At 40.1% G+C, this 288,358-nt stretch overlaps 15 protein-coding genes across 37 annotated transcripts in view; 5 read left to right on the forward strand and 10 right to left on the reverse strand.

The window, feature by feature from the left end:
• Positions 1-12,968: 12,968 nt before the first annotated feature.
• Positions 12,969-31,653, forward strand: loxhd1b (lipoxygenase homology PLAT domains 1b). 2 transcript variants are annotated; one of them, XM_079688877.1, is made up of 37 exons: positions 12,969-13,092; positions 14,027-14,150; positions 14,556-14,665; positions 15,253-15,393; positions 15,941-16,076; positions 16,251-16,411; positions 16,505-16,591; positions 16,794-16,929; positions 17,038-17,192; positions 18,054-18,214; positions 18,309-18,385; positions 18,463-18,659; positions 19,054-19,246; positions 19,406-19,566; positions 19,688-20,009; positions 20,343-20,494; positions 21,399-21,550; positions 21,735-21,877; positions 22,054-22,158; positions 22,358-22,486; positions 22,565-22,729; positions 23,294-23,475; positions 23,562-23,678; positions 23,844-24,006; positions 24,316-24,470; positions 24,800-25,009; positions 25,115-25,241; positions 26,097-26,305; positions 26,526-26,711; positions 26,810-26,937; positions 27,051-27,168; positions 27,399-27,576; positions 27,745-27,930; positions 28,462-28,632; positions 28,773-28,905; positions 29,156-29,311; positions 29,393-31,653. In XM_079688877.1, the coding sequence occupies exons 2-37, from the start codon at positions 14,042-14,044 to the stop codon at positions 29,871-29,873; spliced, it is 5,892 nt and encodes a 1,963-aa protein (XP_079545003.1). In that variant the 5' UTR covers positions 12,969-13,092; positions 14,027-14,041; the 3' UTR covers positions 29,874-31,653. The 2 variants fall into 2 exon arrangements, with proteins under 2 accessions (XP_079545003.1, XP_079545004.1); XM_079688878.1 differs by having other exon boundaries at positions 21,417-21,550.
• Positions 30,409-44,659, reverse strand: ark2cb (arkadia (RNF111) C-terminal like ring finger ubiquitin ligase 2Cb). Of its 3 annotated transcripts, none has more exons than XM_079688880.1 (9): positions 44,299-44,659; positions 40,805-40,822; positions 40,356-40,677; positions 38,622-38,750; positions 36,332-36,461; positions 36,050-36,154; positions 35,578-35,661; positions 34,910-35,016; positions 30,409-34,126 (listed from the first exon to the last, which is right to left on the reverse strand). In XM_079688880.1, exons 1-9 carry the CDS (start codon positions 44,357-44,359, stop codon positions 34,009-34,011), a joined length of 1,074 nt encoding a protein of 357 aa, XP_079545006.1. In that variant the 5' UTR covers positions 44,360-44,659; the 3' UTR covers positions 30,409-34,008. The 3 variants fall into 3 exon arrangements, with proteins under 3 accessions (XP_079545006.1, XP_079545005.1, XP_079545007.1); XM_079688879.1 differs by having other exon boundaries at positions 35,578-35,673; positions 44,299-44,657; XM_079688881.1 differs by lacking the exon at positions 40,805-40,822 and having other exon boundaries at positions 35,578-35,673; positions 44,299-44,656.
• A 1,138-nt stretch (positions 44,660-45,797) lies between these two features.
• Positions 45,798-50,264, forward strand: LOC307044116 (ATP synthase subunit alpha, mitochondrial). Its single transcript, XM_079689166.1, has 11 exons — positions 45,798-45,954; positions 46,424-46,499; positions 47,068-47,237; positions 47,553-47,726; positions 47,832-47,998; positions 48,129-48,429; positions 48,619-48,843; positions 48,940-49,047; positions 49,184-49,328; positions 49,447-49,597; positions 49,680-50,264. Exons 1-11 carry the CDS (start codon positions 45,895-45,897, stop codon positions 49,756-49,758), a joined length of 1,656 nt encoding a protein of 551 aa, XP_079545292.1. The 5' UTR covers positions 45,798-45,894; the 3' UTR covers positions 49,759-50,264.
• A 2,369-nt stretch (positions 50,265-52,633) lies between these two features.
• Positions 52,634-56,875, reverse strand: LOC307045175 (phospholipid phosphatase 1-like). The gene is made up of 6 exons (XM_079690706.1): positions 56,439-56,875; positions 54,897-55,048; positions 54,528-54,808; positions 54,239-54,296; positions 53,867-54,043; positions 52,634-53,506 (listed from the first exon to the last, which is right to left on the reverse strand). Exons 1-6 carry the CDS (start codon positions 56,494-56,496, stop codon positions 53,384-53,386), a joined length of 849 nt encoding a protein of 282 aa, XP_079546832.1. The 5' UTR covers positions 56,497-56,875; the 3' UTR covers positions 52,634-53,383.
• Positions 56,876-60,794: 3,919 nt separating this feature from the next.
• On the reverse strand, positions 60,795-67,463 carry LOC307044547 (chondroitin sulfate N-acetylgalactosaminyltransferase 1-like; the record flags this gene model as incomplete). The annotated part of the gene is made up of 10 exons (XM_079689858.1): positions 67,369-67,463; positions 66,270-66,863; positions 66,089-66,189; positions 65,800-65,978; positions 64,998-65,214; positions 64,653-64,754; positions 63,847-64,028; positions 61,752-61,846; positions 61,584-61,665; positions 60,795-61,072 (listed from the first exon to the last, which is right to left on the reverse strand). The coding sequence occupies exons 2-10, from the start codon at positions 66,630-66,632 to the stop codon at positions 60,795-60,797; spliced, it is 1,599 nt and encodes a 532-aa protein (XP_079545984.1). The 5' UTR covers positions 66,633-66,863; positions 67,369-67,463.
• A 2,997-nt stretch (positions 67,464-70,460) lies between these two features.
• Positions 70,461-94,460, reverse strand: rnf122 (ring finger protein 122). The gene is made up of 6 exons (XM_079686798.1): positions 93,767-94,460; positions 86,343-86,499; positions 75,681-75,726; positions 75,554-75,595; positions 75,318-75,400; positions 70,461-73,983 (listed from the first exon to the last, which is right to left on the reverse strand). Exons 1-6 carry the CDS (start codon positions 93,789-93,791, stop codon positions 73,869-73,871), a joined length of 468 nt encoding a protein of 155 aa, XP_079542924.1. The 5' UTR covers positions 93,792-94,460; the 3' UTR covers positions 70,461-73,868.
• A 227-nt stretch (positions 94,461-94,687) lies between these two features.
• On the reverse strand, positions 94,688-99,350 carry LOC307042733 (gamma-glutamyl hydrolase). Its single transcript, XM_079686797.1, has 9 exons — positions 98,655-99,350; positions 98,448-98,562; positions 97,947-97,997; positions 97,708-97,792; positions 97,388-97,526; positions 97,102-97,208; positions 96,318-96,411; positions 96,091-96,228; positions 94,688-95,490 (listed from the first exon to the last, which is right to left on the reverse strand). Exons 1-9 carry the CDS (start codon positions 98,770-98,772, stop codon positions 95,372-95,374), a joined length of 966 nt encoding a protein of 321 aa, XP_079542923.1. The 5' UTR covers positions 98,773-99,350; the 3' UTR covers positions 94,688-95,371.
• Positions 99,351-100,288: 938 nt separating this feature from the next.
• On the reverse strand, positions 100,289-103,873 carry nmrk1 (nicotinamide riboside kinase 1). The gene is made up of 8 exons (XM_079690438.1): positions 103,604-103,873; positions 102,892-102,982; positions 102,757-102,805; positions 102,257-102,431; positions 101,830-101,901; positions 101,581-101,687; positions 101,349-101,432; positions 100,289-100,857 (listed from the first exon to the last, which is right to left on the reverse strand). The coding sequence occupies exons 1-8, from the start codon at positions 103,630-103,632 to the stop codon at positions 100,847-100,849; spliced, it is 618 nt and encodes a 205-aa protein (XP_079546564.1). The 5' UTR covers positions 103,633-103,873; the 3' UTR covers positions 100,289-100,846.
• A 469-nt stretch (positions 103,874-104,342) lies between these two features.
• ostf1 (osteoclast stimulating factor 1) lies at positions 104,343-114,296 on the forward strand. Of its 2 annotated transcripts, none has more exons than XM_079687400.1 (10): positions 104,343-104,502; positions 108,660-108,706; positions 109,513-109,563; positions 109,841-109,904; positions 109,991-110,044; positions 110,275-110,382; positions 110,673-110,722; positions 110,833-110,911; positions 111,270-111,368; positions 113,251-114,296. In XM_079687400.1, the coding sequence occupies exons 1-10, from the start codon at positions 104,469-104,471 to the stop codon at positions 113,307-113,309; spliced, it is 645 nt and encodes a 214-aa protein (XP_079543526.1). In that variant the 5' UTR covers positions 104,343-104,468; the 3' UTR covers positions 113,310-114,296. The 2 variants fall into 2 exon arrangements, with proteins under 2 accessions (XP_079543526.1, XP_079543527.1); XM_079687401.1 differs by having other exon boundaries at positions 104,392-104,502; positions 109,816-109,904.
• A 2,820-nt stretch (positions 114,297-117,116) lies between these two features.
• On the reverse strand, positions 117,117-129,097 carry mapkapk5 (MAPK activated protein kinase 5). The gene is made up of 14 exons (XM_079687759.1): positions 128,190-129,097; positions 125,899-125,972; positions 123,016-123,091; positions 121,652-121,749; positions 121,450-121,558; positions 121,009-121,098; positions 120,590-120,685; positions 120,376-120,456; positions 120,053-120,240; positions 119,790-119,910; positions 119,527-119,657; positions 119,220-119,335; positions 118,789-118,893; positions 117,117-118,256 (listed from the first exon to the last, which is right to left on the reverse strand). The coding sequence occupies exons 1-14, from the start codon at positions 128,223-128,225 to the stop codon at positions 118,162-118,164; spliced, it is 1,416 nt and encodes a 471-aa protein (XP_079543885.1). The 5' UTR covers positions 128,226-129,097; the 3' UTR covers positions 117,117-118,161.
• A 4,776-nt stretch (positions 129,098-133,873) lies between these two features.
• Positions 133,874-162,753, forward strand: atxn2 (ataxin 2). Of its 12 annotated transcripts, none has more exons than XM_079689467.1 (26): positions 133,875-134,638; positions 136,134-136,164; positions 136,412-136,471; positions 136,896-136,967; positions 139,258-139,408; positions 140,203-140,217; positions 141,929-142,053; positions 142,241-142,332; positions 142,604-142,792; positions 143,629-143,801; positions 144,122-144,370; positions 145,530-145,703; positions 145,932-146,111; positions 146,275-146,382; positions 146,471-146,541; positions 146,646-146,983; positions 147,377-147,440; positions 147,539-147,685; positions 148,316-148,333; positions 151,213-151,285; positions 153,236-153,429; positions 154,513-154,693; positions 155,479-155,670; positions 156,342-156,553; positions 157,409-157,586; positions 161,959-162,753. In XM_079689467.1, the coding sequence occupies exons 1-26, from the start codon at positions 134,529-134,531 to the stop codon at positions 161,985-161,987; spliced, it is 3,426 nt and encodes a 1,141-aa protein (XP_079545593.1). In that variant the 5' UTR covers positions 133,875-134,528; the 3' UTR covers positions 161,988-162,753. The 12 variants fall into 12 exon arrangements, with proteins under 12 accessions (XP_079545598.1, XP_079545593.1, XP_079545597.1 ...); XM_079689471.1 differs by having other exon boundaries at positions 151,213-151,279; XM_079689474.1 differs by having other exon boundaries at positions 133,877-134,638; positions 154,513-154,639.
• Positions 162,754-163,845: 1,092 nt separating this feature from the next.
• sh2b3 (SH2B adaptor protein 3) lies at positions 163,846-215,254 on the reverse strand. Of its 2 annotated transcripts, none has more exons than XM_079690839.1 (8): positions 214,948-215,254; positions 198,740-199,930; positions 173,975-174,076; positions 172,758-172,846; positions 169,811-169,902; positions 169,031-169,245; positions 168,090-168,267; positions 163,846-167,453 (listed from the first exon to the last, which is right to left on the reverse strand). In XM_079690839.1, the coding sequence occupies exons 2-8, from the start codon at positions 199,901-199,903 to the stop codon at positions 167,131-167,133; spliced, it is 2,163 nt and encodes a 720-aa protein (XP_079546965.1). In that variant the 5' UTR covers positions 199,904-199,930; positions 214,948-215,254; the 3' UTR covers positions 163,846-167,130. The 2 variants fall into 2 exon arrangements, with proteins under 2 accessions (XP_079546965.1, XP_079546966.1); XM_079690840.1 differs by having other exon boundaries at positions 198,740-199,933.
• A 3,664-nt stretch (positions 215,255-218,918) lies between these two features.
• LOC307042737 (sesquipedalian-1-like) lies at positions 218,919-279,773 on the reverse strand. 5 transcript variants are annotated; one of them, XR_013809224.1, is made up of 5 exons: positions 238,449-239,261; positions 233,798-234,845; positions 223,613-227,019; positions 223,023-223,111; positions 221,859-221,907 (listed from the first exon to the last, which is right to left on the reverse strand). XR_013809224.1 is itself a non-coding variant. In XM_079686804.1 (4 exons), exon 4 carries the CDS (start codon positions 221,864-221,866, stop codon positions 220,973-220,975), a length of 894 nt encoding a protein of 297 aa, XP_079542930.1. In that variant the 5' UTR covers positions 221,867-221,907; positions 223,023-223,111; positions 223,613-227,019; positions 279,591-279,773; the 3' UTR covers positions 218,919-220,972. The 5 variants fall into 5 exon arrangements, 3 of the variants coding, with proteins under 3 accessions (XP_079542930.1, XP_079542931.1, XP_079542929.1); XM_079686804.1 differs by lacking the exons at positions 233,798-234,845; positions 238,449-239,261 and adding an exon at positions 279,591-279,773 and having other exon boundaries at positions 218,919-221,907; XM_079686805.1 differs by lacking the exon at positions 238,449-239,261 and having other exon boundaries at positions 218,919-221,907; positions 223,023-223,105; positions 233,798-233,993.
• hsd17b4 (hydroxysteroid (17-beta) dehydrogenase 4) lies at positions 239,975-265,828 on the forward strand. The gene is made up of 25 exons (XM_079686802.1): positions 239,975-240,138; positions 241,381-241,434; positions 242,229-242,336; positions 242,987-243,046; positions 243,137-243,158; positions 243,333-243,379; positions 243,673-243,757; positions 245,945-246,132; positions 247,525-247,616; positions 247,848-247,872; positions 248,214-248,342; positions 250,546-250,649; positions 256,789-256,901; positions 257,049-257,172; positions 257,326-257,377; positions 257,967-258,038; positions 260,765-260,868; positions 260,951-261,016; positions 261,397-261,466; positions 261,915-262,021; positions 262,719-262,805; positions 262,886-262,972; positions 263,117-263,255; positions 263,598-263,725; positions 264,703-265,828. The coding sequence occupies exons 1-25, from the start codon at positions 240,087-240,089 to the stop codon at positions 264,790-264,792; spliced, it is 2,205 nt and encodes a 734-aa protein (XP_079542928.1). The 5' UTR covers positions 239,975-240,086; the 3' UTR covers positions 264,793-265,828.
• The window catches only part of dmxl1 (Dmx like 1), a 53,520-nt gene continuing 31,120 nt past the window's right edge, over positions 265,959-288,358 (reverse strand). For 2 of the 3 annotated variants that reach the window (XM_079686800.1, XM_079686799.1), the window contains exons 34-51: positions 287,326-287,447; positions 285,750-286,007; positions 285,087-285,289; positions 284,574-284,722; positions 284,261-284,346; positions 283,948-284,149; positions 282,135-282,252; positions 281,673-281,735; positions 279,786-279,872; positions 275,604-275,722; positions 274,502-274,646; positions 273,074-273,134; positions 272,547-272,674; positions 271,979-272,056; positions 271,748-271,839; positions 271,543-271,595; positions 270,966-271,183; positions 265,959-269,043 (exon numbers count right to left, since the gene is read on the reverse strand). In XM_079686800.1, coding sequence (XP_079542926.1) covers positions 268,816-269,043; positions 270,966-271,183; positions 271,543-271,595; positions 271,748-271,839; positions 271,979-272,056; positions 272,547-272,674; positions 273,074-273,134; positions 274,502-274,646; positions 275,604-275,722; positions 279,786-279,872; positions 281,673-281,735; positions 282,135-282,252; positions 283,948-284,149; positions 284,261-284,346; positions 284,574-284,722; positions 285,087-285,289; positions 285,750-286,007; positions 287,326-287,447 — 2,410 coding nt within the window. In that variant the 3' untranslated portion in view covers positions 265,959-268,815. The remainder of the gene's footprint in view (positions 269,044-270,965; positions 271,184-271,542; positions 271,596-271,747; positions 271,840-271,978; positions 272,057-272,546; positions 272,675-273,073; positions 273,135-274,501; positions 274,647-275,603; positions 275,723-279,785; positions 279,873-281,672; positions 281,736-282,134; positions 282,253-283,947; positions 284,150-284,260; positions 284,347-284,573; positions 284,723-285,086; positions 285,290-285,749; positions 286,008-287,325; positions 287,448-288,358) is intronic. The other variant, XM_079686801.1, reaches the window with a different exon arrangement.

Below are 288,358 nucleotides of genomic sequence, written 5' to 3' on the forward strand. Positions count from 1 at the left end.
GGCCCGGGAGCCGAAAGGATATACAAAAAGAAAAAACACTCTTTGCAAGGTGACAAAAAATAAAGAGCTTCAATAAGGCTCAACAAAAAACGCTCACAACGTGAGGAACAAAACTTACAAAAAGTTTTCAGGAGCATGAATCAAGGTAAGTGCCAAGAGAAACAAATACTGACGAGCAGAGTTCTTACATGAGGACAGGACAAAGACGAACTGGCCTGATTGCGGGGGCTGATTGCGGGGGCTGACCGACGTGGCAGCGTCCACTGAGGACGAAGGCCCCAGTAGCAGCCATGACGGGCATCATCAGGGTGCAGGGCCGCTCGGACACGGCGTGTCCCGGTGTGCCCCCCGTCGATGAGAGCCTGGCGGCCCATGTGCTGCCGCAGACAGCTGGTTGGGTGGAGGGGAAGAAACCACTGCCCCCGCTGCCGCGGGACCGAGACACCCTGGAGTATTTAGACAAAATGTTCAGGCTCGGTGCACAGATGGCGGCTGCGGCCAATATTCTCGGCGTGTTGGGCGTCTCTTTGATTACTCCTCAAACAGATGCCCCCGCCCTCCCGCCCTGGATTATCCGGGGCCGGCTACGTCTATGGAAGTCTCAGTGGGTGAATGCTTGCATGATAAGGTAGTACCCGTAGAGTCCAGTAGAGGGCTCTGCCTATGCTTATATAACAAGGGTTACCATACGTAACCCCTCGTTTCTGGAAATGTATGGGTGCTAGTGAATTAATTTCAGTTTTCAACACAAACACTGCGCTAACAGATGGCTAGTCCGCCCTTGAAAATGTCTATGCAAACGTTATTATTAATAATAATAAAAAAAAAAAATTATAAAAAAAATTAATCAATTTAGTTTTTAATTTATTTATTTTAATTTTCCATTTTTATTTTGTAATCATCTCGCGACCCCCATTTTGGGAACCCCTGCTCTAATTGTTGGTGGCTTGGATCAACATGGATGTGAGTGCTTTTCCAGGGCTTTACCGGGAATTGAGAACAAGTGCACTTACTTGCACACACATCAGTTTTCACCTCTAAGTGTACTTTCAGCAGGCTAAAAGTAACAAAGACGTCATGACGTGATCGAGTGCAGATGTTGTGTAAGGGCATATTGTGGATCTGTCTTGATTGATTTCCCCACCCTTACAGGATTTGTGTCCAAAATAGACTATACCTTTTTTGTCACATGACCAATTTATTACAATTCATCGTACGCTGGCACCACATAATGTTGTTACACAAGTTGAAACAGGCTTTGCAAGCTCAACAGATTGACACATGCCCTGGGCTTGGGCATATCATCAAAAAAAGTACTGATTATGTCCCAGTTTAAAAATCCCCTTTAAATTCCCATATCTATCTCAAATTATACATAATCTAAAAACAGTAGGTTCACATTGAAGTTGAAAGGTGGTGATAATACAAAAAAAATATAATGAAACTCTGCTCTGCGTCAAAGGTAGTGACATCTTTCAAATTGGGGTTGAGGATTGATGCTGAAAAGTTTACAGCTAAACCATGAACTTTAGATTAACACAATGAGACACCCCGATGTTTTAGGACTGTTTTAGAAATAATTTGCACTGCAGCATTCCAAGGAAAGTACCTTTGCCACAGTGGCAATTATGGGAACCCCAATTTGAAAAGAAGAATAAACACAATCTCTAAATGTAACAACATCGTAACTTCAACAGTTACAATGTTAAAGAACAATTTGAGGCTTTAATCACACCCTAATTATTAAACAGGCCTTATAGTATTTTCACTTACATCAGACTTACATCTTCTGTGTCTTCCTACCTCCAGAGGCCCTGCACACTCACAAAGGCGTGTACAATCTACTGAATGCAAAACAAATGTTTGCTGTTTAAAAAAACTAAAGTATAAATTGGGGTGTATAAAACGTAGTCAAATGTCCCAATACATTTAAAATGTAGGGGCGAGACTCAAAACAAAAAAGTTTTGTGTGCAAAGTAGCACGTTAGAATCGGGATCTCATCATGCTCACTTCTCACTGTACCAAATGTTGTCCACTGGTGGGATTTGTTTCTGTGTTGTATAACAACAACTGAGACAACTAACTATAAAAAGTGGGAAAAAACACCTTGACAAAAAATAAATAATAATCAGTGTTTTGGTTTCAGTATGATCTGATAACATCCTTTGACCAGGATTGGCCGAGCAGCATGACAGAGACCCTGTTCCTCACGTATCCTTCTGTGACAGTCTATCTCCTCTTCATTTCCTCCTGCGTGAACCACAAGACCCTACAGTGTGTTTGTTGAGAGAGTCTTCAATGTCACAGCTCTGTTATCACAAAGTTCCTTCTGGACGGGATAGAAAATAAACATGTGTCGTTTTGGGAAACCAATTAAGCTTATAATCTGAAGGCTGTGAAAGGATCTGGAGTCAGTCTCACAGAGAAGACATCTCAGACTCCCGTTTGAGTTTACATTGCTACTTGATGTTTATATCTCTAAAACTAATCAGGGTCACTCAGTTCATTTCTCAGAGTGGATAATGAACCGGGGTGTTGTGGATGTTCATTTACTATTTTATGTGTATTTAAGAAAGATTTAGCTTTTCCTTCATTTTTTAAAGACACAACATGCAACATGGTATATCTGAGACGCTTTATGTTTGACTTTCGAATCTTAATGCTTTTTTGTATTTAAAAAAGTTCCAGTGAGTTAGCTCTTATGATACCCAAATGTTATTTATAATTTAGCTCCCTCTCCCCATAATTTGTTGGGTTGTTGTCAGTTGTTTATTACTCTATATGCCTGTTTTTTAATGAAATATATAGACACTTTGAAGTACATTTTATTTATAAAGAGGTACCACAATAATAGAGTTTACTATGATTTTGTATATTATATCAATTGAATTCCGTTGAATCGATACTAATGCAATTGGCTTAAATCATAGAAAACAAATAAAAAGGTTGAAAAACATGACACATTTCAACACAGGCAAGTACATTGTGCAAAGAATCAGGAATGCTGTAAACATTTAGGAAGAGGATCAATAGTTTGATTGGTATCAGTGGTCTTTAGTTTGTTCCAATGTACAATCTAAAAGGATCATGGTTTGTCCAAAGACACAAGCTCTGGGATTCAAACCCTTTGAATCGATGTTCAAAGAAACTACGGATAAAGGCAGCGTCTGAAGTGCAGTATCTGGCCCCTATGGACGTGTACACCCATGACAGCCTATCTGGTCCTCTGTAGTCTAAATGCTTCCTTCACTCTCCATGATTCTGAAAGAAGTTGATTTACTCCAGTCGTCTTGTTTAGGTTGTCAGGTCAAACATCTTGAAAGCTTAAATGGATTTCCTTTTTCCTGCATGCATCACTGATATGCATCTTACAAACATGTCACTATTTTAAACTGGCAGAAAGGTTACAGACTAGGGCAGTCATTGTTCAAAATAAGAAATTGTTGTTTTAATGTAATAAAAATAGCGGCTGTGGTTGCTAAAACATGACGGTAAAAAGTAGGAGTGATTTTAATGTTATGGTTGGAGTTTGATCACATATTTTACCATAACAATTATTATTGTTTTGCAATAGCATTACTAATAAAATAATAGTATATAAACCTAAGCTGATCTTTATTTGGCTGAGTACTTTTTGTCATTGTCATCCATTTTAATCTACACCTTGGAGTTCAAATACGGTTGCAAAAACAGTTAAACATGTTAATTACATAACTCAACAACAACAACAACAACAACAACAACAACAACAACAACAACAACAACTAAAAGGGGGGTTTAAGTTAATACATATAACACTAGCAGAGGCATTTGACACATGCAATGTATCAAAACTGAGGTGAAACACACCCTTCACCACATTCTGCACGAATACTTTGACATTTTAAAATCAAATCGTGACTAGAAGTTACCAAATAAATCCAGTAAATGTAAGCACTGCAAAGAGGGAGGGACAGGGAGGTAAAGGGAGAATAAGGATGAGAGGAAGTGGGATGGAAACAGAAGGGGGAAGAAGAGGACAAGGAAGAGGAAGATAAATCCAATTCAAATTATTGTGGCTGAGCACATGCAAAATGTCTATTGTACAGCCAAGAGAAACATTGCTAAACGTGGAGACAAAAACGTTTGGCCAGACAGATATAGATTCAAGCCTTATTAATAATCATTTTGTAATAACAATGTATGTATTTTCTACCATTCTGTTGGTTATGTTAAAAGTTGACATATCACAAAGAGTTTGTATATAATATGAAGTATCTATTTGTTGTTGTTTTAGCCCTGTCTGTCACATTGTGCTACTAAAATGTAATTGCACATTAGAAATTAAGAAGCCTCTTGCTATTCAATATAAAATACACTTTTAATGGATGTAAAAAATAGAACCTTTAATACATACAGCACAGTTTAAACGTAGTTTTGTTTTTGTTTTGTATTTTGTATGTTATTATTACTGCTCTTCCTCTGTTGAATCAATGTAGTGGTGCAAACAATAATAGAGTTTAAATAAAAATGCTAATGAAGGTGTCTCCCTCTGCTGGCTGCAGGGAAGTTTACACAAACAATTCCACAGACCTAAAGAAAAACCTTTTATTACTCACAGAAAATAATAACTTTTTGTCCAAGGCAAGGCAAATGTATTTACATAGCAGCTTTCAACAAAAGGCAATTCAAAGTATCTTACAAAAACGGAAAAACAACCAGTTTAGCCCTGAGCCTATTTTTCAGGTCTCAGGCTCAAAAATGACATTCCCAGAACAAATGACCATATCTTCCCTTCTAAAAGGGTTAAATTAATAATGTTTTTGCTTTCTGTAGAAAAGTCAGAATCAATATAGATGTTTTTTATTTGAAAGAAAATTCAGATTGAACATAGTAAAAAACTGTAAATGATAGTGTCCGTCCAAAAAATATTTTTTACTTATAGTGAAAACTACCCTTGGATGATGGTAAGGTAGACTAAAAGCTTTAGGAATCCAAAGTTCAACATATAATAAGTACCCTGTATCAAGATTGATGCAAAACAAGTGACATTTGACCTTTTTAAAACTCCACCTCTGAGGTGATTTGGGTGGAAATGGGGGTTTTACCGTTTCTCTGGAACCCATTCGTCGATTTTGGTGATTGACATCTCTTTCTGACCGTTAGAGCCAATAGAATCGAAGGGGAATCTCCCCACTCACACACATGGCAGAACAAAAAGGTGGGGGCTTCGCGGACGCAGTTTTGCATGAGAGTGAAGCTATAGAGCTATAGCTCTAGCTCTGACATCTGGAAACCGAAAATCAATCAATCAATGTTTATTTATATAGCCCAATATTAAAAATGTTACATTTGTCTCAGTGGACTTCACAGTTTGTACAGAATATCAGTATGACAATACGATAATAGGGAGACCAGGGACAGTTGCAACACTTTTTGGGCTTTTCCCCAATAAGTAAAAAAAACATTTACAATAGGATAGCCATTTTGCTATATTATACACATTATCAATATGTCACCTACTGAAACAATGTAGCCTATTTAAGATGCTTTTATGAAATGAGTACAGGTTGGAAAATGTATATATATTTTTTAAACTCAACTGTTTTTAACTGTCCTTGTGTACAGGGACAGTTACGGTTGTAACATGTTAATAACGGTTACCTTTTTTCACACTAGGCTACATGACAACAAAAAAAGCTGTCAAATTCTAAGGCAACAAGATTTGAATGGGGTTTCACACATCCTCCAACAAACAATGAACAATGAACAGGATAACAGATAACACACACAGCATCATCCTCTGTGAAGGATTAAACTGTTCTCTGAGAGGTGCTTCTACCTGAATTATTTAGACCTACCTCTGAGCTGAGACCATAATATAAATCAGCTGCCCAGAGAGCTGGGCCCAGAGTAAAATGCTTTGGTGAGCATAATCTAGAGGGGATCAGGCAACACTAGTGTGATTTTGGTGAGTCTATGACTATCCTGGACAAAGATATAGGGGGGGTTCCAAATCCGGCAGCTACAACACTTGGGGCCTCATTTATAAAGGGATATACGCTCAAAAAATGGCGTACGGCAGTTTCTACGCAATGTTTGCGATTTATAAAATACTAACTTGACGGGAAAACGTGCGGTCCTCCAAGCAAACTCTAACCCATGCGTATGCACTAAGCACAAAAACGGGAGAGACGAGAAACTGCGACACCGTTGGCAGAAGGAAGAATAGAGAGAAATATGTGGAAATAATACCATAAATAAAATGTTACCATTTATCATATACAGTGTTGGGACTAACGCACGCAACTACTTTTTGCGGTAACCAATAGCGTTACTAGTCACCTATTCCCATTAAGTAACGCCGTTATAGTTACTGTGGTTTAAATGGGTGCGTTACTGCGTTACATTATGTGATGGAACTGAACCGAATCTCCCTGCGGATGTAACTTGCAGGCGAATACAGCGATGTCCTCTCACAGCACCATGGAAAAGTGAAAGTAACCAGAGAGGAGTGATGATTGGTTAACGCGGGATAACATTTCAGGGTAATCCAATCAGAGACAGAGTTGGGCGGGTCTTCCCTTATGGGGAAAATACACAGACACACAAACGCTTGCTAGCACACACACACACACACACACACACACACACACACACACACACACACACACACACACACACACACACACACACACACACACACACACACACACACACACACACACACACACACACACACACACACACACACACACACACACACACACACACACACAAACAAACACACACACGCACGCACACACACACACACACACACACACACACACACACACACACACACACAGCAATGCCCACCACCAGCACACACACGCATACAATGGCAGATGCAAGTATCAGCGAGAGCAGCAGCGCATTTACAACTTCGAGATATAACCACTATTTTCAATTTGTGGGGATAAAGGACGCAAAAGATATTACGGTCAAATGTAAACTGTGTGCAGGACAGAAAGCATTGTCCACATCGAATAACAGCAATGCCAATCTCCTGAAGCACCTAACTAATGTACATGGGGCTATAAAACTAGTCGCCAAAGACCCCACCGTCTCAACCACCGGCAGTGCCTGTCAAAATGTCTAAACGTATCTTTTGTGTTTTATTGTTCAACTACATTTCATAATGATAATTGCTACAATGATGGGGAGTTGACTTTTCTCTTACTGTGCCAGAACAACAAAAACACTTGTATTTTTATTGTTATTATTTTTAAAGTAAAGTAACTTGTTATTAATTACTTTTATAATTTAGTAACTAATAAAGTAACTATACTTTTTTGAGAGCAGTAACTATAACTATTACTAGTTACTTTTTAAAAGTAACTTGCCCAACACTGATCATATATGAATAATTCATTTTCAAACATTGATTAAAGCCAATCTTAAAATTATTGTTGAGATGCACAGGCTGCAGTGGAGACGCTGCGCACAGCTGATCGACAGCTGGGACACAAACCGCCAAATACAAAAACATAATTCAGATCCCCTCCACTCCGGAGGGATTCCCCGATCATTTCTTACAGTTTCTCATCAAGTGGTTGTCTCCTGTCCCCGGTACAAACACACTGCTTGAGGAAGGCTATATATTTGTTGTCATTAACCTTTTTCGGACCACTTATTTATTTATTTTGGTGGCGATCCGAACTCCATGCTGCTACTCTGGTTCAAACTGCATCCACCAAACAATATGATTTATCTCGACCTCACCAAAATAACCAAAATCTGACACGGTGTGAGATGTTTTTTTTAGCTGTTCTGTCGTCATTTCCTGCGATCTTCTCCATGCAGTCAGTCCAGCGCCGTATAGGTAGCCTAGTCTATACGGCGCTGAGTCAATCGAAATGAATGAATGAAAGGGCATTTCTTTGACTATTTATAGGCAAACATGGGCGTTACGTGAAGCCCACAAAAGCTGCACCGCATTTCGAGTCGGTTGTGATTTATAAAGGGAAACAGGGGTAGGAGGTGCCATACGCACTTTCCTCGCCGGTACGCAATGTTTGGTGAATCGGAAAGTGGCGGAACATTTATGGACCTATTTTTCGGATTTCTAAAACGTAAGCAACCTTCCCACGTCAATCCTACGCACGGCGTTATACATGAGGCCCCAGATGATTGATCGTGCTCTTTCAATGCCACGGCTTCCACGGATGAAATATTTTTAATGTATTTATTGTCAAAGCATTTAATTTATTCATTGCTATTGGGATGTTTAGAGCATTCCATGGAATATAACAAAAAGTGTTTCTGAAGTGAATTACCTACCTTTAATTCATGGTTTTTACTAACCGGTATCAGTATGTTGTTACTTTGGCATCATTTTTTAAACGTGTGATTAAATCACGGTAAAATATGTTCATTTTGTTGTAGTTGTATAATCTACCATAGTATTTACATGGAGATAAGCCCCGAATATTCACATTGCTCTAATCGCACGAGTTTCACCCATAGACTGGTTTCACCGCGGGTCAGCTGTGTTTAATCCTATCATTCAAACAGGACGCGCTGGAGAGGGGGCGGGGCTTATATCCATGCAAATACTATGGTAGACACCAACTACAACAAAATGAACATATTTTACCGTGATTTAATTGTAATACACGTTACAAAATGATGCCGAAGTAACAACATACTGATACCGGTCAGTAAAAACCATGAATTAATGCTTTGACAAGTGTGCAGACAAGACGGCAGGCGAAAAACCTTTTAAAATGCGTGTTTTCTGAATGGAGATCGGATCGATCAAGTTAAACTAACCTGTAGCTGCTCCGTCCAAACTGACAACAACGTAATACAGACAGAAATAAAGCAGCGACTGTATTCTCCCATGGTTTGTACATGTTTAACTTTTGTCCAGTTTCTGGACAGATATGAGGAGCTGTGAGCTCTGTGTGCTAACAGATAACGGCTGATGTTGTGGAACATGTTGATGTGGTGATGGGTTGACAGCCTGTCGAGGATAACATCATATGTAGCCTATATCCGTTGTTAAAATATTCCCTTAAGATTTCCATCTCTTCTTCAATTCTTCCCAACTCAGTTTAACATTTGTGCAGAAACAGCTGAATAGTATAGGAAATAAGTGGCGCTGTCGGGTGCTGACCAATCTCGAAGCGTCATTTCTTGACTGTCAGCAAAAACAACCAATCACAGCAGTGCTTCTCTGGCTGGCTCTGTCCAATGACAAACAAGAAGTTTTCTCCCTAAAGGAATACCCTTTTCGTAAAAGTTGAAATGTTGAAGTGTTTTGTGAAATGCTGTGGTGTTTTGTGAAATGCTGTGGTGTTTTCTGAAATGCTGTAGCGTTTTGTGAAATGCTGAAGCGTTTTCTGAAATGCTGTAGCGTTTTGTGAAATGCTGAAGCGTTTTCTGAAATGCTGTAGTGTTTTGTGAAATGTTGAAGTGTTTTCTGAAATGCTGAAGTGTTTTGTGAAATGCTGTAGCGTTTTGTGAAATGCTGAAGCGTTTTCTGAAATGCTGTAGCGTTTTCTGAAATGCTGTGGCCTAGTGTTTTGTGAAATGCTGTAGCGTTTTGTGAAATGCTGTAGCGTTTTCTGAAATGCTGTAGCCTAGTGTTTTGTGAAATGCTGTAGCGTTTTGTGAAATGCTGTAGTGTTTTGTTAAATGTTGTTCTGACTTGCACTTCAGGGCCACCGTATTAATCGTCTAAAGAAGAAATACTGCTTCAGAATGTTGTGGCGGCTCTATACTCCAAGGGGTTGTTTATTACTCTGGTCAGGTGACAACAGGATGATTATCATTTTTAATGAGGTCAGAGCATCTGCTGCTGTTGTAGGTCAGGGTTACCAGCAGAGAGGGGCTTCCCCAGCCGCCTGCCAAACAACAGTCAGTGAGCTCTGACTCGCCAGCGGGTCACTCCTGCAGGCCCGGGTCAGTTTAATCAAGTTTCACCGGAACACACAGGAATCGGTTACAGTTACAAGGTAGTAAATAAATTAAAGATACCTACAAAAAACAAAAAAACAAGACAGAGTGGAGAAGAGGTAACCAAAGATGTGGATGACGAAGGCTCAGAGGATCAGGAACCAAAGCCCAAGAAGAAAAGTAAGCAGGTGAGTGAGTATGCTTGGAGATTGAAGAAGAAGAAGCTTAAAGACAGCGATGAAGAAAGATCTAGTTCTGACACGTCAGAGGCAGATGTGAGGAGCACCAAGAAAAAAGGGAGGGATAATCAAAAGGTCAAGAAGAAGAAGAAGAAGAAAGCTAATGAGGAGAGCGGGATGAGTTGAGCAATGACTCACAGGATACTGACAATGGAGACAATAACAATGAATCCAAAGGGAAAAAGAAAGCAGAAAAACTCCCCAATTTGATTGAGACCACTAAGAAAGGATCAAGACGGTCCTCGGACAAAGATAAAATGCCAAAGGATAAAAAATCCAGCAAGGACAAAGGGGAAGAACATACAGCTGGGGATGAAGAAGGTAAAAAGAAAAAAAAAGAAAAAAAGAAGAAAGGTTCAGATAAGGGAGATAGCGATGATGACACCAAGAAGACCAAGGGAAAAAAGAAGAAGATTGAAAATTATGTTGAAATCTATGAAAACGAGCTTCGCAACTACGAGCCAGAAAAAGTGGAGAGTTACGAGGATGAGTATCACAAAAAGAAAAGTGAGTGCAATGTTTTTATCTCAACCTGTGAAATTTTAAAGGTGAGCCTAGAAATTAAAACAGCATGTCAATATTAGATCAATGTATGTAAGCTTGTTGAGGAACGACACCTGAGACCCGGAAGGGAGGTGAAACATCGATTGCAATTATGGGATTATGAGGGGCCCCAGCAGTAATGGGCCCATGTTTTGGTTTGATGTTCATGGTAACATTACACTGTGTAAAGTACCATTCATGTTTTGTTAGTATGTTATCTTCAACCTACAGCTATATGAAACCTGCCACTCACTTACCTTTACAAAGGTTGGTTTCGCATCTTAATGAGGGGCTTCACTTACCTCTAAGGTATCTTTGTAGCTCTCACTGTCTGTAAAGCCATTCTGAGTGTCTATCTGATCTCTACACAGAAACACATACCTCCTTAAACTTTAACTTAACCTACATTTACCTTAATCAATAAACAATTATTTGAAACTTGCAAAATATCACTTTGGTTATTAATCTTTCTCCTGCTGTAATCAAACTGTAAAATTATTTCTGAAACACTTTCAATTGTATGTTGTGACTTAACCCTGTAGTATATGAGGTGGTGACCATCACTGGCGATGAGAGAGGAGCAGGCACTGACGCCAACGTGTTTGTCACTCTATTCGGAGACTATGGCATCACTCCCAAAGTCCACCTGGCCAGCAAGTACGTCAAATATGATCCCATTTGGATAAAAGGTCTTCTACAATTGTAAAGTCTTTGGTGAAATAAAGAATCATTATTTCACCTTTATTAATCACGCTGCTCAGAGGCCTCAGTTACAGCCTCAGCCAGTTTGACACCATATTTGATTAAGTTGATTGGTTCGTGTGCTTGAACTCAAACTGTTTTGTTTTTTCTCTTACAGCACAGAGAAGAGGTATGTATTACCTTACGCCGGTGGTGATGTTGATTGTCGATCAAATCTCATACAGTGATTTTGTGAAGAATTTACATCACATTATTTGCTGCCTGGCTTTGTCCAATGTGTGCACAGCTTTAATGGTTCAATATAAATAAGTGCATGCAGAAGGTTTTGTTAACAGCAGAAATGTTACAGTGAGGGAAGCAAGCAGGACCCAAACGCAGATAACACTGAAAAATCCTTTATTTCAAGGCTAAACGTCAAAAACCAGAACACTCCCCTGTGAACACAGTCACAGACAAACGACGAACCAAAAATGACAGACAGCAAAAACAGAACTTAAATACACACAAGACTAATCAACGAAACAAGAGACAGGTGAGGAGGGAGGAGAAAACACAGGGGCAACAGGTGAACACAATCAAGTAAACAGGTAGGAGGGAACAGGTAGGAGGGAACACACACAGACAGGAAACCAAAGACAGATCTAAACAAGACAAAACACAACGCAGACAGAAAACCAAAGACAGATCTAAACAAGACAAAACACAACACAGACAGATCGTGACAAGAAATTCTGGGTCGCTCTCAAGTTTGACCACTTTGTGTTTTCAGGAGTCGCACAGCATTCGAAAGAGGAAAAACTGATGTGTTCAGAATCAGAACTCACAATGTTGGATCTTTGAAAAAGATAAGGTACCTTAGTCTTAACACATTTCATCCCGGATCCATTCTGTAGAATATTTTTTAGTTTGACAATGGTCAGGTTTGAACACTGTTGCTTCAGGATTGAACATGACAACACGGGCCTGAGCGCCAACTGGTTCCTGGACCGGGTGGTGGTGACGGACGTGATCCGGCCTCACCTGAGGTTCTACTTTGCCTGTAACAACTGGTTCAGTAAGGTGGAGGGAGACTGCCTCTTTGTCAGAGATCTGCTGGGTAGCATGGACCCCATGGACATTCCCAAATGTATGTATACACAGCATACAAATAATAATAAACTAAAGAATAATAATAAAATGTTATTGAGATACTTTTTATACTGATTCTAACTGTGGTTGCTTGTGATTGATTCATTTTAAGGTGTTTGTATACAGGTAGGTTCATTTTCTGAAAAACCTTGATCAAAGTTTTTGGCCTTAATTTTCCAGATAATAAATATATAGTGAGTGTTTTCACTGCGGATGTGAAAGGCAGTGGAACAGATGCAGATGTTTTCATCAACATATTTGGGGAGTTTGGAGATACAGGTAAATTACAGCACATAACACTTGTTTTCTCATGTTTTCCTACATAAGGAAGTTAATAAGAGCTTTTGTGCAGTTTGGGTTCTAATCAGGATTTATCTGATAGAAATTAAAGATTGTTTTGTTGTCTAAGGTGAAAGACGACTTGACAATGACAAAAATAACTTTGAAAAGGCTACAGAGGACAAGTTCACCATCGAGGCACCAAACTTGGGCAAAGTGAGGAAGATCACCATTGGCCATAATAACAAAGGCTCTTCAGCAGGATGGTTTGTGGACAAGGTAAGAAACTGAAGTTGTTGTTTACCAGAGTGTGTCTTGAGGAAAAATATGCCATTATTGCTCAAAACTGATACCCCTTCATACATTTTTTAAGGCGGATAACAAAAGAACAAAACATGTTACTTTAATGTGTTACATCACGTGTTACAATGAACAAAACTGTGTTTAAAAGTTTAACTGTAACTATTTCTGCTCAGTAATGCCTCTGAAGAGGTACTTAAGACATGTGATCCTCCTATTCCTCTCAGTTTTCCTATCTAGTCTAGTGTCCATGCTCACCCAACACAGTTTGCACGACTGAGAGATGAGTTCATTCGAGCAGACGCACATACACACACAGGACACACATGGCGTCATCCTACCCTGTCTGTAAAGGGAAACCATGACCCATTAAGGGATCGTCTTTCAGCAAACAGACAGACGAGTCGATGGATTTGTTGGCAACTGCACCACAGACTGACACCAAAGATCATTAGTAATAAATTATAACCTTTTGGCATTGTACATGTTTACATGGATTTGAGAGTAAATATTACTTGAGCTTATTGCTGCTTAAACATGTTTAAACCTATATGCTACTTGTTTAAAAGTATTTAAGTCTGTGAAACAAAGCCTAGAGGACTCAATGTAATACATTTAAATAAAACTTTAAATATACAACTGTACATTTCATTTCAGATATAACCATAACCATGACTATAAAATCTAAAAAAAAACACAGCAGACAACGTAACAATCAAATGATGTTTAGCATAAATACTGTATATTAGATACATACATGTGTTTCCAGGATCTAAAATATATTTAAAAAAATATATTAATATAAAAAAACAACACAACAATGTCTTCAGAAAACGTGTTTCCTTTTCTGTCTGTCATCACCATCCGGGCCATGTTGGCTCTGATTATGTTCTTATTTCTCCTTTTCAAACAGGCGGTAGTGGATGATATGGGAAACAAAATAGTTTATGAATTCCCAATGAATCGTTGGTTTGCCATCGATGAGGATGATGGGAAGATACAGAGAGACATTTTGGTGGGGGGCAGTCAGCCCACAGGTGAGACATGTTGTTTATGAGCCAGGAAAAACCTTCCCTATACTCTAATCCTCATGTCAGTGAAAGAAATGTGGCAAGAAAGAAAATGAATATGTCTGTTTCCTTCAAATGATTTGCCTAATTTTGAAATAATGACCCTTCATAAAGATATTGCAGAAAGGATTGTATGACAACAACATTTCTACTGCCAGGGAACAGATCATTTACTGTTCCTCTCATTCAGTCCAGCAAGAGAAATGTGTTTTCAGTCAGACTAGTCAGAGGCAGTGATCATTCATTCTCAGGTTTAATGTTTGGATGCGGTTGATCTGCTTCTTGCTCAGCACCGTAGGGAGTACAGGTGCAGTGAACCATACTGACCTGCTGGCAGATCCTGATAGCATCTTGTGTAACTGTACCCACCAGGTATTGTGTACAACGTCCAGGTCGTGACAGGAAACATCCGAGGTGCCGGGACCAACTCCAAAATCCACATTGTGATGCACGGCTCAAAAGGCAAAAAGAACAGTGGCAAGGTGAGGAGAAGATAACAAAAACAAAGCAAAGACAACTTTTACTCTTTCTAAAAAGCAATGGTTTTCATTTGTATTGCTTGAATTTCCAATATACTCTCTGGAAAATGCTACATTTTCTAACCAATCCAGTGTTTAATCTACACAATCATCTATATTAAAGAAAGATTGTGTTTGTTGTCTCCTGGCTTCTCACACCACACTGGAGCCATGCAATGAATACTGTTGATGAACACATGTAACCAAAGTAAATACGAGACTGGTAGAATAACGTAACGATATACAGTGCTGTAGGTGTAAAGTTGTTCTCTATACATCTTTAAACAATTTTTCTATACTATTTATAGTAACTGGTTTAGATGTGATGATAAAGGTTCAGACGGCTGGAAATAGACGGGAAAGGGTTTGAATATTAGTCTTTAAAAGCTGTACGAAACAAGTTAAAGACATTTCTGGTGCTTAATGATCATCCCTGTTTTATGCCACAATGAGAACATTGAGTATGTGATTATATATTTTCTGGGTACATCTGTCGTAGAGCGGTTGAACAAGTGTTTTCTTTTATTCTTCTCACATATGTTTGTATTCAGGTGTTTTTGGAAGGAGGAAAGTTTGAGCGGTGCCTGACAGACATCTTTAATGTTGAGATCGCTGCGCTGCTCAGTCCCCTCAGCAGAGTCACCATCGGACATGACAACGACGGAGTCAGTGCTGGGTGGTACTGTGAGAAGGTAACACGCACACACGCACACACGCACGCACGCACACACGCACACGCACACGCACACGCACACGCACACGCACACGCAGACACATGCATACTAGGGCTGCAACAATCAATTCATCTGCCCATTATCTTCTAGAATAAGTGTTTGGTCTTTATAAAGGAAGACAAACTGAATATTACCCATCCAAGATGTCGTCTTTAAATGTCAGTCCAAAACCAATAGATGTAAACTTTGATTTAAAACTCAATTGAAAACAGAGAAAAATAAGACATTTGTATAATATGATGAAAACAGCATTATCAGCCAATATTGCACAAGCAAATAACATTTTTATTTTATTTTTAACATTTTCAAGGTAGGAATCGAACCTGGGACATAACAATAATATAGCATGTAACAACTCAGTAACCAAGGCAGTCCATGAAAATTCCCCCAACAATAAAAACAAGTAATAAGAATACAGTTGTTATCGATCGACTAATCGCTGATAACAACAGACTACAATCTGGGAATAAACTGAGATATTTCGGCTGAATCAATGTTTTTGCAGGTGGTGGTGTTCTGTCCGTTCACCGGGATAGAGCAGACCTTCCCATGCTGCAAATGGCTGGATGAGAAGGAGGGAGATGGTCTGATAGAAAGAGAGCTCCATGAGATGGTCTCACTCAGGCAGAAGAGACAGAAGAGTAAGTTACAAACATTTACAATTCTCAAGCAAAAAAGTCCTTTTCAGGGGCTTCACAGACATTTTGAGGAGTTGGACATTCAACCCCCTCATCACAAACTAACTCTGTAAACTCAAAAGTACTGCTACAAGAGTAAACACCCTTGTTAAACTGACCTGATTTGGTTCTGCTCAGAGCATCCCTGGTCCTTGTGGATCTGGACGTCAGACCTTCCCAGTGCAGGAACCGATGCAGACATCTCCTTCCAGGTGTACGGAGACAAGGGCAAGAGCGATGAGACCAGACTGGGCAACAAAACAGACAATTTTGAGCAGGGACAGGTGGACAAGTTTATGGTAGGTATCTCATGTTTTAACACCACACATCATTAGTACTGTTCGTCAGATAACGAGGCTTAGGAAACTTCTTATCTTGATGTGCCCTTACAGGTTGAGCTGCCTGATTTGGGAAAACTGATTAAACTACGTATCTGGCACGAGAAGAGAAATCCTTTCGCTGGATGGCATCTCAGTAAGGTGTGGGAAAATAATTTATAATAATTTGGCAAACTTACGTCTATGATATGTTAAACTAGTGTGTAATTCACTCACATGCATTTGGCCAGTATTTTATTGACAACTAAGATTGTTTGTGATTCTATATGAATTAGATCTAGACCAAAAGTTGTCATCTTTATTATGCCTGACAAATTAAAAACACTGCTTGTTTTCAAATTAGGTAACTATGATGAAGACATTAACAAAGGAGAAATATAATTTTCCTTGTGAGCGCTGGCTGGACGTAAATGAAGACGATAACGAGGTTGTGAGGGAGCTTTCTGCCACAGGAGACTTTAATGCTGATCCCCTGCCCGGTTGGTATATCCACCTGTATTCATCATAACCAATAGAAATCTACTTTGCCAAATAAAGAGAGGAATGTAGCGTAATACCTGATTCATTTCTATTGTTTTGTTCTCCAGTAATAAAATACAGGGTGACAGTTTGCACAGGGAGTATCGGCGGCAGTGGCACAGATGCGTCTGTGTTTCTAAATCTAATAGGAGACCTGGGAGACAGTGGAAATCGGGACATGGTCAACTGCAAAAACAACGTCAACAAGTTTGAGAAAGGAAACGTGGGTACCCTCCATACATCATTGTTAGACATAAAGCTTATATCAGGAAGGAACACTCAATGATGTGCCCTCTCCTGTGTCAAATACTTACTTACTTCCCCTCCGCTACCGCCCTCATTAACAAGGTCCGACCCCCCCACTGACACTTTACCTCAGTCACATCATAGACTCTATGCATTACATTAATGCACACAATGTACAACATTATTTTGTATTACAGCTGCTTTTTATTCCATTTTATTCCTCTATTTCATTCCATTGCAATGTAAATACTGTTATATTTTACTTATATTTGTTATTATTTTTAATATTTTCTATTTCTCTACCTGTGTTTTTCGTTTTTGTTTTTATGAACCACGACACCAAGTCAAATTCCTCTTATGTGTTAACCTACTTGGTAATAAACCTGTTTCTGATTCTGATTCTGATATAGTTTTGCTTCTTTCTCTTTCAAAACACAAATGACAAACCTCCATACAATCAACAAGCCTTAAACATTTCCTTTTTTGACAAAAATCACTCATTTGTGTGCTCTTAATTAATTAAATGAGCCACACATGTAGCATGCTGCTTTCTGTTTCTGGTTTGACAAATTTAGGGGATACGTTTCAATAATCAGGGACCAACCCCAGATGGAGCCCTGCATATGATTAATACAAAATGTTTATGGGTCAACTGGACTATGCAGTTAGGACAATTCTAATGTGATTCGTCAAACTATCTGTAGCATATGCAAACATTTAATTTCAATGTTGTATGTGCTGATTTAAAAACATTGGCCATATCTGTCAGGTAAATTGCTTGTTATCACAAATCCCCCCAATCATGTGATGCTGCCTAACCGTTTTTGTGTTTTTCCAGTATGATGAGTTTATAGTGGAGTCAGTATCCATTGGGCAGGTCCGCAGGGTGAGGATTGGACATGACGGTAAAGGTGGAGGTTGTGGCTGGTTCCTGGATAAAGTCATTGTAAGAGAAGATGGACAGGCTGAGGCTCAAGCTGTGGAGTTCCCCTGCAACAGGTGATAAGTCTCTGTGTGGATACAACGTGCTGAATAGTTGTTACAACCACAGGATTGTGTTTTTGTAATCGCCGAGAGTTTTGATCATTGGTAGGTGGCTGGACCGTAATGAGGATGACGGACAGATAGTCAGAGAGCTCGTGCCATTTTCTGATGGACAGCGTCTTTACAGTAAGTTAAAAGAGTCTTGACGTTTTTCTAACATTTAAGTTGACTCCCCAGTGTTAATTGTTGTGTCTGTGTGTCAGACGTTGACTATCACATTGCTGTGAAGACGGGCAGTATCCCTGGGAGCAGCTCGGACTCCAATGTGTTTGTGAAGCTCTACGGAGAGAAAGGTGACACCAGTAAGATCCTGCTGGTGGTCTCTGACAACAACCTTGGGAACTACTTTGAGACAGGTCGCGTTGACATCTTCGTCGTGGAAACTTATGACATTGGACAGGTGATACCATGAAGACAAACATTAAGAAGCTTTAAATGATTAATCGAAGGCATGTAGTCAAAGATGTTAGGGTTCAGTCCTTCCATCCATGTGCTGTCAAGGTGCTTGCGATGGAACACATGATAAACATCAGGGTATTTACATTTAAGCAGTTTGCATTATTTATTGTCTGGATTGTGTACTCGCATTTATATATGAAACACATAGCAGTATACTACTTGTATTAGACTGGGTGCATTAGGATGTGTTTGTGAAAGTAAAAGTAAGACATAAGAAATTGTAAAAAGATGTATAAATGCTTTTGTCCTGTTTTAAAGTATTGTTTAAGCATGCATATGTCTGACTTTTCAGTTAATTTTAATCAATATTTTTCATCCCTTTAATTCTATTGCAGATAAATCGTCTGTTGATTGGCCACACCAATGAAGGCATGCGGGCAGGCTGGTTCCTGGACAGCGTTCAGCTCATGGTTCCAGTCCACGGGAAGCAGTACATGTTCCCCAGTGACCGCTGGCTGGACACGTCCGAGGCCGACGGCAAGACAGAGGTGGAGATCTACCCGAGCGAGACCCTGGACATGGAACAGCGTAGGCAACATTCACACACTCTCAAACCATTAGAAGAGACTATACAGAAACACAGACAAACAAGTCAGGTTCAAAACCTAGTTCTAAAACTCTATTTCTTTCAGATTTGTTATATTGTCATACATGTTTTACCAATTTTCTCTCATAATTACTTCCCAGTGATTAACTATGAGGTAACGGTAGTAACTGGAGATGTGACCTTTGCTGGCACCAACGCCGGAGTGTTCATCCAGATCTTTGGGGACAAGGGGAAGACAGAGGTCCTCACGCTCGCAAGCAGATCCAACAACTACGAGCGAAACACCACAGAAATATTCAAGGTATCAAAGCTTTGATTTTGTGCTCAGTGGCCCCAAAATGAGTCTACGTTGTTAAATCTGAATGCCAAAGAGAAGGGTAATGCTCAAGCGTTACATTTTTATTTGAAACAACTGTTCCCAGCTAGAGGCCAAAGATGTAGGGAAGGTCTTTAAGATCCGCATCGGTCACGACGGCTCGGGGATCGGATCTGGCTGGTTCCTGGAGACAGTGGACGTCAAACATCTCATCATGGCCTTGGTGCCAAAAGAGAAGAAAAAGGAGGACAAGAAAAAGAAGAAGAAAAAGAAGAAAGATGAGGAAGATGATGACGAGGCCGGAGGAGAGGAGATGCAGGAGGTGGTATTGACTTACCACTTCCCCTGTTCTCGCTGGCTGGCCGGGGGGGAGGAGGACGGGGAGCTGTTGGTGGAGCTGCTCCCCGAGGAGGCAGAGGATCTGGAAGGTAGGAAGAAAACACAACAACTCTATGTATTGAATAGATGCACAAGAACTACCTAAGTTTCTAATATTTGAAATATATATATATATATATATATATATATATACATAAAACACCAACATGTTTTTATTACCACCCACAAATCTGTGAGGCTACAATTTAAGCATGGATACATTCTGGCCAGATTAATAACTCATATGCAAAATTCACTGGTGCATTTTCCACACATGTTTTTGTCTTGTACTCTGTGTTGACCTTTTAGAAATGCATGGTTGGTTTGACACAGTTGCTTTAAGTGAAAGTTGTTAGTAATTCATCCCCTGTATTGTCTGACAGTCAACACCTATGAAGTGTGCGTCTTCACTGGTGACACGCTGGGAGCCGGGACTGACGCCAACGTCTTCATCAATATTTATGGAGAAAACGGAGACACCGGAGAGCGTTATCTGAAGAACTCAGACAACATCAACAAATTTGAGCGGGGGCAGGTGGGTTAAACAAAGACAAGGCAGTCAGCTGAATCATAAAGGAAAGAATCAAATATGTTATTGTTTTATGTTAAACAGGCTGGAGAAAAGTTTACATCGTGCTTCACAAAACAAGCTTTTAAATATCAGAAGAGTTATTCTTTCATTAACTTGGATTCATAGATGAGGAGTATAAAAAAAAGTCTAGCCGGTGCGCTATTTCCAGTTTGATATGTTGGTTTGAGCCTGAATCACAAACACAAAATATTGTATTAGGGTTGTAAAATCATACCCCATTACCTGTAAGTGTAGTGAAGTCCTCTGTGTCATCAAACCTGTCCTACTTTTAATCATAACCTAATCCTAACCTGTGAATTATTCATGTCTGCATCACACCTGGCTGTGTAGGAACAATCAGATTGTGTCCTAAGATCAAACACGACAATTGTCATTCAGTGGAGAGAATGTTTGTTAACAGAAAACTGGAAAATATACTATATTCATTTCAGGAGTCTGTCAGCAAGAAAATGTTAATGATACATCCGTTTTTTCTCTTATAAGCTCACACATTTAATTTAAAATTATATTTATTATACAGGAAAATATGAATAGAAATATTAAGTGGTTTACAGCTGGTTCCTGTTATGCCATCCAATACAACTCTAATGCCCCAAAGTTTACTTTTGCCTACATTTTTTGACTCTGTGTCACTGTTGTTAATCCATTGATATGTTTAGCACTGAGGTCAACGTTTGTGATGGACTGCATCCTATTCTGAGGGGTTTCTAATTGTCTGCCCCCTCATGTGAACATTATAAACGTTGTAATGATAGATGTTAAAGCAGTTGTATAAGCCTGTTGCATAAGACTGCATTACAGTGCACGTGTTCTCATTTAAGTGGCCGTAAACCAGTATTGTCTGTAGCAACATTGTGTTTGGCAGGAGGATGTTTTCATCATCACAGCTGTTGAACTGGGTCCTCTGAAGAAGCTGCGGATCCGTCATGACAATTCTAATTCTCATTCATCTTGGTACCTGGACCGTGTTGAGATAGTGGACACAAAGGATGATACGACGTAGGTGAAAACCAACATATATTTTACATGAGTTTTGCCAAACTATTGAGTTATCAAGAGGAACGATCTAACTGAAAGACTTTAAAGAGCAATAGCTTTGTGTTATTATACAACTCAATGTGTCTAAATAACATGTCGTCTTTGAGTTAGCGTGCCCGATTAGATGTATTTCTTGGATATACAGGTACTATTTCCCTTGTACCCGCTGGCTGGCAGTGGACGAGGACGATGGACAGATAGCGAGAGAGCTGGTTCCTGTGGACGAGGCCTTCATGAAGAAGGACGAAGACGAGGATTCAGGCGCCACTCTGGGCCTCGAGCAGAAATGTAACTTTCATATTTGACTCATGTCTTAGTAGTGGGACAAGATAAAAAGGGGACCTTCTCGAGTGTTTATCTGAGTGCTGGGGAAACATGCAGGTGGAGACAAGAGAAGAGCGACGGACTTTGAGTGATTGGATGAAAAGGTTTAAAGAACTGACTGATTTATTTTGATCTTACAGCCATGTCAACTACATACACTCTCAAAATAAAAACCGGAGAAAAGAAGTATGCTGGAACTGATGCTAACGTTTTTGCCATCCTTTTTGGTGAAAATGACGACACAGGTATGATAACTTTATTAAAAGGTGGATGCATGCACAATACAGAGATAAATCAATAATAGCATACAAGAAAATAGCAACAAAGATTATGTAATGCAAGACACAAGAATAAAAAAAAGGAAGAAATAAACCCATTCTAAAACAAAGCAATAAGATAGCTGAGGTACCCATCTGAATATAAAAATGTTCGTGTCACTCACAGGGATCATCAACCTTAAGGCTTGTAAGAACTACAAGAATAAGTTTGAACAGGGGATGATCAATGAGTTCACTGTGGAGGCGGTGGATTTGGGCGACCTGGAAACATTTCGAATTGGGCATGACAACTCAGGTGTGGAAAGAAAAGTCTCCTCAAAAATAAGCAGAACACTTTCTTAATGGTATAACGTGACCTTTTTCTCACCCACAGGAGGTTCATCTGGTTGGTTCTTGGACTGGGTCGAGATTGACGCCCCCTCACAGGGTCAGAGATTACGCTTCCCATGTGGCCGGTGGTTGGATAAAGGAGAGGATGACGGGCTGTTTGTGAGGGATCTTTATCCCGCTGATTTACAGACTGAACTCTACATGCCATGTGAGTGAACACAGCTGTGAAAGAAGTGTTTGAATCCATTGGGGAGAGTGACAATGCGCTGATGGAGAATTTTTCCTGTAACAGTGCTTTTTGCAATTTTTACCCAGAAAAAAGGTTAGCAGTGAAATATGTTTAAAGCACTCAGTAGAAGAGTGGCTTTAAGAGCATAGACTCTTTGATGTAGCCGGTTAAAAGTGAGATGATGTCACAGTAGCGGCCTGCATTTTAAACTTCACCATGGCAACAGTAATTAGCTTCTAGACTTGCACGTAAAAGAGTCCAAATACAAAGCTGCAGTCGTGGATACTGTTAGGTGTATTTACATTTTTATTTTCCAAAATAACACAATCAATATAAAGAAAACTGTACATTATATTATTATTGTAGCAGATTGAGAAATACAAACCTTTCAATTAACGCAATTAGTTGAAAGATTACATTAACCTGTAGTTGCTTTGGCATACCATAACAAAATACTAATGTATCTATCATAATTATTATATTACTCTTCTTTCTTATCTGTGTCAACCAAACAAAGCTGTCACCTTCTCCTCTCCTTCTCAGTTGTGCCTTATGAGATAAAGATATACACCAGCGATGTGTTTGGTGCAGGAACAGACGCTGATGTGTTCACCGTCTTGTACGGTCAAAAGGGAGTGTGCACACAGCAGAAACACCTGTGTGTCAACAAGAGAGAGAGACGTCTGTACTTTGAGAGAGGAGCTGAGGACATGTTTATTGTGGAGGTGAGATGAGAGTGTGTGGATTTGGATTATACAGCCTTAGAGACAACGGCTTCGGCTCTGTAAACATTGTGTTTCCATTTTCTCAGCTGGAGGATGTCGGAGACGTTTTAGAGAAGATCAGGATAGGACACGACAACAAAGGCACAAACCCAGGATGGCACCTCGACAGAGTGGAGATCAGACGACAGCTCAGGAAGGGAAAGGTAGTTAAAAATCTACTCTGCTATTTAGAGTTTTTTTCTTCATTCAACTATTTACAGATTAATAATGCAACACCATTTGGCTCATATCTCTCAGAGATGCAGGGCCAGGCCCAGTTTATTGATTTTAGTTTTTTAATGAACCCTGATATTCATTTTTAATGTCAGGGTTCAGAAACAACCATTTTCCCATGCGAGTGCTGGCTGGCCAAGTCTGAAGATGACGGGGAGACGGTGAGGGAGCTGGTCCCCTCGGACATCATCACAGAGAAACTCCTCAGGGATGGGAAGCTGAAGACGACTGAAGTGGAGGTGGAGGACGCTTTGGAAAGTAGGTTAACTCTGATTTCAGAGACTACATGTAACTAATTATATTTACTAGAAACAGCCATCCTGTACTCAGTCTCATGTAACATTTGAGTAACTCGTGTAGAGAGCCATATCACATCACCTGCATTGCAGCTCCACAGAGCTTAATGTAGCTTTATAACCTTTCAGCTCATACTGTAGTTTATCTTAATTGATGTACTGCCTGAACACACAGACTTCAATTGGAAGCTACTCAACAGAAACATATAAGATGTGAGCTAACATTATGTATCTCTACTTAATTCCTGTTTCTGTTCTTCTTCCATTACAGCTCACATGTACAACGTGTCTGTGCGAACAGGGGATATGTACGGAGCAGGAACCGATGGCAACGTTTATCTCACCATCTACGGAGACCTGGGAGACACAGGAGAGCGCAAACTGGCCAAATCTGAGAACAACAAAAACAAGTTCGAGAGAGCAGAGGTTTGTGAGGAAATGTGTGACATGTTATGTCATGAGTATTATGGCCATAAAAGGTTAAAGGAAATTTTCTGACATTATGACGTTTTTTTTGTGTGCAAATCTATGAGTTTGGTTTAAAGAAAATTCCTATTCTTTATTCTTAAATGTTTATTTTTTATTCTCTCAGAAATGTACAACCAATCTCATAAAATATGCAGAATGAATTGTTATCTTTTATTCCCTTCCACAGCTCAGTATTTTTTTCTTTAACCTTCAGTGGCCCTTATACACTATCATACATGTCACTGCTGGTATACAAAGGCATCAAAATGGGTCTCTTTGCCTCTTAGGTGGACAAGTTCAGCATTGAGGCTGTGGACTTGGGCCAGGTGTTTAAGATTCATATTCGTCACGACAACTCCATGATAGGGGCCGATTGGAACTTGGACCAGGTGGAGGTGCTGGATTTGGAAACAGATGAGGTGTACATGTTCCTGTGTGAGCGCTGGCTGTCCAAGAAGAAAGAGGACAGAAGTATTGCAAGGACTTTCTTTGTGAAGGTTTGTGCAACTTTGGTAATTAATTTTGTATTTGCTTCTGCTGCTGTAAAATGAGTAATGAGAAGGAAAATCAAAGATTATTTGTCTGTTATGTGTTTGGTCCAGGGGTATGAAGGGGAAAGAAACATTGATCCAAATTCCAAGAAGATGCTTCAGGCCAAACTGGGTCTGGACAGAAACGCCAATAAGAAGAAAAAGAAGAAAAAGGTGGCAGTGGCTGAAGAAGGTCCAAGTAAGGCTACAGAACTTTCTCTGTGTTTCAAGATGAGGTTTGGCAATGCAAATTCAAAACCTTGCTCAGAGAATTATCTTGAAAAAATACAGGCAAAACCAGCTGGGTAGAATCCTCGATAAATAGAATAAAACCAAAACGTTCAAAATAAAAGCCAACATTTTTAGAGATAATTGGACACGTTAAGTTCAAGGCTTCGTTTATAATTCATAAGTTACAAAAAAAAGGTTAAACATTTGGGGAAATATGCTTTTCTTCCTTTGGTTAAATAAAAAGACCTTGACCACGGTCATGTCTGTACCCTTTATATAACGCAAGGCATAAGTTTATCTCAGCATTAAGACTGGAAACAAAGGGAAACGACTAGCCTGACTCAGAGGAAAACAAAAACAGGTACTTATGCTCACTATAATGATTTCTAACTAACACATTACGTCATGTCTGTTTAATTCAAAGAAAGGTAAAAACAACTATTTGTGTTTTTTTCTTCAATCAATGCCATGTACATGTATTGTGGTATTTCTTGGCCGCAGGTTAAAAAATGATCTGCGTCTTGACAGATGAAAGAAAGAGGTTATAGACTGTTAGTAACATGTAATAAGATATAATACCAATTAGTGAGTTATAGAGGTGCTAGCTTTGGCTTTATCACCCATCGCCAGTCTAAATGTGTCCCCTTGTTGTTTAAGTGTTCATGCCAAGCTAAGCTAATTATTTGCTGGCTGTAACATTATTATTTTTGTACAGACATTGAAGAAATATCACTGCTTTCATCTTAATAATAAGGGCATTTACTAAATTGTCAATTAAATGTCAATGTAATCTTTTTAATAATCCACTTTTTGCCTTCCCAAGTCATCCCCTATCACTTCACTCTGTCCACTGGGATGGAGCGGGAGGCCGGCACCTTCGCCAGGGTCTATGTCATCATCACCGGCCCCAACGACATGGAGACAGACCGGCTGTGGCTGGACCTGCCGGAGGGGAAGAACTGCTTCACAGCCGGCACCATGGAGCACTTTGTGTCTTATGGGACTGACGTAGGAGAGATCAAGCGAGTGGAAGTGAGAATCTAAGACTGCCTCTGTTTCTAAATCTGTGTCTCCTCTCTGCTGCCTCCTCAGATGAGTCAATGTTAAACATTTAAATAAAACTATTCTAGCTCAGCAATAATTCATTCTAGCTGTGCCTTCGGGTACCTAGATCAAACAAAATCAAATGATATATAAATTCCCAGTTCTATCTTCCCCCTCCCTCCTCTCGCTCCCTCCTTCTCCCCCTCAGCTCGGCCATAACGGTGTCACACCAGAGAGCTGCTGGTTGGTCGATGATCTGTCGGTTGCCGTGCCAACCAAAGGTATTAAGTACATCTTTCCGTGTAAGTGCTGGCTGGCGAAGGACAGAGGAGACGGTCTGACTGCCAGGCTGTTCAACGTGCTGGACTCCAGCACCATCAACATTAACCGCAAAGTGAGTCACTGCACTAAGAAAAGAAACCCTGGAAACATTTCATCACACACACAATCAGTCTTTTCCTTATCTGTACTATCTATTACTGTCTATTGTAGGTTATTTATTCGGCAACGGTTGTCACAGGTGACACTCAGTATGCAGGGACAGACACCAACATTTTCCTGACGGTGTATGGAGCCAATGGGAGCACAGAGGAAATGCTGCTGCCCAAAAATGGGGACAGGTCTACATTTGTTATCAGAGGAATAGTTCTGTTTTGGGAAATACACTTCCACACATTTTAAGAGAACCATGCCTAGATGTTTTAAAACTCACATAAATATCATTAACTTCTAGGTTTGAAAGGGACCAAGAGGACACATTCAGTTTGGAGGTAGATGATATTGCTCCCCTGAAGAAGATCAGAGTTCGGATTGATTGCTCTGGAAGTCGGCCTGACTGGTTTCTCGACAGGGTAACATACAAACTACACTATCACCTATCAGAATACAGTATGTAATTGAGAATGTTTACTACTATGTACTACTAAAGGAAACAGGGGCTTGTTGTTTCATTATAAAATACATTTTAAATTGTACTAAAATCTGAAATCAGACTACTTATGTCTGTCTGTTTTTATCAGTGATATTCACCAAGAAAACATGAACAATGAATGTGTTGTTCTTGTAACTGAAATGCTTTTAGATCCTGATGCGGAACCTGAACACAGAGGACACGTATTTGTTTACATACGAGAATTGGCTGTCAAAGACAAAAGGGCCGAAGAGGATTAAGGTGTGTGAGCTGGGAGCTGTGGTGGATGAGGAGGAGATGGTGGAGAAAACTACCTACATCATTCAAGTCCAGACCAGTGATGTCGGAGGTAGGTCTCATGAGATGCCTGTTTTATTTCTAAAACAAAGGATGAAGAAGAACTATTTTTTTGGCTTTTGGGCATTTAAAATGTTCAATAGCATTTTGTAGAATCCATTCAACGATATAAGGCTAATATAAAGATAGTGTTTTAATCAGTGATACTGTGATATTTTAGGTGCCGGCACCGATGCCAATGTGTATTTGATGGTGTTCGGGGAGTACGGGGACACCGGGACGCTGCCTTTGAAGGAGAGCACAAACAGGAACAAGTTTGAGCGGAAAATTAAAGATGTGTTCAGGTTCCCCGAAATGCTCAGTCTGGGTGAACTGTCAAAGATCCGTGTGTGGCACGACAACAAAGGTGAGCGCAAATGAACTAGAGGTAATCTTTGTTCTCTTAAATAGCTGAATTAACATTATTTTGATTATTTGGCCAAAAGATTTTCCGGTGTTGTCTATTATAATGTCCGTTTTTATAGATTATATGTTTTACATGAACTGCCGTTATCTACTTTTTCTACATACTGTCTTCTAACATTAAAAGGAATATTTAGATGTTTTCTGAATGTGTGTTTCTTTTTTTGCCAAGAGTTAGATGAGAAATGCAATACTACTTTCAGACACGAGAGTGGTATTAATCTTGTAATCTAACTCTCTGCAAGAAAGCAAACAACCCATTTCAGAAAAATGTCAAAAGTATTCCTTCAGGAGTTCCTTAATCAACTTGATATATTATATGTAACATCACAATTATCAGAAGGGCGCTCAACTGTTTTTTTTAGCATTAGATAGTAACAGAATGAAACAAAAAAATAAACATAATTGCTGTTAAAAAGCATCAACGTTTTGAAAAGATAATACTAAAGGACATTGTTGTCCTTGCTGTGAACAGGCCCCTGTCCCGGCTGGCACCTGGAGTACGTTGACGTGAAAGATGAGGCCATGGACCAGACCTTCAGGTTTCCCTGCGACCGCTGGCTGGCTAAAAATGAAGATGACGGGCAGATAATGAGGGAGCTGGCCTGTGCCAATAACGACGCTATAGACCTCAGTGACAAAACCAGTTAGTAAAAATGGAAGTCTGTGGGCATAATCACAAGCTCTCTAATTGTGGGAGATGAATGACTTGCTGCTAATTGCAGCCATTTGCCAGATGTAAAATGATCATAATGTGACAATATCTGTCTCTCTTCATTGCCACAGAATATGAAATTGCCACAACAACTGCTACCACAGACGACGCCTCCACCACGGAAAACGCCTGGATCGTGTTGGAAGGAAGGAAGGCTCGTTCTAAGGAGTTTGTTCTAGAGAATAAGAAAAAGAAGTTCTTACGGTATGTTTTCAAAGGGAGTATAGGTGCCTTGGCTCACAGTAAAACCATATTATGTGGCCTTATATAATCTGCTCTCTTTCACATGTTGTTTTTCTATCCTCTTTTATCTTAAATCTCAGCTCTCAGGAGAGCTAATCCCATGAGACGCACTTCATAAAAAAACTCTGTCACACCACTGAATTTAACTATTCAATGTACAGAATCTCACTCTCCATAAACTCTGCTTGTGTTTTCGTTTGCCCCTTCACAGCGGTGCCACTGATGCCTTTGAGTTCTCATCCAAACACTTGGGGGAGATTGCTGGCATCTGCATCGGCCACATAACAAAAGATGGAAAGAAGGTGAAGAGTGAAGTCTTCTGGCGTGTTTTAGAGGTGGTGGTGACCGAGAAGGAGCTGGGAAACAAGTGAGTTGAAACTCATACATCCTTCATTATGTTATATAAAGTGTCCCGTAGATGTACCTTCAAACCCTTCTTTCTTTTTAGGTATTTCTTCCACTGTGATGCACAAATCCCGCTGGCAGCCAAAAAAGACAAATTCCTGACATTTGAGTGCTTTAAAACCATCGAGAGCTTTGCGAGCAAAGTACGAAACCTGGTCCCTGTGAAGTACGAATTCATTGTCATCACCGGGGACGAGAAAGGAGCGGGCACGGACTCCAACGTTTTCATCAGCATTTATGGCGTCAACGGTGACTCGGGCAAACGGCATTTGCAGAAAAAGTTTCGCAACCTTTTTGAGCGAGGGCAGACGGACCGCTTTGTCCTGGAAATGCTGGACCTCGGGGAGCTGCTGAGGGTGAAAGTGGAACATGACAACAGCGGCACCAACAGTGGTTGGTATTTAGAGTGTGTGGAGGTGACCAACACAGCCAACTCAGTAACCACCATCTTCCAGTGTGGAAAGTGGCTGGACTCGCGTAAGGCCGACGGGCAGATTCAGAGAGTGCTCTACCCCAAATACTAGAAACTTCAGAAAAGCCATTTGCCACCATTTTATCTTGTACAATTTGAAAAAATAAAAGAAACACGCCTTAATATTGCCCAAAGCTGATTATCCAACGCAAATCATTTTGTCTTGATTTGTAAACTCTTTGTTCAGCTTGATTGGTTATGTCTAGGTGACGCGTTTACACATCATGTTAGAAGAAAGGCCCTTGATGGCAAATGTATGGAAAGCATTTATAACTGTTTTGCCATAATTTACAATGTAGCCATTTTTTACTTTGGCATTATGTACAACTTGTTCAGGCTGAAATTGATGAGCCTTTTAAAGATTAGTAATACAAAGTAAAAGTGTATGGCTTTGTTTGGAAACATTGGTAAGCACAATCACATTCATGTTCACAAATTAAAATGATGCACAAATAAAGAATGTTTATGGCTACACAATAATTATGTGTTGGCCAACAATTGTAATTGTAATTCAAACTGTTTAGGGTTGAGTATGAAGTAATTGATTATAAAAGCATGCCAAATAATGCCACAAAGTAGATAATTGCTTAGCATTTTAGGCAGTTTATTTGAAAAACACATACAAAAAGATCATATACAAGACAATAAATAAAAAAGAGACAGAACAGTTTGGGTTAAGCTATGCAACTTTTTGCATCATCATTAGTAATAAATACAGTACAAAATCCACTCATAGTGAATCTAAAGATTTTCCACAATATTCACTGATCATGTTATTCTTCATTATGATTTAGCTATTGCTTTCATATTATTGATACATACTTCTACTTTTCTATAAAATACTCAAGATCATAAAACATTGCGCGGTTACAGCAAAACAGCAGTGTGTTGTACAAAGATGGCCACTTCCCTTTTTCACTGGCAGGTTAATAATCAACATTTTTTCAGCAGCAAAGAAACATCTGAAATATTCAAGAAGGTACAGCATCATATTAAACACATCTACAGAGCTACTCCCACATACACATAGGAAAACCTGAGAAGGACATGCATTAAAAAGCTTGTGCTTTAAGTTCTACTGTTCATTCCGGTTCATCAGCTTGAGTTAATACTATGGCTACTGTCCAGTTTGCTCTGGAGTAATGGGGTACACTGTGGAGGACACGGGGTAAGGCCAGTGAGAGCATGAAATGAAATAATAAGAATAATAGTAAGACCAGCCAGCTTCATTCCAATCCAATACAGGTTATAATAGTTTGCAGGATTAGTAGAGTATTAATAAGAAATGCACACTGAAAACGTAGTTAGCTTATTATACCCAGTGTGAAACACACTATCAATTTTGTATAACCACAGTACACCAGAAATGCGTGTAATAAGACCAATGGCTCAAGTTAGCATGTTAGATACTTTCAAAAATCCCACACAAAGCAATTGCCAGCAATACATAAGGGACAGTTAATACAGCTCATTATGTGGGTCTTAAAATAATAATAATAATAATAATAATAATAATAATAATAAGCACTACATTGAGATCCAGATATGATAGAATATCATAAACATGGTAAAAAATAAAATTAAATAAAAAAACGGATTATGGGAAACAAAGCAGTATCATATAACAAAAGCGAGCCATACTAAGACCAAAAGGGTTGTACCCCGTCTTCTGCTTCCTAGCAAAGCAGAGAGGATGTTTAATAATGAAAAGAGTTAAAGTAAATTCAAGAGGTGACATGAATGGAATGTAATCCAGATCAACAGCACCATGCTGGCTTAAAAATGTGTCAGGAAACACCCCCACAAGTCAATTTTTCAACAGGTTTCTTTTTTTTCTCCTTTGAAAAAGAAAACACAGACGGCATGCAAAAGCATCCCCACCGACCAATGCATAATGAGGTATTCTTTTTTTATATTTTGTGTTATTTTAAATAAATATATTGATTAAATTGCAAAGTTATGAGATAGAGACATTAAATATTTCACCACAATAGCTAGCTAGCTACAGTTAGTAATAAATAATGATTGTTAAATACTTAAGGCATCTTTAATCACAGCATTCTATGTGAACTAGCAAAACCTCCATTTTCATCCATCTGTAGTTTTTTGGATGGAGGTTTCATACAAAAAGAAAAAGAAAACGCAACACAAACAGTCAAGTAACCCTCCAATAATACACAAGGAAGCATGAAATACTTGGAACTGAATCGGAACACAAAGTCTAGGACAAGAAGAACCCACACCACCAAACCAAAAACTCAGGCAACTCCATATTATAGTGCATTTACAAAACACAAGCTACATTATAACAACAATAAATATGTTTTTGCAGCATTGCAGCTTTTTCTTCACTATGGTTAAAATGGACACGGACTCGGCATATTAGTACCATGTCCAAATTGGCATGTGAGCAAAAGAAATACGAGAAGAAAAATAAAATGGCAGAAAAAGACAATTCAAAAATTAAATTAATGTTAAGAACAATTGTTTGGTATTTTTCAAATGGATGGCTTTTTCTCCCTTTCACCCTCCTTCAAGTGAACTACGCCAACATGGTTCATGCATGATAAAGAGAAAACGGCTTCTATCACTGAGCGTATCACAGTTGTTCTAGCAATACCATACACTACTACCATGGGGGGGGAGGGAGTGGGGACAATCATACACATTCTAGCACATATCACAGGCAAACTAGTTTGTATTTTCCCTGTAACACCAGACACAGTCTTTTTATCAGAACAGTGGGAGCAACTTAGTTTGAAATGAAAAGGAGCCGATACACCACAGAGGCCATTCACTGTATATAGAAATCACATGTGCTTGTTTGATAGGCAATAAGGTTCTGGTAATAGGTCATACAAATGTCAGATTGTATTCACTCTGATGGCAAGACCTCAGGCACCAAATCCTCGAACCCATGCCGGCCTCTCACGTCATGTGATCATGCTATGAGCGAGGCCACAGAGAGGAGTTGCAGTTAGACACGGATCCACCACCAGCTCTTTGTATCCTGACCTGGAACATCAGGAGAGAATCGCTACGTCGGTGTGAGATCTATGTCTAAGGGCAACGTTGGTCTACTCGGGATGAGTGGGGGGAGAGGGGAGGTGGGGAGGGGAATTTGGTGCATTCTTGTCCTCCTCTATGAATGAGTGGGATCGTCATAGTATACGGTTCACATGCACAGACACACAGTCCCTGTTTCTACTGCTCCACAATATTAACGACACAGCCCAAGCCTGTCATACAGCATGCACATCTGAGGCCCCTGCTCTATAATAGAGGCCCCACTACGACACTACACAGATCACTGGAAGCCATGCCTGCAGTTAGCGGGTTCAGCATCAACTCTGATGTCATCTACTAACTGGAAATCCAAAACCATGTTAGACCAGAAAGAGGGATTTTTGGCCTTTTTACACAACTATTTCTTTCCTCATTGTCTATGATTAATCCACACGCAGATATTCTCTCCTATTTGAGCCATGTTCACCCTCTTTGTAGGTTTATTTTTCACAAACATTTTTTCTGAAAAGGCTTTTGCTTGCTACACAACACTGTTACTCTGTAAATACTTATTCAGTACTATACTCCATTACACCACAAGCGTTCAGCTACAAGAGTTCACACCAAACAACCTCATGCTAATCATTTGATAATGTTCTGTACAGATGTGCTGAGGGCTTGGGCAGAGTGCAGCTTAAAGGATTTTTTTCACAGGCAGAGGGTGGGGGGGGGGGGGGGGGGTGGGGGGGATAGGCAGGGGGGTTAGATGTAGTGGCAGAGAAATGGCCTTAATACACCCCACAGTGAGCTGGGGAGGTTGGTAGTCAGAGGTCCTCTCCATGGCTGTATGGAGAACTGCACACAGGGTGCACAATCTGACAGGATCTGTGTGAAGCCTCAGCACATCTGTCCATACGTGTCCACTCCTACCTTTTACATCCAGCAAGTCCATTCAAATCAAGCTTCAGTCCAGCCCCCCCATCTATGCATCGACCCCCATCCCTCGCTGTGTTGTAGGTGAGTGTGCTTTGTTGATCCCTCTGTCACAGCCTTGCCTCTGAAGGCAGGCCTGTGGGTGATGCAGAGGGGAAGAGAGGGGTGTTTGGCAGAGCTTCCCTCGGGGGGAGGCAATGGAGAATTAACGAGACCAGATCCAAAGATGCAGGAGACGACAGGAGCTATCAACTGTCGGGGGTCAGTTGGGTCTCAATGTCCACTCTGCAGATGGGGCACTTCCTGCTGGTGGCCAACCACTGGTCCACACACCCCTGGTGGAAGAGGTGCATGCAGGGTAATCTCCTACAGACACAAAGAAAACAAGGTTAGGATAATAACAATAAATGTGGGATTCACTTCAAGAAAATGTTCAGTATTGTTAAATAGTTGACACTTGCAAACAGGTAACAACTAAAACTTCAACTTCACTCATGAGCAAAAAGAAATCCCTGCATTCAGATAATTCCCTGCATTTAGACAATATAATAGATTGTATAAGGGTTTATTTAATTTCAGAAGTAAAGTGCTAATGTTGGCAGAATTTTAAGATGAGGTGCTGGAAGAAATCCTTTGATAGGACGTTCAAACCTGATGCTTTGAACTTATGTGGCAGAACAAATGTACAACTACAATATTTAGAATAAAACGCACCAGGCAAGAGAAATCAAGGAATATTTATTCTATAGCACATTACAATACTAATACTAATCACTAGCGGTGTCAGAAAATATCAGTACACTTAAATATCGCATTCAAAAACATGCATACATTTTTTATAGATTTATATATTTATAACATGTTTTTACTGTTATAGGTTCAATTTGATTCCTGCTCCGATTGCACAAAAAGTAGAACAATGATGTTAGATATAACATCGACTGTGATCATTAAAAAAATGCAGATCCAGCAGTTCAGATTGTACTCTCTAATGTTATGCATTTGATGGTGTGTTCTTTATAGTATGAATGTTTCCTTTACATTTTTACTAAATATTTAAAATAAATTGTACCCACAGCCTACTTTCCCATCTGCATAACCAGCATTTCCCCCCCTTTGAAAAAGCAAAAGATGAGCGTGTAGTTGTACCTGACATCCTCTCCGTCCTCCAGCATGGACAGACAGATGGTGCACTTCTCATCTGTGTCCAGCTCCTCATCTTCCAGACACATCTTCAGGTCATTCTGGGGTATTCTCTGCAGAGAGAGAGACAGGAAGGACTTTAATTATTAACGTGTGTCGTGCAGCTGTGTGTTGGGAGCCGTTATGTTTATGCCACGGGTGTCTCTGAGTCAGCCCAGACAAATAAGGTGAAAAGAGTCACCTAATGATGCTTCCCAGTAGAAAATAGACCTCAGATAGAAAAGACTCAATTACTTCTTCTCACTCACAGCGTACAAAATGATCTGACACTCTTTCCAGAGTATCTGGGTCATATTCAGTGTAGACAGGTTTTTCAAATGCAATCCACGCACATATCTGCAGACAGCCGGATGACTCATCCCTTGCCGTGAATTTTGCACACTGCAGACCTGTCTCACTAATCTGCTGAGGGATATGAGTTTGACCTTTGAACTTCTGTGAGTTGCAACCCTCTTTCCACTCTCGTCTTTAATCTTTGATCCTTTCCACTGCTCTTTTCCATCCTGTCTTTCACATCTAGCTTAACTTAGTTCTTGCCCAGTGCCTTCCTCTGCACCAGACCAAATGAAAATATCCATCACTCAGCTAGCAGATAAAAATATGAAAATTGTTACCTTTTTATACTTATGGGGGAAGGTGAATCTCTCTATGGTGGTTTGGACCGCTCCTCTGTTCACACTGCCCAGCCTGTCCTCCAGCTGCAGAAGCTCCTAGCAAGGAAACAACATTAATGGATCTTTGAATTATTTATTTGAATATCTTAACTCTGACCGGCAGATTAACGGTTGTATAATAACATATTCAAAAGACATACAAGTGTGGAATGCTAATATTAAATAAGTTATTCAAGCTACAGGAAAAGAGCCTCTCAGGAAACGATTGCATCTTATCTTATAAATTAAAACGAATGTAATGACATTAAAAGGCAGTTGGACCGTTGAGGCATCTGGAAGCCGAGGTCATTGGAAATAAGAAAACCAGTTCCGCACTGGAGCCTGTCCAGAGCATTGGTCACAGGGAGAACAATGATAAATGAGCGTGGACTGGTGTGTCTGCGGAGGAGAGTGAGGGGGCAGCGATACGAACCTCATAGCTCTCTCTAACAGCAGAGGCGTGGCGGGAGGGGTTGAGACTCTGCAGAGCAAGCAGGTGCAGCTGGGGATACGGGTAGTTTCTGATCTCATGGACAACCTGGAAGAAGTCGGATAAAACAAGTTAACGTTTGCTCTGCGGCAGAAATAAGGAAAAAAATGGAACACTGCAACCCCGGGAGCTGGGTATCGAGATGATTCTGCGAAAAGTGGAGAGAGTCACCGGGAGTTCATCCAGACTAATATGATTGATTGTACTGAGGCAGAGGGGGCTCACCACTTGTGTTGAGGCATTGTTTCTGGGGAAGTGGTGCATCCTAGGAGAGGTCAAGTAGTGCTGATAGTGCTGCGGCAGCGGATGGATGTGATACTGGTGGGGGGGCAGCCCAGCATCTACACTTAGATCCCTGGACACAAATAGAAAAACAAGTCAGCCGATGGCCCAAACTTTATTTCAGTGTTTCTGGCCAACTGTGTTTTGATAACAGCTTATTTCTACACAGTATTATTTAGGACAGTGATTCCCAAACAAGAGTACTTGTATCGTAGGATTTTTCTCTGCATAAAATATTGTGACGTGAGCTCAACTCATTGGAAAAGTAAGCCGAATTTTTTTATTTGAATGATAAAGAAAAAATATATCATGCATTGTCTCACTGTAACACATTGAGAGTACATGAACATAAGTTGGCCAATACAAGGAAGTCTCAGCAGGTAGATAAAAGTGGTGGATTGTTGAACTAGATTGCTTAAAGTAATGGGAAACAGCATATACACTGAACACAAATATAAATGCAACACTTTTGTTTTTGCCTCCATTTTTCATGAGATGAACTCAAAGATCTAAAACATTTTCTATATGCACAAAATAACCATTTCTCTCAAATATTGTTCACAAATCTAAACAAATCTGTGATAGTGAGCACTTCTCCTTTGCCGAGATAATCCATCCCACCTCACAGGTGTGGCATATCAAGATGCTGATTAGACAGCATGATTAATGCACAGGTGTGCCTTAGGCTGGCCACAATAAAAGGCCACTCTGAAACGTGCAGTTTTGCTTTATTGGGGGGTCTGGGGGGGTCTGAAAACCCTAACCCTAACCCTAACATGCCACCCAGCATGTTTGGGATGCTCTGGATCGGCGTATACGACAGCGTGTTCCAGTCCCTGCCAATATCCAGCAACTTCGCACAGCCATTGAAGAGGAGTTGACCAACATTCGACAACCTGATCAACTCTATGCGAAGGGCAAATGGTGGTCACACCAGATACTGACTGGTTTTCGGACCCCCCCAGACCCCCCCAATAAAGCAATAATGCACATTTCAGAGTGGCCTTTTATTGTGGCCAGCTTAAGGCACACCTGTGCAATAATCATGCTGTCTAATCAGCATCTTGATATGCCACACCTGTGAGGTGGGATGGATTATCTCGGCAAAGGAGAAGTGCTCACTATCACAGATTTTTGCAGATTTGTGAACAATATTTGAGAGAAATGGTTATTTTGTGTATATAGAAAATGTTTTAGATCTTTGAGTTCATCTCATGAAAAATGGGAGCAAAAACAAAAGTGTTGCATTTATATGTGTTCAGTGTACCTATTATATTAATATTAACTGTTGAATTAGTTAGCTATATTTGGTTTAATACCTTATCTTAATATAATATATTGCTACCTATTACAATTTCTTCAGAGAAATTACAGAGATTAAGTTACAAAAAACTCTTTTAGAAATTATCAAAAGTACATTTGATTTTTCCACAGGGATGTCCCAGATCCATTGGATGTAGGTTCATCCTTGACTTCCCCAAATCTTAATATTATGCACCCATTCCCGTTTTATTTTAGTTGACATAACAAATAAAGCTCTTTTCCTCCCTTTTGATTTTCTCCAGTATTACATCACCTAACTTTAGCACCACTGTGGTTAGCTCTACTTCTCTTTTGCGCCTTATGAAACGATGCATTAATGTTGCATATGATGCAGACAGGCGTAGGTGTATTGCACATTTAACTGTCTAATAGGAGTTGGTTTGCCTTAGGCTCTTTCTCCGCTTGGTCTTAAACCCCTTTGATCTGGTCTTGACCCAGATTTGATGGTCGTCTGGTGCAGTCAAACTAAGAAAAAGCTGACCAAAAAGGACGTCTTGTCTAACTTTGAGCATCATTGGTGCAAAAGTCAGTAATTTATAATTCAGTCAAATATTTGCTGGTGTGAAATCTACTTACATCATCGCAAAAGCTTTAATTTCCGACAAAAAAAGGATTTGGTAATCATTTATTGTGCATGGAGTTTATTGCAAATGACCAGATGGAGTTGATTCGTTTTGGGCTCTTTTTGAACACCAAATTGAATCAATACGCTTGATACATTTGAATATTTTAAGTGTTCATTACTGTGCATTGTCCCTGCCAAATAAACGATTAAATAAATAAAAATGTGTTGCGTGACAATAAGAATTGTAATACAAGTATGAAATCTAAATGTAATAATTTGTACTCTGAAGGAATGATTATTTTAATCTCATCCACTAAAGACAAAATAAACTATATCAGAGCTTACCAGTCTGTGCCCTCAGCCAGGTAGCGGGGCTGCTGCACCACAGGCTGGGGGGGGACATGGAGAGGCGGAGCAAACTCAAAGCCGGGCCGCAGTCTGTGGGGCTGGTGAGGAACTCGCTCTGGGGTGCGTCTACCGAGACAAACAACCAAGCATTTCAGAAAATCCTCGTGAAAAGAACGTGAGGCTAGGAATTGAACTAATGATTAATTTCATTATTTATTCATTTGTATTTTCAAGATTAACCAATTTCCTGGTCTTTAAAATGTCCAAAACATTGAAATATGTCCATCCTAGTTTCCAAGGAGATGCCAGTTAATAGCCAAATTATATTCAATGTATGAGGATATAGGACAGCAAAAGCAGAATAACCATATTTTAAGAGGCTGCATTTCTGCCGATTGGTTGAACGTCAAAATAGAAAGGGGATTATTTTTTCTTCACCCATCAATTAGCCTACTTACTGTTGCTCTGCATGAGGCAAACAGGAACATTATTTTTGTATTTATTTAAAGGTCCCCTATTATACTGTTTTTCATCAATATATTATAGGTCTCAGTTATATACAAAACATGTCTCTGAAGTGTTTGGCTTGAAATACCAAACAGATCACCCATTGCAGCATCCCATAAGCCCCTCTGTTTCAGCCCTGTTTCAAAAGTGCTGATTCTCTGTCTTTTAGTTTAGATGAAAATAAGGAGCCACTCCCCTCTGAGAGATATTTGGTTAAAAATAACACAATAGGCGCTTTCACACCGGAGTACTTTTCCCAGGAATAGTTCTGATAGTTCTTGGGATTTTGCGTTCACACCAAAAAGATCTGGAACTAGAACTTAGATCGCGCCAACCTTTTCAACTCCAGATAGTTCCTGCTAGAGCGCAGGGACTTTCCTGGGGAGAAAAAGGTTTGTGTGTGTGTCGGACACACTACCAATTTCTGATTGGCTGGGCGAATTGCAAACCACACCCCGTAAAACTCAGAAAAGTTTTTTGATGCCGCCATTTTATTTGCTCGCATTAGCATTATTAGCATTAGCCCGGCGCACCAACTGAGAGAGACTAACTTATGGCAACACAACAGAAAACATGGGAGCAGTGGAGTGATGAGGAGGTGTCGGCGCTTCAGGCGATTTACTCGGAAGACGCTAACCAGCAGCTTCTACTGAAGCCAGTCCCCAACTCCGGGGGACTCCGGGACTTCGGATGGCAGTATACGCCGTGAAGTTGTTTGCGGCCTGCCAGTAAACCCGAAGAAGAAGAAGAAGAAGAAGAAGAAGAGACGTCAGCGGCTTCATTTGCGTAATCCTCCCTCAGGGACTTATTCCGGTGTGAACGCGATATACTAGGACAGCTCCAGGAACTAAAGAGTTCGGCGGAACTAAGTACCGGGAACTAAGTACCGCAAAGTACTTGGTGTGAAAGCGGCAAATGGTGCTCTAGGAGGAGATTCAGGTGATAAGGTGGGGGTTACCTCGGTTGGTTGTTGGCTAATGGTTACACAAGCCAAAAAATCGTTATGACATCATAAAGTGGCCAAAATCTGATCAGCTCATTTTCAGACAGGTTTTTATATAAATGGATCAGGACAAAAAGAGGGAGACTCTTTTTTCCTGAAACTTTCCGAATCTCTTTACACAGAGGGGACACATGTTTATGTATAAAATACATGAAAAGGTGGATTTTGCATAATAGGTGACCATTAAGTCATGCTATTTCCCTGGTAACCTGTGTGGATACCTGGAAGGTGGCAGGATGTGTCGGTGCTGGGCCTCGAGGATCTGCTGCTGGAGGAGGTATTGCTGGTGTAATGCCTGAGGTAGGAAGGGAGGGGCAGGGATGTCCTGGAACTGGGGGCCGGGCAGGGGGTTGAGGGGCGGGTGGAGCGGAGGGCCAAGCTGGTGGCCAGGAGGGGCCAGGTGGGGGTTAATGCCTGACTGTGGCTGCCCTGGGTGGGGCATGGGGAAGTCCATGGGCAGCGGAGCCTGAGGACCTAACTGGAAGTGCCGGCAAGAGGTAGCATGGCTGTGCTGCTGCTGCTGTTGCCGGTTGAAATGCGATCCTGTGGAGGATAAGGAGAAGTTGTCAGGCACCTGGGTGGAGAGATTAGGTGGAATTAATTGTGGATGAAATGTTGTGTCACTGTGTGTGTGTGTGATATAGCATGTTAATGATGCCCTACATCTTACCTAGGGTGAAAAATACTTCTGTGGGGGTGGGGAAATGATGGTTACCACAAGTACCATGAACATGACAACCATTTTTGGGTCCTGCACACAATACGCAAGCTTTCCTTTCTTTTATTGCATTTCCGACCTCTGGATCGACTCCTGGTCTTCTGATTCACAGACAAGCGAACTGGATCAGATCAGATGAAATCTACCAGTGTTTGGTCTTCAACGCAGCTCGGTTCTTGTCAATTCTGCAGCCGACAGTGGGTCAGTGCACCCTGAGTAAAACCTTTAGTACCTGGCTGTCATTATGAGAAATATTAAACTCCTGGGTGCTAGGTAACTATCTTTATAATCGTAAAGAACAATTCTCTCAATCTTTAAAATGATACCACACCATAAAATCACATTTTATACATCTGCGCCTAGCTGAAACCTACTTGTTATTTGTGTCTTACACATCCAGTGTAGCTGTATTTGCTTTTCTCCCATACGAACATTCAGGAGTAGAGGAAATAGCTTGAATACTTTTTTAACTCTCTCCAACCACAGCTATTTGGCAGCTGCAGTGAAGAGACTGCTGTGGAGACTGAACAGTCAGAAAACTAGACTAACTTGTGCTGTGGTGCAATCTGGTTTTAATAACGTGCTTATGTTTCAAAAATACTTTTTTGATTATGGAAATGCTGAGATATTAATAACAAATGTTGCTTTTTAGAACTTTTGCAGAAATCCTGGTTAAAGAAAGCCATAATAGGTTTGCAGAGGAGCAGGTTTCAATGCACTCTGTTATATACATCTGGCAAAAACCGAAGCAGTGAATTTGAAAGAGTTTAGACATTACAATTGCGCACTAATATTCCAGTACCGTTTTTCACAATTTAATCAGCTTCAACAGTGTAAAAAGAGGCAGAGTATTCTGATGTAAACAGTAAAAATATGTTTTAAATCATGAGGATATAGGCAAAGTCTACATTGCATTTACTAGTAGGAGTACACTTGAAAAACGCAGTATGATTTTAAAACACACCCAGCGAAGACAAGCAGTATGACCTTCCAGCTATATTTTCAGGTTGTCAGTGTTGCTGGGCAGACAAGAGATGACCTTGTTGTCGTGGGTCAAAGGCCCAAGTCTACACTCTAAGTAGCACACTGCGTTTTTAAGTGTCTCAGTGAAAAACGATCACCATGAATGACAGCAGATAGACTCATTCAGGCCCTGTGATGGAGGAAGCGTGGAAATTGTCTATCTTTGTCACAGTGGGAGAGGAGGTGGGTGGGGGTGGAGGGGGGCAGGTAGGGACAAGGGAGAGGGAGGACAATAAATGGAAATCAGCAAGAAGCACACTGAAGGTTAGGAAAAACACTATATTCTTTATTGAAAATATTAGTTATGTGGAATTTGTGTTTTTTTTCTTGTTTGTTTGTAATAATAGTATAAATCCATGCAACAAAAATAAACAACATAGACTGAAGGCAAGGCCCACCATGCTCCATATAGGGTTAAAAAGAACAAAAGCAGCATCCAATGAGCAGACGTGTTGGCTACAGCACATGATTTCAGTACAGCAGGGTACATCTTTACTACAGAAAGATTACATTGGATTTTCACTAGTCAATGTAGAAAAAACAAAAACAAAAAACTATGAATCATAAATGTGACCATGCATTGAAAGTACTAATACAAGAACAAAAGGTAAAGAGAGACCACAACCAAACAATAAAGACGTTATTACTAATAGAGGATCTCTTTAGCAGTGCAGGAAAATAGGCATCCCTGTGAAATGGATAGCATTTTGGCCTTATGTTAGTGGGGAAAATTGGGAAGTGATGAACCACCAGTCAGCATGTTTTGCTTATGTAAATGTTTAGTTTCATTTGTCTATAAGGGGCAAACAGCCCTGACAGTTCAGTGTGATTCAAAGCTTGAAATTTGCAAAGGGAACAAAAAGGATTACACAAAAATGGAGACAGTTATGGCAGGTTGTTGTGTGCAGGTGCAGTGTACCTTCAATCGTTTCAAGTGATCACGTAACAGCATTGGCTTGAATGCAGGTTTTTAACAATAATTGCATGCATATGGTTCCAATTTGCATGTGTTTTCTTATAATTAAAGGTCAGTTTTATCATGTACATTGCACCTTGTGTGAAGAGAAGGAAGATGAGCCAAATTCTGGTGTCCAACAATGCAGTGCCGTATTTGAGATCATGCAAAAATGTATCCACTTTACAGGAATTTACAGCATGTTGTCTATCAAGACTGGATGGGAGGTACACAATGACATTCAACTGATATCTAAAAAAGGAGCTAAAATGTTTACTCAGTGCTACAGCAATTTGACAGAAAAAGACAAAAAAGGTGCTCTGTGCTAGTTGTTAGCTATTGTTTTAGTCTGCTTAACAAAGAAAGTCTATGGCTGAAAACATCTTGGGAGGGGGTGCTTTTTAATACCAATGTCGTCTTCTGATGGAAAGAGGAAATGAAGAAGGGATTCACAATACAGCTAAATGCAGAGAACAGGCAGAGGCCACGCCACACCACACAGCAGCAGATGATCATTAGCTACACAATGGGGGGGACGACAAAGATCTGATAAATGCAGAATGTAGAGCCAGCCTCCATACTATGAAACAGGGAAATAAGAACAGAAATAAAAGCACAATGAAATCATTGATGCCACTGTTGTGAAATTAATGTTACACTGTAGCTTTACCATTGTTTAACTGCGACCGCATACTCGGGTCTTTCTGCAAGCTTCAAACAAAACAGCTGCTGAATTGCCAAATAATGAAAAAGGCGTTTGATATTTTGATGATAAGGAAGTCCACGGTGACCGGACAATAGCCTATTTATCGATTTGTACATTAACCAATTAACACGAATAATAATGACTAAAATCCAGGTAGAAAAACGACGAGCGCTAGCAGAAGCAGATGATCTTCAAATGACATCATCCAGGCACAGATAAGCTGACTGGCTAGAAAGGCTACGTCTATTTTGCGGTATTTTTACACGGCAAATACACGATAGCGCCTAGGGAAAACAGCTATACATCACTATGTTACTGAAATAAAAATCACAAGTCTAAAAATGTATCTCAGATTGACATTTTCTGACACGATTGTCTATTCGGGAATGAGTTTTGACATGGGCTATTTACGACAGCACGCCCCGTGTCTGTGAAATCCTTTGTGAAAAATGTTTCCGTTCCAGGACATAGCCTGTGCCAACGAGCCAGTTAGCTTATCTTTAGCGGCGGTATTTATCTTAAAATACGCGGAATTACGCTCGGCAAACAACTTTATTCGGTGGTTTATTTCAATGCAAGTAAATTACAATAAAGTAGTATTACGTTGCGGGCACGTTTTGCGAATAATGTTACCGTTAATTTTAAGCTGGCTAACACGAGCTAACCCAAGGGCTAAACTCGAGCTAGCTAGCAAACAGCTGCAGTGAATATTAAGATAAACAGGGCACATGTTTGGGATCGATATGAATATTAATACCGTACCTCTGTTTCTTACTGAGCCGAATACAGGAAGAACCAGATATCCGACATGCACTAAGACCATCCTGGGATCCTTATCTTATGATTCCGCTGGGTGTTTTGGAGAGAAAGAATAGTAGTAGCCCATGCGGATCTACATTCAGGCGGCTGGTTGTTGCTGGCTGGCTACTAGCACCACAGGCAAACCCGACGAAAGACTGTCTGCCTCGGTTGGTTGTCGTTCAGAAAAGCAGACATGTCATGTTATGTCCGGAGCAAAAGAGGGCGATGTTGCGGCTCCTCGCACAAAAGCTGCAGCTACCTCTCGGTTAACCTTGGTCATCAGACTTGATCTGAAGTATAGGCTGATAAAAATAAAATACTTGATGGTAGTGTACATTTTTAGGAGGTATGTTGCAGCAGGTTGAACATGCCTTCTGTTATTATGCATAACTTCATTCCTCTTTACCTTCTGCTGGGAAAGTACTTACCAATATTTACCAAGGTTATTAGTTTATACAGTATGTGGTTATTAGGCATGATCTGAAGTATGCACACATTAAATATACGTTATAGTAAGGCATCATAATCTGCACTCACATTTAATTAATTCCACATTAGGAAGCTTAAATCACAAAATTAGGCATTTTGGTCTGAAGAATGTCCTTGATAATAACTAATCAATGAAACATATTTGTATTTTACCCGTTCAAATGCATCACAAATAATATAAGGGGAGCTCAAAAATATAAATCAGGACTTAATTTAAACCAGGATTTTTCGAATGCTTTCATTTTATTATGTCCATGTCCAAATGTCCATCTACAATGTCCATGTTCAGTCACTAGATAATTCCCTGTTGGATTTATTATGGTTATTTATATTGCCTACATGTATTACTTGTTGTATTTTTCTCTTCTTTTTTTTTGAGGACAAACAATTTTATCTTGTAAATTGAATTATATTATTGCTCAAATGCAAAATGCTTATATGCTAATTTACAAAGTTTTTTAAATAAAATAACTCAACATTAACATTACAGCTGTTGAATGTTCATTTGACATATAGACTTAAGTGGAGGCTTTAGTATTTGAATATTTATGATGGTAGTAGTGACAAATGGTAGTACGATAGGGATGAAGTTAAGCTTATTACAGGCCCACCTATACCCTTATTACATCGCATATTCTAATCATTTCAGGTAATCCTTTTACTAGGTTACAAAATGAAAGCTTTAAAGGTTAGTTACTATTTATATTTCTATATTTTTACTTGTGTTTTTAAATGCAGTACTTTTCCTTTACAGAGTATTTTTACACAGTGGTGTTGCTACTGTACTTAAGTAAATTATCTGAGTTATTTTCCACTTCTGGTACTTGCCTTGACAAACAAAGATAAGGTTATGAAACAAAGTCGGACAGGTTTGTCATTAATAAAGTTTTGGGGATAAACATAGCAGCAGTACCTGCTCCCTGACGGCAGGGGCAGGGTTGAGCTATTACGCAGGAAATGTAACGTCAGTGTCACATAAATAGAAGAAGAGTTCATTCAGCCATTACATTCACTCAGCCAGGTCGCAGCCGCTAGTGGTGGAGGACAGGTCATTAGCAACAGGACAAAATGTTATCCGTGAGAGTTGCAGCAGCTTTGGCCAGGACCTTGCCCAGAAGGTCTGGATTTGTAAGTATTTGAACTATACAACCCACATCTGATGTTGCAGCAGTTTTGTTTTATATTAGTGTGAAGACTGCGGGCGTGAAGGGTAATGTTAATGTTAAGGCCGCTAGCTAACTTGTCATCGACTTAACAATGTTGCTTTACATGCTAATAAGCGCTCCTGAGCAGTAATCCGCGTTAACAACCTCGAAAATTGTGTATTTCATATGTTTGTTGGAGTTGCCCTTGTGAAACGACAGTCCCCGTCCTGCAGCAAGCGGTGCTAAAGTTAGCACTTAAGCTAATGCTAGCTGCCAGCTAACGGCTCATTCAGCCACGCTTTGAAGGTCAGGAAGCCTGACAGCGCATGTACTCCGCTGCACAGATCTGCACTAGCCAAGCTTTTAAAGTGCCCATTGTAACTGTCGCTGCTGCATCTTTGAACTTGTATTTGAAATTAACGCTTTATCCAAACCGTGTGTCGTTACATTAGGTGTCCAAGGCTCTCCCCGTCGCCTGCGTTGGGGTCAACCACCTCCACACACACAGACCATGGCTGCAGAAGACAGGTGAGCTAAAAACAACATGACAGAAACGTTAGCTTCCACACTGTAGGTCAGCTCCTAAAGGTACTTTATGAAGGTCAATGGTGATACTGTGTTTGCAGAGCTTGACTTTTAATTGCTGTCATATTAACAGGACAAACATATGCTTTTTTTTAAAGTCTTGAGGATAACGTAGGCCATAGTAGGCTTATACACAATACATACAAAACACATGCACCGAGGAATAAAATAATAACAGACTGCATTAACATTTCTTTGGAAATGATAAATGGCACATTTCATGTTTATTTCAAGTTATTGGACATCAAGTTCACTATTATTCATTCATTTATTGTGTACAGTTTATAGTTTGCTGGAAAATGAGGTAATTTGGGTAATGTTTTTAAATAACCTTTGAATGGAAGAGACACTGACTAAAATCACAGCTGTCACATCTTTGACATTCAATCAAGGTTTTTTTATTTTTTATTGAATATATCTGGCATAATCCAAGACTATGTTGCATAATTGTTACAATAATTACATCACATATTTTTATGGTGGCCAAGCAATAAACATGTTTTGTTCACAGGCACAGCCGAGGTGTCCTCAATCCTGGAGGAGAAAATCTTGGGAGCTGACACCTCTGCTGACCTGGAGGAGACCGGCCGCGTGCTGTCCATCGGTGACGGTATTGCCAGAGTTTACGGACTGAGGAATGTCCAGGCAGAAGAGATGGTGGAGTTCTCCTCTGGGCTGAAGGTTTGTTTTAAAGGAGAATATATAATTCTTTATTTATTTTCCAGGAAAAATGCACTTTTCAAAATCACATGAAGTGTTAACTTATTGTATTTATAGAAGTTTATTTCCACACAGTGGTTATCTTGAATTGACAAAACAGAAAGAACATTGTGTACTTTTTCCTTACATTAATGTTTCAATGCCATCAAACCCAATCCTAAATGATCAGTTTTGCTTTGTTTATACATTTTTTTCATATATTTATGTAACTCTAAGCAACCACTGTAAAACAATTATTCTGGTAGAATGTAAAATATATATTTTATTTTCTTGCAGGGCATGTCTCTGAACTTGGAGCCCGACAACGTTGGTGTTGTGGTGTTCGGTAACGACAAGCTGATCAAGGAGGGTGACATTGTGAAGAGGACTGGTGCCATCGTGGATGTCCCTGTTGGGGCGGAGCTGCTCGGCCGTGTGGTGGACGCTCTGGGAAACGCTATTGATGGAAAGGTCACTTGACTTGTCTTTTCTTAGAGTAGAAGTTGTATAATATGACTGAAGTTATAATGCATATAAAAAGTAACAATGTTTTTACAAAATATTATTATTTTTCAGGGTCCCCTGGGCTCCAGTATCCGTAGGCGTGTGGGTCTGAAGGCCCCTGGTATCATCCCCCGTATCTCTGTGAGGGAGCCCATGCAGACTGGAATCAAGGCTGTGGACAGCCTGGTGCCCATCGGCAGAGGCCAGCGTGAGCTGATCATTGGTGACAGGCAGACTGGGTAAATACATCAAAAGACTATTATCTTTGTAACTTGACCCACAACTTTTCCCTGGATTAATGGGCGCTTATGACTTGGGTTCAATGTAACATCAGTGAGTATGCTCTTTAAATCCATCTCTGTTCCTCAGCAAAACTGCCATTGCTGTCGACACAATCATCAACCAGAGGCGTTTCAACGAAGGAACTGACGAGAAGAAGAAGCTATACTGCATCTACGTTGCCATCGGACAGAAGAGGTCCACTGTGGCTCAGCTGGTGAAGAGGCTGACTGATGCCGATGCCATGAAGTACACCATCGTGGTCTCTGCCACCGCCTCTGATGCTGCTCCTCTGCAGTACCTGGCCCCATACTCTGGCTGCTCCATGGGAGAGTTCTTCAGAGACAGCGGCAAGCACGCCCTGATCATCTATGATGATCTGTCCAAGCAGGTGAGGACAGAGGAAGAAAATATGTCTGATTTTGTAAAACTGTCATAACTGGAAAATGACAGCCTTTTTTTTTTTTTTTTTTTCTCTAAGCTTCCATTAGCATTTGGAAAAATGATCCATCGATATTAATAAAGAAATCGAGGCAGTATTCATGCAGTCGTGTTAAACGTCTTCTCCCCCTCCTCTCAGGCTGTTGCCTACCGGCAAATGTCACTGCTGCTGCGTCGCCCCCCCGGTCGTGAGGCCTACCCTGGTGATGTGTTCTACCTGCACTCCCGTCTGCTTGAAAGAGCAGCCAAGATGAACGACAACTTCGGTGGTGGCTCCCTCACTGCCCTGCCCGTCATCGAGACCCAGGCCGGCGATGTGTCTGCCTACATCCCCACCAACGTCATCTCCATCACAGACGGACAGGTATGTCTAAAACTGTCATTCATGTTTTGGTTGGGTATTTCCACATTCTTCGTAATAACGCTGTTAAATTGTAATATCCTTATCTGTTATATGTAGATCTTCTTGGAGACTGAGCTGTTCTACAAGGGTATCCGCCCAGCTATCAACGTGGGTCTGTCTGTGTCCAGAGTAGGCTCTGCTGCCCAGACCAAAGCCATGAAGCAGGTAACATCTGGATTTAAGTTTTTTTTAATTCAGACATTGCGTTATCATGAACCTACATTTCCTGTTTACAGTTTTATAAAAACAATTCCTGCATTTCGTCTCCTGCGATATTTATAATGGTATTTCTTCTCTGTAGGTGGCCGGTACCATGAAGCTGGAGCTGGCTCAGTATCGTGAGGTGGCTGCTTTCGCCCAGTTCGGCTCTGACCTGGACGCTACCACACAGCAGCTGCTGAACAGGGGTGTCAGGCTCACTGAACTGCTCAAGCAGGGACAGTACTGTGAGTGTCTATGTCTTTTTAGAATTCCTGCTTTCCAAGAAGTATAAAAGAAATGCTGCGCTGGTATGTCTTTTTTTTTTTAAATGCAATAATAAACTGTCTCCTCCACTTTCTCCAGGTCCCATGGCCATTGAGGAGCAGGTCACAGTCATCTACGCTGGTGTCAGAGGATACCTGGACAAAATGGAGCCCAGCAAGATCACAAGGTTCGAGAAGGCTTTCCTCCAGCACGTCCTCAGTCAGCACCAGGATCTGCTCAGCGCAATCAAGTAAGACATTTCACAGCCACAAAATGTTTCAAGTAACATTTTGAAAGTTTGGATTTTTGACGTGATCTGTTGTCTGTTTCAGGGTTGACGGCCAGATCTCAGAAGGATCAGATGCTAAACTGAAGAAGGTTGTCCTCAACTTCCTGTCCAGTTTTGAGTAAAGGATAGCACTTCTCTTTATCTGTGTCCCCACTTCGCTTATATATGTGAACACACTGAAGGCCAAAACCTCCATGTACAGATTTCTCCAAATAAAATTTTACAATCCTCCCGAGGTGTAAAATTCTTCTGATTGTGCACTTAACTGCAGTAAGTCTAGTATGTAGGTCGGATTCCTGAGAGCAGATTCCACAAGGGGCAGAAGAGTAAGTCTAATCAATAACACGTCAAAGGTGTTATCTGATTTATTTCGGAGTATTTCAGTGTACCAAAACAAAGGTAATATGCATATTTATCTACATGCCATCATCTTGAACTCGTCTTTACTGTAATAAGTTGTTCACAAGAGCATAATATTTAACTGGGAAAATTAGTGTTTAAACTTGACAAGTGTTTGTTTTGCTCCTCACTGTTTTCAGAGGAAGAAAGGACTGTAATCCCCGTTTCTAAACTGGGTGAAATGTTTGTTACTATGGTAATAAATTCAGTGACGCTGTCACACATCAAATCTGTCCTGTGTGAAATCTTGTGAGACTGTCCTCCCGACAACAAATTTTTAAAGTGACTACAGTGAGAATAGATTTGTCTGGTCCTTCAAATATGTGACCTTCATATCTTCACCAGTAGATGGCTGTAAATTCCTAAAAGCAGACTGAGCTACACAGAAGAGACAATAGTATCTGCCTCTTACCAAAGATTATTATAACATGAGTGACAGAAGGATGACTGCATTTGGCTCCAGTTGAAAGTTTTCAGTTGATTATTTTGAAAAGGATGTTAATTTTACCAACATTGATCACATATCACAGCAGGAGGATGTAGCAGTGCCATTTAGTCCCTTCTCGATCCCTTTAGCTCTCTATCTCTCCTGTTATGAAGACATTAAATAATATAATAAAAATGAATCCTTAATCATTAATGCTCCTTTTGCTTCAAAGGCTGTAGAAATAATCTTAGTTGACTTGAGTAAATTTGTCACCTTATTTAAAACGTTAATCCACCACTGTACCAATTTTTTCAGATAAAATAAGAATCCTTTAAGTTTTGTTAAATCTTCTCATCAAAACAAACTGGTTGCCATGGTCATTTCTCATGAGGGATGATGTGCGGTGCTCTTGTCTCTCAGGCAGCCTTTGTGTTGAACAATATTAGACATGCTCTTTGTCTTCTTTTGTGAACAATTGATACTGTTCCTAGGATCCTGTAGTGTGAGCTGATTTGAGTATTCATTATCTCAAGAGAATATGGCTGGTTAAGTAAGTGTTTTTAGGAGGAAAATCAATTGATAATGTTTCAGTGCCATGCCTTTTAAAGACTATTACTTACTATATAAGTGTAGTGAGCATTATGAGTGGCTTGTTTCTCCAGTGGCATCACTGCCTGGCAAGATAAAGTGAGACATGTGACATGTGAGTGAATAGGGCTGCATTCAATAAAGACTATTGTCGAGGTCAGCGTGACAACAGGAGAGAGCTCTTTGGACGCAGAGACAACATGTACGGTCACATTTTAGATGTGGGGGAGGTGGTAGTTATCTACAGCAACATGGTCAGTTTCAGTAGACAAGCAGATTTAAAGTCGGGGATATACTACCCATGAAAAATACTTAATGATATGCAGGAGTCTTCAAATTCACTTCTAGGAATATATTGCATTTAAATGGCTTTTTTTGCCATCTCCCCAGGAAATGTCCCCAGCATTGTGCCCTTATTTTAACATCACTTCTCAGTTATTTGTATGTGTTGCACATACATATAATCTAGATAGTAGCCTAATACAGTAGTGCTGTCTATCCTTTAAATCTAATTTTCTCGATAGGGTAGGGTCAGGAGTTTAGTCAATAAAAGGAGACAAATCTTTAAGGGAAAATCCTACATGCACATATTCCTAAAAAATGACGTGCCTGTCATTATTCCTGAATAGTCCGTTTAGAATAACTGACGCTTTATCAGGAACTGAACTAAGAAGACAACATGAGACAACATTGAAACAAAGCCTATTTTGTCTGATATTATATCTACTAATACCCTTGTAGTATACTCTGTTGCTAATGCACTATGGTAGCTGTTTTGTCATTGTTGATTTATATGACTGATATGAAATGAACCCAGTTTTAATGCTGATTCAGTGTTTAGACTTCATCAGGGATCATATTTTAATTGAGAGCTACTAGTCTTTCAACTTGTGAATCCGGTTTTTGTTAGCATATTTCACATTGTGATATTTGTATACATCACAGTTATCATATTAGTTGTTCAGTACTGTTTGACATTGATTCCAGTAAATACTTAAATCCTTTTTCTGTCAACCCGTTTTGAAAATGTGCTTATCTCAAGGCAAGGCTGTGCATCTACACACACTGAGCAGAAGAATCTTAACTGCCCTGCTGAAACATAATCAGCCTATAGACTTAAGTTGAGATTCATGAGTGTGTGTTTATTGCTGTCACTATGTGCTTAACCAAACCTAGTTCTCTCAGTCACTGTAATAGGATTTAAACTCTAAAGCGGATCCTCAACTCAGACAGTAGTGGGTGAGGATGTAGTGCTTAACCACCTATACATGATACCACTTGGAACAGAAACATGTTATTTTTCATGGCAACAGAAGAGGCTTATTTGCATGCATGTGTTTTCTGTTGTCTGTCTACAAACTCCTCACCCAAAGCAGTGTTTTGTTCCTTCCACTTCTTCATTTGGTTAATGAACCACATATTTGCAGTCTGCAGTTACTAGAAAAACAACAGTCAGCTATTCTGCAGTAGCAAGTAAGGCCATCCTTAAAGTCAGTTGTACATTGTCCAAGGCTTAATTCACTTGTATTATATAGCATTTGCTTTTTCTACAGACACAACAGTAATCTTCTTTGTAACAAATAAGCAAAACAAAGCTCTCTTTATTTTTTCAAACATTTTCCACAGTTCTGCTTTTAACAAAACAGTTTGAAGTGTCTATGTGGACAAAACATAAAACCATCTTCATACAAACTTTTAAAAAACCAATGCATTGTATTTTTTTTTAACATGAAATAACATTAGGGAAGGGACATGACAGCAGGTAGCAGCAATCTGACTAAGGCCAAAATCAACATAAAATATATATTATTTCTGAGTCCAGTTCCTGGAGTTGACAATCCAGGTTTTCTTGTTCAAAAGGTGCCAGACCCCTACAAGCCTGCTTGCAGAGCGCACACAGACACTCATTATATTCTGGGCAAAAAGAATTTCATTCATTCATGATGGCTACATCAGATGCTAGAAACCACATTTCATACAAGCTCACACTGTAAAAAGTCACCTTCTCTAAAATAAACCCAACATGCTGTATTTTGTTTTGTCATTCAACTGTTTTACGTTTGATTTACCCCAAAACTCGGCAGAAAGTTTGCTACTTTTAGTAAAGTGCAAGAGCTGTCCGCTCTCGTGCACTTTGCAAAGTTTAAAGACCACACTGAAAGAAGCAGCTAGAGCCTGCAGTGTGGGCTCCACAGATAAACTGTGTTTGTGAAATGCACAGAAACCAGCAGTGAACATCAAACGCTTGCAGTTTACTGATCCAATGTCGAACCTCAGTGATCATTTCAAGGAATAAAGGCCACATAGAGTATTGTCTTTTGAGGCCTCAGTCACTAAGTGCTGCCATAGTGGTTTCCATTAGCAGGGTATTCCTGTAAACTGGTGTGTGTGGCTTCTTCCTCCTGGCACACCACCGGGCCCACAGGCTGTTCAAAGAAATTAGACACGCAGACCACCTGCAGAAAACATGCAGCATGATTCAAACTCATTATTTTGTTATAGCTTCGGTCGTAATTGCAAAGAGAAAATATATGACATCATTAAAGTAGATCAGCCATCTTCTTGTATCCTATAACTTCAATAAACAGTTGGAAAATGCTGACATAGTATTTACAGTTTAGGACACATTTATTCACTGTGTTTTAAGATGATTTATAAAACCTAAAAGGGAAAACAAAAGTAAAAAAACTGCAAGTTCAAACCATTAACCTCTTTTTGAATTCAAACATGGCCAACACGCTTTTTCTAAACGGTGCTTTCCCAATTATCCAACACAGTGTTTTCACTTGCATATGTAATGATTAGATGAGACTTACTGTGAGAGTAGCCACTACCCCTCCCTGCAGGAGGCCAGCAAACACATCACTCCAGTGATGTTTGTAGTCCGACACCCGGGACAGACCCACATACACAGCAGTGGAAATCAGGAAGAATTGGATGGTGGGACGCAGAAGCCTCGACCATTCTGACCTCAGTCTGGCTTGAACATACAGCTACAGAACAGACACAATATAAGAATAGCAACAAAAAAAAGTGTGGGGTCAAATATGGCCAAACCCATATTTACAAAGGTGTTGGCAGCTAACGCATTTGCTGAAGAGAATTATGTGAAAAAAAGTTATTTAGCATTTAAATGTAAGTCACATTTAGACAAAAAAAGTGTTTTGAAGTAGAATAGATGTACTTACTACAAGGAACAGCATGCAGTACATAGAGAAGGATGAATGACCTGAGAAGAAGGACAGTCTACAAAAGGAAAACAGAAGAGAAACTAAATGAAATTACGAAACATTGCAATAATCAAGTGACTTTTCATTAATTCATAATAATGATCAAAATCAGCACTGTTATAATATAAATGAAGAAGAAGATTAAGGGGGACCTCTTTTAAGTGTACATATCAAAACAAGTTTATTAGTTTCAAGAAGCACAACTAGGACTGGGAAAACAATACTTGTATAGTCTTCATTACATTACCTGGCTTCATCTACCAGAACTGTTTCTCCAGTGCAGGTGAAGTTCTCAATGTATCCCCCAGGTTTGCAGTTAATGTTATTCCAGTTTGGTTTGCACACAGCCAGGAAGTATGGCCGAAGGCGGCCGATGGAGTACTTTGCGATGTCTGTCAGAGACTGGCTCGCAGCAGCTCCAAACACGTAGCTCCCAACAGCTTTATACACACACGCCACATACTTAGTCCCCAAAGACTGGTTCTTGATGCGGGACATGTAAACAGAAAGGCACTCGCCACAGACGATCTGCGGAAGAAGAAAAAACAATGACTCACCATAACAATTGACATGTCAAGATCCGAGATCTTAAGGAAGAAGACGTTTGTTGACTCACCACGATAAGAGTGAAGGGGATCATGACTCCTCCCAGCAGCTGGTAGGAGATGGTATCCTCTTTAAGAGGGTATCTGATGGACTCATCGTTACAGAAGAAACCCCTTTTAAAAGGGTTGTGTTGAGGGGTCAGGATAAAAAATGGAAGGCCAACTGTGAAAAAGAAGGAGGCAGATAGTGAGTACAAATTCTACCTCATTGTCAACTTTTAACATCTCATAGCATCCAAATATACAAGCAGAGAGAACTCCACAGCCACAGCTACTATAGCCACAGCTACTATTACGAAATGCTAACAATTTAAGATTTAATCACAGGAAACGTGATGTGATGCCATGACACAGGAGTTCCCCTTTGTGCTTATGATTCTTGTGGCTTTCATTTAGCTGCAAGAAAGGAAAATCACCCTGTTGGAGTTGCACAAAAACTAAATTACACCGCTTGAGGCCTCCAATTACAACAGAGAAATCTTGCAAAAATCATATGCTAGGAATTATGTCGTTAGTTATTGGTGAAAAACCAGCCGAACAAAATGAACATGCTTTGATTTGCTCTGATTTACTCCACTACCTTTATTTTATTATTGAATTACTGTGTAAATAGGCTTAGTATGAATGTAAACATAAATTGTGGTTAAATGTTAGGTTAAACCACAAAAAACAATATGTAGGCTAGTAGTGGAAAAACATTTGACGTACTACAAAAGTAAAATGTTGCATAATAGTGATGCATTATTGGTAATAAACCCATATTATTATATAGGCCTACATTATAAGCAACAATTTAACGGGGGCATAATGGATGTATCTGTTTTGCTTTAGAAACTAACTGGGAGTAATATTTAAGTAATTTTGAATGCACAACTTTTACTTTTCTATTTTGTGGTGTTTCTACCTTTACTTTTCTATTTTGTTGTGTTTCTACTTTTTCTCCTTTTAAATGCATATTTCCCTTACAAATCAGAGTTTATAAAACTTAAACAAAAGGACTTTAACTAGGAATTAACTAGACATAAATGAAGACTTTGGACAGAACGACATTCCATTGGAAATAAAAGTTTACACCTTGCGGTTTGATTGTTGCTGCCAGCTCCAAAACTAAATGTGATGATTAGTGCACAGTCAGCAGGACAGAGGACACTGACTAAGCAAAGTGCCCGTGTGTGCGTGTATGTCTGTGTAAACGTCTATCTTTATCAAATAGGCTACATATGGCATATCAACAGACAAAAGGTTTATTCAACTTATTTGTTTGCAGATTGGTCAGTGACATTTAGCAGCCCTGCAGCTTGTCTCTGTGCTATGATTGCATTACAAACACAGAGCTAAAAATATAGCCTGGCTTTAAGAAAACACACACACAGTGTGGGACTTTGTTGCCTTTTTTCCATCTTCCTGACTTCCAGTCTCACAGTGTGTCTACTACATGACGTGTATGTAAATCAATTGACTTGCTTAAACACACTCCTTGTAAAGCATTTATTGATGATTACACGGATTAAAGGACCGGTTTAGCAGACGGGATACAGGTTAGATGTACATACCGAGGATCAGACAGGCAATGTCCATCCCGATGAGAGGGATCCCTGCTCCTTCAAACATGTTGCGTCTCCCGGTAGGCCTACTCTTCGCTTCTGTAAAAAATGTCCGCTCCCGACTCTGCCGGATGCTTTTAGACGACACTAGAGGCAGCCTTTCTGCCACACATTTCTCGCTGCTCCAGTACAAAATTATAAAAGTGTCATTGTGCTACCACGAAACTCCTGTTTGACTGTCCGAGGAGCTACAAATACGGGGAATTCAAAACATGTAACAAAAAACACAGATCTAAAATCTAGATCTAATCTAAAACCACCACACAGCATGAATAGCTGCTCACCCTCCGAAATGCTCACACATGATGATAACACACTGGGGATTCTTCAGCTCATTACACCGTCCTGCCCACAGACACACTGCCGGAAGGGCAGCAGGAGGAGCGCATCTACAGCTGAGATTAATGCTGCCTTCACGTACAGTCGGAAATCTCTGAGCTGGTTTGTTGTGACGTTGCGTGGGCGGGGAGAGTTTGGTGATAAATGTGCATTCTCTCACAATAATTATGTATAAACGTTTACTGATATCGCTCAAAAGCCACTGATTTCTATAGCACGCACATATAAATACAAACCCACACAACTAAATTAAATGTGTAATTATAATAATGAATAAGGATGTGGGGCTCAGCCAGGGGCGAAGATATTGCCCCATTTCATAGGGACACTGATCCCCCATTTAAATATATACATTACAAAATATTTATTTCTATTTTTTTTGTTATCATTTTTTTAAATATATATATTTATTCACATGATCGTTGTAATTAAATAATCTCAGATCATTCCGATGTGCCCACCCAGGGGTTCATGTTACTTATGATTGTAAAACACATAGTAAAACAAATACTAAGTAAATATCGTGAAAAAAAATCCTCTCAGTTTCTTCGCCCCCATTTAAAAAATCTCACCTGCTCCCCTGGGCTCAGGCATGCTTTTGGCGAATCAGTATTTTTAATTATTGGACTGTAATGTATTTCAATGTAACCTGTGTTTCAATTCTATAAATGTTTCACTAAAAGTTGACATTTATCGAAATCATACTGAATTCTCTTGGTTTGCATTTTTTAATAATAACAATAAACACTTCGATGTAGCCAGAGCTGGAAGTAAATCGAAATCGGCAGTAAATGGGAGTCGGGCCGAACAAGAGCGTGGGCACGCCCTATTCGGAGTGGTGTGCGCCGCACCGTCGGGTCTTTTCTGCCGACCTGACGCCTTTTCTTGCCGATGAATCGGCGTCGGGAACACCACCGGAAGTCGGACAAAGGGATAACACCGATTGGCTGTTCAGCTAGCGAATCAGTGCATGAGAAGCGTTAACGGAAGTGAGGGAGGTAAACAAATGATTTAAAATGGAAGACCGAACACACACGGACGGCTATTTCACCTCATCGGTTTATAGAGCTCCTGTTCGTTCATGTTTTCAATGGACGAGAGCGAAAATGGAAAGAAAAACGCTATTTGTTATTTGTTTATATCACGGAGTCTGTTCTTCTTCTCTGTCTTCCGGTTGTTGCCTCTTTTGAATGATGAATACACACTACCGCCGCCTGCTGGTAAGGAGAGTTATTGCCACTCACGCATACGCAGTTCATACATGCTCGGCTCGGATTTGCGGTGTGTTCCAGTGCGCGAAGTCGGCAAATACGCAGGAGAGTCCGGCGACGCAACAGTCGGTGTCGGCGTCGGCGACTTCTCAGGTGACTGGCCGGTGTATCTGGGCCTTTAAATCTCTACATGTAACGTTGAGGGAAATTGTAGAAAATACTCCCAATATACTTTAAAATAAAGAAAAAGTAGCCTGCTCATTTTGTAAATAGACTATCACCAATTGGCAATCATTAGGTAAAGTTGACCAACAATTGCTTAAAAATTGGAGTGAAGTGCAGTACTTAATTTAATGTCTGGTCTCTTGTGAATAAAGTTATCGCAATTGGCAGATTTAGTGTGACATTTCAGCTGTGTACCTGAATGCAGCACAGGACATGGAAGTGGTAATAGGAGTTTCGGGCCTATCGCGTGCCAGCATTGACTTTACGCAGCCGTCGGCCGATACAGAGTTGCTCCTCCTCTCTGCACGAGGTAATGAGGTGACTCTTGTTTCACTATTAATAGAAGACAGTTAACTTTCTCCTCATAATGCACCAACAATAATTAGCTGTGAGAATACTGTGAACGAATTCCCAGCGTGTCTCTTATACAGTTTAGGTGGTATCTTGACTTTATAGTCCCACATTCAGCCTTCAACCAAAACAACGTTAACAGTTCAACACATTGGTTCTGCTTTGAGTCAAATGTCTATTTTGATACAAGTAGTACATTTTGGAAGTGTGTTTTAGACACAACAAAAAAACATGAGTTCTCCAGTTATTTGAAACTAAGTTAAAGGGATTCACCACCATAACCCGAAATAGTTGACAGCAAATGTAGAAGCAGAAACAATGTCTAATTTAGAGAAACATACAATAAAGCAAAAGTACTCAAGCTTCCATTTCAATTTCAATTACTGATGTGTTTGTATTTATTGATTGCCATAACAAAACCTACAACTATGCACTGAACAGAGGTATACATAAAATGATAAAGTTTGATAAAAAAAATAGCTTCATGTTTCTATGAGAAAAAGTACTGCTTCAGAGTTCATAGACCTATAACAAACCTTTATGTAGGTTGAATCCTACGGTGGCCCTGAAGTGCAAGACACCAGAGCATTTCACAAAACACTACAGCATTTCAGAAAACACTACAGCATTTCACAAAACACTACAGCATTTCACAAAAAACTACAACATTTCAGAAAACGCCACAGCATTTCAGAAAACGCCACAGCATTTCAGAAAATGCCACAGCATTTCACAAAACACTACAGCATTTCAGAAAACGCTGCAGCATTTCACATCGCTCGAGTTTCACTGCGGCTGTCAGCTGTGCTTACTCCTGTCATTCAAACAAGACGCGCTGGAGAGGGGGCGGGGCATATCTACATGTAAATTCTATGGGAGATACCAACTACAACCAAATGAATATATTTGACCTTGTAATACACGTTTCAAAATTATGCCGAAGTAACTACATACTGATACCGGTTAGTAAAAACCATGAATTAATGCTTTGACAAGTGTGCAGGCAAGACGGCAGACGAAAACACTTTTAAAATGCGTGTTTTCTGAATGGAAATCGGACCGATCAGGCTAAACTAACGTGTAGCTGCTCCGTCCACACTCACAACAATGTCATACAGACAAACATAAAGCAGCGACTGTATTTGTCATGACCTAGACAGTCTGTGGTTTGTACATGTTTAACTTTTGTCCAGTTTTGTCCAATGCTGTGGTGTTTTGTGAAATGCTGTGGTGTTTTGTGAAAGCTGTTGTGTTTTGTGAAATGCTGCAGCGTTTTCTGAAATGCTGTAGTGTTTCTTGAAATGCTGTGGTATCTTGCACTTCAGGGCCACCATAGAATCCAGCTCATTCAGTACAATTCAAGATATTGATGAAGTAACACCCCTGTAATGTTACCAGTTGATATAAACTGTGCAGGTTTTTTTTTTTTTCAGAGTGGCATGACAGACAGAATTTGGGAATATCTGCTGTAAGAAAAGCACCCAAAAGACACACAAACTATTCCGCTTTACTTTTCTTGTGTCAATGATAATGTTTTCCTATGTATACCATAATCGTGAGAAGCACAAATAATGAAACAGTAGAGAACAGAGGGTTCAGATAAAAACAGGCTTCACATGCATTGCAACAATTAAAAGGCAACAGGCGTCATACTTACCCGGGAAAAAAATCAAGAAAACCCAAATAATGACGTCTGATGAGAAGCGTCAGCAGGAAGGAATGCAGGCGGTGCATGGTTCAGAGGAGTGTTAGAGCCACAATAATATCTACTGGTGTATAAAGTTTCAAAGCAGAGTAACAACTAATGTCATAACACTTCCAGATATTTAAAAACAAAGAAGGATCAAAGAAGTGAAGATAAGAAAAATCTACCAAGCAGGAGGAGTGGAATCGCGAATATGAGAAAGAACATTTCAGATGAAAATGCAGCGTCCACTCCCATGGAACAAGTCCTCAGAAAAACCTGTTATTGCATTGAACTCCACCCAAATCAGTACGCAAATAGATCACATATTCTTTATTCTAACAAAATGTATCAGCCGTGTGTGTGTCCATGTGGAGAACAATAATCACAGTAAAAATATTTCGTTTGAAGTTGAATACTTATTGTTATCATGAAACAAGAACACACTAAACAGAGATAACAAAAATAACCAAAAGCCCTTTCGCTTTGTCCTGATCATGTTCCTTGGTTTTTCTGCTTGCCCAAATGAGCTTCGATCTCTGGTTTGAATAAAAGCTCCCCGAGCTGGCCGTGCGAGGCCTCGTTTATGGCTTTGGTCTGCATACACATCTTGTATTTGTCTGGAGGGAGCTCGTCTGCACAGTCCTTCTCGTGCCACAGGTGGAAAAGGCCCCGGGATGGAGAGCGAATCACCATTAGCTTACTGTGGAGGTACTTCCTGTACAGGTGCACGTCCTCCAACCCCCAGCCTTTGATGCTGCGGTCAAAACCCCCTGCAAGAAGAAGAGAACTTTAAACATGTGCAGTGAGACAGTGAGGATCAGGAAATCAGGAATGGCATGCATGTTCAATGGCTGGGTTAAAATACAAATAAAAAACAGTATTCAAGGAGGATGTTGTTTCCATAATTGAATTTGAACATATATTTAGTTGAACTGAACATAAAAAGGACATAAAGTAGAGGGAGATTATTCAAATGTGTAACTTAAAAGACATCAGGGATTTAGAGAGCTTTTTCTCAGGTAGGGAAAGAGTCTTGGAGTTAAAAAAAAAACAATACATAAACAATGTACAACTACCTTTGCAGCATTAGGCCACAACTTAATAAACAATTTCATCTTATGACAGAAAATGGTGGAATTCTGTAGACAAATACAAAGAATGCTGTGCTTTCATGTATATAAAGTCACATAAAATGTGATAGCTTATTGTATTAGGTCTTACAAAACATGACTTTAAGGATAATTGTGAACAGGTTTTTCTTTACGGCAGAAGATGTATTACCTATGTTGAGGAAGTCAGACCTGTACTGGCATGTCATACCAAACCCAAAGTCTCTCCAGAATCCAGTGTCTTTTTTTATCACCTGAAACAAAAAGACCAAATCAGAGGCAGACTTGACAATCTATTCATACACAATGAAGTACATGTATCTGATTTATTTTAACCTACCAGTTGTTTTTGAACTGGGGGTAAAAGACTCTGATTACTGTAGATAATAGACGGGTTGTACTGGCTGAAGAGCACTGGGTAGTACACTCTCTTACCTGGAGAAGGAAGCAATACAAAATAGTTAAAAGAAGCACTTTACAAGTACTGTCAAGTCAATGAAGCCATAAAAACACAAAACAAAATATCAGATGAAAAACAAAACAGAACGGAACTAAACACATTTTCAGTTTTAAACACCAAGCAGGCAGGACATGATGAATTTGTTTATTACTGGCAGCAACAGCAGAAGTTTACCTGGAGTGAACATTTCAGAACTGAGTAGTTATTATGAGTGATAACAACAAGGCCTCTACAAAGAAATCTGAAAAGACTACCGTCTCCAGAAATCTCACCATAGCACTGCTGTGTATATTTTAAGTATAGATTTTGTCTTGAAACTTCATGTCAGCTTACACCTTTTCCATTATTTTACACCCTATTCCTGACCCCATGATATGTGGTATGTCATAAAGCTAAGGATTAGATGGCAAGCTGCTTGTTACATAGTGGAAAAAGCACAACCCCCTGCTGGGATAGAGTGCAGGCAGCATATGAGGCAGCAGGTGTGACATTGAATCTCTGTGAGCTGATAATCAAGCAGCAGGAGGTGTCAGAGAGTCTGTGGGAAAATGTAATTTCATTCTTTCATATTTTGTTGGCAGAGACAGAACAATTTATTTACATTCGGACTCAGCTAAAACAAACCATGGGAAATATGTGCTTATTTGTCCTTATTGTTTATAAAGCTGCAGGAATAGTTTTTGTTTTTTTCACCTTAGGCTAAGAGCCATTATTCAAGTCAGCGAATGAGGAATGCACTTTTTTGTGCCAAATTGAAATGGAGTGGAAACCACTTTATTTACAGTAAATGGGTCAAACCGGCACTGTGCAGTTCAGCTTTTTGGAGCCCATCCAATAATACATGACCTCATATAACTTCTAGCATAATGTAGCTTTGCCCAACTTCAACCCAAGCACAGCATGAACTATTAAAAACACCCAGGGCCCATTTGTCTAATGCAATGTAACAGGCGGCATTTCATAATTTATAGTTGACAATGTATTAATTTACAATTGATTTACTATTAGGAAATGTTACCATCTCCTTTAATATGTTTTATATTCCTTTATATTGTTATATTACTGCCACTTAAAAAAACAAACATGGTTTACTTATTTGTATTTTTTATTTATTAAATATTTAGGTCTACTCTTCCCTTTTGCCTTTTATCTGCACTGTATCTTTTTCTGATTTTCAGGATATTGTCATTCAATTAATCTGGGACAAAACTAGACTCCGGCACCTCACCCTGGCTCTGTGTTTTTTTTGGCTTTTTAAAATCTAGCCATTAGATGTTTGTGCATGTCCCTTCAGATGTCCCATCATTGGCACTGCAACTGCCCACACTGCAAAGTAACCCAAATAGGAAGACAGGCTTTCAAAAGATAGTCGGACAGAACCAGCGTGTTTTAGAGATGGGAAAATATTTCTTCTGCCCCGACTTTTCGGCTCCAGTTAATAGAAGGCTAAACAACTACCAACGTCTTTCTCTCACAATTCTCTCACAATGTTGTTGAAAACCTAGAGTAACATCTCAAAAGTGCTCGAAAGGCCCTCCATTTTGCAAATGTAACAGTATAGTACTTAATAAAACAACACTATATTACAGCTTTGGGATCACAATCACAATTATTTTTTAAATTAATAATTATTCGTCCAAGTCACTGTAACATCTTCTGACCTGGTAGGGGGGGCTAAGGAGATCAAGGAATGTATTTTCAAATTAATTAAAAACATTTTAGTGTTTTTTTCCCCCAGAACAATGCCTACCCTGGAATATAACTAATACTATATAAGGTTATTATGGATTCTTTGCCCAATAATGCCAAAAAAAACGTAAAAATTAAAGCTGCCTACCCCAGCTTTAATGTTGTCATTATAAGCTTATTTTTGCATAAACAGATTACAGTATGAATCAAGGCTGGATAAAGTCTATGCAAGTTGTGCTGGATTTGAATGTTGAAAAGCTCAGGGATAAATCCTCCTTTCTCTCACCAGGTTCTGCGTTGAGACGACAAGAAGTTAAGAAGTCAGCGGTGAAGTGGATGTCAACATCACAGAAGAAGAGCAGAGCGTTCTGGCCGCGCCTCCACGCCCGGGCGCCCACCTCCAACCCTCGACCACGAGAAAACTCCTCATTCAGCTGGATCAGAGTGAAGCTCCTGAACCGAGTTTCTCTGAGGGAGAGAAGAAGACAGGAGGGATGTCATGGAAACATCTGGGATACTGAGACAGGTACTCTAATGCATTTCAAATGTTAATGCATTAATCAAAATGTTAGTTGGCTCAAAGAAGATGAATGGTATTTTGCTCCTCACTTTTTTCCAACTTCGATTAGTTTTCAATACAAATTTGTGACCAACTGAGAAGAGTCTTCCAGTAAAGATATAGATCTGATCATTCTGCTTTTGTATGTTTGTTTGGTATGTCCACAAACTTGCACAGCATTAAATATTTCTGTAACTTTAATGTACTTCTGAACTGTCACAACATTTAAATGGAATTACAATTGATGAAGGGTGCATAATGACTTGTTTAGGAATTGAAACACACATTTTATGATTTATTCCTAACTTGGCAATTGAACCATGACTCCGCAGCCTATAATGGAGAATATTTCCCAGCTCTGGATCTTACACACTAGTTGTAACAACCCCCAAAATGTCTCTTTGTTAAGATGCCAATTGCATAATGCACATCAGAGATGGTCGATTGAAAAAAAGGAAATGTTTGTGGGTGAATATTGTTTGCTTCAACACAAAACCAATGTGAAAGGTTGATGATTTAACTGTAAACATTACCTGGTGGTCTGATCCAGGACTGCCTTCACCTGATCTATCTGATCTCGACCAAAGTAGACCACAGTCAGATGAACCCTGCTGTCCTTCTGGATGCACACTTCTCTGAACAAAAACACAACACAAAACATACAATTAATTATGTGTTAGGCCCACTTCTATAACACTTCTAAAACACTTAAAGCTATAAAAGCAATAAACTTCACATTTGATCTGAAGTGGAGAGGAGTCTTTTCACTTTAGGCCCTGCCAAATGCACTCTTTTTAAGCGTGAGATCAATAATGTCCTGATGTAAGCACAGTTAGTGTGAGTGGATGCCATGCAGCTTCTTAATTTACTTTTTTTACCTGAAGTTGTTGATGAATTGCCTGAAAGCCTCTGGCCTCTTGGACAGAGGTACAATGATGTTGATGAACGTGCTGCGCGTGTTCACGCTCTCGCTCTTCACCTTCAGTACGGGACCAAACGGCCTGAAGAGGACGACCTGTGTGAAGTCCCGTGGGCCGTCGCCTTTAAACATCAGCTCATAAACAGTTCCTCTGTCCCGCTCAGTACGGGTCAACCCTGTGACAGACAGGCAGCACTCTTATTTATTGGTCCAATGATTTTACCGTAGTTTATACTGTAGAAATTAGCAGTATTACAGAAACTGAACTCAGTGTTCTCCCATTATTGGCTCAATCTCAACACACTAAACTACTCCCTCATTGCTATCTTCCTTTTTCCCTTTATCGTATGTTTATATATTAGTACCAATAGACTAAGGTCTTCATAGAAAACTTTCAAACTAATGTTAGGGAATTTATGGAAAACAAAACAATACCAATATTTTAAAGATATTATTAAAGGAGCAAAGGTTTTTATATCAATTACTCACATCCTTTGACCCTTTATTTGTGAAGAAAACTGCATTAAAACCCTACCATTTAAAAATGCCTGTGCACGCCTTGATAAATTAGGCCCAACTTTACTTGAATTGGTTAAAAACCTTGGAGGCATGCAAGTTTGCCAGACAAATTCAAGCAAACTCTAGGTTATTCATTGACATACAAATCATCATTTTGGGGTTAAGGTATTCCTTAAAATCTTACATCTCTAAGCTATTGATGGAAACTTTTTGTGTGAAGAGTCATGAATGATCTTTCTCACCCTCAATGAAGTCTGCAGGGGAGTATGTGCGCTTCCGCCTTGTGTTGTCTGTGCGTTGCCGCGGCCCATTCAGGACGTGCAGAGCTGTCTCCAGCGTGCTTATCAGCTCGTCCCTGTGATCTTTCCTCACAGGCCTCTCTTCTGGGTGTCTTGTCAACCCCGTCTCCAGCTGGTACACCCTGAGTGACACAACAACACAAATTAAGGTGAGGTAAGATCTGACAGTAGACTCTTGGAGGCCTTGGCAGCTCTACTTTAGTCCTCACCGAGGAACGAGTGCTCCACTCACCTCCTCAGAGTGAAAGTGTCGAAAGGAATCACTGCATACTCGCTGGGCAGCTTCACACCTGAGTTCACCTCGGCCTGGCTCAGCTGGGAGCGGAAGAACTCCTGAAGGACATGACGTAAGATTTACTGCTCCATATAACATCCATGTATCTCATCAGACAACATTAGTCCATTATTCCTACCTTCATGTCGGTCTGTGTCGGAGTTTTGTGCAAACTCTCCAGACCCTGAGGCAGAATCCCTCTTGTTTTAGCCTTTTCCAGGGTCTCCTGAAGCTGCTGCGTCCTTTCCTGCAGAGCTTCCTTCAGCTGGGCTATCTGCTTGCTCAGGCTGTTCATGTAATGTCTGTGAGACTCCTCTCTTTCCTGCAACAAAGCCATGTATCCCTCCTTACTGGTGGCCCCCGCAGACCAAGAAAGAGATTGCTGGCTGCTGTGTGACGCGGGTTTACAGGCGAGGAGGTAGAACAGGAACAGACAGCAGCAGAGGCCCAGCACAATGAGGCCGACCCGGGCCACCAGGGCCAAAAGCCACCGTTTAAACATGGTGGGTAGTCTTTGAACAAGCCTTAACCACTGGAGGCTTATAAAATCATGACGGTTCCTTTGTCATGTGGAGATGCTCCCACACCAAAAAGAGCAACCCATAATTCCTAAACCATAGATTAGTAAATATGGCTTTCAAAGAAGTTGTCCTGCTGTTTTCTTCTGTCGTCCATTTCTTTCACTTCATTAGGCAGCATCTTCACGAGACCATCACCGCAGCACTGAAACTCCCTAAATGATAAACAGAAAGTGCATTTTGAGGCTGAGGTTTCCAACCTTTTACCTTAAAAATATTATTTTCAGGATTGTTAACGCTTGGATGCAGACTATCCAGTATTTCAAAAGGAAACACAAGTCTATCAGATATTTTAGTGCAGCCTTACAGGGCTGCTCGATGCTTTGGGCTAAATGCTAACGTCAACATGCTTTTTTTATGTTTACCATGTTCACTTAGTCATTTTCGCTAGTTAACAGGCTAACATTTGCTCACTAGCAAATGACAAAAAGCGGCAGAGGACTGTCATTCATTATAAACATAGTTTTCCTCAACTAAAGAAATGACAGGATGATGAGGTTTCAAAAGCTTTTATGAGTCATCCTCTGGGCACCATGAATTTAAGCAAGATGTATCTTTTGGGGATCCTAGATCATCAACAGATAGTAGTATCAACATAGAAACAAAGAAATCCATCTACATCTAACAAATTAAAATGAAAATCGAAGAAAGTGAACTAACCTGGTCAGTCTCCTCCTGATGTGCCTCAATGTTTTGACAGCTTATCTAATTTCATGTCAGTTTGACGCGGCCTCATCTCGCGGCTGCTGGACTGCTGCTCAGGTAAATGCTGGCTGCTATAAAATGCACAGAAAGAGAAATAACCTGACCTTACATTCACTCAGCAGTGCCACGACGCTTAAGGTGGGAAGTGACAGAAACAAGCATTTCTCTGTGTTTTTCTCTCCACCCTGTGTATGTGTGTGTATGTGTGTGTGTGTGTGTGTGTGTGTGTGTGTGTGTGTGTGTGTGTGTGTGTGTGTGTGTGTGTGTGTGTGTGTGTGTGTGTGTGTGTGTGTGTGTGTGTGTGTGTGTGTGTGTGTGTGTGTGTGTGTGTGTGTGTGTGTTGCCATCATAAGTTTATTCACAGCACAGATGGCTCTTTATTGCTCAGGTAGAGGCTGATTTCATGAAAGACTTGCTTATGTTTCCAGGTCCACCCAAGCAGTGTGTGTGTGTGTGTGTGTGTGTGTGTGTGTGTGTGTGTGTGTGTGTGTGTGTGTGTGTGTGTGTGTGTGTGTGTGTGTGTATGTGTGTGTGTGTGTGTGTGTGTGTGTGTGTGTGTGTGTATATGTGCAAGTGTGCGGGTATTTCTGCAAAAGTGTGTGTTTATGACATGATCCATGTGTTCATACCATGCTGACCCTTTCTACCATTAAGTATTGTAATCTTAATAAGAGGTTTAGATTGTCTTTTGGATCCTGCACACTAATTCAATCCTTTTTTAGCATCAAAAGATGTTCAGCTTAAATATCTTGGTTAACCTCCCATTTTTTGTGACTCATATAGACTAGTTTTATCTATTTAACATGACTGCAGTGCTTCCACAATGCCGTCATCTCACAAGCAGGATATCACAGCAGGTCATCAGATGTATGATGAAACTAATACACACACACATCTTCACCAACACACTCTTAACACACTGCAATGCTGTAATTAAGGACAGACAGATTTAAAAGAAACATTTTTGATATATTCACCAACTGCTGTGAGTCTCAAAGGATAGTTTCGACCAGATGTCCATCATCCTGAGCTGCTCATCTTCTTCTTTCGCTGTGTTTCTTGCTTCTTTTGGAGGCGTTTGTTTCGTCAGAACAGAGTTATCTCATCCATTTAATTGTTGAACTAATCTCTACCTTCTCAAAATAGAGAGTTAAAGTGTCCAAACTCAGTCTCCACCTTTTCCATCCACCTCCCTCTCCTCTCCACTCTCTTTTTCCATCCCTCTCAGTCTATCAGACCCAGTGTTCACTTCCTTCCATTTGAAATCTCACACCATCTGCCTCCATCCTGAATCCCCTTTCAGCTCCTCCGAGGCTCCTCCTTGCCTTTAAGTCTAATTAGAAGGCGACAGGAGTAAGGAGGAATGCCCCTTTAGACTTTCGATGCTCTGCCACCTGCAATCTGCTGCGGGGAAATAGCTAGTTACTGGTTGGACCCACCAATAGTGCTGGGTCTTTCACATTTAATGAGGCAGCCTACAGATGCTCATTGTTTTCATATGGATGTCGACTCTGCACTTCTGACACCTTTAAATCTTTCAGTTGGCTATACTGTATTTCCCCCTGTTGAACATTTAAAACGATGGATTTCAGTGTCCAATATTAATTCATTTTCTTTAACACGACACTTCGTAATGAAAGTCTCTTCATAATATTAAAATAAAATGTATTATGTTGTAGTTATTCAGCCTGTATCAAACACATTTGATATGAAGATATGCACTGACAGAAAAAGGCCATTCTCTTACTTAAAGTTCTCCTATTATACTATTTGTAGGCATATATTATAGGTCTCAGATATATAAAAAACATGTCTATGAAGTGTTTTGCTCAAAATACCAAACAGATCACCCATTCTAGCCATGCCTCATACCCTCTATTTCAGCCCTGTTAGAGAAGTGCTGATTCTGGGTCCGTAGCTTTTTAAAAAAAGAAGAAGAAAAAGAACGAGAGATGAGAGCTCATGCAGGAGAATTCTACCCAGATACTCAGCTAAATGCTGCCGTGATTAAACGCCAAATTATGTTCCAAACCACATCAAGGATTATTTCTGAAACAGTATGGAGCTCAAATGCTTTTTCTCTCACAGGTTTACCACAAGGTGAGTTCCTTTTTTATATCCTGATTTTTTACACATACTTTCCAGTACAGCGTCAGCTCTGAGTGTTAGCGATGCTTGCTCATGAAAACACAGACCATATTACTTCCAAAACGATGCACATTGTTTCTGATACAGCAACGTTTCTGATATTGCCGTTGGCGTAAAGCCAGCCCACATTTCAGATATTACGTCATATCGGACACAAATCTGGATCAGCTCCGTTGAACCCACGTTTTTAGAGATTTGGGTACAGAGGAAAAGAGAGAGGGTTGTATTTGCTGACACTTTGTGAGTTCCCTTACACACCGGGGACACATATTTATGTATAGAAGACATCAAAAAGTGCATTTTGCATGGCAGGAGACCTTTAATATTTACTAAACAATGTATGTAGTTCCAATACCCTTTAGCACTGACTTTCCACAAAAGGAAAACAAATCACCTTCAGCGGTATCTAGACTTACAGTGAGTTAAAATCAATAAATCCCCAAAGAAAATATTCAAAATCTCTGATAGCGGTGCTGATAAAACAACAGCATGGTAAGATATTGTGGCATTATAAGTAGAAATATGTAATTTGGGTCATCTGATACATTTTTTATTTACTCTCGATGGATACACACACAACATTTTTTTTTAGTAAAAGCAATTGATAGAAATAATAACCAATTATGAAATCAACAAATCTTTACTGCTGTAAAGAAGTGTTCCTTGCTTTTCTCTCGCGAAATAATTGATTTTACCAATCCAGAACTTTTCAGAACCATAATAAATCATTAAAAATGAATTTGTGTTTGGATAATTTACTATGGCATTCTTCTGCTCACGGGTCAAAAGCCAAAAGGTGGTGAACCAATGAGCTAGATTGAATAATCCAACACATTTTCCTACAGTTTTTCACCTCATGATGGCGCCAGATACAAGACTACCAAGAAATAAAGAAGAGAAGCTGAGCAAAACAGACAACTGTATTTATTAATGTTTCAAGATATTTACATCTGTTTGGATTACAAAATGTGGAATGTGGCCAGAATCAGAGTGAACAAATCTCTTGGACATTTTCTTTTCTTTTCTTGGCACGCGGACTCATGTGAAGTCGACAGCCTCACGTGTATGTGTGTGTACGTGTGTGTACGTGTGTGTGTGTGTGTGTGTGTGTGTGTGTGTGTGTGTGTGTGTGTGTGTGTGTGTGTGTGTGTGTGTGTGTGTGTGTGTGGCTTAATGTACAGTGCAGGTGCCTGTGGACAATGTGCTTTGTGAGTTTTGTGCTCAATTTTAGGCAGTGTTTCGCTTTCTGAATCGTGTAAATCACGAAAAATAGGATGGAGGAATGTAAAAACAGAATCACCAGCAATAATGCCACAGAAATGTATAAAAGTGAGATCTAGTTTCTTCCCAGATGAATTCACAGAACATCACCGAGGCTTTGCTGCTTCTCTTCTCTTCACATGAAGCAGCTTCTCGGATACTTCACAGACTTTTATAAAAGATTCACCACACCTTAAAACAAGGGACCGGCTATGCTGCCTCCAACCCTTAGTCTTAACATTTTAGAAGAACAAAGGCGGTATGTTTTTTTGTGAATTTAAAGTGCAATATCTAAAAAAAGAATCAACAAAAAAACACAATGTTCAAGTGAAAGGTAAAAAATGTCAGTTCCTTTCATCTATGTTAACACAATTTAAACATGTTTGAACATTAAAATAACATCCCAGTGGGGAAAACAACACATAGAACATTATATCACTGTAGAGGCGGGCACCAACATGGATTTTACACATCAATCATAAGTATTAAATCAGTTTGGCAATTGGTTTTACATGGAAATACTGATTAATTTGCTACATGTGGATTACAGTTTGAGATGTTAATATGATTAATTTAGGTCCCACTGATGACGCTTGAATTCAAATTTTCATCTTTTTTTTTACCAATGTGACTTCATAATCTTTGGCCCAAAACCTTAAAAGTTCCCTTGAAGCAGTTTTAGTAAACCCTGTCTATGTCTTCGCCTCAATGTTGTGCTAGATGGCTCCAGGGGCCTCATTTATAAACGGTGCGTTCGCACAAAAGATGGCGTACACCAGTTTCATCGCACTGTTTGCGATTTATACAAAAATAACTTGACGGGAAAATGTGCGGTCCTCCACGCAAACTCTGACCCATGCGTGCACTACGCACTAAGCACAAAAACGGGAGAGACGAGAAACTGCGACACCGTTGGCAGAAGGAAGAATGGAGATAAATATGTGGAAATAATACCATAAATAGAATGTTACCTCTCATTTATCATATATGAAGAATTCATTTTCACAAATTGATTAAAGCCAATCTTAAAATGATTTAACAAACGCCTGTTTGAGACTCCTCAGTGCACACAAAAACATAACTTGGAGAAATAAATAAATACGGACATTTTATTTATCACCCCTCGATTATGTTCCCTTGTTAAGAAATGTATTCTCATAAATGATGCGGTAAACAGAAAGATATAATTACTTTAAACTGACGCCATTTTGCATTTCTATAGGTTGTATAGATACGAGCATGCATATACTATCATGTTTTATGCCGTTCGCCGCCTACTTGATAAGTTGCTCGTAAAACACAGGAGGTATGGAAACTAAGAACACGATATGTGGTAAATTGTACAGCTAATATAACACAACACATTAGTTGTATTTCCTTTAACTGGTGGATTATGGATATATAGTTGCTGATCGAAAGCTGGAACACAAACCACCACATACAAAAAAATCATTCGGATCCAGTCGTCATGACTCCACTCCGGAGGGATTCCCCGATCATTTCTTACAGTTTCTCATCAAGGGGGTGTCTCCTGTCCCCGGTACAAACACACTGCCTGAGGAAGGTTAGGCTATGTGTATTTTTTTTGTCATTAACCTTTTTCTGACCTTTTTCACTTATTTATTTATGTTGGTGACGATCCGACGTCCATGCTGCTACTCTGGTTCAAACTGCATCCACCAAACAATATGATTGATCTCGACCTCTCCAAAATAACCAAAATCTGACACGGGGTGTTTCTCAATGTCGAGTTCGCTTGCTTGGTAGCACATGTCTTCCGAGTCACTTGCTTCAGAAGCGAGCTAAGAATACTTCCTGGCATTCGGAAAACAAAGAGTGGAACAGGCGAGCAAGTGTGCAGGTGTGCGTCATTTCCGAGACCCCGCCTTACATTTTCCGCCACAGATTTGGGGAAATTGGTCCGTGCGCAAACCATTGTGGGGATTTTAAGACCGCAGCCTCGAAATTTCTCACTACGAAGTATGCTGTGCTCGGTAGAATTCCAAGTATGCTGGACATTGGAACAGTCCTTCGGCGGGACTCGATTACATAGTATGCTTGAAATAGTGGCTCTGGAGCAGCTTTACTCGACATTGAGAAACACTCACGGTGTGAGATGTCTTTTTTAGCTGTTCTGTCGTCAGTTCCCGCGATCTTCTTCATGCAGTCAGTTAAAAGGAATGAATGAATGGGCGTTTCTTTGACTATTTATAGGCAAATATGGGCGTTACGTGAAGCCTGCAAAAGCTGCGCCGCATTTCGAGTTGATTGTGATTTATAAAGTGAAACCGGCGTAGGATGTGCCGTACGCAGTCTTTTATGAACCGGAAAGTGTCGGTGCGTATTTATTAGCTTTGTCCTACGTAAGCAACCTTCTCACGCCAATCCTACGCAAGGCTTTATAAATGAGGCCCCAGATATTTTTGGTAAACCCTTGTTGTACCTATTGAAACATTTTGTTTAAATACCGAATTGTAAGCAGTGTAACTCCTCTCAACATGTTAAGGGACGATGAAATATATTTTTCTCTGTAGCTTTGTTTAAAAACGTCTTTACTAAAATAATTAAGTGAGAGATTTAATAACATCCTCTGATAATTATTTCATGTTAGTAACCACCATGACATTCAACACTCAGACATGCCGTGGGATCAGTGCCTCTGACCCTGCGCTGCCATCCTTCAACACTCACTTGTCGCTGTGTCATTAACCTGACTCGATGTAACCAGAGAAGATGTGAGGGATGTGTGGGGGGGAGGATGTTGAAAGAAGAGTGGTGGAGTGATGTGTGGGTGGCTGGAGATAATCTCTCAGACACCACAAGGTGTCGTGTTGCCATCTTGGATATGGTCGCTAGGCAACAGCATCCTTCTGTCTTTCTCTGGATGGTAACTAGGTTACCCCAATTTACTGTTATCATGTCAGTGTTTCTTCGCTGATTTTTTAACAGCAGCACAGGGTCCATGTTCCTGCTAGTTGCTAAATGATATCAGCTGCTCGGGCCCGGGCGCGGCAGGCGGGCCACCCCGGGCTGCAGGGGTCCTTCAGTTACACCAGTTCATCCAGAAGGGTCCCTATGCTGTGGTGCTGCTCAGGGGGGCCCGCTATTGGTTTGTTGCACATGGGGCAGACGCAGCGCACCTCCAGCCATTTTACCAGACACCTGTTCAGGAGAGAAATTAAAAGGATGGAGCAACATGAGACCATGATTCCTCTCACTATTATAAATATGTTTCACTGATCAAAGCCAAGCCATACTTGATTAATCATGGGGAAGAAATATTTGGATCTTGGGCTGCAAATAACAATTAATTGGATTATTGATGATGATATTCTAATATTTAAAGATAATCGGTTTAATATCAAATAAAACAGGACAGCTCCGCATTTGAGGGTCTGAAAAGCATTTCCTGCCATTTAAGCATGAAAATTACGTTAAAGTTATTGAAATTGTCAAAATATCCTAATTTATTTATTTTAAACGGACAATGTTTTGTATGTAAATTGATGTTCAAAGTAACTATAAGTGTAAAAATAAGGATAACATGGCAAAGATGTTCCTCAAAACGGGACTTGTACATTTCACCACTGCCCATGCATGAACATGAGAGAGCCCTGTAATATAAAGAAACTTTGATTGAAGTTAGTCCACATTTTCCTTTTATTCCTTTATGACTTATGATTCTTTTTTTTTCAATCTATAATAATAGATCCCACCCATTGACTTTTCTGCCCACGGTTCTCCAGCCAATCTTTAAGTAGAATAATAATAACGTCTCTCAGACTTACTATAGCACAATGTACCACGTCCAAGATGTTAAGGAAACTGAGCTTTAACAAACACCTGCTTTTTTTATCTTTACTGCCATCACCTGGTACTTGTCCGATATCCTGTCTTCATACAGACTGACGCTTAGTGAGGATTCTTCACATCAATAAAGTCTTTATTTTAAGTCTTTCTTTATTATACATTTCCATTAAATCTGTCCTTATTGAACTGCAGTTTGAGAGACATGGTTTAAACTGTTCTCTAAGACATCTCAAAGAATATATTCAGCTTCTACTGTTATGCACTGTGTCAAATTAAAATAACAAAATAACATTATTTGTGCCTCTCTTCTATTAAGTCCCTCCTGATTAATATTGACATAAAAAAATCTTCAAATTTTCCAGATGACTGTGAGGAAATCACAATTTTAGAAGCCTAACTAACGTCAGGAATGCCTCCCCTACAAGATCATAAAGTAGCACTATCTATTCCGGTTGTCTACCCATTGCACGCTGGGATACGCGTTTGCTCTCACTCTTTCTCCCTGAATGTTGAACAAGAGCTCCTGTAGCTGCAGCCAGCAATAAATCCACTGAAACTCTCTGTATAATTCCTGTAATCACTGAACTTTAGATGAAACATGAACGTTTTAATGTGAACAAGCCAGTGTGGGTGCAAAGCGGTATCAAGCATCAGAGAAAGACTCCACTGTTCTCTCATGTACTCACTTCCTGTGGAAAGCATGTTGGCATGGCAACACTCCCAGCTCGTCCTTCACTTTGAAGTCCTCGAGACACACGGCACATGTCTGCTGCAGGAGGTACAGACAGGACGCAGTGAGGACCCTCATTTGATGAAATGATCATGCATTATCTTTATTTACGTTTGTGTCACCTTATACATCTCTTAAGGTGTGTTTATGTGCAATAATCAGTGCAAATGTGCATTATAATAACATCCTTACCCCATGAAGATTCAACTTCTTTGGATCACCTTTTAAAACCACCTGCAGGATTGACACAAAATAAATATGTTTAAAAGAGGGTTTTGTTTCTGTAAAGTGTGCTTAAATATTGCAGTCAAGCCTTTACCTCTCGGTATCCAAACCGCTCACTCTGGGCTTGGTGTCGTAGTTTGCTGTGGATTAAAATTGAAAAAGGGTTTTAATAAACATATTAAATAATGAGAAATTATTGGAAACAATCATTTTAACATGCAATCAACTATACTTTTGCATGACGTTCTAGTTTAAAGGGATGTAAGACTCCTTCACTGAAGTAACAATAGAAACAGATGCAGGCAAGAATATTTAAAGGTATGAGAACCCCCCCCCAACACACACACACACACACACACACACACACACACACACACACACACACACACACACACACACACACACACACACACACACACACACACACACACACACACACACACACACACACACACACACACACACACACACACACACACACACACACACACACACACACACACACACACACACACACACACACACACAGTTTCTTAGGTGCTGCTGGATATTCATTCACAACGTTTCAATTTGTCTGACCTTCATCAGGTCTCATTGTTTTCCAGATTACATCTCCTTACGATGGACCTTTTACACAGTGAGGAATGCAGAATACTATTTCCATATAAAATGTAAAGTCCTATTTATAAAGTAAACCAACATTTTATTGTTGCTGCTGGTTGCGGAACAGCTCATTCGTATCATATGTTTGTATGAATTAAAGTATACTTCTATGTTAGCAAAATTATAGTTTGCAAAGCAACTAGTAACTTTAGAGATTAATATAAAGGACAATTTGAAAGTGGTACATACAGTAAGTTACCCATTTGAAACTTGTTTGTTAAAAGACAAAGATGTCTATATTTATTCTATGATGAGTTTCACAGCAGGTCCTTGGATCCCGGCTGAGATTTGGAGAAGTTTGTGCAGTAACATGATGTTGCTGTGTGTAACAGAAGCTGTGTAATTGCAGGGGTAAGCTTTGATAATTAACTATTTTCAAACAACTACACATCCAGAGACAAAGACAAGTTCCCCTGGAAGCACACAAACACACAGTTCCCACAATGTAGCAACTACACGCCAATGCTCACACACACACACACACACACACACACACACACACACACACACACACACACACACACACACACACACACACACACACACACACACACACACACACACACACACACACACACACACACACACACACACACACACACACACACACACACACACACACACACACACACACACACACACACACACACACACACACACACACACAAACATAGTTAATGAGTACGGTGCGTCTTTGAATCCCTGCACCACCCTAATAAATAACAATAGAGAGGAGATCTTTATCATTTGGCGAGCCGCAGGTTATTTTTGGCCTATTGTTTTTACACAACTAAACATAGACTCACATGTCTGTCATTGTCTGGGATTTAAAATTAATGCAGTGAGAGCATCTTAGATGAGATATGAATAATTATTTATGCCATCTGTTACCCCTCAAATGAAATAAAAATACAAAATTGTTATGCTTTAAGTAGGGAAGTGACAGTTATTGGTTGTGTTTGTCACTTGGTTGATTGTTTACGCTGATTGCTACTAACAATCTTCCCTGCAGAACAATGTGAGGATACACGTAACACGATCTACATGTGTACAGATTTCCCATGGCTAAAGAATAATGTGAAGTGGGTGAAAGGGGGGAATGACGGAGATTTCAGTGTATCAGTTTTGTGCCCGGTATACAAGAATAGAAAATGTTCATACAGCTACTGCAGACCAGTTATTATTGAACACAATTAATTCAACAGGTGTGGGGGGATAAAAGGATATGTGCCAAAAAAACAACTACTGCTTTTCCTTTCATTAATATTTTTAACAGACTTTATTAAAGCCTATCAAACGCTATATCATTTCCTTTGATATTAACCAAGCTGATGTACTGCTAATGTTAAAGGGGACCTATTATGCAAAATGCACTTTTTTATGTCTTTTATACATAAATATGTGTCCCTGGTGTGTTAGGAGACTCTCTATTTTCCTCCTTACCCACATCTAAAGAAAAAGAAGAAACGGGGGTGCAAACGAGCTGATCCAGGATTTGGGTCCTTTGAGGTCATTGGTAAAATGTGGCACACGTGACAGGTCCCAACCTATCGTCTCCGTATACAGTCGTCTAGCTGAATCCACTCTCGCAGCTGTGTGTCTGTGTATTCAGCAGGATGTCTGCAGGAGGCACTTAGAGTAAAGTTGTTATATATAATACATATAATGGCACTGTTCTAGCGGTAAACACTTGTGCTGTATCAGAAACAATGCACGGCGTGGTTTTGGCAGTAATATGGTCTGTGTTTATAGCAGCAAGCATGCTAACACTCAGAGCTAACGCTGTACTGGAGAGAATATGTGTAACGTAATGTCCTTGCGGTAAACCCTGCGAGAGAGAAAGGTTTGAGCTCCATACTGTTTCAGAAATAATGCTTGAAGTGGTTGGGAACATAATATGGCATTTAATCATCGCAGTGTTTAGCTGAGCTTCCCCCGGTAGAAAACTCTCTTAGCAGGGGAAAGCTGCGTGACGCTATAAAGGGGCGTGGCTAGCAGCAGCCGTTCTATTTAAAGCAGAATCAGCCTTTTTGGAACAGGGCTTTCATAGAGGGGTATGAGCAGTATGAGGCATGTTTGGTATTTTAAGCAAAAAACTTCACAGACATGTTTTGTATAGGTATGGCCCTACAATATATTTTTCAAATATGGCATAATAGGTCCCCTTTAACTATAATGTGACTGCTTATAATACATCAACACGCATTTCATTTGTTTCCTGCTTTGACATTACAGTATCCATTTTATGATCTTTTTCAGAAATCCGCAGAGCATCAGCTCGAGTTCTGATTGTTCAGAGACAGATACAAAGTTTTTATAGGCTAAATGTTTCTTATTAGAAAAGTTTTTCACAGATTTAACCAAATGAATCTCACTGTTGACTCTAGCTGTGTTCATGATGACCTCCAGTCTGCCCTATCTGCTGCTGACGCATTTTCGAATGAAACTGTCACTTTATTCTCCTTCTCATATCAGAAAATGGAGGGGAGAGGGGAGGAGGGTATACAACTAAAGGACCAAAGAATGGAATTGAGGGGTTACGGCATGCACTGGTTACCACTACAGGTTACCAAAGTACTCTGCATTTGTAGTTATAAGTAATGTTTTTGTCTGAGTACAGTAAGCAGTCGTGTTCCCTGTTTTTGGCTAATGAACAAGTGACGATAAATGAAATGACTCAGTGCATTTCTTTGGTAATGTGGTGGCTAAATATCTCCTCCTCTGTGCTCCGTCATTTTATTACAAGGGTCGAGAAGTATAAATTTAGTTTAAAAAAAATGCGAAAGCACACAAATATTAGTCCTATTTTAAGATTTCACTTAAAGGTCCCATGTAATGCTTTTCCGGTTATTACCCGTCCCCTTGTGTGTTATGAAGGTTTTTATGCATGTAAACGGTCTGCAGAGTCAAAACCCTCAAAGTACACCCTTTAGCGAGTAAAACTCTAACACAGAAAATACCTCCCCAAAACGCCTCGTTGGAGATACGTCACTGTCCATTGAATCTTCGGGGTACCGCATGATGTCATGCGTTACCCGGAACCAAATGGACCAATCCGTGGAGCCGTTACGTTACGTCGGCGGAACCGTTACGTTAAGCCCCCGCTGATTGGTCCAAATTGACCAATCCACGGACTTCCTCACACACACACTCAGTGCAGGCAGCTCTGCTGATCTCTCCTCCCTGGCTGCAGGCTGATAACAGACAGTTGGGATCGCGGCGAAATTCTCTCTGCAGACCCATTCTCACAGCGTTTATCAACCTTTTTCTTACTCAATATCAAGCCACACTTATTGTTTTTACTTTGGCTGTGACTTTGTGTGTGCTCAGGGTGAGCTTGGCTGTGTTTCGCTGTCGCTAAACAAGGAAATAACACCTCCAAGGAGCTCAGCGCGATTCACAACGTCCCGACTAATCAGAGCACACTGTGCTCACAGGGAGGGTGGGGGCTGGAGCTATTGGAGCTTCAACGAGCCGTTAAAGGCAGAGAGTGAAATTCAGTGAATACACGTAGTTTACAGAGATGCTGTATGAGAAACCAAAGTGATTTTAGAAAATTGCACAATATAAATCTTTTCTAGTAGACCTCAACAATGGAATTATGATCAGTGGAAATGGCCATGACATGGGACCTTTAAGGCTTGCAACTCATGGTTCTCTCTGACTAGTGTGCTGTTAGAGCACATTAGGGTATAATTTAAGATGGGATATTTTGGGTGAGTGCTTTTGGCACTCTTGTGGTTTTACCGTCTTGTACACTGCAGGTATAGTGCTGTGTACACCCCCGGTTTGTGCCACTATAATAGAAACTGTTTGAAAATGAAGGCTGAAATGATTTTGTGTGTGTACTCCACCATTTTGCAAGGCTTTTTTGAAAACGATATAATTGCTTTGTATGATTAGAGGAGGAAATCTAACATAGATGAATAGAGACAGATTTTAAGTTACGTGAACCAAACATCACAAAGTCCCTGACACTGATTTACAGAGAGCCTGTCTGAGTGGATAATGGGAAGCCTGCCCCCAACAAAGAATGGCATTCATCACTCAGTATTCATGTGATGAATCACCCCGTCTATAAATGAATTCACAATCACACTCCTACCGAAGACTACCTTCAGCCCGTTTAAGGAGCCGAAAGAAAGTGACTCATTGGTCGTGATTCAGAGGTAAGTGCTTCAAGAAAACAGGAAGGATCCCGGCTGTCTGACAGAGTTGACGGTCTATTTAGAGCCAAACCTACACCAAATAAAGCGTTCACATTATTATGATTATAATAAACAGAAAAAACGCTTATTTTCTCGGGCAGATAACTACAATAGGAAATCTCAGAAAATCTAAAATGCTTTTTGATTGATTTGAATTGATACCATTATTTATATAATACTAGATTCCCAGATTTGTCTAAGAGTTGAAAAAATGGATTTTTTTTGCACTGAAAATTCCAACCTTTAGGATCTATTATTGGGTCAACTGTACTGTGTGTTTTATTGAAAAAAGGCCAATTTATTAGTTGGTATGGATGTTCATCAACACATGGGGTTTCCCCTTGTTTTCATTGTTTTGAATTGAAATTGAAAAGGTGCTTTCTTCCTATTCTCATCCACGTTGAATACAACAATTCTTGGATAAAAAAACGGAACAAGGTTACGTTTCTTACGAATCAAAGTTAATTGCTAGCATCACAGAACAGTTGACACATTAATCTCACCACAGAGTCCATTAGGTGTTTTTTTTTGTTATTCAACATAAATTGTTATAAATAAGTTACATTTCTGAACCCCAACAGATTCATGATTGAGTCTGAATGGGGATTTAGGTGTGACTGTTTCACCAAATCCTTAATTTATAATATTTATTGACACAAAAGTAATAAACGGCAATTAATACTTTTTTGGCCAGAAGTTATGAACAGAACATTTACATATTATCACAATTAGGGTTATATGGTGAACTTGTTAGTTGTTTACAAATCCAGAAGTTAAGAAGGAACATGTGTCATCCAACCAAATGATGATATTCACTATTCTTTTTTGTTGTCTAACAACTCCTGAGGGAAATACTTGGCTGCTAAATGCTCCATTATGTTTACAGAGAGTCGCTAACTGTTTCTGTCTGCCGTTTGGTACTTTTCACTAAAAACAGCTGTCTGCTGCAGCCGATGAATAAAACTTTGAGATTGGTGAGAATTAACGGTCCAGTAGCTGGCCAAGCAGCTAAACAATGCGCTGAAACATATAAATCTCTGTGCAGAAATATATTTACTTCAACTAAAAATACTTCAGTTTGGCCTATAAAACATCCAACATATGTAGAATGATATGATTGAGAAGTTAACATCTATTAAATAGGGAGCAGGATGAGATTATTTTGTCAACTGGTGTCTTAGTCAAGAATAAACCATGTTTTGGAGTATGTTGAATTTTCCTTTGTGCTGCTGTTCATTAATGTAATTATATATAGAAAAAAGGAATTAACTACACAGGAGTTAAATGCACATGATTGAGGAAAAGCGGCACATACCTACTGGATACCAACTACCAGCCTTTAGTGGTTGTATTTATATTATCCAGCCAAAACCCAAGGTTTTCTGTAAATTGTTTGACATTTCGATAACAGAGGTGATTCTGACAGTGACAGCTAAAATAGCTCATTATGAGACCCCCAGCCATCCAAAGAGAGCCTTTAAAAAAAAAAGAAAAACGAATCATACTGCAGGTGTTGAGATTTCCTTATGAGATTTTATACATTGTAGACGTTCATGTTGATTTTTTATTTGGGTACTCCCACTGTGTGCTATTCAGGTTGTGTTTATTCTGAATCTCTGCCGTTTTCTTTGCTACTGTCCTCACACATTGTAGCGGGCTACTTCCTGTTGCCTCATCTCCCGTGCTTCAGACACAAACGTCCCCTCAGCTCATCAGGGAGTTCACACACAGTCAACAGTTGAGAGGTCACCCTGCTCCTCTTCTTTTCACGGACACACACATAACACATACACATGTATACACTTCTCCGTACTGACGTTGGTCGGTCCACTACTTTGGTGCAGTTTGATATAGATCACTAAATATCTATTTTATTGATTTGTGTAATGCTTCTATAGATTAGATGTTATAGTGAGCAATGTAGCAGTTACTTGGATTGAATAACGTTTTTCGGTTCTTGATAAGTTATGATGCTCTCTTCTCTTCTCTTGTTTTTTATTTTTCTCATCTTCTCTAAAAACAGAGACCTGTTTACGTGACGTGTCATGACTGCTGAGATGTTGTTGACACTCTCTTTTGTGTTTATTATAACTTAATATAACAGGTGGGCACCCGCCTGGCTCTTTCAGTTGTGTTGTTTGTTTACATTTTAGAGTGACGTTGACGTCACTTCTTCTTCTTTGGCACGTTAGAGCCCACTACTATTGCAATACTGCCCCGAGTGGCTGTTATTGTTAAATAATGTTTATGTTCGTTCGGATGAATTTCTTTGAGCTATGACTTCTTTATCCTCTTCGTAATGCAGACTGAGCTCTGTGTAATTATTTATTATGTTTATGTTTAAGTTTATTCATGGTAATGCTCTGGGATTTGGTGTCCAGGGCTGCTGGGCCTTCTTAAAGGTTGTTTTGTGTTTTTCTGTATTTTTCTTTTTGTGTTTGAATGTTTTGTATGTCTGTTTTACATTAATGGTTGAATCTAGCAATCTTTACAATCATGAATCGCATGTATGCGTAACAAGTGACAGGAACATTATTTGCTATTATTTCCAGACTGGATGAATTAAAAGGTAAAAAAATCATTCATTTGAATATCAGGAGTCTATTGCCCAAAATTGATTTACTTTGGATATGGGTTGTTCTACATAAACCTAAAATCATCACACTCTCTGAAACTTGGCTTAGTAGTAACATTTCCGATAGTGAACTACAAATCACAAATTATTTGCCTTACAGATCTGATAGATGCAGCAGGGGTGGAGGTGTGGCTATTTATGTCTCCTCTGACCTTGTGACTGAGCTAATTGCTACTTCTATAGAGCCTCTACATTTTGAATGCATTTTTCTTAAAATTATATTTCATGAAAATAAATGCTTAACTATTGGTAGCATCTATAGGCCGCCTTCTTCACTTGCAGAGTCTTTTAAACATATAATTGACACGATCAACTCCATTTCCTGTGGAAATGAAATAATCTTGCTTGGTAATTTCAAAAAAAATTGGTTGGATAAATCATCTGATAGAGAGAAAAAGCTTTTCAGTAGTCTAAATGTTAAACAACTAATTACTGAGCCAACTCGTATCACTCTCAGAACCCAATCTCTGCTCGACTGGATACTGGTGTCACACACTGACAGAATCTTAAAAGCTGGTGTCATGTCGGATTGCTTCAGCGATCATTCAATTGTTTATTGCGTATGGAAAATCAAATTAATTAAACTACCTCCAAAACTAGTCAAAATCAGACAATATAAAAAATGTAATGTTGATGTATTTATTAATGATGTTGTTGCCCTTAATTGGGACAGATTTCAACTAATACCTTTTGTACAAGATGCTTGGGATTTTCTGCATAAAGAGCTGACAAACATGCACCTGTGAGAACGGTTAAGGTCAAAGGTCAACATCTCCCTTGGATCAGTTCTGAACTCATCAGTCTCTTTGGGGAAAGGGATAAAGCATGGTCAATATATCGTCATTCAAGAACTATAGCCGTTTGGGAAGTATACAGGCATCTTCGAAATCTGAGTAAAACCAAAACCGAGATGCTAAATCGAACTACTATAAATAATCTCTCACATCGGACTTTAAGAATCCCAAGCAATTTTGGACTAAAATTAAATCTATTTTAAATAAATCAGGTAAACATTCTATTAATAAAATAAGAACTGCTGATGCAATAATTCATGACTCATTATCCATTGCCCAAATATTTAATCAGCATTTCGCTAATGTATGTTCCACACTACTATCTGACTCCTATTTGACGACTGGTATTTCTAATAGTGACTCATACTGCAACAGTTCTTTTTCTTTTAAGAAGATTCTACCACACGAAGTTCATAATGCTATCACAGAATTAAAAGTGGATGGCAGTGCAGGACTCGATGGTATAGAAAACAGGTTCATAAAATTGGCGTCCCATATTCTCATGTACCCACTTGCTGATTTGTTCAACCTGTCTTTGTCCACCTGTGAGTTGCCGACTATTTGGAAATGTGCACGCATCATTCCACTGCATAAAGGTGGTGATTTACTTGATACAAATAATTATATACCAATCTCTATAATCTGTTCTATTTCCAAAGTTTTGGAGAAAATAATTTATAATCAACTGTCACATTATCTCAATACTTATAATATTTTATCTCCGGTTCAATCTGGTTTCAGGCCTAATCACTCCACAACAAGTGCCCTACTTAAATTTACGAATGACTTGTAGTCTGCTGCAGATGATGGTGAACTCAAAGGTGCCATTTTTATTGACTTGACAAAAGCCTTTGATTTCGTTGATCGATATCTGCTCTTGGATAAACTTCACAGCATTGGCCTTTCTAATAATACAGTGTTATGGTTTAACTCTTACTTTCACAGAAGAAAGCAATGTGTGGTTGTTAATGGAAAACAGTCTGACCTGTTGATCCAACAAAAGGGTGTACCCCAAGGATCAACTCTGGGCCCACTTCTGTTCTCTATTTACATAAATGATTTATCTTCTTGTCTCATTAATTGTTGTACTCACCTTTATGCTGATGACACTGTCATATATACATCCAAATCAGATTTTTCATAAATTCAGATCTCTCTTCAATCGGATTTTAATATCTTACAGGACTGGCTATCACACAATAAACTAATGCTTAACAAAACAAAATCTTATACCATGGTCTTTGGTACCAGGCAGAAGCTCAAATCCAAACCTAATGTAGTAATAACATGTAAGGATGGCACTTCTCTGCATAAAGTTGATAGTTTTAAATATCTTGGTGTATGGCTAGACTCTGAACTTTCATTTAAACTACATATAAAGCATGTAATACAAAAAGTCAATTACGGAATCAGTGTTTTACACCGCTCTCGCAATTGTTTTACGCTCAGTGTCCGAAAGAGAATTGCTTCTCAACTTATTCTTCCGATTATGGACTATTGTGATGTTGTCTACCAAAATGCACATAAATCAGATCTTGCTCCACTCAACATAGCCTACAATAGACTATGCAGATTTGTTCTTGGTTGTCCTTTTCATACACATCACTGCACAATGTATAACCAACTTAAATGGCCTTCTTTAAATGTAAGAAGACACACGCATTGGCTTCAGCTGATATTTAAATGCATTTATCTTAACTATCCCCCTTATTTAAAGTAGTATTTTGTACCCTACTCACCAAATCATCAAGTTAGACATTCTGTTCAGATTTATTTCTCTTTCCCCTCTGCAAAAAAATTGATTGTCAGAAGAGTGTTCATGTTCAAAGCCCCAACTGACTGGAATACTTTACCTGCTGCTATTAGATCTCTTGCATCATTGGGTATGTTTAAACATGCGTTATCATCTCACTTTCAACTGGTCTTTACTTGTTATTAACTGATATTGATGAAACTGATTTGCTCGACTTTCTCAAATTGTAATGATTGTGTGCATTGCTTGAATTTCACTTAACAGACTGTATGTGGTTTGTCTTGTGTGTCATGTTTTGCATTTTGTCTTTTTGTTTATGTATGCCTGTAAGTTGTTGCTATTGTCGGGACCCCCTTGAAAACGAGATGGTGCATCTCAAGGGGTTTATCCCAATGAATAAAAATGTCAATATATGCTAAACATTTAGTAACATGCATTTAAATTATGTAGCATATTAGCCTTGAATCATTGACAGATGTTTTACTCAAGTCCAGCGGTATCATGTACTCTAATTACACAGGATACCCTGTTATTGTCCTCACTGTACGTTACTTTAGCCAGGTAATACATTTAGGTTTTTCTTGAATTTGTTTTGGTGTAAAGAGAAACTGAGATAAGTGCCCATGTTACAAAACACACCCTTTCCTTTGTTTTAACGCCTTTCTTTTTTTTGATCACTGTTTCTGTTTCTATTGCCCCTCACCTGATAAAGTAACAGCAGAAGACGAGGCTCAGGATGAAGACAAAGATGCCTGTCCCGAAGATGACCATGTAGATGTTGAGAGGCAGGTCCTGGAAGGTGATGGGCGGCATGGTGCACGACTTGTTGGAATAAACCAGTCCCAGACCACAGAAGCACCCTGAAGAAAAGACAGAGGAAAGATTTAAAAATACATTTACAAGAAGTATGCAACTAAAAAATAGCAAAACAATGAAAGCCTGACTCTGCTTCACACAGGAATGTCTACAAACACAAATTAAAGGTTCATATATAGAGAACTCTACTATCCATGGGCAGCTCAGAGTCAGACCTGCCACTTTTCAAATACACACATATGCTTGGAAAGAAAGGCTGAGGGAAAGGTAAAGTCCTTTTCATTACTGGACCTAAACATGTAAAACTAAATGGCACGCCAAAGCAACATTGTTACGTCCACAATTTGTTGTGCGCTGTGAAGGCATCAAAATAAACATAAGAGAACATTAGCCACAGACAAAAAGTATGATATTGAGTCAATCACTGAGTGCAATTTCATTAAAGTCATAGCACTATTCAATTATTTCACAGAAATATATCTGTATCCCTGTACAGTGAGCTGATTCGTACACTAATGGCTGTTTTCATGGCTTGAACTTTGCAGAGAGCTCCAATCCAAACAGATGGTATTCCCATCAAAGGTGCCCCCCTTTGTTTCATCCTTCTGGCTGTGACGCTACTGTGTGTGTTTCTTTTACCATGAAATAGACTATCACTGTAACACCGCTGTCTGCAGTCAAGGTCAGAAGAGGGGTGGGGGAGGGGGAGGATTGAAGATCAAATGTGGCCATGGCATGACCATTAGATATGATGGACTTTATTTACCAAATAGAGAACCGTGCATTCCCCGATTACTAGGGAGAAAAATAACGCAGAAAAACACTTGTAGATGATATGGACAGACACGAGGAGACACACAGAGCACACTTGTGTTTTGTGCGTTTGCATGAGTAATGAGAAGTCAGATCTGCATGTGAGAGGGGGCTTTGTGAGATCGGGGTAACACAAACCCAGTGAGTGATAGTGCATCAGAGCTAACACAGGACTCACCGCCATCTGCTGATATGAACCTCTTCACATTAGAACAGGAGGAGGAGGCTGTGAGTCCTCCAGTTTTAATCACAGCAGCTGATTGACTGAAATCAGCTTGTATATTGTTTAATCATAACAGAGAAATCCATACTTTTCAATGCCACCAGCATCAGCTTATATTAAATCTAAAATAAACTTTACTTCAAGAAATTGCACATTTAAGAGCTTTGCCAGAAACCAGCTTCTTCTGTATATGTAACGTTTGCATGTTCTTACTGTTTATCTGCTTCAGTTTCCACCCACAGTCCAAAGAGTTAGGTGGACTGGAAAGTCTGTTTATGTTGTTTGTCTATGTTTACTGTACCTAAAAGCCCTGACACATCAATGTCGAGCCATCCAGAGCGACTGTGGCTCAGTTTTTGCCACACCACAAAATCGTTTCTTAAAAAAACACAATTTTTATTATCATTATACTGCCTTTGACCTACAATTGCAACGTATTTTCTTAGATGATTTATGTTTGCACCACCAGACACCAAAGCAAATTCTTTGCATGTATAAACGTACCTGGCAAGAACCTCGATTCTGATTTATCACTTGCCCGATTACATTTGTGGCACAGACCAGTGACAAATCGCCATGATTGACTGTTCAACTTAGCCGAATCAGTGCGCAATTATTTTTGAAAATGACATGGCTATGAAGAAGATAGGTGGTTGACGAGTGTTGTTAAATTGGTCCAAAAACGCTGCTTTTTATTTAATGTATCTATTATAACAACAGCTTGTATATCTACAGTCCTACATTTCCCCTTGATGTGGTAATCTTTTGATATCCGTTTTGTGTGCCAAGGCCTTAAGATGCACTCTCGACTCGGGGATGGATATATGTCAAATGGGTGCATGAATGGATAGATAAATAGACGACTGAGAGGATGAATAGAATGACACACAATTAAATAGGCGATAACATTTCTCCAAAAGTATATACTGTGGGGCAAAAAAGTATTTAGAAGCCACCAATTGTGCAAGTTCTCCAACTTAAAAAGATGAGAGAGGCCTGTAATTTTCATCCTAGGTATACCTCAACTATGAGAGACAAAATGAGAAGAAAAAAAATCCAGAAAATCACATTGTCTGATTTTTAAAGAATTTATTTGCAAATTATGGTGGAAAATAAGTATTTGGTCAATAACAAACAAACAAGATTTCTGGCTCTCACAGACCTGTAACTTCTTCTTTAAGAGCCTCCTCTGTCCTCCACTTGTTAACTGTATTAATGGCACCTGTTTGAACTCGTTATCAGTATAAAAGACACCTGTCCACAACCTCAAACAGTCACACTCCAAACTCCACTATGGTCAAGACCAAAGAGCTGTCAAAGGACACAAGAAACAAAATTGTAGACCTGCACCAGGCTGGGAAGACTGAATCTGCAATCGGTAAGCAGCTTGGTGTGAAGAAATCAACTGTGGGAGTAATTATTAGAAAATGGAAGACATACAAGACCACTGATAATCTCCCTCGATCTGGGGCTCCACGCAAGATCTCACCCCGTGGGGTCAAAATGATCACAAGAACGGTGAGCAAAAATCCCAGAACCACACGGGGGGACCTAGTCAATGACCTGCAGAGAGCTGGGACCAAAGTAACAAAGGCTACCATCAGTAACACACTACGCCGCCAGGGACTCAAATCCTGCAGTGCCAGACGTGTCCCCCTGCTTAAGCCAGTACATGTCCAGGCCCGTCTGAAGTTTGCTAGAGAGCATTTAGATGATCCAGAAGAGGATTGGGAGAATGTCATATGGTCAGATGAAACCAAAATAGAACTTTTTGGTAAAAACTCAACTTGACGTGTTTGGAGGAGAAAGAATGCTGAGTTGCATCCAAAGAACACCATACCTACTGTGAAACATGGGGGTGGAAACATCATGCTTTGGGGCTGTTTTTCTGCAAAGGGACCAGGACGACTGATCCGTGTAAAGGAAAGAATGAATGGGGCCATGTATCGTGAGATTTTGAGTGACAACCTCCTTCCATCAGCAAGGGCATTGAAGATGAAACGTGGCTGGGCCTAGCCAGACTCCAGATCTCAACCCCATAGAAAATCTGTGGAGGGAGTTGAAAGTCCGTGTTGCCCAGCGACAGCCCCAAAACATCACTGCTCTAGAGGAGATCTGCATGGAGGAATGGGCCAAAATACCAGCAACAGTGTGTGAAAACCTTGTGAAGACCTACGGAAAACGTTTGACCTCTGTCATTGCCAACAAAGGGTATATAACAAAGTATTGAGATGAACTTTTGTTATTGACCAAATACTTATTTTCCATCATAATACATTTTTTTTTAAATCAGACAATGTGATTTTCTGGATTTTTTTTCTCATTTTGTCTCTCATAGTTGAGCTATACCTAGGATGAAAATGACAGGCCTCTCTCATCTTTTTAAGTGGGAGAACTTGCACAATTGGTGGCTGACTAAATACTTTTTTCCCCCACTGTATATACAGACAGACATATAGGACGATTGATGGATTAATAGAGAGATGGATCAACCGATGGATGGCTAAATGGAGTCCTTTACCTTTATCATATCCTGAGATTAGTATTGTTTTCTTGTTGCACAGTTTTTTGCTGTATTTCTAGTACCTTCTGCAGCCAAAGTGAAACGTTGACATTTCTATTTGACATTTCTCCCGTCTCACAGTGGAAATTGCAGTATGAGAGGATCAATAATTCCCGCCTGGTAGTTCCACTCTCTCTGAATGAGCCGTGATGCTTCATCTATCCAGGCTCGTCTGTGGCTGCACATTCAAGTTCCACGCTAAATGACTTCACTCAGAGAGAGGCAATCACTACCAGGGTCTCAAATGTTTGCGAATTGAACACAAACTGAAGGACATGTGCAGGGCCGTACTACCATTATCAGACAAATTAAGAGGTCATGAGTCAAACCCTTATAATAATTACATTGCAAAGCCTTTTCCTTAATGGAAATGGATGTAATTGTAGTGGATAATAGCCTACATAAGCCCTATTACTCCACTTCATTTGAGAGCTATATTTATTTATCAGCTATAGTCATTAGTTACCTTGCAGATTCCTGTTTTACATAAAAAACAACATAATATGTTGTTTTGTTAAATACACATTTTTTTTGTTTTTTACAAATATTGTGTTCTATAAGCTTATCATATTATGATAAGCTTATAGAACACAATATTTGTTAAAGATGAAAGCAGCCATTCACAATCTTTTTGTTTCCAACCCCTTACAATAAATGAGAGTCAAGTTGGGCCCTTTGCCACGCTTTAGAAGTATATAACAGAACCAACCATGGTCTCAGATGGTTTCATTTAAAAACCAAAGTGCCATAACTAAATGCCAAAGTGTTTCACAAAAATCCATCAAAAGAAAAGCCCACAAAATGAATACAACATTGTGCAGGACTTTGTTTTCTTTTCCTCCTCCAGCTTCACCTTGAACAGCTACACAGCCCTGCAAGTCAATACAATGGAATGGTAATCAAACGACTAAAATCCTCCTCTTCACTCTGGACTTTTTCCCTTTCCCATATACAGTACATTGGTAGTAGGTGAAGTTGTGCCAGAACGTCCCTTCTCCTCTACAAAAACACGTTTAGCTATTGATTCATAATAAGTCCTGCACGTGACTCATTATCATTGCGTCGGCTCCTCCATATTCATATACCACAGAAGGCTAAAACTCAGCGTCCACAATGGTAGCGTTACATACAAGTGACATACAAACAAACCAGCAGATAGATGTAGGACAAATATTCTCCATCATCCTCACACTGTGTCAAACAATCTGCATCACAAAGGTCCCAGCAGACAAAGAGACATACAGCCAGGGGGTGGGGGGCTATGGTATATGTTCCTGTATTCATGTCACTGCACAGCTGATGGCACAAATCACCTGTGATGCTGCTGCAGACTCGCAAATCAGATCTGGGTCATTAGTATTCAAGTCTATGTGTGTGTGTGTGTGTGTGTGTGTGTGTGTGTGTGTGTGTGTGTGTGTGTGTGTGTGTGTGTGTGTGTGTGTGTGTGTTTGTCATGTCACGACTGCCGGTACGGACGGGTACACACGTCTTCCTCCTCCACCTTTTCTATGCATGAAGAGCAGATATATGTGGTATTTTGCTTTGGGTGGAGCCCTGCATGACCACTGACCTATATATTGGCACACTCAGGAGCCGTACCGGTGCCACGGCACTGAGAGAAGCAGACGCAGGGAAAAAAATGATGAAAGCTATCTATAGCGAAACATTTAGAGAGAATCGGAGTCGGTCGTATTGAGTTTCAGCTGTCAGACAGATTTTGGCGTTGTTGGTTTAAAAAGCCAGGGAAGTCCCTCCGTGATTTGCTAGGGCTGTAAAATGCCTCGACTATGGCAGCTTCCCTGACAGATCCTATGAGATGCCTGGTAAGGTGTTGTCCTATATAAGCTGCGTTCACACACAAAGCTGCTTCTGCCGCTGCTGCTGCTGCTGCTGCTGCTGCTGCTGCTGCTGCTGCTGCTGCTGCTAGCATTAAAGACAGAGCTTGACATCAAATATTCAATAGTTAATCGGGGAAACACTCAAGCTCGCCTGCATGACTGCCTGCTGCTGAAGAAGAAGAGGAAGAAAGTAGGTTGGGCCCAGAATTCCCCATCACATGCATCAAAGTGCTACATGTGTCACGCATAAAGACTGTAGGCATGATCACAGAGACACTGACAAACAGAGCTGAGCTGCGGCTGCCTGACACTGCTTCATTTGCCAAGAGAATGTCACTCTTTGATTGTGTGTGTGTGTGTGTGTGTGTGTGTGTGTGTGTGTGTGTGTGTGTGTGTGTGTGTGTGTGTGTGTGTGTGTGTGTGTGTGTGTGTGTGTGTGTGTGTGTGTGTGTGTGTGTGTGTGTGTGTGTGTGTGTACTATTTCCTCTATGAATAGAAGGGGAGTTGATCAGCACAAAGGGAGTAATTGTTCTTGTCTGAACACCACCAACAGTCCAGTGAGGACACTGCTGTGGCAGCTGCCCCTCAAAAAGGTGACACGAGAAATAGGAAAGATAATCCATCATTTTTCACCAGGTCTCACCCCGACAAATAAAGCACTGACACACCATTTCACAGCCATGGAGAGACTCCTTTGTTTATGCATGACAGATATACCTCCAGATGCAAACAGCAGTTTTCAAAGAAGACAGGGAAAGTTGCTAGACTTGGGGGAGAGGAGTGTAAGTGAGAGACTGCACATAGTGTGAACCACATTATCCACAGAGGCAACATGTTACATAGAGAGCACAATGACTGGCCTTGTGTGGCGCTCAACTGGAAGAAATCAAGATGGAAATAAAGGATTCTATTTATTAAGCAGACTCTTTCTACCTGTCAATACAAAAATGGATATAACATTCAGATATATTATAAGAATATAAACTGGATATTGTAGGTAACCTAAATAAATAATTATGTTGGTAACACTTTACAGGTCCTTCTATTTAGCAGTCACACACAGTATACAATACACGCCATACAAGGTTTATAACATATTATAATGATAGTATTTTCCATCATAAATGAATCTGCAAAATATGTTGTCTATTTATCGCCAAAAAAGGTGATGAACTCAAACAGTAAGACCAAAAATCTAAAGATAATTTATTCGCAAATGTGTGACAAAGAAAATATTAGACTCATCACATTTGTGGAGCTATTCTTGCTTGAAAAATGCTTGAGTTGATCATCTATTATTATAATAGTAGCTGAATTATTTTCTGTCAATTGAGAAATTGATTCATGGGCAAATTCTTGCATCACTAATAATGTAGTTTTAGGAACATATATAACATTTTTACGTTTGTATTACTTGACAGTATTTGTCAGTGATTATAACTTGATATAAAGACGTTTTATATGATTACAACTATGTTTTACTATAATTCAAAATACCATGGGCCCTCACCTATGGGTGCCACAGGAAGGGATAAAGTTAATGATGAATATATCAATAAACCCTTTATACAACTTCTTGAATCCCAGACTTTAAACAACAACATGAGTGTGTTATAAACCATGTATGACATGTTTATATACTGCTTCAACATGATGCATAGGGGATGTTAACACTATAGGGCACTTTAAACTCACCGTTATGCACACATTGTCTTTTCTCACAATAGAAATGTCTAAATTGAAAAGAAGACTGGAGTGACTCAGAGACTACAGTCTTGCTCTATTATATAACTGCCACGAGAGATTCCCTCTAAATAACAGGCTGTATTGCACATTTTCTGTGAGAGGCCTAACAATGTAAAATGACTGCTCACCGTTACACCACTGAAACGGGTGCATCAATGCACCAGAGGGAGTCCGATCCTGTTTACCAACAAGCCGCAGCCGCCGTGCAGATGGATGGAGGCTGTAAAGTGAACCGAGCCGTGCCAGGGACTGTCTGCCAGCTGTGAGAGGCGACGAGACAATGGCACCTGTGAAAAAGACGAATAAAAAGGTGGATAAAAAGCGTTTTTGGTCGGAAGTTGAAGCGCGGTTATGTCACATTGTTTGCTCCATCCCTGCAGATTGAGATAAGGAGAAATGGTGATGTGGATGTTCCCCTCCTTCTTCTCCTTCTCGTCGTTCCTCTTTTGACTCTGTTATTGTTAATAGACGGCATAACACTGACCCAGCAGCAGCATCTGTGTGAGAAACTAGAGCACTGGCTGGATTTGCCTATTTCCGCCCCTGCAGACAGTACTGACGTGAGGGGCGACCAATCAGCAGGCGGTCTTTGTGCGTGTGCGTGTGTGTGTGTGTGTGCGTGTGCGTGTGTGTGTGTGTTGTAACGGCCAACATGGACTGGTTGCTTGTGTTTTGTGCCAACACATCCACCATTTCCTCATGCATGTGTGTTTTGCTCGCTAATTTGAGGTCATGAATCAAAGGCTCCTGATTTATACAGGGCCGGATTACCCCTCTTTCTGGGTGATGGTGCAAACCTTACTTAAAGGACACCCTTTTGTGTAGCCTATATGTCAAATAAAAGCTGTGACAATGTGACGCTTGATAAAGTCAATCCAAATACAAATAAATCATCATTGACATGATGGGTTAACATTGTATGTTTTCCTTTGTCTTCAACATTTTTATTTTTATTTTCTTTGACTTGTGTGGCTAAGTACTTTTGTGGGGTTTTTGATTGTTGGTTGGACAAAGCATTATCTTTGTCACTATATTTCAGACAAAATAAGTTAAAACAATAATTATTTATTAAACAATAATGCCAAAAATCATTGGTTGACTGATTCAAAAAAAACATGAGTTACACAAAAAAAGAAAATCAAACCGATACATTTCAAGCTTTTTATGTAACTTACCTGGTAATCCAGCCTTGACATGACACCAAAATAAAGTCTCAGAATGATTCAATTGGACTTTGTTTTACATCAAACTCAAATTTGACATGGAAGAGAAGTTCATCTAAAGTAAAAATAGAACACAATGGACATTTAATCATTTGACATGACAACATCATGTGGCCCATTTAAAAGCTGCAGAACAGCTTCTGTATGCAGACTTTGTGATGAGAAAGTTAAATATTTTACTAAAGCAAAAGTATACTAGAATCAGCATCAATTAAAGCACCAAAAACAAAATTATTATTATATGATTATTATATTTTGCATTAAAAATGTAAACCTTTAAAGTTACTACAGCTGTCAGACAAATGTAGGAAAGTAAAAAGTACAATAATTGCCTCTGAATTCCACAGACCCTGCATTTTCCATCAAGCTACATTCAGAAGTGACAAAAATATAAATATATTTTGAAATCAAGCAATTAAAAAACAATCATTGATTAAAACTACCACAGACTGAATATACATTTATTTGTTGTAAATTCACAGAGGGACAGGAGACAGATACTAGAGGATTTCAGAAGAAGTAGATCTGTTCGTATACTGTGAAATTTCCAGCGTATACAGGCGTGTCGTTGTAAATCAGAGACGAGGCCTCTTCCTCAGGATTGTCGAACTGATGTAAACTTCTCCTTCCTAAACAAAGCAGAAGTGAGATGCATGTGAATAGATTGCAATAATAGATTAATAATCTCAATGGGGAAATTGTATAAAGGCAGATAAACAAGTGTTCAATGTAATATTTGCATTAGCATCTTTAACTTTTTGGTATATACTACAAAAACAGATTATACATTTTGTACCGTTATTCTGTTCAAGAATTCTGTTAACTCGGCTATTTTAACATGTTTTATCGGTGTTTATGTTATTACATTTTACCATTAAATTCCTTTCTGATTACATTTTCCTTTAACTATTTAAAGGGAGAGGGCTTTTTATTTTTGTGTCTTCCCCACCAAAGAGCAATTTTCTAACACTTTCCAAACACAAGGGCTGACTAGGACAAATCCATGATAATGTTGCTTTTGCCAATTTACTTTAACACGTTTACAGTTCAATAAAATATAAGCTATCTTTTCAACACAAAGGTTGGCTGATTAGATTGTCATTTTTGTGGCTTATATTGCAACATCTATGGAGATCGGAAAATGTAATCGAACATGTTTTATTGTAATGGTCTATAACCCACAATCATAGTTCATTCCTGATGAAATGTACAAATATTATTATTATTACCTTCATTGACGAAAAACTGTGCGAGCAGGGAAGATAACTGGACAGCGTGAGCAGAGTGAGGAAAGTTACGCTTTCTTTCCCACTGAAAACGATTCACCTCTGGGTGCCACTGGACTCCATAGAAGGGATATTTTCTCCCTGGTATGAAGGAAAAAAGACAAGTTACAACTCTGTTACAGTGCAATGAGGATACGTTCGTGAGATATTTGTTAAAATATGAATGTAACCTTCTATGGTTGAAACAAAGTGGACTTGGTTTTCAGCAACATTTGTAGACAGAAGGGAGAAAAAACTGCGCAGCGGCTCGTTCTCCTGAAAGTTCTGAAAGAACAATTGTCTTATCAGTTTTGATTTTATGTATTATTTTTCATCAGAATTGTAATGCTCCGTATTTTATACAATACTCTATGTTTTAAAGTAACGAAAATATGTGCTTTATTGCAATGCTCTGACACTCTCTATTTGAACAATGAAGTGTTTCTAGCTATCTTAAGGGCCAACAGATATGCCTGGGTACCTGAACATAATTACTCATATTTCTGTACACTTTGTTCAGCCTTATTGTACTGGATGATTTGGCCTATGGTTTGCTGTGTAGTGATTCAATTAAAGAGACATTTATTTAGAAATATGCACCATATAAGCTTAATATCAGAGGAAATCTAAAGCACATCATTAATTCAATTACAACACACCATTTGCTACATTGTGCACCTGAGTTTGGGTCTTTGGGATTTATTCCAGCCTTTAATAAACCACACAGTTTATGAAGAAAAAACTCGTATAGCAATCTTTAGTAAATCTGCAGATTGTTAATATAATGTCTTTACTGCAAGTCACATTAAGTTCCTGTTGAGTCAAAAGTGTCAGACCTGGGTAACAGAACCCTTTTTGGACCCTCATTTTATGAAGTTGAAATGATTGGAGGATAGTTTCTATGTTTTTTTAAGCACAATAACAAAAAACCCAGGGGAAGTGAAACATTATAACATGTCACCAGATCTGTTGTACCTTTACTGATAGTCCATAGTGGTGAAAATTGCCAGTGAGAGGTTCTTCGGTCAAAGCCTGCATGAGCTTTTGGGGGAAACCCTCAAACATCTTACTAGAGTTGGCCTCTGCAGGGAGAAATATACTTTAGAAAAGCAGGGTTTCATCAAACAAGAACATTATTATTAGACAAAAACATTTAACTTGTATTTTTAACTTGCTTCCACTGACACCAAGTGGTACGATTGAGTACATGCAGAAAATGTTCTCCAGAAAATAGATCCAAAGAAATGCAGAAAGCTCTAACCTGAGGTCAGGTTGAGGGGCAGCGCTACGTTCTCAGCCGTGGTTTTTTCCAGCAGACATTTACCAGCCACCAGCACAGTCAGGAGCTGCAAGCCCATGCACGTGCCCCAGATGGGGAAGAAGTCCCCATTATCATTGGCCTGCAATAAACACAGTGAGAGTTTACTTTTTTGTTCAATAAACTGAATCTTGATCAGGCTGTGGCAGAAAAGCACATTTCCTGCATCCCCATTTTCATGTAAAGGTGAAATAATGATAAACTCTATTGGCATAGCTCCTTTCATTGAATGCAGCACAAATGAAAAATAATGCCGTACAAACCTTGAGAGCGAGTCTGTAAAAAATCTTGGCCACCCTGGCATAGTCAGATTTCTCCAAATCCACTGCCCCCCCGATGAAAACCAAGCTAAACAGACATCACAGAGTTAGTCAGTGACAGAAATGCTCTGTCACCCAGTTAGTTTGTTTAAGATGTAAATGTTATTGCATTTTCCTTTTATATATATATATATATATATATATATATATATATATATATATATATAAAAAATGGAGCTCACCCATTTATCTTCCTGAAAATCGATTCATAATCAGCGGTGGTAAGAGTCAATCTGCGGAAGTAAAAAATACTCCCATTATTTGTGTGTTTTGACACCACGAATGTCAAAAGTGGAAGTTCACTTATCTTTTTCCTCAAAAGCAGCAAATCAACAGTGACATAAAAGTATACAACAGCAAGTTAACAAATAATGTAAATGACTGTTCCAAACATAAGATACGTTTTTTTCTTTTTTTAAATACACCATCCTTAAATAACTCAACTTGAGTCTTTTAGTATAGTCCAAAAACACCATGTTCTTATTTTTATTCAGATTGGATTGATGTATTTTTTCTTTTAGGTATAGTGAATTTTAATAGGTCAAATTTCTTGGATTATGTCCATGATTACCAGTTTTTACTTCCTGCTTTCAATAGATAGTATATCAAATCTTCCAGTCATATAGATTGGTATGATGGTGTATATTTATGACTAACACCAGTTTAAAAAGGACTAAACCTACCTAATAGGCATCACTCTGCTGCCTCCAGACTCTATGTATTTCACATATGAGGAAGGTATGTAGGTCTTCCCGAAGGGTTTCATGGCTTCATCTGAAATCATCTGAGTCAAAATACCTGTGGGACAAAAACACTAACTGTGACAATTTCCAATTCATCTTGAATATTTGTATTGCTTTTCTTTATTTCTAGTGGCACATTTCACTCACCGATCACAGGTCTGTCGTTTGAAGCCTCTTGGTTGAGTTTAGTTGGCCGAGCTATGCTGTAGCAGAAGCAGCATGCAAAAAGCAGCCACGCAAAAGTTGAAAATCCTGTGCTGGACATGCTTTCTCCTGAGTTTGAATAGCCAAAACTTAATTCAAGATATGAGGCTGTATGAGTGTGTCGATGTGTAAAATAATGCAGCTTATATGTGTGGAGTTAGAAGAGGATATAGTCAGTATAAGGAAGTAAGGAATGCCCAGATTTACATGTGACAACTCCTACACTGCACATGCCGGTCAGGCAAGTTCCCTGCTGATGGACACATTATTATTCTGCTGACAGCATGGACTTTTGGTAAACTTTTTATCAATCTTTTGTCGTGGGAAACCAAACCAGCTGTATTAGTCAGAGGAGGGTTTTGCAATGAAGTTCTTAGACATTTCATGTCAGTGTTTTAGAAAGCATTCCTCGGTTCAAACAGCAAACTAGAAAAATAGGGCTGTCAAACAGGTTTCATTCTGAAAATGAGAGCAGGCTTTCTATTTATAGGATTTTAAATGCAGGAGCTAACCAAGAGGAGTGCCCAGTCTCTGAGTCCAAGTTTTGAACATACGGTTCCGGCATTTTTTTTTTTAAACCTGCTTTACTTTTGGATAGCATGCTGTGTGGGATACAAACGGACCTCTCTGATGCAATAATAAAAAAAGATACTGCAACAGAACATATTTCAACACAGATTGGGTAACAGGAGACACATTTCTTATATCAAGTTAGCATCATAAACCACCAATGCAGACTGTGAGATGTGGTTCAAATCTAATATAGAACAAAAGAGTTTGAAACATGAGAGCTTTTTGGATAAATGGAAGTGCACAGCTGTCTTATTCTAAAATTATTTTGGGAGCAAAATGTGTGTTTTAGATGTGTATGTTCTGTCTAACTATAGGTCAAATAGGGTAAGGGTAAGCGGAATACCTTCAATCGGCAGAAATGTGCGTTAAAGTTCACTCATGAGCCTTTTTGTGTGGGTGCTAGTATAAAGAAATGTTAAAATCAGTCCAAACCATGGAATGGAGGCTAGATGACGCACTCTGCAAAGTGTGATACTGCCTGATACAGTAGAGACCTGGGAGCCCCAAATCACTGAGGTCAGTTGACTTTGGCAATTGGATTTTACACCAGTACAGTGTAAGATAGACAGACTCTTCATTATGAGCTTATGTTTTGACAATGTTTTGTGAAGAACATAAGGCTTGGTTTATATTAAACATTTTTGAAGTTATATTATATCCACAGGTGCTTATTCCTAAATAACGTTTTTGTGATTGAAAGTACTACAAACTACCTGATTTACAGAAAAACTGGTGCCAAGAAATGTTATTCCAGTATAGTACTGGTGGTTACAGTATAAGGTCCCTGCATATAATGCCAAAGTGAGTCTTTTGTATAATTAAATGAAAACTTTGATGTGAAAGGAAGATGGAAGATGCACAGAGGGAGATTGTTGGCGTGAGGCTGGTCAACAGTAACTTTGGGGAATTCCAGAAATGTGCATAACTTCTCATTTTTGTGTTATCTTTTACTCCAGTTTCCTCTCATACGTACAAAAAGATGCTCCAAGATTGGACACTCTCACTTCACAATGTAATTGGTTTAATGATTATAAAAGAAGAATGACAGATGCAACATGCTTGTTAGGATGTAATTTTTTGTTGTGCTGCTTCTTTCCTTGTATTTGCTTAGAACAGTTGAAAAGAGAATAATACAAGTTGGTCGCCAGTCTGTCTCAAGTTTATCAGACTGAACCAACAGAGGGAGACAACCTCGCACTAATGTTACAAATTCACAGTTGTAACCTTTGACAAATGATATAAAACAAATATTGAGGCTCACTAAACCACAGTATTCAATTATCATAGTTTAAAATATGAGTGAAAAATCTTTAATACTATTTTTAGCAATGATGCACACTATTTGGTTATCTGGAGTCACATAAAAAGTTGAGGTTATACGTGTGTATGGTTAATATTCTAGTTCACATTTTAGCTACATTAACTATTGTAGGTTTAACATAGCCATTAATACTTGATTTGGTCCTTAAAGTCACAAAAGCCAAAACATTTGAACTTTCCTGACATTCATAGGAGCAGCAATTTCCATCTTCAAAAGGTAAACAAATAAAACTCCAAACATTTCAGTCGTCCTCTGCAAACAAAACACATAACAATAACTTCAATATTTTTGTTAAATACTGTATTTTGAATTGAAGGTTTAAAAGATCTTTGGCACACTTTAAGCCTGTCTCTCCACAATCCCACCGATATGCATTCTTTTTAATTTCAAACATTCCCAAATAACAATGAAAACACATACTTAGTATAAAATAGTAGTCAACTTGAATCTGTTGTAGGTGTATTGTTTAGGCTCTAGGGCAACTGTATATCATTTGAGTACTACATATGCATAGGCATATTCTTAAGTATATAGTAAGCCCACACAACAAAAGCCAAACAGAAAATGTCCTAATGCAGTAGGAATGTGCAGTATGAATACTCTTTGGCACACAATGCATTGTACAAGGCAGAATAACGCTCTACTCACAGCTGCAACAAACTTAAATCATAATTGATTGCTTGTAAGACAGCCCCATACAAATCTTGGAAAACATAAGAAGAAGTAAATCCTAAGGAACTCACCCCTGAGCCTTTCTATTTCCTGACAGACATCTTTACACACCGCAGCCAGCAACTCTTCCTTTGGCTTCAGTCCATCCAGAAATACTAAAAAAAGAAAAACGGATAAATGTTTTAATCCTTTAAATGTCCTATGTTTGAGGTCTCAAAACACACTAAGTACCCTAATGCTCCAGATGAATTCAAGTTTTGATCTGATTAGAAACAAACTTTATTCATGACATCTTTGACTCACATATTCCAGACACCATGCTCTCCATCTGCAGACGGTTCTTCAGGTACATTGGCCACACGTATCCATCAAAGTATCCTGGAGGATCAGGAGGTGTGTACACCCTTGAACTGTCAATCAAAGACAACAAGAGAGGTCAAAACAGGAAGACACGACGTTTCTCAAATATTAAACAATTAAATGAAAGTGAAACTATATCCATGAAAACAGGTAAACCAAGAAATAATGTGTATTGATTATAACATCACACACCTTCGTCTCCTTTTGCAGATATCGTAAGGAACTTCCATGAAGTATTTTTTGTAAATTAGCTCATTCAGAGGCCTGAAAACACAAACAAAAACATGTCAGAGTTAACCTATTACGATTTAGAAAAATACCATATCTCTAATATAAAAAGGGATATGTTGTCAGATCAGTTATCAAATGTAGTACTTATTATAGCTATACCATTTTTGTTGATTTTCAGAGATACCTCTTTCAAAGCAATGCTAGATTGGATTTTGATAGATTCAGCTGATTAGCAATTTGAATTTATAAATGTAAAGCCCAATGTCACACTGCATTTGATCTCAATATCAAGTTGCTTCGTTCTTTTTAGGAAAAAAATACAAAAAAAGATGGTGTAAATGATAACAGTCATAAACACAGTATTTTCAGGAAAGCCTTCTTTATGTACCTGTGGTTAAAAATTAGGAAGCCCTCCACGATGAGCACATAAACCTCCTCTTCCTCCTCTTCCCCTGCTGATACTGTGGTGTGTTCAGGGCCTCGCTGCCGCAGGAAAGCCACGGGGTCTTTTTGCCAAGACTCCACCTCTCTCATCATGGTGTCCATGTGAATAGCATCAAGCACTGTGATAGAATACAAGATAACAAAAGGATTTACTTTGCTGACTGCCGAGTACTCTTAATGACTACTCTATATAATTAAGACATCAAATACACATTTAAGTAATGTATTGGTAACATTTCAATCATTCTCTGATTAGATTATTGAGCTTGACTTTGTTTTAATTAATTTAATGTGATATTCTAATAATTTTTAACATTTGGTTATTATTTCATGAAACTTACCAACCATTCGCACATTTAACAACATCCCCAGGTAGATAAAACTCCCAAACAAATCACCAAAGACCTCAGGGTCTTAACAAACAGTTAAATAAAGTCTCCTTACTGTCATATTGCTTAAACCCATTGATGTCCACTGGTACCACAGAATCATCCTGAAAATAAAAAACGTCTACTGTGATCTCTCGAACTCTCACTTTTGCAAGTGCAAAACTTAATGATATGATTTAAAGAATTATACCTTAAAATATTCATCCTGTGCAATGAGACAGCTGTTGGGTACCTGCTTGTATAGACTCTTAGAAAGAGTAGACTTACCTCCATTAGTCACCCTGAAAGAAAAACAGTACAAATTGAAATGGTTTATTTCTTAATTTAACTTAGTTGCATTAAAAACACAAAAAATCTAACCTTGAAATAATAATAATGCAAAAGAAACTAAAGAATTGATGCACACTTTTTGCATGACATCTGTTGAAATGCATGCAACTAATTAACATATCTGTGTGTCACAATGTACTTAATTGTGCTGAATTAAAATGCAAGAAAAGCTATATTATAGACTTTATAAAAGAGTATTCCCTTAAAGAAAAACATTTTCTATTCTTACAATGAATCATTGTCAGATATAACAGATAGATGGACATTTTGATTTCTCTTTTTTACTATCAGAATGGTTACACGTGTTGCTTTTTCTCTGAAAAATAACCACCTCTTATCAGTCTTATCTGCCACAAGGTTGTCACATGTTATTGATCTGATGAGTCCCTGCTGCCCCCCACTGGATGTATGTTAACAGGTAATTTAATCATAGGAGGCTAATGCAAGAACTGTGGTCCAGTCTCCCTCTATTTCCCACTCATCACAATAAACCAACAAACATTTCATGATCGATTAATAACAATCTCAAACGGAGAGGGTTAATACACCAACACATTTAACGGCTTACTTACCCACCAACTCCCAAAACGAGTGTCTTCATTTCAGCCTGCTGGGGGTGCTCGCTGCAAAGTTTTTAATATAAAAGATACTAGAAAAAGCTAATTAATGTACAGTTCATGTGCAAACTTAACTTGTGGCCAGGCATGTAGTGGCTACATCAACTCTGTACCCTCAGGCTTTTCCGCCTTAGAACGCTCATGATTGGCTGATGACGCTATTACGTCACCAAAGACCCACCCATTGAGAAAAAAAAGACAAACATTGAGAATACAGAAAGAATCAATAATCAGTGTTACAACATTACAACAGATGTCTATTAATTAAAGAAAATATACACAAAAAAACTAATTGAATATGCGTTTAAAATTGTTATTACTTCAAGAACATAACAAATACATTTAATAAATGCATCTTACCTAAAAACAAAGGAGATGAAAACACACTTTAAATATCGTTAAACATTATACATAATAACATCTTAATTGATTGAAATGAGGTTAAGTAATATACAAATCAAATTAGAAATATTCTATACAAAAAGGGAGGTTATGTAAACTACTTATAATGATAGTTATATTAAGAATACATTCATTATGCACATTTTTTTTGATTAAATGATAAGTAACAGCTATGTTTGAATAAAATACAATGTTTAGGGTTTTCAACTGAAATATTATCAAAATATCTCAAATGTAAAACACAAATTAGGTTAGAATAAATGAAATAGCTTTGCGCATGCGCATCCGAACTTTTCCGGCTAGCCTGTAGTGCTGCTGCACTTCCTCATTGGCAGCAAAGTGTTACCACTCCTGCGTCGTTTGAGCCTGAAATAAACACACTGCAGCTTTAGTTTTATTTAATCTTCGAGCCCTGCAAATGTCGAAGCCTCCTCCAAAGCCGGCCAAGCCAGGTAAGGCTCAGACTAAGAACATTTGTTGTTTAAATTAAGGTAAAAACTTGAGCTCTGTCTCTTGCGAGCACTACACACCTTGTTGGCGAAGTGAGCTTAATGGGCGGACGGTGAAGTGAGATCGGCTGATTTCTGTCATTTCTTTCTTTCAAACATGCTTCACAAAGTGGAAGAATAGCTCATAAACTATGATTAATTAGAATATCAATTATTTGCGACTGTGCCAGGAATGCAGTTAAGTTAAGGTGCCTTCAGTGTTGGTGGACGGGGATCGAGCTCTCAGCAGAGCAGGCCTGCCTTTGGTGACTTCCCTATTTCCATCACTCATGCAGGGACAGTGGCATCATTCATTAAGGTCGGAGGTTAGGAAGTGAGGATGAGTCTACTTGCTCAAAGAGATCATTCTTACTCCCTGCAACAGCTGTTTCTGACTCTATCCAAGAGATAAGGAGAAGTGTCTATTACTCACCCAAAAAAGTTATGTGAAGTCATAATGGCACCCGGCATGTCGTTTTTGTAAATACTTTTAGAAATGTGATTAAATAACATTAACTATGTGAAACCCCGTAGATTATGTGCAGCAAGTGTTTTCACTAGTAATACACATATGCAGTATAAAATACATTTTGTTGTCATTGTATTGGGTGCTGTCTTGTCCAAATCCAAACATATGAGATTTAACTTCTACTCCATAGGAAAACTAGTACATATGCATGACGTTTTTTAATTTGCAAACGTAATGAGTATAGATTTTGATGCAGGGATGATGCATTAAACCACATTAGTAATAGCTGAAATAATTGGCAGCTGAGTCTATTGTTTTCTCGATACACCTTGTGCATCAGGTAATGGCAGGTAGTGAAAGAAGCACAAACAAAATAAAGAAATGTTCACATCTGAAGTAAGCACAAGATGTCTCAAAGTAATTTAGGAATATAAGTATATCTTTAATCATTAATATAGGCATGCTTTATATAAGGGTATAAGAAAAATATCCATACAGTACCTTATCATAATTGAATGGTTTGTGATACTGTATCAATTCTCTGTATTGATTTTTTATTAATAGTAAAGATGCAGGGGTTAACTTGGACTACACTTTATTTCATTTGCAACAATATGCGCCCTCTCAAATTATATATTGTATAAATAATATGATGTCTTCATTTGACTGGGACTGTGACAATTGTAAATGCAGATCTCACTGTTCTGATTGCATAACAATTGTGTTTTAGTCAGATTTTATGCACAAAATGGGTTTGTCATTATGCTGATAGTTTTTCTTAAATTTGATCTCTGAATTCCGTAATATCTTCTTGCTTTGAATGATCTAAAATCCTAACCCCTGTATCATCATACAAATAATATAGCCAGATTCCATCCAATACACAGCCTTCTTTGAAGTCACACAGGGGATGAGCACAGGCCCGTTTCAGCAGACATCTGTTCATTGTGTGTGTTTGGCCTGCGCTTCCGTGGCCCTGTGAAAACAGAACACAAAACTCAACCGTTATTATCTTTCATACTCTTCATGTTTATTCATGAGGCAGATGACAGATGGCTGCTGTGCTGCAGGGGAGGCTTCAGTCATATTTGAGGCAAAGTCAGTGCCTCGCACAGCCACAACAGGTACAGTCCAGACAATGAACGTGAATGGTTGAGGAATCACTCCTTTGTTTTACAAGACCGTTACCCTCTTGCAGTAAACATTAATGCAATGTTGTGGTGGTGCAGTGTTCTTTTAGAGAACTCCTGGTTTTAACCTCAATGCTGGTTGATTTCTGTCCTGTACAAATTAATCTTGCCAAGCTTCAGACTTCAGGTATTTTTCTGTCTTGCTCATGGATCTTTAAAAAAAAGGATTACATTTAAAAAACAGTTCACTGGGAACTGTAAAGATATTGAACTCTACTGACTAACTTGTTTTAGTGGTGCACAGCCACAAACACATTAAACAATGTACTCTGACTAACAGGACCAGGCTTGTGTGAGTACATTTTGTGCTCCCTTCTTTTTCTTAAAAAAAAGTACTTTATATGAGGAACATGTTTCAGTCTTTGTGTTGAAAGGGCTGTGTGTATACTCTGCTGGGGTAAAATGGTATTGTTTCTGCATTTTAGACTCTTGGAGTTGTATTTTTAGAGGCTTTGATGGTTAGTTTTTTGGGTTGGGCTTCGAAAAGGAATGGAGAATCACCACCAAGATCAGACATGTTCTTCAGGGGGGCAAGACTACAGCTGTTGCGTTTGCTTTTGCAATGAAATAACACAGCTGGAAATCATGAAAAACCCACAGGCAAATCAGATATTCGGACAGTGTTTTGCTCACTCTGAAGACAGTTTTTCTTCCTTTTATTATTTTAAGCCAGAATGATTTCTTCTATTTGCTGGAGGCTTTAAAAAGCAGAGAGTGTGGGCTAGTAGGCACAGGCTTTGTGTGTTTTAAGCGACGTGACGGGGCCTGCAGAGCGGCGTGCTGACGGTGTTGAACAGAGCGAGGCTTGTACAGCCGCTCTCAGAGACACTGGGACAGTGTACGAGCTGAAAGACATCCTGAGGAACGGCAGAGGGGAATACAACAGTCCAACATTCATTATGTGTCCAGAATAATCAAATGCATTTGAAATATTACCTGTACATATGTGAGCAGCTCTCTATGGACCAACAGCATCTTTACTACACTTAGTTCTGGGTGCTTGTCTATTTATTTGTTTGGGAAACTACAGAAACCATTTTTGAAACAGTTAAAATTAAAAAAACAGATGTAGCAGTAAAACTATTTATTATATTACATATTTTTTGTATCGAACCTTTCCTAAAGTTACAAGGTACTACACAATTAGCAATAACAATAAAAGCAACAAGAATGTCAAACTTAATAAAAAATGCAATGTTCAGATGATACAGGATCTATTTAAATCACATTAGAACATATCAAAGTATAAATATACAATAGAATAAAAATAGACTAAAGCACATCATTTCATTATAATGCAGGTAATATGCTGCCTTCTTCCCTGGTTGGTAAAAGACACATCTTTTAAACTGAGTGATTATCTACAAATCAGAAGAATAACATCCCATTTGCATAACATTAAGGCTGGGTATCTGAAAACACTTTGGCTTTCAGTTTACTCAGCTCATTAGTCTGTTTAGTAAACTGTTTGTGCTTTAAAAAACATGCTTTTCTATTTATTTGTTAGTTTTCTTTGACATGGAAACTACAGATATATGTTTTTATACAGTTAGAAGTAAAGAAACAGATGTATTGGTAATACTATTTATTTCATTAGGTTGTACACCAGCTCATAAGTCTGTGTATGTAACAACACACTGCAACTAACTTCAGGCATTGCTCAGTCCCAGAAGCCAACAGTTGGAAGAATTACACAAATATATATATAGGTTAATGTAAAACATGGCACTGCTTTTTTAATATCTATTGTAGCTCTATGAACTGGTTCACCTGTTGGTTCAGGCTACAGTCTCTCTGGTAGCATTGAGCAACAGAGCTAACACCAGGCTGCACAGCGAGCCTCACACACCCAGAGGATAGCAGCTGCCTGAGGGTTGCACACACTCGTAACAGCAACATTTACACTGAAAATACTGAAATGTTGACTTTAATGAAATGTATTATGTCAACAGATTTCCCCAAACTGTATTAGGTTAGATGAAAGCAATAATATTAAGTTGAACCTACTATTTTGTATGTAAACTTAATATTATTGCTTTCAACTAACCTAATAAAGTTAGGTGAAATCTGTTGATATATTATATTTAATTAATTACATTTTTTCAGTGTATCTGTCGCTACACTGACTGCATTTCCACTGTGAATTCCTGTAAGCTGCATCAGAGTAGCTGCTTAAAGAGCTGACATTATGAGCGATGTGCAGGTTGCATTACTCAGGCAGGGCTTCTTGCATTTGACTCTGGAGTGAGGTGATTGATGATGTTGGCACTGTGATTTGTTTCACTTTTATGAGAGTAATTTACCAGATTGAAGCTGCAGTCTGCAGTGAAACTACACTGGTTAGTCTTTCAACTTACTGTCTGTATTTTTATTGTCAAGTAAAATGTGCTCTGTTCACCACTGCTATACATACAGGTCTGAATATGTAATCTAACATGAAATCTGTGTTTTCTCTTCTCTAGGCCAAGTCAAGGTGTTCCGAGCTTTGTTCACCTTTGACCCCAGAACGGTAAGAGCTTTTTATTTGTCATGATGGATTCTTTTTCTATAATTTGAAGATTGTTGAAGGCCATTGTTGAATATATTTTTACAGGCTATTTTCATTATTAATGTGATGAATTTAGACGTCATAGTTTTTAATGTCCAGATTCTGTAAGAAGGACATTTAATTCACAAATGTTGGTTCTGCACCCCTGTTGCAATTTTCTGGTTAACTATAAATGTAATAAAGAAAAGCAGAATTTGACATGTAGGCTATAACATTTGTAATTTTAATTGTGTATACAGATTGGTTTTGCAAAAGATGATTTAAGTCCGTCTTAAACATCACTTCAAGGCTGAAATATTATTGGACAAACCCATGACATGAGATATGCTGTTGTAAACTTAATGAAACCTACCTGATTTTACGAAATAATGAAATGGATAAGAGAAGTTAAAGGAGGAAATAATATTTTGTTAAACAATAATTGAAATAAATAGTGAAAATATTTTTCCTCAGTGACGTTGAAAACGTATGTAGTATGTATTAGCTTATTTGTCCATTAAGCATTCCAAAACTTAAGGATATTTAATAACCCATCAAATATGACACAAATAATAAGCAAATCACATACATTTGAGATTACCCAGTGAATGACTGAAGTCATCATAGGTACGATTAATTTTCAACGTACCTATCATTACCCAAAATCTTCTCCAGGAACAGTTATAGGTTAAACCACTTTGAAATGTTGCCGTTACGATTGTTTTACTTGTGGACATGAAACTGTGTCTGGTTCGTTTTTGAGAAATATTGTGTTGTTTTTCTTCCAGCCAGATGAGCTGTTTTTTGAAGAAGGAGATTTCTTGTACATCTCTGACACAGTGAGTAAACCTCAAACTGCTGCCATCTTCCTCTTAAGTTCAGATGTCCCGTTCAGTCTGAATCTGATTCTGCACTTCTTCTTCCTCTTTCTCAGCGTCGCACTCTGTTCATTTTGTGTCTACCTTTTGTGTTTCCATTCCATGTGCACTTTTCTCTTCCTTTTTAATTTCACTGTTATGTTACATGTTGCTTTGTCCTGTACGTCCCTAGTTATTCGCATCTGGGACTTCTGTTTTTAAAAATAAATAAAGACTTCTGCATTACTATCTTCTCCAGAGTGACAGTAATTGGTGGAAGGGGACATGCAGAGGAAGGACAGGACTGATTCCAAGTAACTATGGTGAGTACAGAATATGGTCACTATTTGTCACCTATCAGTACATCTTGATAATGCACTAATGGTGTGTTTATATTTTATTTATTTAGTGGCTGAGCAGGCAGAGTCCATTGACAATCCAATGCACGAAGCAGCCAAACGAGGTGCGACCACGACCTACAGATCTGAACCTTTCAACGTGTTTTTTATTTAATTATTTGTTGTGAGATACCAAGATAATTCCTTCTTTCTGGAGAAAATGAACACAACACCTTGGTGAACTCTTTTCTGTTTATGCTGAAGACATGTATACCGTTTGCATTCTTAGTACCCTGCTTCATTCAACCCTGACTGTACTTTGTTTTTGTTTATGCACATATTTGTGTTTAAACAGGCAATCTGAGCTGGCTGAGGGAATGTGTGGAGAACAAGGTTGGAATCAACGGGCTGGACAAAGCTGGAAACACTGCCCTCTACTGGGCGTGCCATGGAGGGCATAAAGGTAAAATACTTTGTTATTAAAATATGTTGAGATTTTCTTTATGATACAGACTTTGCATCGTCAGAAATAAAAAAACTTCCTCTAATGAACACTGCATATTCATATTGTGTCCAGTAATCTGATTAGGCAGTGCCTGAATGTGATTTCATAAATGTTTTATTGTGACACACTTCTGTCAAGAAAAACAGGAACTAGGTCTATGAAAGTGTTCCAGTTTATTTGTGTTGCTCCATTGTTAACCAGTTCATCCTCAGTCCGACACTCAGTTATTTTTCTGCTTTTCTTATCAGATGTAGTGGAGGTGTTGCTAAGCCAGCCCAACATTGAGCTCAACCAGCAGGTAACGTAGGCATACAAATAAATGTACTAAGGGGTCAAAAACATGATATGCTGTTGACTTGATTTCCCAGCCAATGTATTTTCCGGTGATGTGAGTGCTTTGTATTTCAGAATAAACTTGGGGACACCCCTCTGCACGCTGCAGCCTGGAAGGGTTATTCTGACATTGTGGAAATGTTGCTAAACAAGGGTGAGTATCTGGCCTTTTTTTTTTACCTGGACGGGTCTCTTATTTAGTTTTATTTAAAAGCAACTGGCTTGCTGTAATCTTCTTTATTTGATTGGATATTGAAGCAGGGAAAGGTGTGTGTGTGTGTGTGTGTGTGTGTGTGTGTGTGTGTGTGTGTGTGTGTGTGTGTGTGTGTGTGTGTGTGTGTGTGTGTGTGTGTGTGTGTGTGTGTGTGTGTGTGTGTGTGTGTGTGTGTGTGTGTGTGTGTGTGTGTGTGTGTGTGTGTGTGTGTGTGTGTGTGTGTGTGTGTGGATAGATTTATGTGTCTTTCTGATTTCAGTTTCCAGTCTTTTATTCAGTGCGAGTATGTTTGTTTCAGATCCGAGCACAGATATCAGGAACAATGAGAATAAACTCGCTCTGGAAATGGCCACCAACGCAATGTGTGCTTCACTTCTCAAAAGGAAGCAGGGAAGCAGTAAGTACCACCAGGAGGCGCCCTCACACATGCAGTATCATCAGGACAGGCCACTCACAGGAGAAACCCCTAGAAAATTATATGATTATTCACTGAACTGGGGGTAACCGTGGAAACCGATCCATCAGAAACAAGCTCAGACAATCATAAAGATCAGCAGTCAGTTAATATACTGTTTAAGACAAGGGTGGGGAACCTTTTTCCTCTCGAGGGCCATTTCAATTTTTTCAACATCCTCCGAGGGCCGTACAAATTATTGACCTCTGCTTAAAAAAACTAAAATCACAGCCCATTCATTTCGCCTTTCTTTCATGCTGTGCAAAGAAAAAGCAACCTCTTAATCCAGATATCTTACCATGACTCGCGCATGCATGCCCGTGCACGGTTTGGCATGACCACCACAACAGAAAGATATGGAGACAAGATGTGTGCAAATGTATTTAGTTTCATATCCATGTGGACATGATTTAAGTGGGGGGGGGGGGTACCTCACACCCTCTAGGGGGGTCCGGGGGGCATGCTCCCCGGGAAGATTTGTTTTTAAATATTGAAGTTAAAAGCATCAATCTGGTGCACTTTGAGAGCAACAGATCTATGGATACATCTCTCAACATCCATATGAAACAGAACTGTCAGCAGATTTTCTTTTTCTTTATGGATATTTTACAAATCACTCCCCTTTCAAACTGCAGGGAAAATCCAATGCAAACTTCTTTATTAATAACAACTTTGTTTTACTGTCATACAGTATTTTATACCTGTTTACTTTATTGTCTTATTTGTTTATAATGATCATATCAATAATAATAATAATACATTACATTTATAAAGCGCTTTTCCTGGTGCTCAAAGCGCTTACAAGCAAGTAAAACAAGATAACAACAGATAAATAAAGATAAAATAAATAAAGATGATGATAAAGATGTGACTTTACCTCACTGGTTGGAGAAAAAGCTTCTTATATTCGTTAGCATAGCTAGCTAACCAGATGCTAATAACAACAAAGTTATTGACTGTATGATCAGTATGACAGATGAACAGATCGCCACTGGGCTTTCAACTAAAGACACAGCCACGCAAAAACTGCGGCATGTGTACGGCTCCTTATGGGTACTGCAATTTCTCAAGTGCCTGAGCGGCGTTCTGGCTTTCTGGTGCTCTCTGTCAAAACTGCTCCCCTGTCAGACACGTTAGGCTCGTGTTGTGTTCAAGGACCCTAATCTTGGCCAGGAAAAACAGGCACTCGCTTTTTTTATTTTTTTGCGGTCTATATTTCTTCAATTTTTTTCTTTTTCTGCGTGTGTTTATAAATTACCTCGAGGGCCGTACCAAATGGTCTCGCGGGGCCGTATACGGCCCGGAGGCCGGAGGTTCCCCACCCCTGGTTTAAGACATGAGCAGTAACTGGTCTGAAATGGATTTGGCAGGTTTTGGGATTCATTAAGCTTGAATTGTACCATTTCCCTCTTCACGGTAGAGCTGTAGTAGTACACACTTTATTTCATGCAGTTTGTTTGAAAGAAAATAGTTCCCACTTGAAACTGCTATGAACAAAGTCTGTTGATGATATGCATTAAACGGTTCAGGTTTCCTGGAAAGAGACTTTGCTGTTGAGTTTGAGCGAAATTATATTTGTCAAGTAGAGCAACACTTGATTTTGCCGTGTATGGCTTTATTATTTGTATTCAAATGTTCTATACATATTGCAATAATATCGTTATCGTGAATCATTTTTGCCATGATAATCGTGTAGTGATAATCTATGGTGACAGCCCTATAAGAAACACAATTTGCAAAAGATCCAAGAGACATTTGCTGTGTAATACCTGAAGGTGCAGAAGTTTAACAGCACTAAAATATTTAAATGTTTCTCTTGTTTCAGACCCCGCCCGCACACACAGCAACGCTGAAGAGTATTTGGACGACGAGGACTCGGACTGAGCCGGTGCTGCTCAACATCATCACTGTCTTCCACTGTGTTGCGGGCATGGAGCTCAAATAGTTTTATAACGGACCTAAAATGGATTTGCTGCTCTGTCTCTAACTGTAACTCCATCTTAGTTCTATTATTTTGTGCTAACACCTCAGTTCTCGCCCATTTTGTATCCATCAGTGTGAATTTCCAAACATTGATACCTTTACAGTTTTCCACCTGTTGGGGGTTTGTCCACTGGACTGATGGGAGAATATATGTTGTAGTGCAGGGATCGCAACTCTAAGACACACATTCCAAACATACAGATTGTGTTTAACCCACTGGCATTAAAGTGTCTGTGCAGATTAAAGGATTGATCTGGTTTCTAATGCTCCGTTTAAATTACAGCTAACCACCAAATCACCCAACAGAAACATGTTATCTCTTTCAGCTCTATCACAACTACTCACAATTAACATCTCTTTATGTACATCTGGGAGGCAATGCAACATTTAAATGTAACCTTAATATTTTCCTTTGAAATGTGACATGCTGACCTGATGATACATTTATTGTGTTATCTTGTTTAAGATGTCAACAATGTGTAACAGGGGAAATGTTTCTATAAACCGTCTAAAATGGCAGCAATCTTCCTCCTTCAAAAGTTACTGTCTCTAATGTATGTATTTTTCTCTGTGTTATTACACTTGCTATTACCACTGCTATTTAAGATCAGGTCTGTGTAATTACAATCATTTGCAAAACTTTTTTTTTTTCCAATCTTTTGATGGGGTGATTTTCATTCTGGGAGCACATTTCTGGTTTTATTGCTGCTTTCCAACAAATGTTATATATTAAAGTGCCTTTAAATATGTGTACCATAGTAAGTGTGTCTGGTCTGCATCAATGTGAACACGCCTTTGTCCTGTGAGGTTATGAATTTCTTAAGATGATTTTGTTCTAGATTTCTATCTACTCTGTTTTCAATCTACAATAAAAATATTTGTATCTAACATGTTTTTAATTGAGCAGGCATTTGTTTTTTTTTAAAGTCTACAAATGGAAAAAAGCAGAAGTTGTCCGTCATAAGAATCTTAAATTGAAATGCTGCATCAGGATTTAGATTTACAGAGCCATACTGGAGATTATATACTTTAAGCTTCTCACATCAAGCCAAATTCCTGTCATTACTAACTGTAAGTATGCAAACAAATTCTTTACGTTTAAAGTAATACCATACTCTGTGTAGAAATGTAGACAATATACATTTTTTTCAAAGAGTTCCTTTATTACAAAGTCAGCATGTTGATGTTCCAAAAAAAGACAGAAAAGGCAGAATGTTGATGTGAAGACAGAAATACAGCAAGTCTTCATGAGAGATTCAGGTACGCTACATCACTGCCAGTCCAAGGGGAAACAAACAAAAGCAGAGAAAGCCTCTGAAACTATTTCCTTTCCTCAACATTTCTTCCTCACTTATCCCAGGGATGGCTCAAAACTGTATAAAAATGGAAGCAACATGGTATTTATCAAGAAAAGGAAATGCCCCCTACACTATTTCTGCCTTTCAGGTCATTTCTAATGATATATAAAAAAAGTACAGATATTTATCTTCAGTCAGCATCCATCGAGGGAACAAGAAATCTGTCCTTATATAAAATCCTATTTTTGAAATATGTCTAAAGCGCAGTAAGCCTGAATGCATGTCTGAGGGCATCAGCACCGCCCAGTATAAGGGTGAGAGCGGGGTACCATCTTTAAAACAAGCTGCCCTCAGAGACACTGAGCAGCAAACAGCAGGGACATGGTGTCTGAGCTGGACTGTGTTATTCCCCTTGGGGTTTTAATTGTTAGTATCAAATATCAAGATACATGCCTTGACTTTACAGTACAAAATAAATACACTACCCTTCAGCAACAATGCTCTTTCAGGTAGCAGAGGATATAAAGTCTGTTATTTGTGGCCGGGAGGTAGCAGCTCTGATTCAGTTATAGGCCTCCAGTTATACAGATTAGGCTCAGCATACTGAACCAGACACACACACACAAATTAATGACATACAGATCAAACAGATAGTCAAACAAAAAAAGGCAGCATTAAGTTTCACTTTTAGTGAAACACTGAAAGACATATGTCTGTATGATCCAACAAACAAAAACTGCTGATGAATTAAAGCAGAAATGGCCATTTTGTGGAATACGCTTAATTTGCTTTGTGGCGGTATGAGGTTGATAACACTCAAATATGTTTCCGTTAATTATAAGACACGTGCACCTCCAATGCACGTACAAAAAAACAAAGTTTAACCTTTTTTTAAAGAAGGTTATGTGTTTGTATCCGGACAATTTTTTGTCTGGGAGTAATTGAATCACATTAGGTAGTAAAAAGATAAAAGGATGAATTACAGGCCATAGTTTCTCCGTTTCCAGTCTTCATGTAATTTCACAGCAAGAAAGTGCATAAGCGTATTTCCCAAAATGTTGAACCATCTCTTTAATTTGTTAGAGGTGCAGGAATATCAAACCAAAAAACTAATTTGTGTAATGAAAACCTTAATTTCTGAACAAGAAAAAAAGCAAATGACAACCAAAAGGACAAACACCAATCACTATTTACACTGATTCTGAGTCTCCACTTCACCCTGTAATTCACTGTATTGATAAGAGCAGTAAAAGGGGGAGTGTGTCACCAGATCAACAAGGCACACTTGAGTGAAATGTTGCAATTATAACCAAGTCCTTTTCAGACACTGGCCGTGGATATCATCAGAGATTGTATAAGAAACCATGAGTCTAACTAATCTCTCAGAATCATGTAAGTAACGATTGCTCTTGCTAAACACAAACTGGAATAAGAAAGATCATCTTTAAACTGCATGTTGGTTCCAAATGGTGTGAAAAAGATCAGTTTAAATATCATCACTGTGCTGTCTCCTTATAAGTAAATACAACTCCTTTTCTGTTGTGAGACTATATTTGACAGATAATCCAATGAGTTTTTAAATGGTTTATTTAGTGTCTGAAGTAGGATCATTTTCTCCACTTAAAAAGAAACACCTTATCCTTTAGGTAATTCAATAAAACTTGTTTTCACAGGACAGCAACAACCTATTGCAGTGATGTTTGCTAATAATGCACGATAGACTTTTCATTTAGATGAAAAAAAGGCTAATGCATTATTCTTGACATGAAAATATCATCCGTATGAAGATGAGACCTTAACAAAAGGGGATTTCATACACTTAAGAATATTTTCAAAACAACAGAAAATGATATAGAAGAAATAATCAGGCACTGATCAAGAGAACCTCCAGCTATCTGAGGCTTGTTCTGTTGAAAACACCTAAACAGGAATCCCTTCTTACAACCCCAAGAAATAATATAAGATATGACGAGAGCAGAACAATGCAGGGGAAACGTCGCTAATTCATGACAAATAATGAAAGCTAACGGATTGGGATGAGTGAAGGCAGGGAGCATTTGCTGACATTCAGATAGAATACTGACAGGTTGATACATCATATTTCAGTACCATATACAAGCACTATGAATTCATGATCATAATTATTGCCTATTGCACATTCAGTATGCAAGTGTAATGACACTGAGACGGACCGGCTGCTGAAACCCTTCTAATGATATTTTCTTGTATATATTCACGGCCTACATTGAACCACAGACGCTCGGTGTTTCTGTGTTTCTGCTGGCTCAAGTAGCAAACACTCTTGCTTTAAAAAAGGTACTTAAATATTAGTTGACTCCGGTATGAATTGCAGTAGAAACAACTTTACGTCAAAGCAATTCAGGTCAGTTTTCACAACTTTAACTGCAGACTGAACCTAAGACCTTTAGAGTCACATCAGAAATGGGAAGACCTTTAAGAAAAACCTTTATATAAAACAATTCACTTCATTTGACTTGCCAGATACAAACTTCAGACGCTGGCAAGCAGTATGATCACTTCATGTGTGTGAGTTTAACGCAGTTTGTAAAAACCTACATGGATTTAGTTGAGCCGATAAAAGTTCGTTTCTTGGCCTTGGAAACAGTTTGACAACAAATTCTTAAATTAACTGGAATTTAAAATGGCATCTTTTAAAGAAGGCAATGAGACAGTTAAAAGCTAGTAGGAGGACTTTTTTTTGGTCGAAACTCATTAAACCAAATGAGCCACAGGGTTCCTGCTTTGCAGTCTATCTTTTGGTGCCATATCTTACCGGCTTCAAAAAAGGGGTTGGGACAAAACTCATTTGGGGCTGCTTTTGTATATTTCTAGACACTTTCCTTTACCTCTATTTGCAGCTTACCTTGACCTCTACACAACAAAAAGCAAAGGAAAAGTTACACAAAAACAAAGATTTATATAATTTAAATGCACACTGAACCAAGAGTGTTTGGAAGAACAGAGTCACAGCTTCTCTTGACTTTAGAGCCCGCTGCCAGGCTATAGTTTAGGTATAAAATAAGGAAATCTGTGCTTGAATAAATACAATTCTTAAGATGATTAAAACGTAAGAAAACAGAATAAAATGAAATTTCTGGGATAAAACAGGCGACTCCTTGGAAAGCAGCGAATACAAATTCCCTCCCAGAAAATAGAATAAGAATAATTTCTTCAACTGATTTTCTCTTTTTTTGCAAAAATGAAAATATAGTTGGTTTTTTTCAATGTTCTTCGCAAGTGTTCTTTAAAAAAAAATTATAGTACCAATGAGTCCTCTTTGAAATATATCTACAGCTGTACAATAGGTCTTGCAAGTGAATTCAAGAGAAAACAAAAGTTAGCGCATCATTTTACATAAAAAAGCCTCTTTACAGATATGGGTTAAAAAGAGATATAATAAACAATATAAAAAGAAGATAGAAAGACAGCGGTTGCTAATGAGATTCTTCAAGATTTGTCTTCTCTTCGATGGCCTGCTTCACTATTTCAGCCAATTTCAAGCGGTCGACTTTATCGGAGAAGGATCGTCCTGCAATGAAAAAAAGCTTGCGGTTAAGGACAAGGGAAGTGATAATACTTTTTAAGAACTTTACAGCTTAGCTGACACCTTATATTGTTTTGTTTAGTCCAAAATCATAAAATGTTAAATTGATTACTTCAAAAGACGAAGAACAGCAGAACACTCCATTTTGAGGGTCTGCATATTAGGTTTAATTGGCATCTTTGCTTGAAAAATGGCCCAAAAAATGAACCAACTGACCACCAGACCTTCAAAATCACCTCCAGTGTGAACTGCAATGGAACTTCTCTGTTATTTATTTGCGATACGGAAAACTGAGCTGTGTTTGCAGATTCTTTGGCGGGCAGATAAAGCAAAGAAAGCCAGAAAATATGGATGAGGGAAAATGCAAATATTCAATAGTTATGTTGCTATTACAAGATAATTAACAATGAATGAAATCCAAGGGTAATTTATTATAGTTCTTAGATTTGAATTGATTATAACAATAGGAAATAAGGATGCTATTTGCCAGATATAGAGCAGATGATTTGGTACTGACCGTCCCAGCTGAGGCCCGGCAGCCCCTCTCTCAGCTGTTTGCAGTCTCTGTTGAGCCTCCAGGCGTCATACATCACCTCGTTCAGCTTCTCATCTTCGTTCTCTCCTGGACACACACACATATTCACCTCAGGAGTTAGTCTCTTTTTTACATTGGCAAGAGACCTCAGAAACATGTCACAACTATGCCCTATTGAATATAAGATATATAGATTATACAGCTTAATTAGAAGTCTGCCATGTTTATTTTGAATATGTGTGTACTTTATGACAGATCAGTATTTTTGGTGATGCAATGTTACATTCATCACCGGTGGCGAAATGCTTCTTAGTGGAATTAAATAAGTGAAATGTCATCCGTAAGGTAATGTAATGCAGCAAATTAAAAAAGTGAGTCTACTTTATTCTAATTTCAAAGCATGGGTTACTCACCAGCTTGTGGTAGTATACACTGTGCAATGACGTCTCGTAACTTTTCCAGCGCTACGTTGGAGTCGTCCCCTCCGTTCTCTGGATCATGAATGAAGAAACCATCACTGGGCTTGGGGCTGCAACGTGGACACCAAAGCACAATTAAAGGCCAATCTTTGACCTCATTAGGAGAACAGTTACTAAAGAAGACAAACACAGAGTAATACTTTGCTAGAGGACAGCAGATAGAAACATCAGAAGAACCTTCTCAAAAAGCACAAGATGAAAAAGGATTTTAAATACAAAAAAACTGTAAAAGCAGTGTCACCCTAGTAGTTTCCGCTTCCTGAGGATTGGGTTGTTGACAGAGTTAAGAGGCTTCAGGCTGACGTTCAGATCCTGAATTCTCATGTTGGCCAGCTGCTCTGCATGGGCCTGCTGGATACCAGCCACTACCGCCTGTAAGGGGAGAGGGGGGGCATGAAGGAAATGAAGAAGAGGACGCTTGTACCATGAAGAACTCTCAGTCACTTGTAACAGGAACAGAAGCATAGCATTTGTGCAATGCAAGATTTTGCACTTCCCGCCCACCTTGTCCATCATCATCTGCGCTGAGGGCAGCACGTTGTCCAGAGCCTCAGTGCAGTTAAGCCAAGGGTGATCCAAGACACCCTCAATAGTGAGCCTCTCCTCTGGCTTCACCTTCAGCAGCCTGCAGGGGGCAGGAGGGAGTACACATTAATGAACAGACGAAAGTTGAATGAGGGATGGTAAAGTGGGACAGGTGGATATGCCATGTTCTGGGACAACAAGATGAATTCCCAGATAATAGCAGGGAGAAAAAAACGACTTACTTGCGGACAATGTCCTTGGCCATCTCAGAGATCTGGCTCCACTCATCTTCAGGGAAGTCGAAGCTTCCCGTCATGATCTTCTTCCTCATGTCCTTTGGGATGGTGCGACTGTGGTGCTTGGAGTAGAAGGGAGGATAGCCGCAGAGCATCACGTAGATGATCACTCCGAGAGACCACAAGTCACAGCTCTGAAGAACCATAGGAAAAGAAAGTTTGTCAAAAAATATATATATTTTTTAATTATTTTTTTTACTAGTGACGTTTAAAAAAAGATACTCGCCACAGTTGGCCAAAATGTTTATTACAACACGTTTTCGTCTCACCTTGTTATAGGTATAAGGAGTGGGTGAGGTAGGTATAATTCCAGACTTTTCTTTCTGGTGTCTTCTTTGAGCCTCAAGTACCTGAACAGTAATGACAGCAGAAGGGGACATTGTTGACATCAGCTTTCATTATTACTACATTTAAGATGTTTTAAATATATGTATGTTTACATTTAACAACTTTCTTTGTATGAATTCTACGTTCACTTTTTACCTGAGGTGCTACATAGTAGGGAGTGAACTGAGGGGTCATCAAGTCCCCTTGATCAATTTTGGCAAAGCCAAAGTCACACAACTTCACAGGTGCATCCTGAGGAACGGACAGAAACAATTATTACTTTAAATGTTTTTTTTTATTTTTATAAATACATTCAGTTTCTAGGATGATAATTTAAGCTGCTGCTAGATAAAGGTTAAGTCTAGGACTGAAGATAGAGGTTTACAAATTATCTTTGCCCTTTTCTGCTAAATGCACACAGTACATTTTCCTTGTTACAGTTTCTCAAAAAGTAAAGTTGCAGCCTTACAGTCCCACAAAGTGTATTCTCATTTGTAGCAGCAGACTCAGTAGTGGCATCTGTCGGGGTACATTTGAAAATTGCCGTATATATGTTTGCAACTTCATCTACTTACCAGAGAGTTATCCTTAAAAAGCAGGTTCTCTGGCTTCAGGTCGCGATGTGCAATATTTAGGGAGTGACAATGTTCCAAGGCTTGACTGATCTATAGGGGGAAGAGACATCAGACTGAGACACCACTCTATGTGTGTGTGTGAGTGTGTCAAAGCAACCTTCAGACACACTGGATGTGAGTCGGAGTGTGTTGCTTCTTTTGATCACGAGTCTCAGTGTTCAACTGCCTCATGTGCAGCAGAGGGGGGGCTGCTAATGACACGGGGAGGCGGTTACACACAGAGGAAAGGAGTTTCACACAAAGACAGTCACTAGTGGACCAAGACTGACTGACAGGAAAAAACTAGACATTTAGAAATCACATCGAGGGAAAAACACAACAGAGTGAGTGAGTGGGTGAGAGGGTGAGAGGGTGAGAGGGTGAGAGGGTGAGCTCACTTACCTGTTTAGTGACCTGGCTGGCCATCTTTTCGGTAAAGTGCCTGTGCTGACTGATTCTGTGGAAAAGCTCGCCTCCCTCCATCATCTCCATAACAATTAGGAGCCTCGCTCTGTGAAGATGAAGAGGATGTTTGGATGTGTCAGAGGAAAAGGATTTCTGTACACTTAAAAAAAAATAATGATTGCATTCCACACATTCACACCTTGGGCTGGACTCGTGTGGGAACTGGACACTGTTGGCGTAAACCTCGAGGATTTGCACTATGTTTGGGTGGTGTGCACACATCATATGGAGGCGCACCTGCATGGAAGAGAATCAGACACCCTGTAAAATATATTTAACTTAAATATATAGGAGTTTTGTCAAGAAACCCATGATAAATAACTACAGCACTAAAGCATCCTTTCCTTGATGAAATCACTCTGTCCTAATGATTTTGGAAGGGGTTGAGTGTGGGAACACAGGACGTGATAATTGTGTTAAAACTACAGCAATCATAACACCTCACATGGTCCGCCTCAGTAGAGATAACTGCATTATAAGTACCAACCGTATCACGCTTGCTGATCAACTGATACACATTTTGATTAGAAAGGAATTGGGGCTGAGCAATAACATGTGCAGCTTTTTTCTACTGTGTCTATTCTTACATTATAGACACATGACATTTCATATCCTCAGTTCAATATATATATGATGGGTGGCAAAGTACATTCTGATTTAATTGAAAGAACAGCTCATTGATTTGTTACATATTAAAAGTATCTCAGTTATTATTTAGAGAAAAAACAGCTTAAATATGTGTCTGGTGTCACCGTTTAAATGTGTTACATCAACAAACCCTGACACAATATCAACACAGCCTGTGTAACGTTGTACCGAAACAGCATGTAGCAGAGCAGCAGCTTCAGCCCTGGGAATACACAGGAATGTGTATATATGTACAACGCAAGTGCACCTTTTGTAAACAACTGTAATGATTCAAATATAACTGTATCTTTGCCACGAGAGATGCATTCGAGGAATGACATAAAATGTGACTTAAACGCCTCCCGTGTGCACTATTCTGCAGCCATTACATTCCTAACATAGACAGTGTAACCTTTAAAAAAAGAGCATGCACTCATTGTTATTGTAGCAGTTTCCCCAGATACACCCCCATTTAGAAAAATGATTATAGGGCCTGAATAATACACAGTTTGGCTGTTATAATCTGTGAGTATTTGACAGTGACAGCTTTCACAGTTTGGCAGCGACAGCTTGTGTGAGGCTCGTCTGTGTTGCTTGTTTTGACTGCATGTCTCGCTGCTTGATCAAAACAGAAGGCTGCTGCTGACATGGAGAGGCGGCTAGATACACCACACACAGACAATGTTACTGACAACGATTCCCATGAAAACAGACAACGGAGGCACAGGAGGAGGCAGATTGATTAGGAAATAAAAACAGGAATTGAAAAAGGTTGATAAGTTGATAGGTAGGCAGACAGAACAAAGAATATTGATACTGCCAGAGAAAACATACAACAGGTATTAATCAAAATTCGCAACAGTGTTTTTCTCTAACCTCATTCCTGGCTTTAGGGCGATCAATGAGGATCTTCAGGGCCAGGCGTTCCTGAGATGACTTCTTCACACAAACTCTGAACAGGAAGCAAACAAGAATCGACAAATATCTCGGTCAATATCACCCCCTCTGTGTCACAGATGTGATCGATAAGGCAGTTTCTGAGGTCATGCAGGGCTTTCCCTGTTTTCGGTTGTTTCTGTTAATGGTTATTGATGTCGGGCTTAATCTTTGTGTGTCAAATGTAATCACTATGTGTCTTTATAGAAAATCAGTTTTTAACAAATACCAACAAATTCAGTAGCATATGTTTGGTATGAACTACAGCTATACTCTCCGATATTAGCTTATTTCAGTTCTATTGTTTATATGTCGGTTGAGGTCAAATACATTAATTCAGATACAGTTGCCACTACCAGCACCTCATTTGTCTACCTGAGAGCACTGATAATTGTTCCACTGTGAAATGTCCTGCTTAATATCTTGTGATATCAACTGATCTCTAAATATTATTAAATAAAGTTCCTAACGGTCAAAATCAAACTATGGTTTGAACTATGTTTGGCTGAGTTTGTTGTGCTTATGTAGGGGTTGATTTCCATCTGATTATTGTTTTACAGGTGTTAAAGTAATAAAGTACTATGTGCTGTAAAGTCACATTTGACCTGACAAACAGAGATAAAAAAAGAAGCAGCTGGCTACACAGAGTTAGCAACAATATTTTGTCAACATCTCAGTTTGTTATGGCACATAGAATAATGTCTGCATCTTTGAGATGAGTCAAACCAAATTAAGCCATCTCTCATATTTGTCATTTAATATAAATATTGTATATTATTTATTTTCAAGGTTGACATTTCTTAGAATGAATGTCTCATTCCAAATCAATATACATGGACCAAATTAATAAACATTTAATTATCTGAGAAGTCCTTTCCCTTTTCCACTGAGCAGAAAAGACTCAAATAGTCTTTAAACAGCAACCGCTGGCCCTTAAACTCAGATTACACTATTAAAGCATTACTGTGAGAAACATTCTGCTTCGGCCAAAGTTCACTTCACTGGAAAGTGGAAAGCAATACCTACCTAATGAGTCACAGAGACTGAGTGAGGGCGGCACAGTACAGTAAAATAATTGAATGTTTTGTGAAACACAAAGAGATGAGCAAGAGAATCAAAAACGATTTATATGAGATAAGATCTCTGTGAATCAGAGCGAGAGTTAGGAAAACCGCAGACAGATTTAGTAAGGTTTGTTCCGAGTACAGCATGAATCTTAAGAGTGTTTACATGTGGGCTATTGAGTCACCTTCTCACTATGCTCGTCACTTGAGTACAAACTACACATGTTGGGAAAATACAGGCTGATACAGAGAGACCCGTGATAGCTTCAAAGTGCAGAATGTTCACAAGGGATCAGTGACACACATTGATATAAAGTATTACAGCCTGCAACTAGCTGGATTTCATCATGGCAGCAAGAGAAAAAAACTCAGAGAATAAACAGAAGGCGTTTAAAGCTGCAACTGCCTCTCTGTAACTGAATTCATCTAAAGACAAACATTTCTATGAAGAGATTACAGCCTTTAGAGAAACACATATACGGCAAACTCGCATTTTCACACCATTTGTGCTTTAGATTCACCACTACATGAAAAGTACATTCTTGGAGGGTTTAGTGTAAAAATAGTTAAAAGTCATTGCTGCTTATTGTAAATATTTCAGCAACGTGTGTTAGGGTGGAGAAGATTGGAGGGAAAAATGCAGAGAGGAGATAAAGAAAACTGCTGAGTTTCATCATTAAACCCTCATGCACCAACAATAATGATATCTTTAATCCGAGTGCAGCTTAACAATGATGAAAAGTCCATTATTATGCGAGTTAAACCAAACATAACCAAGTAAAGTGACACAAAAACACTTATGTATTCATTTACACAAGAGCACAGTAAAAAAACAGGTAAACATAGTTGTCAGGGATAAGGTTTAAGGTTGGAATCAAGCCATGGATGTTGCAGTTGTATGGATTCTGCCTGAACCATATCAACCCCCACAAACTAGTACCAACATGTACTGGTGCCAAACATCTCAATATTAGGCCACAGGTTTGCGACAGTGTGACAAAACACATCCGTGGTTGGTCCAGTCTGTTGAAGACCCGTCAAGTGACAAGCATCTGGCCTTTTCATATCCCAATGTGTTAATGCGTCAAAGTTAAACTGTGCTGGTTAACACGCTGCAATATAAAACCACAGGAGTAACATGTAGCAAGGTGGTTTGGCAGTAGTCCCAACGTGCGTCCATTTGACAGCTCAGTTAGCAAATCATCTACATTTGCTCTGACATTAAACCTAAACGCCGCAGTTGGGATGAGCAAAAGTGTAATCTACAGCAAAATATATATCAATAGTTATCGCTCTCATAAATTCCATCGTGGGATTTAATAATATTCTGAGTCGTGGTGGTATACTACTTTTAGATCAAAACAAACTACAAAGTAATTTCAATTTGATTTTGGCTCTCTTCTCACAGCTGGGCTTTGCCCTGAATATCAGATTTCCAAGTAGTTTATCTGGAATTCCAAGCAGTGGAAGTTGAACTCATTCCCATTGACAACAATCAAGAAAATGTAACGGTTGATTTCCAGATGACAAACAGATACCAGATACTGGTACTTGTCCAAGTCTTGGTTTACTAAAAACATAGTTCTGAGTTTGGCAACAAAGTATTGCTGCAACTAATAATTATTTTCACATTATCTTTACGAATAACTTTTTTCTCTTAAGCTCTAAAACGCTTCCACAGCAGTAGCATTGTGACCTTATGCATCTAGAGAAAGACCTTCCAGAAGGTACTTCTTGACACACTCCGTCTCACTCTCACCTGACCGGTCCACTGATGCCCGCTCCCAACTTCTGTGTCCAGTTGATGCTGTACTCGTCTAGAATGGAGGTCTCCTGTCGGGAGGAGAAACCACAACCAAACAGTATATCAGATATTTGAAAGTAAAAAGAAACAAAGTCTGCAGCAGAGCTTGTACAGTATGATTTGCTTTTCAAAGATACATTCAGTGAGAAGAAAAAGAAAAAAGATTATACGAGAAGGACCATTCCTAACCATTGTCAGTACCTAGACTTTCAACTGAAACTTTAGCATAAAAAAAAAGTATCAAAAGATTTCTAAACAACTTGTTTTAGACATATATTCTACATTGTATCTAGTTTCACTGTTTGCTTGTAAATATTTCGAACTTTGTGCTGTATTTCAGTAAATTCAGTTAAATGAACCATCTTTCGTTCTTCCTCCTTTCCTGAGAATATATTGGTCTTGGCCAGACGGCGCAGTTAATCCTGTGCCCCTGCCAACAGGCACCATAATTCCCCCCACCCCCCATCACTGCCCTGCCCAGTCCAACCAGGTATGTGTAAACCCTGATGATGATGATGATGATGATGATGATAATAATAATAATAATTCAGGATGAGGGACACCTCAGCTGTAACAGCTACCCAGGGGGTCTTTACCATAAACTTCATATCTTTGAAGCATCTGACTTCACTATGCCTAACATTAGTGGCCCTGGATATTGGATCTAACAAATCTTGATACTATTTAAAAAGAATAATTTAGAGTATGCCAGGGTCTTGATAAAGGGGAGCTGGGTAAGTCCAAAGCTAACTAGCTAACCCGTGAATCTTTCAGCAGGACCTCAGTGTGTGTTCAAGTTCTCAGTAGCGGCCCTCCAGTAAACTGACTGAACTGTGAAAGCAGGGGGCCAGGGGCACTTCAGATCACATTTTACTGCAGGCATAAATGCCTGGGCAGTGACATATTGAGTGGAGCAAGCCAGGAACAAATCCTAGAGCCAAGGTGATAGAAATGTAAGATTCAGTGTAGCACATTAGCTGCATTTCAATTAGTCTAAGATTCAGATTTCTGCACACAGCAATGCAGTTTGGATGAGAAAGGTGGTTTGTCTTATACAACCGAAGATTAAAGCAATGGTAGATTTGTCTCCATAATGCCATATGACACAAACTGCCTCCTTATTTATGTTCTCTGCTGACTCCAAAACGATCAGTAGCTGCAACCTTTAGTCACACGGACCAATTAGGCATGTCAGTTCCCAAAACAGTCTTGGAAGACTGTGCTTTAAAAGTATTGCACCCTCATCCCGATGTGAGCTACAGTCACCTTAACCTAGATTAACAAGAAAAAGAGGATTAAATACAATTTGACCAGTACAGAAAAGTAATGATGACTTGGTTCCCGATGTTTGCTCTTTGTCTGTCGCTTGTTCAGTCATGTGAATATGGCTTGTTTAAACTTTTGTTGCTGGTGTTTTAAGTATGTTGTTTTTTCATTTATGTGAAACATGAATGCTGCTGTGCTGTCTTAGCTAGAACTCCTGGAAATATTCCTGATAAGTCAAAGAGTAAGACAGAAATATCATAGTTATGACAGTCAAAACTGAACTCCACAGTAATGCGATTATCCATAAAGCTTTCCATCAACAGATTGTTTATGATTTGCATTTCTATTATGTGTAACCCACAGAAAACCATTGTGCGGTCAAGAAGGGATATCAATATATGAGATCCTGATACCGCAACATTTAAGTGTACTTCTTAGTGCAGTCTTCATTTAAATAATTTTATAGCGATAAGCACTTAAGATCATGTTTACTGAAGAAACACTGACAAACATGTTGTAGACCCAGACCTGAGTATAAAATAAATGAAGCAAGTGATATCAGCGTTCAACTGTCACTCTGCAATAGTTTAGACATTATCTTTAAAAGATAATAACATTCCCACCATCAATATCCAGCAATCTTGCCAACTAAACTTTAAGACTTCTCCTTGTCAGTGTAGGTGTTTCCATTTATCTTTCCTCTATTGATCGGTGATTGTCTGTTTTTATTTGGTTTACTGTCTTATGTAATGCAGAAAAGGATTTCATTGTTAACCAGTTTTAACTGAGATCATTTAAAATGTTACACGACTACACGTTCCAATGTACCTGAATAGTAATAAGTGTTTTAAACATGTCATTTGTTAACACTCCAAACTTCATTAAAGCAAGACCAAACATAATTATTCTTACATTACAGAGGGAATTATGCATTGTCTACTTGAATAAAGATCCAAATTTCAATTAGTGAAAAGATTTACCTTGATTAACTTGTCTGCATTGTTATCCTCCGACATGGTGCTGCTGCGGACAGATGGATCTCAGACAGACACAAACGCGTTTTTCTCTGACCTTCACAAAGTTCCAAGATTTGTTATATTACCACTAAATTACACAACAGGGCCATTGGGGCAAAATGATGTTCGGCCACCGATCCGCAAAATCCCAGTTTCGTCACCCGTGGACCTGAAGCCCACCAGCCGGAACGAGGCGGCGTTAGATCGGGCCGGCGGGGCTCGCTACCTCGGGGTCCGGCTAGCTCTTCTAGTCGTCTTAAACTCACTGCGGTGACCATGTAGAGGGCCAAACTCTGAACAAGGTGACCAGAAAAGAGGAAGACAAGTCCAGTGTGACTAGCCCACCACTTTTGGAGGCGCACAAGAGGTGTATTTTTAGCCAGCGCTATGAGAGCAGTGCTCCGCTAACGCTGAGAAGACACCGGGTCTGGCGAAGTAAGCTAGTGACAATCCATCTCGCGTCCGGGGTCGATGATTATACAACAATGGCAATCGTGAAATATTAAGTAAACCGACGATATTGTCAGAAAATCTCCTCGATTAGCTGGGTTTATCTGACACGACGAGCACACGGTGTTCCCAGAGACACAGCAGCCTATTATGTCGTCGAGCCGAGCCTGCTAACGAGCTAGCTCAGAGTTAGCTGAGGTGGCAAGTTCGTTTTCCAGATTTACCCAAAGTTAACATACTTCCGTTGGGCGGTGTACTAAAAATCAGCACTGATAAGTCACAATAACAAAAGTTTAAATGTGCAATGTGTTTCAGAAGTGACCAAGGAGACAACACACATCTCTGGACTATTTTGCTAATCCCATAGCTGCTTGTCAAAGGGAATACACAATCAGGGTCCCGAGCTGAACGCCTGATCAAAAATCATGGACACGCTTTTGTAATATTGGACAGTACATCAATTACCTTAGTATTTCTCTCAATAAATATGTATTTTTGACAGCGTATTATATATATTGGTCGTTACATTTTCCAATTAAAATCTTCTAATCATTGTTAAAAACATTTCTTTGGAAATTGCCAAACTGATGGGTCCGTTTAAGGTCCCCGGTTTCTTAAAAAAAAGAAAACTTTATTTATAATTAGCTTTTTGCACAAACAGTGAGACAATCAATTTGGTTTGTACCTATTTAATTATTAATGGTGGACTCAGTGAATTCCAAATAAATTGTATTTTTATTAAAGGACAGGAAATAAATCTGATAGGAAGCGTCCTAAAATAACTGTATTTAGAATGTCACTTTTGAAGAAGTTAAAACCATTGATTAAAAGTGGTGGTGAATACATGATGGGGGGTGCCTGCAAAACATATATCTCTATCAGGAGTGCAATTGTTATCGTTTTCAAAACAGTTATCAAATCATGTTAAATATGATATCTTATTTAAATGTTCATAACAAAGTGGATATTCTTGTCTTCATATTCCTCATAATACGAAGAGTTGTTCCTGCTTACTTACTGCTAGAGTTAAAGTTCTGAGCAGAAAACAAACTGTTACTGGTATTATGCAAGTGATGTTGATAATAAAAAGAACGTCTCATAAAGTGTATAGCTTAAATGGGTTTAATTATTTTAAAAGAAAGAAACTGTATGGAGAGATCATGAAATTCACTGAAAATGTCATTTGGTCTTGAACCTAAACATTTGAAAAAGGAAAATGAAAAATATTATTATTTAAAAACAATAATTACATTAGTATTGGACATAAATAGTGTGTTTAAATGATATGCAATGTATAGAAATTGCTTGCTGTTTTTCAAGCAACATAACTTGTTATCCTACTATGTGCTAATGTAACAACGACATTTCGTTTTAATAGTACACTCTTTGTCTTGTTGAAATGACAATAAAGTATGTCTATCTATCTATATGTGCAAGTGAATAAAAAAATTAATAAAACGTAACATTAAATTATACATGAGGAGTTCAATTAGGGAAAAAGAGAAAACAAGAAGAGGAAATAGGGGACATATCTAATCCGTGTATCTACCGTCCAATTGTTTTTCTTTATTAAACACGTAAACGGAAGAGCGTCTGAGAGGCCTTTTTGCTTTTTGCTTTTTACCTTACTAAATGGTCAAATGGTCCTTGGAGCGAGGGGCGGGGCAAAACTCAAAGTGATTTCAAAACAAAAGCACTCGTTAGCTAAAATCACACTTTGAATCACTACAGTATCCTGCTGAAGGACTGGTGAATATTATAAACAGGGGGAATTTAGCGATCACAACGAAAACGGCCGGCCAAGACACATATTGAGCCCAGAAAATTAATGTTATTAAGGGCTGTAAATATAATAAGTCTCTGTCTAAAATGGACAACATTGTAGGAGATTTAAACTATCCAGCGGTTCTGCACTGCGGTCACTCAGCCGTCTCTCAAGTTTGTTTTTTCAAATCAGCTGCTCTTCATTATTCCTGCTATATTTGACGAGTGATACAAATATTTGTTACCACAAGTTCTTAAGGAAACTGACACTGTTGGACTCGGTTCTAGTTTGACTTCTACCAGAAATAAAATGAAGAACTTTTACTGTGTCGGCTACTTTGTGAATAATCCTCTGTCAAAGTCCCCTCCATAGTTTTCCATGTTTTTCTGCTATATTTGATGAATTATAAAAATATAATTTCACCATTAGTTCTTAATGAAATTGATACTGTTTGACTTTTTATTAGCCTACTACTTACAATAGGCTACATTGAAGTACTTCTAATGTGTATTTATTGAGAAATATCAAGCCACTTCTGCTAAGTTTGATGAGGGAATTCTTTTTTGTTGCCATTAGTTCTTCGTGAGATTGATCCTGTTGGACTCGGTACTTCTGAAACTACCCCCACAAGAACTATGAAGTAGGCCTACTTACTGTGTACTTTTCCAGTAATCCTTTGTCAATGTCCCCTCCTGAGAACAAGAATGCATGTTTTTCTGCTATTTTGAATAAGCGTTAAAAAACCTTTCTTCATGAGACTGATATTGTTGGACAGAGTATTTTAAGAGGATGGTAGACTGCACACTGACACACTCTGTCACTCTTGTTGGCCTCTTATGATGCTGCTGTCTTTTAATATATGATTATTTCTCAGCTGCTAGTTCGTCACAGATTCTTCCTTCTCATCAGCCTCATCCTTCCATCAGTCCCAGTCAACTCCATATGATATTGTGGAGCAATAAGCATCAAGCCCCAGCTTGATGCTGTAAGGGTGATGCCCCATGATCACACAATGACCCCTCTAAAGTCTGAGTGCCAAGGACCTCATATTATGTCTTTCATTAATGTTACATCACTCATTATAACAATTTGCTTTCCTTTTTCTCTTCTCTTAACTGAATAGCCCTGTCTTTAAGTATAATACAATGTAAAGTCCTTTTCCTGCACCATTTGAAGGCTTCAAAACAGGCATTTTTACTGTATGTGTTTGGAGAAATGACACAATCAATGGCCCAGAATTGTACTTTATAAACTATGAATCTTGTGGTGCTTGAAGAAATTCACACTGGCTAAGCCGGACAGGTTATATATGCCTTTTTTGGAGCCCTTTTTTGCAATATTTATTAAAATGTCACTAGTTATTTAAACAAACCACCATCTGAGGATAATACAAGCAACCATACAATGCCCTTTATCTAGAGAGCCATTGAAGTCCATCAATAATTTATCCTTCCACACATCTTTTCAACTGCTGTAAGTTAGGGCACTGTCTGAGCAGAACATTTAAAATATTCTTCATTTGCAGTATTTTTTTAAAAAAGTGTTCAGAAAGACTGCATCAATTATATGCTAATATATATAATATCAATATTTGTATTAACTAACCAAAGTCTATTTAAATAGCGGGCACAAATAGGTTAATTGCCATGCATGTGGTGTTTGATATAGTTTACGTTCAATTTAAACTATTTTAGGCAGAAAAACTAAAAAAACTGACTAAACTAAAAAACTAAAAAAACGGACTAAACCTTTTTTAATAATTTACTATGATTTAGAAAGGTTTTTGTGAGAAATCATTTCAAAAGTAAACTTATTTTCATTTTATATTTCAATTTGAAATGTTTGCCCACAACATTATTAATGTATACATTTTTATCAATTTTTTAAAATTATGAATCCATTTATTTTATTGTATTTCCTTGAGGCGGGGAAGATATCCAGCATGTAGTTCAACATGCAAATCTTCTAATGCAAGTAAGTATAACATGGAAAAGGAAATAAAATACGTTTCATAGGAGGATGTGGGAACTAGGAGCAGAGAAATAATTATATATTAAAAGACAGCAGCATCATAAGAGGCCAACAAGAGTGACAAGAGTGTGTCAGTGTGCAGTCTACCATCCTCTTAAAATACTCTGTCCAACAATATCAGTCTCATGAAGAAAGGTTTTTTAACGCTTATTCAAAATAGAAGAAAAACATGCATTCTCTGGACATTGACAGAGGAGTACTGGAAAAGTAGTAAGTACTTCATAGTACTTGTGGGGGTAGTTTCACTAGTACCGAGTCCAACAGGATCGATCTAACGAAGAACTAATGGCAACAAAAAAGAATTCCCTCATCAAACTTTGCAGAAGTGACTTGATTTTGTTCTCAGCAGGGGACTTTGAGAGAGGGTTTCTCAAAAAATACACAGTAAAAGTACTTCAATGTATTGTAGTAGTAGGCTAACTAATACAAAGTCAAACAGTATCAATTTCATTAAGAACTAATGGTAAAATTATATTTTTATCATTCATCAAATATAGCAGAAAAACATCTATTATGTACTAAGGAGGGGACTTTGACAGAGGATTACTCACAAAGTACACAGCAAAAGTACCTCATTTTATTTCTGGTAGAAGTCCAACTAGATCCGAGTCCAACAGTGTCAGTTTTCTTAAGAACTTGTGGTAACAAATATTTGTATCACTCGTCAAATATAGCAGGAATGAAGAGCAGCTGATTTGAAAAAACAAACTCGAGAGGCGCCTGAGTGACCGCAGTGCAGAACCGCTGTATATTTTAAATCTCCTAACAATGTTGTCCATTTTAGACAGAGGCTTATTATATTTACAGCCCTTAATAACATCCATTTTCTGGGCTCAATATGTGTCTTAGCCGTTTTCGTTGTGATCGCTAAATGCCTCTTGTTTATAATAATCACCGTTCCTTTAGCAGGATACTGTAGTGATTCAAAGTGTGATTTTAGCAAACGAGTGCTTTTGTTTTGAAATCACTTCCGTGAGTTTTGCCCCGCCCCTCGCTCCAAGGACCATTTGACCATTTAGTAAGGTAAAAAGCAAAAAGCAAAAAGGCCTCTCAGACGCTCTTCCGTTTACGTGTTTAATAAAGAAAAACAATTGGACGGTAGATACACGGATTAAATCTACATTAAAAGTAGTACTACTTTTAGTGTTTCAAAGTACAGTTTCATTTCATGTTTGAGTTATGTTATTTTGACCATTTGTATCATACATTTCAATATAGCCTACTCAATGAGAAGATTCATAATATAGAACACCTATTTATTGTAAATAAATCTTATTCCCACATTACATGTCAAACGTGTGAAACGGACTGCCCTTTAATTTCCATATACAAGCAGTGTTTAGATAGTGTGTTTCTATGTGAGAGCGGCTGTGTGCAGTGTGTTTGCCGGCTCACGTGGATGCCTCAAAACAGCCGTCGAGAATTCCGGGACTTCCTGAAAATAGTGCCATGTTTTATGTGGATTTTTGGCAAAACAAACGAGGATATATTTGTTTTGTGTGGTGGTTTAGATTGAATGTGACTACCTTTGTCTTTTTTTTTTAGCAGATCGATTGTCGTCAAAGAAACAGTGTAGGAATATGTGATTATATGTTTCAGCCGTTACGCATATCATATATCCCTCCGCTGTTTTTTGTCCCCTTTCAGACTGTTTTGGTCTTTTCGCTGTTAGCAACGGCAAGAACCTGAGATAGCTGGAAACCCGATTTGAGATTAACGTATTTTTCTGTTCGGATTACACAACGAATTGACAAGAGGTCTAACACTCGTTTTTATTTTGCGAGAGTGATTGTCACTTGTTGTCTTTTTAAAATATTTTTTTTCCCCGTTTTTAACAGTAATTGTACAGATTGCTAATATAGATAGCAACTGTTAGCCAGCTAGTGTCTTAGCATAGCATCTTCCTCAAGAGGCACGTTGACATTACCCTGGTACCAGCTAGACACATTTTAGGATTGCTAACGTTAGCGAGCTGTCACACATCACACATCGCCCTATCGTCAAGGAATTGCGGTGTTAATTGGTCGTTTTCAGACGCTGTCTTTTATGGGATCACCATGTCAATGAAGGCCGGTGGAAATCGCAGCAAGCCCGGCGGTGGCAACACGGCTGGAGCCGCCGCCGCCGGTGCCGGAGGAAGCGGAGGGGGAAGACAGAATCTGGGCAGGTCTGTGAAATAAAAACGTGAACTAAGCTAAATAAAAACACAGCAGCAGGGGCTAATGAGGCTATGTATTAATACTTGGATACAGTCACTTGCAACAGGGCCAGTTTTGAGAGATGACATCTCCGTTAAGTGGTCCAAAACTTGTACGCGTTTCTGAACGTTATGTGGGCCTTGCGACGTGTTGGTCACCTAGCGTAACGTTATGCAGTTTAGCTAGCGAGGCCTGTCAGCTTGCCCCAATAATGTTGCAACTTCGACGTAATGTTACCTCCTCTTGCACAGTGGATAACACATATCTGATTAAGTGTTTAAGCATGTTTCAGTGGAGACACATATTTTCCTCCATGTGTGTAGCAGTGATGTTGCTTGCCAAGTGGCTGATATCAGTTTGCGATGAGCTTGGAGTCCATTTAGCTTGCGTTAATTAGCCGTTTGACAGCCCATGCTTGTAATTCAGTGCACTTGCCTCATTCAGTATTACAGCGGCTAGCTAACGGGACAGCCCAGGGAATTTGGCAACGAAAAAGACTGCGATAAAACAGCTGTGTTTGTTGTCAGTTTACTGTAATCTATGTTGGTACGTAACCGCAACATTGCTGCAATGGGTTTGCCAAGAAATTGATAAAAACGTGTGGGCGCACGAGAGAAAGGGGGCGGGTGAGGAGGAGAAGGGGGAATTATAGACCGACGGGCTTTCAACCTTGACGTTGCTGTAGCTGCTCCTCTGAAATAATGTCCTTGAAGCATGACATTTCTGTACATGACATGCCGTCCTAAGATTAAGCTAACACAAACGATCATTGCAGAAGCTGCTTGCGTACCTTTTATTTCTGGGGTTTATTTGGTCCGGCTTCTATCCACCGGTCACTAGGACAGTTCGTCCCATTCATTGTGTAGATCTTCATCCATTAAGGCCGTGCAAAGATGTTGTGGAATACGATAAGAACAGCTGGAATCATGCATACAAAATCAGCCTATTTCAATTAGACTGGTTTAATTTGTATTATTGAGGAGCTGACTGTGTTTAAGTGAGCATATTGGCAAGTGGATATCATGTAAAGAGAGGTGCCATTACCTATCGAATCGAGTGTAAAAGCCTGGCCATGTGCCAGCTGCTGAACAAGGTGCATTTTAGGACATGCTTGGGAAAAATGTAGGCTACAGAGTGTTTGGCTGAAGGCCCGTTGAACATTATTCCAACCAGGAACATATCCTGGAATCTGGGTAATTTCAGATTCTGCATAGCATTATCTATGTAATGCATTTGTCTATTTAACAATACATGTACATTTTCAAGACATTTCCATGTAGATTAAACAAGATAATGCCTTGATTATGATTCTTGGGCTTTGTATCATCTTAAGATGCACACCTCCACCTCTTAATATTTCTACAATTCAGTCTACAGTTGTCCCCATTAAAGAGTGCTTTGTTTTAGTATGAAAGCAGGAACTTCAGTGATAATAGTTTGACAACAATGGCATTTTTCTTTCAGGGGAAGACACAGTGGTAAAGGCCCTGCAGCGGTAAGTAACTGGTTAACTCTCATAAATCAGTGGAACAAAGCTGCCATATGAATACAGTGTCAGTTTTCTATTTAAGCCAATTTAGTTTAAACATGGCACATAAAAGTCCTGAGAGAATGCATGAATTCAGTGGTAGGATATTATGTTTATCGTTGCGCATATTGAATTGAAAAAAAGTGACATATGCCTATCTTGCACAATTTTCTTTAGAAATAGGGAACAACAAAATTAACTGTTTTTCCTTTAGGTCATTTTCAATGGTGTATATGCAAACATGAGGATGGTCCATGTCTTGACTTCAGTGGTGGTATGTTTGCTTTGTATCTGTCATGTTAAGTTTTCTTAGATGATGTTCCAGTTATGTCTAGCATTTCCTTTTGCACTCTTGCTCCTGTGCTTCAAACACAAGGAACAGAGAAATTAGCAGTTTTCAAAAGACACAATGTTTGAACCGTATTGTGCCTATTGTAAATACACTTGTAACAGCATTATGTACTGCATACTGTATTTCCCCACATGCTCTTTCCTTAAAATGTCTACGCTGCTATAAACTAAGCCTGTGCAAACTGTAGAGACAGCTGGTTGCACAAACACAGCAGAGATTGATCAATCATTTGTCTTCTCACAGCAGATGGGTTGCTCAACTCTTTTTTGAATTTATAAATTGACATTGGCACAAACATAAATGTGTTTCGCATACAGTGAATAATGCCAGGCCTATTTATTCACAGGGCACCAAGTGTGAGCTGAAAGTCAAAAATGGAGCAGTTTACGAAGGAGTATTTAAAACATACGGTCCAGAGGTAAGGATCAAACACTGCGTCCTTTCTAGGTGCTTAAATGGAGCTAGATCTGTCATTTCCTTTGTAGCACTGCTAATGATTAAGGTTACTATACTGGGAAGATAGTGCCCAGCCAGCACTCAATAGCAGCTTCACCCCTGAGGTGGCTCGGGTAAAGATCGCCCTATCCATCTTCCCTTTTATGGAGGGGAAGTGTGTGGCCACCATCTTCCCTTTTTAAGTTGAAGTATTCTCCAATCCTTTCCCAGAGAGAAACATTTCATTCTGCACAGATGAGAAGCTTAACCTGAGCAATGGTAGACATGTTCTGTCCTGTTCACCATTGGTGTAGTGGGGATTTTTGTTTTTTACTGGGTGGGTGGGCGGGGGGGGGGGGGGGGAAGAGAGAGACACTATGGACGCACTCGTGAACTGTCAATGGGGGGGGTACACTGTGGACCTCTGTCGCCTGTCAACGCAACTTACATGGTGCCGTTGAATAATAAAATATAATAATAAAGGGCGGTGCCGGCTGTCAGCGAACCGAGCCGGCCTTTCTGCGTGACTGTCACTCAAATGCGGGACATAGTCTCAATTTGTGGGACGCGGGACAAATGATAAAAATCCTGTGTGTGCAGTCCCGCACAAAGCGGGACACCTGGTCACCCTACACACGCACACACGGTGCTGCCCCTCACACACACACACGCTTCAAATCAAGTTGCATAAATACTTGAGCTACGTTTTTATTATAATTACTGTGAAATGTATTATGTTTTTGTTCTTATTACAACAAATACACACTTGCAACTGATAACACTGGCAATAATTTTATATTTATTAGATTATAAAAAGAAATCATGCTTCAAAAAAGTGGGGGCGATCACCCGCGTCCAACGACCACTACACCACTGCTGTTCACTCTGCAGAGGCTTGGCTCTAACTTCAGTTCTTGATGGGATTTCAATTACCTCCATTATGCCCTATTTTCACACCAATCAGCAGCGTTGGTACTTAGGCCCCGTCCACACGGAGACGAAACGGGTTGTATCTGCTACAGTTCTCTATCGTATAGACGGTTTGTCCACACGAGGCCGACACGGAAACGCGGATAAAGATAACGGGTCCCAAGGTGGGTAGATCTGCGGACAAAATGCTCTGGGGGGCCAAACGGCTCCGTGTGTATGCCCTACGATCATTTCCTGATAACGATGACGCCATAGCCCCGCCTCTCCCCACCTCTGCTGGTCACCCCCGCGTCACCCGCGTCATTGCTGATGTGTTTCGCCAACAACAATGGCGGATCACAGGGTTGCTTTCCTGCTCCAGACGCTACTGACCATGCTACAGATGTTAGTGCAAAATCTGCACTTTCTACCACAACCATCAGCAACAAGTGGACATGGAGAACTACATGAACTACATGTTGCTAAATCCACCGCGGAGAATAAACAGAAGGGCAACCATGCTCGCGGGGTCTTATCTGCTGCTTTTGGTGTATTTTGTGGCGGAAGTACAGCGCCACCTAAAGGCCCGGCATGTGTACTACCAGCAGGTCGAGCAGTCTCCTGTGGACGGACACGTTTCTGGTGCCGATTCCGTGTGGACGGAAGACTTTTTTGATATCAACCTCGGTTCGTTTTATTTTTCGTCTCCGTGTGGACTAAGTATGTTAAACCTCCCAGCTTTATTATAAGGTCATGTGGCTAAATGTGAAGTGCTGGCAAGATATTCAAAAATGAATAAAATGTTGTGTGCTTCCACTGGCAAAAACAACCCATCGTTTTCACACCCGAAACAAAGCATCACATTTGGCTTTTATTACCACAGTGTATACAAGCTGAATATTCCAACATGCTAACATTTTCACCACTCATGAGTCATACAAATTTGGCTGCAGTATTGTATTATATTTACTAGTTGTTTACTCCTTTTGGTTGAAAAAAATGGTCAGAATCTCCCCAAACTTATGTGGATGCCATTGAATGACCAGAACTCGATTCCAGTCAATCTAACTTTCTTTATATATGCGGTCACGTTTTTCAAATTGCTTTAGCAACAAAAGGAAAATATCTTTAATTTACAATTATAGAAGATGGAGAGAGACAGCAGCACATCTTTTCTAAGAAACTAGAACCAGAAAATGTTTGGCATTTTTACTTAATTAAAAGATTAATTGTTTATTAAAATACTGCTAATTTAATTTATTTTCATACTAGTCAGCTAATGTGGTGCCTGATTGGAATGACATCATGCTTTTGCTGTAATTCAGATTCCCCTTTAATCTAATGAACCTAACTTCCTCCCTCAGTGTGACCTGGTGCTAGATGCAGCCCACAGAAAGAGCCCAGAGCCGAGCATAGCTCCCAGGAAAGAGGATATTGTGGAGAGCATTATATTCAAGGCCTCAGATGTCGTAGTGGTGACCTTCAAAGATGTGGACCTGAATTTTGCCAGGAAAGGTACTGAGGGCATATGGGGTGATACATATTATCTGGGCACATGAATAGAAGTCTTAGAAAACATATTCTTATACATACTTTAAACCCATATTGCATAGACAACGTGAGTAGGTGAGTTTGACATCTAGTATTCATTGCACAAACATAAACAGAGCTTAAGCCCATCGTTGAATACAGACCACATTTTGATTAGCTTCAGTCTGTATAGACTACGATGAAGTCCCAGTGGCTTTACCATGAGTTAAATCTTGTGTGCTCTCTGAGTGGCCAGTTATTGATGACTAACGTGATCTATTGATTGTTCCAAAGGCCTGCCCTGGTGCAGCAAGGACACTCAATAAAAGCTTAAAGAGTCTTCTTCATCTTGACCCATACAATTCTTCTAAAATAATGGGCTTTGTGGGATGGTTTTATTTTCTCAAAATGAACAGGTAAAAAAATAGTGAGGATCTCTCCACATGATTCATGGAGAAGGAAACTACACTGGTGCCACTTGTTAAATACAATAGTAATCCTGTTAAATTCAATAATTGTGTACTGACTGGAAATTGAACAATGTTTTGCCAACTAAAGCACTAGGCCAATGTTAGTAGTATTATTTTGTTAAAATGTTATTCTGATTTTGAAGTTTTCAACTGAATAAATGAATTAAGGTGATAAGACACAGCCTGACTAAAACCACTCTAGAGTTTTTTTTAAACGATAAACTGTGATCCCCTGTCAGTCATTCTGTCTGTCAGTCCATCTTCTGACTATCATCTCTCTCTGTCTGTCTCTCCTCTCCAATGCTCTAGTCCCCTCTGACACAGGTAATATATGACTGTTTTCTACTCTATGCACTCAAACTAATTTGAATCTCTTGGGGTCTGATTTGTGGCTGCTTCTTAAATTCAATTTTATGATATCATTTGGGGATCACCGCTTTCACGATACCTGAGAAAAACATCAAAAAGTCTCATCCATGTCAGTCCTGCTCCATCTGTTCAGCATTTTTGTTATCTTTTGACTGGATGTTGCTTTCAGTGGAAGAGTTGCCACTTGAACTAACACGAATACTTATTTTTACCAGTAACGTGTATTTTTCAGCTGTCAATCAAAGTTATGTTTCAAAATTAGATGTTTAGTTTTATTTGAATTAATCATTATTTAATGTTTTTGGCAATAGCTCTAATGGAGCCTATATGCAGCCATGGCTACTCATGAACATGAGGTTCTGCTGCAGCGTTTTAATTGAACCTTACTGAACCAGAGCTCAGATTAAATCAAATCTAAATGGAAAAGAGAAAATATATGCATGATTCCATTGAAAGGAACAGATTGAAAATGTGTTGAACATTAGAACCCTAATTTAACTTCTAAGCATTATATTGAAACTCAAATGAAGTTATATTTTATGAACCATATAAAGATGTTTAATTAATTTTGACCCTGAAGTCTGAGGTCATTTGACTGACTAACATCCACATGCATGTTTGCTTAGCCCTCACTATGTTTAATTTGTAAATATTCCTTATTGAATGTGCAATTCTCTTAATGGACAGTATGGATATAGCATATCAACCACCTTTACTAATATAACTCTGGCCTGTTCAGTGCACTTTAAATGCTTTGATGCACAGTATTGTTGGATAAATTGGGATGGCTGAGTTATGTAACTCCAGGTGGCTGATGTGCTTAATGCATGCAGTCCATTAGTGCCAGTTTTGAGAATGTGAGTGCAGGCTAGCGCTGACCATAGACTGTATGGTGCGGACATGGGATTAGAGTTCCTTTCAGATATTTGCTTTTCTTTGAGCATGCTTGTACGTGGTTATGGTTGAGCCATGTATGACTCGGTAAAGTTCACGTTTGAAACTGGAATTCAGTACCCAACAGTAGTTTATTTTTATTTTTTTAGTACTTCATATTTTCTGTAATAACAAAAAGTAATGTCAGTTGTGACAATCAGTCCATAGTTCAACATTTCAAATTCCTTATTTAATTAGAATTGTTTTGTATATATTCATAGCATTTTACACTGCACATACTCCCAAACTTGGCCTTGTAGACATTTTGACAAACCTACATTTTATTCACAAAATGTTTTACCATTATGTTAGCACCTTAGTGGTTTGATTAGTACATATTTTGACAGGCCGATGCATTCATTGGGAACTCGCTCTTTGCCTTTTTCACAAGGCTGTTTTCAAATTCGTGCTCACAGTCGGAACATTTGATCCTTGTTGGCTTTACCAGGACTTGCTCAAGCAAAAGCTTTGAATTTTTTGAAAGGATTCTATTTCCCAATTCAGTTAGATCCATGCCTTATTGAGAGTGGGTGTGCCTGGTGAACCCACACTCCTTCCCCACAAATAGACCCTTGCTTTGAAAGCATGCAGAAGAAGCTCTTAAGGCATGAGTGCTTTCCTGCATAAACAGTGAGATTGCAGCCATGTGACTGTATACCATCATGAGCTTATGCGGATGTGTTTTTGAGTGTGTGCACTGTACAGAAATATGCGTTCTTTGTCTGTGCCGCAGACAACTTCACAGATGCTGCAGTGAGCGGTAAGATCAATGGCGAGCATAAAGAGAAGGATCTAGAGCCCTGGGATGGAGGAGAGACCCACAACTCTGACAGCCTGGAGTCTCTGGACACCGATGTCGTAAGAAAACAGACACCAACACAACAAATGCGTTGATGCTGTATAAGTTACCCCATAGTCCATACAGGCCCTCATATGATGAGTTGTGTCTCTAACAGGGACACAACTCATCTGATCCAAAGCATTGATAATGTGTTAATAGACCTCTAGTGAAAATCTTTCTTTTCTGCTTCTCTCTCTATATCAGTCAAATGGGTGGGACCCCAATGACATGTTTAAATACAACGAGGAGAAGTATGGAGTGTTGTCTACATATGACAGCAGCCTGTCCACATACACGTAAGCCTTTCTATGTTTGTGTTCTGCTCTGTATGCATCACTTTGTGTTTATTCTGTTCAATATCATGCCTTCTCCTGTATAGACGACATCTACATGTCATACTCCTTATGCTGTATTTTGTAATAAAATAATGAATTCTGAATTTATTGTCAATATGTCTGAACATAATCTTGCTATGACATCTTCTGATAGAAGTAAAACATGATATCAGTCTTCCCCGAGTCCCTCCATCAGCCTGCTGACCTTGTCTGACCTGTCCTTGTTTCCCAGGGTCCCCCTGGAGAGGGACAACTCAGAAGAGTTCCTCAAGAGGGAGGCGCGTGCGGCCCAGCTGGCCGAGGAGATCGAGGGCAGCGCCACATACAAGGCCCGCGTGGCCTTAGAGAACGATGAGCGCTCTGAGGAGGAGAAGTATACTGCTGTGATGAGAGGGGATCGGGAGACCCACTCACTGAGCAGGTGAGACCAGGACACACATAGACACTTAAGGGCCAATACAACATTAAAATGGTTTAATTGCTGATTGTTCATTTGTATTAGTTCTTCTTGTTTGTAATTAGCTCATGATGCAATGCCAGCTCCTTTTTAAAATGCTTCAGCACAACACTGCAACATTAACATAGTTTATACTTTATATAATAAAAGTGAATTTATACTATATATTTTTATTGTCATTATTATTATCATTAAATATGCATTCTTTCAAGTTATTGCACTGGCCTTGTCTGTTTGCAATCTTAATGACCTGTAGATGTGTTGGAGCAGACATCATCAAATGATTCAATATCATATTACTTGCACCCCTTTTTAACAAACCTCTACATAGTTATGCATTAAAATTAACTATAAAATCAGAGATTAATTTTCATCATAGAGCAGTTATACAGTATCTTAATAAACACAGTACCTGTGGAATAAAAAGAGAATCCTACACACTTGTGTACAGAGTTTATTTCCACTGCCTGATATCTTAATGAAGACTTTACAAGTGAAGGACATTTGTACTTTATGTACGTAGATTTTATTTATAGTTGCATGCCATACAACACGAAGAATAATACCTACATGTGTAAACCTAATGCCTGCAGTCTAAGTTATTCCAGCAAATACACTAAGTACACATAGGCAATCCCAGAAAAAAGACTTCTTAGTAATTAAAAAAACATGCTCATCTTGGCTGATGAAAACTGATGTAGTTGAATGTAATAATGTAGAATGAATTCTTCCCTCCTTAATGATCTATTATCGTCAGATGTATTTGACTAAACCATTTGCGTGTGTGTGTCTGTATGCAGAGAGAACAAGTACATTCCTCCGGGTCAGAGGAGCAGGGAGACGATGTCCTGGGGACCGGGACGTCAGAACCCATCTCGCCTGGCTCAGAGCTCAGCGGGCCCCTCGGCTCCTCGAGCAGGACCTCACGACTACAGTCCCAGCGCCGGGGCGGACCAGAGGGTGGTTAACGGAGGTATGTTTAATAAGTCACACACAAACCTATGGGGCTACATGCTAAATGCTAAACAACCACATACTACAGAGGGCCAGATACTGTTCTCTCCAATCCTGTCCTTTTACTGATTTAAAGCCAGTTCTTAATCAGAGTCTGGGGGATGTTCATATTCGTTGTTGCTGTTAATTTTTTAATAATAATATTTCCGCCTTATCATTCTTTCTCATATTTATTAATCTCCCCTTCCTTATATTCCTGCTTTATCTTGGTTTCCCCCACTATTACTTGTTGTTATCTGCCATTTGTCATCCTTGATCATTTGTCCTTCCCTCTTTTAGGTTCATCCCATTGGCACTCACCCTGTCCGTCTCCTTCCTCCCGCCCCCCCCCTCGTTACCAGTCTGGCCCCTCCTCCCTGCCTCCTAGGGTGACCACGCCCACCAGGCCACCCTCCAGACCCCCCTCTCGACCTTCCAGGCCTCCCTCTCATTCATCCCACCCCTCCTATCCCTCCTCCTCATCCTCCTTTTCCCACCATGGGCCTACGTCACCAGCCTCCACTCTGCCCAAACGCATGTCTTCAGAAGGTAGCCACATCAGTGTGGAGCAGACCTGGGCAAAGGCATGAGTTGAAGGTGGAGGGATTGAGCTCAATGTGGAAATTATATTCCATGACAATTACACTGAAAGATGTTGGAAGCGTCTTAAAAGTTAAATAGGCAAACTACTTTCAAAAATACATTTGCCCAGGTCTAGTGTGGAACATTAAAACGGGTGAAGTTGCTTCTTCAGACTGATTTGGGGTCATATTTGCAATTTCCATATAGATGGAAATGTTGAGGATTTGCTAAGCCACTAAGAGGATCCTCTATCTCGATGTTTGCTTTGTAATGTTAGATCACCATGGCACCAGTGTCTCATAATGCTTCTTATGGAGCCTTCAAGAGGAAGAACAGACATCGCAACATTTTGGCTAATAAGGAATGTTGTTGCTGATTAAATCATTAAAAACAGATGTTAACCTAAAAAGAACGAAGGAAACATTTCAAAGGCTCGATTTCTATATTTGTATCAGTTGGTCTCTATTCATACTGTGCTTAATCAGGTCATTTTGTGTTGTGTTGGCTTTGTACTCAAGCACTGGATTTGAAATAATATCAACCAATATGAGGTTAAATTAAAAGCTTTGAGCTTCAACTTGTTAGCCACCTCTTTTGCTTAAAACATTTTACAAGTCAGTTGCACCTCTGATGAGAGCCAGCAAGTTTGATCTGTTGATCACATTTTTAATGGGAGTAAAATGGGAAATGATTTAACTGATGTTCAGCCAAAGATCAGTTTTGCATTGTGCGGTCACTTGTGAAACACCATACAAACTGCTAAAAGGTGATTTCTGAAATACAGCTTCCCTCCTCACCTTTTTCCTCCCCTCCCCGTTTCCCCTCCCTCACTTCACGTGGCTTTGGTTTGAAGTGGGATGTGTTTTGATCACTTTACAGGATTATCTGCAGATCCTCCACTAACATGCATGTCAACAAATAACATGACTGTGTGATGTGATATTTAAACCTTGAATAAGATGTACTCTGTGCAGAGGTTTGGGTCTTTTAAAGAATGTGTAGGACAAAGACGAGTTTAAGAGAATCCTCCACAGCAGGAGTGTACACAGGCTGTCAGTGTTTACCTTACCTCCACGGTCTGCATTCACCGTTCTGTCTGTCCTCATCTGTCTTTCTTCATCCACAGGCCCACCCAGGATGTCTCCTAAATCCCAGCGGACGCCTCGTTCTCACAGAGCGCCACCCTGTAGGACCACCGGAGGGGATTTCATTTCCCACAATGCTCCTGGAGAGGTCCCAGTGACTCCACCAACCAGGAGCAGCTCCTCTGGAGGGACATGGTCCTCTGTGGTTAGCGGAGGTAGAATAGATTTTTGCTTCCATGTCCAACTGTAGGAACATTTCCGCGCACGTTTTAAGAGCTGTGCATTGAACATAAAATCTTTCAAAGGTTTCAATATAACAATGTGCAATCATGGGTGAAAGCCTAAACTATTTCATTACTTCTAAACTTGTAATGGACAAGTTGATTGGGGTAACTTAGAAATGTTTTATGTTATTTGTAATAATTTCTTCTTCCCCTCCTCAGCTCACAGACCTCGCTCCCCCCGACAGAATAATATGGGTGGAGCCTCTTCTGGCTCCTCCTCCCTCCCAGCAGCCCAGACAGGAGCTGCTCCTGTGGAAACCGTTTCTACAGCAACATCAGCTTCATCTCCTAATGCTGCTAGCCCCGCCCCCAACATGGTCACCTCTTCTTCGGCAGATGGTAATGTGAAAGTAACACTTTCATTGAGATTGATTGAATGAATGATTGTTGTGCAGAATGTAACACCTGATTTCTGTTTGGATTTGACGTTTTAGTGCACGTTCTGTCACTACCAGAAGCATTTGTTTTTGCTGGGAGTCTAATGACTGTTTTTCTGTTAAAGCAAAAGACTGTCGCGTCCAAGAGACAAGACAGACATCCCCCACGGCTAACAAGGAGAACATCAAGCCCTTGGACAGCTCACCTAGTGTCGCCAGACCAGTCTGTAAAGGTACAGCTCACACCGGTCAGCAGGTTGACTGTATCTATTTGGTTATCACTGAAAACCTCAATTGTGTATCTCTCTACTTGCCTTACAGGACCCCCTTCTATGGCACCAGACCACAGAAAACAAATAGATAATTTAAAGAAATTCAGTGTCGATTTTAGGGTAAGTGTTGGAAATCTGGCCTAACTCACCTCATGTTTTTGAGGAAGCACTAGAGCTTGAATGCGCCTCCTCTAACTCTTTTAATTTAATTTCTCATTTTCCAGTTGCAGTCTAGTTCAAACTCAGACCCTGCCTTTGACCCGATGATGACCAAGCCCCCCAGAGATCCAGCAGACAAGCCGAAAGATCTTCCCATGGACAAAGCCTCCTCAGTGGGGCGGGAGGGCCCTGAAGACGGTGTTGCTGGTGGAGCACCTGCTCCATCCACCACAAACGCCAGTAAGCCTGGCAGCCCTGCTGCTCTGTCCCCGTCCCCCTCAGCCCCCGACCAGAAGAGGGCGGGGCTTGATATGGCATCACAGGGAGTCCAGACCAACGCCACGTCCTCATTCAGCGGAGCCAAGCATGAAGAGAAGGAGGAGAAAAAGGAGGCCGTACAAGAGTGAGTGGATGAGACTGAACGTATGTTTAAAGGATATCCTTGTTTATCCTGGCATCAACAACTCACATGGAAAGACCAAAACCAACATAGTCTTGATCCTAACAAGTATGTTATGTGTAGTCAAAGCCTGGTATATTTAAATCCATTGTGGCCCGAACACTATTCAAAACACATCAATGTGCTACACTGTGCTGCCTGATATACTCACTAGATAACCAAATGTGTTTTAATCAGCTGCTGAAAATAGTCCACAATGCAATGCTTATTCCTGTTTGAGGATTGTTTGCCCAGCTGTTTTAGGAAATATGTTTATTTATATGTCTTTTTAAAGGAATATATACATTTGATGACTGTCAAATGTATACTTCTTCACTGTTTGCTTTCCTCCTGCAGTCAAGTGAGAAAATCAACTCTGAACCCGAATGCCCATGAGTTCAAACCCAGGTTTAACACGCAGGTCAGTATGCTGTGCCAGACAAGACTATTTAAATATGACTCACTGAGCATGTTATTTGACTAACTTTCCATGTCTGTTTTTCCATGCTCCTTTATCAGTCCAAACCAGCCAACACCCCAACGCCCCCCCGGCCTCAGGGCCAGCCCAGCCCCTCCATCGTGGTGCAGCAGCCCCCCGCTGTCTACGGACAGACGGTGTGCTTCCCCCAGATGTATCCCCTCACACCAGTCAGCCCCGGAGTGCAGGTGAGACCCCGGCATGCTGAAATGTGCAGTATGAAAACTGAAAGGTTGCTTGTTTCTTTTCAATCACCCTTAATGTGTCACATTCCATCGTAGTTGTAAATTCATTCAAACACATCCCTCACGATCACCAGTATGTCTCCCAACATGTCTGCTAATGTTTGTCCTCATTTGGTATTTTCTTCTCATATCCTCTCTTTGATTAATTTATAATGCACGTCAACATATAATTTTTTTTTAATTAATTAAATAGGCTACTTTACTCAACTTTTTTTTTTTCTACACCTTGTTATCATTTTACAACGTTTCTTTCTTCTGTCATCTTTCAGACACAGTTTTTTTGTTGAAATATTTAAGAAATGTTTTCTTATATATTTTGGGATAACTGGACATACGTCATTATACATACGTACATCATTTTTGTTTATATTATTATGTCAAAGGTATTGACCATATGTCTGATGAAAGCTTTTACATTTGTAGATGTAAATCTAAACGTTTCCCGTTGTTGCTTTAAGAAAAACTTGGTGATCCAACATCAGACACGTGTAAACGATAAAATAACTTGGTGAATCTAAGAGTGGTTCTTTTTTCCTTTTCTCCCCTCCTCCTCTCTCTCTCTCGCTCCATTAGAAAAGCATAATATGGAAGGTTTGTGAATTTTTTTTAATCCTTTTGTTTTTTAAAAGCCCAATCTGTCTTAAGATGTTTTTCTTGCTTGTTCAAATAATGCCATCAGATGTTGGTTTGTCAACTTCTTATTGCAATCCATTCTAAACTGTCATCACGGATAGACTTTGGTTCACCCGTTTATCACATGGCTGTCAGCTCATAGGAGTTTGAGCCTCTTTGTTTATGCTGCAGCACTGTTTGTAAAATAAAGATAATGTTACAGGAATGGGAGATGACAAATAGTTTGGGTCACCTTTTTCTCAACAATAAGAGACGGGCATAGAAAATGCATGTGGCCCCAGGTAAGGTGCACATATAGTGGGGCAAAAAAGTATTTAGTCAGCCACCAATTGTGCAAGTTCTCTCACTTAAAAAGATGAGAGAGGCCTGTAATTTTCATCCTAGGTATACCTCAACTATGAGAGACAAAATGAGAAGAAAATCACATTGTCTGGTTTTTAAAGAATTTATTTACAAATGATGGTGGAAAATAAGTACCGTAATTTTCGGACTATAAGCCGCGCCTTTTTTCCCATTTTTCGACGCTGCGGCTTATATAACGGTGCGGATAATCTATGGATTTTTACAGCTAACGGCCACTAGGGGACCTCCTAAATCTATGTATTTTACAGGTTACAGTCCACCACCTTTAACTCTATGGGCTCTATGGCCGGTCCGCGGACCCCCAACTTTAAGTGGCGGGTTCCAGCAGGAAAAGCTGGAGGCCGGAAAAGAGTGAGACAGGTAGCGCGCAAAAGTAAAAGTAGAACCAAGAGTGGTACGAGAGACAGAACGAGAGCAAGACAGACAGACATTACGAGAGCGAGACAGTTTGTCCCCGTACCACTGGTTGAAAACCGCTGCTGTAGATCACTGCCGGTACGTGCGCTGGGAGCGCACCGTTTAAGTTTGAAAGTTGAAAAGTTTGTGTGTCTGAAACGCTATGTGATACAGTACAGTTTACACAGCACAGTACATGTTCTGTAGCTACTATTGCACTAAATGGTAACACTTGAATACGTTATGCAAATATGCAACTTGTTTGTTGAAATGTTAATAAATGGGAGCTTCCTCAAACAGCCATCTCTTTCCCGACAATCCCCTCTGTGCACGAACCCTTACATATGGTAATTAAACATTAAAACACCTGCGGCTTATAGTCCAGTGCGGCTTATATATGTACACATCGTTCAATTTAGCTACTGCGGCTTATATTCAGGTGCGCCTTATAGTCCGAAAATTAAGGTATTTGGTCAATAACAAAGTTCATCTCAATACTTTGTTATATACCCTTTGTTGGCAATGACAGAGGTCAAACGTTTTCTGTAAGTCTTCACAAGGTTTTCACACACTGTTGTTGATGTTTTGGCCCATTCCTCCTTGGAGATCTCCTCTAGAGCAGTGATGTTTTGGGGCTGTCGCTGGGCAACACGGACTTTCAACTCCCTCCAAAGATTTTCTATGGGGTTGAGATCTGGAGACTGGCTAGGCCACTCCAGGACCTTGAAATGCTTCTTACAAAGCCACTCCTTCGTTGCCCGGGCGGTGTGTTTGGGATCATTGTCATGCTGAAAGACCCAGCCACGTTTCATCTTCAATGCCCTTGCTGATGGAAGGAGGTTGTTACTCAAAATCTCACGATACATGGCCCCATTCATTCTTTCCTTTACACGGATCAGTCGTCCTGGTCCCTTTGCAGAAAAACAGCCCCAAAGCATGATGTTTCCACCCCCATGTTTCACAGTAGGTATGGTGTTCTTTGGATGCAACTCAGCCTTCTTTCTCCTCCAAACACGTCTAGTTGAGTTTTTACCAAAAAGTTATATTTTTGTTTCATCTGACCATATGACATTCTCCCAATCCTCTTCTGGATCATCTAAATGCTCTCTAGCAAACTTCAGACGGGCCTGGACATGAACTAGCTTAAGCAGGGGGACACGTCTGGCACTGCATGATTTGAGTCCCTGGCGGAGTAGTGTGTTACTGATGGTAGCCTTTGTTACTTTGGTCCCAGCTCTCTGCAGGTCATTGACTAGGTCCCCCCGTGTGGTTCTGGGATTTTTGCTCACCGTTCTTGTGATCATTTTGACCCCACGGGGTGAGATCTTGCGTGGAGCCCCAGATCGAGGGAGATTATCAGTGGTCTTGTATGTCTTCCATTTGCTAATAATTGCTCCCACAGTTGATTTCTTCACACCAAGCTGCTTACCTATTGCAGATTCAGTCTTCCCAGCCTGGTGCAGGTCTACAATTTAGTTTCTGGTGTCCTTTGACAGCTCTTTGGTCTTGGCCATAGTGGAGTTTGGAGTGTGACTGTTTGAGGTTGTGGACAGGTGTCTTTTATACTGATAACGAGTGGAGGACAGAGGAGGCTCTTAAAGAAGAAGTTACAGGTCTGTCAGAGCCAGAAATCTTGTTTGTTTGTAGGTGACCAAATGCTTATTTTCCACCATAATTTGCAAATAAATTCTTTAAAAATCAGACAATGTGATTTTCTGTATTTTTTTTCTTTCTCATTTTGTCTCTCATAGTTGAGGTATACCTAGGATGAAAATTACAGGCCTCTCATCTTTTTAAGTGGGAGAACTTGCACAATTGGTGGCTGACTAAATACTTGTTTGCCCCACTGTACCTATTCCATTTGTTTTGTATGTATTTGGTGAGGGGTTAGCTACCCAAGCTACCAGCTGAATAGTTCAGCCTCACAGACGGGTTGTAAGAGTAATGCCACAAAAGAAAGCATACAGTCACATGTTGTAAGTCAAAGGCTGGTTTCATTGTTGTAGAAATTATGATAAAGTATCCTGAGAAGATTGAGTATGAACTTGTTTTCTTCACTCCCCCCTTCATGACTCCAGTCTCCAGCTATGTACCAGGTCCAGATGCCTCACATGACCGTCGGCCAGTCTAAACCCTACAGACCAGGTAAAGGTGAGAACATCCACCGCTTTGCTCTTTTGCCTCCCACCTCTCCTGCTGGCTCTCTCTCTATCTCTCTTTCCATCTGGCCCTGAATGCATCATGTATTATAATAAGTAGCAGGACAACATAATGATTACTAATGGAGAAAATTATTCTCACCACTTCCTTGAGCTTGACAGAAAGTGTATCTGCTTGATTTAATAAAACACTTATTACACCAGCGGGAAATAGATTTTCAGTGTTTGTGAAAAATAAAACATGCATAGTAGCAGTCAAAGACACAGACCCTATATACAAGTCATACATAACAAGCAGAAGAAAGCAGTGCTTATAGAAGTACGAACATGTGTTTTTAATCTCAATGAGACCTATCCTGGTTGAATAAAAAATAAATAAAAATACAAGATAACAGAGTTGTTAAAAACTGTTAAACGGAAAGAATAAACGGTTACACCTCCTGCTGCCTTGATATTATTCCAACAGGATTTTTCCAAAATGTTTTTCATTGCATGGCCTCAGATCTACTTCATATAGTAAACAAGTCTCTTCACTTGGGTGTTTTTCCACAGGCCCTGAAAACTGCAGTCATTAAACCGCTCTTAAAAAAAGAATAATCTAGATAAACCGCTCTTAAAAAAAGAATAATCTAGATGCTTCAGTAATGAACAATTACAGGTCCATATCAAACCTGCCATTTCTAGGTAAAATCATTTGAAAAAGTTGTTTTTCCAACAGTTGAGTAATTTCTTGCATTTAAATAAATGTTCCGATGTGTTCCTGTCAGGCTTTCGTCCAAACCACTGCACTGAGACTGCTCTTGTAAAGGTTTTCAATGAATTTCACTTAAACACAGACAGTGGCAGAACTTCAGTTTTTGTATTATTAGATCTCAGTGCTGCGTTTGACACTTGACCACAACATATTACTAGACCGACTAGAAAACTGGGTGGGACTTTCGGCAACAGTTCTAAATTGGTTTGAATCCTACTTAAAGGACAGAAAAAACGTTGTTTCTATAGGTAAATACACATCTGAGTTGACAAATATGACATGTGGGGTACCTCAAGGCTCCATCTTGGGGCCTCTTCTCTTTAACATCTACATGGTAACACTGGCTCAGATAATGAAAAACAACGAAATAATTTACCATAGCTATGCGGATGACACACATTTACGTAACCATTTCACCAGGAGACTATGCTCCAATTCAAACACTGAGTAAGTGCATTGAACAAATCAATGACTGGATGTGTCAGAACTTTCTCCAATTAAACAAAGATACAACTGAGGTAATGGTTTTTGGAGCCAAGGCAGAACGTATAAAAGTTAGCGCTGAGCTTCAGTCTGCAATGTTCAAAACAACAGATGAAGCCAGAAATCTACTGCAACTCTTACTACTTTTAAATCCAGGCTTAAGACTTTTCTTTTTGCCGCTGCTTTTATTTGAACTATTCATATCTTAAAATGCACTGTAACTTTTATCCATGTATTTTTTTCTTTTAATGTTTCTTTTATTATCTTTGCTTTTAATGACTGATTTTAAATGGCATTTTCTTAATGTCTTTCACCTTTGTAAAGCACTTTGAATTGCCTTGTGTTGAAAGATGCTATATAAATAAACGTGCCTTGCCTTGCACTTATCTGGGATGAGCTACATTAATTGCAGGTTTTAATACATGCATTAATTCACCTTTACAAGAGGAAAGGCTCCAGAAATTACTAATATAATTTGTACTACTCGTATCATGAAAAACGTTCCCCTCATGGCTCATCTAATCAATTGATGCTTGTCTTCAGAAATGGAATGGGGGGTTATCATATTACCAGCTGTCTTGTATTCTAGCTTTTTTGGTAAATCATTTGCGTAAAAACCAGGAGTTAGTTTTCTCCTTCCTCCATGATCATGTTTCAGGTTTATAGAATGTTAAACAAAACTTCTGCCGCATGAAATCTCTTTAGTACCCAACATGCCCCTGCAGAGGTCAGACCAGCACCACCCCCAAGGCACGGCCACCATGATGCACCCAGCCACTGCAGCGGGACCCCCTATTGTAGCACAGAGCCCCGCCTACTCTGCCCAGTACTTCACCTGCAGCCCGCAGCAGTTCACCAATCAGCCTCTGGTGCAGCAGATGACACATTACCAATCACAGGTGAGGAGTGTCAGAGCGATGTGGACCAAAATATTTCACCATTACAGCTGTCCGTATTTACTTTAGCGGAGTTTACTCAGTGTGAACAGTCAACTGTTACATGTGTGCTGTTATGTAAGAAGTGAGGAACACAGGCAGATGACTTTAGGGTGATTAAGAAAAACATAATGATAGGGGATTCATTCATTTGTATTGGTTTAAACATCATTGAGACATTCAATTAATAAATAAAAATGGGATGAGATAATGAGAGCTAGTTAGAAAAAGATTAAAACCTCTGGAAAAACAACTTAATTAGACTCTAATTGCATTGCTGAACGCAGAAGAAAAATAGTCTATTGTTACCGTTTGAAAAACGTAGCAATGGCAGGAAGGCGGAGCTTTTTTGATTACAGATTTGAAAACGTCGTTGCTTGCATTAAAAGTAGCACAATTCATTCAGTCAAACCTTGGAAAGTATCTACATATCCCTGCCCTAATGCCAAAGTAACTGGCAACTGAATATGTTTTGCCGTTTGATGTCTATGTCTGGACCGCTGCGTAAAAAGGACGGTTTCTGCCCGTTACTTCTCCGCTGTTTTCTTGTCGCTCTTGTCTTGTCAGTTCGAAAAGCAAACTTGTATACAGTTTGCTTTTCAGCCAAACTCTATATTGTTCAATCGACCGGACTTCTTTGTGCAGATGTGAGCGTCCTTAACCACGGTCTGTCTGTTCTGGATTAACAACGTGTCACATTTTCTGAATTGTCCAATCAGATTCGAGTATTCAACTAAGCCATGTAATAAGTATAATTTAAATTGTTTCTTTTTGTGTTGAAAATGTATCGGATACACATAAACCAGAGAAATATCTGCTCAAACCAGATGTTAAATGATGTTTGGTTTTCTTTATTTGATGCTACAATATAGTTTGTACATCTGAGGTTGGATACCCTGCCATAGACAAATACAAACCTTATTTATAACGACACACACACACACACACACACACACACACACACACACACACACACACACACACACACACACACACACACCCACACACTCTAATACTGATGCTGTCGGTCCCCTGTGTTTCCTCCAGGCTCAGCATGTATTCAGTCCTGTCATGCAGGGCAGTGCCAGGATGATGGCCCCTCCCACACACGGCCAGCCCACCCTGGTGTCCTCCTCCACCACACAGTACCCTGAGCAGACACACACCATGTATGGTACGTCAGCACCCCACTTGTGTATGTTCATATGCAACCGGCAACAAAGTGCAGGTAATAATGTGTGTAGGGGGGAGGGAGGGGGGGGGGGGGGGGTGGTTGGGGAGTAAAATCTTATCTTCTCTGATTCTGAATCGATTCACAACTTCAAAATAAATTTTTTTGTATAGCGTGGCAGTTATCCTGAAACATCTGACAAAATACCAGTTCAACTGTGTTGTTTATTTCAATTTTTATTTAGCAAATTTCTTTGAATATATAAAAGCAGCTAGCCTATGTCTACCAATGTATTTTTATGTAATGTATGAAGCATTTTATTTTCTATAATTACTTGAACTTGCTATTCTGAAGTCTCTGAGAAATAGGGAAATGCTAAAGTAGTTTTTTGTATAAAGTGTTTATTTGTGGAAGTTTAAGAATAGTTTAGCCCTCAATTAGCAAACTATTTCTTGATTTTGAGATTGGGTGTCATGCAACCCGTTTTTTTAAACATACCAATACAAACTATAAAATCCATAATGAATTGACAGCAGTATGGACAAAGCGAGCAGTTCCCAGTCCCCAGTGTTCTCCTCTCAGTGACTAGCTGCTTCTGCGAGGATCGTGTTTTACTCAACTTCCATGCCATCCTCAGCCACACCGCCTTTATTAACCCACAGCCGACTGGAGTAGAAAGTAAACTAGCACCACATATTTCTGGATCCAAAATGGATTTTGAATTGTTTTGAATCGAAGTCAAATCGAGATACCGAAAGATTCACAACTATTTCTGTTTTAATTATTTAATTACCTTACATTACAATCTTCTGTTCCTCCTTACACTGCTTCCTGTCTCACAGTGTCTCCAGGGCCAATGCCTCAGCAATACCCCCACCCCAACGCCACTTTGCACCCTCACCAACAGCACCCCCAGCCCTCTGCCACGCCTACAGGCCAGGGCCAGCAGGGGGGCCCCCAACAACACGGAGGCCCTCAGAACCACCCCGCTGCCAGCCCAGTGCAGCACTCCCAGCACCAGCAGGCAGCCGCAGGTGAGCTTCCCTGCCTGTCCTCACAGAAAGAGATTCTAGAAGCATTTCTCACATCGACGTGCCAACCACGACTTTTTACGTTTTTTGTTGCATTAAGTTTATTTATGTATTCATTTATTTAACAGGGACTGTCCCTGTTAAATAAATGAATACATTAATTAAGCACATTAATCAACATTTCTGAGTTAGCCAAGAGGCTATTTTTCATCTGTAGTCCCTGGACAGATTTGATAAGTCACCCTAAAGACACATTTCATTATAAACAAGTAAATACAATAACAAAAAAAAAAAGGTGCAGTACTGGAAATGTAAAGAAAAAGAACAAAACAAAAAAATGAAAAGAGGCATAATCTGCATAGAAAGCTGTTTTAAATATCATAAATATATTAGTGTATATGTGTTTAAAATATGAACAGTTCTTGCATTGATCAATCAAGGCTCCCATCCTGTCTCTCTACAGGCAGATTCCCCTCACTCATTACGGTGGGCAGGGAAATAAAACCAGTGAATCATTACAAACACACACTGTTTATTTTGTCCCATGGAGCCGATGTGAGAGCTATTTTGGACCCTCGCAGGTCCCTTGTTGCTCTCTTCTTCATTCAATGGAGCGTTACAGTACTATATGTAGCAGTATTGTTTTTCTAACACAGTGTCTATGTGTGTCCCAGCGGCAGCAGCAGCCCAGGCCCTCCACCTGGCCAACCAGCCCCAGCAGCAGCAGATGTACTCTGCCTTGGCCCCCACTCCCCCCTCCATGACCCCGGGGCCCAACCCACAGTCCCCCCAGGCCTCGTTCTCCTCTGCACAGCAGACGGTCTACATCCACCCCCAGCAGGTGCAGCACGGATACAACCACAACCACATGGCCCACGTACAGCAGGTAGGTCACATGATCACTCCCTCCTATCAGCTTTCAGGACAAACGGTAGCTTCATGAATGGGTCATTGTTGGGTGGTGATAATGTGGAAAGCGCAGTGGATGTATTTTGGGCATTCTGACTCGTGGGATGTCTATATCACTTCCTGTGGTTGTGGATAAGAAAAGGTTTAAAGGTCACCTATTATGCAAAATCCACTTTTTCATGTCTTTTATACATAAACATGTGTCCCCTCTGATTAAAGAGATTCTGAAGGTTTCAAGAAAAAGATTCATTCACTTTTTGTCCTGATCCATTTATATAAAAACCTGTCTAAAAATGAGCTGATCAGATTTTGGCCACTTTGTGATCTCATAAGGATTTTTTGGCTTGTGTAACCCTTATCCAATCACCAACCAAGGCAACCCCCCACCTTATCACCTGAATCTCCTCCAAGAGCACCATTGTGTTCTTTTTTACCAAATATCTCTCAGAGGGGCGTGGGGAGTGGCTCCTTATTTTCATCTAAAGTAACAGACAGAGAATCAGCACTTTTGAAACAGGGCTGAAACAGAAGGGATTATGGGATGCTACAATGCATGATCTGTTTGGTATTTGGAGCCAATCACTTCAGGGACATGTTTTGTATATATCTGAGACCTATAATATATAGATAAAAAACAGTGTAATAGGGGACCTTTAAACCATAAGGAAAACAAATCTTGTTAATTTCTTCAAAAACCCATCCAGAGCTCCTGTCAGAAACATAGCAGGAGTTGTGAATGCCGTGGCATTGATTCTTGTTTTTTAAGCTTTTTAATGAACCTGTTCTGTCATTGTTTTCACTTTGTCACAATTCTGCCCTCGCTCTCTCACAGGCCCATATGCAGTCTGGTTTGGTGCAATCCCACCACCCGGGGCAGACCCACCCCACCATGATGCTGATGGCTACCCAGGGTCCTCCGGGGGGGCCGCAGCAAGCCATGCCCCAGAATGCCCTCAACCCCATCCCCGTCTCCTCAACCACACACTTCTCCTACCTGGCGCATCCACAAGGTACGCTTATTTCACCCACCAGAGCACTCCTGCGGGGTGGAGTAAGGAATACTGCTAATGTATTTCTCTCCACAGTAAAGCTGTATGTGTGATGAACGTGTCATTGACTCCACTAGCTGTTGGTGCACATTGGTCTCGGTCAAGTTAAATGAATGAGATCAATTTATTTGTTTTTTACACATTGTGAAAACTGCACAGATTCACCCAAAATAGAATATAGATTAGATACTTCCCTGTTAGAACAAAGGTTGCAGTCTATGCTGATCTGCCACAATGTGTGGGTCAGCTGCTGGTTTCTCATAGAGCAGGGGTGTCACTCAATTTCATTGCGGGCCACATTAGCATTATAGTTTGCACTCAAAAGGCCCGGTTTTTAACTTTAAGACTATATAAAAAATATACATATATAAAAATAATATATTATATTATATTATTGCCTCTGCATTAGATTATTATCGGATAGGGGTAATAATTCCATAACTAGAGAATGCAATTCCTGAATAAATTGCTAGTGGGAATGCTTTATGCTGAAAAGCTGACGCTAAAACTGCTATGCTGAAATGTAATGTGTGAGAAGAAAGTGAATAATTTAGATTGAAATGATACATGAAACACTGGGGGCTTGAATGTGTGATAAGAGAAGAAAAATAAAGTAAAAAGGCTTGGAAAAGCAGCAGAATATTTGAGCTGCAAACTTTTGAACTAACTTGATGGCGAATAATCTGTCGCCATGCCAACGGCATTTGATGACATCCCATAATACACTTAGATGCGTTTGATGGCTGCATCGTTACAAAACCTGTGAAGTTTTGGGCCGTTTGGAGCATTTTCACTGAAGTTATGAGAAAACCGTGTTTCATGGTGAGCATTGTGTTGCCATGGCAACGGCATTTGAAGAAATCTCAAAACTGTCCCGTAGATGTGTTCACGGCTGGACTGTTAGCACACATGTAAAGTTTGAGCACTTTTTGAACATTTTCATAGGAGTTATAGCGACATCGTCTTTTATGGCGAGGGATGCGTTTCCATGGAAACGGCATATGATGACACCCCATAATTGACGTAGAGCTGTTGAGGGCGGGACCGTTAACCATTATCTGAAGTCTGGTGCTCTGAGCATGTCAATTGGAGTTATGACATCATGTGTCCCCAATTCAGCGGCCGCATCCTCCTGAGGATGCATTCGGAGTCCGCATACGTCACTTCCGCCAAACGAAGGCTGTCCCAATTTTAAAAAAAGACAAGACTCCTCCGAATGCGGCCCGCAAATGCAGCCTTCTTTCCCCAGATTTAGAGGATACATCTGATGTACACTCCGCGGTCTACCATATCCCAGGATGCAACGGGTGACGGTGACGAATGAGTTTAAAAAAAATATATATGGCTTGTAACGTCCCATCAACGGCTACAACGGTTTCAGCTGGATTCGTTTTTAAATGTACTCACCCAAATAGTAAACGACATGAAAGGAAAGTAAACGTATTTAATTTGTGTATTTAAATATACGGGCAATTGGAGATGTCTTCTTTATATTACATACATAAAATAATATGAAGTGAAAATATTTCTAAACCCTGTTTGGTTTTCATATTGTTGGGATTCATTATAAAGCTAATTTATTTATTTAACTGCTTTTGTTATACAAATCTTACTGCAACAATTTTGTTTTGATAGGGAGCAAGGAGCAGACTGCGCAATTTATCCAGATGCGCGGGGAGAATGCAAATAATTTAAACATATTATATAACACCAAAATAAGTACAGCTAGATCTGACTCCGTATTGAACAGTTTTGAAAACAATTTTGAAAACAATTTTGAAAACAGTTTTGAAAACAGTTTTGAAAATAGTTTTGAAAACAGTTTGAAAATATTTTTCCTAGTGTCAGAAATTATTACCGGCACTTGTGACTGCAGCTGGTTGCTAGGTGACGGGGGCGGCAAAATGTAGGGGTAACTGCCGGTGACGTACAAGGACATGCTCCGTACACCGTCTCATTTCGCAGTCCGAGGAGGACCCAAGCTGGGTCCTCCGCGGACTGCGAGGCTGGGTCCTCAGGAGGCTGGGTCCTCAGGAGGATGCGGCCGCTGAATTGGGACACAGCTATAGTGTTCCATGACACATGTGTTTATATTTGAGCTAACGACTTGTCCAGAGATCAGAGGTTTCCATGGTGATATAATAATAATAATAAAGAATTTCGTGTGTAGCATAACAGATAGTTGAAATGCTGTGTCAGCATTCCCACTAAATAACCTACAGTACAGTGAACATACTAGAACCAAAACCAGGGATTGACATTAAATATTTAGAAGTTCCCATATTTTCTTGTCAAAGACTTGTATTTATATAACATAGTGGGAAGCTTCCCCATTATGTAGGAATTATATAAATAATTCAAATAAATGTGGCAAAAGCTCAAATGTGTTGAACAATACAAAAGGATATATATATTTTTTAATCCTCTGGAGCAGAGAGAGGAGCTGTGGATTATTGTTATTGATTATTGCATCAGTGTTTCTTAGGGTCAAAAACGCTAAACTCACAACTTAAAATGAAAGTGTTTAGTTTATTTAATAAAAGAGTGCATGATCAATGTGAGAAGTGAAAGTAGATGTAGATTAGTTGCAATTTGGTGCTATATATATTTAAAAAAAAAAAATGTGATAAAAAAAAATTATATATATATTTTTTAAACACCTTAAATTTCAGGGGGGGCGCGGGGCGCCGTTGGACAATGGTAGGGGAAACACGGCAACCTTGTATTTGAAAGATTAACTCACATAGCAACAGTCGCACCTGGTATATAAGTGGTGTGGCTGAGTACTTTAAAGGGTTCATGAATAGAGGGGACTTGAATGTGAAATAAGAACAAGAAAATAAAAGTCTAAATGCATGAAAAAGCAGCAGAATATTTGAACTGAAAACTTTAGAACTAAAAGCATACGTCACCAATAATGTCTAAAATATGTGGAACATGTTGTAGTCAGTATGAAAAGAATAGGCTGAGACAGTCTGTTAAACTCCAGTGACCACGTCATTAGTCTGCTGCTCTAATTATGTCAATTGGAGTTATGACATCATCGTGTTCCATGACACAGGTGTTTATATTTGAGCTAACCACGTGTCCAGAGATCAAAGGTTTCCATGGTGATCAGTGAGAGGAGAGCATTTTCATTGTTCTGAATGAGAGATAAACCTGTTACACGTGAACGTTTTGTTGAAGAACCGTAACAGATATCGGTGAAATTTCAAAGCGTGAAGCTTGAGCATCTGAAGTGTACTTTTTGTGTACTTTCGGGTTAATAATGTGGCCTTTTTGGCAGATTAACTAAAGGTGTGCGGCTTCTGTGGTGGGGAAAGATGAGGCTGAACTTACAATGGAGTTTAATGGAAACATGTTGAAAGATTTTGTCACTTCATGCCCTCAAGAGGCATTTAATTTTTTTTAATCTTTCAAGTTACAAGATGTTTTCCTACGTTTCTCATGAACAATTATGTCTCAGGAATGCAGGGTTTGGGAATTATGGCAGGTTTAAAAGAAAATATGAAGGCAAAATGAAATCTGTCCTCCACTCTAGCTGTGACATCACGCACTCTAACATCTGAAGAAGGCCTCTTTACCAAGGTCTGAACAATGTTTAATATCTCTAAAAGAAAGAATCAGATTTAAAAGTTGTGTTACACGAATAATGTCAGAAAGATGTGTAACATTTTAAAGTTGGAATGAGGCTTGTGAGTGAAAGTATGAAGGAGTAGTTATCAGTTGAAGTCGCATGAATATTGTTCTGAAGTCTGAAGATTTCTCCATTGACTTCCATGTTAAAAATGGGATGTATTATGGAATGTATCTCTGGAATTATGAAAGTTATGAATGATAAAAGTAACAGCCATCGATTCCCGACCGAGCTGAACGTTTTGATGTTTGAACAGAGTTTCTGCAATGTTCAATGTGGGAGAAAAAGAGGCGCTAAATAACCCGGCGAAATAATAAACAATTTAGTGCGTAGCATAAAAAGATAGTTGGAATGCTGTGTCAGCATTCCCACTAAAATAACTACATTAATTAAGTAGGGAAAATAATTGCTGGTCTCTTCAGAGTGCATCTCACAAAACAAGATGCATTGTGGGACTTTTTAGTTTATTGGCAACGTGCTTTTGTAAAGCGGCATGTAACCATATAATAAACGTATTATATTCTTGCAAGCTCTTGCGGGCCACATAAAATTAGGTCTCGAGTTTGACACCCCTGTCATAGAGGAGCCAACAACTGCAGCTACATATAGCCCAGACCAAACTCTTGACTGTATAATTGTGAACTCTCTATGAATCAATGACTCTAGCATTTCCCCCATTTTGTCTCGTCCCTGCAGTGCAAGCTCACCATCAGCAGCAGCTGTAGACAGGGGGGGGCGCCAGCGAGCCACGCGCTTCTCAACCAGAGCCTCCATAACCCCGCGATGAAGAAAACCAGAGCCCTCTCCTCTCTCATCCTCACCAGACTTGCTTCAAATCAGCTTTTCTCTGCCCCCAACTCCCCCTCCCTCCCTCCCTCCCTCCCTCCCTCCCTCCCCCCCTGACTAGGCAATAAGAGAACGTTAACAGGTTGATGCGGTGACATGTTTTAACAAACTAGAGTTTAACTGGCTAGTCTGCTCTTATTTAGCCCCTGTTAACAGACATCTGCAAACACACACACACATAAAACACACTTCCAGGGGGCCCACATTGCAACTTGAGTCAGCTTGCCAAGTAAGAAGGTGAACGAGAGAATGAGAGAAACTAATCAGTGAGAGTGAAGAAGAAATCCAACTGGAACTTGTATTTTGTCTGCACCTTGTTCTGAAAAAAAAATATCTTCCAACTTTTTAGACAGTATTAATCTTCTAATACTGTTTATTGCTGCTGCTATGTGCTGCGTTTTGTTTCCAGACGACATGACAGGTTTCTAACCAAACTAAAAACGAGAAGCTTCCTGTGAAATAAACTCGTTTAAGCAGCCCAGAGGACAGGAGGAGAGTTATTTATGAAATTATAATGGCTGAGGTGATCAGATCCCACTTCTCACCTGACCCTTATGTAACTTTTAAGTTAAAACTTTTACTTTGTAGATAATATAAATAATTTAAAAAATGAGCAAAAAAAATAAAAAAGTTTTAAAAACTGAATGGCTTACTGTGGTTGCTTTGCATTGTGGGTATTTCGTGGTTGCTTTGCATTGTGGGTATTTCATGTGTTTCTATATACAATGAACATAGGCACTGTCGTATTTTCAATGCCACTGTCACACGCATTGATATATTTTGGTAAGAATTTAGAGCAGAAAACACACTTAGTCCTTTAAAAGCTGTTTTGTGGCAGGAGTACTTTTACTACATGTCGCTGCATCATCATCCACTTCTCACACTGAAGTCACATGACGAAGAGCGCCACTGTTAGATGAGGTGGAAAAGGCTAGTGAGTGGACCTGAGTTAAGATCCTTTTGCAACACACTAGCAATTACATATAAACAGTGGTGATAGTAACTGTACTTTTTGGGATACTTTGATTATTTCCATTTTATGCTACTTTATACTTCTACTCCACTACAATTCAGACGTACATTTTGTACTTTTACTCCACTCTACATTTATTGAATACCAGTAGCTACAGTACTAAACAGATTTGGATTAAGGTTGTGAAATATCAACACTTCAGTTCCACCTGGAGTAAATTCAAAACCTAACATTCACAGTATACAGTCATTCAAATAGATGCACCTTTACCAGCTTTGATAACACTTTACTGCATCAATGATTATAATCAAAATATTTAATATATATTATTCTGAAATGGGCTAATCTGCAGAATGAGTACTTTTACTTTTGGTACTTTAAAAGTATATTTTGATGCTAATACTTCTGTACTTTGAATGCAGGAATTTTACTTGTAACAGAGTATTCCTACACTCTCTCATTCCTACACTCTACTTCTACTAAAGTACATGATCCAAGTACTTCTCCCACCTCAGCACATAAACAATGTAATTTCACGGAAAGTGAGGCTTACGTTATATCTTCTAATCTTATTTGGACTCAATGGAGAGGACATCATATTTTGATTCCATCTAGATTCTGACTTAGTAAATCCACTTATCATCGAGGCTAACAGCTGACCTGGAACACAGCGTAATGAAACAGTTTATCCGTCACCTCCCTCTGAATAACAAGGACACAGAGACGTGAAAGAGCACACACACAAATCCCAAACTGATCATGAGTCTTTTTATGGTTAGGTTTATTTTACAAAAAGTCAAATATACAGTTGATATATATATTTAATATAATTTAGATGCTTATAACTGAAAGGGATGCGCACACACATTGACAGAAAAGCTGCTGGGGGGGGGGCTTTAGGGCTGGAATGTTTACAGTGCTGAGTTAACAAACAGGATGAACAGTATTGAGGACACAACTGGACATTTGAAAACAAACACCGGAGAGAGTAGAGGTGTTGCTGGAGCGCATGTTGAGGATTAAAGACACCTGAGGTACACCATGATTGTTGTAAGTGCTAACTCGATTCTTGCAGACAAATTGAATTAAACCATGACACAGAAGGAAAAGCCAAAAAACGCTAGAAACATGCGATAGTCCTGGTTTTAAATATAGCATTTCTTTCTGGGACTTTGGCATTTATCTAATATGTTTTCCTCAGTCTATAAGCAGGTGCAAACATTGAATTCTTAATCCAGTCATCTCTGATCTCGTCTTTCATACATACAAAGGTGTGAAACATTGGGCGTCTCAGATATTGCACTACACAAGTTCTGCCCCACATCACAGCCTGAGCTTTCACTAAAGGGGAAAAGCAACAGCAGCTTTCTGGCAAAGGCACAGTCATTCTCCCTTAGAATAAAAACAATATCAGCAAATAGAGGGGACTGATAGTCAAAATAGTTATTGTTACCGTTGCTTTCCTTTATCAGAGATAAAACAGAGAGGTGATGAGGGATTTGTTTAGACTTGGGCACATAGAGGCAGGAAGATCAACCGTACTTTTGCCAAAAACATCCTTGTTTTTGTTCCCCTTATAAACACTTAAAAGATGTCAGTCTTGATCAAGATGATAGAACTACATGTAGGGAACTACAAAACCATTGCCAAAATGTTCCTTTGGTAGACGAAGCTGACCCTATTGTGGTCGTGTTCATGAGGACATTTGGTTGCATTTAGGCATTTCTCTTTTTTAAGGAAAGGAAACTACACTGAGAAGAAGGGCAGATAAGACAGGTCTTATCCACACGTTACGCATACGTTCACTGAAGGTACATCTTAAACAACTGCTAAAGTTAGTGTTAAAGCAAGGTTAGAAAACAGACAAGTCCTGGCAACATATTTCCCTAAAGCATCCCGTCGCTAAGGGAAGTGAAGCTCCAGGTGTTGAAACCAAATTACAGAACATTTTTGGTGTGTGTCAAAACGACTGCTCACTGTTTATGGGATATTTTGTGTTTTTTGAGAGGAGAGACAACAGTTAACTGAAACTGATCTACAAAGGCTGATCTCAAGACGGACACACTGAGATAAACCAACGGGTCACTAAGAAAATCAGCTGTAACCACTTCATCTTTTGGATTCCTTTAAATAAAAATGTAGTATGTCAGCTCTTGACAATAAAATGCACACCTGAGCTGAAAGCAAACCTCCCTCACAAAGTCTCTCACTGAAACAACTTTTATTAAAACGTGTATAAAAATATCGTGTTTATCCGCCTGCTGCCGTTTTGAACTTGTACATAAAAATATTTAATGCTATGAGTGTAAAAAATAGAGTTGGAAACTTGCCCAAGAATCAAGATTTGCCTTAGAAAGTTGTAAGAAAATAAATGTTAAAATCGACAGAAGCACTATCACAGGAGCTGCATCGAGTTAGCCTGCTTTAAGACTTTAAGGTGAGATTAATGTTAGCATGTTAGCTGAGATAATATCTGACCTGCAGTCTGTTTCATTTGTTCTGAATGTGGGACTAATCTGATAGAAATGGGCTCTGATGGTGGAGGATTAACTCTCTGTTTTGATCTTGCGGAGTGTTTCCCCCTTTCCCGCTCTGTGGAGAGAAGCTTTTCAAGTTGATGTTTTATTTGGGGCGCATTTTTCAGCTTTTTCCAAATAAAAAAGATACCTTGGGAGTGCCAAGGCTCATTTTGGAGGGGCAGAATACTTATTGAGCCTCATTACTAATTCGTAACACTTTTAATTAAATATAATTTGAGTAAGAGTGGAGGATGTGTTGCCAAATAATATACTACAATATTATGATGATATTACACATCGAGTTGCCGTCAGGAGAAAAGATAAGGAACAGAGATGGATTACTCTTCTCCTGATGGCTCCTCTCCCACCACTGTACAAATGAAATATATTAAAAGTGTTTAAATTCATCAAATTAATACAGGGTTATAGAAAAAAATATATAAATTATATTATTGTATTTATATCATTAAATGTACTTTTTGTGGCAGGACTTATCTCTGTGAGACCATGTGACACTTTGTGCTTACTCAGAAGATAATGCTGCGTACACAAGGCCTCGGTGCTGGACATGTACCATGTGACACTACAGATGGTAATTTGGCAAACCTAGCAGTGAGTATTGGGACAGACTCCAGATCAGTGCTGATGGACACCTCGACTTCTCCCACCTGAACAGAGCACACACAATAAAAGCAGTGCTGATGAAAGTTGATGTAGAATAATTCCTGGTTCTGTCTCTGCGACGGGCTGCAGTGATGGAAGCATTTCAAAGTAAACGCTTCCCACCTGACTTTTCCCCTTTTTAATGTCTTTTTTATTTTTTTCTATAAAAGAATCTGTGTATACAAAATACACATTGTTGTCAAAGTGCACTGAAAGCGTTGTGCACTTAAATATGAAATAATGCACAAAAGGAGGAATATCTAATATAAAATGTAGGCACTCTGAAATGAGAGTGCTTTCTCATTTCTGTGTGTGGAATGAGCTGGGGGACAGCTGCACATGCCCCCCCCCCCCCACCTCCGCTCTCACACTGAACCTCAACATCAAGAAAACGAGAATAGTCATCATACTCAGCACTTTTATAAAACTCCCAAAAATACATTCACTGTGGACACTGGGTGGAGGCTGCGAGGGTCGGTCACTGGTCAGCACACTGCCAGCACAGACCTTGTGTCTGTGTGTGTGTGTGTGTGTGTGTGTGTGTGTGTGTGTGTGTGTGTGTGTGTGTGTGTGTGTGTGTGTGTGTGTGTGTGTGTGTGTGTGTGTGTGTGTGTGTGTGTTGACATCAGACAAAGTCTTGACGCTCAGCAAAGAGTCTGCTGTGATCATGTTAGCATCCTGCGCTCTCTGAGAGTCTCACACAGACATGTGCAGCCGGGTGGGGGGGGGGGGGTCAGATGTGTGTATCAGGGTTTCCGTTAGCCGGTAGTTACCGGTTTTTAGCTGGTAGTTAAAAACGGTAAATTCAAAACCTGCCAGTCAAAATGTAATAATAATCTGTCGTGGCGGCGGAGCTGTTGGCGGTTGTCAGAGCAACATGTACTGGTTGTCTATCGCCCTCTTGCGCCCCCGCTCTGGCTCCAGCTCGTAGTCTGAGTCCCGCTGAGGGAGGTGGGGGTGGCGGAGCAGGGGTCTCCTCCCCACAGATTCACTGTGGAGAAGCGGAACCGGGGTTGACGGAGGAGGGTCCGGGGTGGGGTTGATGCGTGTGGAGGGGCGGCCCGGGGGCTGGGCGGCGGCCCGGGGGCTGGGGGAGCAGGAGGAGCGTGGCTGGCTGCAGTGAGCCAGGCTGGGCTCGGAGCTCCAGCGGTGCAGAGAGAACGGGACCAGGAGGGCGCCCGAGAGCTGGCCTGAGGGAGAACACAGAGAGGGAAAGACGTTTTAAAAACACACCTGGAAGAGAAAGACAAGGTGGCTGCAGCTAGTCATTTGTTAGTTATGTATTAACTTGTTGTCATTTTGAAGAGTTTTGTGATGAGTTAACTTTCTTGTGTTTTCACATTGTGACGCCTTTAATACAGAGCAATGTATACTTGTTTCACCAATGTGAACAGTTCCAACAAAGACTTCAAATGATGTTATTTTGCTTTTGGGTCAGAAAACGTGGCAGCATTTCACAACCAAAAACAAAACGTACAGAGAAGAAATGTGTAACGAGGTAAACCATGTTTTTATCCCCTCTGCATTTAGCACCCTCTCTAAATGTGTCCTGTGAGCCAGAAGAGGAGTCCCTCCCCTCAGGTTGGGTACAAGTGGTTTGGATAATCTGGCAACATTTGATTTTAAACCTGGATTGTTTCCTACCCTACTGAACTTTGTTGTCGCCAAGTGACCTTGTTACAACATCCCGGCAGTAACTTCTGTACATGCAATGTTGTCCCATAAACAATAGAACCCAAGTTGTTTTAAACATGTTGATGTAAACATAAAAACTCATTCATATCTCTCTGAAAAAGTTGTGATATCTGAGAGGATGGGGGTCTCACCCTGTGACGGGGGGCTGGAGCCCGCCACCACGAAGCTGGACAGAGTGACGGCGCCGGCGGCGCCGCACTCCAGCGGGATGGGGAAGAGAAGGAAGTGACTGAGCATGTCCATCACAGAGGGGAAGCGCAGGTGCTGGACCCTGCACTGACCCCACTCTGTCAGGGAGAGGCGCAGGTGCTGCAGGGACACAGACGTGAGGAAGGGAAGACATCAAGAAAAGATACATTTCACACTGTTTTTATTCTGAGAATGAGCTTAAAGGTCACGTTTTATGCAAAATCCACCTTTTCATGTCTTTTCTACATCAACATGTTTGTCCTCTGTGTAAAGAGATTCTGAAAGTTTCAGGAAAAAAGATTCTCTCTTTTTGTTCTGATCCATTTCTATAAAAACCTGTCTGAAAATGAGCTGATCAGATTTTGGCCACTTCATGATGTCATAGCAATTTTTTTTGGTTGTGTTAGCCATTCACCTAACCCCCCCCCCCCCTTATACCCTGAAACTCCTCCTAGAGCACCATTGTGTTCTTTTTAACCAAATCTCTCTCAGAGGGGCGTGGGGAGGGGCTCCTTATTTTCATCTAAAGTAACACACAGAGAATCAGCACTTTGGAAACAGGGCTGAAACAGAGGGGATTATGGGATGCTACACTTATCTGTTTGGTGTTTGGAGCCAAACACTTCAGAGACATGTTTTGTATATATCTAAGACCTATAACATATTGATGAAAAACAGTATAACAGGGGACCTTTAAGGTCTTTACTATTAGAGGTACGTCTGCATAAGGCTTCCTCATGTAAGCATTTACCAGTGTTAGGAAATGAGGTGGTTACTAGTTTGACGCATTCAGGGCAAAAAAAAAGGAACAATGTGGGTTTGGGTTTATATTGCTACATTTTATCGGTGAACAACCTCGGCTGCGAGCCTCAGTGAGACGTACCTTGGCCTTCCCCTGGTAGTTGAAGGTGAGGACGTAGTCTCCTCTCCGTGTCTCGCTCTGACGGACCAGAAACACCCCGTGACCCTCCGGGCCGGAGCTCTGCACCAGGTGGGCCGCCTTGACCCTGGAGATGGGCCCGTGGAACCATGGGTAGGAGAACAGGAAATGGTCGGCCTTCTGCACGACCTGCTCAGGAGAGGAGAAAGTGACGGGGCCTGGAGGACGGAACAGAGAAACAAATGGTTAAATTGTTTATTTATCATAAAGCTGGACCACTCTATTAATATAAGAAAATAATCAAATGATTACTATCTGTAATGTGAAAGATTTCCTTCCTGTTGACAAACCTACAATGAATCCTTACTCACTAACTCAGCAGGGTTATTTTTATTAAATGTGATGGCCCGCATCTCAACAGTTTCATTTCAGTCCCTCAGCTCTAATCGGGGTTGTTTTCAGCCGCAGCAGGCAGCTGCTCCAAGTAAATGAGCTATAAAAACCTTCTGTGCACTTCCTGCTCGCACCAAGCGGCAAATGGAGAAAGTTAGTGACATGTGGAGCGGCTAAAGAGCTAGATTTCCCTCAGGAGATGTTAAAGAAGCTAAAGGGAGAATGCTGGACTAAAAACTCTAACAATACAAAATGCTGCATTGATTTGGAATCACTGGGTCAAATGAAGCTGTTGAATAACTGAAACTGGAATCAGCTGCTGATACAATCAATTAAAGTAAGAATGGAGGTATTCAAAATGACATATTTCATTGTCCATCCACCACTCACTTTGACTCCCTAGCTCTGAGCTCCCTCTGTGACTGGCTGGAGCCGAGCTGTCTGCTGGGGGGGGGAGAGGCTCCAGATCCACACTGCCTGACCTGAGGACAGACACAGATTCAGATTACACATGTCGTTCTCATTGTGGACCACCTGGGGGGGGAAATAGGTCACTTTCATGATTATTTCATTTTAAGACATCGTTTCCCATCTGGGTTTCACCATCTGTCTTATAAGAGCGCTGCAGCTCTGTCTGTGCTGGGAGATCAGTGTCTTCTTTCAGAAGTGTGGTGAAAACACATTCAAGTTGAATAGGCTGCACTTAGCGTCTGTAATTACACCAGTGTCTCCGAAAAATATATGTGTTGACGTTTTATTGATGTCAACATGCCACATATCACTTTCCAGTAGGATGAGGGAAAGCAATAGATATGCTTAGGAAATTAAAGAGAGGTGTGTGTGCGAGTGTGTGTGTGTGTGTGTGTGCATGCTTGTGTGTGGGGAGGGTTTAGTGAACATGGAAGAAACAGCAGGCTGAAGTAACACAAAGTCACCAGGCACAGACAGGAAGTGAGGCCAGTTCACATCTGAACTAAGACTTACTGTTCTTCTGTTTCACCACACACACACACACACACACACACACACACACACACACACACACACACACACACACACACACACACACACACACACACACACACACACACACACACACACACACACACACACACACACACACACACACACACACACACACACACACACACACACACACACACACACACACAAGTTAAAGAGGGAAGCCTGAGCAGATCCTGCTAAAATGCTGACTTGAGCTTGCTCTGAATAACAGGAAGACGTGCCTCCTTTCTCCTCACTCTTGTGGGGTCTTGTTCTTCTATCTTTGTGAGAATCAGCTCACGTTTTATTATTATTGCAAAGTGAGGAGATTTTGCAGAGAGTGGACATCTCAGCCAGTCAGCAATGCTACAACTCCCACATCCGGTACACACTGACTCTCTTGGTTTATAGCCTCGATTTGGGACGAAGGCGTACGCGTTTTGGACAAAAGGCCTTTTTTCCACGGCCAAAGTGTGTGACAGGAAAAGCACAGGTGTTACTTATAATGATGGCTCTGTTCTATTCAAGGGTCCCAGTGAGCCATAGCAGCACACACAATATGAGGACCCTGAAACAGAAACACCTGTATGTGCTTTTCCTGCTGGGACATGCGCTGAGAAAGGCCTACCGTTTCTCCAAGGGCATTCAGGGTGTTGCGCCCAGTTGTACGCGCACAGTGTGATGTAAGTAAGTGTGTGAAGAATGAAAAAGAGGATTGACTGCACACCTGGTACATCCCTGTGTACAGTGGCCATTGTGTGAGCGTTGTTTGAAAAGGTGTCTCCAGACAGGCTCCAAACTAACACAAGAGAGGGCTGCGTTTTTTGACTCAAAATTGTCCTGACTGCGGACTTAAATGATTTTGACAAGCATTCAGTTTAATGAAGTTAAAAGACTAGTTGGAATGTGACAGTTCCTATGCGGACAAAGGATGCATGATAATCAGTACAACAGTGGGTTGAAAGAGACTTTGGGGGATAGCGTTTTAAAGGTCAGATTTCTTCTCCGAATTCACATTCACATCAGATTAGAAGATTAAAAACGACACATATGTGGCCCTATGTAGATGTTATTACAGATGTATTGGTATTAGGGTACATGCCGGCTGAGAAGTGTTCCCATACAAAAATGCCAAACTAGGGTTGAGATAATTTTGTAAAATGTCTCAAAAACAAAGTTTGTTCATCAAAGAATCTCCCGTTCGGGATGAAAGAAACACATGTTTCAATAAGCATAATGTTATGTAATCATGTGAAATGCATTATTGGCTGGTCTAACGCACACCCACCCACACTTGAATACATTCCTGCACATGTTTACTTTGTGAAGTATCTGAACAAACAGTGAATTCCAGAGTGAACTCTGACTTCACCTCCACACTTGATGAGTGTTCACTTACTGTACCGCTGACTACTGACTGTGTGTGTGTGTGTGTGTGTGTGTGTGTGTGTGTGTGTGTGTGTGTGTGTGTGTGTGTGTGTGTGTGTGTGTGTGTGTGTGTGTGTGTGTGTGTGTGTGTGTGTGTGTGTGTGTGTGTGTGACGTGTGCGTGTGTGTAAGAGCATTACAGACATCTGCAGAAATGAGAAAGGTCCTGAGATTCTCCCAAGTCTCAGACCTCCCCCACACTTCCTTTCACAGACACACACACAATCACGCACGCAAAACACACAGACAGACGAGTATCCTCTGAAACAGAAGGTCACATTTTTGGGGTTGAATCCTAATTTCTTCTGATAAAAGATAGATTTTGTCACACTGAAAAGAATAGTATTCGTGCAGTATGCCTCTGTACAGCAGCATTAATGATAATCCCTAAACAAAGATATTTGCCCCAAATTCTTAATTTATGGCTCCTTTGAAAAAACATCTCAACCATTTCTTAATGTTAACTTCTTTCCTGACTTTAAAAGTCATGTTCAACAACTTTAGTTGATTGCACAACGTTGATCATAATACTCCCCCAGAAGATGTGTTAGCTCTCACAGGCTGAGTGTAAATATTAAGTTGACTGCTGAGTTTGATGAATTATTATTTCCAGGAATATTTACAAGACTCAAAGTTGCTCCAGTCTGTCAATCCCAAAAGCTCACACACAACGCTGAATCTTTTTTCTGCTAACACAAGTGACCTCAATTATTATTTCATGACTAACATTTCGGTTGGAAAAAGTGATGTAATAAAACCTCTAATTTGTGGTTATAAAATGAGTTGGAACTTGAGTCATGAGTTCGGCTCACACTGCTCAAAAAAGTTGAAATATTCCAAATGGAGAAAATCAGCTTCAGGTAATAACAAGTATTGAAGTCCTTGTTTTGTTAAGTGTGTCTCACCTGTTGCTGATACATTCTTTTAGCTCTGTGGTCCAGGAGCTGACCAGCTGGTCGTTGTCCGTCTCAAAAATCAGACTACCTCGATTAACCTGCAGAGGCAAAAGAAGCTTTCAAACATACCATCCATATTACACAGACACCGAAGTTCAAGAAATGGCTGAGAGACTCATAAAAAGGCAGCAGGCTTCATATTGCTTTTTTTGATTACGCAAAAGTAGCCAGGTACTTTTATTTACCCATTTCCTTTAATAGAAGGCTCATTTGTTTTCAGCAAAAGTCCGTCTACTAACATGGGGGGAAAGTAAGCACACTTTCCATTATTGATGTGTAAAACTACGATCAAAACCAAGGTGGAAAGATGCCGTCCCGCCCACCCATTCTCAGTGGTTAAATTACCCAATGTGTCTTACACTAAAAAAGCTCCGTTACTCAGTCTGCGGCTCAAGTAGTACGTTCCATGAGGTCTGGGGACCATTCCTAAACACTTTCAGAAGTCATGCTGATGGTGTACTCCTGTCGAATTCTGACTGTACTGTCTAGTATTATTATCACTGTCATTATTAACATTACTACCACTATGTGTATTCATATATTTCTTTTCTTTTTGTTTCTTATTCCATTATTCTGTCTTTTGTCCCAGACTCCCAGCTACTCTCTCTCTTTTCCACTCCAGAAATGTCATGTACATGTTTTCAGATCTTGGGGAAGGGATGAATGTGTAAATGTGTAATGTTTGATTGTCTTAAAAAATCTAACAAAAGTATTTCTGAGAAAAAAAACTGCTATCAAATACTTACTGTGTCTCTGTAAAGTAGATTACACATTTCTTACAGGCATTTTTTGTGGTTATACTGTATTTTGGTGATACAATGGAGGATGTGGATGGATGTCTGAGTAGTGATCGGCGATGTAACAAGTGTTCTGTGGATGTTTTGAGTTTTCCCCCTCATGTAAACACTTGCTGTGACTTTGAACCCACAAGGTGGTGAGTGTTTAAACTCAAGAGACAAGGTTTGGGAGGAGAATAAACCAACAAAGTCTAAATGAAGACCGTTTAGTGAGTTTTGTTATGAAATGATATGACAGAAAGATTGTCCTGTTTCCTCTTCATGTTGAATTGAGGGTTGGAGTTCAAAGCAAATGTGTATGTCAACAATACAGTGGGCGGAAGGAGTCCTTATTTATTTGTTTGCTTTAAGTTAAAAGCCTGTACATACCTTTAAAACAAATGTGTTTAAGTTGTCAGGCATCTCCAGCCGGTTGCAACGACGGACTTCTTGGATATCTGAGCAGTGAGTCGTCAGCTTGGGACAGGAGGCCTGAAAACATCATGAAGAAAAGAGACAGTCAGAAATACCCAACGCTATCTCATGGGACGAAAGAGAACAAGGTACAGAAACAGAGAGAAGAAACTGAAACAAAGAAAAGTGTGAACCTTCTACACTCCAAAATTATACTCCAATAGTTAAATGTATTTTCAGAATGTGTGTGTGTGTGTGTGCGTGCGTGTGCGTGTGTGTGTGTGTGTGTGTGTGTGTCTGTGTGTGTGTGTGTCTGTCTGTGTGTGTGTGTGGAGGAACTGAGTCTTCAACCAGCCTCAGCTACTGAACAACGCATTTGACAGTTGTTTTAAAAGTGTGCCTATGCCACTGCAATGTAAGCATAAATTCCTGCTACTACTACAGCTCTTCAAGTCAGTGGTAGACGTGTTAACCTACAAAAGGGAACACATGGGTTTGTCTTTACTTGAATAAAAAGTTGTTTTTTTATTGAAAATTCAGAAATGACAGCCAAATATGGTATGGCCATTTAGGCAACCTACGTAGAATTAACTTAACATACCTACTCCAGAATTGTTAAACTGTTTATATCTGATATAATATTTTTCATTTTATTTGTACTTTACATTTTTAGTTGTTAATTCTCTATTCTAAGCACGCTACAGGCCAGTCTGCGAGGAAGAACAGCGAGGTGGGGGGTCAACGGTTTAAAGAAATGATCTAGAAAAATGGGTCTCTGGATAAATATAATGGCAAATGGGATGTTGTTTCTAGAAAGTCAAATACACCTTCCATTATCTAGACGACAGATATTCCATAACCTTGGCAAATATAAAACAAACTTTATAAACATGAACATAATAAGCTGCCTTAATTGAAATTTAGTGCAGTGAGTCAAACGCTCACATTTGTTGCTCGTTTGTACATTAGTCATTTTTTTACTTAAATATCTAGCAAATCAACAATCAGGTGGCTTGTACTTGCGAGAAAACTAACTTCCTTCACGTAAGATAGATATAATGGAGTTGACTTCTGAGAAGGGTGTCAATGCAACAGTCTTATTTGATCAGTTAAGCTAAAGATACCACTAACAGCACAGGATGTGTACATCATGTGTGTATGTGTGTCTGGACTTGTGAAGCCTGAAACTGAAGCCTCCCTCAGTGACAGAAAGGCAGTGAGTCGCCTGAAAGAAGAGCATGATGGGAGCTCTCATGGTTGAGCTATAAGGTCGACCCCGACAGGACAAAGTGGGTGAGATACGAGGGGCTTCATGGCGGCACACCGTTATGGGGAAATGATGCTGGGACAAAACCATCAGTGATCCTTAAGCACTAATAAACAGACATGTGGGTACTTCACTTCAAACACGAATACTGCAGCAAAGCTCGACAGGACGAGAGAGAGAGTGTGTGTGGTGTGTGTGTGTCCATACAAGTCACTGATCGAACACACACACACACACACACACACACACACACACACACACACACACACACACACACACACACACACACACACACACACACACACACACACACACACACACACACACACACACACACACACACACACACACACACACACACACACACACACACACACACACACACACACACACACACACACACACACACACACACACACACACACACACACACACACACACACACACACACACACACACACACACACACACACACACAGCGATACTTAGGTCAAAAAGTCGCCTCTGAAATGAAGCCTGAGTGACAGCTGATAGAAACATGTGGAGACACAAGAGTCTGCAACTATTATTATTAGTTTAAAACCAGAGTGTGTGTGTGTGTCATGTGTTAGCTTCCTGTGTAGATATAACGATCACTTCATTGACTTGGGGACTGAACAATATGAAATGTCTTCATAATTGTCCTGTGCAAAAAAGTTCACAAACATATCTCTAGTTGTAGCTCTTCTTATGCATACAAATATGAAACTGTGTTTTTTTTTTTTTCAAGTAACCACCTAAAAGGAAATCAACCAAATTCATAAGAATAAAAGAAAAGTATGACTAAAAAACGTAAAATCCTTAAGACAATTGTATTATTTGGAGAGGTTTTAAATATTATCACCAAGCCCAGGATGGAGTCTCCTAAAATTATATTTGATCCACCAACAATTGGGAAAAAAGCAACCCTTCTCCAGCACACAGCGTGACACTAACAAGCTACATTGGATTAACATGAAACCCTATGGGGACAAACGAATATGCAAAAACATAAGAAAAAAGAAGAGGTGGAGGGGGAAGGGTGGCGTGAGAGAGCGTGAGCAGCAAAAGGAAACAGACGAGACGGTGAAAGACTCGCCGTTGGTGGGAGAAGAGGGAGGGATGAGGAGGGAGGGATGAAGAGCAGAAGAAGGAGCAGGAGGACAGATTCCAGGGCTTTGTGCACCGGATGAGTTAGAGTCTATGTGACAGTGTGTGAGCCTGAGGAATGTCTATGATAATCCTACACACACGCACATAAACACAGGCACACACACTTCTAAAGAATAGATTAACCCCCACTGGACACATTTCTTCAGCTAGCCAGTGATGTGATCGAAGCAGCGACTGCAAAAGCTTCAGCCGCAGCGTGTAGTAATATCAATGAGAAGCAGCGTGACACAGATGAGTTGGATGTGACTCATTTACAAAAGGTCTGACTCAGGGAATCTGGAACTGACTCAAAGTTAGACTGGCCCAGGATGTTCAATTCTGCTTCTTCAGATTCAGGTTCAATCTGTCAGGTTTTCTTATAACTAGAGAGTCAGAAAGATGTAATCTATATGTTCTCAGAGGAAACGTGCACTCCAAAGACGTACGGAGTAAAACACGACCGCTGATATCGTACGAGATACTTTGCAAAAACAAATGATTGTAGATTTGTAAGAGACTCATAGTACACATGAATGCTACAGAGGCTGCTAAGAGATTTAAAAACAAATCAATACAATAAATACAATATTTTAGGAGGTGCATCGTTTAATGGTTGCCTTGAAAACTGCTGACAAAACAATCTCACTTCAAGGTTGATCAAGACATCAGAGCATTATTTAGATTTTTTATTTAATTGCTGTTTGGATATGATAAGTGGTGATGTGTGTGTGTGTGTGTGTGTGTGTGTGTGTGTGTGTGTGTGTGTGTGTGTGTGTGTGTGTGTGTGTGTGTGTGTGTGTGTGTGTGTGTGTGTGTGTGTGTGTGTATGAGATGGGGTGACTCATTGAGTGATATTTATTGAGATTGTGAATGAGTTTCTGACTAAGAGCATCTTTAAGGAACCATATGTGTCTGTCTGTGGTGGGGGGGGGGGGGCAGCAGATGTCAGACTGGTTGAGCAACCCGCCTGCTCTCTGTGAATCCACTTCATCAAGGGAGCAAGTTCAAGCTCACAGCACATTTCCTATCACTGCACACTACAGTCTGTAATATTCCCGAGATAGAGGGGGCACACACACACACACACACACACACACACACACACACACACACACACACACACACACACACACACACACACACACACACACACACACACACACACACACACACACACACACACACACACACACACACACACACACACACACACACACACACACACACACACACACACACACACACACATTAATCTAAACATAACTCCTTCAATATTATTTCCTTAAAAAACACCGCAAAAGATGTGGGAACAGTTTGTGAGCATTCATCTTTGAAAGCATGATGAATATCAACCACAAAGAGACACAGAACAACCAAAGAGACACAAAAGGACCACAAACTAAAGGCTTACGATGACAACCTACAGAGACTCATAACGTTGTCTTTACTTCTACCCATTGTCCCATTGTCAAATCTGTCTAGGCTGTAGACTATTGGAGTTACAAATAGCAGCATTTCACTGATATTTTTTCATTTTGGATTCAATGTATGACTTTGAATAAACAATCTAACCAACAAAATGTAACTTGTATTAAAGCCAAGAACCAGGGCTTGAAATGTTCATTGCTGGTGTGCAGGTGTTTGAGAGACTGATCTTACGAATAGAGTTTGAGTAGCCTCTGAAAACACAGCAAAACATTTAGGGAGGGTTTTTCAAAATGTCTTTAATTTTGTCATTTGCCAGCAGCCTTTGAGTCTAAAGGCTTAATGTTCCTCATCCGAGAAGTGGAACCAAACAAAGGTCACTGCATTATCACAGCTCCAGTATTTCAATAATAATGTATTCCGGACAATTGTTTCCATCAAGTGTCTCCTTCAGGGGGACTAAAAGCAAAGGCCACATGTGGAAATGTCTCACTGCATTATTGATGCTTTAGAGCTTTGACTGAGTGTAGATCCGTTTCAAGATGAATTTCACAGGAAGAACAAAGAGACACTGGAGTTTTATCAGAAACATATTTTTCAGATGTAAAAAGCAGGCATTGGAATCCTGACACTGCTGTGTTTTAGCTTGTTTCTTTGTTTTCAGGACTTTTTACATGCAACTACTTCAGGTGTTAATCAACCACAGCGTGTTGAAAAGCTATTTCCAGTAGAAACGCATGACATTAAACAAAGGTAAGTTCAAGAGTTTTAGTTTTATTTGTTGATCCATCGTTTGAGTTTCGATTTTCCTTGTTGCCAAATGAGGAAATATGATATGAAATATTCAAACCCAAAGTTCAAAATTCAACAATTTGTGTAGTCATTTCATCAAAAGGAAAGAAATAGATCCCGATCATTTTATACACATTCCTCCAAAAGGATATATTTATAAACACAATCACTTGTAAACATTCCCTACAGTAGTAAAGTCGGTGGATAAATGGAATCAATATGAGACGGCCTATTTATTAAAAGATCAGCTTATAGTGAAAGTGTTGGTTGTAGCCCTATATTAGAAATTCTAAACCTTTAGCAGAGTTGCATCATCGACACACCTGATCCACAGTTTACTGATATACTTGTTCGTTGTTTTGGCAGCTCAAATAAGAGTGTGTAACATGTTAAGCTGATGGTGATGTGTATTAACTATTCAGATTTCACTCCTGGGGATTTTCAGGTTGAGTCAACTTTCACTACTATGTCTCAACCACACACACACTGCGTTTCACACAGAATATGAAACGCAGATACGAAACACTGACAACACAACGTGGATTTTCACATTATATTTATGCACGTCTTTTCTGTTTCTATCAGTCCTCAGTTGTTCCTGTCCTCTAATGTTTTTGGTTTAATGGTTGAACTTAATGTTTAATACAGAGGCATTATTTATTATTGGATATACATATTTGTGCATAACTTCCCCAGCCAGGGATAACAGGTGAACATTATTGGCATCTGTTTTTGTAACACTATATCCACATTTATACCAATTGTAAAAAGTTACATTTAGAAATCAGATCTTTTTAATAATATTTTAAGGGTTTTAACGTTATTTGGCCGTGCCTGTTGTGCGAGGATCAGCTGCATTCCCGTTGTATATCAGTATAAATTAAAGAAATGTGGATTTTGTTATGAACTATGATAGTTTTCACAAGGTTTTGAGATTGTATAGACTAAACAGCCAACAGATTATTCAGTTATGTTGATGATGATTAAATTGTTATTTAGTACATAACACACACACACACAGTTTATGGAAGTAGCTCACAAACAAACCGAGGTGCAGCCGAGCAACCTCTCACCCACAGTCACAAACACATCTACATTTTGAGCGCACACCCACGCACACGGGTGACACACAGGATGTTTGGAGTCCAAAGCGATCTTCCCAGGGTCCCCTTTCTCAAGGCCGTCGCCGTGGCAACTGACACATTCCACTATCCCTCCGAGGGTCAGCACAGCCAGCGCTGTCCGGGGTGCATGTGTGTGTGTGGGCCGCACTGACCTTAAACTCTGCAGGGTCCCAGGGGTGGCTTTTTAAAAGTATGTATGCACAAATATCACACACACACACACACACACACACACACACACACACACACACACACACACACACACACACACACACACACACACACACACACACACACACACACACACACACACACACACACACACACACACACACACACACACACACACACACACACACACACACACACAGTGAAGCCCAGCTCATCGGGGCCTCATCAGGCAGACGAGACCTTGACCGACACATCTGTCTGTACTTCCCCTGGTTTGTTTTTTGGGTTGGGATCATTGATGCGTTTCTCTTCCTTGCTGCATACTTACAGTAAAGGATTAGCCTGGTCTACCCGAAAACCCATAGAAAGCTACGAATCAAGGGTGAGCCCACAAGCTAGAACGTAGCATTATCTTGTTATACATATTATAAAATCTAGCACATATTTTAAACATATTTCCAGAAAAAAAAGGGAGGGACAATGTATATGAAAACATGTTTCCAAACACTGTTATGCAGATATTAGAAGTTGGTATGCTTAAATGAAAAGGATGTGCTGGGGATTCTCTGTTGAGATGCCATCAAACCACTGCAGAAGAAAAGTGTGAAAAATGACGTAAACACAAAACACGATGCGGGAATATGCCATTTTTATCTGATACTGTATTAAAAGGTAATGGGTTTCTCTTTGGTCCACACATCTGCTCGTCGTGATGCGCAACACATTTTTAACAGGCTTATTTTTCAGGATGACTTCTATAATCTGGTGGAGGTAAACATCCGTCAGCTCTGATCATAGCTACCGTAAACAACATCTTGGTATGTTTAAAAAGAAACTGTTGATTTTTTTTTAAACAATAGCAAATTCTGCAGCTAACACTATGGTGATGCGTAACAGCTGGTATTGTTTTCACTCTCACTCCCCTGCCAGACTGCACCACCTGTTGGTGTCACACAGAAACACTCCTCTTCCTTCAGAGTTGCTGGAGCAGAAATAGATTCTGGTTAAATCCTGGTTTCTGACGGGCTGGATGAAACTTCTTCTGCAATGATAATGGATTTAATGTTTGTCTGAATCTTGTAGTTTCTCTCCTAAAAAGCTTAGTGGTTTGTGTTGGGAGTATTCTGATTTGGGATGTAGGATTTGACTCAAAAGGCAGATTAAAAACATGATAACATGGAAGAAAAAGACCGTGTTGAGGGATATTTTTACAGACTCCCTCGGGCCTTCAAATGATTGTTTGGCAGGATTACGTTCTCGGAGAACAGCTGTGATCACAGATCCATAAACCCAACGCATAAAAGTGGAAGCCTCTTTAAAATTCTAAATAACCTTGCACATACAGTAAGGGCCCTTTCAAAAAATCATTTTATGACAACTTACTTAAAGTTACCATGACTATCTTACTACGAGTGCTCCTATGTTTATTTGAATGCATTTCTCTGTTCATTTACTGTCTCACAGTGCAAGAACATATTTAAAAAATGTGCCTTGACTGATAAAGAAAATGTGACAGCCACATTTGTACACACTGGTTTCTAGTACGTGTATATATACACAGTAGGTGGGGTAGAGGCAGCCCGGAGATCAGATGACATTCACTATCAGCTTTATCTGTGGCATCATGGAGGATGTGGGAAACACACACACACATTGAGCACACACACACACACACTGAGCACATTGTGGGGTTACCAACGCTGATAGAGATGAGTGTGTTCTAGGAAACCTGTCAGAAGCTATCAGCCTTCAGTGATGGATAGATGTGTCAGCTCATTGTGCTGCCCTCCTTGCATACTTCTCAGAAACTCTGATATTTAAGCCAAATATCACTCGAGAGATTCACAGAACTGAGTGCAGTTCCTTGTAAATGAATTAGCTGTGGTTTTTGCACACGAGAAAAAAGACCAATTAGTAAGGCTGACGGAGCAGAAAAAAAGGAAGGGAACGTAGAAACAGTTCTGCCTAATTCTTACAAACTTTAATCAAGAAGGCATTGCCAAGAGATTTAGGCCATAATATATATTCTAATATTTACCAATATCTATAAAGTACTCGTGATAAGTCAAGAGGACAGAAGACTTTGTACAAAGGACTGCAAACTTCATTTATATCAATGTGTGTAGCTATATAACATTTAGCAGTTGTCTGTATTATTGCAACATTGGTTAGGACATTGGGAGGTCATGCAGACATTGCCTACTATGCATAGTTACATAATAATGTGTGTATTCTATGTGTGTCTGTGTACTAATACTGCTTAAAGAACAAAGAAAACGTGTTCCCACCTATCTCTCCTGGCGTATCAGATTGTTTGGATGTTTTTTCGCCTTGGATTTGAGATATTCACTATTTCTGACGCTGCTCTAATATTTTCTTTGCGGCGTGCACAGATCTGAAAAATGACATTTGAATAACTCCAGGATAGTATCTGTTTCCAGAAGAAAAGCATCAGTTTCCCAAGATACCCGCAGACCCGACTGAACAGTTTTCATTGGCGCTACTTTCTGTAGTAAACTGTTTTTATTGGGACTGTTTTTCGAGCAAAGACATAGTTCCAATGGAAAGTGCTGTCAGCGTGTCTGTGAATTATCATGAGCAACCGGCACGTAGTTTCTGCAAAGACACGTTTCTTTGGCAATTAAATGTCAGTCTTAATGCTTAAAGCAGCACAAACTACACGGCACAAGGTCAACGTGATGAAGAATTAGATCTTTGGCTCTGACAAATGTACAAGAGTGATTATTTTTCTATTTGAATATTGACCTTTTCTTATGATATACAACTCATCCACGTCCAGCTCAACTAATCAAAGTGCAGCTGAAGAAACATGGATAACTGCGTACTGAAAAATAAAGTTTGAAAGCATGCACTGTGTTTTATTTAACATGCACATCACTTTATGATGAACAAAATGTCACAAGTTTGCACAAATTGTGTTCAGCAGTGAACTGAAAATAGCTTGCATATGTCTTTCTGCGTTAGTGTCTTCAGGAGATGTGCAGCTCATCCATATCCGTAGAAGATTTGGCATGTGTCCATTTTGTGTGAATGTTTGATGGTCTGTTCTGTGTCTGCAAAAAATGTAGAATAAGTGGACTTTTCCAAACAAGTGTTTACTGCATCTTTGCTTTTGTGTAACTAACACATCAAACTCAACTCAATTTCAAGACAAATATATTTTGAGTTGAAATTAGTAGTCCAATAATTGGTGAACAGAAACTAATCTGCAACTAGTTTGATCATTCATTATTCGTCTCGGTAATCTCTCATGCCAAAGATCCTGCTTCTTCATGGAGACGAATTCCAGCCTTGTTTGTCATATAATGTTACCAATTAATTAGCTTTGGACTTTTTGATTAGCTTTAGTTTGGACTTTTAAACATTTTGTGATAATCTATTGAGAAAATGTATCAAAAAGCAGTAAATGAAAATAGTCATATCCATATTTATATTGTTGCTATAATGTTTGACCATCTGGTATATTGATCACGTCCCTCTTAATAAATCCATTAGCAGATTTAAATTTAATCCATGCCTTGTCCTTCCCTCCATTCTGCCCCTGTGCCCATTGTCTCTGATTCAACCTCACTGTGTCGTTTTGCCCCTTACGACTGCACTTCCTGGTACCACTGAGCCAGAACCGGGTTTATACAGAGGAGATCTGGCCACGATAACATTTTCCACACAGGAGTCAGAGCCAAGGTGGGGGGGGGGGGGGGTTGGCTAGAGCCAATTGTAAATGTTTATAACGCAGTACCAAAAGCCACAGTTTGCTTAGTGAGAAGCTACAGCCTCAATTGACAAATCATCCCCACTGGCAGCAAAATCAAAAAAATGAGTCATTTCATCAAACCGAGACGCACAGATCATAAGTCAATGCTGGTTGTGTTGGCTCTGTAATGGAAACCAAACTCTGGGAGAATCAGGGGAGGGGGCTTAGCAGGATTGGAGATGTGGCTCTGGCTAAAGCGGAGTAGAATATACTGGAAACAATGTGGAGAAGGGCATAGAAGACGTCTCTTCTCACACGGGGCTTCTGCAAGGTCCACAAATATAAGCATTTTAAATTCTACATAGAAACATGCAATACCTTTCCCACAGCAATACTGCTCAAAGCCTGATGACACAAACAGTCAGGACAATAAGGCCTACATTTATTTAGTAAATGCATTAGGCCTTCAGTCGGTGCTAAACGGTTTATTATACGAATCCAATAGAACCTGACCATACAGGACTAACAATATTAATGTTGTATATATGCAAGGTTTGCAGCTTTTGAAGATGTCATATTTGCAACAAAAGTCCTGGCCATATCTTGATAATTGCCTCTTTCCTCATGTCCTTTTAAGATCCTCTTTGAATGTTATAAGTTCGCTACGGAGATCGCTTTTGAGGTCTTTTATATCGCTAGTGGTGCTAGCAAGCCCTGCTCTCAATGCTTCAGCTTGATCTTGCTTCTCCGCTGCGTCACGTTCAATTTCTTCGTGGTCAATGACTTCTTCCATTGTCGACCGTCCTTGAGTTTTAAGCTTTTCTCCGGCTTCGATGTCCACTCATCTCCTAGTTTATAAAATGTGTGTATATCGAGTTTGTCAAAGTCAGTGGGGTGATATTCACCGACTTGGGTGAGCTAAAAGCTAAGCGGCTAACCCGTCCGCCATCTTGCTGGAAGTCAATCCTTGCCTCTCGAGTGCGATCATTAATAAAGAGTCACCAGTTGAGCTATGTGCGCCACAGGACAAGACTTCAAACACTCCGATACCGCAAAGCATGTCACATTCTTTGTTGCATGTAATGACACTTAATTCCAACATGACTTAATGCTGTTTGGTAACATCATATTGTTTGCAGTGTGTGTGTGTGTGTGTGTAGGGGTAATGATGAATAAGGAGAACATAGGCCAGGAGAAAACTGTTTGATGAGGGTGTTGCACAGCTTTGCTCTGGGGGCTTTCCGCATGCATCTCGGTAAGGTCATGTGCACTGGCACTGTGGTTGTAGGTCACACATGCACGCACACACAAGTCCAACAAAGAGGTTATAAGCGGCGGGGAAGCACACATTTCCGATGTATGAACAGTTAAATGTTATTATATCACCAAAGGGAATGTGTTGAATAGAGTATTCATTAATGCAGGCAGACAGCATCTTTATCAGAAAGAGACACAGAGATAGAAAGAGATGCAGCGAGAGATCTGACAAACATCTTGACCACATGACTCTAACCACTCCACTTCCTTTAGATGTTTCTATAGATTTTGTGTCCCGCACACACACACACACATACACACAACACTCCATCATTGAGGCATTTTCCGCACAGAGATGTTTTTCACTCTGACAGCCTGCCTCCTTTAAACTAAATAAAAAAAGAAATGAACAAGTTGAAAAGCTGCTGTAGTAAACCGTGTGAGCGGTGTGCAGATTATATATAAAACATGTGCTTTGCAATCACAAACCTTATATCAAAGAACACAATAATCCAGATCAAAAGTTAAAGCAGTAGTTGTGAAATGCACATACTGTGTGTAGTCTAATACTTCTGAGAGGTTGCACCTCTTTGAAGATGATGGCTATATTTAAAGTGCTTTGCTTGGAAATGTGTGGGTTTTAACTTGGATCCTTCTGTGACTCACTCTGTTCCCAACAAGAGTCATTACTGCAGACTTTGGCAGCACTGGTTTTATTCTCTTAATCCCTCAAGTATGTTGTGCACGTGTGGTGTGTGAGGACTCAAAATTAATAAGCATCGTGCTATAAGAGTGTATGTATGCGAGTCTATGCACCCACCTACGACACCCATCTATGAAGATGTTCCACTCCCCAAGGTTTACCACAAAGTCTAATGACACATTTGAGGGATAAATTATCTATTTGTTGTGGTCACAGAAACTAGCATAAACATATATCCTGGTTTTCAGAAATCTAACCACACTGAGCAGTATTCTTGAGATTGGACATGTGACAATGATCCACATTTCTGATCGCCAGGACTGCATATCTTTTCAGTTTATTTTGGTAAATCAAGGTCCTCCTACAACCCTGCAAATGAAAAAGCACTCAGGACATTGGACCATTTCATTGGAACCAACACGATGCCAAACAACCACAGATATAATTTCAACTGGAAGGCTGCCTGAATATCTTCTCAGGCTTTGTTCTCAACATTTTGGACAAAATTTCCCTCGGATCTCGTGGGCTGTGCACGACAAAGATCTGTTGTGACGCAAAATGAAAAGGAAGTGCTGGACAAGTTCAGGCAGGCCTGCAGATAGAAGCTTAAAAGCAGAACCTTTAAATGATCTAGTTTAATGAACCAAACAGGAGAACAGCAACTCTCACACGCCACTATTCATCAAGTTCTGTCTGGTTGGTAGAAATGTGTTGCATGACATTCACATGTGTACATGTGGTGAACACACAGTACACAAGTGAGCATGAGCACCCACGCACACGTCTAGATCCATTATGACTCAGTCACTTCATGTGTAGCCTTCATGAAACTCAATCCCTGGAAAGAGAAATATGGTTTTGACTGACGAATTAATCTCTGCTCTAAATATGTGTATATGAGCAGAGGCTATCTGGAAGTCCGGCACGATGCCCAGACTGGTGGCTACTTCCATCAGGCCTCTGCCAAATTCAAATTGTTAGACCAAAATATGATGTTTAAATGTGACTAAAACAAAAGCAGCAGGCAGGAAGCAGGAGGTGTTACTGAAATTAATCAGAGTGGCAACAAACGATGATTTTCATTATCAATGAATTGGAATAAGCAATGTCTCCGGAAGAAGAAGGGCTGAAGAAAAAAAACTAAGATATAATCCAAGGTGATATTTCCGTATCCGACAAAGTATCAGTTCTGTGACATTACTCTTTTGGCATCATTTAAATCCATGTGGAATGGGCATGACAAAATTAACAAATACAAAACTATGTGTGCAACTAGGGATCTTACTCTTCTTTAATGTTGAGACTTCTCACATCAATCAATCAATGTTTATTTATATAGCCCAATATCACAAATGTTACATTTGTCTCAGTGGACTTCACAGTTTGTACAGAATATCAGTATGACAATACGACACCCTCTGTCCTTAGACCCTCACATCGTACAAGGAAAAACTTCCAGAGAAAACCCACAGTTTAAAGGGAAAAATGGGAGAAACCTCAGGGAGAGCAACAGAGGAGGGATCCCTCTCCCAGGACGGACAGACGTGCAAATAGATGCCGTGTAAATTGAAAAGATAATAAATTTGCAACATAGGTAGCCCAAATGTTTGGAAATGCATGTGTGTATAATAGGAAGATGAATCCACGAGTATATCCATCCAGGACTTATGATCCAGGACCACAGCCACTACTCAAGATCCAGGACTCGCAAACCATTACACAGGACCGCAGGATCATCCATGACTCCGGATCCCGGCATATATAGACACCAAAAAGAAAGAAATTTGGGGAAGCTGGGTTAATCGGAACATGAGAGTACACAGGTATAGACAGAGAGAAGGAAGAAGTAAGATGTCCCCCGACAAACTAAGCCTATATCAGCAAAACTAGGGGCTGAATCTAATCAGCCCTAACTATAAGCTTTATCAAAAAGGAAGGTCTTAAGCGCACTCTTAAAAACGGATAGGGTGTCTGCCGTCCGAACACAAACTGGAAGCTGATTCCACAAAAGTGGAGCTTGATAAGAAAAGGCTCTGGCTCCCATTGTACTTTTAGAGACTCTAGGAACAACCAACAACTCTGCATTCTTGGAACGCAATGCCCTAGTAGGACAATAGGGTATAATGAGTTCTTTAAGGTAAGATGGCGCCTTCCCATTAAGGGCTTTGTAGGCGAGAAGAAGAATTTTAAATTCTATCCTGTGTTCTATAGGGAGCCAGTGTAAGGCAGCCAGAACAGGAGTAATGTGGTCCCTTTTCCTAACTGGTTAGTACACGAGCTGCAGCATTTTCAATCAGCTGAAGCGACTTGACTGACTTCTTGGTACACCCTGATAATAAGGAGTTACAATAATCCAGCCTTGAAGTAACAAATGCATGGACTAGTTTCTCTGCATCGTTTTGAGGCAAGATATGCCTGATTTTTGCAATGTTACGTAGATGGAAGTAGGCGGTCATTGAAATTGATTTTATGTGGGTGTTAAAGGATAAATCCTGATCAAATATAACACCAAGATTCCTTACAGTCTCACTGGAGGCCAAATTAATGCCATCCATAGTTAATATATCTTTAGATAATTTGTTTCGTAGATTCTTCGGGCCAAGTACAATAACTTCAGTTTTGGTCGTGTTTAACATAAAAAATGTAAGGTCATCCACGTTTTTAAGTCCTTGAGGCAGTCTTGAATTTTATTTAGATGATTAATTTCATCAGGCTTGATTGATAAATATAGTTGAGTATCATCCGCATAACAATGAAAGTTTACAGAATGATTCCTTATAATATTGCCTAACGGAAGCATATATAGTGTGAACAAAATAGGTCCAAGCACTGAGCCCTGTGGCACTCCATGGCTAACTTTGGTTTGCATGGAAGATTCATCGTTGACACGTACAAACTGAGAGCGTTCAGATAGATAGGACCTAAACCAGCCTAAAGCAGTTCCCTGTATGCCAACTAAGTGCTCTAGTCTTTGCAATAGGATATCATGGTCGATAGTAACAAATGCAGCACTGAGATCGAGCAAGACAAGAATAGAGACAAGTCCCTTGTCAGAGGCTATTAGAATGTCATTTGTGACTTTAACCAGAGCTGTCTCTGTGCTATGTTGTGTTCTAAAGCCAGACTGAAAATCTTCAAATAAATCATAGTTTTTTAAGTAATCAAACAGCTGTTTTGCGACTGCTTTCTCAAGAATGTTTGAGAGGAACGGAAGATTAGAAATAGGTCTATAGTTGGCTAAAACCTCTGGATCGAGGTTGTGCTTTTTAAGAAGCGGTTTTATCACTGCTACTTTGAATGATTGTGGAACATAGCATGATAATAAAGACATATTCATAATATTTAATAAAGAAGTGCTAATTAATGGAAAAACTTATTTTAACAGCTTAGTTGGAATCGGGTCTAAGATACACGTTGATGGTTTAGAAGAGAGAATCATTGAATTTAATTGTTCAAGGTTTATGGCTGAAAAGCATTCTAGTTTACTATCTAGTGTAATATTAGAACTTACTTTTCCGTAATGTGTTGGATAACTTAGCAACCTTAATTTACCTAAATATTAAACACCTAGCCACCTTAATCCCGCTGTATCTGTCCTCCTCTCTGCTGGTTGTCTACCTATCAGTCAGTCAGTCAGTCAGTCAGTCAGTAAGTCAGTAAGTCTCATGTCGCCGGCTGCTGCTGGGTTTCCTGTGTGTCTCTTGGTTGGTTTCATTCTGTTTCTGCTTCAGCACACTGGGGCCCATATGTTCTGAGCTTTAGTTGTGGTATGCAAGAGAGCCAAATTAACGCTGCATGTTGCCATATGAGAGACTGAAGTACAACAAGTAACACAGAACAGATGGACATCAGAGTCTGCTCGCTGGAAAAGTATTTTCCACTGATGTTGCAAACTCCTCTCTTACCGTCCCTGAGAGGAAAAGGAAAACACAGCAGAGATGCAAAGAAATACGTGTACAAAATAAAAATAGAGGGTATGGAAGAACATCATGCATTGTGACTTCTAATAACCTCAATTATGTTGGTTTTCTAATAAGGCCCGATACTGTAACGTTTTCTGTTTTCTTTTTACTGAAGGCTGAGATAAACGTTTCACATGATGCTGACAAAATAGAACAAACGAAGACCAAGCTTTCACCATACTATATGTCAACAACATATAGGAAAAAGTGTGAGAGAGCACGAACACATACAGATTGTGAAGGACAACTGCAACAGCAACATGATACACAGGCACATGAACACACAAGCATGAAATAAAAAACATGTGGGAAGGATTAACACACACACACACACACACACACACACACACACACACACACACACACACACACACACACACACACACACACACACACACACACACACACACACACACACACACACACACACACACACACACACACACACACACACACACACACACACACACACACACACACACACACACACACACACACACACACACACACACACACACACACACACACACACACACACACACACACACAATGAGAGGGTGGTGATTAAGATAAGTCTACAGGAGGTCTGAGGAAACGTATCCGCCATCAGACTGCTGCAGTCTGTGGGAACTGACTCTGGAAGACAGAATAACACTTTGTTCCTGGCAAGACGCTAACCTTGTCTGTAACCATGACTACTGTACGTTAGATTAAAAGAAAAGTAGGAATCGCTCGGTCGAAACAACGACCTTATTTAAGAGAGACATTCAAAGTTGAGGAAGCTTATGAGGTAACTGGTGTGTGGCCTAGTGGTTCAAAGCCCTCTGCAGTCAGCATGTCGTTGTGTCCCAGGGCAAGACACTTCACCCCAAATTGCTCCTGTGGGGATTGCGCACAGTATTGAGTATGTAAGTCGCTTTGGATAAAAGCGTCTAACAAGTAACATGTAATGTGACTCCAAAATGTAAGGAAAACTGCTCATTAAGATACAGAAAAGTAGGTTGATGATTAAATAATCTAAAATAACAGAGCAGGATGGGGATATTGTTTTATTATGTGTCCCAGTGTAAGGTTGATCTCATGGAGACACATGTAGCACAACTTTAAAGGCCGAGACAAGATAGACACTTTAAGGTTAACGTCTGAGGCCGCAATAAAGACTTCTGCTTGTTTCAGCTGACATAACAAGATTCACTTCTGCAATAACACAACAGTTATACAGCCTTGGCTATTAGCTCATTCCATCTACAAAAAAAACTCAATCTAAACCCTGCTTATATAACTGGCAGTTTATTAAGCAATTAAGAACAATACATTGTTATTATAGGCAGAGCGGAGCAGCAGAAGTGTTGGATTTAATCCGTCGCCTGCTTGTTGAAAAGCTTGAATCTCCAATTTGCCCTGAATATCCCCTCCAGGGATCGATGAATGCTTCTTATCTTATCTTAGTAATGTTCCCAGCAAAACAAATGGATCACATGCGTGAGTGCAACAAGTAGATTGTCACGGGGAAGAAATGTTACATCTTTTTTCATCCAATAACAAATTCGATTAGGATGACTTTAATGTACTCAAATTCACTTTATTTGTGCTAAATATACGAATGTTTGAATGATACAATCCTGCTGGAACATTACTATGTGTAGCGTTTTTTTGAAGGGTTTAACTAGTATTGCTGTCTACAGACTATTAGTATTTTCACAGCAAATAAAGAAGCATGAAAGAGATCATGTCCTCATTAATTAAAGCTGTAACCTCAAGAAGTTTGATTTTGTTAAATAGTTGTTTTGTTTGAACCACAACTGTAATGCTATCTTTGCAGTCGTTTGTCAGTAGTTTACTCAATTTCTCTTCAAATAGCTTGATTTTTTTATTCCAATGATGGATGACAGACTAGAATCCTGGAAAGACAAATCCAGTCATTCACAAGAGGCCAAAAGATGAAAAGATGTAATAAATGGAAGCAGAAAATCTGAATCTAAGTGTGTTTACGTTTCTTTCAGTTGTTTGTTGTTTGGTGGGGTCTTAAAAAGGTACCAGGCGTGGTTTCACTCGATAGCTTAAAGCTGCGTTTAGGCTGACATTAGCTCTGCATAAAAAGCCTCGCTCCACTTTTACCCTGACAGGGCGCTGCGCCTTGACTGGAGCTTTCTCACGCGAATACATTATCAGTTTCCATGCAGCTTCCTTTTTAGTGCGAAATGAGCTCACTGATATTACGGCTGTTTCTCGCACAGAAAGATGTACATAAAAATACATATGAACACTTCCCATTGATTAGAATCTACTGTGCAGCCACGAAATGTGTGCGGGCCGCATGCTCAAGCGTGGTCCCAACGAAGACGTGTGAAAACGTCATTTGCATTCACAAAAAAGCAACTGTACAAGCACACTGTCAGTGTATTACCCAGCAACCCCAACATAGTGCAATGTGCATTTGAATAACTTCTTTTTAGGGTGAAAAGCATGTGCTTTTTTTCTTGTGTATGTTAAGATGTGTGCATGAAAGGCCACCACTCTCCTTCCTTTTAAGGCCATTCTCAAGGCTTAAACTCTCTGCCAAGCACACACACACAGCAACGCAGTTGGTAAACTAAAGCAGCATTGCAATCAGCCATGAAAATCATGGCAATGCCTTTCCAAGCTTACCAAATATGCATGCACGCACACACACGCAGACACATGTGCATGCACACACACTGGCTCTATCATCAACTCAATTACCTCACGCACATGGTCAGGGCTGCAGCTGGCTGAAGAGTTGAGGGTTGCTAAATATAAAACTCTACAAGCACACAAAGACATGCAACATCACACACACACACACACACACACACACACACACACACACACACACACACACACACACACACACACACACACACACACACACACACACACACACACACACACACACACACACACACACACACACACACACACACACACACACACACACACACACACACACACACACACACACACACACACACACACACACACACACACACACACACACACACACACACACACACACACACACCTGCTGCCTTCAAATGTACATGGCGGTCAATTTAGCCACGATGATTACTGGTTTAGGATCTTAGGGAAGCCGTGCAGACCCATCTGCAGAGTTTTATGCTACGAGGTCTCGTGTGGAGCCATGCATGCAACTTAGAAAAAAGAAGAAGAGAAAACTTCCTGCTGTGTTGTGATGAGTTTTCAAGAAAGCTTGCTTAAAAAAGCTAGTTGTAAAATATGAAGTCTCATTTACATTTATGTTTGTACTTGTTTTATCAAATGAGGCTAAGCATTAAGTAAAAACTAGAACCATTGTGCATGGCTTTAGCAAACCCCAACAAACAGGAAATAGTGTAGGAAGCTTATCTACTAACCAAAGAAGACATGGACTTTCAGATTGTTTGAGGTAATTTAGCCCAAATATGCCACACTGGGGAAATGCTTTGTTGCATGCACGTGCAAAAATGACTATCGTTTAGAAACGTGTGGCTGTACTCAACATAGCACATATCATTTAAATTCATCTCCACTCGTAAAAAAAGTTACTCCATTTCCTCAAGCTTCTTTAATCAGGTTGAAGGGCAACTATCTCTTATCGTATCTTAAAAGCTTAGATTGGTGTGAAACGAATGATGGCGTTTTAACAGCAACACTGCTACTCTGCATGAAAGGCTGATGAGTTTCCATTAGCTGTGACTGGCCTTGTATTATCACTCTTTGGCTTTTTCAGCTAGTTTAACACATGCTTAACATCAGAGCACGGTTACAAAAACAAACCAATCACTGAAGTCAAATATGTGATAAACCCAAAATGAAACAGCATTTTCTTAGATAATGTCATCAAGGCTTTGGTCTTGTTTTGTCATGTGGTGAACTGTACCAAAAAGGGGCTTCTTAGATGCAGCAAAATACCGTTCATGTAAACAAAACAAACAAAGAAAAGAGATGATTTGAAAAAGGAGGGGGGAACCCCTGTGACTAAAACAGCTGCAAACAGGAAATGACTTTGAGCTTGTGTGTGTGTGTGTTATTTAGAGCATGCATTTGTTACACAGCCTGGCAAACTGGCAATAATCAACTCTTAGTATGCTTGTGTGGGTTTCCATCTTATTGAAGTACACAAAGAGGCCTATCCATCTTGCATAGATATGAAACAAGTTGAGCAACCTGCCAGATGGCATACGTTTCAGTTGTGTGCAGATTTCTGAGAATAAGCTCAACATTTGCAAGAACTGCATACGCATTCTTGTTCAACACAGTCCTATGAAAGCAGGCATCTGCTGTACCAAGAACAGTAACCGAGGAATTGTCAGCCATCGAGTATATGCCGTTCAAAACAATGTCAACAATGCGATAATCTATGAATGTGGGACATATTTGTATTTTATTTTTTTATTTTCTTTAAAAGTAAACCAGTACTAATTCACAAATGTCGTTGATAATTTGTACCCTCTACTTTTATCAATGCTGAAAAACTCGAAAAAACTGCAGCCACTTCTGGGACCAAAATTGTTGCTGCACTGCAAGAAACAGGCAGGAATTACAGAACATACAATTAGCTGGACTTTGATGTGATTAGCTTAGCTTAGCCAAACACACATTTTGGTTTCGATTTGGAGTTTTGGATTGTGGATGAACTATTTTTTGGCAAAAAAGGTCCAGCACGGATGTGAAACTACTATACTGATCAGTACAATCTGAAAGTGGTTACTGCCACTGCTTTCACAAACATCCACTCAATAATATCAACTCAATATCTTTGCCCTTTGGACGGACAAAACAAGGCATTTTAAGACATCAACCTTGACTTTTAGATACTGGGACAAACATTTTTCAAAGGTTTCTAATATTTTAATCGACCAAATGATTTCTTGATGACTTGAATATTTGGCAGATCGGTTGATAAAAAAGCTAATCATTAGCTGCAGTTCTAATTTAAATGGCATATGTGTGTACTTATGTAGGCATGAGCACATTTATTTTTTCAGGAAAAAACATGGCGGCAGGTCGGTCAGGTGCGGTAGTTGCTCTGCTATTGTACACGCTACTTTTAAAAATTGTACAACCGGTAAACGTCAATGCAATTCAGCAATCACTCAACAACAAATATGTGAATACAACTGTCAACTATGAAGATCCGATCACTCATGTGACTCATCAGTACAAACAAACAAACAAGGTCCACCTTGTGTTTGGGTATGGGGAATACCTCCTGGGTGCTACCCTCCAATTTCCACAGTGGTACAACCCAAGGGAGAAAACAGCCAAATCATCATGCAGGCCACAGAGCAACGAGGCTGTGATAATAGCCATCTGTCTACTTCTATCGGGGGATATTCATCAATGTCCTGGCCCGACATCAAACGAAGCAAGCTTCGCTGACAGTGTCACCTGTAACTCTACTTCCCTCCACTTATGCTCCATAAACTATCAGCAAACTCACCTAGTTCAACCTGCACCCTCCCTGAGCACCACGGAGGATCCAGCAGTCCTCCAGCTGCAACATCCAGACACCAGCCCGGGGTGGCCCAACGAGGGTGATCCAGCCGGGCGCCTACTCCCCCCGAGCAACACGGACGAGCCAGAGGTTATCCAGCGGCGTCTCTTCACCATCCAGTGGCAACAATCCAAGGAGGTCGACAGATATCCAGAGTCGAACATACATTGGCAAAAACGGGAGCATTCTCCGCTACTAGTGGAATCCCTGACCGCGGGTACGCCCGAACTGTCGCCGGGGAATTCACCGCCAGCAGTGATTTCTTCGCCAAGAAGTCTTGCAGCGAAAATGACAACACCTCCGACGGTTCTAGTAATTAATAACAGCGTATGTACAGGTTTGGTTCCACACAACGTTTCACACAGTGACAATGACTGCAGGATAACACCGCTCAAATATGTGTACTCTAATATCAAGCGTGGTAGGGTAGTAAACAGAGCAATCCAAATGAACCGGAAGTGGAAAGTCGTCCAAACTGTAAACAATGCAAGAATTATTTGGGACCCGAAGGTAAAACCAAAGGGTATATTAGGTGGACACCTAAATATACGAAGCTTAAAATCTTGTCTAAAAAGTGACCAGATAAAGAATATGTTACTAGAGTCTAATTTAGATTACCTCGGTTTAACAGAAACCTCCCCATCTGCTGTCTTACAACTTCCGGGTTACAATAGCTAGAGGAGGGACCGAATGCACACTAAAGGGGGCGGTGTTCTAATTTTCGTGAGAGACACCATCCGTTGCAATTAGATTTTATGGCAAGACCCAATCGAACTAGAATGTGTAGGCCTAAATATGATCCTGTCGTCTCAGATGTCCTTTACTTTAATAGTAATTTATCGACCACCTTCCTCAAATGTTAGCTTCTATGATCAATTCAAGAAGGTTTTATGTCAATGTGATTTTAAGAAAGAGATAATTGTAATGGGTGACTTAAATTTGAATTGGGAAAATAAGTAATCAAGGAAGAAGCTTAAGCAAATTACTGATAGTTTTAATTTGACTCAAATCGTTAAAGGCCCAACGCGAATAACAAACAGCACCAGTACCCAGCTCGACCTAATTTTAACAAATAGACCTGAAAGGATTACAAAATCATACAATATGGTAACAGGGCTGTCAGATCACAATGTGGTGCTGTTATCTAGAAAACTAACTGGCAAACGGTTCACTGCGTATGCAGGTAATAAAGAATCCTTTGGCATCCCAAAAAACAAGCAAGAAGACTTCAGATCTACTATACAAAACTTAGATTGGGAAGATCTAGTACTTGAAAATGATTTAGAAGTAACCAGTCAAAACTTTACGGGAAAACTACAGGCCACAATCAAGGAATTTTCAATCATGATAAAACATAAAAATAAGAAACAGACTCTCCCCTGGATGAACGGACATGTCAGAAATGTAATGAAGCAGCGGGACAGTGCCTTAAAAACTGCCATAAAATCAAAGATGTCCCATGACAGACATATATTTGCAGGGCTAAGAAACAAGACAACAAGGGAACTAAGAAAAGCAAAAGCGGACTTCTTTATCACAATTATTGAAAATGCTCAGGGCAACTCAAAAGCTATATGGAGCCAAATAAAAAAAATTAACTGGTCAAAACACTACGACAGCAAAGCCAATTGAATTGAGGGTTGAGGGCACAACTCTGCAATGCCCAGCTGATGTGGCAACTACACTCTATTATGTTGTTGAGTCAGTGGCTACCATAGCCAGTAGCTTCATAGCCCAGGAAGTTAATGCACTCCAGACTGTCAACACTAACGATCCAGCAGCTGTTCTAAAGTCAGTGTCTGAGACAGAGGTTGTGGAAGTAATTGCCAATCTGAAATCCTCAAGGGCTAAGGATATCTACGGTATGGACACATTCATGCTGAAAGACATTAACTCCTCAATTGTTAAGCCACTAACGCATATCATTAATATCGCAATCAATCAAGGGAGTTTTCCCAATCAATGGAAGCCTGCTGTTGTGGTCCCGTTATTCAAAGGTGGGGACCCTCTCATGACATCCAACTATAGGCCCATCAGTATCTTACCCATAGTATCCAAGGTATTTGAGAAATTGATTGCCAAACAAATCATCAATCATCTCAACAACAGTTCCTTTCCACTGCATCCAATGCAATTTGGATTCAGGGCTAATCACTCAACAGAAACAGCGACATGCTTCTTCATGGAGAAAGTTAAGGCATCAATGGACAGGGGTTGGGTTGTGGGGGCCGTGTTCCTTGACTTCCGGAAAGCTTTTGACACTGTTAATCACAACATCTTATTGCAAAAAATACTCAACTTACATTTTTCTATAGAATTCACCAACCTCTTTAATTCGTATCTTTCATCCCGCTCCCAACGTGTTCAAATTGAGAACCATAAGTCTAGTGCACTATGTTCGTCAACTGGGGTACCGCAGGGCTCTGTATTGGGCCCAATCCTGTTTAGTATGTACAGAAATGATCTGCCTTCTGTGTGTGGAGAATGTGATGTATTAATGTATGCTGATGATACAGTTGTTTTTACTCATGGCAAAACCGCAGAAGAGGCTGCTACTAAGGTCACTGATGTGTTGGAGAATATTACATCCTGGCTTAACAATGATTATTTGCAACCAAATGTCTCAAAGACAGTGTGTATGTTCTTCTCCAAGGGCCACAGCATTATAACAGAACAAGATTTTTTTTTTTCTGGAAGGAGACTTCAGGTTGTCTCGGAGTACAAGTACTTAGGAATACATATTGACACAAAACTCAGTTTCAAAACCCATATCAAAAAGGTCTGCAATAAAGTAAAGTTAAATCTGTCCAATTACAGATACATTAGAAACTTCCTATCATCTGCAGCAGCTAAGCTATACCTTCACTCAATGGTCCTCTCCCACATCAACTACTGTCTGATAAGCTGGTCTAATGCACACTCTACAGCTCTAAAACCACTGGAATCACTGTATAAACAAGCACTCAAAACACTAGACAAAAAGCCATTCCGGTATCACCATTGTCACATTGTTAAAAAATATAATCTGTTCAGCTGGGAAAATCTCATAGTTTACAAAAATGTCTGCTTAGTTTATAAGATCACTCGTGGGTTGGCTCCTCCTCCTCTGGCTTGCTTCATCAGCCTAAAGTCCACCTCAACCAGGGCTACTAGAGGTGCGGCTAGGGGAGACTGCACCATCCCATTTAGGAAAAGCGCATTCAGCCAGGCTGTCTTGATTCCATGCATCCCATCAATGGAATTCAATACCACAGCCAATAAGAGAATCCTCATCCTACTACACATTCAAGCACAGTATTAAAAAGTGGCTCATTGCAAACCAACAGTGTCAGCACTGATGTGTGGGTGTAGGTGTGTGTATGAGTGCGTATTGTAAATGTTTTATTTATTTATTTATTATCATGACTTGCTTTTATCTGTATTCAGTGATGTCATCTATTGTAAATATGTACAATGGTATAACAATGTTGTGGTATTTTTTATTATTGCTTTTAGGATGTCGATCACCATCTGGCAAAGGAACTATCGATGAAAACTAGCCTTTTGGCTAATTCGAGTACTTTTACATGTTTTTAATATGTTGATTAATGTACACTGTCCCTTGTTTTAAATAAATCAATAAAAAAAATGTTTTTACCTTTGGAGGATCATAGAGCTCCAACTGGTACCTCTCCCCTCCTCCTCTTCCTCTTCCTCCATCTTGAGCGTCCCTGATCCTCCTGACCAGCAGGCGGCAGCGTTGCCAGCGGTGCTGAGTGTCTGAGATAGTGTCGTCCACCAGCAGGTACCTCAGCTGGCCCGCCTTACAGCAGCCGCTCTCCGACCTCCTCTGCCTCAGGCTGCCGATGCGTAACCACGGGAAACGATCCAGGAAGTTAGAGCCCACTCCAGCCTTAGTCATGTGTGAAGAGACCAGCGGCGTGGCTTCAGAGTTCAGACAAGAGGAAGAGTGGGATGAGGAGGAGGACCCTTCCTCATTGGTAGAGGGAATCCCACTTACTCTGTCACCATTAATTGGGAGGGTGTTGGTGCTTGGGTTGCTAGGAGACAGGTCCAGGGATGGGGGGGTGCTGGGCTGTTTTTTGAGAAGCCGTCTCACTGTATGCCGGATTTGGCTGACAGAGAAATGTGTGACTTCAGCGTGTGCAGGGTTGGAGGTTGAGATGTCAGAGGAGTACCTTTCTGATACCAGACGACGATCAGTGGCAGAGATCTCCTCGCTGCTATGGCTACGAACGAGCAATGACCCGATGCTACGAGTCGACCCTCTGAGCGTCACCGGGTTACCTGATAACGAGTTTCCCGCGGCACATCGCAGCGGCTGCTCCTGTTCCCGACTCACCACCAGTGGCCCCACCTTTGGTGACACCACAGTGAAGAGAGCCGCTCCAACACTCGGCCGGCCCGCCTCTCGATAGTCCTGACAAGTCCTGGACAAGGATGTGATCCGACCAATCACACCTTGTGATGGAAGGGGAGTGGGCACTGGAGTGGTGTGGGGGACACTACCAGTACCAGTGGAGCATGTGTTCTGGCTGAGCGGAGTGCCATCTTTGTCGACCTCGCAGCAGAAGTGTTGCTGGAAGAGGTCGATGAACTGCTTGGAGAAGTTTTCTGGTGGGAGAACGTCATGTTGTGCTCGCTCTCTGGCAAAGCTCCGGTAGTGTCCAGCCAGCTGCCGGGCTGTGGCGATGGCGTGAAGCTCGCAGAATTCCCTCCAGACTCTGGTGGGCGCTGCCACGCCTGGGCCCTCTCCTGCTGTTGTGCTGGTGTTGGCTGGATGGATAGTGTTACCATTCATTGCAGTAACCAGACCGGCTGAGAATCACTGCTGCGAGACAAAGAAAGTCGAAAAGAGACAGAAAAAGATGGAAGGTGGGAAAAGAGGTGGGGGCCGAGGGGTTGATTTGGAGATATTTGGAAGGATGGAAAGTTTAGGAAAGAGGATTGAGGGACAAACAAAAGAGAGATATGGAAATGCAATTAGAGGCAAATCAAGATCATTTAAAGTAATGAACTGGAGTACTGAAGATGGAACTGGCCAAAAAAGTCAGAACTTGTCTTTGAACTACTTAAGACTTCCAAAAAGTTCAAATATTGAGAAAGGACAGCCAAAAGTTGGATTTTATCTGATTTCCATCTTAAACAGAACAAATTGGATTACATTGGCCTGCAAAGAATCTCTGGCAATCAACCAGTCATGGAGTATCTTAATAGATAAGGAAGGCTGCAGTTCACTCAAAGGACAATTGGTAACCGTTCAATTTGTGGGATAACAGTCAATTCAATCAAGTGCAAAAACACTGTGCGTGCGTATATTAGAGAAAAACCCTAGGAAATCTGAAAGCCTATAAGATGAAAGAAAGAATGAAGAGAGTCAAATGCAGTCAATACAAATGACTAAATCACTTCCAAATGTGACATGGATGCCAGAGAGTGAAGTGTTTGAAATGAATGAAAACAGTAATCAGTCATTGGGACAAACACTGAATGAGGCCCTGAGGAAGTACGGTTAGATCATTTCTCAATCCACCACACTGCCTGCTGGCCATCTGTGTGTTAAGGTGTTTACATGCGACATATTTCACTATTTCTTCTGCTTTTTTATTTAAAGCCTATTTCATGTCAGAACCATTACAGACCGCAATCGCTTAACACATGTTTTTTCTTCTCCTTCTGTCCCAAAACAGCAATAACAATTATAATATAATGATCCAACATACTCGTTTTAACTCATGACCCATGAAAAAGGTAATTACTGCGCACAAAAGGTTTCTGATGTTAATTTAGAATTGTTCGCTGGAAGATTGTTCTTACTGCAAGCTGATTAAATGCTGAAAGTTCGATATGTCTCTGGTAAAAGTTGCTTTGAAGTCGTTTTTCGCTCCCTTTGGCATTCTTTTGAAAGCAGACTATAAAAATATAAAAGGAAATCCAGAAATGACATTCAGCAAAGTTCCCAACTTCCTGGACTGAAATCCTGGACGCAGCGATTATAAAGTGGTCTTCTATTTTTCCAGGGGCTTTTTTTTTGGGGGGGGGGGGGTATTTTTCGCATGCATTGAGGAGGTTGTGCTTTGGTGGCCTATGACAGCTTGGCCTCTGCTTATTGTTATTCACTGTTCGGTGCTTCACTTGCTAATGCACTGTATGTTATTTGTACGTTTTATATCTTTGTAAAACCCTGTATGTTTGGCTTATCCTATTATGAACAACATATTAGCTACATACATTTTTCTTTTCTATTTTCAACAGTCTGCTCTTCTACATCGCATGTGTTCTTACCTATCCACCACGGTCAAATAACTGCTACATTTGATTTGAACCAAATGAGACAATGGTTAAGGAGTTAACCACAGGAATGAGGAAACAGGATGCATTCAACGAGAGCACTGCCCCTGTTTTTTATACAACACTGACCCCGAGTACGCTTAACAAATAGTTGCAGATTATTGGTAAGAGGAAGGACGAATATTAAAAGAACCACAAAAGGCCTTAGCTGATGCAACAGTCGAGCCTCTTGGTTTTTGCAAACAGCCCATGGATGATACAACGTTGTATTATCAGCCGCAGAGTTGCTGTTGATGAAATAGATGGGAAGTCATTTAACAAAATATTGAATTTAAATAGAGATCCATCAAGTTATTTGGTAAATAAATGTGTCCGATTAAAACTATAGCATGAAAAAGATACATCAGTTGCATAGAGAGGCTATTTCAACAAAAGCAGATGGTGGAATTTCTCACCATGAAAGAAATACTGGCAAGAGCACACTGATGTCTGAAGCAGCAGAAGACGTTTGAAATACAAACGCATCACATACAAACTGAAAGTCATTACTATACTTCTGCTTCCACCCATGCTTTCTACAAATAAGCAACAGTTATAAAAAGTCAAACTAAGACCTCCGCTACAGTGATATTCAAATAGGTTATCATTCTACAAACCACAACATGTGGTACATTTACATACCATCTTCCTCCGATGCAGCATAGAAGGGTCTATTCTAAATACAGGTAGTGCGTGCGTGCAAGTGTGAGAGAGGGGAGGGGGTCAGAGACTGTGGTCTAACAGATCAGCGAAAACCACAAGAAACAGAAGAGAGACGGGGGGGGGTCGTAGTAGGGCTAAACATGGAGTTACATGTCTTGTTATCTCGCGGCTCACATCTCTCTCCCTCTCGGTGTCCTAAGCGACGACATTCAGAGACGAAAAGTGGTGAATTCTTGAGATTGCAAAAAAGTCTGCGAATGTTTTCATCATCAAACATACCAGGGAGACACGTGCGTCAGGGAAGGAGTGAAAACTTTGTACCATGAAATATTGCATCACTGAAGTTCCTGGATATCATGTCCTGTCACAACAACCAATTCCCTTCCTGTAACTTTTCAGAGCATGCTCAGTGTGTGCCCCCTTGTGCCCCTCCAGCTGCCCCCCCCCCCCCCACCAGAAGCCAGTTTCTATCTGCCGGGCCAGCCCAGCGATGACTCAGCACTGACTCACTGACTACATAACATGCGCACACACACACACACACTTCCTCCGGCTGTATCCCTCTGGGGGCTCGGCCGTCTCCGTTCCCATGGTTTTCCCTTTCTTTTCATCCTCTGTGTCCTCTGGTATGAGCATCTCTCCAGATGTGTTAGGATTCTTGTTGCCTTCACTTTCACCTTGACAGGGGGACTGACGGGGCCACGTTCAAGACGTGAGGGAAACCAAAAAGACGGTTGGGCGTTTGTTCTTATCCTGGACCTCTTACCTCAACGCTCTTATCATCTCTTTGTTTTGCTAGACAGCGTTCAGCAGGAGAGGACCGAGAGAAACAAGCCAAATCAAACACAATGACTTTCAAATGGAAAACATTCCTGCACAAAAGAGTCCAAATTCCTAAATCCCTAATTTATTTCTAAACTTACTCATCACTTCTCCCCCTCCTCAATGACACACACACACACACACACACACACACACACACACACACACACACACACACACACACACACACACACACACACACACACACACACACACACACACACACACACACACACACACACACACACACACACACACACACACACACACACACACACACACACACACACACACACACACACACACACACACACACACACACACACACACACACACACACACACACACACACACACACACACACACACACACACACACACACTTATAGAAACCGCCGTTTAAAACATCATAGTGACATCTACAATCCTTAGAAGTCTTTTGCCTACTACACAGCTGTACAAGCCCAACAGTCGAACATATTCTGCCTGGAAAGCAGATTTTGACTGACTGATATTTAAAGAGATATAGTACAAACTCTCTATCCTAACATCTGACATGAGGTCTACCAAATTTGAAGAAACAACTCAAGCAAACAGCTTTTCAATATTGCCATCACTTTTAATTGAATATCTTTATGTGGGTAGGAACATTTTTGCAACTTCAATTTGTCACTTTGGGCTCTGAGAATCTCGCTCTGCAATTTTCACAATTCTTTGACCATTAGTTAAAAAAACTAACCAGCCGATAAATCTAGGATAAAAAAGAATTGCTGTGGAGCGGATGTTAGGAGGTAGTCTCCTGGGCACCCTCCAAATGCTTGATAAAGACTATGATCCAAACGGTTCAAATAGTCAATTTAAGGCTGCAGCCACACGAGAACGATAACGGTCGTATCCGCTGCAGTTAGACGGTTTGGCCACAAGAGGCCGACAGGGAAACGCAGATAACGATAACGGGTCCCAAGGTGGGTAGATCTGGGGGTGCAACGAACGCTCTGGGGGGCCAAACGGCTCGGTGTTTACGCCCTATACGATCATTTCCTGTTAACGTTGAAGCAATAGCCCCGCCTCTCCCCACCTCTCCTGCTCAGAGATCAGCTGCTGGGCTGTCAGCAGAGGGGGAGGAAAAGAGAGGCTCCATTTATTATTCTTATATTATTATTATATAGAGTCGTTATCAATTTGTTTTAAAGCTCAATAAATAACAAAGAAGACCTCTGACCTCTAATTTTGTTTGATTTAAACTTCAACGGACATGTTGACCGGCGGAAAAAAAGATCTAACGGAAACTCTGCCGCACGGTCCCCTCGTCCCTTGGAAGAGGCGGAGAGGTGGGTGTTTTTCATCTGCTTGTGAATTAAAGCAGGAGCACACGCTTGCCTCGGGGAGGGATAAAAAGAGCCAGAGCATCCACCGCGGAGAATAAACAGAAGGGCAACCATGGTAACCATGCGCGGGAAGTCTTCTTCGCTGCTTTTGGTGTATTTTGTGGCAGAAGTACAGCACCACTTACAGGCCCGGCATATGTACTACAGCGTCTCCAGCGGGTCGAGCGGTCTCGTGTGGAAGGACACGTTTCTGGTGCCTATTGCATGTGGACGGAATACTTTTTTGATAACAATTTCGGTTCGTTTTCATTACCGTTCTCGTGTGGCTCCATTCTAAGTCTGAACCCAGGTACATTTCGGATACAATACATCACATTGGTGTAGTGCAGCTCTTACTGTACCCTCACAACTCTGCTCCTGACACCAAAGGTGGAACTAAACTCCTTTTTTAAAACTGGCAACAGCCTGAAGCTGACTTTAATCAAGCGGGAAGGAAACAGGATGCGTGAAAGACACACGTGAATTGATCTAGTCAGCGTGAGTAACCTCATGACTAGCGTCAGCCCACTGAGTTGGTTCTTAACGAAACCCTGAAGGATTCTCTGGACACATTGGGGGCTGAATGTGTGTTGCAGCGGTATGTTGTTCCAGCTTAATCACACAAATTAAGAGTTAGCAGCTTGACTGAGCTGCCCAGTAAACAGTATCCTCACTATGGCCTATTGCGAGCAGAGCCAACATTCCTATTGCTTGAAACCACCATTGACATACGCACTGCCAAGCTTAAGACCATCAAAACACTTCCATTACAACATTAAGATTCCTTGAAAACAAAATAGAGACAGCATTGTGTGTGTGCAAACCAAGGCAATTCAAGTCTACAAAGACGGAGGCCTACACACACTGGAGAATTATCAGTGCTGCTGGTGGAAGCCTTGTTCCAGGGAGGTCCTATTTATATCTCTAGAGCTTGGTATCACACACACACACACACACACACACACACACACACACACACACACACACACACACACACACACACACACACACACACACACACACACACACACACACACACCTTGAAGGGCCATCTACTAATGACCATGTACCCTTGTGAGCTGTGAACCCTAATTTCATTTGATCTCATGCTTTGTACTGGTGAGTGTCTTGTGCACTTATCCTTGGCTGAGATTGATATTGAAAGTGGATGAGATCGTTGATGATGTTGGTGATGTTGTTAATGATGTCAGGAATTATGTCTTGAATGTTGTTGTATTATTGTTTTATTGTTTTAAGTGTCGGACCCCAGGAAGAGTAGCTTTTGTCAAGAGCAAAAGCTACTGGGGATCCTTAATAAACATAAACACACACGTATTCATAGCAGGCAACACCTGTTGTGGCAAAATGCTGAAGCTAGTATGAAAGTGGCTAAAGATGCAGCATTTCTCATGGTCATTGTTTTTAAAAAAAGACGCATTGTGTGTGTAAATTAATGGAAAGAACGCCCCCACATTTCACAGCAATACAAAGCTGATACATTCCTTACCCTAGATAATGAGGTATTAATAGTTTTATTATTTTCTTGAAATGAGTATCCTTCTGATTTTGAAAGTCTCTGATCCACTAAATTGAGGTTAAGGCTTAAAGGGGGATATGCGAAGGTGTGCAAGGCCGGAACTGAAACGATTATTCAACTAACTAATGAGTGAACCAATACAAAACTAACAGCAATTATATTGATTAGCAGTCATCTTAGTTTTTAGACAAAATGCCAACAAATGTGTGTGGGTAGCTTCTCAAATGTGAGCTTGTGTTCTATTCCTCCTAATAAATTATAGTTAACGTTATCTCTTTGGGTTTTACGACGATCTGGATGAAAAAGGAGATTTCATCGTGGCTTCCGGGTTTCTGTAATGGCCATTTTCCACAGCTTTCTGATGTTTTATAGACCAAATGATTAAGCGATAAACCACGAAAATTACTTTCGGATTAAAAACATTGGCAATAATAATTTGTTGCCGTTATCCTCCACATCTACATTGTGCTCAAATTAGGCAACTAACGTGAAGTCAGCAAGCACAAAACCCTCCCTTACGTCTCAAAAGCATAACAACTATGCATGGCATCTAAAATAAGATATACTTCATTAATCACACGTGTTTTCATTGCAGCAGCATTTAAAACAAAGTATTGCACATAATTGGACAAGTACAAAATAAACAATTATATAATATAAAACATCTCAAAATAGAAGATAAAACCGCTGTCAGTATGTTATTATAGCCATACTGAATCATGCACACACATTATTCCAACACACACAAAGAGACCTGTGTGAGACTTGTCCCGACAATGTGTGCACGTGTACTGTACACCTCAATGCGGCAGTTAGCTGTTCAAAAATAGGATGTGCTCCTAATTGTCATGCTCGTTATCTCAAATGCAATTTACGGCAAGCCACATCCTCCTGACCTTTATATAGCACTGGCCTTATTACGGAGATCAGCCGGATCCAATCTATTGCTCGCAACTCAATTAGTCTCCCTGGCATCAAGGCTCTCTGAGACTTCAAACACTCCAGATTTTACAGGAAAAACTGGAGTGGAAAAAAATACATGAATTGGGAAAAGAAGAAAAATGCAGAAACATGTGCATCACAAGGTCCTGGATGGAAAACAGATTGTGTTACCACCTTTAATTTATTATTCTCTGAATTACTCAATGAATCACGAGCTAGAGATACATTTACAAGTACTGAGAGTAAGTGAGTGTGTGAGAGTGGGTGTTATTAAGAAGGGGGGCTTCTTAAGAAGAGAGGGACAGAGAGAGGAGGACGCTGTAAGGAGTGAGCGAGTCAAAGATGAAAGGAAGAGGAGGAGACGGAGAAACCAGGATCACATGACTGGACAGAAAGAGAGATGAGGGGATAATGAGAAGGCCGGCAGGAAGTGAGGAAAATAAATAAGGAGAAGGGGGAGAGGAGGAGAGGAAAGGAGGAGGGGTCAGGTTGGTGGGTGAAGGTCCAGGTGGCAAAACTGAAGGGGAACAGAGACCAAAGGATCTCAGCTGTGCCCGGGCAGTAATCACAGCAACAGGAAGCCCTGCCCTGCGCTGGCAAGCTGCGACTAGTTCACACACGCAAAGACACTATAAACACACACTCACAGCCTACCCAAATATACTCTTACACCAGGGTGGAAAGTGTACCTGAATATCAAAGTACAAGAGCAAATAAGAACTGATTGAAATTCATTCGTGTTGAAAGCTACAGGTTTAACAAAAACATGTATTTATACAGGTGGTAACGGATAGAGAGGATATGGCATTCAGGACCTAACATTTCATATGAATACACACATGAAGCGGAGAGGTGGTGCTGAAGGATGTTATTCTGGGATATCGGATTGCAAACTTTTATGTAGTTAAGGCCAGACAATGAAGTTTAAAGTTAAAACGGACTATTTCGAACACAGTGCAAAGTCCGAGCAGCATGCAACGCCCAAGATAGCTATATCAAAGTCTACATTATCAATTATGAATCCATCTTCCATCATTCCATTCATAAGCAGCAAGCAGCTTTTATGCTGTTATCAAATGAAACATGCCAAAAGAGTAAATGTATAATAAAAGATTCAGATTGTGAATATTGTTGTTGACAGGCAAAACGGTAGTTACCGTGAACAGACACCATGTGACCTCTTTCCATCCCTTTCAGCTGGGGGTTTACACTTCAGTGCAACACACTGCTATACCACCCTGACGACAGCAACATGTAGATACAAATGCTTAACTCAATGATTTAGTTATGCCTGATTGATCAGCTGGGTAAAAGAAGATCTAACATATTTTTTGATGTATGACTTCTACATGAAAAAAGATGAGCAGCAGTTGCAGGGATGGGATTGGCCGAGTCTCAGTGTTCCCGTTTGTGTGAAGTGAGATGTGAAACAGCTTTGAAAATGAACAGAGCAGAAAGCGAGACACGCACAGCTTACATAATTGAAGAACATATTGTGAAGGAGGAAGTAGCGCAGAAACATGAGATAACCCCCGGCCTTAACGTCTCATAGCCAGAAGATAGCATCAGCTGATTGAGGGTAAAACAAGAGAGGGCGAGCTCCAGTCTATTACAATAAGAAACCATCAAAAGGACACATTGATAGTTTGAAATGCTTACAGCAGGTATAACATAGACATGATTATTTTGTGTAAAACCTTAAATTATGAATATACTAACAGTGCAAAAACAAAGCTACCGAGACTTTAACCTTCAGCGATTGGCATCTACTGGAGCAGACACGTTTATTTACAATCAAAATATGAATAAACGTTATTTTCAACTGTCTGCATCTTGAAACTTTTTTCTTTTCTGTGTACTAATGAATCCTTTTTTTATATATCACAGTATTGCATACTGTGATATACTAATGGGTGTATTGGTTTTTGTTTTGGTTGGAGTATTCTCTAGCTCTACTTTCCCACAACAATACAGGCTCCAACACAATGTGCTATTCTGGAGACCTGGCCGCTTTCTGGTCATTTCCTGTCGTCTGGGAACGGAGAGAGGGAGGCAGGTTGGGAAAGGAACACAACTAAAAGGCTGGATATGTGATAACACAGGAAATCACGCTAAAAAGGTTTGAATGTAGGAAACCAACTGTATTCTGGAGAATCAAAAACACTTTTACCGGAAAACAAATCCCTTAAAGAAAACAGTCAATATGATGATTATGTCTCCAGTCTGAACTCCACACCAACAAGCATCCTTCCAGCTGTCCGGCATCCCACCAATGACTAATACAAAACATCTCTGCTCAGTCTATCATTAGCTGGCAGACAGACCTTGGCATGTCAAGAAAATACTCAAATATAGGGCTCCCACAGACATAATGACAGGCAAGCAAATAAAAAGAAAAGTCAAGTTTGCCTTTGGCTGCCTGGATAGATGTGATGTGTGAGGAGGGGGGGGGGGGGGGCTAGTCATTGTCTGTAGACGGCACTGCTACTATCTGAGGGCTGCAGCCTGCAGCTGACTTTCATTACTGATTGTTCTCCAGAAAAAAGATCTTTATAATGTGTTGTTTTGTTGGACCAATAGCCCAAACCCCAGAGATATGCCATTAACAAAATGATATAAAAGGAGAAACTATGAGTAAATCATCCAAATGGAAAACAACAAAACATTTAATGTTGAGTTGTTGTTTCAGCTCTATAAATAATATATATATATATTTTTTTTTTGGCATTCCATAGTCATTATAGTGTGAACAGGTGAAACTGAATCTTAATATACCATTCCTTAAGTTAAAATAGCAAATGCTGATTCAAAACATTTCACAAATTCTGATTTCTGAAATCAATCAGTTCATCTATTAGGACTTCTGCTATGCATTTACGTAATCTGAATATTGTGATGCACACAAGGTATTTTACCATATACTATGCACACTGTTAAAATATAATAACGGGATACTTTAAGCGCTGGCTAAATAAACAGAGAGTGACTGTGGTTATTACAGAACATGAAATACTCATTCACTGAAAAGCTAAACAGTTTGAGTGTTTCTCGGCTACAAAGCCACCGACAGCTGACCTCAACTTCTCACTGGAACCCATACACAGCCTCCGTTTCTGAAAAGCTGGAAACAACAATCCATCATTCATAACTTGGTGCTGACAAATCAATACAATTCAGCCAATTCAAGTATTCAATGCTCAAATGTTCCAGCCGGGGAGAGCACGACAAATCTCTGGCTGAAATCCATCTGCACTTTGTTAATGAGTCATCAGTACTCATTTCTGATTCATTGTGAAGAAGCACGATAGTATTTCTGTGAGATGTCAATGTGTTGTGTGTGTGTGTGTGTATGTGTATTAGGGCAGAACGATTAAACGATTTTAAATCGAAATCGCGATTTTAAATGATGCAATTATCATATCGAAAAGCCTGCGATTCTTTTTAGAACTTTTTTTTTTTATTATTAGAAAAATATATAATTTAATTTTTTTTAATTCTTGTGTGTCAGTCATCCACACCAATCAGAAGTGCTGTGCCCCACATGTACCAGCCATTGTTAACCAACCAGAAGTGGCCCATGATAGAAGGTGATAGACAGATTTATCCAATCACCTGCCAAGTATTTTTGAAAGTGCCTGCCCTTTCCAAATGGCTTCCAATGGAGCTTTCCTAGATGGTTTGGTGAAAACAACATCTGAGTCAGGTTACTAATGCTCCATCACATGTTTTACATCTATTACAGGGTGAATCTTAAACTTTAGTTTAGTTCTTTCACTTGTAGCTCGGGCTGCGGGGGTGCTAGAGACGGGAGCACGTTGATGCAACCTTCCTAGCCGGAGATATGGCCGCATTTTACAATAAACTTCCGTTGGGTCGCTTAAAAACAAATATCGCGAATCGCAATCGCAATATCTGTCAGAAAAATCGCAATTAGATTATTTCCCCAAATCGTGCAGCCCTAGTGTGTGTGTGTGTGTGTGTGTGTGTGTGTGTGTGTGTGTGTGTGTGTGTGTGTGTGTGTGTGTGTGTGTGTGTGTGTGTGTGTGTGTGTGTGTGTGTGTGTGTGTGTGTGTGTGTGTGTGTGTGTGTGTGTGTGTGTGTGTGTGTGTGTGTGTGTGTGTGTGTGTGTGTTGTCAATTTGATCGGCTATGCAAACATCTGACTTCCTGGAAGGCTAATTCAAGAGTTATAAACTGTTCCCCATTGAGACTCATCAGGAGACCGTTGAGTTCCAGTTTCACAGAAAAACCTCACAGGAGTCTTGTTTATGGATTTATTCTCTGTGCTAATGTTGGGAATAAACTAATTAGACATGATGCAAATTTAACACATTGCGTGACAATGTGTTCCTTCTTTCACTTCAACTTAGACATGACTCTGCTAAACACACAAACGGAGGAACCAACACAAAGAAGTATTGTGTGTGTGCCGGGTGTTTTTTTTATATGTCTTCTAAATTGTTTAGCGATCTAAGTTTTTCATACATTACATAATTACTGCGTAGTTGTGTATATGTTAGGACAATAAACCTTTGAATCTTGAATCTTATGTACGGCTGCAACTTAAAATCGCCATTGATCAATCTGCTAATTGTTATCATTTGATTTGAATAATAGTTTTTAAATGTTTCTCAGAGGCCATATTGCTGTCTTCATTGAACTTGTTTTGTCAATAGGCAAAAGGTTTTTTTGACAAAGAAAAGCAATAAATCCTTACATCTCTGCAAAGCTGAAACCACATAGGATTTGGCATATTGCTTGAAACAGTCCATTAATCTGAGAACTGGGAAAACTTCTCAGGACTAAAAAGCAAACATTCAGGGAGTGTTTCTTTTCTAAAGACGACAAAAGCAGAACTCTTGACCCCATTTTGCTTCCTCACTGTGTACACACAAACACAAACACACACCTATGAAGGTATTGCAAACGCAGAGCCTTAAAGCACATGTTTTAAACAGCATTTTCATTCTGTTGCCATTTATCAGGCCTATAATCAACATTCTTCCAACAACAGGAACAGGAGCGCATTGGGGTAAACACACGCAGAAACACACAATTATTGTTGCTTTGGAAAAGACACAAAGGCCCGCATGTGTCCATCGCTTGCAGAAATCCGTGCACACTCAATAACTCCACACTATTGTATGCATCATGTGTTCGTGTCCCATAGCTAAGATTTTCAAGCTAAGCTGTTTGGGTGGCCAAGTGCTATGTGACTTAAATCTCATGTGTGTTGCGTTGCAAAAGGCCCCTGTTGACACAAGAAAACTGCTTTCTTGTTCTGCCATTTTCTGCTCTAATAAGTGTCTTCCGTCTGTCTTTGTTGGAATCCTACTCCTGTCTACAATCAGCCAATCTATCTCCAACGGTTTCCCTCTCATTCTCCTTCTCTGCCCCCCCACCTCCCCACAGGGCGGCTGTGGGTCAGCCCTCTCTCGTGGTCTCATCACTGGATTTCTTGGAACCCCTGAGGGAAGCAGGAGCGCTGGCATCCGATATAATCTCAGTTAAAGACATTGAACCATGACATTGTCTGGTCCACGGCTGAGGGCCAACTGCAGAGCCCACTTCTTTCTTACACTTGTACATCTGCAACAACACATATGCAAAACGTGGACATCAAATGTGCACAGGGCTTACAAATCTTAAATCCAAGGAGTTACAGTCCTTTCTTTCTAGGAAAGATGTCTCAGACACTAACCAAGAAGAAAATCCCCAACCAAGTAATATCATTATTTCCTAAACAAGCGACATCCCCTCTGTAGAGAGAGTCCAAGATTTTTTCATTGCTGAAAATGTAAAAAGGGAATTTTTCTCACATGGTCATCAGACCTAAAGATCATTAAAAAAATGATGTTCTGATTGTGGTTTGTAGTCGTATTACTTTTCCAGTTTTAAATGTTTTTATGATGGTCTGCGTTGGTGGCCAGAACTGATCTCCTCGTGTCCATACCACACTGAGCAAAAGAGAAGTGAAGACAACATCAAAATATCCAACTTTCACAAACCTAGGAAATCTGTGAGGAAGTAAACTCTCTTATGAAATTCATCGGAAAACTCTGCGAGTGAAAACGCTAATCAGAGATCTGGGACTCCACTGAAACCTTGAAATATAGTGAACCTTTTGTTGGAGGTTTACTGAGTTAAAGCTGCCTGCCACGGAAAATATAATGTGCAGTCTAGCAAACTTCCTAGCATTACTTCCCCACCCCAGGGGCATGTTTTTTCTAAATCAATGAGTCAAGGTGGGATAACAGTTACATCTTAATGACTAAAACAACAAGAATGCAGACCTCAGCAGGCTGCTGGGAATATTGCATCAGTTTTAATGTGGTGGGAATCCCTTTAAAAATCTATTAATTTATGTATTTAGGTCAATGTTGGTGATGTTGCAAACCAGCTAGAAAAGCTGCTTGATGGTCATATTGGAGTTGGATAAATAAATATCAATAAATAGCCAGCTTCTTCTAAAATATATATATTAACTCAATATTGTATTAAAAGTAGTGGATTACTTATGGAGTATTCCCTCATCCAGTTTGTTCCAAATAGCCAAAATATGTCCCAAGGAGCAGCACATGTACACCGAACATTTACATTAACATTATACACTGTTGTTTTTTCATAATAATAAAAAGTACAACATTGTTTGAACAAGGAATAGTTGTGGCTTTGTTGCCAATCGCCAGTGTTAAAAAACTAGAGTTCATCCAATGAAAATCCATGTTAGGTATTCAGCTAACATTGAACTTATTATATTTGACAATCTTCATCTTAGGCCTGTTCTATAATTGTGATTGAAAAAGATCATGGAGGAAGCCATCCCAAGTATATTTTTCACTTGGGTTATAAAGTAAGTGTATAAAGTGCAGAAGTATTATCAGCAATGTGAACTTAAAAAAGGGTATGACTTTTGTCACCTCAATTATATTATACTGATGCATAAACATAGCATTGTAATGATGTTGTGGTAGGTATGGCTGATTCAAGTATTTTGTTTATGTTATATAATGTTGGACGGTTTAATCTTTGAAAATGAAGCATATTTTCATTGTTAATCATAGGTTTTTGTTTTCACAATCTTAATCCGAAAGTCACTACCACCAAAGCTGCTGGCAAATCAATGGAGTGAAGTACAAATGTTACAATATTTTCATTAGAAAAGTTGTGGAGTGAAAATATGAAATGGCTTCAACTTAAATACAACATTTCAAAAGGATTTGATCCATACAAGCCACTCCCTACAAACTACTGTTTTTGTCAAGACTGTTTAGGGAAACACCACAACTCCACACCTGTTGCCTCAGAATGTGAGATAGAGGGGGCTTTACTTTGAAGGAATATCCTCCTTTACAAAAATGTAGGCACACACACAGAGGCACACACACAGGCACACACACAGTAGTGTTTTGATTTACTGCTACACAACAGAAGATTGTGAAAGCCAGTGACTGCTCCCCACTTGTTCCTGTTCCTCCATCCTGCAGTCATGGGGGGGTTCTCTGGCGCTTAACCAAAACACACATCAACGTCTGCCACATTCAACCATAACGTTCACATTTCCAGTACACACTAATGATGCGTTAGTTTTTCGTATGGATAAAAATCTTAGTTAGTCAGTTAAGACACTTTTAAAATCCATGTACGGCCTGTTAACATGCATCACACATAAGTGACAATAGGTTGTATATTGTGACATCCCCATGGAAACAACCACTGATAGATTTGCGCCAAATAGTTGTGAGAACACACACACATACGCACGCATGCACCCACGCAAACACGCACTATTAAAACTACTATAAGGTCACCAAAAGCCACATGCTGTGTACATCTTTTGTGCCAACTATCCCTGTAGATGTGACGCCCGGCAGCTCAAAGACAGAAAATCCTGCTCGGTGGTATGACGGGACTTCAAAAGAAAAGTTCACTTTTGGGGCTAAAAGGTTTGCGCCATCACCCCCGGCCCCACTGAGGGGAGGCAGAGCCCTTTAAATATCTCACTAATCATTTTCTCGATGATGTATTGTGAAGAAAAAAAGGGTCATTTTGGACGGGAGCAGTACATGTGTCCACATTTCTGGGGAAATTCGTCATTTTTGGGATTATCCCCCATGTGGTTAAGAGTTTAGTGATGGTTACAGCCCAGACAAGAAACGATTATACAGTCTTCAAAACATACTCACGTTCTCCGTTATCTCGGATGGGCACCCACCGCAGTACGACGACTAACCAACAAGTTGGACTTCGCATAACGGAAATGTTTTGAGAAGAATCTAAAGTAACTCAAAACGGTGTCGTTGGTGAGCAACGGGAAACTGGACATCATTGGAAAAGCTGCATGTTAAAAAGTCCGTCGCTTTCTCTCTCATTATGAGTGCACGCCACAGTTCCTCCGCTACAAACAAAAAGAGGAAAGAAAACTTTCAGCAACGAACTTGACGCGGAAAAAAAGTGGCGACTCCTCATTTCCGCTGTCAAGAAAATATGCCGCGTACCATCTGTCAAGATGGAATTCACAATCCCACTTCCGGCTGCTATCTTTTCAAAATAAGAGGCCTGGTATTTACTTGCAGTTAAAGTAAAATATTGGCTTCAAGAGTAGATATATAAACTAGCATAACATAGAAAATACAAAAAGCACAAATATCTCAAAACATATAGTATTCAAGTAATAGTTAATATTATTTCATTCTTAGTTACATTTCACCACAAAGTAAAGACCATTATATATTTGCGTGTTGAAGGTAAAGTCCTTCATTTAAAATTATACTTGAAGCTACTAATGCAAAATTTAGGCTACTTAAAAGAAGCATAAAAGCATAGACGTTCAAGTACTTGATCGGCGTGCAAAATGGGCACTGACAGTTGAATGATTTTATATCACACATTGTATTGTTTTGAATGCATTAACATTTAAACAGCATTGTATAACAATTTATTTTATATAATGTGTTCATTATTGCATTTTTTAAAACCCCATCTGCCACATAACTTCAGCTGCCAAAGAGATTAACGATGCAAACAACTTAATGAGTTAATTTACTAAGCTCAATAGTTGAACCCTAAAAGGTTACTTTCTTAGAAACTGCACATTATTTGCTTGTATTTTGAATATTTGAATATTTCGAAAAACAAACACCTCTGGAATGCATTCAAGATGTACTTTTATGTTGGAATAACCAGACCGGAAGTGAAGTACTGGAGTTAAGTACAGTACAAGATGTAAAGTACATAAAGGATCCAGACTCTATCAAGAATTCAGATACTTACGTTAACTTTGTTAGCTTTAATATGTCAATATTTGTCACTGCTTTAACAGTCAATTATACACTGTTAAGTATCCTACACTGTTTGTATGATGGAGCCTAAACTGGATAATAACAAGGGCGGATTAAAAAGAGCATTTGTTGACTCAAACTCAGGTGGTGCGACCCATGGGTGCGATATTTGCTGACAGTCAATCTAAATACAGCACAGGAGATAATAGTGCAACCAGAGGACCTAAAGCGTCACATTTGTCTTTTGTATTTATGGTTTTAAAAATTGCACAAAAAGAGAAGAGAACGTAAAAACAAAAGGGTTATCTATTAGGAAATGTATGTTTTTTCTACTCTAGAGACTTGCTGGGTTCTGTCAGTAGTACTTTACATTCGAATCTCCAGCAAAAAGGAAAGCCTCTTTGTATTCCTTGAAAGGTTTGAGAATACTCTAACAACAGACTACAAACTGTGGCACAGCGCCACCTAGTGAGGGTCAGGCTGAACAGCACCAGAATTTGTGGTTTCATGAGGCCTGCCCAGGCTTTACATGAATTCAGGGGGATGTGCGATGTTGGTATATGTACTCAGGTACTGTAAATAAATAAAAAATGGTACTTTACTTGAGGATTTCGCATTACATTCTAATTTACTTTTCATATATGTATTTCAAAACAATCCTACATTATCATGTATGCAAAGAAGATGTTACCCAGCTGTGTATAAAGAAAATGAACCCTACCTTTACTAGCCGAAACATTAGTGAATTAGACATTAATGCATAAATAATTATAATCCAGTGATTTAACATACAGCATATCCTTCTGAAATGGGACATTCTGCATTATGAGTGATTTCACTTTTGGTACTTTAAAGTAGTAATCTCGAGAGATCATTGTTATGGCATTTGTATCTATGGCAACAAGCAGTAATTACATGTGTTTCTCATTTTTCAGGGATATACACAGTGTTTTAGCATGTGCTTTGTACATCGGGAATGTCGCCAGACATATAGTGGGGGAAAAAAATATTTAGTCAGCCACCAATTGTGCAAGTTCTCCCACTTAAAAAGATGAGAGAGGTCTGTAATTTTCATCCTAGGTAGACTTCAACTATGAGAGGCAGAATGGGGGGAAAGAATCCAGGAAATCACATTGTAGGATTTTTAATGAATTAATTGGTAAATTCCTCGGTAAAATAAGTATTTGGTCACCTACAAACAAACAAGATTTCTGGCTCTCACAGACCTGTAACTTCTTCTTTAAGAGCCTCCTCTGTCCTCCACTTGTTAACTGTATTAATGGCACCTGTTTGAACTCGTTATCAGTATAAAAGACACCTGTCCACAACCTCAAACAGTCACACTCCAAACTCCACTATGGCCAAGACCAAAGAGCTGTCAAAGGACACCAGAAACAAAATTGTAGACCTGCACCAGGCTGGGAAGACAGAATCTGCAATAGGTAAGCAGCTTGGTGTGAAGAAATCAACTGTGGGAGCAATTATTAGAAAATGGAAGACATACAAGACCACTGATAATCTCCCTTGATCTGGGGCTCCACGCAAGATCTCACCCCGTGGGGTCAAAATGATCACAAGAATGGTGAGCAAAAATCCCAGAACCACGGGGGGGGACCTCTCTGCAGGTCAATGACCTGCAGAGAGCTGGGACCAAAGTAACAAAGGTTACCATCAGCAACACACTACGCCGCCAGGGACTCAAATCCTGCAGTGCCAGACGTGTCCCACTGCTTAAGCCAGTACATGTCCAGGCCCGTCTAAAGTTTGCTAGAGAGCATTTAGATGATCCAGAAGAGGATTGGGAGAATGTCATATGGTCAGATGAAACCAAAATAGAACTTTTTGGCAAAAACTCAACTAGACGTGTTTGGAGGAGAAAGAATGCTGAGTTGCATCCAAAGAACACCATAACTACTGTGAAACATGGGGGTGGAAACATCATGCTTTGGGGCTGTTTTTCTGCGAAGGGACCAGGACGACTGATCCTTGTAAAGGAAAGAATGAATGGGGCCATGTATCGTGAGATTTTGAGTGAAAACATCCTTCCATCAGCAAGGGCATTGAAGATGAAACGTGGCTGGGTCTTTCGGCATGACAATGATCCCAAACACACCGCCCGGGCAACGAAGGAGTGGCTTCGTAAGAAGCATTTCAAGGTCCTGGAGTGGCCTAGCCAGTCTCCAGATCTCAACCCCATAGAAAATCTTTGGAGGGAGTTGAAAGTCTGTGTTGCCCAGCGACAGCCCCAAAACATCACTGCTCTAGAGGAGATCTGCATGGAGGAATGGGCCAAAATACTAGCAACAGTGTGTGAAAACCTTGTGAAGACTTACAGAAAACGTTTGACCTCTGTCATTGCCAACAAAGGGTATATAACAAAGTATTGAGATTAACTTTTGTTATTGACCAAATACTTATTTTCCATCATAATTTGAAAATAAATTCTTTAAAAATCAGACAATGTGATTTTTTCTCATTTTGTCTCTCATAGTTGAGGTATACCTAGGATGAAAATTACAGGCCTCTCTCATCTTTTTAAGTGGGAGAACTTGCACAATTGGTGGCTAACTAAATACTTTTCCCCCCCACTTGTTGTTCTTATTCATGCAAATGTAATGGGCTTTTATCATAGGTTATGTTTTATCAATGAAGAATATAATTAACATCTGCGCTGTAGTATTTATACTTTTACTTTATTAAAACATTTAAGTTCTTATTCCGCCACTGCCCATCATACTGTTCTGAAAAACTAACAAATATGGGAGAAAAAAACATCGAATGTCTAAACCAGCCATACTAATTAAAAATATATATATTGAAGAAGAAACTAAACTTAAGTAGTCAGATATCGAAATGACACGCAACTGTTCACATCATAACATATTAACACTGTTTATTTAAGAGTTTACATTCAATTCTTTATAAACAAGCCTCTTTTCATGGTACCATATCAGAAAAATGTGTCAAATCCACAATATTATTGGTTATTTCAAATAATACTCATATTGTGAACTATAACATTAAATACTTGACTACGATTGTGGAATTCAATAGAGAAAGAGAGCCTTGACCATTTTAATAATGTGAATTTAGATCACATTTCTCTGTTGGCACTTTTGGAGAAAACAAATAATGATATGGTTCGTTTGACACTTTGACACATTTCTTTACATATTGTTATTATTAAAAAAACGACTTTTGTCATCTATAATTACAGTAGCGCTCTTCTGGAGTTCATCAAATTGGTACAAGTATATTTTTGTTGAAATCATCTCAAGAGCATACCACTTTGATGTTGCTGTAAAAAACCTCCACACTTTACCACTACTCCCCACATTGTCATTTCTATACAAGTCAAGTGTATAAGAGAAACGATAGCGCTGTGCAATGATGCAGACTTGTCAAAAGTGATTACAAGAGCCTTTGCAAAGAAAAAGAAGATGGAAAGAAAGAAAGGAAGAAAGAATAGCAGCAGTACAGTAACCCTCTCAACACAGTGGCAATGGTTGCAAGTACAATACCAGAGTTATAAAGATAATATAAGGCAAATACAAATCAAGAGTGCTTTGTGATTGAATATAGAAATACAAAAATAATTATAGTAACACAATCATTTAAAAAAGGCCCAAGACTGCTGGTGTTATTTTCCAACATGGAAGAGTAAAATATTGATATAAAACCAAGAGGTTAAATGTTCACATACAGGTCACAACACATTGTGTGAATGAATTAAAATTATTTGATTGTAAAAAAAGGAATTATAACATAATAACTATGGCAAATAAAAAACTCCTGCGAGACAAGACAAAACATCTCCTTCTATGTAATCCAAGAGTCAAACGAGAACTAAGTGACAGACACGTACTCTTGTGACACAGCATCATCTGGCCGCAAGCTAACAGAGGCTAAAAATACCAGTGTGTAGCTCTGAGCGAGACATGCAGCTCCACCACGGCCACTGTCGAGAGGATGACCTTAGCAGCCGCAACTTCTCTCGGTCGAGATGTGCTGCACTCGGAGAACGGAGCGGAAACTGGTCTAGTGTTCCCCAACACTACTTTTTATCTCAAAGGTACAGGAAGCTGGAAATGCTGAACTGGATTGATGTTAATTGTCTTGGTGCCTTTGCCATGAGATTATTAAAATGTCATCAGCTGTACAAACAGTGCTCTTTCTCTATTTCATCATTTTATCATCAATCTTAAAGCAACAAGATTTCCTCTTATCTTTCTCCTCTGTATGCTGCAGATAACGTGTGACTATAGCAACCTGATCCATGGATTAGGATTTGTTTTTACGCAATGCCTCCAGATTGTTACTTGTGTGGCCTTCTTTATTTCATTTGCATAGAACACACTGTTACCATCACGGGCTAGGATCAATAATAAACCTTAATGTGGTGATTTAAGCAGCATTTTCAGTTGCTTCGCACCGGATTTTGCATATAGAGAACATACTTCATCAAGGTTGCTTTGATGAGATCTGACCCCAATACAATTGTATATGTTTGGAATATGTGTAAGCTAGAGGAAGGGAGAAGAACTCTTTAAAATTGGCAATGTAAAAATAAAACAGAGTAGTTCTAAATTAAGTGCAGCATCAGAAAAACTGATGCTTTTAATAAATGATTACCATAATACTCAAATATTTATAATTGTCCTTGGTAAATGACATTCAAACATGTTAGCATACTGTGATTAAAATGCGTTGTGTTGTACAATGGATAGTGTTAATGTTTAAGAAAGATTGATTCCCCTGTGCCAGCCAAGATATGGAATCAATCTAGTAATCTATTTGTCTTTTTTTATCTGTGAGAAGACTGCAATGTGCAAAAAAGGTCTCCGTTTTGTCGTTCGTCTGTTGGGTCGCAGAATGATCAGGAAGGAATAATAAAACTGTGGAAAAAGAACATCTTAATATCTCAATCAGTTCACTTGCTCTGCAGCCACTGTACTCTCACTTCCTCCACCTCTTTGCCGTACCAGTCATGGAGTTTGGAGAAGCAGCCAGTGCCAGGGGAGACGGGGCTTTCCAGAGAGGCTCCTCGTCTCCTGCGTGGCACCGGTGGAGCCCTCACCCCATCGGCCCCTGGACCACTGTTACTCCCAGAGTCTGAGCAGGCCTCCCAGGCCGCACAGGAGGACGCTTCCTCAGCAAAGCCGTTAGCCAATGAGACTGCTGGTTTACTCCACGCAACTCCGTTCTCCTTGGGACAATCAGACATGAGCTGCACCTCATCCGGGAAGCTCCTCTGGGCAGAATAGTTGACTGCCATGGGAGGGGCCCCTGATGATGAGGATAAGGAGGATGTAGATGATGAAGATGAAGAAGAGGATGCACCTGATCTGGACCGTGAAACTTGGTGTCTCCTGGAGGGCTTGGACCTGCCCTGCAGGCCTCCAGCCCCGACGCAGTCTCCTCCTGCTGCCTCCTGGATCTCCTCCAACTGCCTCTCCAGCTCCTTCACCACCAGCCTCATGTAGTCAAAGCTGGCCCTCGACAGCGCTTTCACCCACGACTCCATGCCTGCTTGGTTGTCAGAAGCCATCTTGTACACCCGGGCTTTGGCACAGTCAAACTTGACGGCAAAGGCAAATTCCTCGGCTGACTCGCACAGCTCCACGGTGCATCCTTCAAGGACGATGACACCGATGGGCTCTCGGCTCTCGCGCTCCTCAAAGTAGAAGAGCATGTTTCCTTTCAGGACAAACCAGCGCCGGTGATACGCTGTGTTACGCTCACCCTTTTTGAACAGGAAGCCTGTCTTGTCTGGCGGTGAGTCACAGGTGGCGTAGTGCGCCACGCTGCGTTCGTTCAGCTTCATCTTCTTCCCTCCTACTTTTCCTCAGCTGGTTGTTTATACACCTTGGAACATTGTAAATGAAAGCCAAATGGATTACTCAATATTCAGACACCAATATTTTTGCCAAGTTGGTTTTCACATACAAGGAATTTGCTATGGTGTATTGGTCAGAGACAAGAAACATTAATATAAAGTAGAAAAACTTTTTTTAAAGTCAATTCAATTACACAATGTAACTGTATAAAAAGAAAGAGCTAGGCAGAATGTGTATATTCAAGGAGATACTGTATGCACATGTTTGCAGAGAAGCATAGCAATGTACAGAGATAATAGTCCAGAAAGATGTGCATTAAAACGCATTAACTACGCTAAAGTAATGTAGTTCAAGGATGCCACAAGACTCTGTGGCTTTTCCTTCCAGCAGGTTAGCATTTCAGATATGCAACACTAAGCTGTCTGTGGCTCTTTCCTGCTGTAACGCTGCAAATGTCCCCTCTGTGGGACTGATAAAGGTATTCTGATTCTGATTCTGATTCAGGTTTGTGTATTAATCAGTGTTTACTCAAAGAAGAACCTGCTTACCGTTTGCCCTCAGTGCTGCTGGCTGTTTACTTTCAGTTTATTGACATGGTAATATCATATTAAAGGATGTGAGTTTTTTTATGGTCAGTAGGCGGAACAGTTTATTTGCTAGTCTCTTGTTAAAAAAAAAAAGAGGTCAGCACAAAGGGTAAGGTACAAAACAAAAAGGGTTCGACTCCTGGTAACTTTAGAGGGGAAGATGTTTGCAGAGGTTCAACCTACATTCTCTGGTCTCCTCTTTCTGAGTCCTCCTGCCAGCCTTCATGGCAGTGCAAACACCTTTTTTTGTGTTTACCCGTCACACTAAAGGTGCATAGACATAACCTCTGGCATGGTTCTGCTACAGTAAAACCATATTGTAGTATAAAAAACGACTCAATGCCCATATAGGCCTAACATGTGTTGTCCGCTGTGTAATCACATGTTCAACTGTAAACTAGGACTCAGCCTTCCCTCTTTGTAAACAACAACTAATCCAACTAATCTGTTAACAAGTTATAGCACTGGATAATGGTGTTACTTCTTCTATCACCTTATATAGCAATGCGTTTGTGTTGTAGCTACTGCATTTTATGTTAATTTAGTTTTTACTTACGTGTTTATCTCATAGCCACCACTGTCCTCTTGTCACATCTGAAGCTCATTACTTAAAATGTCTCCATCTTCTTTTGGGTTTTTCTGTCCCTCCAAATAAAAAGAAAGATATGTTACACACACTTACTCCAAAACTGCTGGTATTATCAATCAGATCGTAGTGTCTCTGTTTTGTACAAGAGCTTGTGGCAAATAAGCCAAGTTTGTCTCAGACATGAGAGGCTAACATGTCACACATTAGCAGTTTTTTTCCACCTCTGCTAGCAACAATAGTTTGGACGAATGATTCAGACTGCTGGCTGTTTCTGGGAATGGTCACAAGCTTTTGACACATCAGCACTTTGCGGAAATGTATCTCGGGATACATCTAACATATTCAGTAGTACAACACTTTACATGAACACTGGCTGAAATAAAGAAAGTCTATCTCTGTTTTAATTAGCTTAACGCATTAGGCGTCTTTCGTGAATACAAATGAGCATCTGGCGTCAGCATTTTTCGACTGAGCACTAGCTAGCACCTACAGTTCTGCACTGGCAGTTAGTCAGACCCACATGTATGGCAGTATTGTGGTAAATAACTATTAATTACCTGGAGATAAAGACGCCACCGCCTGTCATATAGATAAAATCACTCTCGTTTGTTGTTCCTTTATCTCTCTTCGTACTTTCTTTCCTTTTTCTTCCCTGTAACGTGACGGACTAAAGCCGCATTGTTGTGTACAGCGCGACCAGCACGACTGGGCGGGGACGTCATTACAGCTCTCCTGCGGATGGAACGTTCTCCATCCGGATGAGCTGTGCGTTAAAACAAACGCACCCTGTGTTTGCCCTTGGATTGGGTGCGTTTGGACAATATTGCTACAGGCTGATTGTAGCTGGCTCCATGTATGGAGACGAGCCACCTGCAAGATTTTAGCTTGGGACCCTTAACATACAGCCAATTCCAATCCCCAATTCTGTCACACGTCAACGTTAACGCCTTTTTTTTCTTTTTAGTTGTATTGTTTAAAAAAAGCAACATCACTCGGCTTGTCTGATGTGGAGAGAAAAAGGAGAGCCTGATCATGCATCACCAGAAGGTGCTGTAGGTGGCCCAGGATTTGCACGAGTTGGATTAAAATGTAACAAAAGTGCATCATAATGAGAGAAGAGGAGTATTAAAGTCCCACTATATTAATTAAAAGCTACTGATGGTGAACCGCAGCCAATCATAGCATCTCATTGTAGCCGACAGCATTCTAAACACACACTGCAAGAGTAATTACACCTAGCATCCATGCACAAAACATGTAATAAATGAGCAGTTCATGCATGATGCATGCTGCTATGCATACTAATTGATGAAAATGTGAAGGCTTACAAAAGGAGATGGAAAAGCATTTGAATGAACTGTTACAAGCAGGGTTAATGTAGGTTAATTAGACTATAGTCAATAGAAAATACTTATTTTTCAAGGACCCAACTACTGACTGACTTAACTCAGTGTAGCTACAGGAGATGTACCATCAATTTGTTTTCCAAATTATGCCCATTGGTTTATAGTCCTGTCACTGGAGTTAGTTCAGAATATGATGAACATTACAATACATTCATTTTATTGTGAATATAATAATTAGTAGCCTATGTTTTAACTGCTAACATTGACAATAATGCCAATGATTATTGCCAAGTTGTTAAAAACATAGTTTTTTTTTCTTCAGCAACATTTTTTTTTCATTTACATATCCTGAGAGCTGCCCGGTAAAACCTTCCTTTACCATTTTAACTTTTTTGAGTTCGTTGCCATCTCACCCAAGCATACGAAAACAGTGAGCTAAATATGTACTATTCCCATGCAAATTGTCTATGCCCATTTTGTGACATTCCAGTATTTGCCATCCTGTGACCCTGTCCTACATTTTAAGGCATGGAGATTTGGCCTTGGCCCGTTTTATTACTGCGTACGATCATGATGAGTCACTTTGAATTCGTTGGAATGTCTTCTGGAGACAGCTGATGGCCTTTAGCATCGCCAGCCTGCTATCTCATCACACTAATCTTCAATTAACTGATGCAGCTGCTGGTGCCATTTCATGTAGGATATTCCTCTTTCTGAAAGGTTTCATCACACTGTGTTTTGGTAGCTTGGATTAAGGGTTATGATCTTGAAGCCGGTTTAATTTCTTCTATTTAACTCACAGTTCACAAAGACTTGACACTGTGAAGATGCTTTTTCAAGACCACAGCTAATGCTAAAGACATCAAATCAACCATTTCTGCACTTGAATCATTCGGTCCATAAAATACACAAACACACTGACACTTAGTGTAAAGTGTTTACTTCTCACAGGGTATTTTCCAACATTTTGTGAAAACACGACAAAATATCACCAAAAGCTTTTTTCAGACAGTCCCGTTATCCTTAAAATTCATTGATCCAGAGTGATTCATTCATGAATTCAGTCTCTGTGTCCAGTGAGAACAAAGAGGTGGAGTTTAGAAGTGTGATGCCTCCCGTCTGAATATGAAGAGAGGCTGTGTTGTTGCTCTCCAGTGTACCTTTCCAAATGTTATTGATCAAAAATGGCCTGTCTCTTATTGTCTGTTTCTTTATATTCAGTTTGTCCTGATGGCACACTCTATAATCTCTGGTTTATAAAGTGCTATACAAATCAAATGTATTAATGTCAGTATTTGATTGGTCGAAGCAAAGTAGACATTTGACAGTTTTAAAGTGGCTGCAGCGACTTCATATGAGGAAATGAGGGAGAGTGCTGCTTAACTCTGTATTATAGAGAGCAGAGCAACCTGCATGCTGGAGCAGCCAACAGACAGCCTCTCCACAGAAATGCATAGAAAAACACAGTGATGGCAGGACAAAGTGTAGAGTCAGTCATGCATTTATTCAGCCCCAGTTCTACCGTGTGATAAAGCACAACTAGGTATTTGGTTTACGCCTTTAATCTTCTCTACCTTACATGTTCTTCTCGCACTACAGCCCATTCTGTCAAGTTTCTTAAAGTGATATGACTGAACCACTTTTTTTCATCCATACAAACAACATCCTGTTGCTATATATAAATAACTCATCACGCTATACCCTGCTGAAAAAACGCTCCTTGAGGGAATGTCAGCTTTCGTCAAAATACCTCTCAGTCATCCCACACAATATAAAAAATATCATCTCTTTAAATGCTAAAGTCTCTGTAGAAAAATGCCTGAAATATATAGATATCAAACATGTTTATGTGTATTTGTATACAAAGAAAATGTGATGCAAATTATTACTTCTTCAACGATCTTTTAAAGCTGTAACTATGGCACTAACGTATTTCTGCAAAACGTATCTTACATGGCACCAGAGCACATAGATTTTGATGTACGGTGAACATGTCTGGACACAGATCAGCGACCACATCTCCATTTATTTGAAAACTTTCAAAAATACACTATGACTGACCATGGCGTACATTGACCAAATGTCATTTTTCTCCTTATCTGCAGTCGAGAGACTCACTCGCCGGCAAACAATTACAATTCTTAAAAGGCAAATTCCACTGCTTCAGTGGAGCTATTGATTTCTATCTGAGTATGCACAGAGCAAAAGTCTGTGTAGACATCAATCAAATACTGGCCGACATTATTTCACCCCATCTTGTACCTCTTCATCTTAACTTTCGTGACAGGGTTTCAGCAGCTTTCTAATCTTTATTACAGCTATTTCTATTTAACAAAAATATCTCCTCTATAAATTCATCTACACTCACACTTACTGATGCCCAGTTTCACAGTTATATCGCCCTGACACTGTTATGCCTGGAGGTTGTTCAGTGCTCTTTAAGTCTATAAGTGTCTAAATAATCTCCTGGTGATTGAAATCCGTTAGCGATTTATAAAAAATAAATAAAAGTAGATGCTTGGCCTCAGCTCTGGCTCCTCGTGCCTCGGACAACCAGGGTCGATCAGTGTATGGAACAAGCATCCCTTCCACTCGTATCTCAAGTATCTCAATGGGCCCTGGAGAGGAAAAAGAGGAATCACATTAGTGAGAGTTTCTAACTGCAAATGAGGAGAGACTTTTGACAGAACAGTCACATCACCAACAGTCGCTTTTCACAGCAAAATGCAAATATACCAAGGTTTCATTGCCAATACACAAGCACCCAGACACACACTCACACAAATCGTCAAAGTTAAAAGGTTTGGCATATTTTCCTCCATGGATTAAAAAGCCTTCCCTTTTGTGAAAAGCTTTGTGTCTCTCCGTAAATAGCTGCCATTTTCCCAGCATTTCTTAGTCAAGTCTGCAGTGGTTCAATGGGCAGGGAACCCCATCTGGATCCTTGAGGCTCTTCTGATCCTGTTGTTGAGATATTATGTACCGTAAGGTGCAGCTGATGCTTCTAACTTTTAACAATCTCCAAAGCAGCGTGAAATCCTCACATTAACTTTGTTCATCCCCAAAGCTTTGTAAATTGCACTGAGCCATCTCAAGCCCTTTGACTCTCTCACACACATGGCTGCATGTGCTATTGCATGCCTTTTGCACTCTCATGCACATTTAAATGCACAAGCCTGTCTTTAACATTAAAATGTATGCATATGACTGTGCACACACATTTTGACAAGGACACACCAACATGCCCACTCACTTTCCCACATCATGACTTTGTCTGAGTCACCGAAAAAGAAGTACCAAGACAAGCCTCTATCCATGCCCAAAGTGCACCAGATTTACTTTTGAATGTTTGGCAATGTAGGTCACTTTCTGAACCTGGCATATTGTATTACAGAGGTAAAGCCTCTGGCACGCGCCACTATAATTATTTAGCTTTCATTTGTTTAATGTTTTCCTCATAACATTTTCGTTTTCAATGATCATAATGAACTGTTCTCCATTGAGGGAAACACAAATCAAAGTAAATGATGCATGCAGAAAGGGATAAGCACATAGACAAGTGTGTCTCATGGCAGACTATCACCACTAACAATCAGATGGAGAAACAACAGCTAATTCATATTCACTGGCAAAATATGTGTCTTACTCTGACACATTTGTGGAATTTTCTTGCACACTGTAGTGTGTACATGCCAGGTTGGAAAAAAGGATAAAGACAATAAAGTTAGAGGAATAACTAAAAGCAAACATGTGACTATTATAATGAGACATCAGAGTAACAGGTTTACATTTACAAATATAACTGTAACAATCCAACCATACGAGATGCAGCAGGACGTGGGGTTGAAATGAGCAAACACCTTTAAATGGAGGATCTACTTCACATTATTATTCATTAACAGAAACATAACAACCAGGAGAAGATTTTCTTTTCTTTTTCTCACGAAGGCTGTTCGTAATATAAGGTTAGGAAATGGAGGATGGAGAGAGTGCTGCAGCTCTAGAAAGAAAAAGTCAGTGAACTCTTTGATTAAAAATTGAAATGTTGCCAAAGGTGTTGCTGTACGAAGTGTCAGATATGCTATGCTAATAGATACTTCACCCACATAATAGAGCTACAAGTGCGCAAAGAGATTATGCATACAGCTGCTGCCTGAGTGGGAGTAAAGCATCATCCAAGGGGAGAGGAAGAAAGAATTAAAGAAAGAGTGAGAGAGAGCAAGTCAAGGAGAGAGAGAGAGAGAGAGAGAGAGAGAGAGAGAGAGAGAGAGAGAGAGAGAGAGAGAGAGAGAGAGAGAGATGTGGGCTATGAACTGGAGCTGTAGGGAGTAGGTCAGTGCAATTGAGTCAGTCCTGACTCATGATGGAGGCGGTGGAGATCCACCTCCTCCCTGCCCATTACAGTACAACTTCATCTTCAAGCCTTGAGCACTGGAGCTTAGATAGCCATTACAAAAACAGTGAAAAACTCCTACATGCATGGTCAGAGGAGCATTGGTTCCTGTGGTACAGGAACAATCTGATAACAAGTCATGGAGACACAGTGAATGATGAATACAAACATCAGGTGCCCATTTTGGAACAAGAGGTGGTCAGCCGGCACAACGCGTCATAATAGTTTCTCCCTCGTTCCGCTGTGAGGGCCATTAAATCATGGACATAATATGAGGTTTGAACTGATTTATGAGAAAAATAATTACCTTTATATGTTATCTACAATAAAATGTAACAGCATAGGGGAGATTAAAAAGCAGGATATGTCTTGACATTTTATATTGTCTAAGTGCAACAATAGGCTTGAAATTCTGGATAGAATTGAGTTACTAGATTTTTGGTACTGATTGGAATGTGGCCTAATTCCTTTGCAATCGAATTAAGTCTGATTACAGAAAGCCAGCAGTGTTTGGTCCATCTGTTCATAATTTGTGAACTCTCTTTTATTCAGGCAACGTTTTTGTTAACCTGCTTGTGTTTGAGCAATATTTAAAACTTGAGAATTCTACACCACAGCGCATGCAACATAACCAATACCAGATTGATTTCAGCTGGTTGACCTTTGAAGTACGTCATACTCTCCCCCACTCCCCTGTTCCCTGTCTGCTTCTTCACTGTAAACTGCCCAATACGGGCGAGCATGCCTACTAAATATATGGGGGGAGGGAAATTGTATCAAGTGGACAATTTTGTTTAAACAATACCAGCTGAAAACCACTACAATAATTTATAATAATAATAAATGGGATTTATATAGCGCTTTTCTAGACCCAAAGACGCTTTACATTATGAGTCAGGTCGACAAACAAAACAAGAACAAAAACACAAACAAAAACAAAAACAAAACAAAAACAGAAAAGCAGTCAGGAGGATGTTGGTTCAGAGGGGGGAGGGGCGGGTTTAAGGATAAGCAGAGTTGAAGAGGTGGGTTTTGAGACGGGACTGGAACAGGGTGAGGGAATCAGACTCACGGAGGTCTTGGGGGAGGGAGTTCCAGAGCTTCGGGGCTGCCACAGAGAAGGCTCTGTCCCCGAAGCTCCGGAGTTTGGCCTTGGGGATTGAGAGCAAACCGGCTGAGGTGGATCTGAGGGACCGGGGTGGTTGGTAGAGGATGAGGAGGTCAGTGAGGTAGGGGGGGGCCAGATGGTGGAGGGCTTTATAGGTGAGGACCAGGAGTTTGTAGTGAATGCGGTGTGAGACGGGAAGCCAGTGGAGTTCTTTGAGGACCGGGGTGATGTGATGCCATGATTTGGTGTGGGTGAGGAGTCTGGCGGCTGCGTTCTGGACACGCTGGAGTCTGTTGAGGGATGTTGTGCTGATGCCGAAGAGGAGTGAGTTGCAATAGTCAAGGCGGGAGGAGATGAAGGCGTGAATGAGTCGCTCTGCTGCGGGGCGGGTGAGAGAGGGACGGAGTTTGGCGATATTGCGGAGGTGGAAAAATGAGGTTTTTACAACTTGGCGGATGTGGGGGTCGAGGGAGAGGGTGGGGTCGAATATCACGCCAAGGTTGCGTGCCTGGGTGGAGGGGGAAACAGGGGTGCCATCGATGGTGAGTGTCAGGTTGTCCATCAATGTAAATGATCAAAGGTGTCAAAATGTTTAAGGCATTCTTAACTATTGAGCTGCAACATAAATAAATAATTAATTTAACCTTATATTTCCTAACACAGTTCAAACCCTTAAATCTAACGTCCAGAGACAAAAGACAGACACGCCCAGGGATAAGAAATGAGGTGCAGAACTCTGTTTTCCAGTGTATTCTGTAAACGATACAATGCCAAGGCCACTGTGTCAATTGAATAGTACATTAGCTACTAAGTCAGTGCTACAGTAGCAAAAGCCCTTCTGAGCTGCATGTATTGATAATACATGAGGTTTCTGTCATAACCAAATGTAAACCCCTCACACACCATTACACGCTGTACTCTTTAGTCAACTGGACATCATTATCAATGCGCAGATCACTAAATTGGTACAAATTCATCTATACCGCTAAGCTTGGACTGCTGCCCCTCTACATATCAGCTTACACATCACACAAATAATACAGCTATAGACTACGATCTCAAAATTACATCACTCTGTCCGTCCCCTCAGTATGCACAGAGCTTGGGAAGAAAGCCTATGATACTCTGCCCCCTCGACCTGGAACACACTTCAACAGGAACTTAAGCTGACCAGTTTGATACCCATCACAGATTTTAAACTAATTTTAAAAAAGCTGCAGAAATCATCTGTGGGTGTTTGTACCTGCTATATCTGACTACTGTATATGGATTTCAATGACTACTTTTTACGATGTTTCATTGTAGTGTTGCCTCTGTGTTTAGTGTCCTGTCTGTCTGTAACTTTGTGTGGTATTGTTACCACTGAACAGGTCTCTCTTGAAAATGAGACCTTGTGTCTCAATGAGATTTTACACCTGTATAAATAAAGGCTAAAAAAAAGAAATAAAAAATACTGGCTGCACTCCACTCTATAGCATGCTGAGTGAATCATTCAGATCCATTCACACAAGGTAAATACAGCGGTTGTTCTACACTCAGAGCAATCATCTTGAGGACAAACGTGCATCCACATACAATACAACCAAAACAGCATAAGCATCAGCCTTCACCGCAGCACCGTTTGTCTTTTACAGGCTCCCTCTCTGCCTCCCCCCACTCACACATGCTCTCTTCCCTCTCTCTGCCACACTTTCTCTCCACCTCTGTGTTCTCACCCACCACACTCTCTTACTTTTTTTTTATCATGGCTGAATATCCACTGATCCCTAATCCGGACGGTAATTTTAGATTTGAAGGTCAACGAGGTCGTGCGTTAGATTTACTCATAAATGGGTGCTTTTTCATACCCTGACTTCATCAGTCTTAGCTTTTAGGCTTCCGACCTCCACAACTTTGAACACACACACACACACACACACACACACACACACACACACACACACACACACACACACACACACACACACACACACACACACACACACACACACACACACACACACACACACACACACACACACACACACACACACACACACACACACTAAATATTCTTTTTATATAATGTCATGTCCTCTAAACAAACACATTCCTCACGCTTCTTTACCTTTTCTCACTTACTTTAGTTAGCGTTCTCTCTTTCCCTTTTCTTACTCTCCGTTTATCATTCAATATAAGTGCAGCTGCAGCGGTTCAGAGCTTTGTTGAGGGTAATTTTGGTACAAAGACTGTCTGAGCAGTACTGTTATCTCCTGTAGTCTAATCCGGCTAATTAAGGGCATCGCCAGAAGGAAAGTGCTACTATTCTCATCCATCTCCAGGGCATGCTGTCTCCCAAGTCTGCCAAACTGACACACACACACACACACACACACACACACACACACACACACACACATACACATACACATACACACACACACACACACACACACACACACACACACACACACACACACACACACACACACACACACACACACACACACACACACACACACACACACACACACACACACACACACACACTGCACAGACGCACTTAAAGGCTGCTTGATACTCAATTAAAAACTGATTTTAGACTAGGGGTGTGACAATACTGTATACCAGAATTGCTTATTACCATTTCAAATATTACATTTTAACATTTTCTAAACAGACAAATACGATTATCGTGCCGGCAGATGTTTAGCTTTGTGGCCTTTTTGTTTATCAGTTCATCTGGGTGCCTTTTTCACTACCCATTAGTGTAATTGTTCTTTTATTTTGCTTTTGCCCAGTCATGGTAACATACTCTCTCTCCACCTCTCCACACTTGTATTTTGAATGCAATACATTTGTCAAAATAGAGACAAACTGCACAATAAACAAAGCTTCATTAAACATGCTGCATAATAAAGGCTAATAAAGTGGAGAAAACAAACTGCTTGTATAGACGATGACAGCGATATTACTGCTGATTTATATTACCTTGCGGGAATAAAGTAATAAAGAAGTAAAGTCCAGCATGTCTGTGCCTGAATCTCTCCACGCAAGAGCAGAATCTATTAGCTTTCTGCTCACGTTGTCTCACAAATATCACACAGTGATAGTGGGGGACTGGACAAATGGGAGCTGAGTTGCTAAACATGAAATGATATTAGACAATGATAAGTAAGATTCTTTAAATTACAATTCGCTATAAAGCTATCAGTAGACTAGACACAAATCAAAATGGCAGTTCTGTCGTCTAACACTTCTTGCTCAGCCACCATGCCACTCTCATGTCATTTACTCCCACAGCTGACACAGCAATATGGGACAAGAGGCGATGAAGGAAGTATGAACTCACTTTCTATTCCTCAGTTTTCAGCCGTTACTGTTCATCTTGGGAGGTTTGTGTGAAGATGACACTAATTCTCTGCAACAACTTAGATGTGGGTGCCTTCTGTATTGGCCTAGTGTGAGGAGACTGACTTTACATGTGAATGTGCAGGTGCTAGTGTATGAGATGATATTTAAGGCTTTTGATTAAATGTAAGAGAAGCAGGTTTTCTTGTTTCATCCTGAAGGACCTTAATTAATCAGAGCCCATGTCGGAAAAAACTTCCTGAGTTTGAGACTCGTTAGTAACAAAAGCTCTTAGAAAGACATAGATACAATTTAATGTTAGTGTTGTCAGCAGTCTTCTGTGAAATGTTGAAGGTCCCAGTGCATTATTTGCAGAAGCTCACTGCCTATAAACATCCCCCGTTGCACATACATACTGTACACATACATGAATATACAGGACATAAACAAATAACATGTATGCAGTCAGACTCACAGATATGCGTCAATGCACACATGCAATTTCTCTCTTTCTTCCTCCCTTTCTCTTCCTGACAAACACACTAATACATGCACAAACACTCACCGCTTCTTCCTGATCTCTCTGTGTACGTCTCAGCGCTCATGGCGGTGCCTTTCTCTTTCTTCCACTCACTTTATATCCACGCTTTTCCCAACTCCTGCTCTCTCTGTTTGTATAATCCAATGTTCAATTGGAGTACAAAGCGCTCATAAAGTAGAAAAAACGATGAAAGTAAACAGAACAAGGGGGTTCGGCGTCAAACCGTGGTGGTGGTTGATTTGCGTAGGATTGTTTTCTGGGGCTTGTGGGAAGGCATGTGAGGAGGCACACAAGGTAGAGGTGTGTTTGCTGTTGGCGGGAAACTGTGGCTGACCGAGAGGCCGCCATTTTCCAACATTAGTTCATGAGGAAGAGCATGAGGAGTGGAGTACGAAGAGCAAAAATGCACCGGGCTGAGCCTCATGTCGTTCAGCTCGGCCTGTAAATGTAGTTCTGTGTCGTCTACATCATATTGGAGGTCGCAGTCCGGGCAGTAGCCATGGTACTGGACCTTCTCATTGAAACGTACACGCTCCCTCTCACGAGACTCCCTGCCAGGGGCCTTCCGGCATTTGTTCTTTTCATGTCGGAGAAGAGGCATGGGTCTGGGTAATGTAGGAACAAGACCCGACTCAGGGATTCCACTTTCATTAGCAATGAAACACGGCATGGAGGAGAACAAATCCCGGTTTGGTTTAAATTGAAAAGCCCCGCCATTCCTCATTAGAGACCCGGTAGCCCTGGATACATTCCCTGATAACACTAATGTCGGATGAGGCAGATTCTTAATGTTGTGATCTTCGGCTCGCAGTGGGGTTAGTCTGGGTGGAGGCAGGGGAGGGCGGGGCTTCTTCAGTATAGTCAGGACCGCCAGAGGGTTGACCGGGCCGAAGAACACGGGTGGTCTGAAGATGCAGTCATCGGGGAAGATCTTCATTTTCTCCAGGCTGGAGGCGGTGGTGGTGGTGGTGGAGCTGGAGCTGGAGTTTAGCGTGTCTGTCTTGGAGCTGTCTGTCAGTCCGTCCTCCTCCAGCTGCAGGTCCCCAGTCAGGGTGTCAATCTCATGAACAACCTGGAGACAAGAAGGAGTAGTGTCACTGAGACAGCTGATGTCTTTATCCCATCAGGTTCTTAATTAGTGATGACAAACACTATTGTTTGAAATGTAAATAAAGACATTTTTGGTTTTAAAGATATTGATTAATGGGATTTAAGATCTCTATGACAGCTGCTCTAAACAAAAAATGAATACCACTGCAATTTATGTGAAGAGCCCTGAGCTTGCCAGACGTAAGTGATAAACAACAACAATCCAGTGCACCAACTGAGAGAAGTCACAATACTAACCATATCCTGTAAACACAAAACAATCTTTATAACACTAAACTAATATGAGGAATCGATGTAAAAAACATTCTTATGTATCAAAAGATGGCAAAGACAAAACAGGTATGGGACAAAAGAGACAGATGAGAAAAATAAATAAACTGTCAGTTTTCTCCTGGGAAAATAAAACAGCAGTAAGGCCTGTAATATTCTGCTGCAAGTGAACGAGTCAGATTGATAAGAATCTTGCAAAAGAACGATTGAAAAGATCACGTACAATTCAACCAGAAACAGCATAAATAGATATCACACTTAATCAAATGATCTGAGAGAAGAAGATGCATTTCTACTCACAAAAGTTTCACATGTCTTAACAACAGCACAAATAACAATTCATCATGTTGTGAATTCACTCCGGGAAAGCAACCTTGGTATGTCAAAAAGTAGAACAAAAAAATGAATACTTTAAAAAAGAGACATGCAAAATCACCAGAAGGCTTAACTGCAAGCAACACAATATGAAAGAGCAAACACTCTGAATCAGTTGTGACGCAAAAACATACACAGTGTGCCAAGGGGGGGAAACGACACATGAGAAATGCACTGTGGTATAGTCCAGTTAATATATTCTGAGAAATGAAGGGGGGCACAGGAGAACCACATACTTTTCAAAGAATTTGCAGGCCTAACTGTACACTGCAGACCATGATTGTAAAGGATGGGCAATAAATACAATTCGAATAAAGAGAAAATGGTAGAAATGCCCTGCTCAGAGCAGCAGAGCCGAGTTTGAGATTCTGTTTCAGGACAGAAGGTATTCAGATACAAAGGTGCTTCCTTTGTTCTGAGGAAATGTGTTTTCACAGCCTGCTTTGGGACATATTAAAAAACAGCTGGAGCAGAAATGTGGTTTGTTGGCACCCTAAATTCAACAAGCAATACTGGAGTTATAGTTGTAAGGATGCAGAAGCACGCATTGTGATTGTTCTGTACAAACATACAAAGATTATAGCTGTATAAAACATGCTGCATAACTCATTCAGGGCATAATGCTGAACTGAACTTGATGCAATATCCACCAATCAAATGCATAATAAAAACTGATTACACGACTGAAGAGTGACATAGTGTTGTTCTTAGAAATAAAATACTTCTGGTTATTATATTGATGTCTAGTCCCATAAGCTGATCCCGTTCTGTCTACTTAAAGAAAGCCCTTGCACTGTTTTGCACATCCATGGACACAGTACATCTCCCATACATATGTCATGCTGTGACAATACCTGAAAGGAATACAATTGCAGTTATTTATATAAAAAGTGCCAAAAGTGACATTATTAGATGATCACATGTAAAAAAGTGAATTAAACAAAAAGTATAGACATATGTTTAAAAATAAGAGGTCTATCTAAAACCATTCCCCTTTGAGAAGATATGTTTCTGTTTCTCTTCCCTTGTGGGATTTATTATTTCTTTGAAGTCCCAAGCTGAAATGTGGTTTCTTAGTCAACATAAAGTCTGAGCAAACCTAAGATAACGATATCATAGTTTAAATACAGTTAGAATTACCCATGAGAAAGAAATCCAGAAAGGAAGGTTACTTGTTTCTCCTTTACAACATTTCAAAGATAATTGTTACAATGACAACGTGTTTATACTAATTTTCTGAATTAGTAATGCTCATCTTAGAGTACGCCAGTGCTCATTTAAGGATTTGAAGTGCATGTCCAAACACTACCTTCAGAGGAGGCTACGAGAGAATGAGGACTAGAAAGAGAGAGTGAGAAAGAGTGACTGAGAGGGAGAGACGGAGAGGAAGATAGAAGGCTATGGCAGAGAGGCCAATGGAGCTAAACTCTCCATGCAGTCTTTTCAAGGATAATTTGTTGGGACACACACTGTAAGGTAATACCATGTGTCCCAGTGCGCAGCTCCTGCTGTAGGCCAGGCAGCTCTGTGGTTGTGCCAAGCATCTGGGCAGGGTCCCTTCTCAGAGCCAGGCTCGGCTCCAGCCCTGTCTGTGAGTTACAACAGATAACTGCATTTCAAATGGATTATACCCTAAATACTGGCTTTGATAGTAACACCCCTCGAGGTATGTCTTTAGTGTGCACAGTGTCAGAATAACTGATCCCTTACATAATTTCCTGCAAAAACAAATACAAAAGAAATACATAAAAAGGAAGAGGGCATAACACACACACAGAAACACAATAGACAGATTACAATGGCTTCTTGTTCTAATTTTTCCTCTGGTGCCTGCTGTAAGACACTGTTAACCGCTGGAAAACACAAAATAAGCGTAATTCAGCTGAGTATGGGGAGCAGCAGAGAGGCAGAAGGAGAAAGATGCTGTGTCGACGGCCCATCCATAATGTAGGAACCCGAGGCTGTACGCAATATGGTTTTATTAGAACGACAGCCTGTCATGTTAGGGCAAGAGGTTGAGCAAAGCAGTCCAGAAGCCTGGTGTGTGGCCGGTGGAGGAATGTAAACACGATAGCAGGTAAGGCTGTGGGTTATTTCTACTGAGATGGCAGGATGGCATGCAGAGATTGGCAGCTGATGAAACACTGATTTGAAGCAAGCACTTTAAGAATTTGCTGTAAATAAAAACGTCAATATACTTTCTGGTTCCTTCAGAGATCTCTAACCCTAACCTTCTTCATCACTTCATTTGAGCATCCAATCAGACTGCTCACAGAGCTTTGATCTTCAACAATTATGTAGAGGGAAGGACAGAGAGAGAGAGAAGGCAACACAAGATAATGAAAGGATGAAGATGAGTGGCTGCGATAAACACAGACATGGGATGAAAGATAACAAAAGAAAAAAAGAGATTAAGGTAAAGCAATAGAGAGCCACTTTGAGAGATTGAGAGTGATGACAAAAGATAAGGTCTGGGAGGAGATTGTTCGCAGCAAACAACACTCAGCATTAAGATGATGAAATGCACTGAAAAACGCCTTCCGGGTTGAACCAACTTGTCCATCAAATGTTCTCACTGTCATGGCAGCATGTGAGTCAGGGCAAAGACGCTGCCTTGTCCTGTGATATCAAACCCCACATTCTCCTGTGCCAAATGTGTCTCATTTTGGAGATGATGATCACATGCATACAGGGAGTGTTTGTACTGTACGTGTGTGTGTGTTTGTGTGTGTGTGTGTGTGTGTGTGTGTGTGTGTGTGTGTGTGTGGCCTTTCCCAGGCCCCAGTGAGGTCCAATTCCCATGTCCTCTCAGGTAAGGATCCCTAAAAAGAGCATCCCTAAACGTAGCCTGTAGATAACACAACACATGGTGGGGTGCTTATGGGTAAAGCTAGGCCTATGGTATTTCCTGGTAATTTACCTCTTGGAGCTCTTTGGCTACATCCTTGAGGTCTCCCAGGATGTTTTCCAAATTCTCCACGATTGTCTTGATCTCCTTTTTTACTTTAACTTTGGAGACCACTACTCCTTCAGCCCCTGCATGAGGCGGCCCGGACATTCTTCAGCTTATGACACAGTCTATTTCGTGAAGGATCCAAAGTCAAATCCTTGGGTCGCCACGCTACCACTTTGCCAACGCATTTTTTATTTAGTCCTCGGCTGCCTTCACTTTTGCTCCTACATCACGGCCAGGACGGAGCCAAGTGGCAACGGGCAGCGGTCTGAATCTTCCACTAGGCATGCGCAATAGTGCGTAACACAAAAAATAACGCTTATGTCAAAATATTGTACCATACTGTCTGCGAAAAGGCGCCTGTTCACAGGTCTCTGCACCTCACTGTCTCATGTCCGACGACCAACAACGACACGTCCTTCACGTCCAAAGAGCACTAAATTCAACAGTTTTGAGAAAACGTGCAGCCCAAAAGGGTTTAAAAAACAAAGAGAAGGACACGAAGAAAGAGTGTAGGATACACAGGCATCTATCCAAAGCCTTACACCGCCGCTCTTGTTTGTAACAGTCCATATCCTCAGGCAGCGACAACATGGTAAATGTAATCCTTTTTCACAAATATAGGCAACACTTCTTTAATAATGAGCCATCGCAGAAAGCCGCCCGGTATCGACACCCCAGAGGCACTTTCCTCCGAAATATACTTGGTCAGTATCATCCTGTCTCAGCAGCATCCTCCTCGGAGCGTCTGCGAAACCGACGTACGGGCGCAGAGCACACGATGCTCTCTCTCTCTCTCTCTCTCTCTCTCTCTCTCTCTCTCTCTCTCTCTCTCTCTCTCTCTCTCTCTCTCTCTCTCTCTCTCTCTCTCTCTCTCTCTCTCTCTCTCTCTCTCTCTCTCTCTATCTTAAACGGTTTGTATTTCACATTACTACATAAGTTAAAATATAGACTACTAATCATTCCAAAGGATATTCATGATCCACTGATGTTAGATTTTTATATTAAAAGTGAAGTTTGACCAAAGGGGTGTTAGTCTAAATAAGTATCATAAAACGATCTTTAGAAGCCTTTGCAAACAAAAGGGATGAAGAATATACATTTCAAAAAGTAAAACTAAATCCAGAAAAAAATAAGGACATCTAAGTCGTACAATTGGCACCTGTGTATGTGCATCATTATTGAGATAATAACACAATATATTCACATTTAAATCATGGTGGATGGATCTTAGATACATCTCAGATAATTAAGTAATTGATTATAACTGGACAGGAAATCATAAGATGGAATAATAATACATTTCAAATATATGGGTTCACTTTACTGTAGCATAATAAAGCAAGTGTAATAGTACAAATACATGTTAAAGCTAAAGAAATATCTAGATGTCTAATATAAGTATGAGGAGAGAGTAGAATATTTCAGCAATGGAGGAAAAAAGATAATAGAATCCTGGTTTTCTGATTGGCCACTGCTGAGACCACCCCCTCGTCAATGCGGAAGTAGAAGTTGTCGAAGTTCACTGTACTGTCAGTGAAGTGTTGCTCCTTTAGGATCTGTTCTCCTGTTAGTTTCTGAAACAAAGGATACAAACTCACAGGGATGTCTTTGACTTTCGAGGGAAGAGTTGTGCTCGTCACCGGGGCCGGAGGAGGTAAGGTCGTCTTTCAAAGATAACTGAATGTTATCCAGGCTGCTTTCTATAACAAGGCGTTTATGTTTTCTAACCTTAGCTCCTGCTGCTAACCTGCTAGTTGCAGAGATTTAGTAACAGTGTGAGCGTTATTAAGACAGCTAAGTGTTGCACACGAGTCTTCCTTTTCTCCCTCTATTGTTTTAGCTGCCCAGCAGTTAAACTCGGTATCTTGCTAATTGCTAACACTGGCTAAACAGTCGCAAAGTCCAGTAAACAATGCTGTGTGTCCACCTGTATCACATTGGTTTGTGTTCATAAACAACAAGTAGTTCAATATTGAGTAGCAGCGTACTCGTCAGCCTTTTCATTTGAGTAGCACAGGGTCTAAAGTACATGTAACGCAATGGCTTGTAGTGCTCCAAGGAAAGTGGGTAAAGGGTTACACAACCAACACTGCAGAGGAGAGTTTCCAAAACAACCCTTTAGCTATCGTGCATATACCAATAAAGCATTTCAGTCCTTTAAGCAGTGTGCTTTAAAACCACATATATTTAATTGTTTAGCTATCTACTACTAACCATTTATGAAATGGAAATTGTTGTTAATTTTGAATGATTATGTTCCTGCTGTATACTGTACTATTCAAATGTGTCATATATATCATTAATTGTCTGCACTTATTAAATAGTTTGTTCTTGTATCTTAGATCTGTTATTGCTGTTGCACTAATTTGTAATACTTTACTGTACCATAATGTTTTTAAATTTAAAAATGTATGTAAGGAATTGTATATATTCCTGTTTCTTCTGTAGTCATCACTGACTGTCAAATTACATTATTAAAACAAAGTTATATGGCATTCATTAATCTGAGCCTGGCTATAAAACATTCATGGCTGATGAGTAGGGCTGCGATTATGGCAAAAATCATAATCTCGATTATTTGGGTCAATAATTGATATCACGATTATTAAAAACGTTTATCCATTTACTTTGAAAACATCCATTTATTGAAAAAAAAAAATGTGAACAGTATGTTTTTAACAGTTGATTACTCTGAACTTTAAGTATAATTCAACTGAAAAACAAACAAAAAAAACTAAAAATCGTTTTATTTCGATTTTGTTGTTTTCATAATCGTTGCAAGCTAAAATCGTAATTGCGATTAAAATACGATTAATTCAGCAGCCTTACTGATGAGGGTGTTTTATTCGGTTAAAGCACAATCTGGGATTTTACATCTTTGTCTTTCTTTCCACAGGTCTCGGCAGAGAATATGCACTGGCTTTTGCTGAAAGAGGCGCCTCAGTTATAGGTAAATAAGATATATTGGCCCCTTTACCTACATTTTTTGAACATTTATTGTGGATATTACTGTTGTTTGTGTAGCCAGGCTTTAACCACTAGTACTTGGTGAACTAAGTGCACCCTCAACCTTTTTATGTTGTCTTTGCCATGGAGAGCTTGTGCTTGTTGATATTTCACCCAGCATGGTTCTTTAAGTTTTCTTTCCTGATACTGGTTATCTTTTCAATGATTAATTAACCCGATACACCGGACTCTGATTAGATTCAGATACTGATGTTAAGAGGGTTGGATATCAGCGTTATATTGTCTCTGCTACCAGTTCGATTTAGCTCACACAGCAACCCCTGTCTCATGGTCAGAATGATACTTAAGAAATGTACCCCAACGATTATATTGAATTGTGAGTGATTTAAAAAAAAAAAAAAAAAAAAAAAAGGGTTAAAAAAGAGCACTTGTATAAAATGTGTACTCATTATCAAGAGAGCAAAAGTTGAATGGGTGCATCATTCGAGATTTAGGAGTTAAATCATTCCTTCAAAATTAGGCATGTCATACAGAAATGTGCATCTCATTGACTTTCACTGTAATGATGTTACTTTTCAGTTACATTGTTGTCTCAGGTGTTGGCAAGAACATTGCCCGTCCCAAAATAGTAGCTCTCCTTGCTGCCTGGACTGAACTTGCCCTTGAACTCTGACAAGGAATCAGCTTAGCTACACTTTTCTCCTAACCTAATCACTCGTGGAGAGTTGCGGAACACACCCCATTATTGCTAATCTTTTTCTTTTTGTTGCAATAAAGTGAATGACCTTGGGGCCGACACTAAAGGGGGTGGAAAGAGTTCTGCCGCTGCGGATAAGGTGGTGGAGGAGATAAGAGCGAAGGGAGGCAAGGCCGTGGCGAACTATGGTGAGAAGTTTAAGATCTTGTCTTGAGTCTTTCTCTCCTCTAGCACATCATTATCTACATCTCTCATTGTTGTCTTTTGTTTACCTTGTGGTGTTCAGCTTATGAACTTGATAATCAAAATAATGAATGTGAGAATATTAGCTGTTTTATAGAAAAGGTGTCCCCTCTCACCATTGTACATTTGACATATGTTAGAATAGAAAACCTTTAAATTACAATTCAAGACAATGCTGTAATGTGTTGTATAGGCAGATTAGACAGAGGGATTTATTTGAAATGTAATTCAAATGTTGGCATACTTGTATCCATTGTATAACAAGCTATGATGCCAATCTTGGTATCAATAGCAATCTTCTTTGCCATTGAAAAAGGTGACTCAGCTCGTTTCGTTACTCAACATACTGAGCATGTAGGGAGACTTTCAACCTTCTCATAAGCCTCTCTCCTCATCTCTAATATTATGGTGGCACTATGGACCTAAATGCAACCAATACCAATGTAAACAAATAATAATTAAACAACCAACAACAGATTAATAGATACAGTCCTACAGGAAACCCACACATACAGAAATAATGTAAGATTCATTGTTTATGAAATGTGAAAATGTCCAAAAGTACTCTGTGACCGTCTCTTAAATGCACACACAGATTCTGTGGAAGATGGAGAAAAATTGATCCAATCAGCATTGGATGCATTTGGAAGAATTGGTGAGCATTGTTTGGATACTTATCATGATGAACTTATCTCAATGAAATAATAGTTTTTAACTGATATTTGAAATCTATCTTTTTCTCCAGATGTTCTTGTAAACAATGCTGGGTAAGTACTTGCACTCGAATAATCAAACTGTTTTCTATATTAAATAACATCATCTGTTTTTTAAGGTGTGCTTAATTGTAGTTCGATTATTAATTGGAGTATGCACTACTATAATCATGTTCACAAGATCCTTCAGTTTTGTCAAAAAGTGTTCTCTGTGTATTCTCTACCAAGGATCCTTCGTGACCGATCATTTGCCCGGACGAGTGATTTGGACTGGGGTAATTTCAATATTTTCTTTACTCTTATGAACTCTTACTGTGTATGGGGGGGACTCATATCATGTTTTTTACCTTTGTTTGTTTCATCTCATAGTCTCATGTTCCACCATGCTATAAGTAAAAACATGTTTTAACATTGGTTTGTTGCGGATGTACTTGATGTCTATGAAAACAAGTTGCCTGTGTGGGAGTTTGAGAAGCAACTAGCTGGGTCTGATCCAAAATGTTCTAATGTGAAATAACAAAAGTGCAAAAGGTGTTCATGATGTTGCTTCACTTTCTCTCCATTTCAGACCTGATTCACAGAGTTCACTTGAGAGGCTCCTTTTTGGTGACGCGAGCTGCCTGGAATCACATGAAAAATCAAAAGTTTGGCAGGTAAAGAGCCCAGCTACTAGCCAACTAAGCATTTGAGGTAGATGGGTGTGATGTGTGCTCTTATATTGGGAGGATTTGTTCATATTTTTTACATCCAACAATGTTACATAATTGCTGGACTATAATCCAGAAGACACAAAATGCTTAGATCTGATTCAGATGTCGGCTAAATTACCAAAGGTAGTCAAAAAGTTTGAATATGACCCACTTTATGTGGCCTTTACAGATATGCAATTCAAGTTATAATGAATATGCCATCACATTTATTATACACACATTATGACTCCAACTTTAGTCGATTGACACGCCTTCATATTTCTGGCTTCATTGGTTTCATGCTTAGCAATGAAAAAAATCTGCATACTAATAAAAGCCCCAGACAGCACATTTGATATGAATATATAAATAACCAGAGAATGAAGGAAATTACTTGATTTGGTTATGCAGCACAATGCAGATTAATATCTTACAATTTGAGTTCTTTTTAAATTGATGACTCCACAAGAACCTCACCTTATTTTTCTAAGTAGCACAACTTAAACAATTCTGAATAATCACTGAAGTTGTAGAGGTGAGGTTGTTTTGTCAGACCTTCAACATCCTTATCTCTAGAAAAGTCTCTTGAATGGGAAGCGAAACATTCAGTGGTTAATTTACACTGACTTAAAGCAGTGAGGATGTATGTAGAAATATATTGAAAATGTTTTTAAGGGTTAATCTGTTAATCATAATCTTATGAAAGATGGTGCAGATATTTTGACTCGTCAAACACAGGTTCTACTCATTCAGTGGCAGCATTCTGGAGGATCTAAACCCAACACCTGTGCTTTCTTTTCCTGCTATAAAAAGTAAAAATGTGTGCTCTGACAAGGGCCTTTGGAGGTTTGCATGTTCTGAATTTGAATTTTCAGAAGAAGGTCACACAACCAGCTCTGCTCCCATGTTACTTCAGGAAACAGATGCCCTTCACACGTGCTTCACTTGAATTGGTGATGAAGAGAGTTGTCCAAAAGCATTAAAGTAGCATTCTGCAGAAGGTTTTCATGCACTGAGCCTAAGAGAAGCCTATTATAAAACTGACAAATACAGATGAACATAAATGCAAAATGTAAAACTTGTTTTCTAATATTCATGGAAGAAAGGAGTTATACATTATTGTCCACAACTTAAACACAAATACATTGTGTATTCAAAGCTGAAAACGTTTACAGAAAGAAATAAAAACTTTGAATGTTCATGATATGTTACCTAGACACAATGGGCATACTGTAGAAACAAAGATTATAAAAAAGCATGAAGCGGCACTAAGACATAATAAAACGATGTAACCTTAGTTCCAAAGTGAACACCTGTTTGCTGGTGCTCTGAAGCTCTGCAAAAATGGAAAGATAGATATTAGTACACATATATACTGTCTGATTAATCCAGCAGTGAAAAGGTTGCGGTCAACATAAAATACAGCGACCCTCTCACCCTCTCTTCCACACACACCTCACACAGGTGAACAGGTGATTATATTACCCATGGGGGCCGCCCATACCCATGTGACCCAACTCAAAATAGGTCCAGAAATAATAAGTAATAATATTATAAACAAAGCCCAATGCCAAAATATAAACAATCAAGAACCCCAATAAATCATACGTCAGAAATCCACACTCTGACATTCCTGACTCCTACAGGTCCCTTCAGTAATTAAATCATAGACTTTAGTGCATAAAAAAAAAGTATTTTGAAAAATATTGTATCGCTGGTGTATCCTGGTGTTCTATTGTAGTGCACAGTGTGCCGTGATATGGATCACTGCCTTCTGATGACCTGGGAGACGGCACGTTTCAGATGTCTGAGTTGGTGCTATACCTCATCACGTTTGCTTGACTGGATTTAACTCTCTGCGTGACATTACTAGCAAAATTGTAAGCGCACGACTGTGTGTCGGCTGTTCATACATGTATTTATTTCTGCATGTACAGTGTTCAAGTCAATTTGCACATAGATGGCTTTATGTGTGAATGAGCTATCATTACATGACTATACGCCTACATGTTCATACTCTCGTGTGTTTATGAATGCATGAAAAATGCACACCACTTAGTGAGCTTATGTGCGTGTGGGATGTCTGTTTTTCCCGCTAGTCAAAAGCAATGCCTGTAACTGACTTGTTGCCCTTTGGTTTTCTGTGGCCAGAATCATCATGACCACTTCCGGCGCAGGCATCTACGGAAACTTCGGCCAGGCCAACTACAGCGCCGCCAAGCTGGGCCTGCTGGGGCTGGCTAACACCTTGGCCATCGAGGGACGCAAGTACAACATCTACTGCAACACTATTGCTCCTGTGGCCGGCTCCCGCCTCACAGAGACTGTCATGCCCCCAGGTGAGCCCGGAGATTAAAGTGTAACACATACTGGGATGATCTGTTTTGTATAAGGCCAAAATAGACAGGGATTTTCCCGGTAGTTTCTGTTCTGCATAATGTAATGCCACGTAATGTTGATTTACAAAATGTTAGGCAACAGCACTCCCGTTTGACATGCAAATGTGCCTTTTCAATATTCAAGAACTGTGGTTTTTACTGTTCCGACGGCCATGATGAAACCATGCATCCTGTAAGTGCTTTAAAAGTTTTAATGTGTCAGCCCTTGATTTAAACAGGCAGCTCTGACCTCCTTATTTTGCTCTAGGTGTTAGCCGTAATTCCAAGTACTTTCAAAAAGTATGAGAAAATATGTAAATGGAACATTTATATTTTTCATGTTTAAAATATGTCTTAAGACGGAAGATGTCGCAGTCTTGGATACCAACAATACACACGATTGAATACAGCTTGTGAACGCAGGAGACTCTGTTGCCTTTGAACATTATATCAAACAAAAAGTGAACATTAAAAAAGACAACTTGTCAGGGATTTTAAAGGCAATGATTTGTAGGAATCTGCCATGTTTTAAAAGGATCTCAAGCGGCCGTGAAGATGGAGAATGTTTTTCTAACCCACCAAACCCAGTGTGTATAAATATCGTAACTTCTTTACGGACATATTGTGCCTGCTCTGTGACTGCAGCTCTGTTGATTGGGGTGTTAAATGACAAATTAGAGGAATGGCTCTGCTGCCCTGCTGTGCCGGTCTACCGTAGCATCTGTCACGCTGCGCTGTGCCAACTGTCACAGGATGGCCTTACCTTAGTAAATGACTTGGTACCATATGTTGGCTTTCACTGACTCAGGCTTTTCTAAAAAAAACACTAAAAAAACCTTCTTGCTAAACATTGCAGAGTGCAGTGAAACAGAATGCCTGATCTTTCTCCTCCATGTTTGTTGATGGAAGGATGCAGATGTTCTCAGCACGCATATGGTGTTCTGTATTTAATCTTTTACGCTTCATACTGGGAATTAAAAGCCTGTGCCTTGTTTGCTTGACTTCATGCCGACATGTTAAGTAATATGAGTCATAACTTATTAAAAATCTGCAGTTATCACTTCAAACTGAATTTGATCTGGACCTATGTGCTCATGCATTCAAAAGCTCTGTTTCCTGCTCCGGTGTCAGTGCATGGTCTGTGTTCTTTTTCCAGTAGAAGACAGATTCTAATAAACAATTCACACAATGTTATAATAAGACTTTGACATTACAAATGATCATTAACACAGCATCCTTTTAACAATACACTAAACCAAACAGTGTTTTGTCCTAAAAAGCACCCATTTTCTTTTTAGGACAATTGTGTAACAGTTGTGCAATGAACATAAGCTCTATGTTTGTTTTGTTTAGACCTTGTGGCATCTCTGAAGCCTGAGTTTGTCGCTCCCTTGGTCCTCTGGCTCTGTCATGAACAATGCCAAGAAAATGGAGCACTGTTTGAGGTATTAAATACAAATAAATAAAACACTTTCTTTATTTCTCTTCATAAGATGAGTAAGATCTCACTCCCACTGTACTCCCTGTAGTTTGTAACATTCTTTGTCATTGAGAACAGCAACGTACCGTTACATATTCATCATACATCAATTGACAGTATATATATATATATATATATATATACATTTTTTAGATCTGTGTGTTTGCTCATCTGCTCATGTTCCATGCTCTTTCAGACTGGTGCAGGCTGGATTGCTAAATGTGAGTATTGTGTGCATCTTCCCTGAGGAAATGTCTGTATGCATCTATGATATTCATTAGCCCCTGGTTCACTAGCCGTGTGTGTGTGTGTGTGTGTGTGTGTGTGTGTGTGTGTGTGTGTGTGTGTGTGTGTGTGTGTGTGTGTGTGTGTGTGTGTGTGTGTGTGTGTGTGTGTGTGTGTGTGTGTGTGTGTGTGTGTGTGTGTGTGTGTGTGTGTGTGTGTGTGTGTGTGTGTGTGTGTGTGTGTGTGTGTGTGTGTGTGTGTGTGTGTGTGTGTGTGTGTGTGTGAGAGATTTTTACTATGCAGCAACCTCTTTCTTTGTGTGTGTCCATGTGTGCAGTGCGCTGGGAGCGTTCTCTGGGCCGCACTGTGAGACAGAAGAACCAACCCATGACCCCCGAGGCTGTCAGGGACCAGTGGGGCCAGATCTGTGACTTCACAGATGCTACCAAGCCGACCAGCTTGCAAGGTCAGTAATGGGCAGAAAACCCGCAAAACCATTAGTGTCTTTTGTGTACAAAGGGTAAATACTGCATAGGCAACACACACACTCTCATACGGACCATATAGTACAATAACATTTTCATGATTCATTCCTGCTTGGTGTTGAGCTGTTACTAAGGCCCTTTTCACTCGTTTTTATTTGAGTCCAAATGTTGGTTGGATAACACTCCCTCATAGCCCTGCTTGTCTGCTTTCACACTTCTTTGACTCATTCTGTGTTTATTCAGAATGATTCAGATTGCAGGTCGCCTTCACAGCTACACTGAATCTAATCAAAGGTTGGTAGCAGAGGGACATACAGTATCTCAAGTTTCTTGAAGGCGCTTCAAGGAGGACTACTGTAACTTACTGTACTGTAAAAAATATTTAGATTTGATTCAATGCTATTTCAGTGTGACTGTGTGTGATATTGGTAAAACAAGGAAATATATTAAGGCAATTAGAGAGCTCAAACACTATTTTAAGGAAGAATTGTGGTTAAAATGATTTTTAAAAGCTTGTAGCCAGTGAAGTACTCATGTAGTCATGACTGGTCTTTTGTAACAGTGACAACTTTCTTCATGATCTTAGCCTATTGAGCTCTGTCAGCTCATCTGTTATTACAGGGAGTTTTGAGCGGCGACAAGATGGTGTTGTAGATCAAGCGAATGAGCGGAGGAAAAGGGTGAAGCTAAACTCAATGTCAACGCAAGCCTAGTGTTGTTCCTGAAAGGTCTCCTGCAAACAGGAGGGTGGCAAATGTTGATTATGATTCTCTCCGCCTCCTCCATCCTGCATCACGCTCTCAGATGTACATTCGGGGAAAGGGCGGCGGTGTTAACATTACCCGAACGAGGGTGGCAGTCCCAAAGGGCGCTAGCTGGCCTCATTAGCATGACTTTGTAGTGCCTCCTCATTTGTAGCTTATTACAGAGACTTGTTGCTGCCTCTGCTCTGTAACTGAGTGACAGTCATTATGGGCTGTGGTCTTCTCACGGTCTCTCTTCCTCGGTTTCTATCTTTGTTTCTGTTAACATTCATAGGTATTTCTAGCTTGTGTTACCTGAGTTTGTTTTCGTTCTATTTGTAGGCAAACTATGTTTATTTTTAACTCCCATGAATCTCATCCATTTAAAGCTGCTCCTGGATGTGTTGGATTGAAATTCTTATTGTGTGTTGACATCTCCCCCTGAAACTCAATTTAACTTTACTTTGATCAATTTAACTTGAGATTAACGGTATTCCGCGGTATTGAAGCAAAAAATAAATAAATATTCGGATCCCATTATTGATACCTCATCAACGTCTTATTGTGCGTTTTACAACACAAAAATGTAATTGTGACAATTATGACTCGGTCATTAAAGGTGGGGTAGGTCATTTTGGAGAAACCAGCTCGAGTGCGCTAGAACTTGAAAATACACAGCCGGAACAAATCTGCCACTTCCTTACAGAGCCCCTCCTCCAACACACACGAATGCGCACATGACCAATGAGGACACGAGATAAGTTTGTGCACAGATGGAAGGCTGACAGGCAGGTAGGCCATCCAGTTATTTTAGCTGGGCCGGCTAAAATGATTGGTCGTACTTTTTACACTACTACGGCTTCCACAGATGAATTTTTTTATGGATTTTGTGTCAAAGCACTTAAGATATTCATTGCTATCGGGATGTTAAGAGCATTCCATGGAATATAACAAACCGTGTATCTCGAGCCGGTTTCTCAAACTTACCTACCCCACCTTTAAGTATCAATAAAATAATCTATCCAAAATAGATTGAACTATAAGTTTGTCTGATTTTCCTGATCTGTATGAACGGATGTGCAGCTGCAGTAAAAAGTGATTGAGAGTGATAAGAAAAAGGGATTCATGTTCAGAGTGCAATGTTAGTTAAGTGCATGTAACCTAGATAAATCCTCTAACTGTTGTTGAGGAACATAAATAGATGAGAATTCTAGCTTCCCAAAACAAAGTTAGTCTGCATTAGTTAAACCACATTTGAAGGATGGTTGCTAAAGTAAACTCAACTGATGGTTGCATTGTCAATATCTCCTTCACAGAGGTTTTAAGTATCTATCTTTTGGAAAGAGTCTGTGGCATCATAGATTCACATTCCTAAGGTCTAATGGCTGGCCCTGAGAATCGTCTCTCTTTAACTCATTAGTCTTTTCTCACCTTTTTGTAGAGTCTATGATGTCGATTGTGAGTGTGCTGTCTCAAGTGGAGTCTGGTGGAGAAGTCAGTGGGAACCCTACAGCTGCAGCAGCCTCGTCTTCAGGGATCAATCCTGTGAGTAGACACCGCTGAATATTGTCTTTGACTATAATGTACAGGGTCTCTGTAGGTCTTCCATAATATTTAAAGTATTCACTCAATCATTTTTTTCAGCTGATGCATTCATGTGGCAGTAATTTGATAAATTATTTCATGACAAGTTTTTTGTTATGTGTTGCAAGAAATACAAATGGTTGATAAATAGCTGTAGCCTGCTGTGTCAGCCATCCTGTATTCATACTTTGGCTGATCATGGGTTTAAGATTCCATTCATTGCGGTGGGAAAAATGCTTTAAAAAGTCCTGAATTTGACTTTGTGAACTCCTGAAGAAACACTGGTGTAAATGGACATGAACAAAATCCTAATCCTACAGTAAACATGAATGTGACCTGACCATAATTTGCCCTTATTTACTTGACAACCTTTGTCCCACTTACCCTGTAACTTATTCCCTTCACCTGTCCTCCTCCTCATTTTGCCCTTTGCCTTTATTCCTACTGTACATTAATGTCTGCCCTCTGCAGTACAGATCTTCTCCTTATTTCATTTACACTGCATAATGCTGCAGCTCGAGACTATGACGGTTGGTTGATGATGACTTCTGAAATTGTGGAGCTGTAAAATCTCCGACTGTTTCAAACATGGCAACTCATGACTCTTTAATTCCACCACAGTGTACGAAGTCAGGGACGATAATAACCTTCTCAGAAAAGCTCCTTCAACATACAGAATTGCTTTGATGATTGTTGCATCACTGTTTCATATTTACAGCAGACAAAAGCCAACTGAGATTAGCTTTTTCAAAGCGACGTACAAAAGACATCGAGCACAGCAGTGCAGTGACAGCTCCCTGGGTGGGGGCTCCTCCACTTCACTGTGTTCCCTATCATGGAGTCTAAGAAAGTGAACTGGTTCCCGCTCACTTTCACTCACTTCAGCGGCTGCGTTGCTTGCATAAAACATTGAGCCTCAAGTATAATTGAATCACATTAAATAATTATGCAGAGAAAAGGCCACCAGTTTCTGTTAAACTGGTTGTAGCATGAAGTCAACAGATGAATCCTTTTTATCTTATATTACTCAAAACAGATGACTGAACACATATTTAAAAATTACAAAACAGCTGATTAAGCTTTGGAATCATCACTACCTAATGAGTGAAAGATTAATCAGGATGAATGCTTCGCTAAGTGCAGTGGAGGCTGCAACATGCATCAGCATCAGGAAACAATGCACTGTTGCACTTGGCTGGTAATGGAGGGGTCCCGCTGCATAATTTAAAGCATTTTAACTTAATGTCAACGCTTGCTTCCAGGGGGGATGTTGTTGCAAGCTAAAACTATTTGTATCCTCGTCACCACTGTCTATATTTACGCTCATATATTTCAAAACTTGATCTGTTTTGGTTTGGTAAAAACACTACACTTTCATTTATACTACATGGTAAACTGAGCTTTCATATAGCTTTATAATTACAATTAAGATCAATGTTATTAATCCCTGAGGGGAGATTGCGTTTTTCAATCTGGTGTAATTTTAAAATTACAAACATAGGCCCGGAATACAAACTCAACCGGCAACCTGGTTCAGTTCCCAAGCCAAGTCCCTGCAGACTGAGCTGCTGCCCCCCCAAGTATCTCTACACTTTTGTGTCTTTGTCTGTAAGTACATTTAACCAATAACATTTTAAAAGACACTCGAATCTCTTCTTTAACATCCTGTAAGCCATTCATATTAGTGTGTGTGTGTGTGTGTGTGTGTGTGTGTGTGTGTGTGTGTGTGTGTGTGTGTGTGTGTGTGTGTGTGTGTGTGTGTGTGTGTGTGTGTGTGTGTGTGTGTGTGTGTGTGTGTGTGTGTGTGTGTGTGTGTGTGTGTGTGTGTGTGTGTGTGTGTGTGTGTGTGTGTGTGTGTGTGTGTGTGTGTGTGTGTGTGTGTGTGTGTGTGTGTGTGTGTGTGTGTGTGTGTGTGTGTGTGTGTGTGTGTGTGTGTGTGTGTGGCCTGTTTATTTGGAACAGGGTCACAAAGTAGCCTCAAGACAAACATCACTATTGTGTCCTCAGCTGACTTGGAGAGTGTGTGTGTGAATACTAATGTAGTGCACACACGTAAGTAGTGCATGTATTGCTTAAATTACACCACACTGTTGGAAAATATTATATTATTAACATAATAACAAATAATAACAAAATTATTTTAGTTTTTTCATGATATCGAAAAAGGTTACAACAATTGGCTGTCATTTTGCAAACAAAAAAACTTCCCTTGTCTTTTGTGATGGTAAAATATATGGATGTAAGAACTTTGGTTGGACATAGCAACATTTAAAGGAGACAGATGAAGTTAAACTCTTTTTTTAAAGGTCCCCTATTATACTCTTTTTCAACAATATATTATAGGTCTCAGATATATACAAACATGTCTCTGAAGTGTTTTGCTCGAAAAACCAAACAGATCATGCATTGTAGCATCCCATAAACCCCTCTGTTTCAGCCCTGTTTCAAAAGTGCTGATTCTCTAACTGTAGCTCTAAATTCAAATGAGCTGCTGCTGGCCACGCCCCTCTGCAAAGTGTTTGGTTTAAAACAACCACAATGGTGCTTTAGGAGGAGATTCAGGTGATAAGGCGGGGGGGGGGGGGCGGGCGGTGCGGTGTTACCTTGGTTGGTTATTGGCTAATGGTTACACAATCCAAAAAAACATTGTGACACCACAAAGTGGCCAAATATGATCACCTCATTTACTGACAGGTTTTTATATTAATGGATCAGGACAAAAAGAGAGAGAGTATTTCTTCCTGAAAATGTATGAATCTATTAACACAGAGGTGACATGTTTATGTATAAAGGACATGACAAAGTGGATTTTGTATAATAGGTGCCCTTTAAAATAATTGTCGGTTGCTGCTTTATATTCAAGCAACTTGTACTTTTCGTGGCATCAGAGATTCAGGTGTAATGAGTGGCACTGAGGTTTAAATATGGTTTTTTTTCACCTCATCTTACAAGCTTTTGATTTTTGTTTTCTGGTGCCCTTCTCCACCTTTTGTGTAGAATCTCTCCAGTCAGTTGTGAGTGAGCTGTCTCGAGTGGAGTCGGCGGAGGAGTCAGAGCGATCCAACAGCGTCCCAGCGGTTACACAGCTATCATCTCAAACACTAGGCCAACAGGAGGCCCCAAAAAAACAAATCCCTTTGGCTACAAACCCAATTTTGACCTTGATAAAGGGATTTTTACTTCATCTCACCAAGGGACTGAACTACTGGACTTACAACCACATCTTTTTGATAAATGTAGTCTTTGTCTGCGTGTGAGAGCGCATAACGAAATCCCCTTTTTGCATATGTAGAGTCCCCTACATACTGTATGCAAAAAAAAGGAACACCAAGCTGAGGAGTGGTGTTATGCAGAGGGGGAATCAAATCATTTTACCACCAATATTGTTTCAATATCGCTCAACGCAGTGTGACGTACATTATAACCACATATATGTATAACCACCGGACTACTCTGACTGTAGTGTTTTCACAGATGTTTGTTTATTTTGGGCTCCACAGGATATTGGAATGTGGATGAGTTAGATTTGAGGGCCAATAATATTTTATATATTTCATAACACTACTTGACACACTACAGTGGAGTTAATATCTCTGGAAACTCATCATCTTCCCTTTCACCCCTCGTCCCGCTCCATTTGACCCAGCCGCCTAATATAGCTTATCCTCCTCTACTGTATGTGGAACTTAATTTGTTGTGTCACTGCAACGTGTCTAATACTTGCTGGAGAAAACATTCAAAAACATTCAGCTAACTGCATACATAAAATAAAACTCATGACCGGTTAGTATTTTTAAGCCCCTGGCTACGGCCCTGGAATAAAACATGTTTAGAAAATGCTTCAACAAATCATAAGAATGACAAATAATGCATTAGTTTTGTAATAAGTTAGACTGGTGTAGTATTTTGCTAAATCCCAATATGAGCTGGGATAAAAGAAAAGTCTTTAAGTACCAGAAAGCTCTGCCAGAGGATCTGACACTGAAATACAAATCTGATTTAAAACCTTTACAATACAGCCAAGGGCTCCACCTTCCTGAGCTTTAAAACGGCATTTGTAACTCTGTGTCATTAACACTTTGAATGCGACTGTCCGAAACCATTTTCATGATCCTTCTTAACAAAAGTACAAGCACAGATTGAACATCGCTCCATTTCTGGCCTCTCTGCTCTGGCCTCCCTTCATGGCCTCTTGTCAAGTTCAGGATCCGTTTAAAATGGTGCTGATCCCCTACAAAGCTCTGCCCATGAGAACGTTACTGAACTGCTAACCCCTCTTTACTCCGTGAAATCCCACAGGTCCTCAAACTAATTACTGCTGATGATCACAAATGTAAACAATGTTAACCTCTTTTGCTGCTTTCTACATTTACATTTCTTCCCATATGTCTGTCTTTAACAGGACTGATGTTCTAATATTTAGTTCTAAATCACTAGAGATTCTGGATTTGTTTTTGATTAAACATTTGTACTACTACTCAAGTGTGTTCATTTATTTCTTTGACTCTATGTATCTTTTCCTAACAAGTCTAAGATTCTACAGTTTCATGATTAGTGGTAAATGCTAATAATTTTGGCATGGCAACATGGAACAAACACTTACAAGGGATCATCAACATCATTAAGATTCATCGCCTGGGAACTATATGAAGAAAATATGAAGTGCCAATCATTTCGTTAGATGTTCAGCTATTTGTCCATCTTATCTTATCTCAATGTTAAAGTCAAATCTTAATCTTGCTAGTGGCGCTAGTAAAAAAAAGTCATGGGAGTGAGATCTTGAGAAGAAGTGAGCGGACATCATCCTCTGACCCTGACCTTCTGTACAAAACTTTATGACAATCTGTTTTAAAGGTTTCCTATCATGCAAAATGCACTTTTTGATGTCTTGTATACATGAATATGTAAAAAAAACAACCCTCTCTCTTTCCCTCTGTGCCCGCATCTCTAAAAACGGGGGTACAATGGAGATGATCCGGATATGCTGCCGGTAATATCGGAAATGTGGTCTGGCTTTACGCCCACGGCCCTATCAGGAACGTTGCTATCAGAAACAATGCGCGACGTGTTTTGGACGTAATATGGTCTTTGTTTACATTAGCAAGCATCGCTAACACTGTGTTGAATGTGTAAAGAAGCAGGAAGAGTATTTGTAAAGAAGCAGAAAATAAAAAAAGGAACTCACCTTGTGGTAAACCCGCAAGAGAAAAACCATTTGAGCTCCATACTGGTTCAGAAATTATCCTTGATGTGGTTTGGAACATGATATGGCATGTAATCACGGCAGCATTTAGCTGTATCTGAGCAGAGCAGACAGCCTGTTCGTCACAGAACTCACAGTGTGCCTGTGTGCTCAAAAGGGGGCGGGGCCAGCATCAGCCCAGTTGAAATCTGAAGCTACTGACCCAGAATCAGCACTTATCTAGCAGGGCTGAAATAGAGGGATATGAGGGATGTCTAAAATGCATGATCTGTTTGGTATTTTGAGCAAAACACTTCATAGATATGTTTTTGATATATTTTGATATATATAAATATATATATCTGAGACCCATAATATATGCCTAAAAATAGCATGATAGGAGACCTTTGAGGTTACTAATTCAGTATATGCATATATAATAAGTACCTTAACAATCTAATACTTACATAGACTAAATGGACGAGACCTCATTTGTCATGACCTGACAGGCAGATGGTAAGCAGAGACACTCAATGATGTCAACCTTAGGTGCATCACATCTCAATCAGTGGTGTAAAGACAACCCTAAAGCCAGGCTGCTAAAACGCACTCTATAACTGTTAAGGCAGGCGCACTGTTAACAAAGATGGTTTCATTATTTATTCCCTAAGTGCATATATTTGTTTCACCTTACAATATAAAAAATGATTCTTTTGCTCTGACTATATGTTAATGAAAGCTTTTGTATTCAGGGTTTGGAGTTAATCAACCATGATGTAAACCTTATCCTGGTCTTCTTTCTATTCAAATGAAATATTAATGATCAGAGTCTCAGTAGAAAGATACCTTTTAATGTTCTGCCCTCTATATAATTATTTTTTATCTGGAGAAGCTGACTCTCTCCTCTCCTCCTCTCAGATTGAGGCAGTGGGCACCAAACTCCCCCCATCCTCGTTCAGCTACACCCACATTCAGTGTATCCTCTATGCGTTGGGGGTGGGCATGTCTACCAAGGACCCCGACCATCTTAGGTGTGTATCTGTGTGTGTTTAATGACTGTCTAAGGGGTCTGGTAAATCAGCCTGTGTGAAATTAAATTGAATCTATCCAGGATTACCCACCAGAGCTATGCGAGTGTGATTTGTCACAGTTGAGTCACTTTTAACATTTCCATGCAGGTTCCTGTATGAGGGCCATGAAGACTTCGTCTGCCTCCCCAGTTTTGGGGTCATTGTGGCCCAGTCAGTTCTGATGGGGGGGGGGCTGACCTCAGTCCCTGGACTCAACATAGATTTCACACAGGTTAGAACATACAAGTCTGATTCTGTCCATGTGAATGTGTTGTGTCCTCGTATGCATGCATGTATTTCACACGGTCTTGCACACATAATTCATGTTAATGAGGCTTTAAGACTTTGGTTGTTATATCACAGCTGTTCTAATGTTGTGTGTCAGGTATTGCACGGAGAGCAGTATCTGGAGCTTTACAAGCCTTTACCCACCTCAGGTATTTCCCTCTCTGCTGTTATAGTACATTCCATTTATTTGATAGAAGTAATACATGTACTGTGTAGATTTCAATTTATAAAATAAAATTGTTTTGAGCCATTCATTTACAAAAAGCCATTTTCATGTAATTGAATGATGTATAACGGGGAGCAGTCTGAGTTTATTTGAAAACTTGAGTCTTTTAGTTTGAGATTTTCTGAAAGATGAATCCCTTACAATCTACCAAAAAGGATTGGTACACATATTTGACCTAAGTGATGAATTGATATTCAAAAAAGCTTAAAGGCGATGTGTCAAAGGTCTAACAACAAAACTCTTTTGACTAGGCCTTGGCCAATGAAAAAAAAAAAAGGTTCTTAAAAAGGTTTGGCTCGTTTGAAGCAAATGTTTTTGAATTACCTGCAGGACTTTTGCTGCTCTGAATTCATGTCTTGCACTGCTTTTAAGTCACTTTGGTTAGAATCGTTAGCAAATGTAACGGCACAGTTATGTCTTGAAGTACAGAGCGAGTTTAGTATTAATAAGTACTAAGCAAGACTAAATGACTATACTTTGTTAAAGTGGAATGTGTAAATGACCTTTTCCAGGGACCCTCACCTCTGAGACCACCATAGCAGACGTGTTGGACAAAGGATCAGGAGCCGTCATCCTCATGGACGGTGAGTTGCTTTTCCTTTCACAACCTTTTTATTATTATAGTGTATTAATTCCACACTCATTTGTTTTCATCACTTTAATGTGGCTTTTCCTGAAAGTTGCCTCCCAGGCTGAATTCATCAAAGTTAATTTCAGTCTGTGTCTGCAGGGATTGAAATAATGGACTGAGAACGGCTCATATTTTTGGTCAATTCCATAGAGATGGATGATATTATAGGCACTCTGATCTATAATTAATCCGACTTTAAACAAATAACACGAGAGTGGAAGTTCCCTGAGGATTCACATAGAGATGTAATTTCCTTATGCACTTTTTTGACTAAATCCGCTTCTGTTATTCTCCTCGACTGGAGGCAAAGTCATTTCTGTGTTAGACAACAGGTCACTGCAGGAGCCGCTCTGTTTGTTTTGTACCTGCTTGTATTTTTATTAATTGGCCCAGTGAAATTAACCGGTGAGTATTTCAACAGGAGTCTGGACTTGTTTCTTCCTGACAGCTGCTAATTGTCCCTTCACAGTCAGCTTCCATGTGGGCGTGTCCTCCTGCTCTAATTTACTCTCAATAGAGAGCATAAGTCCCTCCCTTTCCGGTGGACCACCATGGGACCTTATTTCGGAATAAATATGTATGGTAGTCAATGAGAGAACATTTGTTTTGATCCCGTTTGAATTGTGCTGTGAATTACACATGTTTGTCAATTAATTATTTTTATTTCCAAGTCAAGAAAGTCACAGTTTGTCGTAAAACTGTTGAAATATAAGACTATGAAAATATGCAACTAGAAAGACCACAATTACAAGAGTCACGTAAGTGATGTCATAACTCGTTTAACACTCACCGAAAACCTTGTACAGCCGGTCCCACATGCTGGCTCTTACGGAACCGACTAACTCCCCGTTTGTGTGATAGCAGCTCTTAACATGCCCAGACGTGTAATGATTTTCACCTCGTTTAATACTTTTAACCTCATTCAGAAATGTGCCAAGGTGACGGTAATCTTGGTGTTGGTGACGTGTGTTGTGCGAGACCAGAGATGACGTTCATTGAGCGGTTTCACACAAAACTAAGTGTTACTTACTCAATGACAAACTTTTTTTTCTTGACTTGCAAAATTATCTTTTAAATTGACAAATATCATATGTAATTTATGGCACAATTCAAACGGGATCGAACAATTATTTCTCTCTCGCCATTGACAACCATATATATTTGCTCCGAAATAAGGTCCCATGGGTCGGAAGTATGGGCTGTAGTGAGGACATGTGGCTGAAGCATGCTCTCTCTCCACTGTGTTTGAGGCTGTAAGCAGTTGGCTATTTGAGGGGGGGGGGATGCCATCCAGTTTGTTAGCATAATTACCAAAATGCATCGCACTTGTTAACCTGCCATCCCCGCTCTCCATCACCTAGCAGCAGAGGGAGCAGGGTGAAGTTAAATGTGTCAGTCTGCCTTGTTATCTTTTACCTGACTGTAGCTCGTTGGTAGCCTCCGCCTGGCACAGCTGCCCCACTTCCTGTCTGCACACAGTCTGTGACCCCCCCCCCCCCCCCCCCCCCCCAGAAGCTGCTCTAACAGTGTATTGATAAATCCATGGAGCCGTCCGTGTTGCTGAAGTAGCAACTGTTTTTCATCCCAGTCAAAGTATTATTCAAACAAGGGATACTAACTTAATAATTATGATACCTTTGGTGAGTGTAGCATTTTAAACCAAGTTCAAGACATAACATTTCATATTAATAAAAAAGGAAAGTAGATTTTAATGCATTTATAAATGCAACATGAACTGTAGTAGTTTTCCTGTGACCTCACTGAGTCTACATCTACCGCGACCTTAGCCAGAACAATATGGATATATATATATATATATATATATATATATATATATATATATATATATAGACATTATAAAGATATTCAGAGCTTGGATACATTGCACAACTGAAGCAGAGCATTACATTACCGGGGAGAGGGTCTCAGTCCCTGAAAGTGTGCCAGGCCACAGAGCAATGTGTACCGTCTGCTGAGCAATTTGGGAGGTAGTTAAGAAAAATACCTCATCAAAAACCCTCTCATTCCTTCCCCTTCAATGCCGAGTGCTTTCTCTGCAACACTTTAAAGATGTCTCCGTGCTGCTGGTCAACAGTAGGAGGTCCTGGCTTATTGCTCTGAAATCAAATGTAACTTTTTGCCAATAGGAGAAGCTCGTTCAAAGGCTGGACCGCTGTCAGAGAGCCCTTTGCCAGAAACAAACCCCAGATTCATTTATATGTCCTCCAAAAGTAGAGTTGTAAATATTAGAAGGTCGCGCCAAATGACGAATATGTAGACCCTACCTCTTTCTTGGATTTGACGCAGAGGGGAGGCATCCTGGGATAAAGAATATTAAGGGATTGGGTTGCACTGCGATCTTATCATATTCTATTTGCATGTATATATACTTTTTGCACTACTTTTCATTTTGTATTTTTGTATTTTATTATATATGTTGGATTGTTGGAGGATTTTCATTTCCATTTCTACACTGTAGCTTTGTGCATATAAAACCTTTGAATTGAATTGAAGGATGTTGTACTCTCTCTCCCCAAAGTAATTATTCTGTACTTGAGTAGAAATCTTGAATTCAGTTCTTAAACTTTGTATACTAAGGTATTGGTACTTTGACATAAATAAGAACCACTTCTTACACCATGAATTTGAGCTTGAAGCCACATTGTTGCTGCTTTACAGTGAAGACGTTCTGTGGCGACGAGCTGATCTGCTTCAACCAGTTCTCAGTGTTTGTGGTGGGGGCCGGGGGCTTCGGAGGGAAGAGGAGCTCTGACAAAGCCATAGTACGTATTCCATGTTTGAGTTACAGAGTCAGACATTTGGAGATATTGCAGGCTTACATTTGATTTGTGTTACTTCCTGCAGGCTCCTCTGCCCCCCCCTCAGCGGGCACCAGATGCTGTGGTGATTGATTCCACCAGCACAGACCAAGTGAGTGAGTGTGTGTGGGTTTAGCTGCGGAATAAATCATCCGCATTGATGATGTGTGGGTGAAATTAGGACATATTGTTTTTCTTGCTCTGAAATAACCTTTTGACAAAATGTGAAAAAGTGTTGAAGAAGGTTTTCATACACTTTATAAAATAAGAACAATGAATTTATGATACAAAAAATAACAAAAGGAAGAAGGGGGAAAAACGACATCCCTAGAGCACTTTAAAGAGTGCAACTGTATCACTTCAAAGACATTCTTATTTTAGGTGTCCTCCACTGCCTTCATGATGATTTAACTTCATACTACATCTGTATATGAAAAGTTCAGGGGTTTATGAATTAGATATAGATCTAAACAATATGTGTGTTCCCTGCAGGCGGCCCTGTACCGTCTGAGTGGGGACTGGAACCCCCTGCACATAGACCCCAGCTTCGCCGCCATGGGAGGTGAGAGGCTGTGCATCCATTGTTTGCTTTCCAGTCAAAAGCCTCCGTATTTGTCTTGGTCTAGAACAGGGGTGTCCACACTCTTTTCACTGAGGGCCACATACAGAAAAACATACAAAGGGCTGGGCCGCTCAGTAGAGGTATATCGCCTTATCAGTTAAGATATAAGTTAGCAAAATCAATCAAATGTAGTTAAGTTATGCGTGAAAAAAACAGCTTCAATCACAGCTTTGGCAGTTAATTCCTTAAAATGGAAGCCTCAGATAGCACAGAGCTCATTTCTGGGCCATATTTCATTATACTTTTTGAATTAGCTGAGGGCCAATTCAAAATGCCTGCGGGCCGCATTTGGCCCCCGGGCTGTAGTTTGGACACCTCTGTTCTAGACCTAATATTTCCTGGGATTTCAGGTAGTCATGTGTTTTACTCATCATTTCTCTTGGACCAGGCTTCAAGGCTCCCATTCTGCACGGTTTGTGTTCGTTCGGCTTCGCAGCGAGACACGTCCTCAAGCAGTTTGCAGACAACGACCCTTCCAGATTCAAGGCGATCAAAGTAAGCATCACCTAGGATTCAAACCCTGTCCTCCTTGTTGGGAAATCATTTGCTTAGGTATTTCACTTTTGACACAGTTCATTGTTTTTTAATTTCACTGTCTCTTTCCCCATGGCATACGTCTACAGTCCTCGGGTATTGCTGCTATCTCTCTTAAGGAGGGGCATGCCATGAGTTTATTGTTCAGGGACATCTAGAGGCCCTTCTTTTCTGGAACGTAGGTTCCCTGGCTTTTCTAAGGACGGCAGCTCTAGCTAGATTAAGGGTCCATATTCGTTTAGTCTCGCTGATGAAGAATGTTGATTATTACACTCCGAACTAGTTAAAACCTCGAACTGCAGAAGAGATCTTGAGGATTTGTTTGGCAACCGCTATATCACCTCGTGGCGGCAGCAGATGTCTTGTCCTTTCTGCGGCCGTAACTCCATAATAAACCGTCAGTGTTTTCCATCAAAGTTCCATCTCTCCCCGTGTCTCTCTGAGTTTCATCTCCATTGCTTCAGAAGTTTCCATCACACTCGTGTTTATCGTTCAACAACCACTTGTAGGAAGATTTTGTTCTTCGGCGGCACATCCAAAACTGAAATGCTTGATAAATAATGAAGCCTTTATCAAATGTGTTTAAATGCTAAAGGAAATGTTTAATTACAGATCCATCGGTCCACTACCTTCTCTTAAATCCGTCTCTCTTCCTCAGGTCCGCTTTGCAAAGCCAGTGATGCCGGGTCAGTCGATTCAGACGGAGATGTGGAAGGAAGGCAACAGAATTCACATCCAGTGTAAAGTCAGTATTTAGCGTCAGTGTGGGTTACAATCACAGTGAACACATCTGTGGATAAACGAGTGTGACTTCTGTCGGTCCAGGTGAAGGAGACTGACGCTGTGGTGCTGACGGGGGCCTATGTGGATCTACATGGAGCAGCAGAGGCCTCTCCAGAAGACCCCCCTCAAGTACGTCAGTCGAAAATGCTGCAATCAAACAGAAATATTATTTTTCTCTGCTATAGAAGTCCTCCATGGAGCCCTGGAGCTCCTTTCTTTGTAGTATTTCTATAGTGAAAACACTAAAAGGGTTTTTGTTCTCTCTGTTCTCAGGCAGGGGGTCTTCACAGTGAGCTGGTGTTTGCAGAGATCGGCCGTCGTATCAAAGACACGGGCTCGGAGCTGGTGAAAAAGGTGAATGCTGTGTTCGGCTGGGAGATCACCAAAGACGGGAAGATCGCTGCGCAGTGGAGTGAGTACTGATGTCGCTCTCACGTCGATTCTGTTTCATTTAACCTCCCATGATAAGAACTCACTGAGAAAGTCAGAGATAACTGATTTGTTTCACCGTAAACTCAGCATGGAAACTTTATTCACTCTGACACTGGCACCTCAAACTAAAAGTATGAATTATAACTGAGCTATAAAGTTGACTCAGATTCAAATGTTACTAACAAGCTTTCAAATATCAGATCAAACATCGGCACAAAAGACAGAATAAATCACCCAATGAGATGTGAAAGCAAAGCCAAAAAAAAACAGCAAACTTAGGAGGCTTGTGATGTATTCTCTCATCTTCCTCTTCCTCCTGCAGCCATTGATCTGAAGAACGGCAGCGGCTCCCTGCAGAAGGGCCCTCACAGCGGGAAGGCTGATGTGACCATCACCGTGTCGGACGAGGACTTCCTGGAGGTGGTGCAGGGGAAACTCAACCCTCAGAAGGTAACACACAAAATTCAGGTCATTTTGAATCAGCCCTCAGCAAATTCAAAAAGTATAATGGAGTATGGCCCACAAATGAAACTTGTGCTTGTCTCGTATTGTACTTGTTAAATATAGATGAAAGCAGATATCACACAGTATTCATGTGTTAAGAAGCCCACTTTTCAAACAATTCAGTCAATTCAAGTTGAAAATGTTTTCTATCAAATCTAAGTTGATAAGAAAAAAGCCCAATAACTTATTCTCAAAACACGCTTGAAATAAACCCTTCCCATTTCCTCTTATGATAAGCTCCTGTTTTAAGGAATGAGCTGCTAACAAAATAAATGAAACCCTCTGGAGAGCTGGGATGTAGGCTGTTGTTTTGCTTAAAGCATATTCAAGTATTAAGAATAAATTACCTTCATTTGATTAATTTAGATAACCTTTGAGGCAATACAGCTCACCTAGTGAGTGGCCCTGCCCTTCGTATATCTCTCTATACTGTTACATTGTTCCAGAGCACCACCTGCTTAGCATCTATACACTGAGGGAGTGTTGTAGTTCAAGTTTCGCAGAGCAGATGCTTATATTATTTTTTGTAATAATCCCGTCTTTCTCTTCTCCGTGTTAAAATCCCACCTTGTACATTTGAATTAAAGCAGTGCCTTTGTCCTCGATCTCATCATGTCAAAGAAGTCAATGAAATGATTCATTCCAGCCTTGCCGATGATGAAAAGAGCAGCAGGAGGAATATAAGTTGGCAGTTAAAGAGGATGCTGCGACCCAGGGTCGTCATGACGGCCGCTCCCTGATCGATTCCAGCAGAGGAAAGCGACTGCAACTCGCAGCTCTGAACCTTATGAATATTTTTCATTTTTCTGCTGCCCCCTCACTTGTTGCTTTTTCATTTGTAGGACTCTTTGCCTCGTTTCCCTCCCCGTTTGCTTGAATCAAACTAAAAGCCCAACTGAAAGTACGTCTTTGTCGTTTTCTAGGCGTTCTTCTCCGGCAAACTGAAGGTTAGAGGGAACATTATGCTGAGTCAGAAGCTGGAGATCATCCTGAAAGACCACGCCAAGCTGTGAGCTCCTCAGACGACCAATCAGACGACTCCATTAACTCAGCAGCTCTCTCCGTCCATTTGTGTTAATAGGATTTTCCTCTTGTGATTTATACCGCTTCAGAATAAATGTTCTCATGTAAAATAACTTTCACTGAAGAGATACAAAATGTACAAACATGACTTAATCAAATAGACGGTTTACTTAAATGTATTCAATTTCATCGTTGAGTTCACCGAGTTTGGTCCATAAGGACTCTTTGCTTTTGAAAATGTGCACTTAACTCAACTGCCTTTTAAGATCCAAAAATTAAGCAATACTTTTAAAGATTTGTCAGTTTTCTTTATCTTAAGAAGATAGGACACACAGTCGTCCAACATTCTGCCCATCATTGGGTCAAGGCACTGTTTGAAGGGATAATTCAAATGTAAAAGTGTTTTATGGTCGTAATTATTTATCTGTTAACTCTGATACAGCAACCTCAGTTGAAACTTTGAGGAGTGTAATCATTTTTGTTCAAACAAATAATAATTAAGTAGTTTCAACTAAAAGCTCATTTTCAGTATATGTAATACTGCTGGACTGTGGAAGGTAATTAAAATGTCTATAACTTCTATTTTTAGAACAATGTATCGGATGATTATAGTCAAAGGGTTGCTTGCAGTGATGAATCCACACAGAATGATCGTCTGGATCTGAAGTTCTCCTCAACTCCAAGGAGCTGTGTCACTATTTTCAGTTGGTTTTTGTGTCCGTCTCACATCCATACAGCTGTTATTTTTTAGTGAAAACACCTTAAAAAAACCAACTTCCCCTGTGGAGTGTAGCACCAGTAGGTTTGTTTTGTTTTTGGACACAAGCGGTCCTTTTCTCACACTATCCCATTGATCAGGTGGTGACATGCAAAGAAATCAATGTAAACATAACTGAGATAAAGCTTAACAGGAAAAGTGAGTCATGAAATGTAAACTAACTATGAACATATCTTTATATCAGTGCAATGATGTTGGTAATGATTTTGTTGGCTCCAATATAAATAAAGTTATTCAGACTAAAACAACTGAAACGTGTCAATGTCATACTTACTAGGGAAAGTAGATGTTTAATGTTCCTAATAAACGTACGGCCCTTTGGTTTGAGATATTTGATCAACAGTCACATTTGTTTCTAAAATTACAAAAAACATCTGCTTTTAGCACATCATTATTTTTATTACATCTGTATATGTTGTGTCTTTAATACATCAATTTACATGACATTATAAAATTAGAATTATCTGATCAAATTCACATTTACAATAGGGGAAAAAGCAATACAAGTGCGAGTTGAATGTGATTTTTTTATTTAGCTGAGTTTGTTTACTCTGACCCTGATGTGGGAAACTGATCTGTTTATGAGTAATATTAGAAAGAAAAAAAAACACTTGCTTTGATAAAATTGACTTTATTCTCCCGTTCTGTACATTTAGTTTGGCTTTGATAAAAAATATTTAATCTCCATTTGCTGCAGGAGTACACTTCAGTTTCCAACCACTGTGATTTGTGGGGGAACAAAATAAAACACATCCTGGTTGTTCAATCTCACAACGGGAAATAATGAGCAAAAAGAAACTAGTGACCCATCGAGAGGGAAAAAATAACATTACGTCTGCCTTGATAGATGGCTCAGTCGATAATCCTTAATATGTTTAATAAATATACCTGTTTTATACAGAATATTCTTCATAAAGTGGCTCTGGTCATATCTACGACTTATGATTATGCAGTCATCATGAGAGGCCTATAGATCTATGTATATACATAACTAATACATCTGAAAACGAATCCTCCCTGAAATCAAAGGTGTTTCTCTACAGCAGCACAACAAGGGTTTATGGGTAAATAGCTTCATTATATTCCTTCAGACTAAACTACTATCGGACAGTTTGCAGGAAGCTCTTCCTCACACATGTGGAAGAACCTTCATATTGCACACTAACCTAGATTACATTTCCAAAGCATATACTGAAGGCAATCTTCTGATTTAGGATGAAAAGTAAAGCAACTGAATGATAAGAGGTATTCCTATAACCGTGACAAAGCCACTGAAGCAAAGCTGATAATACTCCGAACACTACAAGGCAAACAATATCGTCTTCAAGGCGGTTTGCAATCATGGTCCGTTCGGAAATTAGAGTTAGCAGTGAATGAAAGGGAAGTGCATTGTTATCGGAATAAAGCATTTCCACAACAAAGTAGTATGTTCATTCAAATTGTAATACTACCCCCATTGTAATCGTACCCCAACCCCTTTCCATTGTCTACAGCAAAGTGTCCTGCTACATGTCTTATCATTTTACTGTTACTATGCAGCCAGAAAGGTATTATGGTATTCATGTGTCCCATTCAAACAAGTCCTTGTAAATGAAAGCTACTGTGTGCAACTTAATATCAATAATCATCAATATTGTTTAGAGCAACAAAGTACTGTGCCAGGGTGGTTTAGATAATAAGGACACTTAATAATAATACCAGTTTAATCTAGGCTTGGATAAACGCACTTCGTAGGCCTACTATATATTCAACTTATTATTACCAAAGGCATAGACTGCTTTACTGACGTCCAGCCTCATATAGTCATATTCACTACATCTTATCTAGCTTCATGATTATGTGCAAATAGAGTTATTTGAGAAAATGCGCATTCAGGTAATCCATTCAATTAGGAAACTTTGGATAGCGGCACACACATAAATTAATGTCCCACTTTACCATGAGCTTGATTAAAACAATGTTTAAACAGTTAGGGAAATATCCTTATTTTCTAACCGAACACTAGATATGATACTTTTTTTTCCTGCGGGTTAACTGAAGTTTTAGCAGCTGGTTAGCTTAGCTTACCTAGCGTGGCTCTGGAAACGTTTTTGTACGTCTTAGCCTTTATGCTAAAATGGCTAGCTTGGCTCAAAGACTGTAGCTAGCTTGGCTCAAAGACTGTAGCTAGCTTGGCTCAAAGACTGTAGCTAGCTGTCTGCTGGCAGTAACCGTAGTTACCAGTGGAGAAAGGATGCACTCTTCTCAAACATTTATGCCAGAAAGTGCATTGGCGTAGTAAGTGTCTTAAGATATTTGCGTTTTTTTGCACTTATACGAAAGCATTTTCCTGGTTGAAAAAGGTCAACAGCCAATTGCCTGTAATTAAAACCTGAAGCGATAATAGTGATATGAAATGTTTTTTTGTGATTCCTAAATTGTGGTTTTACCACGACAAACACCTGCTTTCCCAACCAAGCTGACTCTTTGTGTAAAACATTTTTTTAAATGAAGCACCAGAATGCGCCTTGTGACTGGATATAATGTGCTTTGTAGGACGAACACTGGCCTTACTGAATTGTGCTTGTGGTGACGTTTCCCCCCCCCCCAAATATCCTGCCTGCACAACACAGTCTACTATATTTTACCACCTTAACACTTCAGCAATGACTCCAGCTTCCACCCCCATGATGCTTTGCTAATACGTACTAATAGACTGATATGAGAAGGACAGCGCTGCAGCGTTAGACTCTTCACAGTCTCCTGTCACTTCCTGTGACTTCCACAGCTTCACTTCCTGTGCAAAAAAAGGCTCCCCACGTGATGTCCAGTCCTCGCTGAGACAGCAGTTTGCTTTAATAAGTCTGCAGCAGTTTTTTGTCTCTTTCAGTTAATTCCGATAGACTGTGCCCTCGGCATTACCCGGTGCCCACTTTAACTGCAGGTAAAACACTTGAAGAGGCTCCTGTGATTGCTCGGCTTCGGGTCATGTCCTAATCAAAGAGCTTCGATGCGATCGCTTCACTCTTAGGCCCTGGCATCAGACTCACTGGATCTCATTCTTTTCAGTAGTCTTTTGAGTATTCCTCCTTTGTTATTTAATTCTTCATTTACACTGGTTCAAAACACTTATCATTGTTCTGTCACGGCCTGACAAACACTGTTCCAGGTGTAGAGGCGTTTCCACGGCAGCAGTACTGCTAGATTCACATTATAATATTAAATAACTTTCATCAATGTATTTCCCTGTATGTGTCTATATGATGAACTTGACGTCACTGTTGTGGTTGTTGTTATTGGGGACGCTGAAGCGGTTGGGGAGGACCCTCATCTTCATGGTCCCATCAGCGCCGCAGGAGAAGATGTGATTGGCCGGTCCCACCTCGATCTGCATGACACCGGTGCCCAGGTTCCTGAAGAGCGACTGGCGAGCGTGTTCGTTGGGAAAGTTGTAGAGCGGACACTGTGTGGCCAGGCTCCAGATCTGGAAGAGAAGAGAGGAAGAGGAAAGTTAACAAAGAGATTCTTTTTGTGTATAAGTGCTGCATATTGAAGAACCCCTGAGGATAAACACAGAGCTCCACGACAGTAGAGCATTCAACTGCTACTTTGATTGTCCATTTTCCCAAGGTACTTATACATTAGGATGAAGCACCATTTTATTCTTGTAAGGTTGAGTATGATTAGGACTTATGTTCCAGCAACCACTACAATGTCTCTTTCTCTCCCTATTTACATTTCATTTGTAAATCATCTTCCTATTTAGCTAGGTGTTGCCCCACAAGGATCCTCAAACTCAGGAATTAGCTTTGTGTCATGTACACTGCTTTGTTGAATAGCCAAATCAGGTACTGCTCACCCTGTCTGTTTATAAGTAAATGAAAAACTGTTTAATTTGTATTTGGTTACATATGGCATTTTGTTGGAAAGTGGCCATTGTATAAGTGCAATAATTCCTTAATAATTTGATACGTAGCATTCGATAGATACACATATGTGTGTACTTATGTACTGTATATACACTATGCATATACTTCCACACTTCAATGTTTTAAAATAGCCTAGTAAAAATACACTTTAAATAAAAAATGATATATACCATAGACATTTGTGACCTGCTTTCAAATATTTAAATCTTCAGGGAACCACGGATAGCTCTGAGCAACTTGCATTGTTTGAGTGGTATTCCCGGCCTGGGAGCTTTATTATTTGATAAGGTATTTCAAAGACTGAAGGCTGTTATGTTAGTTAATTTTCCACTTTCATGGACTCATCAAACATTTTAAAGACTCATAAATCTGCAGCTCACCCACGCTACATTTCCAATCAGTTGATATACAATTAATGGCCTCAGATGATGGAGTTTCTGGTAGCAATCATCCAGAATAAAAGCCATTTGTATTTCAAGCAGATGTGCACTGCACCATTTCTCATACGTCTGCAGTGTCACCCTTGGAGTGACAGCGGTTTGATCCTCGCCAACACATTTAAGTCAGAAAGATGAAAGAGCTGCTGTCTGTGGGGATCTAATATCTGCAGACCGTCACGTCTCCTGCCTGCTCAGTCGAAGCGCTTTCCTTCGCGCTCTAACTGTGTCACGCCACTTTCACCTTACATTTGAGTCCCCGTCATTCACACTGTCGTCCCAGCAGGTGGTTAATCATAAGAGCGACATTTGTTTGAATGACTTTGATAGGGCTCAGTGTCTCCAGGGATGAATGTGCGACATCTGATTGTTGACTTGAGAGAGGGGGGAGACATTCACCCTCCTGGGACCAGACGCCCTACAGGACTCTTCTGACAGGTACGGGGAAATTTGTGTCGAGGATTTTATTAAAATTGTTTCTATAATCCAAGTTTTTACAAATGACTGCCCCCAGTGAATCACTCATGTAAAACAATGACTTTCTGGGAAAAGTCTAGAATGAAATGACTATTATTTCGGGGAGATTCTAATAAAAAAAAAAATGCTTTTAATATAATATTTTTATTTTATATATTAAAAAAGTAATTTAGGAACCCACCCTGCCTCAATCTGAAGGGACTTGGCTTGGACAGCAAAAGGTCTCTGGTTCGAGTCGCGATTGGACCAAAACATACAGAGACTGGTAGCTGGAGAAGTGCAAGTTCACCTTCTGGGCACTGCCGAGGTACCCTTGAACAAGGCACCCAACCGAAACCCCCCAAACTGCTCCCTGGCACCGGAATACTAGCAGCCCTTATGCTCTTCCACCTTTTCATCAATGCATAGGTCCTGTTTGCATGTGTGTGTATTTCCGGCATATGTGTGTAATTGTATAATTGTATACTACTATTTCCCCTCGGGGATTAATAAAGATCCATCTTATTCTTAATTAACTATACATCTCAAAATCTATCAAATGTATTCAACACAGGTGTTGTTACCTTGATGTTGCCCTCAGCTGACCCGCTGATGAAGCAGTCCTCGGTGGGGTCGACAGCCAGAGCTTTGACGGGGGAGTCGTGAGCCAGGAAGCTCTGGCGCTGGCGGCGGGGGGCGAGCTCCAGGACGCTGATCCAGCCCTTCCTCCCTCCCGTGATGAGCAGCTGCTGCCTGGAGGCCATCAGGAGCACCGTGGCCCCGGACTCATGGCAGCAGAACGCTGAGGAAAAGGATGGGATATTTGTACTTGAGGATAATATTTGGAATAAGGGCTGGGAATTATGTTAATTTTCTCTGCCAATTATTTTGCAGAATAAAAAAACTAATGTCTCAGGAGATGTCTTTTATTTGTTTGTTTTGTTCAACCAACAGTTCCAAACCAATAACTACTACAGTATATAAGCAACTTTCTTATTTAAAAAAGTGAATATTCACATTAGAGTTGGTGGAAACGGGTCGTCTTATATTTTTGTTTGGACAAAAAAACAGAAACGTTTTATTATGAAATGATAAGCAGTATTATTGCAGATGGCTTTAGGTGATTCATCAAATAAGCAGTTCTGCTGAGCTGCATCTCACCATGCACCAGGCTGTTGGCAGGAGTCACCAGAGTGTCCCACAGACACACGTTCCTGTGGAGGCGAAAGAACAACAATATTACTATCCAATCAGGGCAGGCCATTATCACTGCTGGTCACAGTGCAGTGGAGCTGAATTCAAACGATGCAGCAGTTCATTAGAAGTTCATGAAACATAATTCAATTGGAAAGTTCTCCTCTCGTGCCTGTTGTCTGTTGAGAGTCCTGCAGTGGCAATGAGGGAGGAGGAGCCCACGAAGACAAAGTCGTTTGCTGTCTTGTTGTGGCAATGCAGCGTCTGTCAGAGAGGAACAAAGAAGGAAAGAGAAGCAGGAGATTAAACAAAACATTAGAACAACAGGAAGAAAGTGCGAGAACATCTTGAAAGAGAAACATGTCAGTGAAATAAAGATCCATCGGCTCAGTGAGTCTCTTACCAGGTATGGTTTGGGAGCAGTCCCACTGGTGTTGGTCTGCCAGAGACTCAAACCTCCATCAGCATCCACGATACCAAACTAAAAACAACATTCAGAGAGCATAAATCAGACTTTGCTCAAATCAAGTTAGAATCATCTTTTATTTTACATCAGAGAGAAATAACATACTGTCCTGTCCTCCTGCTGTGTTTGCGTGACTTGGCTTGTTCTCAAACTATCTTCCGAACCACTTCAACAGCGACTAACAAACACTGACATAAACTCAAATTTAAATCTGATGGTTCTTCCAATATATTTTTTTCAAGCATATTTCACTCTTTTGGCCAGAGAAGACGGTACTGGCACAGGAGAAGCACCATCTGAGAAAGTTATCAGCTCGAGGCGACTGCCTGAGTTAAGAGCAGTTGAATCACTCGGCTGAATAACAAAATGTGCTCGAGCCAAACCCCCCACTGAGGTTTGAGCCTGAACGACAAAGAGTGAATATGTTGCTGAATCAGACCTCACATCACAAAGCAGTTCAAAGCTAAGAATAGTCTGACTTCTGGGTGCGGTGGTTAAGTGTCACCTTGTTCCCCTGGTGGTTGAATCGTATCCGGGTGACTCTGGAGTTGCCTGGACTCCTGAAGCAGATGATCTGCTGGGAGTGACCCCACTCGAACATCCGGACGCTTCCATCCTGCGCCCCTGTCAGGTCTGAAATACAGAAAAACAAAGTGTGCCGTCAGCTCGTTTATCCGTGCATCTCAACGAGGATGCAAGTCCCAACACGAGGTTTTAGCATTTCTTAGTTTCGCAAAATCTTCCATATGTATAATTGATAGGAAATGGTTTATTCACAAACACAAAGAAAACAGCCATTTCTTCGTCCCAGCCAAACAACGACTGAATCCCCACTCTGCAGAATGAGTGAAAAGTGAGTTAACAAACAGGGCTCACTCAGCCTTACTAAATCCACCAAACTGGGACGAGAAGAAAAAGATAAACTTTGTTGGTGATATAATCATCCCCTGAAAGCCCCTTTAACATAAGAGACATGATTATAGCAAATGTAATATGCATTTACGGTTCTAATCCACTGACAGTCGTACTTACAATACGGCAGTGTGGGATGGGAGGTCATTCTTCTCACATTGTTGATATTTCTCTTGATCATCTGGGTGACGAAAAGTGAAACGGAGGAGAAGAAGATGTTTAGTAAGCCAACTTGAGTAGAAACAAATATAAAACTTTATTATGATACAAGGTAGTTCTTTACAGCAGAGAACTATGTACCAGTCGACACTTAAACAATATGACACGATACTAAAGCTCTCATCACTGCAGCTTCCTCTCTCTGTTAAACTAATGGCTTGTTACTAATGGGTTGCCATTAAGTTTTATGTAAATGTTAAAAGTGCCTTAACATTTACCCAACAAGGTCTAAAAAAGGCTCATCTGTAGATAAAATCTAATTAATGAGCTCAGAAAATGCAAATCCTAATTATGCCAAGGCACATATATAAGGCTGCATAAGTGACAGCATAAATGGATGGTGGCTCTACCATCATATAGCATACTTTGCCTTAATGTAGTGAAGCTCTGTTATTATCTCCCGTCATGTGTTTTGACTGGTGGCCAAGAAAGGCAGACATTAACAGCAATGTCTGCCAGGGATTTTATTTATTATTGTCTGTAAACGTATTCTGCTCCAACCTTGAGCACCAGCCTGACTGGTTGCTGAAGTAATTAGGGCTCTAACTGTCCGCTCTGTTTATCGAGATCAACACAACATGACTCACCGCTGACTCGTTTCCAAAACACTGCTACCACCAAAATAAAACCAATACCCCTACTGACTGCTACTGCCAAATGTATCTGCTCAGTAAAATGGCTTTGAAAGATGTTTCTGTTTTTATAAATACAAGTATAAGAATGACAGAACCTGGTGTCTCCAAGCTGTAGCAGTCAGAGCATCTGTGTTACTTTGTAAATCATGGAAGGAAGTTCATGTTCACATTCAAGACGCTTTTGGTTAACTGAGGCCAGATTAAAATGAATTATTGATTAAAGTTGTTTAAACTGCTTCGAGGATTTTGCTTCAAGTACAAAGAAGGGCAGATCCAGAGCAACAGACCTCATTAATCAAATCCAGGACATGTGTGTATAGTATATTAAACCTGTGGAAATAATACTGATGGGTTTTTTCAAGGTTTAACTCCATACTAGATTTGGATTCATTTCCAAATGACAACAGTAGAGGATCAATTCAATTATCATCGAGGTATCCGGCAAATAGTTATCTAGCTTTGGTTTTGAGCCATTTTATAATTTCATGGTAGTTTTCCTAGACTGGTTTGGTAGTCTTGGACTTGGCTGATGAACAGCACTTTTGTTCTTAAATGGATGACACCCTCTTAACACATCCACCTACATTCAAGCTCCAAGGGTGCAATGCAAGATGCTTTGTGAAAGAGTTGTCAGGTATGTAAATATGCAAATCACTAAAGCATGAAAACACAGATGGGGTAAAGAACAGCTCACCATGGCTGCACCCCGGCCTGTCTGCACCCCACCCAGCCACGGCATGTTGATGGGGGTGCCTGGGCTGCTGTGAGTGTACGGCGTGGTGCCGTGGATGGTGGCAAAGTCATCGCGTGCATGCACCACCAGGAAGTCATCAGAAACACTGCAGGGACAAAATATTGGGTTATATTGTGAAATTAATTTCATTAAGCTAGTGAAATCTTAAAAAGGGACAAACGAGAAGAAGAAAAAAAAAGATGAATATCATTGCTATCTCTGTGTGTCCAGGTTTTAATGTTCTTTAACTGACCTATTTATTCTCCCAAGAGTCGATGGCAAGTGATTAACATCACTGTAAATGCATCAGTGGCAAAAAGGAAAGGCACATTTTCAAGTTGGTCGGATGTGAAATTAGCCATTTAAACACACAGGAAAGTCTTCCAAGAAGAAATGATAACCCTGTATGGAAAATAACAATCAAACCAAAAATGATGCCAGAATGATCTTGTCTATAAGTTAACGTGTGCATTTATTGGGAAATATAACTGGTAGCAAGTATTAGGGAGGCACAATATGAGGACAAATACCCCAAAACTTATCACAGTAACGATATTCCCTGATGAATACCACTCAACCGATGAATCAGATAATAAAGTGTTCTCAGTTCACTCTTTATGCTGCTCTCAATTTATGACATTTTAGCAGTAAACTGCTTTCTGAATTCAGAACAAGATCATTCGTTTAGTAAAGAAATGGAACATTGGACAAGAAAGAGAACACAAAAGGCAGGAATAAAAAAGTATATTGTTATTTTTTAAATTGCTGTTTTTAACACAAAAAAAAGATAATTAGAAGAACGCACGCTGACAGAAAGTGGCCCTGTCCATAGAAAGAAGCAGCTATACACAAATATATCTCTTAACAATGTGGCACATGCAATAATAATAAACACATAATAGAGATGCATATCCACCACCTACACAATTACAGAACCAATCACATTGTCCCCAGCCAGCACTCAATTTAGCTCTCTTGGTATGAGGGTGAAAAGTGAGTGGATGTTACTCTGGGTGAACTCTCACAGCAAACAACAGACAAAACACACAGATTGCACTCCTACCCTTTGGCTTCGGCCTCCTCGTCATCGATCCATGTCAAGATCTGTGTGGCCAAGATGGATGACACATCCAACTCCTGGATGTCATGGGTGGAGGCCATGACTAAACAATTACGATTTGCCTGGGAGACAGAAAGACAGACATGACATGGGAAAAGAGAGAGGGGTGACGGAGATGATAAGGGTGAGGAAAATAGGGCGACTTCATTTGACTTTTTCATCTTCATTCTGCCTGCGGCCAGGAAACCATCAAACTTCCTTTAATGATGACCTGAGGTGAACCTTCCTTTGATCACCAGCACCACTGTTTCCCTTTAAATAAATAGTTACATTCAAGTAAAAGAATCAGTGTGAACCTCTCCCTATATCAAACAAAGAAAACACGGGCAACATCAAAGGATAAGGGGGAGGATGTGGTGGAAGAGTTGTACCACTGGCCAAGGATTTCATATTTGCTTTGAATTGAAAAAGTGTGTTCTGAGACTGTTGGACAAAGTTAATTTGATGAAGTTTGTAAAAATTCAGTTTGAATCCACAATATTTGAAAACATTCAGAAGTTAGCTGAGCATTTTATTACGTTGTTTGTCTCTACTGCAAAGCATTATTGCCATCAACTGCTGTATTGAATGTTTTAGATTTGCCACTCGGGGTCTAACAACATTTACATATTATAACGTTTAAGCAAATTGAAACAACCGGTTTACACATCCAGCAGCCTAAGAGCAACAATAACATTTATTTTGTGTTTCTGGCATGTGTTAAGTTAAATATTCACTCTCCTTGCAGCTCTGTGATTGGTCTCCACAGATACCAGAGGGAAATGTCTGGCTCTTTAGCTGCGAAACACTCCACTAGGCGGTGTCTGTCCAAAACAATGAGCTGAAAGATGCTAAAATTCCCCTTTGAAAAAAAGGAGGAGAAGGGGGTGGGGGTGGCGCCGGGTAGCTCAGTCGTTAATGGGGGACCATATGAAGTCAGTGCTGCCTAACAAGCCGGTTTGAATTCAAATCTAAGTTCTCCAAAATCTAAAATATCTTTAAAAAAAGAAATCGTTGGGGGATGTAGAAATGGGTGATTAGTCTTAGTAGGTTTTTGCCATAACGACAGACCCCTTTTAACTTTTTTGACACTATGGTAATACAACTATATTGATGAAAACAGTTCTGAGATGTTTTCAGAGTAAACCTCAGAAGGTGAGATTATAATGTTTCCTAGTTTCTAATGTGTTTCTGTTGATGAATCAACTCCCACAGAAGGTTACATAACACTTCCAATAGATTCATCTTTTTCACTTCTCTTCATTGCATTCCAACAGTTCCAACAAGTACTGTTGGAATATATTTACAAAAAAGTTGAAACAGAATTGCTTTTCAAATCATTTACAATTATCTCACTGGCTAGTACTGATAAATCATAACAAAATAATAGAATCATAAAAAAAATTCTGGAAGAGGAGGTTTAATAGAAAATACCAGAAGCCTGTATGACTAAGCCGGCTCAACATAACCTGGATATGTTTGAGTTAGCCGGTTGGCCTAATCCAAAACATACGCGCTCTCGCTAAACGGTCCTAGGACGTGGGTTATCAAGTGGATCGCTCAAGCCAGCCGTGCCCTATCTAGTTAGGTGCGCGTTCACATGAAAGGGGTGGTATTTGGAGCATTCGCCCAATCACAAACATGGAGAAGCGTACTGACAGCGCAGCGCGTCATACTTCCTGAATTAAAAGTCAACTATAATATTAGACATATGAAGAAGTTAAACTTTAAACATCCATGACTTAAAGACTTTATCCAGGATAAAAGTCACATAGCTGCACCTGCAAGGTGAATACAGCTGGCAAAAGAAAAAGTGTTTGAATGCATACATTAACAGGTTTATGATATGCCCCGTCTAAGACACGAGTGGATCTGACTTTAATTACATTTGACTCGAGTGTTTCGTCAACTTAATGTGGTGCTTAAAATAATAGTTTCCCCTACCATTGTCTTGGCGGGGCGCTGCGCCCTGCCAACGGAGCCCCGCGCCCTGCCTGAAATTCAAGGTGTTTTATTTCATTTTTAAAAAAAGTATTATTTAAAAAAAAAAATATATATATATATATAGAACCAAATTGCAACTGAAGTAATCTATCTACGGTCACGTTTCACATTGAACATGTGCTCTTTTATTAAATAAACTAAACGCCTATGTTATTTATCCAATGTGCATGTTTCAGTGTCCACTGCCTTGCGTATTCACATTCTCCCTCCGCTCTGTTTCTGAAGGGCGGGGCTCACTACCCTGGAAGTTAATACAGTTGTTAAAGTTGGAACAGCCTGTGGACAGCCGTTCTTCCTTGAATGTCAGTCGCCGACATCTTCTTACAGAGGACAGGCACATCTAGCTGCAGCACGACCCGTATATTTCCGCACGCCGTGTTGTCAAGACATTTTTTTTATTTTTACATTTTCAACATCGTGGATACATCCTTATATGCTCCCGGCAACGCACTGAACGTCAACTTTGCCTCCTTATTACACTCACCCCTACTGTAATGAGAACAATGAGTTTGTGTCTTTGTTGCACACTGGAATACACGCAGATCATACTCTGGCTGCAGCCTTTACCGGTACTTGCTTTTGATCAAAGTCAATACGGAAAACCTGCACTCACACAGGTAGGTGGAGGTGAAGGGAATGAGCACTTTTACAGCCTTTTTGGCGAGGTGGGGGAACTCGGTCTCCACAGACAGACAAAAGTGGGCAAGTGTCACTTTACTCGTCTTTTTCTCGTTCTTTTGTGTCTCACGCTGCGCCTCCCCTGAAGCTCTCTGGCGCCCCCCAGGGGAGGCGCGCCTCACACTTTGAAAACCGCTGATTGACAGAAAACAACAATGAAACGCCAGCAGAAGAATAGTCTAATGAGTTGGGTGAAAAAAAAGACAGGAAATGTGAGTTGGTTTATTCAGTAAATTAGCTCAGGATAATTGGATGTTCTGTCACTTGTTGATGTGAGGCTAATGCAGGATTTGCTAGCTTGATGCTACCGGCATTTAGCGGCAGTGACTCAACAAATTGCCACTTAAAATGTATCGTCAGCAATGTATGACAAGCAGACTGCTTGTTTAATGTTAGACTCACACCAATAGCTCAATATGATCATAACACGATTGCTTTCATATCAGAGATCAGATGAGGTGGAGCTGCCTCCAGCAATAGAGGATGAGGCAGAGAGAAGCAGCAGCAGCAGCACAGGGTTGCAGCAGGTATGTTATATGCTGTAGTCAGGTGATTTAAATGCATCAATGAAAGGAAGAAGTGTAGGCTACATGATAAGAAGGGAATACAGTTTGAATTAAAGTAATAAAGTACAGTTTAACACTGTACTTTATTACTTTTTAATGTACAAATACTTTAGTACTGTACGATATCAATAACAATGATCGACAGCTCCTCTCTCTGCTCCAGAGGATAAGAAAAAAATGTTCGGGGTACCCGAGCAGCACCCTGCCAAGGCAGTAAACCTAGGGGAAACACTGGAACTTCTGCATACAGTATGTGACACTGTGAGTGTTGCACGGCCAGATACGGCTCAGCTGACTCAAATAAGGAAATATGATCTGATATGAATGATAATGGTACACATCGACGTCTGCACTCACAGTGCCACGGACTGTACGTAATGTTACTCTGATCCGGTTACTTTTGTTGTGGCAGATATTTAAGTAAGCTTTCTTAACGCTAATGTTATAATAGTCAGATTGCTCTGAAGATGGGAGGTGATATTCTATTAATTTTCACGTTCACACAGTCAGTTGATTTTTGCCGGTCGTCTTTCCTGCAACAGCAATTTAAACTGTATTTCCTTTATCCTGTAATGTGACTTGATCGCTTTAAACTCCGCACACGGAGCTCTGATTGGTCAGCAGGCTGTGCTTTCACTGACTTGATCTCTTAGCCTGCAACCTAACCTGCTCCGGACCAGTTTAGCCGCTCAGCAGAAGTTACCATGGAGATCTAGCCTGTTAAAAAGAGAACCAGCGTCGTAGGACCGGAAACCCAGAGTTTTCCCTGAAGTTAGCCGGCTAAGCGAAAATCCTGCTTCGTCGTACAGGCCTCAGGTAGCCAGATAAATAAACAATGAATGGACGATGATATGATTATATTGTAGAGTTCACTGGCATCTGTGTGTGAGGGTTGTACCTTGTTGATGGCGAAGGCGGTGATGATGTCAGATTCCTTGTGGATGATGCGTGACTTCCCTCCGGGGGAGCCCATATCTGACTCAGCCTGCACAAAGGAACACAAACAGACAAATCATCACCATGGAGATTCAATTATTATGGTTGATACGTTGGTAAACATTTCCAGGGGACAAATAACAGCCATTACTTCAGATAAGGCACATTTCCTTTCAAGTTAAAGAACCAATTATCTGACAAGCTCCATGAGAGGGGATGATGAATGAAGTCTCAAATCATTTGCTGTAGCTGAAGACAACAGGGCTGATGTTATCACAGGCCTATTCTTTGTTTTCTACACTGTGTTATGTGTGCCCTTTTTGTTTGTTTATCTTGCCTCTACAGGTTAAGAGATGACTTGTGAGGTGCATCAGGCCACCCTGTTAACCACAGCAGCCAACATAACTGGGTTAGTGCCATTAGATTGCATGAGCACAACAGCCCTGGAGCGATTAGCATTAGCACACACTGTGCACTGGAGGTCCTTCGGGATGTATGCAGTGGCAAAGTAGGCTTTTCTGTAGCTATGCATATTGTATAGAGACGTAACATGTTGATGTTATTTAAAATACGACGGGCATCCTTTGAGCATGTGATTGAATTAAAGTCTTTACTGCATTTATTCAAGGGGAAAATACCATGTCTTCTTCTGTCAGATGGAATAAAGTAAAACTTGACTTGCAAAAATCTAAATATGGTAGTTTGCCATTTTGGCCGAGAACATAATCCCTGTGGGGAGCAGATTCACTGCGACAGTGTTGGCCCATTAATCAGAAGCTATTCAGCTTCTGTGCTTGTCCTCTGAGAGACTGGGTTAATTAACACCGAGCCAAATGGAGTAGCTACAATGTGGCAGCGTGTACAGCGAGAGCCAGAAGATTAGAAACCTCTCTGAAGCATCAACGCACAGAGCAATTTGAGATGTATGGTTCACATTCAAATGAATATTTAGGCAGCTAGATGTTAGATTAATATCATACACCGACAGGAACATTCAGTGTTCATTGCCCAGAAAATAGACACTGTAATTCTGTCAAGAGGACAATATATGTTTCTTAGATTTGATGTGACAGTTCACATTTACTCTTCCCAAGTAGGAGGCAAACAGAGGGAACATGATGTGCAGTTCTCATATCCAACAATGGTACACGTTGTACCGCCCACACTACAGTAAGGGGATGTGAATTATGTTTCATACAGTATTCAACATCTGCACAAATTAAAAGTACAAAGTATTGCATACTGTATTACGTACTGTTTTGAGTTACCAGAGATCAGACGGGCATGGTCAAATATATAGATATGTCATGCAAACTTTAAGCTTCCACAATTGTCTTTGATCAAAAACCTTTAGAGTGATGCTCTGGGTCGTCACATGCTGAAAAGCTTGGGGGTAATATGTGTGACTAATCACAAAGTTGATCATTTTGCTATTGTCACATGAAGTGAATTAATTTGAAGGTACTTCCTGCAGTCTGCATGTCACAATCATGCAATCCTAAACGAAGGCTTAACATAAACGTTTAATTGACATGCTACCAAAACAATCAAATGGCATGTTGTAATTTATGATTATAATCCCCAGGACTCTACCACAAAGATTGGTTCTAAGGCTGGGTTTTCTCCAAATATCAGTTTGAATACTATATAATTAATTTAGTGTATAAGTTAGCACTTCTTAAAACAATATTTTATCTATGTGTAACAATGAATAGATCTAAACAAATCATTCGGTGCAAATCTTGGTCCTTGACAGTTCTCAGTAATTGGTGCCAAAGACACAAAACTGAGATTTGGAGCCCATCCCACTCTTATATACAAAGTCACACTGAATCTGAAGCAGCAGTACCTGATGGTTTCCTGTCTCCTCCATCCCTGAACATTTCATATTGTCAGGCTGGTCCTCACCCGACTTTAATGATTGGGGAATCAGCACAGGGGAGTCACACACACACAAAACACACACACAACATAGAACAACAACCAGTGATGAACCATGCAGTCAAACACAAACAGAATATGAATTATTTTGTGGTTAATCAAAGAGGGTGTTATTATTGTAATAAAGCATCAACATGCAACTGGAGGCGGTAATAATACATGAGGGTGGCATGCAGAACAAAAAGAATGAATGCACCAATAGGGATGTAAAAGCCGTCACGGTGCAGTTTGCCTTGGGCCAAATACAGACGCTTGTGAATTTTAGCATAACAAAATACTCAATGTGTTATTCAGGATAATTAGGATGTGCTAGCTTTGAAACACGGAGGCACTTCATGCAGAGGGTCAGCATGATGTAAACACTTGGTACCTCATTGGGGTCCCGTTTTTTGGTGAAGATGTTTCTGATGAAAGTCTCCTGCACTTCCTCCTGCTTCACCAGATACTGCCACAGGCGCTTCACTGGCAGCGCTGAATGGTGGCTGGTCCTGAAAATAATACAACACCTCCTGCATATTAACACTAATACTCATTTAATCAGTTGTATCGGATCACAAAAGCACAACAACACGTGATACAAGATATCATGTCAGATTTGTGCCATCGGTGCTGATATGAAATCTCACATTCAAATGCACAGAACAATGCTCCGAGAACACTAAATCCCTTCAGAGAGTGCTGTGCGGGCCATGTGGAAATCGATAGGGGTCAGATGAAGGATAAAGCTTAGATTCCATGGATATCTTGAGAGACAATTTCTAGATACATTTAACGGCTATGGATGTGTCTTACAGATATATCTGGGGCTGAATGCTAAACTGCAACCAATTGAATAGCATCACTTATTCATGGTGTTTAAAAGGGTCTATCTGTATGCTCCAAGCGATATCATAAAAGATAAGTCATCTGCTTTGTCAACACAAAAACACACGGCTCCTACACACGGCGGCGTGCGTTGCCGCTTGGCGGTGGGCGTGTCTTGAGCTTGGGGAGTTTACGCGAGCAACAACCAATCACATGAATCTCTCCTGTCAATTGCATAAAAGGTTTTACATGTCACACTTTATATGATGAACATTGATGTCTATGGTGCTATTTTACGCAACATTCCATGCTGGCTAAATACTGTCTATGCCTGCTAGCTGTCCATTCAAACAAAGTACACTGGATATAAACTCCCCAAACAGGCGAAAACCTACCAGTTTCACCCACTGTCTCTGCCACCTCCCTCCATGCCTGGTTCCTCTGGTTTGTATCCCGGTAGGTGAACAGGGACTGATCATAAAGCACCGGGTGATTCCCTACCGCTATGATTATTTTCTCCTCCATTTTTTGGCATATGAGGAGATGAACTGGGGTCTGGCTCTCCCAGCATACACGCAGTTTGATTGGCTAGCGCTTGTACTGGCAGATTTGCATAAACGGGATTTGATTGGCTGACGCCTCCATCGAGGCGGCAAAAGTAGAACATTGCTCTACTTTTGCAACGAGCAACGCGAGAGAAGCTACGCTTTGCTCCCACAATGCAGTTCGGCGAATCGTGACGTCACCCCATTCAAAGTGAATGGGCAGAAGCGTTGAAGCTGCAACGCATGCCGCCCAGTGTAGGGGCCGTAAGGCTAAATACTTTAAAATTCAATCCAAGTTTAATACCTTTTTTAAATCTTCTCATAAAATAAACAAATATTTTTCAAGCTACGCCGAGGAGGTTATGTTTCCTGCTCGAGTTCTTGTGCACATCGGTATATCAGTAGGATTGCAGAAGAACTACTTGCCTAATTTTCTAGAAACCTGATGGAAGACGTTGCATGGCGGACTAAAAAACAAAAAGAAATTGGATGAGTGATTGGAATCATGGGGCGAATCATGAATTATCCTTCACTTCCATTAACACTGGGAGATAGGGCTTTTAGGCTGCATTCATTTGGTGTCTGAATAATTGGACAAATGAGTTCCCTCATATTCATGTTAACGTCTCCTCAAATCAGAAAAAATAACTAAGAAACAGACATCAATGGGACGTTAAAACGCTCCAAGCAATTACATACAACACATATTCTTTATAGCCTTACAACTTATTAAAGCCCCTGAAAATAAGGACACAAGTTGGAAACACATCCTCCAAACTCGGGACCACCTAAGAAGCATGTTGAAGCACTATTGGCTACCGCTCAAGTTTGTACCTGAATGGGGTGTTGGAAGGCTCGAACAGGGCCTTGTGTCTGAGCAGGGCGGGACCAGGCGCCGTGGTTTCATCCTGGGGGGTGGTGGAGATGTACTTTGAAGGGGGGCCCCCGAAGATCTCCAGCCTTTTCTGCAGCACCTGCTCCCAGCGCTGCAGCGTCTTCAGCACAGCGTGACACAGAGGAGAGCACACAGGCAGGTCTGCGTCAAGTGGAAGCAAGAAGGCATTAAGATGAGCTCAGACAGGCGGGAGGCACTTAACCACATCCTGGGACTTTGTACAGAAAAGTGTGTGTGCATGCTTATGTTTACCTAATAGATCATATCCGGCCATTGGGTAAAAGGTTTTGAGGTTGACCAACACCAGCTGAACCATTGCCAGACGCATCAAACACCAACTGAGAGGGGAAAGGAAACATTACAAACAAGATTAAAATCTTGGACATGAATACTCTGACAGGGTTCAAAGCCCCTTGAAAACTGGAGGCGTAAGAGTGTGTTCTGGCAGTGCCACTGAATAGAAAATCAAACACAAAAACAGCTGCGGGATTACAGAGGGCAGGTTGAATAGAGGTGAAGATGAGTCACTCTTTGCAGTAATATGCGCTCAGTGCCGTGTCGTTACCTGTATGAGTTGTGGTTTGAATGCTCTCTGTGCGGAGAGCTGGGGTCAAACACATCTTCATATTGATCATCATCTTCCTCTTCATCTTGACTGTCCTGGCTCTCCTCCGAGTCGTATTCAATTTGGTTCTCTGATTGTGGCAGTGAAGGCTAATAGACAGAAGAACATAAAACTAAAATTAAGATAGAGGCAAATGGTTTTGGCTAAATAAATGATCCAAAGAAAAGAAGAAATATGCTTCCTATCTTGCTGTTGCTTACCTGGTTTACTGCTTACCTGGTTTACTAGTGGTCAGTTGTACAACATGTTAAAGGTCGATATGGTAGATACAAATGATAAACGCCCAGTCTGTATAAATATTAATTATAACCAAAATACTGTCAAAATATAATGATGTTGTTAGACATTAACCATGTATTTGATTTATTTCGTAATAAAATATAATACACTCAGTGGATATGACACGGCCATGTTTTACTAGCTTTGGGGTTTTTTCTCGATCTTCTTGGTTACCATGGTGATGAAGTAATCCCAAATGCTGAGCTCTGGAGGGATAAACCGTTCTTTAAAGATGGAGGTAGCTTCCTGTTCCACTACAGGGCTGTGCTTGGGACTGGATGGGCCCTCACGCTCTATCCCCAACTCGTCCTTGGATCCGCTGCGTGAGGACAGGAGTCTGAACCGTCTGGACTTCCTGTCTGAGCCGCTTGGTGAGGCTGGGGTGTCGAGAGAAAGGTTGTTTTTTTAATTTGCTGCATCTATGATTTCGGCTGCAATTCCACCTCTACCAACTTGTGCATTTACAAATGATATACAATACAAATAACAAGCCTACTTTCTTTCATGGCTTATGATAATGACATTAGCTTTAGATGTTGAAATGTAATCGTAAATATGTACAAGAAAAGTAGTTTGTTGTAGACATTTGGTCAAATAGCCAGAAGGTATAGTAGGTTAGGTTTCCTGCCAACCATAAGAGTAGCACAGAGAGTGTGAGGGAAAAAGCTCCCACACCAATAGGTTAATGGATTTCACTTTGACCTACAGACAAGAACCCGATTAATTGAGCAGAACTGATTGGATTTAGCTGCTGGGTCACCTCCAGAAAAACCCTCACAGAGAGAAAGTTACTAAGGAAGACTGTGAGAAGGAAAACTAGATCAGATCCTTTCCAACCTGGTGGCGGTGTTCTTGTGGGGCTGGTGGGTTTCTCTATGACAGGGGTCCGAGCGCCTCCTCCGAACACTGACACCCAAAGCTGGCTGTTGAGAGGGTGGGCCACGATGCGGAACAGCTCGTTGCTTGAGTGAGTGGCCATGCCGTGAACAAATAGACTGAGGAAGACAGCAGTCACGATCTCACAGAGCAGCACAGCTAAGCCTGGCTGGCTCTCCTCGCCTGCCGAGCTCAACAGGCGAATCAGGGAGGCGATACCTGGAGAGAAGCAAGGGAGGCGGAGCAGTGGGGAAGGAGAAGGAACAGCTTTTAATAAATATTTTCAATGGGTAAACAAAAAATACTGCATTATTTAAAAATAGCTGACCAAAGATATTGAGCCAACTCAATTAAATATACAATGCACAAAGATGCAAAAAATGTAAACAAAACCCAATTTGCCTGTAAAATGAGGGAAAGCAGAATGTAAAGCCAAATATGTCCACTTATTGATCAATTCCTTAAAAGGATTATTCAAAAGAGAAGGCTGTTGATTTAGTTTCAGTTGCCAGACAAAAACCAGCAAACAAAGGGACACAGTTGTTTTTTATATGTATATAAATATGTTAAAATGTGCAATATCCCAAACATTTTCATTAATACTTTAGCAAAAAAAGCTGATAATACTAATGTTTTCCTTTTGCAAACCAATGCCATAAAAAGGTAAAAGACAACAATGAATTGATCTTTCTAACAGGCGTGAGCCACATCGCTGCACTGGGTGGCATCTTCATTTATTTGAATGAACATAAGCAGCGTCGGATATTTGATCAATCCAAAATACACCATCTAGCTGCTGTACACTCAAACTTCTCGTCTGCAAACGCAATGTGTGCTCATGTTCTCAAAACAACCGCTTGTTTAAGATAATATTAAGCCTTTTTTAAATGTTCTTATTATCAAGCTTTACATATTCACTATAAATGGCAGTTATTACATTACATTGCATTTAGCTGACGCTTTTATCCAAAGCCACTTACAATAAGTGCATTCGACCAGGAAGATACAATCTTGAAGCAAACAGAATCATATAAGTACATCAGGTTTCATAGAGCCAAACATTTCAAGTGCTACTCAACTGGCTTTAGATAAGCCAGCCCTTTATTAGTATATAAGTGCTTTGTTAGTAATTCTATCGCTCGAAGTGGAGTCTAAAGAGATGAGTTTTCAGTCTGCGCCGGAAGATGTGTAAGCTATCTGCTGTCCTGATTTCAATGGGGAGCTCATTCCACCATTTTGGAGCCAGGATAGCAAACCCACGTGTTTTTGCTGATGGGAACTTGGGTCCCCCTCGCAGTGCGGGTGCAGCGAGCTGTTTGGCCGATGCAGAGCGGAGTGCACGTGCTGCGGTGTACGGTTTAACCATGTCCTGGATGTAGGAAGTGCCAGATCCATTCGCAGTTATAAGGCAGTTAATAGTACTACTGACAGTTGGACGAATACATTGTTCGTTTGGGTCTTCTACTTGTTTAAGATAGAGAAATATGCTTTTCTCTTTTAATGCTGGTTAAGCTGAGGTTAGTGTTGGCTGAATTACCTGGCCACTGTGCGGGGGGGGTGTTGGGCTGAACGGACTCGTCCATGCTGACGGTTCGGGCAGGCTGCTTCTGAGATAGCAAAACACTCTGATACACGATTCCTGTGAAGTGGTTCACATGGCTGAGGGAGACAAAAGAAAGCAAGCACACAAGACAGTATGAGGACACATATTAAACATTCAAGGTTTGACTGAAAAGTGGAATTTCAAATATGTATTTTAGTGGTGTAAATATATAAAACGTCTAAAAGTTTTAACTTTGATCTGAATTCAGAGATGATGTTTTCAAAGTTAGAGTCAACAAGCTCTGTTCTGTCAAGATATGAAATACTAATGGCTTTATCTCCGGCTAGCGACCCATCTATGCTGTTTGGTGGTAGAGAAGAAAAAGCTTTCTGATGACGGAAGATTCAGTACTCAATTTCTCACGTCAAGTTGCTTTTCAACTAGTGCACACACAAAAACCTTGGATTCTTGCAGAAGAAATACAACAGGGAATATGGGATGTATAACACGGCAGGGAATCTATTAAAGGTGGGGTATGTCATTTATTTCAGAAACACTTTTTGTTATATTCCATGGAATGCTCTTAACATCCCGATAGCAATGAATATCTTAAGTGCAAAAATGTAATCTGTGGAAGCCGTGGCGCTGTAAAAAGCACGACCGATCATCTGAGCCGGCCCGGCTAAAATAACTGGATGGCCTACCTGCCTGTCAGCCTTCCATCTCGTGCCCTCATTGGTCATGTGCGCGTTCGTGTGTGTTGAAGGAGGGGCTCTGTGAGGAAGTCTGAAGGAAGGGGCAGATTTCTTTCGGTTGTGTATTTTCAAATTCTAGCGCATTCGAGCTGTTCTCCATTCTTACCTACCCCACCTTTAAGTTTTCAACATCCAATAAATCCACTTTAAGCCTCTGCTAAAAAACATCAACCGTAGACTCCACATCGAAAAGAATCTAAAAGACCAAGGGAACTTTATTCAGAAGAAGTGGTCCAGAGTCTGTCTGGATTTCTCAGAACAAATTTGAATAA

This window comes from Notothenia rossii (assembly GCF_949606895.1).
Source record: "Notothenia rossii genome assembly, chromosome: 6".
NCBI lineage: Eukaryota > Metazoa > Chordata > Actinopteri > Perciformes > Nototheniidae > Notothenia > Notothenia rossii.

Coding starts and splice junctions, on each gene's coding strand:
- loxhd1b (XM_079688877.1), top strand. CDS start 14,042: ATGGGAAACAAAATAGTTTATGAATTCCCAATGAATCGTTGGTTTGCC. Junction 23,679..23,843: donor GACAGCTCAGGAAGGGAAAG/GTAGTTAAAAAT, acceptor TTTTAATGTCAG/GGTTCAGAAACAACCATTTT. Junction 24,007..24,315: donor GGTGGAGGACGCTTTGGAAA/GTAGGTTAACTC, acceptor CTTCCATTACAG/CTCACATGTACAACGTGTCT.
- ark2cb (XM_079688879.1), bottom strand. CDS start 44,359: ATGGTCTTAGTGCATGTCGGATATCTGGTTCTTCCTGTATTCGGCTCA. Junction 35,674..36,049: donor CTGTTAGAGAGAGCTATGAG/GTTCGTATCGCT, acceptor TTTCCTTGCTAG/GAGCTTCTGCAGCTGGAGGA. Junction 35,017..35,577: donor TCCCCCATAAGTATAAAAAG/GTAACAATTTTC, acceptor CTCTCTCTGCAG/AGAATACCCCAGAATGACCT.
- LOC307044116 (XM_079689166.1), top strand. CDS start 45,895: ATGTTATCCGTGAGAGTTGCAGCAGCTTTGGCCAGGACCTTGCCCAGA. Junction 46,500..47,067: donor ACCATGGCTGCAGAAGACAG/GTGAGCTAAAAA, acceptor TTTTGTTCACAG/GCACAGCCGAGGTGTCCTCA. Junction 47,999..48,128: donor ATTGGTGACAGGCAGACTGG/GTAAATACATCA, acceptor TCTGTTCCTCAG/CAAAACTGCCATTGCTGTCG.
- LOC307045175 (XM_079690706.1), bottom strand. CDS start 56,496: ATGTTTGAAGGAGCAGGGATCCCTCTCATCGGGATGGACATTGCCTGT. Junction 54,809..54,896: donor TCCCCTTCACTCTTATCGTG/GTGAGTCAACAA, acceptor CTTCTTCCGCAG/ATCGTCTGTGGCGAGTGCCT. Junction 54,297..54,527: donor GTTCTGGTAGATGAAGCCAG/GTAATGTAATGA, acceptor TTCCTTTTGTAG/ACTGTCCTTCTTCTCAGGTC.
- rnf122 (XM_079686798.1), bottom strand. CDS start 93,791: ATGCACCCGTTTCAGTGGTGTAACG. Junction 86,500..93,766: donor CCCGTTTCAGTGGTGTAACG/GTGAGCAGTCAT, acceptor TCTTTTCTTCAG/GGTGCTTCTGTGGTCTGGGA. Junction 73,984..75,317: donor CAACATGCTTTCCACAGGAA/GTGAGTACATGA, acceptor TCTCCTGAACAG/GTGTCTGGTAAAATGGCTGG.
- LOC307042733 (XM_079686797.1), bottom strand. CDS start 98,772: ATGTCCAGCACAGGATTTTCAACTTTTGCGTGGCTGCTTTTTGCATGC. Junction 97,998..98,447: donor AGCAGAGTGATGCCTATTAG/GTAGGTTTAGTC, acceptor TTACTTCCGCAG/ATTGACTCTTACCACCGCTG. Junction 96,229..96,317: donor CTTTGTTTCAACCATAGAAG/GTTACATTCATA, acceptor CCTTCATACCAG/GGAGAAAATATCCCTTCTAT.
- nmrk1 (XM_079690438.1), bottom strand. CDS start 103,632: ATGAAGACACTCGTTTTGGGAGTTGGTGG. Junction 101,902..102,256: donor TTCCTAATTTTTAACCACAG/GTACATAAAGAA, acceptor TTGTGTTTTCAG/GCCTCTGAATGAGCTAATTT. Junction 101,688..101,829: donor ATCTGCAAAAGGAGACGAAG/GTGTGTGATGTT, acceptor TTTGATTGACAG/TTCAAGGGTGTACACACCTC.
- ostf1 (XM_079687400.1), top strand. CDS start 104,469: ATGTCGAAGCCTCCTCCAAAGCCGGCCAAGCCAG. Junction 108,707..109,512: donor TCACCTTTGACCCCAGAACG/GTAAGAGCTTTT, acceptor TTTTTCTTCCAG/CCAGATGAGCTGTTTTTTGA. Junction 110,912..111,269: donor GGAAATGTTGCTAAACAAGG/GTGAGTATCTGG, acceptor TGTTTGTTTCAG/ATCCGAGCACAGATATCAGG.
- mapkapk5 (XM_079687759.1), bottom strand. CDS start 128,225: ATGTCGGAGGATAACAATGCAGACAAGTTAATCAAG. Junction 121,750..123,015: donor GCCCTAAAGCCAGGAATGAG/GTTAGAGAAAAA, acceptor TCTTCCATGCAG/GTGCGCCTCCATATGATGTG. Junction 119,658..119,789: donor CGCAGATGATGATGGACAAG/GTGGGCGGGAAG, acceptor CTCCCCTTACAG/GCGGTAGTGGCTGGTATCCA.
- atxn2 (XM_079689467.1), top strand. CDS start 134,529: ATGTCAATGAAGGCCGGTGGAAATCGCAGCAAGCCCGGCGGTGGCAAC. Junction 142,054..142,240: donor AGTCTCTGGACACCGATGTC/GTAAGAAAACAG, acceptor TCTCTATATCAG/TCAAATGGGTGGGACCCCAA. Junction 157,587..161,958: donor CTACCTGGCGCATCCACAAG/GTACGCTTATTT, acceptor TCGTCCCTGCAG/TGCAAGCTCACCATCAGCAG.
- sh2b3 (XM_079690839.1), bottom strand. CDS start 199,903: ATGAATGGTAACACTATCCATCCAGCCAACACCAGCACAACAGCAGGA. Junction 174,077..198,739: donor AGCTCTATGATCCTCCAAAG/GTAAAAACATTT, acceptor TGATGTTTTCAG/GCCTCCTGTCCCAAGCTGAC. Junction 167,454..168,089: donor CTCCAGCCCCCCGTCACAGG/GTGAGACCCCCA, acceptor GTTCTCCCTCAG/GCCAGCTCTCGGGCGCCCTC.
- LOC307042737 (XM_079686804.1), bottom strand. CDS start 221,866: ATGAAGCTGAACGAACGCAGCGTGGCGCACTACGCCACCTGTGACTCA.
- hsd17b4 (XM_079686802.1), top strand. CDS start 240,087: ATGTCTTTGACTTTCGAGGGAAGAGTTGTGCTCGTCACCGGGGCCGGA. Junction 243,047..243,136: donor GGATGCATTTGGAAGAATTG/GTGAGCATTGTT, acceptor CTTTTTCTCCAG/ATGTTCTTGTAAACAATGCT. Junction 260,869..260,950: donor GGAGCTCTGACAAAGCCATA/GTACGTATTCCA, acceptor TACTTCCTGCAG/GCTCCTCTGCCCCCCCCTCA.